Below are 288,358 nucleotides of genomic sequence, written 5' to 3'. Positions count from 1 at the left end.
AGATGAGGACTCTTACAGTAATTATACAATATCTGGCACAAAGACACACCTTACATCCTGAATTTCTTTGGGGTTTATTCATGCAGAGCTCTCTGTTGCAATCAATTGAATTACTTTTGATCTTTACAAGACTTTCAGAGGTATGCCCAGCCTGTTTGTGGGACCAATCTACTAAACGTCTTCAGTGCTTAAGGAATACATTGTGTTCAGGAATTGAAATAGTGAGAAGAATCCTGAAAATGCAGTTCCAAGCAGTGTAAAATTCTATCTTCTTATTCCTTCTTCTTATCTTCTAGCAGGTACTTAAGGGAAATTCAGAAATCTGTTTTCTAAGAGCTCCCTTCCCAAACACCCCCATAAATGACCCTGTTCCTCACTGTGCATGATGCTGGTGAAGAGATGGGGACGCAAAGGGCAGAAAAACAGAGGTTGTCAGGCAGCTGGGTGAAACATCCACGTTTTTTTCCGGCCTTTTTAACATTTGTGAGCAAGTCCTTCTCATTCAGAAAATGTGTGATGGCAAATTTATGACAGGAAAACACCAACAAATGAAATGGGCCATGAGCCATCAGCTTTTAAGGCTCCACAAAAGTCCAAAATGAGCCCTCCTCTGAGGGAACCCTTATAAAGCAGTGCATTTTGCAAGCCTAGATATGGTTCTTCCACGTGCCAAACCCTGTGGTGGCGGACCCACTCAAAGAGTTCCTCACCACCCTCTTCGCCTTCACTGTTCCTTCCCATCCTTTTCCCCGCAGTGCCGGAGTTCACAGTCTGCTCGGCTGTGATGAGTCAACTGTTTGGGCGGCTGTGCTCCCAACCAGATTTGTCATAGTGCCAGCTTTCAAAACAACAGAGAAAGATGTATCTTTTCTTGTTTTTTTTTTTAAAAAATCAGACCATTTCCCATGTCTGGTTTGGTGTTCAGCCATCAAATTGGCATGACCAAGGGGAGGTAATTCTTTTCAAGCAAGGAAGGAATCCCTTAACACTTCTCTGCTTTTAAAGACTTCATGCCCTAGATAAACACCCTCCTGTTAGATAAGGGGCAACAAAGCCATAGTCCATGAAAAGGGGAGGGATATTTCAGGCCACTGCTGTTCTAATAGAGCTATTCAAATTCATTATCACTGCATGATACAATCAGTCCCATATAGTTATCAGGATCTGGGGCTGTTTTCTTTTTCTGCCACTGACAAATAGGCCAAAGTAAACCAGATCACTGATAAGACAGACCCCTGGGAAGATGTTCTGCCACGATTGATGCATGGATAGAGCTTTTTGTTCATCACTCAGATAATTTTGTCTTGCAGCATCTGTTTATTTTCCCTCTTCTTTCATTGCCCAAGTTTGAAAGCAGCCTGAAATAGAATAGGATTTATGCTACAATCTGCAAACCCTGAACTTTTTATTTAAGAGACTCAAAGACTATAAGGCCAAGAAAGGCCTTTGGTATCCTCTTGTCTGACCTCTGCTACAACCCAGGCCATTAGCTTTCTCTGATTTAATTGTTGTTTGGTCTATCTACTGCAAAAACATCCAGTCCTGATTTAAGAATTTCGAGTAGTGAAGAGAACTCATCACAACCCTCCATGAACTGTTCTTATGGTCAGTTACCCCATCTGTTAGAAAATTTCCATTGTACTTCAGTTTAGATTTGCTGAGCTTCAATTCCCAGCCATTGGCTCTCATCCTTTCTGTCTTTGTAACCCTACATTTCCACCAAAAGTCAGCTCAGAGAATGGGGCAGTAACTAGGCACATATATATCACTTAGAGATATTTCCAGTCAGCTTGCCTCCTGAGCAGAAATGGGAACAGAATCATATAAGGGTTTTCTGAGAAATAGATTATAATTTGCTATAATTTCAAATACAACTGTTTACATTTGCTGCTATTTGAATTAGAGGCATATGATTTTTCAATAACTGTGGAAACATAACTCTCAATATATGCTTTTAGGGGTCACTAGGTAAATTTTTAAATGAGAAATGGGCTGTTACCCAGAACTGCAGAGGACCCACATTTGCCATTGTTGTCAACGGAATTAAACCAAAATATTTTATTTGAAAAAAAGAATTCAGCATGTATGAGAGGCATAAGTGAATTCAAATATCATACTGTTGGTGTTACAAACTTAAGAATTACAGGTGGACTTGAGATCTGTTTCTGAAAGATGCTTTCATGATATTATATGATGTTTCTTGGATGTGATGACCATTTTCCTGAGGATGTTCTGTCAAACACTATCCAGAGCCAGAGAAGCATGAAAAGATGGCAGACCTAGACTGGGATGATAAAGCACATCCAAGTATCCACAGTTTGCTTTTTTAATTATTCTCACTGAGAGTATTATGTAATTTACCTTTTCTAGGGACACACCCACTGACACTGAATCACATTTACATCAGATGATGCTTTCTGATCTGATTACATATAATATTTTCATTTTCTGGTTACATACAGTGTTTTCATTGCCTAGTTATTGTTATGCTCCCTGGTCTCTGCTCCTCAGCTATGGGTTTGGCTACTGCCAGCATCTTGTACAACAGTAACTTCTCTCCTGAGCCTTGTCCCCTTTAATCACAAATACTCTGCCCTTTTTTCCCTGTAATCGTGGAAATCTGGGATTGATCTAGCTCTCCACTGCCTGATGACTGAGCTGGCTAAACTCCTCTGTGGGAAGGCTCCTTTCCTTCTGTCCTCAGATGAGTAGAAGGGAAGACCGTTAAGTTTTGAGCCTGCAGTGTGTCATTCTTGTAACAGAAACTGAATTGGCACTAGGAAGTTTCCTTAGTATCTCTTGAGACTTAATTCTTTGGAATGGGAAGATCTTGACAAATCTGAAAAAAGAGGGAATCAAAGATCAAAGACCAGGAGAATGAACAAAGCATGCCTATTTGATCCCTGAACTGGTTTCTGCTGTAGACACTGGTGCAATTTCTACTGGGAGAGGTGGGTCTGGAAATTGAAGACAGGTTTTTCAAAAGACTTTGTGGAAGAGAAGCAGTAGTGAGATTATTTAAACAGTGAAACACAACTCCATAATCCTTTATGGCAGTTGTTCTCAGCCTGTGGTCTGTGGACCTCTGGGGGGTGTGATTTTTTCACAGGGGTTACACAAAGGCTTAAAGCAAGAGTGGGGAATGTCCATCCTGGAAACATTCGGTCTGGCCCGTGGCAAGCACTGCGCCTCCTTTTCTCACAGCACCCTCTGCTCAATGCTTCTCTCACACTTAAGTCCCTCCCCGCCCCATGCCTGCCCTGATGCGCATGAGAGGTAACAGCACCCTCACCTTTGTTGGGTGACTCTCCCCTCGGCCCTCAGATTTACCAGCAAGTCTCCCTGATGCTGGGCTCTTCAGGGCTGGCCTCCAGTAACAAGCGTGAAGGTGCTCTCCCAGTCTGGCACCGCCCCTTGAGGCAGTCTAGAGCTTTAAATCTTGAATTAAGTTGATGGTCCATGGCCACAAAAGGTATTTAAATGGAGTCTGTGGTGAAGGAAAGGTTGAGAACCCCTGCTTTATGGCACTACCACTTCTCCTGGTCTTCCTAATCAAAAACCCACAGTCTTGTAAGGGCCAGAGTGGGGACAAATTTGCTGTCAGGGAACAGTTGCCTTGCCCTGGTTCGTAGACTTCTGGAGACCTAATGTGCAGGGTAGATGATAGCCTCTTTCATAATGGATGCAGGAGTAGGCATTCAGAGCTCTTTACTCCTGTGCATAGCTGTCCCCAGGCAGGAGGAGCTGCTTTCTGCATTGTTCCCTTGTGTTGCTTAGTTCTGCTAGCTCATGAGGCCAAGACAGATTGTGAGTTGGATCAGGGAAGCTTTCCCCAGTGGACTGTGCCACAAGCCAGTGTAGAATTGGCAAGGCATGAGAAAATGACCTGTGCCATGTGTCCTCTCCAATACAGAGCAAGGAGAGTAGCTGGCCTAGGAGGGAGCTGTGCTGGGCTGATGCCAGCTGGGAGTCTTCCTCTGTGGATGATGAATTCTCAGTAGCTATTTAAGATGAGCCCAGACAAGGGCGGGAAGGAAGGAACCTGGCCCATAGGTGGATCATGCTGACGCTTCCATGAAGATAAACTGGCTACACGGGAGCCAATCCACCAGCATAACTGAACAGACAGACTGGTGAAAAAGACTAAATCGACATCCAAGTGAAGACAGCAGTAAAAAGTCTATTGTCACCTTTGGGACTCAAATACAGTCCTACCACTCTAACCACTAGCACAGTTGTTTTTTTTTTTTTTTTTTTTTTGTTGTTTCAATGCCACTTGGCAACAGCTTGGTGCTGGGGATGAAGAATATTTAAATAACAAGAAAATCTAGACTTAGCTAATTTGCAGTGAAACCCTCTAGATGTTCCAACTAATGATGCTAGATCATTAATTGAGAAACGCTGTGTTGCCACCCATTTGATAGAGATGCAAGGACAAACTTCTGAAGTTACAGTGGGATGGTTTGGGGTTTTTTTGTCAGTCAGGTTGATGCAGTAAGAATTAATACTACATGTGAATGAACAATAATAATTATTATGCTCTGCAGTTAGAAGTTCCAGTGTGTTTTGTTTATTTAATAATTTTCTGGAATAGTTCACAGACATTGGCTCCCACTGTCCAAATATTTCATTTAGATTCAACTTTATAGCTGTCCTGAAATGTAACTGGTCATCTGGCTGAAACAAGAAGGCAGCCAATTAAATTCACAGGAAAACATTAATCTGAGCTGAAGAATTCATAGCACATGTGTGCAATCATTCCTTCTTTTACGTATGCTTTCTGTTCTTCCCCTGCTTCTGCTCCCCCAGCTTCCACCCCCTGCTTCTTGTTTCACCAGTCGAAGGAGAACGTGCCAACTCTAACAGCACTGTCCGAGGGAAAGGAAAATTAACACCAGCTTTGATTTTGTGCATTCAGGACCTGGTCCAAGAAGACCACTAGAGTGAATGTGAGTTTTTCTCCTGTTTTTACCAGGCCTGGAATCCGGCCCAAGTGTTGTATTGCTAACACATATCAGTGCAGGGTGAGGAAGGAGGAGGCAGGAGCCAGGGTGTGGGTGGCAATGAATGAGCTGTGAGCTGGAAGGGAGGAATGAAATGGAGAGGGAGGGCTTGCAGGAGCTGGGGAGGAGGCGACAGGAGGTTGGGCAAGCTGGAAGCAGGAGCAGAGGTCTGAGACCATGAAGACATACTCTCTCTTGGCCTGGGAGCTGAGGCTGGTCTCCTTACTCCTCTGCTGTCAGTAAACATTGTGAACAACCGCTGGAGATGTGTTTCTCGTCCCCTTCTCTATTCTGTTTCATTTTGCAAAAAGCATCCCAGCTCTGCTGAGAGCTTCAGCAGGGAGAGGTGTGCTGCGGCTGCAAGGAGGTCACGCTCTTCCAGTGAGCCAGGCTGGGTTCACGCTGCTTCCACCTCCAGGCATCTCAGGACAACAAGGGAGGTGATGTTTTCCCAAGGAAGGGATTGCATCAAATACCGAACAAACTTATGTCAAAAGGGCATCCAGATGACAAAGTTAAACATTTGCCATCCAGGAAATAATGGAAAGGATGGTACTTGCACTCTTATGTTGAATGATAGTTGTGCAGCGCAGGAGGGAGGAGTCTCCAGGACTACTGCCTTAGGTGTAGCAGAAGGTGGTAAATGGGTGGTAGGTAAGTGGAAGAAGATTAGGGTTAGAGTGCCTAGTTAATGTTCACGGCAAAACCAATTCCAGCCATTGGCTGTGCAACAATGCCCCTAAGTAATGGTGGCTCCTTTGTTTCCAAAATCAAGAATCTAGAAGTTAAATAGATAACTGTCTATCCCCCTATTTGCTAGGGTGCCACACATGGTTCCTAGGCTGAACTTTCACAAATGCACAGGTCTCAGGAAGAGTCTTGATATGATTTGAGCTTAAGAGGCATTAAGTAAATGACCCACACACTGGAGAATCAGATCCTGACTGTTGAAAGGCCCGCCACTTTCTGGGGTTTCCCTTCCTCATCTCTAACTGTGAATAGTTACATTGCTGACTTACGGGTGACAAGTTTCATAGTATGATGTTTCAGTGTCTCTCAGGGTTAAAAGTGATCTGTACATGAATGGAAAACTGTTCGAGTCTAACAAAGTGCACAGATTTATATGTACATATATATATATATGAGTATATATATGTATATATGCATATGACATGTATAGTATTCATGAATACTGGATGAGATATAATAAAAAAGCTGTACTATCCCATCCATAAGGGTCTCTGTGAAATAAGGAACTCTGCTAGAATAATACCATGATTACATCTGGCACTTCTTAACACCTATATTGATGGACACAGAGAAATAAGGTTGAATGGGGAAATACATTATCTTCTCAACACCAGAGGGAGCCCATCTGGGATATGATCCACTTACTGGCAAAGGGAGCATGCTTTATTCTGAATATATCCTCCAAATATTTCTTTTTTTTCTCTCTGTCTCGCATTTGTGTGTGTGTGTGAGCACACACACACACACCAAGGTTATATCAATCACCACCAATCCACACCACTTACGCGCATGTGTGTATGTGTGTATAACTAAAGTTGCACGATGTAGTGTTTTATGCTTTTTGTTTTGATTTGGTTATTTAATTCATAATTCCATTGAGATCTGAGATACAAATGCTAAGTAGTTTTTTGGCTTGATGTCATACAAAGTTTTAACACAATGCTTTTGCTTATGGCCTCTCTAATGTGTATGCCTTGTATGTCATTTGTGGATGCTCAGAAAAGAATGTGCAGAATTGCATTTATTTTTTGGCATTATGAGTTATATGAAAGCTACTTTAATGCTTATTCCAGGCCAGCTATTAAAAAAAAAAGTAATACTACTTGAATTTTATAAACATGAGTTTAAACAGGACTGGTTTATGTTATTGTTACTCACATTTTACAATTAAGAGGCAACACACTGACCATCAGATATCAAGCTCATCTTTTGCTTCCTAACAAATGTATGAATTAGAGGTATGCTGGAAGCTTTTCTTACTGTTGAGCCGAATTGTTTCTGACAGAAAGCACACAAAAAGTTACGAACAGTATACAACTCTCATTTAGTTAGAATTTTTGGTGTTGGTTTCAAAGGAAGCAGGAGGAATTACAAATGAGAAGGACTATCCATAGGGAGAAAACTACCTAGACTGTAAGTAAGCATTTTGTGGGCATGGGCTTCATTTTCACTCCATAAATGTGAAAAGCCTGTCAGTAAAAGCTTTCTGACTGGTGCTCTCTGCAGTATCACATGAACTGCTCTTTCTATGTACAAAACTGAATGTTCCAGCTGTTCAAAAGGGAGATGGCTGGAGGGGTAAATTCCTTGGCTGCCTTGAGCGTAAAACAAACTCGATCCATGTTCAACACCTAACAACTAGTGTTTAGGAGACTGAGATGTGGACCTCAGTCTGGACATACCTTCTTCATTCAGCTTTCCCCTAACTGCATGGCAGCTGATGACCAGTTCCTGCAGTCCTAGTGCCTGTCATAACTGGTGGCACTGTGAGTGCAATCATGTCTGAGAAACGTCGCACCAGACAGACGGAGGGAATTTCAGAGTGAAAGGTGTAAATATTAGACTGCTTGGCCCTCCCAGCTTTGTCCTGGCAATCTGTTGTCTAGAAAGAAGGGAGAAAAAATATTCCTCAGGATCTTTGGGTTAAAGTTCTATGATGTCCTTCTATTCACAAGTGAGCAGCACCTTCTCAACTTGGGTTTTGGCTTGCTGAAAGGAACATTGCTGTAAAATATAACAGACAGAGGCTGCTCTAATATACAGCTGTCTGCAGGCTTCTTAGCATCCAGCAGACAGGACTGCTCGCTTTCCCATATGTGTTTCTTCCTCCTTCCAATCCAGCCCTTGGCAGAAACTAAGGCTTAAAGGAAAGAAGTGGAATGGTTTGAGGTGGTCCTATTCAGAGACTGTTTGTTCCTCCTCAAACAGCCTAGAGAGCCGACAGCAGAAAGGAAGGCTAATAACAGTATCAACTTGGTCCGGTGACACTGATATGGTAAAATACCTGAAAAGCTGCAATAGTGAAAGCTGAGAAATACAATGAGTGATGTATGAAATAAAGAGTCCTTTGGCCATAGTGATGAAAAGCACTGGAATAGTGTGGACCATTTGGTTTGGAGAGGAACAGATCATGTACTAAAATATCTATTAAACATAAGCTCTAGCAACAGCTTTAATCATGTATACGTTAAGTCAGAGCACATTATGTTTTGTTATACTAGTTGAAATAATTGGAATATTTTTGCATAGTGTGAAAAGGACCAAGAACTCATTTTTTACCTTAAAACATTCCTGAATCCAGGAACTTTAGTTTTGATTACTTCAGGTGAAGTATTTTTTATTATAGTTGAATGTGAAGATTGCTAGAAGAAATCTTATGGGAGTGCTTGTTACTGTCTGATCTTCTAAGTACTTTTAATCAAAGAGGTTTGGAGTCAAATGAACAGCTAGACATTTGGGTGCTTTCTCTGAATTTCCAAGCTGGGTATGCCCGACATTTTGTAGAATATTATTACCTTGATTTTTTCAATTTTTGATGGTTTTACAGTTTCCTAGCTTCCTGTCCTTCAGATTTCTAAGTAGTTATTGCTGCTCTCTGTCTACCTTTGCACTAGCTTCCTGGAGCAAACAGCTTAAAATATCTCTGTTGAATGCAATTGCTAAACACTTCACAATCTATTTCAAGAAAAGACAAATCAAAAGAAGACTGGGGGATCCTCAACAGCGGTAGTTTTTAAGGACCTGTTGAACAAGCGTCTGGAATGAAACAGATGTAACTGAATCTGTACTTAGGAGAGTGTTGCAGATGATCTCTGAAGAACCCTTTGATTCTTGAAATACTTTCTATAATTCTAAAATATAAATAGAGAGTTAAATTCCATAAGTATTTTTTTCAAAGCATTGTAATTTCTAGAGTTCGGTAGCATAGCTAAAAAATCTGTTTGGAGGCACATTGTTCTGCTACATTGTATGGCTTTTTTTTTTCTTTTTTTTTTTAATAGCTGCTGAAGAGAACTTTTAGCTTGATGTTTTTGTATAATGATGGTGATGCCACCTTCTTTGAATCCTCTGGCACTTTGACAAAGGATTAACCTGTGGTAATCAAACACAAAACAGCAGAGGTCTTCCTCTCACTCAGGCTTTGCTTGTAAGATGAGCAGAACGGCATTACAGTCTGAAAAGTTCTGAAAGCTACTCAATTCTGGACAATGAAGCAGTGCTAAAACACAAATTTAGAGATTTTTATATGCCATAATAACAATTGAGCACATAAGCAGCCTTCAGGATACTTTGCGTCAGAGTTCAAGTCGTATCAAATCAGTGCAGGCCAGGGAGAGAGGATGCACTGGCCATTAGTAAAAGGGAGTTAACAAGTGATGAAGTCAGGAATGTGCTGATGTCTTTAAGCTTCATGAGGGGGATAAAGTGTGGGAAGTCACAGCTTTGTAGAGATGAAGCCACTGTTGGGTTAATTAATTGGAGTGGGATGTCTGCACATTGAGGGGAGGAAAGGAACTTCATTTGGTACATGTCTAAGTTTCAAGCAGCAGTTGCAAAGGATTGTGGAGCTAGGGGAAGGACAGAAGTGTTTGGTACAGCTCAAACTGACAGGGAGCCAAAGAAACTTGTCAGATATTTGTGAAAAAAGCCTGCAGCTGCTAGGCCTAGGTGTGCTTCACTGTGTAAGCAGCGTGCTGGACCTGAGTGAAACCCCACACTTACTGTCCCCGCAATTTCTGACAAGGCTATGTCAGCCACAGGCCAGATTTTACACATGGGGACTGCTTTTCCTAATATGAAATGCCACACAGCAGGCTTCCCACAGCATAGCATTTCCCCCTGGCCTGACAATGCCGGGTGAAGGGACTCAGTGAGATTTCTCTTAAGGACAAGCCCTACATGGCCTGTTTTTCTATGCTTGCAGAATATGTCTCTTCTCCCCAACTTTTGGCTCTGCAGCAACATCCAAGTAAGCTGTTTCCCATTAATAGCAAAGCAAAGGAGTTAATTTCACCATAAGCTCTGTGCCCTGATATCAACAAGGAGTGGAGATGACTGGCTTGTTCGACGAAGAAGTAGTGGCTGTTCACCTTACATGCAAGCAATGCTAAAAGGCCTGGTTGCTTGTTTCTCTTTCAGTGGCATATTCTTTCTCCTTCCTCCTCTTCCCTTTTTCCTTTGCAAACTCTGCACCGATAAACTTTATGCCAGAGATGAATTTTCCTGCTAAGTTTGGGGGAGGAAAACAGACTGTTTTCAAAATGAATTTCTCTGAAAATCTGACTACCTAAATAAGTATTTCAAAATTAACCTGTCCGCAGGATTGTTTGGCTTAACCATCCTAAATATATTATGTATCATCCATGTCCAGAAAGTATAATATAATGTTTTTGGGAAAAGTATAATTTTGGGAGACAAGACAAAAAATCACCAAGATTTGGAGGGTTTTTTTGTGTTCAGCTTTCATAATAATACCTGGAAAGCAAAAGATGTACAGATGATATGACTTTTACTTTTAATAATTCTATATTGTAATACTTATAACTGTTGATATCCAATATTTTCTATTTTTAGGTGCTTTAAGATGAAAATATTATTCTGGGGAACTTCCAATGTGTTGTCCTGGCCTCAGGTAAGCACCACAAAAGCACAAATTTTATCCTTCCTCACCTCAAAAATGCCTGGTTTTCAAGAGGAAGAAGGAAAGGAAGAGGAAAAGGAAAAGGAAGAGTGATGGGTTGTTGTTGTTGTTGTTTTACTCCCTAGTTTAGTCCAAGATATTAAGATAAAGCAGCATCAAGGTTTATAAAAATTTTGGTATCTGTATGCAATATTCATATCATGCAAGACTGGAGACAGCAAGTGTTCAGCATGGATAGCTGTGCCCATCCTAAGGGTTTCCATCTCTCAGTTGCCTCTGTGAGCTATTCGATAGCTACTCACATTACGGAGAAAGAACAAAGTGTGCTGAAAGTAAAGGAGAGGATCTTCTTTTCCTGTTTTAAAATACAAACAAATCACAAAATAAATCAAAGGGAGGGTTGCATTTCACCATTCAGTGCTCACATATTGCAGCTATTTATGAACATTTTACAGTATCCTAAATATAAGTCAAGAACTTTACAGAATGTGGACATGAGTCCTGGCACTGGAGCCTCAGCTGGGATGTATCATCATACCTGATTTATACCAGCTGAAAGTCCCTAGTTTTGGATGAGGCTCAGATGTTTCACCTCAACCCTATGTCTGGCCCTGAGAACTACTTTCTACGTTTATAAACTTACCTAAATGTCACTAATGACACTTCCACATGCCCATCATTGAACATGTTCCTTCTCTCTTTCAAACCTGCTCAGGGTGAAGGAGGGGAAAATCCAGGAGAAAGGCTGCCTGCCTTTTTTGTCTAGCCTGCTTGGGGGTACAGTCAGAAGAATGTGGCTGGAGGTCCTCTGTCCAGCTTCAAAATGGAAAATAAAGGGGGATCTGGATGCAGAAGCATAAGAAGTTGAAAAACTTTCTTTCTCTCGTTCTCTCTTTCCATGTCTCTCCCTTAATCTCCTTGAACTGAAGGACTGATGTTTTTATCTCCATTTTTCCTTCCACTCCATCATGCAGAGAGTTATTCCAAAATCACTTGGCAGCTGCAAGACAAGCTATTTCCTAACCCTCAAAATAACTTTTGTTTTGAATAGTTCCCAACTCCTTAAAAATGCATCCACATGGATGTATGTTTTGCATGGGAAAGAAAACTTATAGTAGAAATAAACACTCATAGTTAATGACTGTTAAAATCCCGTTACAATCCTTATTAAATTTGGAATCTGTCTGTGTGTAGAGTCCTAGGTATTAATCAATATGTTTTTTATGATATAAACTGTGCAAGCACTAAGGAAATGGGCAGTCCTAATCTCAAATTTCTGCCACCTAAAGAGAAAGGGTGAGTCTGTTAGACCCCCAAGATCAAGCAGGGAAGGGAATATAGTTCCTTGCTGCAGTGTGGAAAGGCCTTTTAAACACTATTAGCTGGCAGCCACATAAACAGAAACACCAAGACTGAGCTACACAATACAAAATAAAATCATGGGGGTGTAGTTTGCCCAGTTTTGCTTGACAGCCTTGCTTCACTAACTAGCTGAGGGTCAGTGCATGTTGCTGAACACTTCTGGCACCATTCATCTGCTTGTGGACTGCTGAAGCACAGACTTGACAGGAGGTTTCTTACTAGCATTGGTCAATAGTAAGCTTAGTAACTTCATTTACACTATAGTTGTACCCGCTCCCTGCTACTTTCATGAAAATGGAGACAACTTTGGTATTAATCTCTGAAAACTCACCAGAGGCATTACAGCAGAAGAAATTATACCAATAAAGTAGACCTTGGAAAAGACAAGACATCTATACTTGGTGAAAACAGGGCATTAGCAAATAAGGATGGCTTTTTTTTTAAAGTGTACATAGTGTTTCTTGTCTTTTCCAAAGAAGAGAAGTTGTGGATAAACCTACCAGCATTTCCATAGTAGAAAATGTCTCCATTCTTCAGGGCAATAAGTGGAGAGATTCATTGCTAGAGAATGATGGGATAATAAAAACTATCTGAAATACCATATTTCTCAACCAGTTATTGTCTACTACTTCTTAACCTAACTCTTTCTGCTTGAAGAGAGCCTGGGGATTTCCAGCCTTCCCTCCCCTCCAAATTGGAGCTGTGAAAAGCTGTTATTGCTTTTTATCTGGACTTGTTACTGAGTTCTACCACACTCTTCCTCTCTGTGAATGCTGAAGAAAAACTACACGCTGCTCAAGGAGAGAGGCTTCCACATGTGTCAGGGTCCCCTTTAAAAGCACATTAAAAAAATCAGCCTTACTGCTGATTTCAGCAGATCTGCAGCCTACAGATTGTTTCTAATTAGCTGCTTCCAATTCACTGATAAATAAAATGTACTTTTGTTATGCAAATGCTAAGGCCAGTTCAAATTAAAAAGACCTAGAAGGTAGAGTTAGGTAGAGAAGGCCAGGAAAGTGGTAAGTAAGTATTTGACTGTGATGCATCACCAGACTGGAAAAGCTGAACCACTTGACCCCTGGAGGTCTGTTCCAACCTGAATTATCCCATGATCCTAAAAATATTTGGCTTTCTCATCCTGCAGGATTGTCTCCAAAATAAAATGCCCATTTAATGTCTTATTTTTCTTGCAGTTCTCAAAAGCCAGCACCTCTGCTTGCTCTTTTCTTCTCTTGCTTTCCAGCACTTCAAGTACAGCAGTAAAACCATTCCCCTTTCTGCACATAACTTGGGCAAGGATTGGATACTTAAGGAAGATAACAGATTTGATGAAGAAATTCAGAAACAGAAAACTGACAAATGAAATAAACAAGTTTATCGTATTTCCTGCATAGAAGCATAAAAAGGAAAGTTTCAAAGGAAACAATTTTCAAGCAACAGAACATGTAAGAACATGTGATTTAAATGCGTTTACTAAGTAAGATTTAAATACAGTCTTTTAAGTTGCCTGGTTGATATCTAGTCAGTTCTTTAAAGGTTCTGGACTGTTTTGTTCAATGAAAGAAATTATTTGACTTTATTAATAACTTTATTATGCTAGTTAAACAAAATGAAATATAACAACATAGATAAAAAGAACAAAAAGAAAACCCCAACAACTTAAAACCATCAACACCCATCAAAGAAGTCCCAGACCATCACTCAGGCTGGGCCATTAAAACACTGAAATAAATTAGGAATTAAGCAATGCAGCTATCAAACCAAGACCAGGCCAATTATCAGTCTCCCTTCTTTGAACTCTGTTCTGGTTATGATGATTTTGCATCCTGGAACTGCATCAAGCAGTGGTATTACACAAGAGACACCAGGAGAGCACTCTTAATGAGCAGAATTTGGTAACTTTTCTTTCCCAGAAGCTGTCTTTTCAGAGCTCTGTGGACTATTAGAACAAACCAAAACCCAGGTTCTATTTCAGTCCTTCTTAACTTGTGAAGTATATCTTACAGATAAACGACCAAGGAGCTCAAAAGCATAATGATGACACATGAGAAGGCTACAGCATGTTGTGAATAAGGGGTAGGCTAAGCACTCTCTCTCTCTCTAGTGAATGCTTTGGATTGTTTCAAACAGGGCGACAGTTCAGACTTGGACATAGGCCCTTTCTAGTTCCAGCTATGTTAAGGGAGATGGAATCTGCCTTGCTGTCTCCCAGTGGCTCATCACCATTCTTCTCCTAGAAGGCATGCTTCTTTCAGGTTTTCTGGTGTCTCATCTTGTGTGAGTCCTTCCCATGAAATGGGCTAAGTTAGCAATGATATGTATGTGAAACTACCAGTTTTATTTTGGCTGTCCTAAGTAGCTCTGGGTGAGGAGAGTACACTAGACAGTCTGCCACCTCTTGTGTGGGACTGAGCACCAGTAGCAGTGGGGTGATGGCAAGGACTTGGGACTAGGTTGGAACTGTCATCTCTGTAGGGAACAGCTGAAGCTGTTCTGAGGCTGGAGGAGTATCTACAGTATTATCTGTTGTTATGGGGACTTCGACTGATCCTCATACAAATCTGCAGCAATTCCACAACAAAAATTTAAGTATTTAAAAAGACTGGGAGATTTCCCAACTAGAGATAAATCAACAGCTAAAAAGAAATCCAGAAGACAAAACAAAAAGAAGGAAAAATATGCAGTTCATGAACTCTAGCTTTCACAGCAGTTGAGATTCTCTTAGAATTTATTTTGGAGTTCTGTTCATAAAAGAGACAATTCTGGCAAGTTCCTTCTATTAGTGGACCCACCACAAAAGAATAAAGATTGGGCAGCTGTTGTCACGTCTCTTTAGTGACACCTTGAACTTCTTTTCCCCAGGAGGCCCATGGAGACATTGAGTGACAGCAGCGTTCCTCAGCTAAAGGGTTTCTTGGTCGCTTACAAACAACTCTTAGTGTGGTTGGTCAGATCTTCCTCCAGATCTATGGACAAATCATTTCCAATGGGACTATGGAGGAGCTATGCAACTTTATCTAGTTGGGTTCAAACTTTGTTTCCTTGGTTATTGCCTATTTTGGGCAAATTGCTACTGAACCAGAACCTTGGAAGATTTTCCTCTCTTTGTATCGGAGCATATACGTCTGTGATCTTGCCCTCAAAACAGCAAAAATGTAGACACTGAACACCCGCATTCCTGAAGGAGCCAAGATGGTTATATCTGAGTGACAAGGTCCAGGGATGATAGTATGTTGCCAGGTTATGTAAGATCCAGTTCACATATCCAATTAAAAAGAGGGCTTTTGTCAACAACTGACCACTTAACATTCATTTATCAGTGTAGATAAAAGTGAGCAAACCAGAGGGCTGACAATCATCTTTCCATTTGGAAGGCAGCATTGCATCAGACAGCTGATCTTCTGGAGTCTCTCTCAGTACGGAAATACTACTTTAAAATTTCTAAGACGAAATGCAGTTAAGAAGTAAATTTATCTCACCCTGGTGTATTCTTGCTCTCACCATGTGTAATGTTCATTTCCTCTCCTGGAATCCTGATGTGCAGCAGCAGGTTACACAGCCCTGGCTTCTGTGAACCCATTGGCTTCACTTAGGATACACATCTTCATTTTCAACAATGTTGTCATCTTCCTTCCTAATCCAGGCCACTGTGTCTGCTTATTAACTAATAGGAGGTATTTCCTCAGGACAGGTCTCGTCTTCATTAGTATGTTTGCTGGTTTATCTCAGACCTGCCAAAATAAAGAATGCCTAATAAATTTCAGAATAAAAGCCCTGGACTTTTTAAAACTTCATCCTTCTAATGAAGAAGTAGCGTCTAGGTTTTTGACCTTGTTATGTTCTCTTTTAGAGACACAGTTTGAACATGCTAAGAACTGGAACCAAAGCAGTTGGTAACTAATTAAGATTTAGTAACTTCAGACCATGAATGAGCTCAAAATATTACTTGCCCCTTTGCCTCTCTTGTATCTGTCTTTCTCTCCAGGTGCCATGCTTTTGTTGTGAGCCCAACATCCAAAATTTAGCCCTTAGCAATCTCAGTAAAGAGTCCAGTGCAAAGACCCACGTGGTTAACATGATACACAGCATTTAAAGTTTTGAATACTAAAGCTGTTCAGTCACGCCATGCAATAAAAAAGCACTGCTAAAATAAACTAAAACCTGTCTATGGGAAAACTGATAGTAACAGGGTTTTAAGGAGAAAATTTTTAAATAAGATGTGACAGGTCAATCCTGTAGTCCTTTACAAAAAGGCACTCATCTCATAGACAACGGAAATGTTACCTGATGGAGGACTGTGTACTCCAGTATGACATCAGCAGCATTCTTGATATTTATAGTCCTGTAAATTGTGGATACGCAGCCATTTATCCTTCCTGGAGCAGATTCAAACCTGGCGTAAGCTCTCTAGGCTTGCAGCTGGGTAGACTTGGCCCTTTCTCTCTTACATGGATCCTACTCCAGAAGAGCACTTAACTCTTGAGGACAAGAATAATCTGATTATTTTTGCTGGAATCTGTGCATTTGGTTTTATGCATGTGTTAGACTTAAAGTGCTCCCAACAGGGGTGTGAACATTCGGTTTACTTTTACTGATAAATAAAAATATAATTATTCCTAAACGCATCTGAAACTTTCAGCTTCGGATGAAACCATTTTATTTCTGCTTCACACTGATACTAGCACACAAGAGCAGCTAGATGTCTCACTAGAACAAACTCTGAAAAACTTTCCCCCAATTCACAGCTTCAAGATAGAACATTTAAAAAAAAAAAGTCACAGAGAGAGCTTCTTGGATAGGGTCAAAAATAAGTGGTGCTGACCCACTTCAATGTAGATTGTTCTGAAAAGAAATACATAGGGGAAAATTGCCTGTTGTCATTTGGATTGTTTGACAGTCCATTTTGAACAGCATGTAACACAAGCAAGTAAAAATCTCTATGCAAAGAGAGTAGTTACTATTTTGTGTGAAGCTCCACGCACTCATTATTGTTCTCAGAATATCTTCACCAAAAAAGGACTGTCACTTTCCATCTTTCTATTGACTTCAATCAGTATTGCATCAGGCTTTATACAATGGGTGCAGTTATATTACTTTTTTACAAGCTAGCCATCTTACTCTTATTGACCTTTAAGAAATAAATACGTGAGCATTAAACAACCTAACAACCTTGAGAAGTGGTTTCACCCCCGGAGACTCATGCTTTGTGACGGATAATGAATAAAGAGCTTATCAGAATCTTTGTAACATATTAGAAACATTCTCCAGAATACCTATAAAATTCATTAGAGACTAATGACCTGCACTGTAGCCTGATAAGACAGAAGCTCAGGAAAGAGTTGAGAAAAACATGATCCATCAGAGTCATGGAAATCAAGGGTTTGGAGTAGAAGAGTACTAAGTATATAGATAGGGAATATTTCTATTTGGAAAAAGTAGTGAAAGGAAAAAAAAAGCTTTTCTCACAAAGTACAGAAAAAAATCTTAGTTCTTAATGCTGAAAATATCCAAGGTGAGAGCTTCAGCTCTGAATTGTATATTTTGTAGGCTATATCTATGTTGCTAAGAAAAATAAGGTCAGGAATCCAAGCAGTATGTAGAGATTTATGTCTGCCTTGCTCAGGGCTCGCTTGCTGTGGAATAGACTGACCACATCCACACGACATAATAGTCCTATGGGCCCCCTATAGCCCTAAAATAAAAATGTCCTTTTGTAGATGTTTTTTAATTTCAGGAATCTAAAATATCGTGATGGCCACCTACCTACCTGGTGCTTTAGAGCATGAAAGGGAGGACAGGCGTGGTATATCCTGAGGCATTTAGGGGTGATCCCTGGAGTGAAGAGCTGACACAACTGTACCAGGGCACAGTCTGGTAGAAAGCTCGCTTGAGCAGTCTAAAACCAAAATTAGGGACTGAGCAAGCCATTAAGCTGCGTGGATGATCAGAGGCCTGCCCTGACCTCATCTTCCAGCCATTGATAAGTTCATAGCCTGGTCATTCTTTCAGAGACCCCTCACAGCTGAGTGACCTGCCATAAATTATAAGTCTAGATCTGTAACTAAGTGAAAAAGAAGCTTGGTGTTTTTTTTTTTTTTTTTTTTTTTTGTACCATAATGATGCCACCATAGAAGTGGAATGTTTTCATTCATAAACCAGTGTGGACACAAGTGGGATTGCACTGACTGATACAAATGCAGCCTTTCTGCACTGAATATTAGGTGTGGATCTGAATGCTAGGCACAGGGTTGAGGCAGAGGATGAGACTACATAACCCATAAAGCTGCCTTAAAATAAGGGAACAGAGGTTGTTCATAGATCTTGGGCTGGCCCTCTTTAAAGCAGCTCACTATCTTTCCATGGTGTCAATGGAAGAAGAAAGATTTATTAGCATTGATAATAGAAGTGTATGTCTGAAAGCAGATGGAAATGCCAGGAATTAAAGCATATAATTGTAAAATGCATGAAAATGTAGAAACTGCAAAGAAATCATTAAAAGCACAAAGTAGTAGTTTATATATAACTGTAAAATAAATGTAAAAATATCTAACTAATAGGATTTAAGAGGATAAACTGCAAAATGAAGAGTAATTTTTCTACCCCACTTTTAAATTAGGAAGAAAATCCAGCTTTGAATCATTAGTAGTTATTTGAGTTGCTGTATTTTGCAGGGAATTATTGACTATGATAACTAGATGTCATTGCCTTATATGCTTTGATGTCTCTGAGCCTTAAAGATATATTTGGCTTAAAAATTACTCTTTACCACTGTAAGAATCATTTAGGTTAGCATTAATGAAAGATTTTCCTATTGAAAGCTATCTGTAGAACTGGGGTTTTGAAAACAATGCCGAACTTCACAATACAGGCAGGGAAAACACAAGGTTGACACCATTCAGAAGCGACGAAATTACACAGTGCTGAAATCCAGATGCAGTTCCAAAGCCAAGTGTGGGTCATAGTTTTGGAAGACTAAAACTAAACAAACCCTCAGCTAATCAAGGTTTTAATTTTATTAATTTCCCCCGGCTGTTGTCTATGTTTCTACCAGTGGTGCTGACTGGACATGTAGGTGCAGTGACCTCCCTCAGAGATTCATGTCTATCAGCAGTGTTGCTAGTGTCAGTCCAAATGATCAAATTTTATTTCTCTATTTCCCATTTTCCTTGCAGAGAGTGAGTGAGCCCTTCAGGTATTATGGAATTTCTTAATTTCTAGAGGTATTTTTTCTTCCCCTAAGTAGAACCTTTTCCACAGAAAATATTAATTTTGAGAAGCCACCCCTGAAGTAGGAGTGGTCATCACCAGAGTATGCAGCAAATGAGAATACCCTGCAGGCACTGTGACATCGTAAGATTTCAAGTTGGTGTAACAGACGCTCTAGCTGTATGTACACAAAACCAAAAAAGTAAGCTAGAACTACCACAGAAGCCAACAGTCCTGTGCTGTCCTGCCCCTGCTGCTTGATTAACAATAACAACAAAAAATTAATTTTGTTTAGATTTCTGTTGTACCTTTGGTACAAAAAGTGAAGATCTTCTTGGGGCATGAAGAAGTAGAACAGGACTGTTTAATTTTCAGCTACAACCTCAGCTAATGTTGGCTCAAAATGTCAAAGTCAACAGAAAACAAAGGCCTCAGTACAGGTTTTAGCTTGCACTAATAGAAACCAAATCCATATACGCCTGAGTAAAATGGGAGTTTAAAACATTCACTTGTGCCTGTTGGACCCTTTTTTTTTCCCTTCCCTGTCACAAATACATTCACTAAATGAAAGGGCATACTTACGCTGCCAGTTTTCACAGTTATGATTAAATCTTCACACAGCCTCCAGTGGAAATCCAGGACCTGTTTCTGAGGACGTGAAATAAACAATGTTTGACCCAGTGTGTTGCAAAGAGAAGTGGTTAATGCATTAAAGCAATGACTTTGGGGTTTGAATTAATTCTGACTTCTCCACAAACAGATATCTGTGATAGAGCACTAGAGCTCTGTGACAGGCACTGCCAGTAAATGCAGAGGTGCATTTGATGAGATCTCTGATGCAGTGGCTTTTTTTTTTAAGGGAAAAGTAAAATGTGATAGGAACTCTGGACAACCAGCATTTGAAGAGTTGATAATTTTTTTATGCAGTAAAACCCTCCACTATGTTACATGCTATTTAATTTATTTCATCAGCTTGAAAAAAGCTATTTGGCTAAATTTATACCTCTAAAAAATTCTAGCTATGACACCAGGAAAGATACTGGCTCATTGATTTTATATTCCTTAGGCTGCTGAGGTTTTGGTTTGGATGATGAAAAAATCAAAATGCATAAGTTTCAGTTCCTAACTGTCTGATTTTTGTTTTGGCATAAACAATACTAAGAAAAAGAGTATATGCTGGCCAAGCCATGTGACTGACTTCCTTAAGTTGAAGTAAGTTCCTTGTGTGAATCCCTATCTATTAACACAAATGGTAAGAATCTTTTGACTGGAAGAGAGCCAAAATTTATTCCTGATGTTTTTAGATTATTATTGCTATAAATAGATTAAATGTGACCTTTTTCATGTTTTAATTATCAGGATTTTGATACTGCCGTTTTTGTATCTGCTTTGTGTCCAGATGCCTAGAAGAGTCTGAATCTTGCTAAAACTTCATGGCCCCGTGCATGCAGATAGCAAAGGGTCAGGACCCAGCCCATGGGTTTAATTTGTGTAGCAGCTTATCCCACAAGCAGCTGCACGGACACCGGCAGTAAAGGTTGCAGAACCTCATCCAAATGAGATTTCTGGATATTTTATGGGCATTAATTAATTTGATCCTCCAATTTCTTTAATTGTTTTCAGTTTTCAATAATTACTATTGTGTTCATTTCACTCCCAAAATCTGTGTTCTGGGAATTCTCTTTGTATTTGAAGTCTTTAAAAAAACTGCCAGAACCATAAACTTTTACTTCTCCCATACAACAGCTGGGTACAGTGACTTCATAGCAATTCAGCCTGTGTCCAGGCTGAGGGCATAATGATGAAATGCATTTTGCTAAAAGATAACCTCTCTTTCCCCAGTACCACTGGTATTCATTCAAGATGACAGAAAGATGCAAATCTGACCTCAAAACAATTTTATTCTCACTCATTGGAGCAGAGTTCTCAGGATTTGCACAGGTGATTTGAGGGTATGATTATGTTAAGAATATTTGAGGTTCAAAATCTCTGGGAGAACCAAGGACATGCTTTTGGCCATTACTGAAGACTACTGGGGTACTTTTCAGGGCACTTTTCCTCCAGCTGGTTACAAGCAAACGGACAGATTACCCAGAGCAGTACAACTCTGTATAATCACACTAGATGAGGTCCCCAGAGAGTATGTTTAACCACAATGGCATGATCGTTTAGCTGAACTTTAAAAGATGTGGCTGTACAGCTTGCAATTCTGGAACTAGTAGTCAGCTCTAGGGCATCTCTTGTATTGACTGCATGGGGAGGATATCTCCTTTTTTTCTTTTATTAAATACAAATCAAATTATAAACAGTAAAGGGATATTGAGATATTTTTATAAGAGAGAAATTCAATAGTTGCAAGAGTAAAGCCAGATGAGTCACCTAGTCCTGCTACATACATACATCACTCCTTGCAACCTGCTGCCCCTGGCAGCACAGCTGTTTGGTCCAGCCTATCACAAGCATATGCTTAAGACTGAGATACAGTGAAGTCTGGATTGCAGATTGTTTTGGTGCTTGTTGCAGGAGTTGCAAGGTAATGATTTAATAGAATAAATCTGATATTAATTTGTGGTCTCTAAAAGGGCATTTCCTAGCCTCTCTCGCTTGAAGGGCATAACCTTACCTGAGCCTAATGTCATGTGAGAAATTATTGAAAAGCTCAGATCAAAAGTCAGGCAAAAATATAATCTTTTTTGAAAAATCTACCCATATCTTGATCTAGAGATTTTCCAGTACCCCATTCTTGGGGCAACTGCAAGCATGAGATTGGCAGCAGAGATTTGACTGAGGTTCTAGCCACATATAAATGTTTCTGGCAGTTCTTTCCAATAGGTCATGAACTCTCCTCTTCTGTCACAAATACTCACCCACATTTACATTTGGATACAGCACAGGCTAGTATACCAACACAAGTAATTTCAAATTAAGACTCTCAGTCTTTTCTGGCTCTATAGCATAAGTTGCAAGGCAAAATGTACGGAACACCCACGTAACCCATGGCTTTTAGATCTCAAAGTAAATGTTTTCACATAATCATGGATTGCATCCAAGCAAATGTCTGTAAGATGACATTTCTGGAAGCTTTTGCATCTTTACATTATATTTAGTTTACACAATATACTGTACAACTGGAAAAAATGGCCATATGAGCCAGACCAACATTTGACCTCTTGTAGAGTGCCTTTGAGAACAGGCTATTTCTCTACCCTCCTCTACGCTAACACCTTTTACATCAGACAATTTCCAAATCAGGAATTTCTTTGAAGTTTCTGGTCTTTCTTCCATAGTTTACTTTTCAAAACATCACAAGGCCAGTGGAATTCTTGTATTCATGTGCTGGGGGCCCCCATGTAACCCAGCCTTGATCTGAGTTTCCCTCTCTTCTTTACATCTACCTTACTTTCCTCTCTGAGGCAGTCCTGTTCCAGTCTGAGTCACTGGGAGTCCCCAGAGTTTCTGAGTGGAGTTGAAACTTGGACCTCCTGGCCTTATCATCACACAGCCTTTGTCCTGGAGGCACCATCCACTGTGTTTCTCAGAGCTCAGCATGGCCATTGTGCTGGAGCACCTTTGGTGTAAGGGGAGAGGGTATCTTTGTCCCTCTAAAGGCCCCCAGTTCTACATGAAATTGATCCAAAAACATTTAGGGGAAGGGAACTAACACATTTCTACTGGAAATGTATCAAAGGGCAAAATCCAGCGCCTTCTATCATCTGGCTTTCTAATACCATACATGTTGTTTCCAGAGCTTCTGTCAAAATAGGCAACGATCTGTGCTCTTTGTGGGAACTGCTGCCAGGAGGGCATGGGAGGGAAAAATAATTTCCTTTTGAGTGCTTTCGAGTATCCTGTGGAGCCTGATCCAAAGTCCACTGCAGGCATTGGCAGTCCTGTCAGAGGGACTTTAATGTTCTTTGGTCAGGCTTCAGCCTATTCACACATCAGCAAAATGATATTTTTTCTGTCACTAGTTTTACAGAAACTGTTGTGGTGCCATCTGGGAACAAGGGAGGGAATATTTCCTGAGCATAGGTGAACAGGTTTTTTTGTTCATTTGTTTTAAGATGCTGTGAAATCCTAAGATGCAAGAAGAGCCAGTTCTATTTCAGATATCTGAAAGTGCAGTTTATCTTTAGTTTTTACGTTTTATCTTTTGTTTTTAATTTTTCCTATATTTCTCAAATATATTGTTTAGTGAGAAGAATCAGACAGATGGGGCAGAGATCTGTCATTTTCAGCTCTTCTTTTTTTTTTTTTTCTTTTTTTGCCATGCAGTACTCCCTAGCTTGCACAAGACAAGATGTCTTTCTGATGGGAACTGTGGCTTCTTTTGGTCAAAGGGAGAAAAGCAGGAAGTTGAAAAGATGGATGAGACAGCAAGTAGCAGATATGAGAAGGTAAGTGACAAGTAGAGGTTAGCTTCCTAAGTAATACATTGACTATAGTGCTTCTCAGAATATGATGGTAAGTGCTGAATGAAAAATATGGGCTTTTTTACTTGGTTACTACATCATATTTTCATGTCTGTAATATTAGTTTGTACATGCCTGCAAACTGATACTTCTTGAAATCACTGTTACATTGCTGTGTCAGTCACTACTTAACAGTCCTGCGACTGTTCATTGCCAGACTCAGCTGCTCCTTACAGAGTGGCTGGTGGGACAAGGTCCCAGGAAGCAAGGTGTCAGTTGTCTGCATCCACATATGAGACACATTGGCACGGAGTCCCCAAAGCCAGCTGATCCAGATGTGTAATCTTGAACGCACGCTCAAGTATTTTATGCCTCAGTTATGAGCTCAGGACAGGGGTGGCTTAGTGAAGATCTGCGCTTTGCGCCAATGCAGAAGCGTAGTCTGGATGCTAATGACAGCCAGGCCTAGCTTGGTCTGAAATACACCCCTCTGTCTCCAGCAGGACAAACCAGGCTAAGAGAACACATGTGCTGCTTCTTTACATGCTCCAACTGTGCAGATAGAGAAGGTCCAGGAGCAGGTGAGAGAAAGAAGTGGGTTCTTCAGTGTTCCATAAGAGACAAGGTCAGATGTCAGCCTTCTCCTCAGGAATAGCATAATACAACTTATTTCCACTACCTAGATGCCTATTTCCATGAAACTTGAGGCATGCACACTTGCATAGGCACATACACAGAAAAGCAACATGCGGTGTGATGTTGTAAACTTTTTCTTCTTAGAAAGACTGGCAAAAAATAGACTTCAGTGTCCACAGCTAAAGATCTAGCATTGCTCCCAGCAAATAAGATCACTCTAGCAAGGAAGCGAGAGTAAAACACTAATTATGTTGTGTTTCCTCTCCAGTAAACATGCAAATTAAAAAATTGTTTGAAATTTTTACAAAAGTAAAAAGCAGCAAGTCTTTCAAAGCGAACACCACTAAGATACAATGTTAGTGACACTGGTCTTAGACAAGACAGGGCTTTTAAGAGATGGAGTATTTATAAACTGCCCTATAAACTGATAAGGCTGTATGATTTTATGCACCATAATTGCTCTTTGCTACATCTCAGGGACCAGAGAGGGGAACATGAAGCTTTCCATCAAGCTATTTGTCAGTGTAAGTAAATGTTTAACAGGAAAGTAAAATAATTAACAACCTTTAAAATAAGCTTAAAAACTTTCAAGTAATGTGTGTCTTAAAAAACTTCAGGAGTGGGTTCTTTATGGGAAACTCAGAATTTAAAAAAATGTTTGGAGTAAAGTCAAAATGTTATGAGCAGTGCTCTGCAGTAATGACACATATCAGCAGTATTTGTAACCAGAAGAACAATGTGATAAATTTTAATCGCAAGGGACCAGTCTTTGTGGGAAGTGCCTAATACACAGACATCCTTTATAGGTTTCCAGTTATGACCTATGTCTAAAAGACATTTTAATGATAACTAAAGAAAGTAGATGGATTGTCTTCCCAGAGTGTTGAAGGTCCTGTTTGTTGTCATCCGCAGCTTCTATAAAGTCCAGAGATTTTCAAAGGTACTCTTCTGTCCTGCTATCAGCACGCAATACCGCAAGGATGGGACTATCTAAGATAAAACATGCCAGAGACATGTACTCCTCAGGATTTCCTGTGGGAGTCTGACCAAAAGAAGGCAATATTAATAAATATAAATTCTGGAACATTATTATCACCAGAACTGTGTCATGTAGTTTACCCTTGAATTCTTATAACCCCTCTAGTTTTCTCAGGCAGTTCAAGCGTTTAACTGCAACTGGTCAGAGTGTTAGACCTCCTCACTGGGACAATTGTTTTCAATTACATTAAAGGCTCAAAGACTTTGATAGACATGCCAAAACAGGGAGTTTAGCTTGCTGAATGCTTTAACTCTTTGAACTAATGTGGGATCTGGGAGTCCACCTACTCTTGGACCTTGAAAATACTTAAAAAATAGATGCAATCTGGAAGCAGATTGGTGCCAAAAATATGTAATAGTCCTCCCTTTGAGGATGCTATTGCCTTTTTTATTTTCACTTTCTTGGAATTGGTAGTTAGAGGGAGCATAACAAACACATTGTTTTTCTTGAGGAGGATGAATTAGGCTGGTGAATGAAGTAACAGTTAACCATAACCTTCATTAAATATCTGAAGTGAATTCACCTACTTTTTTGATCTTCAGAGATATCTTTTGTTTCTGTGCTCCTCATTAGGGCATTTCTTGGCAGAGAGGTGGAAATATCAGTGCTTGGCAGTTGCCAAGCTGCTTCTACAAGGAAAAAGAAACAGGGAGTAAGAAAAAAAATCCTTAAAAAATTTTGATCTTGCGAGATATTTTGGCCAAGGCCTGGTACACTATGCAACATAGCATGTAATAAAATTCTGCCCACAGGAACCTTTAGGACATCTTCAAGTTTTATTTTTCAGAAACTGCTCTAGATCCTTCCCATTACACATCTTTTTGGGTACTCTCTGCTTCTACAGGCTAACACTCAGGTTTGTCTAAACAGACAATTGTTTCGGAAATTCAGGCAAACATTAGTTCTGTAGTAGTCCTGCCTTATACTGCGTTGCTGTTAATGTACAGGCAGTGGCTGTACTGCGAACATGGTGTGCTTTGGGATGGTTTCTACCAACTCCTGCTATCTCAACTTCCTTTCTAATGCAGGACAAATCGCAAAGGGCGAATAACAAAAAGTAGTTCAAATCATGCTGAGTGGAACAGTAGCTTCTAGACAGGAAACACGGTTTAAAAGACAGCTGTGAGTGGGTAGATCATACTCTAATATTGTATCTCAGCTTTGTTAAGAATATCTTTCTTCATAAATTACTAGGAAAGAGCTGATTAAATCTTTGCACAAGTACATTTGCAACAGACTTTGTCCTACTCATTCCAAATGGAAAACTAGAGCCTGCCTTTCAGGCAATGTGCTATTTTTGCTGTTCAAATCTGAGCGTGCTATTCTTTTTGATGAGAAGAGCAGCGGAAAGCAACTAAAAGCTTAGCTCTAAATAAATATAATACACATAAATGCTTTCAGAAAGGAGCTTTCATGATTTTTGCTTTCACAAAGATCCTATGAACTCTATAAAATATAAACAGTACCTCATAATGAAACATTGTTATTTCAAAGTTGACATCACATCTGACTCAAAGCATGACTTTTTGATTGGGATTAAATTTAGTTTATTTGAAGGTTTTAGTATAACTCCTTAGTTATCTAGAACACAAGATAAACATAACAAACATAACATTTATCTTACAACTAAAAATGCTGATAAGTATAATTTAGATAGTTAAGAAATTTCTTTCTTCAATTCTTTGTATTATACATTGGAGAGCATTTTTTGTATAGAAAGGTCATTGTTATACATGTTAAGATGAGCAGCTCTCCATTGTTTATACAGAGGTTTGTACAGTGCAGAGAGGGAAAAAATAATGTAAAAAAAAGTCACACCCACATGCCTAAAAATCAGCAAGTCAGGACCTATACATAAGAAACACATTCTTGCATTGACTAACTTTCAGAATAATTTCAGAACATTCAGTTTAGATTGCTGAGAACAGTGCTGGAGACCTGTGAAAAAAATACCTGGTTTCAGGTACCCTGATGGTTAAAAATATGCAAATCCCAAGCAGCAATCTTTGGTTAGAGCTCAGTCCAGTCAATAGCTCTGTCTATCTTATTAGTGTCCTGCTTATATTCATACCTGGATTTACTCTGCAAGTTGGGATAAGTGTTGTAGTGGACAAAAATGACCTTTCATAACACATGTTAAGGAAATTAATGGATCTACAAAATGAGGAGCTCAGACACCACCACGTCCAGGACTGTATTTCTGGGTTTGTTCAATGCTTATTAAACTGTGATATGGAATCCTCACATTGTCAAAATACAAAAATAGAGGTACAATCTGAGATAATAGTAAAACCCAGAAAATTTGCTCCCCAGATTGGGATGGTATGGTAACTGCACCCCAGCATGAATCACTTTCAGGTATGTGGTGACCTACTGGTAAAGATTTCCAAATTACGTAATTACCTAAGATTTTTCTTCAATATCTGGGATCAGTTTTAATACTGACATCCCAGGAAACCTCATATCTCAAGTTATCTAATTAGTCAATTGTTATGTTCATCAAATACAGTAATCTAACGTGCTTGCTATAGTATCTGTTGCTGAATTACTAATAAAACCCTTACAATAAAGTGAGAATGATATTAGAAGAGGTCAATGCTTTATAGCAATATGTGAAATGTTTACTTCTCTGTCCTTTAGTCTGGACAGACTACAGTACAATTAAAACTTCTTTGAAGTAAACCTGGATTTAACAATCATTTAAATAGTTCCTCTCAGGAAAGCCTAACTGGACCTAAATTTCCTACTGAATGCTCAGAAGGGATGGAAAGCTCTAATATCCATTGTCCAAATGTATTCTGATGGCTGTTTATGATTATTTTCTACTTGATAAATCTGTAATGAAGAGGAAGAAGGGTAGAAATATGTAAGCAAATAAACAGCAGCTTAAGTGAAACTGAATTGATGATAACTTCAAGCAGCCATATCTGCGGTTAAATTCCCCTAGCTTTGAGGGCATGACCAGCCGTGGGCAAACACTACCTAGTTCAGCAAATAGTTCTTACACTTATGGGTCAGATCTAAGGTGAATTTTATCTAAGCCCAAATAGACTTGTTAATTTTTCTTCCTATATATACTAAAATATGAGAAAAATTATCTTACACTTTCAAGATAGTAAAAAAGAAGCTAATTCAGATAAGACAGCCTGTAGCAATCTGTAGATCTCTACCTCTATCCTCCCTCTGTATATAATGAAATGTGGAATCAGCCAATGAGGGGTTAAATAGTAGTGGTGCAGATGCAGCTGGGCCATGTTATACTAAAGGGACCAGCTGATGGGCATAAAAGAGGATTAGAAAAAGGAGAGGAAAAGAAATGAAACTGGATTGAGTGCTAGAAGGGAGAGTCTGGAATTTTGTTTAAGGGGGCTTTTGTGGGACTTCAGATAGTAGAGGGAGTTTGGATTTATTTGTTAGCTGCTCTCTGTGCTAACTTTTAAAGTTAATTTTAAATAACAGAAATCTGTAAGTTGTGAAGGTGCATTGACAAATGTATACCTAGGCGTGTAAGTATTAAGATAAAACTTTATAGGTAGGGTTTTCTGGGTCATAGGTGGGATTGATAGAGCTGTAGTCTGATATAGAAGGGTTGTAGTAGTATGGGACTGACATGTCTTTCACCAGAAAAATGGTGGTGAGAAAAAATGGAAGATATTGAGGGTAGCTCTCCAGAGTTGTACTTGGAGGAAGTTCTAACTCTTGCTCTCTCTTCTGTGTTCTTTCTTATGCTGTGGAGAACCTGACAGGGTTTTAACAGCATGTAGGTAACCATCTGCCTCTTCAGATGCCTATCTCTCCCTGAACTTTTAAGGGGAAAACTTAGTGAACAGTTGAGTTAAAGAATCCCAGTGTTACCTTCTTCTTTTCTGTGGGAGGGAAGCACCATGCTGGGAATGCCGATCCATATATTGTTGTTTCATTATGGTTTGGGTGGGGGGAGAAATGGAGAGACAGTTAACATGTGTATAAATAAATATGTTGTCAGGGTTCTGCTCATCCAGTGTGTAGCTATGCTAATTCTTCTAAGTATTAACTGGTTTAATGAAACCTAGACCTTTTGAGGCATATCTGTTCTGCAGTGTAATGGAGATGCTCTTGATCTGGTTTGATACAGATTAGCTCAGGCCTTGCTAGGTGCTCCTGAGGGGACTAGCCACAGGCTTTGTGTATGTATTTCTTCTCAGGTGAGCTTTACAACTCATACCAAGCTTTATGTTATTGTCCCTATGCCAGGCTGAGGGCAACAGAAGGTACTACTTTGCCTGAGAAGGTTTCTCCTAATCTGGTTTTTGGTTTGAGGATCTAGAGATTTAGTGGCTGGAAGGAGCTAGACTTGCTGTCCACCTAGAGGTGGTATGGGGCTGTGATGTTCTTGCCCATCCTGCTGTCCCTCAGCTTTCAAGTAATGCTGTGTGGTTGTTTTGTTTTTTTTGTTGTTTGTTTGTTTTTTATTCCAAAGATAGCCCTGTACCAGAGTTATGAGTCAGAAAGACTTGCAGGTTGTTCAAAACCCTTAAAAAAACCCCAAACAAACCAAACTCAAAACCAGGTTGAGTTTTTGCTCTTGCCCTATATCTCTCATCACAGAGAGACAGAGAACTCTCTCTATTCTTGCTGAGGTTAATCTCACCTTCAAGACCAGGATTCATAGTGCCTTATCTCCTAGAGAGTCTCTGACTATGTCTGTTCAGGTAGATTATAAGCGTGCAAACTGAGCCCTTGACAATGAGGCCAACAGGGAGCACTGGGATGGCTGAACTCCCTCAACCTCCCACAGGCTCTCTGACATACTGACTTCTAGGTAAAGCCCAAGACAAGAGGAGAGTGGTAATGTTAGGCCCCAACAAATGGCTAGGAACAGCTTTAACAACAGCTTGGCTGACCAGACTCATGTCTGCAGGAGTGGTTCTTGGCATTGATTTACTGATATAGGTATGGCCATGTAATTGAGGGCACACTGCGCAGTCCTCGTGCACTTTGTGTATATAGCTCTGGTATTCCTTACCCCTGCACAGGTGTGTAACTTGGGATAAGCAAATTCAGTGTAAACAAGGCTGACTTGCTTTAGCCTCTCCTTCACAGCAGAAGCAGTGTCTGCCACTATGTTATGGTTTTTAATTCTGGATTTATGCTGTCTTTGGCAGGGTCACTGAGATTGAAGGGGCTGAGACAGACCCAACATCTGCAGGCAGCTACCTGTTTGTGGCATGCTGACATGAACAGTTACAGCTGACTGATGTCCTAGAGTCATGTGCATTGGCTTGTTACACAGTTTGTGAGACTAATGAGCCTGTACTTTAAATCCATCTGGAGTTTACATCCAAATTCCCTCTTACTCTGATAATTTGGTATTTATTACAGTCCTAATAGACCTCCTGTTTTGTGGCTTCTTCCTGAAAGATCATGAGAGTGTAATGGTACTGGCAGGGGAATGTTCTCCTCTACCTCTGCTACTCTTAGCCCTTATTTAGCTCACTCTTTAGGACTGCACTTACCATTTTCCCAAAGGACAGCATTTAATTGCTCCTTGACTGACCTTCTGCCTTGTCCCAGCAACTTTGACCCTGAGGTCATTTCACCAATTCATTATTCTCACTGGAGGAGAAAAAAGTCCTTCCTAATGTCTAAGCTTCTTTCCATACTATTGCAGAGTTGATTAAAAGAGAATGATTTAGAGTTATTTATTATGACCTTCTAAATATCATGTATTAAAGGTATTATTTCCCTGAAAACAATGGCTTGAGAACTCCTCCACCACTCTGTGCTTAGAAACTCTATCTTTCATATCCAGAAGGATGTTAAACTTTTTTTGACATAGACCCAAATATCATTCTGGATCTTTCAGCATTTTAATCTTCTTCATTGCATCATTTGCTTTAAAAACAACAGGATAGTAGAGCCAGTTCAAATCTGTGCTCTCTACAGGGAAATAACAATGCTTTGTGAGACATTTTTAAAGGTTAAAAAAAACTTGCTAGTCAATCACACAGTTTACTAATGGTTTATAGTACTCTGCTGAAATCAGGTGATGTTGGTCCATGCTCTAAAAATGGTTGGTAAAAAAACATTAAGGAAAAAATAGTCCTGGGTACAGAAATCATTTAATAATTTCCACATGGATACTTCTCCTTAAGGCCAGAGTCACCTACCTTCCCTTCTCATACACTCCCCTCCTGTTCACTGGGTGTGAGGGGAACCTACACTGGCTTTATGTTGCAGTAGCTCCTTAACCCTTCATAAGATACTTGGAAAACAAAGTATGACTAGAGCAAACCCCCTGCAATGTGGATGTATTTTATGTGTGGTCTTTTTAGCCCAGCCTAATGTTCATTTGTCTGGTGAGATGGTATCAGCTCTTTTCTTTGAGAGAATTTTCTTTCTAACTTTGCCCATTTGCGCAGCTTTCCTTTTACAAATACATCACTCATTGGAGGTTTCAAGGCAGTATTTGTAAAAGGTCTTCAAAATAATGATGAATGACTAAATTGAGCATTAAAAAATAAATAAATTCTGTAACTATTCATCAAGATTACAAACTAGAAGTGTATTTCCTTCAGCTAATATGTGGAACACTTCATCCTGGCATAGATAAATCATGAATCAGCCAAGGGGTTAGTTAGGGCTTCCAGTTTCTGTTAGGTCAGCTTACTAAAGGCTGGCTTTCTAAAGAAGTAAGGATACAGGGGTTATTTCTTTTTAAAAATTATAATAATTGATTCTGGGGATGAATATAGTAGCAGAAAAAGTATATTTTTCCATGTATCCCAGTGAAACAGGATTTGAAACTGTTCTTGCATAGTATTCTCTGTTTTCTGGTGAGAATAATAAAAAAAAAAAAAGAAGACGACACAGGAAAAAAAAAAAAAGGAAGATTTCTCTCAAGTGCAGGGCTATGATCTGTAAGAAAAAGCCCTTCCTGTGAGCAAGTGAAGAGTGTGGAGATTTATGCTAAAATAAACAACAGTGTAGGGTCTTGTGTTGGGTGTACTGACAAAACTGTGGGCACTGTTTTAAAATGTTTCATCCCAAGTATCCAGTGTCTCCCAGAAGGACGTGCAGTAGGAGGAAGTGTGAGGTTAAGAATTCAGTGAGATTGGACAGATAATCAAAAAGCTTGGGTAGACGGTCTGAAATTCATTATGAGAGTGTATCCCGGGGGTCACCACAAACATCCTATAAACACCAGTGAACTTTTCAGCAGTCCAGAGCTGCAGAAGTGAGTGTGGTGAGTCCTGAGACGTCTCCTCCTCTGTGCACATTTACCAGGGAGGAGAAAGAGGGAGATAATGATGGGTGCTCTCTGAAGTGGTTAGAAATGTAGGTTCCTAATCTATTTTTAAATGTCTCCAAACTGACTAGCAAATATGATCTGACTTTCCAAATGTTGTGAGCATTCTTTAAATCACCCCTTCCTTAAGTCAGGCTCGTGAATGCCTTTCAACTTGAATAATCAAAACTGCTCAGATTTCTACCCATTTCTTAGTAATCTAGCAGAAATGCACATTTATGCACATGTACACTGATACTCTTTTAATGATTAGGAGTGAAGAAGAACACTTGAATACAGTGAAATAGAAACCTGGAGTGAAAGAAGGGTCATAGTTTGATGATATAAAAATTAAAGTGAAATGATTTTGCATTTCAGTAAATGCTTTGATTACCATGTCTTATCCTGTTCAGAAGGATTTGCAGAGTGACTCAGTGAAAAAGGAATTAAGTGCCTTAAGATCTTACAGTGAGGTTACCCAGTACTATAAGCAGACATCCCAAGTAACAGAGTTTATGTCAAAATTCTGGATTGGACATAAATGATGTCTTTGATTCTGAACACCTGTCGCATCTTCCTTTCAAAGAATTTTGGGTGGTTTAACTTCCTCTTGCTGTCATTTGTAATGTTTTTGGTTTGCATAAGTTACAAGTTAAAAGAGGCAATTATGCCTCAATCCTGTGGTGACATAGGAAACATCAATGAAAGAAATGTGTTTTAAAAAATAAATTGACTGTTTTGTAGTCCGTATTGCATATAAACTTCAAATCATTTGAGGTTTAATCTTGAAGTCACTTTGCACAAGAGTAATTCTGCTGAATGCAGTGGGACAGCTTTATCTCTGAGTAGTGTAAAATGTTAAGCATGTGTGTAAGTGTTTGTAGGACTTGAGTCTAATATCAAAAAGCTCTTTTGCAGCCACAAACTTGAAAAACTGTAATAGAAAATAACTTCATATCCCATTTGTTCAGGTCTGAATTGCATGCCACTTAGATTGTTCTTCTTGCAACAGTCTGCCAGTTTGTTGTCATCTTCTTGCACAGACTTTTCATCTGAAAGTTCAGTTTTGCAAGTAGAAGATGTGGAAGCTAAAATGATATATTGAGGCATATAAGTAATCAGGAAAAAATGCAGTTCAGCCCATGTATTCTTTGGAAATATGTATAAATATTTACAAATTATAGAGTTAAATCCAACTCATTTTGTAAATGAAGGGATATTCTGCTTTTTTTATGGGAAACATCAAAATCCGGGAAGCATGGGAGAATAAGACATGAAATCTTTTCCAAGGGACATTCATAAACTCTCATAAAATCAAACATCATGCAGACTTCAACCTTTCTCCTATTTTCATTGTGTGCACGCCTACGCATCCGTGCATTTGTGGAAGCAACTTTCATACAAGAACTTTTTTTTTTCTTTTTTGCATTTACCAGTTACTTTGTAAACAACTTAAAGAGATTGGTGAGGGACTGCTCTGCAGAAATGATAGCACATCTGCAGCACAGGCAGTTAAAGTCAACAATTAATTAATTGTTAAGGGCTCTGTTCATCCAAACGTTTGGCTCTGTATTTACTGCATGATTCATGGCTCGTGATCCCTGATTTCCAGAGAACTCAAAGCCTGGTTCTCCATTTCAACCCTTCCCCTGCTCCCCATTTCACCCTTCCCTGCCCACACCCAAATGTGGAGAGGTGAAACTGTGTTCCTTATAGAGTAACGGTGCTTTATGGCAAACAGCCCACTCATACATCGTGCAGACCCGCTGAGCACGTTCAGCAAATGTAGGCAATACTCTGCTAAAATTTTATGAGACAGAGAACCCTCTTTGCCTGGTGTCAGTAATTCACTGATAGATGAATATTTACAAAACAAACAAGACACACGCGGAAGCACATGCAATCATCTTTTGTGTAGCTGGATTTTAGTACATTAGACTTTAAGCCCTCGGTGTAAAACAGTGGCTGTCAGTTGTAGAAAACAGACTTATATCACCCTATATGAAGCTGCACAGTGCTGTGGTCAAGGGAGTCTCTGGCAGTCTGGGAGGCACTTTGTGTCCCAGTTTGATTCTGAGCCTCCAGATAAGAAATGTCATAGTGATTTGCTCCAGTTGCCTCCCAGGGAAAGATCCACTATCTCACAGTGCTGTATAGGATAAAGAGAGATCATTACGTTTACAGCGAACCAAATTTATAATGTACATGGACCAAAATCTGTAGTTCTTAGGTAAATAATTCTTGAGGGAAGCTGTTCCTTAAATAAGGAGTGTCAAAAAATTGCAGCAACAATAGCTAGAGTTAAAACATTATTTACTCATTAATATTTTTATTATTACTAACTTGCAAAACTCCCTTGAATTATAAGAGCAGAACATTAAAAGTATCTAGCAAAATAACAAGTGCCTATCACCAAATAATTAAAGTTGTCACTGAAGAAACAAAATGTAAGACTATAAACAAGCCTTGAACAAACAAGAAATAATCAAAGCATGATGATAAAGGGAACCAAAGCATCTGGCGTTTCTGCCAGAAAGCTTCTACAGATGTGTTCTGATGTATGATAAGAAGAAATAACATTTTGGAGTTGCAGGCCTTCAGTGAAGTTCCTGCCTTCCACTGTGGTTAAGTCACAGGGAGGTGCAGCCAGCTTTGCTCCTGCTAATGATCTCAACAGCCCTCATGGTGAATTGTTCAGATTTTCTGGGGCTATTTCCGGTGTGTGGGACAGACTCCGATTCAGCTTCAAAAATGAAATGATGGAGGGAAAACTGTGCTATTTGATGCTTCCTTGAGGCACTGCCTTCATTTTTGCATCCAGGCTGCTTCTAAAATCAGCTGTATAATGGAGCCCAACTTTGCCTGAATAATCCAGTTTAGACGTCACTAATGGGGAGAGACTAACTGTTTTGGTATATTTTTTCCTCTTGAATTTCTCATTGACCTTTTTGAAAGGTGCAGAATCTAGTGAAAAGACTGATTAAAACTCTTTCATAGATAGAATAGTTCTTCTCACCCATTCTTCAGATATATTATTTCAAGATCAACTTGCAATCTACAACTATTTTCCAGATGACAGACTTCAAGAACCTGTACATCCACAGGTAATGGCCAGCTGCCATTAATCCAGACATTCTACTGACGGTTTCCATGAATTAATAGCAGTAACTTCAGAAGGCATTAGCTGAATTCAAAATGTAATTGCTCTACAATTAGATGACAGGTTCCTAGACAAAGATTCACTACAATGATCTTTTAAAATGAAATCTGAAAAAAAAGTAAGACATCTTGGTTGATTCATGAGACACTAATAGAACTGACTGTGGATGCTCTACCTTTTCCACTGTATCTGCATGGTTTTGCTTATGGCAGGACACACAAGAAGTCACTTTAAAATAAAAAAATAACTGAATGACTGCTGCAAAGATCATTTGTCAAGAGAAGAATGCTGTGGAGGGAAACTCTGACCTCTAAACCTGCAACAACAACAAAAGCTAGTGTTTAAAAAAGTTATTTTGAAGCCTAAATAAACCTTGACAGACTCCCCTTAAACTTCTTTTACAGTGATTAATTTCCAACTAGGGAAATATTGACTCTGAGAGAAAATGAAAATATTTCCATCTTCTTTCTCTCTAACACTGCATTATAAGATCATTTGACCTACTAGATAGAGTGGAAAATCACTATCAGCCTTGATGTTATTAGATGGATCAGGTTTCACATCTCTCTCCCTCTGTTTTCCTTTGCTTCCCCTGTATCAGCATGTTGTCTTCCTGGCTCCCTCCCCTTCAGTCTGGCTGGAGGAGGCAGAGCCCTTCGTGCTTGCATTGCCTGGCATGGCAGGGGGGCTGCCCTTCTTGTGGGATGATTGTGAGGATACAGGGGGCTGTCAGAGGCTCCTGGAAGGCCGTGAGCTAAAAAAACCCACATTGCCCAAGATATTAAATGGACATGGTCATGCTTAATCGCCTTTGTGCTGGTTATATTCCCGCTCCCTGTGGGAGGAGTAGTCTATTTCAAGAATCAGAGCCATTTGTCCCATCATACACATCCCCTCCCCATTTCCCCACAGATGTCCTCTTCTGGACTTGACTGGATGCTACAAATGCCATAGGAAACTTCCAGAGGGTTTTTGTTCACATTCCACCTGTCCACATATGTATACTTCAGCCTCAGATTTAATAAGAGGGTAAATAAATTATAGACACCAGCCCCAGGTATTCCTTTTTACCTGCTACTGATACTTTTAGATGTGACAGGTACCCATTGAGTTGCATGGCAAGACTGCCTCCATGCTGTTGAGCTGTGCTCTAAAGTGCATTTACGGTCCTCTAAAAAGTGAGGGAAGGAGGAGCAGGGGTGCACCAGCTGGAAAGATAGGGATTTCTCAGCAGAGGAGCAAGCTTGAATACAGAAGCTTCGTTGTTTATTATATGTCCCACTGAAAGAAAGAATTCTTCATGAGAGAACCCGCACTAAATTTTCTAGAGTGGCTACGCCATTGCTCAAAAAATGTTCACAGCCTCTGTGTGTATCCTATTACTTGTTTGGCTTCAGAGACAGCAAGAGACAGAGCATCTTCTATTGCAAATACATGTTTGATCCTTGCAGTTTCCAACAGAATTAGCCAATTCAAACAAGATGGAGAGCAATTAAAAAAAAAAAAAAAAAAGTCTAGCTCAGATCTCTGTGTCAAAAGAGACATAGAGAAAATATCACTCAATCTTACAGAACATCCTCCAAACTTCCCATGGAAGGATATGAAATTTAAGTTGCCCATAGTTCATTGCTTTAGTGAAGGCAGTTGTAACTACTATGTGTAACTGCCCTGAGGATTTGCCTCACCATGTGTCCCTCCTGCAGCAAACCTCCAAAGGAAAGAATCATTTGGTTTTCTAAGAATCAGAAGAAAAGTTGAAGTTGAGGATTCTTGTAAAGGCAGAAGGTACTAATGGTCAATGGATGCTAACTGAAGAATATATTTACCCCTTCACAGCATACACAATTAGCACCCAACTGAATTCATATGCAGATAAGTACATAGAAAAATAAATATTCTTCTGTTACAGGATTCTCCCACAGGGTAAGGCGCTGAGTTCTTTTCACAGCTAGCAACCAAAGCAAGGCTTCCTGATGCTCGCTTCTTCACAGATTCAGGTCATTAAGGTACAGCACTATTTATGAAATCTTTCCTTTGGAGGATTTTTTGGTTAGGCTTCAATTTAACAGTCTGTTCCTAGGCACTCTCATTTAATGTATAGATGTTAAAATTACATGTTTCTGGCTCTTTGAAAATATTTTCATGGGATTTTCTATAGATTACTTTATAATGGCACATTCACCATATTTCAGTTTGTCATGCTTTATGATTCTTATCTAAAGTAACAGTCTTAGCAATTTGAAGAATAAAGGAAAGTTTGGTGGGGTTTGCCGCACAGTAGGCATCAGGAGTTTAAAATGATGACTACACACTGAAAGGTGAACAGCTGAAGCCTACATTACTGAGAAGAACTTATGGGCTTAGGTCCATTGATTGCATTGCTGGTGTGCCAATTTACAGACCATAGTCCAAAGATGCCAAATCTGTTAAAAGCTGGATGAAATTAAAAGTTTACACTTTCCTGACATATACAAATATATCTTAAAAATGAGCTCTTTCTTCATTTTATCAGTCTTCAGCCAACAGCTTCTGATTATTTGGCTCCATACTCTGTAAGGATACATACATAAAGATTTGATGAACTTAACAAGACTGAGTAAATATTTGTTTAGAATTTCAAATAGGCCCCAACCCAAGTTTTTTTAGGCCTATTAGCCAGACTATGTCCAGAGCAGAAATGTTGAGTAGGACCGTACTTCTTATCTCTTTATCTCTTCATTTCCATTGTGCTCACTCCCCTCACTTTGGGTTCCCAAAGGTTGTTTCAGAGAAAAATTCTCTTTTCCTTTGACTTCTTACAGGTTACAGGTGGCAACTTCCATCATTTCTCTTTGAAGATAGAAGTAGTCGACACTCAAAGAAAGCACCACCTGGGCTATGATCTGGCCTGACCTCCACAAGCGGCAGTAGACACAATCCCTTCTGCTGCCAGCTGTCACTCCATCAGCTTTCAGTGTTTGATATCTTGAATGAATATGACTTTCTAATGCCTTTCGTGAACCAAACACTGCAAGAGCCTTTCAGCTTCCATCTTGATTCACTTTAAAGCTTTCACATTCACATTCACAGGAATAAATAGTTTTTTTTTTCTCAGTGAGTTTTTCTCTTGTTGTGGTTTGAGCCCAGAGGGTAACTGAGCACCACACAGCTGCTTATTCACCCCTCCCCCCTCAGAAATGGGAAGGAAAGGATAAAGCAAAAGACTCAGAAATGCAGATAAGGACAGAGAGGTATGATTCACCCATTATGGTCACAAGTAAAAGACAGACTCCTTAGGGGAAGAAAAAGAACATCAGTTTAATTCAAACACTCACAACAACTCTTAACAGACAGTAGGACAGTGAGAGGTATTACCACATCTTAAAAACAGCTTCTCCCCACCCCTCCCTTCTTCCCAGGCTCAGCATTGCTCCCGATTTCTCTGTGTCCTACCCCACAGCAGCACAATGGGCAGGGAATTGGGGAGTGTGGTCAGTCTGCCGCTCCTTCCTCCTCAGAGCAGGACTCCTCGCATTCTTCACCTGCTCCACCGGTGACCTTTGTGGGTGGCAGGAGGGTGGCCTGCTGTCTCACCATGGGCTGCAGGGCTGTCTCTGCACTGGTACATCTCCCCCTTTTCTCCTCCACTCATCTTGGTGTTCACATAGGTGTCCTCCTCACAACACCTCCTTACAACTCCAACTCCTCCTCTCAGATTCCCCTTCCTAAGTATGTTATCACAGAGGCACAGCCACCATCACTGATTGGCTCGGCCTTGGCCAGAGGTGGGTCTGACTTGGAGCTGGAGGAGCTCTGAAAAGTTTCTCATAGGGGTTACTGCTGTAGACCCCTCCCCCACTACCAAAAGCCCCGCCACACACACACAAACCCAGCACACCCCTTTTCTCTGGAAGGGACCAGAGCCTCCTATAGGAGAATGGGCTAGAGTCCACTGCTCTACAGTGAATCTCCTCACTATACCTTGGTTTTACCTTGACACATATTAGCCAGGGGGAGAAATGTTTTACCCAAAACAGATTACCACAGAGTCATCTGTCTTTTGGGAAAAAGTCTTTCCATAACATGTGAAACTGCCTGGCAATACTGTGCCTTAGTGGGAGATTCAAGATGAGACAGAGATAAATGAGGGCAGGGTGGTCCTGCCAAACTGCACGGGGAATCTGAAAGGAAAAGAAGGAGTTTCCTTTGTGATAAGGAAATCAGGGCATGCCTACTACAACTTATCACTCTGCCTAGTTAGGAAGGGGAGCAAGGGCTGGTCAAACCAGAAGGAACAATGCGTATGAGGAAATACTTGGAGCCGGATGCTGAACTGGCAGAAACCAGCATAGGTCCACTGGAGGAAACTAGTTGATTTATATCAGGCCTGGATACAGAATTAGGATGGAGTATTCAGAGCTGAGATTTACCATTGAAAATTGACAGTTTTGTGGGGGCAGGGGAAGAAAGCCTGCCAAATAATTCACAGAATTGGGATTGGGATAACTTGTGCTCTGAGCAGAGCCAAACTACACACATGTTCTGCAGTTTCAGCTGTGCCAAATTCTGCAGCTCCACATCTCCCGTCTGCAAATGTCAAAATGCAGCAGTGATGCTTTTTCTTAATTAGCTACTTAGATGTTGAAAGCATTTGACAACTGATTTATCTTCTCAATGTCTGATGGGTTCATTATCTTCCCACCTCAAACCTGATGTTTTGGTAAAAGAGTGAATTACCTGATAGGACCACACAGCAAGATGGGTATTCTTGCCTGGCAACAGGATGCTGTTTCTTCTGGGTCCAATGTACCAGACCATTACTTTAGTGAAGATGTCACACTCATGCACAAACCCAGCTTTGTTAATGAATTGTTAACACAGCTGTAGCAGCTGCAGTAAGAATCTGATGTGGAAACGTAAGAGTAGCCATCTCTCATGCATGTATATTGCCATTGCTTGTTTATTGAAATAACCTTTGTTTCTCATTTTAAAAATTAAGCACCTTTTATTCAGAGAAGTAATAAGTGTTTTTCATTAGATTGTTAGAAAAGGAGCTCCTATAGCTGGAGAAAAGAGGCAAGCTCTTGAATGCACAAGTTCTTCTTCAGCAGTGCTGAAGATATATTTCTGAGACAGACATAGCAGTCTCCAAGCTGTGTAGAGTCTGGGAGTTACTGCCCTGACTTCTGAAAGTTAAAACCTGCTGCCTGCTTTCCCACTTCACTCCATATCTCCCTCCCAATCTGTTCTGCTTCTGTCTTTACTTCTTCACTACCTATTCTTTACAGACAGCTGGCCTTCTTTGTCCACCTTTGTTTCATGTACATAGAACAGTCACACTGAAAGAAGTGTGATTTCACTTAAGGCAGCTAAAAACCATAATCTGGTGTTTGCAGCCTACAGAATATTTTCTGTCCAAGAGTAGAGCATAGTTTCTCTTCCTGCCTCTTTCATAGGCAGCTTGGCTTTCAGAGAGGGATCTTGTTACATCTTCAGATCTGCATCTGTAGAAGCAGCTAAAACTCAGAAGATACCCTTCCTTTTGCCAGCCAGTTTGTTATTAATCCTTGCAAGGGCTTGTGCAGTATATGTGTTGTGTTTTTTGGAAAACTGCTCTATGTTTTATTGTATTACTACTGCTATTGATATTATTACAGGGCTTATATGCTGCATCCAGTGGGTTCCAAACAGAAATAAGGGCTTTTTTTAGTAAATATTACGTAGATAAAAATCAAAAAGGCTGTTGCAGATACAAAATACTGTAACTTCTTCAGCTACACAATAACAAGAAAAAAGTGTGAAGGGGTAACAAAGCAAATGACTTTTTCATAAATTATAATAATTGCCCCTCTTTCTGATCACTCCTGTTGGGATATGTAAGCATTCTGGCATGAATGAGAGTGAAGAAGGATTTAATGAAGAAAACCTCAAGCTGTTAAAAGAGGTGGTGGGCATGGAGCAGGAAAGATGAGGAACAGTGCAGCCAGCTCCATGTGTCTGTGTTGCTACTAAAGTTGTGTAAAGAGACTGTCTTGACAAATTTAAAACAAACAAGTTAACAAACAAGCTTAAAATTTTCTCCTATTTCTTATAATTTAAAGTGAAACCTAATAGTGATGGAAGGGTTGAGGTTCAACCAAACAGTGACAACACGTCTTGTGCTATCAAGGGCACATCTCCAGTCTGGAGCTGAGGATGTTCACTGGCACAACGGGTCCTCCTAGGCAGGGCAACAAAAGGTCTGAACAACATGACAAAACAGGAGGAGAAACTGCAGTATTGCACTGTCTCCTGGCCACCCCCTCTGCTTAGGAGAGGAGGATGCACACCAAGGGGAAAGACAAGGAGAGGCTGAGTAGAGAACAGGAGGATGAGTTTCTCCTCCTCCTCCCTCTAGTAGGGGTACTGCAGGGAAAAGCAGAAGCATACATAGAAGAGGAAGAATAAAAAGGCAGGGGATGTCACACAGAAGACATAAAGTTAAGAATGGGACAGATTTTAAAAAAAAGGGAGACTGGTACTCCTGAAGTCAACAGAGTTGAAGAAGAAAATGGCTGTGCTGTCCTGCCCATGGGGGTGAGCCCACAATCACCATCATGTTCTTCTCCTCTGAAGCAGCTCCTTCGCAAGGCCTTTATTTACTACTTTCTAAAACCATAAGGAACCTGAGCGATGTAATTTCTACTTGCTAATTTAACCACACTTAAGTTCACAGAAAGCATTTTGTACAAGGGACGTGACCTGGCTTGTTAGCACCACATGTTGTAAGATACAGAAAAGGATCTTTCATACTTCAGAAGTCTTGTTTCTCAATTGCCGGTCTCTTACTTTTTAACTTCTTTGCCGTTTTGAATGGATTTCAAAACAAATCAACAGACACATAGAGTCTTTGGTTATTTTTGGCCAGAGTTGGATAAATGAATAGTCCAGAAAGTTTCTGACATTGTGCCAAATGTCTATGTGCCTAAAGTTTAAGAGTCATGTTTTCCAGGAAACCTTGAAGTTTGCCGAGATTTATGCTTTTGATATTGTCATCCATTACTGTATTCAAAGGAGTTGTCTGCATAAAGGTTGATAGAGGGCAGTCAAACCTTTTGCACTGAACAAATTATATCATTAGGTGTCTGCCTGTGGGTCAACTTGTTCTCAAGCCCCAAAAACTAAACACAGCTGAGATCTAAATCCCCTGACAAATGAAGGCTGTGAGCAAGGATCATGAATAACATATGGCAAATGGAATTTCCAAACACCGCGCTGCCATACAATATACACCTGATAAATGGTTGTCTGCAGTGATGCTGTTGAAAAAGGAACTTGATGCAAGCCTCATGCATGGCAGAGAAATATTAACAGAATTTTACAACAAATTTCAAAGCTGGCAAGGCATTTATCCAAATGTGTCCTCTGGTCTTCCCTTCCCCAAGTAAGGACAGCATCCTTGTTTTCTTGTACATAGGAACAAAGAGAGGTAATAATTTGACTTGTCATTCCAGAAGACTGTGGGACAAGAAGTGTTCAAATAAGAACAAAAGTCAGAATTATGGTAGGGACAAGAAAGAAAATGAGAAGACGAAGAAAAGGACAGCAATATATTACTCAAGTTTAACTTTTAGCTGCGTTTGTAGCCCAAAAAATGTAAAGATTACATCGCATTATCCTAGAGAAACAGCAAAAAAATCGTCCAATTAACTAAATATGTGAACACAAGAACTACTTTCCCTTGTCATCTAAAATGCAGCCAACTCTGGGGCATACCTGAAGGTGGACAGCACAAAAAGCAACTGGTTTTGGCAAAAAAAGTATGTGATGCTGCATCTAGCCCAATTTGGGAGAATCACAGCCCCAGAATCAAAATGTACCACAATGAATTTGGCCAGGACCCTAGAGCAGTGCTCAAAAAGTGACAAGGAAGTCTCTTGACCAGAGACATAATGAATGGTATGGGGGTTTTTTTGTTGTTGTTTTTTTTTTGTTGGCTTTTTTGTGTTTTTCTTTGATAGTGATTTCTGGACTTGTTAGTAACCTTGGTATCTTTCACAAATTTATTTTTCTGACCAGTGAGAGCTCCTCCTCAGGGTAACCTGTTAAGCTATCTCCAGCCTAACTATATATATACACACGTGCTCTTATGTATGTGTTTGCTGCTGCTGGCTAGCCTCTTGAAGCACTACTTACTCTTAATGAAGTGCATGAAAATAATAGTAATAATATAAAGATTCAAATGGGTTATTTTCAGAAAAGGTGTCAAAAAAATTTAGTAATTTTTCACAGAATTCAAGTAATTTTTTTAAACTAAGACAAGAAATTGCAGAATAATCGGGATATTCCATTTTCAAAATTCTGTGTTCTCAGCGCTTTCTTTGGAAAGAGTTTCATTTCAAACATGAACTAAATACAATAATTAGAAAGTGATTAAATAGTGCCAAGGAGTGAAAGTAGCCTGTACGGCAGTTTATTTTTTTTCAGATGCAAATAATTTTCAATTTTTCATTACATTGGTAAAAGTGGAAAATAGGAATTAATAGAATCATAGAATGGCTTGGGTTGGAAGGAACCTTGACCATCTAGTTCTAACCCCCCTGCCATGGGCAGGGACACTTTCCACTAGATCAGGTTGCTCGAAACCCTGACCAATCTGACCTTGAACATTTCTAGGGAGGTGACATGCACAACGTTCCTGGGCAACCTGTTCCAGTGTCTCACCACCCACACAGGAAAGAATTTCTTCCTTGTATCTAATCTAAATCTCCCTTCTTTCAGTTTAAAACTGTTACCACTCATCCTATCATTACACTCCCTGATGAAGAGTCCCTCCCCATCTTTCCTGTAGCCCCCTTTAGGTACTGGAAGGCCTCTCTCTATAAGGTCTCCTCGGAGCCTTCTCTTCTCCAGGCTGAACAACCCCAACTCTCAGCCTGTCCTCATAAGGGAGGTGCTCCAGTCCTCCGACCATGTTTGTGGCCTCTTCTGGACCCACTTCAGCAGGTCCATGTCCTTCTTATGTTGGGGTCTCAGAGTTGGACACAGTAGTCTGTGTGGGGTCTCACAAGAGCAGAGCAGGAGAATTCACTTCATATTGACTCCAAATTATCATTCTTTTCCCAAATGTATCAGTGCCCCTTTAAGAAGGTCTCTCATTTTTTAATAGAAAAAAAAAAGACGGATTTTTCTTCTAAGCTTCATCCAGTTTACTTCATAACCCTGTAAACAGTTGCATAAGCACAGATGAGAAAGTGGCCCAAGGCAGAAGTGGTGGGGAAGAGGAAGAGAATAGCTTTTCGTTAAGCCAAAATTGCCACCAAGGAAAGGAATGGTGTACCCACGGGTCTTCCGTGCCAACTAGAACTGGCTGCTTAACTAAGGTTAATGGGTTAAAACAGCGGTCGTATAGCAAGGATCACCATCGCTGTGAGACTGAAGTTGCGAGTAAGTCTGGCTGTTAGGTGTCAAGTTCAGCTCTCACAGATTGCCCAGTGTGGTCTGAGATCCAAATTTTCAGATGCTCGTCCACACACAGAATAATGCACATGTCACTCAGGGTCTGTGCTTGCTCAGACAACACCTCCATTAAGGCTTCAGAAGAGAGATTTTCCTGCCTAGAGGTCATGTGGAGTCTGTAGTCAGACTGGTGTGTCATTTGGGGCACGGCTAAGCACAGCACCATTCACAAAAGGCAACATGTTAAGAAGGTAACAGTTTAAGATTCACTAATTGCATGAACCTAAGTCTGATAATTATTCTTACTACTGCTACTAACTTTTACAGTTTGAACTAAAATGCATGGATGTGCAAGTCAGAATTGCTTGGGGAAATCCTACAGTCTGCATTATGTAGGAAGTCAGATTAGATGATTTTAACACTTCATGACAGAAATATTCATGACACTAATAGATGTTTTTTTAAATTGGAGTCAAAGTGATAAGCAAAATTAATAGATTTCTGTATTTCTCTGGGTGGTCCATCCTTAACATGAGAATATTTGTGTTTCTTTGCTCTGATCTGCTTGTACATGCAACATATATGTGTGTGCATAGACCTAATGCTGATAAATAAATAACCTTATTCTCAGGCTGATTTCTTAAAAACTTCATAGAAGATCAAGGGGATATGCTTTACATACTCATTTTATGCATAAAAGTAATTCTTAATCAAATTAGCCATTCTAGACAAAAAAGCAGCCTCTTGCATTTCTATGGGGCCATTCTCATGAGTAAACCTTTGCAAAACTGGTCTCTAAATGTTGCTTGGAGTTGCAAAGAAGCTTAACTGCTGAACATGTCTTCTGTGCATGTTTTTTTTTTAGCCCATTCCTGGCTCTATACCATCACATTTTCTTTGCAGGAAACATCTATGCTAAACATCACTGTCAATTCCAAGACAAGAGACACATTCAAAAGCACATGGAAGCTTTTTTTGTTACCATAAGTTGCCCGCAGAGGGTCCATTCATTCTGTTTGCTTGTTCCACTGTGTAATAGCTCAACTCAAGTATCAACAAGATAAGCTTTTAAAAGCAGAATATTCCCAGCTGTTGCGGTCAGGCAGCAGCAGCAGGTTCCTATCTGAGGACAGCAGAACAATCCAGTGCACTCGCAGCAATGGCAGTGTCGAGGGGAAGCATGTGTTCTCTGTACACAGTAGCGAAGGGTCCAATAGACAGCAATTAGCACCAGCAGAATGAAGATGAACGGTCATATACATAACCTTAATAAAAATGTCACAGAAGAGAAATCTCACACCATATGGATCCATGCTGATCTTTTTTTTTCCCTTTTTTTTTTTTTTTTTTTTTTAAGGAGCAAGACAGCTCAATTTTTTTATAGTCTTCTGCATTATTTTCTCTCTAGTTTTTTGCTGCTTTCTTCCTCCATAAGCAATATGGGGTTGCTGTTTCATGTGATAACAAAGGAAAATTACATTTTCATTTCTCTATTTTTATATACACAGTCAGTCTCAGATTTCCTTCAAAAGTATCTTCCACTCAGCCTCAGCAATCTGAGTAGATTACTTGAATGTCAGTAGATCCCATTTCCATTCACTTTTGAAAAACGCTCCACTAGAATTCGGAATATTTTATTTCTACAAAATCAGTATAATATGAAAATGGGTATTGATTGTTCTCAGGTCTGCTACTTATGTTTTAGATATGGCAAAGAATATAAATTTCATCATTATAAATATAATTGTTGCAGATAATAGTTTTTTAATTATTTTGGCAAAAAGGATTTAAGAAGCCACTTTAATGTCATTCTGGTGATGTCATTTCCATTTTTCCACCTCAAGATAAAATCCAAAGATCAGGAGAAAAAATGGTAAAGGGACACTGGAGCAGGAAGAAAATCTTTCCTTGAAAGGATCATATTACAATTTTGTGCTTATTCTTTTCAAGTTGTTTCTTCAACTTTAATTAATCAAAAGAACATTATCGATGCTCTACAAGCTCCATTTGAGGTGTGAAAGCAACATTTTGGTCCTTTCTGCCTCCCATGTAATAAAATCCCATCCTGCCCTTAGAACGTAGCTGTGAATTTTGTTAATTACATTAACAGAAGATAAGGCTGGAGAGGACCTGATGAGGTCTTCCAACCAACCCCTTGCCAGTACACTGGATCGGCTATTCATAGGTGGAGATGTTTGTCTAAAGGCCTTCAGTGAAGAAGATTCCACCATCTCCATCCTTCTTCTCCAGGGAAAAAAGCTGACTGTCCTATTTCTAAAACTAGGAAATTATTAAAATATTAAGAGATATCAGTCTCCCATTTTGCAAGTGAGGCTTATCTCTTTGTCATATGCACATGGAGAACAGATTAACCCTTTGCTCTTTGTGATAGCCCCTTGCATGCTTGCAGACTGTTGTTCTGTCTCACTCTGTCTTCTCTAGATTAAACAAAATCCTTTTGTGCCATCTCCACATCTTCTGCATCCATAGTGACATCTTCTAGTCTGATGATTCTACTTGCTCACCTCTGGATTCTCTATTTACTTGATTTGTAGCCTTCTTGAAGTATGATGCCCAGAATTTGACACAGTGCTCTGGCTGAGACTGTATCAGTGCTGAGGTAGGATAGGAGGACTGTTTTACAGGTCTTTCAGACTTCATTTCTGCAGATATATCACATCTTTTTGCAATAGACAAGAACCATCTTGCTGTCTCCTAGGTCCATTGGTTCTCCAAGGAAAAGCTTGACATGTCAATAAAATGACAGGCCATGACTTGAAAACACACAGAGGACAGAGGAATTTTGGGAAATGCAACCATTTTACACAGGATTCAGTCCTTCCAACGCTTAAGTTATATGAACTATTTTACCAATGGAACATTTCCTTTGAAGTCAGTGATCAAACTCACGTGTACAAAATCTGGTTTCATTAACTAGTAATTGAAGGATTGGGGCCAAGCTATTTCAGAGAAAACACAATGAAAAAAGAACAGGTGGGAGTCTGGAATTCTCCTGTCTCTTGTTTGCTGTTAATCTGGTGTAGTATTTCTAAGGACAAGGACATGAGCGTACAGGAAGGCCTTGATCCAGTCCCTGGAAGATTTCTTGCAGGAAAGCAAATCTAAGAAATCTTTATTCAGAGACTGAAAGCATTCTTATCTCAAGAAACAAAGCAGAGCACAAAAATTCTTGCAGGAACAAGAATGTGGACAAATGCTAGTATGAAATGTAATTTTTCCCCTAGTCCCCCTAGTTTAGCTTTGGTGATGACAGCAATCCACTTACAGCATGCACTAAACCATGGCTATCTTCTTTTAACTGTGCTGACTTGTAGTCATACTGCCATGTACATCTCTAAAGAGAAGGAAGAAGGACATATGCTTACAAAAATTGTCTTTGACAATTTTAAATGGAGTGAATAATGAATAGTTCAGGCTCAAAACCCATAGAAGTCTCTCTCCCCCAACTCCTTACTTCATACTCTTTCTGTGATCTGAACATTAACTCTTAGGGACTATTGACTTAACATGATTCAGGGGTGGCTGGTTTGTATCAATATTTCTAAAATCCCTCTTATTATCTTACATGTGTCAAAGTTTGATAAGAAGGAAGAAAGATGAAGCTATTTATAATTCAGAATGACTGTTACCAAAAGTTATTTAAAACCAAATCACAGTAAGTCAGAGTTTACTTTTAAATCAGCTTAAACAAAAGACACAGTTTGAAAACAATTAGTAGATCTGACAAAATTAACTTTGACCTACAAACTTGTAAATGCCAACACAGCTTTTCTTCCAGTGTCAGTATGCATGTGTGTCTGTGTGTGTATTTTCAACAGTGCAGTAATTTCATAGCAAAGAGCCACACTGAGATTTAACTCTCAGGCAAGAATTATGCTTCATTGCTCAGGAGCTCCCCTTGGGGGGATGTGCTATTTCATTGTTCTGTTATGCTGGAAATCCATCTGTACAGACAAGTCAGATTAGTGTTTCATTATTCTCATTATTTCTGGTAAGCAGACATCCTCTCCCAGCCCAGCCTTTCAGTCATCCTCACTCCTCAGCTCACAGAGGAGGGTCTTTTTAGGTTTCTTCCTAATTTTTCTTAGTCTTCTTCAAAAAGAAACCCAGATGAAAACATAAACTATCTGTTTACCTTCCACCCAGCCCGGGAAAGGAGACTGTAACGCTTTGGTAAACACAGAAAAGATGTGCTAGAGAACATGTCAATCTGCTAAGCCAGGAAGCAATTCCTTTTCCTCCTGAATTTACCAGCCCATCCATTGGAACCCCCTTGCTGGCAGTGCCTGTGCTTTCCTTTTCTTGTACAGAGCATCCACAGCCTTCCCTGATGAGAGTAATTTGCATGTCCTCCTTTCTAGAAGAAGACAGTCCTTTCTGTGGTTCCAGCAGACCCAGCAGCCCGGTCTGCATCTTGACTGAGCCAGCTCTGAGCAGCAGGTGAGACAAGAGCCTTCCTGAGGTCCCTTCCTTCCTAAGTGATCCTGTAACACCACCATGGCAGTCCCTGACAGAAAGCTGCCATTGGGCTGGTCAACTGAGGAAACAGGCTGGGAGGTCTCTTTTGGTCATCATGAGCTGGGGATCCTCCTAGTCATCTTCCTCAGCAGTCTGATTGGCGGTGTCCTGAGCAGGCACATACTGCCTCGTTGATTTCTCTAGTGGGATATTCCTTTTCTGATCCAATGTTTCAGTCATTCCTGCCATGTAGGCTTCAGTTCTCACCACTGCCTTAACTGATAGAGGCTGGAAATGTATTGTTCAGCTTTGGCTTGCTAGGGTGAAGGTCTGTAAACATGGTCCACAGAGTTACCTGATCCATAGTTGCTTTCTCTCATTAAGTTACTTCCTTGTTCAGCCACCAGGCAGCAAAATCAGATAACTCGCTGGCATTTCAGGGGTCTCAGTTATTTGGGGTCTGTTGACTATTGGATGACACACATTTCTGCTTTCTGCAGTTCTGTGTGGCTATTTGTATATTACTGGGTCAGTTCCAAGTTCAAGGACTGGGTCCATGCCCTGACAGTTTATTTCCCAGTTGGGATGACAAGGCCTGGGCAGGAGCAGCCCCATCCTTGTAGTCTCCCATTTGCATGCCAGTTTTCCACAGTAAGGAGACTTGGGGTGACAAGACAGAGGGGCACTAAAGTGAATTTCCCCATGGAGGAGCTGGGAGTCCAGATCCTTGGCTCTGCAGTGGCATGTCCAAGCACACAAAGCCAAAAGGCTATAGGTGAAGTATCTAGCCTTGCTATTGTTGCTGGAGATAGCTGTTGCTGCTGAGCTTCTGCTACAGATAAGCAACTTCCTTCATTTCACCTTCTCTTCATGATGCTTTCTTGAAAGCTCCCAGCCAGACTCAGTCAATCCTTTTTTTCACAGGCTGTTAGAAATTTCTAGATGCTCAATGGAACATCATATCCCCCTGATACTCTTTCATCCAGAACTAAAAGACATGACGTGTTCTCTCAGTATTTTTTTTACTGAGGTAACACTGACTTAAAGTCACTTTTTCTTATGCAGAGGAATCCACCACCCACCTTCCTAGACTCTTATACATATTCCCCTAGACTGTTACACATATTCTTTTCACAGTGAAGGATAAGAGGGATCTGCCAGATGAGCTGTCTGCCATCTGTCGACAGCCATCTTTTTCAGCCTGCTCATAACATTTTGAAGTGTAGTCCTTGATCATCACTCCTCCTTGGACATGCTGGTGAGATTACAGCAGGTGTCTGGACCTAGTTTGTCCATTGCTGGCAAACAAAAGTTAAACACCCCCAACTCCATTAGCCTGAGAACTTAATTTTTGCTTACAGCTTGCAATTCATGTGATCCACAAGAACGAATTGCCATCTTTCATTTGTAATTGTTTTAAAACCTGCCCCTTTTATAAATGTTTTAGTCCTGCTGGCCTCCTGAGCTCTCTAGATAGAAAATGGACTTTCATTGTAGGTTTTAGAAAAATCCAATGTACAGACTGTTTTTGAAGTTTATTAATCAATTTAAAGATTAACCTATTAATATAAAATGAATTATACTTTGCTTTCAGTCCAAAACTACATTTATCCATGTAGTGACAGTTACTTATTAATGCTTTTGTTGAAAAGTACTATCCCTCTTGGCTCTATTTATCTTCACAAGACAACTCCAGAATACAGGCTTTCATTAAAAAAAAACCCCAACCAACTCACTCTTTATGGCACTGAAAACAATTTTGAGAACCTGAACTGAAGTACAATGGCTTGTCTTCTATAGCCTGGAGACAATGTAAAACTATAGCTGTGCTGTGTGAATCACTTCATTCATCTCTGCCTTCGCTTTGACTTGTTCATTTGTTATTTGTTTACACGCTATAGGCCAGATTCTCTCCTGTGCCAGAGCTCCACTCAGTGTAGTTTGGAGATGGGTCATAAGGAAGTCATTACAACTCTCCCCAGTTTTGTGAGTGCTCCTGGCCTCCGTGAGATTTCTCCTGGTTGCCAGGCAGTCTTACGTTAGACCTCAAGTGAGGTTTTTAATGGTGCATTAACTTCAATGTGACTCAAGAATATGCCAAAACTGTGGCACATGCTTCTTTTCTTGGCATACACAATTGTTAATAAAAGTGGCCTGATTATGTAAAGATCCTGACAGCTAAGTTTTCTGAGCCTTCATGGTGCTTAATATAGTTAAATCCAGGCCAGTTTTGATGAAGATGCTTAACCCAAATACAGATTCAGAATTATATGCAGCCGTCTGTGATGGAAAATAATTCACAATTCTGTTTGTTCAACACTTGGCGCAACCAAGCTGGAGGCTTTCAGAAACTTCTGTAATATAAATATCACTTGTAAAGAAACAGCATTGGAAGATCCTTCCCAAGATAAAAGGTTAAAAGTTATGGCAGGACGGATACCACTGCTGGAAAACCTCTTCACCTCCCTCTCGCTTGGTGGTGAGCACCACTGCCCAGGCTTTTCCCATACAACTGTGGGATGTTAGAAGAGCCTGGAAAGCAGCCGCTGCACCCTGAGCTCATCCCATCCACTGCATGCACTCCAGAGAGGTGCCTGGTCACCACAGGCTCCTTCTCTAGTTGGAGGAGAAACATATCTCCAGAGAGCAACTCTGGCCCCTTGAGATCATCACCTACTTTAAAGTGAGCTTGAAAAGAGCTTGAATCGTAACATATGGGTTCCTGTGTAGTGTCTAAGGTTAAGTGAATGCACTTTTTAACTATTTATCTCTATGTCTGTATACAGTGAATACTCTTACGGAAAGATAATGATGAATTGCCCCCTGTAACTTCCTTTGTGAATTAACTTAAATGTTTATCATTGTGATTGTTTATTGTCCCACAAATATTAAATTATTTTTGCAACACTCCTGTTCAGTGACAGTACATAATGGATATGTAGGGAACTGAGGCGCCAGGGGGTGAAACTCATGAATTTCCACTAATTTTCAGGGCCTAGTGTGAAATACCCAAGATCTAATTTTTCAGACTTTTTTTTGTTGTTGTTGTTTTGTTTTTTTTGTTTTTTTTTTTTCTGTCACTGTGGCGTTCCCTATGACTGAAATTGCTCAGCCCACTTGTAGCTAGACCTGAGGTGTCTCCTCAAGCAGTCCTGTGCTAGAGGCTAAGGCAGAAGCTACACGCTACCACAACATACATGTGAGGCTAATACCTCAGGGGCACTGTCCCTCAGTGAGATATCGCTCAAATAAGCCAAGGGATTGGAAAGTTACAGTGTAATGGGGTAAGTGACCTGCATAACAATAGGCAGATGCACATACATACATATATGCACATGTACATAGCACTCACTCACCAGTCTCATTTATTCGGAGAGGCTTGCTAAAACACTACCATGTGTTTAGCAACCTGTCGCAAGGTACAAGCTCATGGGAACCTAGCTGAAGTTTCATCGACCACCTTACTTCTAGCATTTTCTATTTTCTGACTGCTCGATACTGTAACAATTTCACAAGTCTTTTCATAAAGTTCAGGTAGGGAGGCATTCCTACTTTAAATTGGAAAACCTCTGGAATACCACACTGACACCAATATAGTTTGATGTGTGTCTGGTTTTTTGCTTTTTGCTTTCACTGTGTATACTTAAGCTATTTGTGTTAACAGAGGGATGGACAGAAATTGTTGCTTTTTATTTTCCTTGTGGGCCACTACTAGCAGAGGATGAGAAAAATGCCTTGCCAGTGTGTTTCAGAAATATTTATCTAAGGCAGTAGGATAGTAAACTTCAGTTCACTTGGGTTCCATCCCAGCTGATAAGTCCTCTCCTCCTGTCTGCCATTTCCCTCTTGCTGGACACTCTTCTTTCTCCTGTACATGCCTGCATCCTCCTCAGTTTTATTCTTCACACCTGCCTGCTCCAGATCTCTCAGACCTTCCTTTCTCTTACCTTAGTCTTCGCTTAAATAGTTATTGTGTACCGTGTCAGCTCCCTGCTTCCCCCACCTCCCCAAACAATTTGCTGTCCATTGAGTCTCAGGCTTCCTTTCCAAAATCCTTGTCAAGTCTTCCTGTGACAGTGAGAGCCCAAGACACTGAGTGCCACCCTACAGATCTGGATCCCATCCCACCTGCAGCTCAGGTCACATCAGGCATGGAGCAGCATTCTGGGCAAGTTCCTGGTATCTCTGGGCAAGGTGCATGTGTCAGCTGGTCTGTATGTGACCATTCTACTGTGAAGAGGTCAATAACACCTAGTGAGAATATTTCAGAGAAATTGAGAAATTGAGAAGATTTCAGAGAAACTTTTAGCTGCTAAAATCAAAGTCTCTATTCAGTACACTTAGTGTGATTTTTCAAAGCAATAGAATATGGTTAGATGTGAGTTAAAAGATAAAATGATACACACCTGACCCCTTCCCTGTCAAGTCTGAAGTGCCTTCCGGAAAGTGTGGAGGCATTTGAAGAAGAGGTTACCAATGGTTTTTTTTTTTAAAAAAAAGAAAGAATGAAAATAGATAAATTTTTTCCCCCACTGTTTGGATCAGAAATGACTGAAGTATTTTGCTCCATTAAACCAATAAAGATCAGTTTGAGGCATGGAGTACAGCCAGTTAAAGTCTGACAAAGCTATAAGCAGCCAGCCAGAGTTAGAGATCCTGGGAAGTTTCACAGGAGATGCACAGCTTCACCCCCGATAATGCTCCCCTCAAGGCCAGCAAACAGGTGGGCTGTCCCCACAGGGAACAGCAACTTCCAGATGTGTCTCAGTGTAGGTATTTGCTTGCTGCTGTGTGGTGACAAACAGCCCAGTGTCAATGCGTGCCAGCTCACAGCCTCTGGGGATCTTAAGGAAACATTATTAACAGCAGAAATTCAAAGACAAGGAACTGTACACTCTTGGTCTGTCTCAGAAGGACACTGGGGTCCAAGAGAATCTAAGCATCCTCACTGCTTTAGGGTTTCTGAATCATAAGTCGAGTAGAAAAAGTGCATCTCATCCTGGGATGAAACTGGGAACCATGTGAGAGGCAATGTCCTCAAGCTGCCTCACAACTTCACATTAGATCAGCAATGCAGAACCTGTGTTCAAGTGCCTCCACCTTTTTTAGCCATCTCATCAGGATGGCTATTTCTATAGCTAAAGAAGACAAGTGGGCTCCTCCATAGCCCAACTTGGGCAAGCAAACAAGCTAATCCCTCAACCCAGCACAGGCAGTCCTGCCTTACCTCCCACAGAGATACATTCCTTTTTGTGGCAACACTTGTTTTAGAAACTTCAGTAAAGGGAACACAATGCAAAAGTGTTTCCTCAGGCTCACTCTTTCTGAAGAAGGCATTTTTACCTAGCAGAGCTCCTGCCATGGAAAGTGTGCCAGTCTCCACCAGCACTGCACTGCTGTTCATACCAGTCCTACCTACCCGGGTGATCCTGCAGGTATCATTAATATTTTTGAAGAACTATTTCCTAAGGTGGGAGAGAAACACATTTGTTGCCTGGAGTGGCTCCTAGATTGTAAATCATATGGTAACCTCATGTAAATGCCTTATAGAGGTTTTAATGAACTGTATCCCGTAGGTGAAAGCCAACAGTAATATTAGAAATGGTGTTTATTTTATAGCCTAGAAACTGCATTTTAAATGGTAGTATAGGTTTATATGACAGTTCTATTAAATATAAAATAGACCCATTACAAAGAACGCCCTTTCCATCTGCTTTTATCTGTGTCTAAATGGCATGCCCAGCTCTGCAATTCCTCAAATGAGACATTTTTAGAACTTTATTTATGTTACAGCCATAACAAACTAGCAACTAGAAAACTATAATGGGCACAAACGGCTAATAAAAATGAGATTGTTGAAAAATACTTCTTAATAGCAATTTACAAAGGATCCTGATAAAACAGAGCTGAGGCTACGTTTCCCTGGAAGTTTGCCACCACTGTAATCACAGCCATTTGGCAACAGGTACTCCCCCTCTTCCATCTTCTGTGACCAATTCCCTCTGAGTGTGCTGAAAGCCAAGTACCCTGAGGTTATTGCCCTGCCCTGCCATTAGCCAGTTGGTGCCTACTGATCCAGAGACACCCCTAGGGACTCCCCTTTTCTCCCCTCCCACATCTCACATAGTGACATGAAGGAGGAGCTATCTCAAGGGCTTTGTCACTTGCTCAGTGGGGAGCAGGGCAGCAAGGCAGGATCTGTCCCAGATGTGCAGAGGGTGCCCTGTTTCCTGCTGAAACCTGCATCACTTCTCTGATGAACTGATCTGTTTACACAAGTTGGCTAAGATGAGCAGGTCAAACTTTTTGTTTATAGACTGAAAACTATTTTGCTTCAAGTTCAGTAACAGCTTCCAGGGCAAAAGATTGGGAATTTAACTCATTTCTTCTGCAGGACAAGTTTTGTGGGAATTTGACAATGTCCATGTGGCTGTTCGTGTGACATCAGGGGGCAACTTCCTACCACCCAAGGAAAAGAGGCCTTCTTCCAGACATGCACTTGTCTGCAGCAGACCTGCTGAATAGCCAGGGGAGACAAGGGCAAGGCATCACTATCAAGTAAAGGTCAAAGCCCTTAGTCTGATCTAATTTCAGGTAGTGATGAATAGCCTTGAATATAAATGGATGTCTTAACCAGTTTGGCATTGTATCTACCTAAGAAGGAAAAGTTCCTGCTGAAGAGTTTTTATACCCAGTGGTAAACAACCAAGTTTTATAAAAAATTTAAAAGTTTTTAGTAAAGAATCAGCAGGAGCTAAAAACACTGTACATGGCATTGGAAAGAAGATGGTGATATTGAGGGGATAATTTACATCATAGTGTCACTTAAGACATACCCTGGAAGTTGGATGTTCATGACACTACCTCAGGCTTGTAGGGTGAGATAGAGTCCAAACTTCATGCAAAGAAAGATTTAAAACAATGTGGGAAGCCCCTTACCCAACCTCCCCACAGAGGCTGCCAGAAGCACTACAAATAGCACCTGTGTGCCAGGAATCTCAACCCAGCTCCCTCCTGACCAGACTCACAGCTTTCTGTAGTCTTACACTGTAAATCATCCATCATGCTTGCTTCTCGTTTACTTTGCAATGAAGGCTATACATTATGTCCTTACAAATTCTTTTTTTACCCTGAATAGATTCAGCAGTATAGCCTGAACTATCTGAACCTGGTGTTATGTGCAAAATAGAGCATACAGAGGTAGAAAAAGAGCTTTGATAATACAGGTACAGATAGACATGGATTCAGGTATAAATGCAAGTGATAGCTATTTGGTGCGCTGTGAGGTTGTATAATTTCTGGGATTTGCAAAAGATCAATTTATTGCACTTTGTGGCTGTCAGCATAAAGAGTTAGTCTTCAGTTAGACCACTATTGGCTTTTGCACTGAAAATGAAAAAATTGGCCACAGACTAAACAAAAAAGAAAAAAAAAATCTATTAAACTCCAAACACAATTATGGCAGCAAAAGTGGCAGGAACTGCAGAGGCAGAATCTGTTTATTGCTGGGCTAATCACGGTGTGTGGATTAGCCAGGCTCGTGGGTAGCAGAGCTTCTACTGCAAATGTAGATACATGTTTCTTTTCTTGTTTTTGCTCTGAAAGAACCAAGAAAAATAACACAAGTATTTCCCCTGAAAAAAATTAGCTAACATGAACATTAGTATAGTTTCACAGCCCATTAACTGATCCAGTAACATAGGACCCTAGTTTATTTGAACTGATCCTAAGGGAATTAGCAAAACAGAAAGACTAAGCAAAATTTGGGTTGCTTTATTCTCAGGGGTAGTCAATAAGAATACTTGTGTGAGCAAGAGAAGTAAGATCTGACCCAAAGAAAATACATTTGGCAAATTCATGTAAACCGGAAAGTCAGTAGCAGCTATTGAGAAATCATAGTCATATTTTTAAGTTGTCCTGCGGAGGATTGCCTTTAACCACATCTCCCCTCCCCTTTCTCTCTCCCCCTTCTCCCAGACTTTTGTCCCAAGTACTTAATTGTGAGTAAAATATTTGTACTGGGAAGACATCAAAGGCACTGATTTTAGAAATTGAATTTTATATAATGCAAGACCCTTGAACTTTAGAGAAAGTTCATTTCATCAACTATCACTAATCATCTGTGAGTCTGGTGCTCGACCAACTAAAACACAGTATTATGAATAATGGATTTAGCCCACATCTGAAGTGTAAGAATAATTACAAATATGAATACAAGCAGCAATAATGCTTTGCGTGATTCTGTTTTCTGATCTGGCAATGAAATGCAGAAATAAACTGATACTTTAAAAAATGGGTAGCCTGCAAAGCCAAAAAGTGTAAAAGAAGTACTCAGCAAAGGGGTGGGTTTTTTGTACATCTGTTCTAGCTGTTATCTCTTTGAATCTTCCTCCTCTACTGCTCTTCATCTTTGATGTCTCACTTAAACTACAGCATTAGAAAGTGCCAAGCTCCTGCTAGCAGAGGAGAAAGCCCTCCACTCCTACCCCTCTGGGGTAAGGATGCTAACACTTTAGGGAATGAGCCTTTGGGGTAATTACAACATTTTCACCTTTACCTGAAGCAGTGTGATTAGAAGATGGGAGGTTGACCCTCAGCTGGAATACACTGCATTCCTCCTGCCTCCAGAGATGCCTCTCGGTGAGACGAAAAGGAGACACACTTGGAAACATACATCCCTGTCAGAGCAGAGCTTTCCTCCTCCTTTTCCAGCAGAAGAAACAGATATTATCACTTTTTGCAAATGCCATGCATATGTACAGAGCATGATCTTTCATTGGCTAATAAAATTGCATTTAGGACTAGAGTAGCCAGGCCCAACATCTCTCAAAATAGATAGAATGGGGACTAACCTAATCAGTTTAAAATTAATAGGGCCATATACTTTATTTAATGAAAGAACAGTTATACAATACTTCTAAAAAAACCAAGTAGTGATTTAAAATACAGCTTTGATCAGATGCTGGAGTTATATTTTCTATGTGTCAAGAGTAATCTCTTTCTTGGATGACAGAAATAAGAAAACTCAGTATTGCAAGAAGGAAAATGAGTTGATACTGCAGAAAGGAGCATATTGCTCAATTCTCATCTGTGACAAGTTGGTTTTCAAATGAAAACCAAATGACAGCTGTTCCCAGAGATGTAAAGGCATAATTCACAGTAAAACCAAAGGAACATTCATATATTTCCTGGAGATACACCATGCACAGCAGAAATGAATGGCAAAATTAGGTACTAGATGTTCCATGTGATGATGGCAAACCCACCTCTACAAGTACTGGCATTTTATTCGTCACCAATTGCATTGATTCTGCCATATATATAGTTGCAGATCTCTCTAATTGTATAACTCAGTGTTTTATCATTAATATCAGCCAGAATACATCTCCTGAGATTGAGAAACTACAGGAAGAAAATTACACTCTTCATTTATCTCCCAAGTCAGAATTGTGTTGATATTGTTTTCCTCATCAGCTCTGGAGTGCATGCTTGGTTATCTTCTACAAATTCAGATATCTATGTTATAAAATCCCAGTTCAAAGTAAGAGACATGACTGAGAGATTTTCTGTTAACATTTGTGGGTTTTGTTTTGTAATGCTTTTCTATTGTGAAGGTATGCGTGTAACCTGTACATCAATATTTTCAATGTTTTCCAGTTTGTGGACGCCTGAAAGTTTTCCCATGGAAATATGGATACCTGCATAGACAGTTTAAACTATTCCTATTTGGCTATAGGTTTGTTTTATGTAGCTACCTTTTGCAGATCCCACAGTAACCTTCCCTGTGTATCTTCAAGAATTTCCTGACCTCATGTTAAAACTAGGGTCTTACACCCGTAACAAACAAACCTCAAAAGTTTTATGTTGCATTTATTTAGGCACCATGAGTCTGAATATATACTAGAACCTTTTGTGTCTGAAGTTTTTGAGAAAGAATAACTTGTCTCTATTAACTGGTTAACATTAGGGAAAATTTTTTCAGTCTTTCTTTACTACAAAATACAATTAAAAAATATTTCTCTGTCACTTGCAGATCATGGAAGGTTGAAGAGACTGAGTTATCCTATCTTGCACTTCAGAACAGCTTCCAGTCATATTATTTTTAGAAACCAGAACAAGACGAAAATTATCATATGCATACACTAATTTAGACAAACTCTCCTCCCCTTTTTAAGCTCTTTGAAAAGAGTGAGACATGTAGATGTTACGTTAAGCATTAAGAGGATTAAGGATTAATCCAGGCGATTCTCAGATCACTTTTCAAAAAAAAGAATGAGCAGATCAGAGTGAATTTTATTCTAAATACTTTAAGGGGATACCAGTTGTAACCGGTGCAAGTAATACAGAATGAAAAAGGTCAGTGAGCCACAAGGCACCTCTCAGTTCTATCTTTTTCAGAAACAGCACTTACATTGAAAATGTATAAACGTATATTGTGTTTATACAGTCAGCTGACTTCTCTTCTAGGAGACCATGGCTTATTTAAGGTCAGGAAGAAGTTACTAGGGAAAGAAAAAAAAAAGCAACCTAGAAGGAGAAAAATCTCTTGACCTAGTAGCACATCTATGCAGCTGAAACTAAATTTCAGCTCTTCTAATCAAAACACTGTTTCTTAACTCCTAGATTGTACTGAATGTGTGCATTAGTCATATTGAGCACCATAATGTGATGAAATCACGAAAGCTGTCTTGCGAGGATGGTCCTACAGTGCACTTTAGGGCTGGGCCTTTAAGGTTGTGGGGTTAATTCTTAAAACCAACTTATTTGAAAGATACATCTTTTCCACAGAAACATGAATAAGCTTTCTTACAGGTGCCTGGTAGCAGTCTTCTTTTTCTGGATGTGCAGACGATATGTTTTCGAATTCCAACTCAGTTTTCTGCTGACTTATAGCTGAACCCCATAATGCGGGATTGTTTAGCTGGAAATTATTTGAGGACCAACAGAGTGCTTGTTACCTCTTGATTCCATGTGCTTCACACCTGTCAAACATCTCACAACCATTTGTGTTTCACACAATCCAGACAGATGCTCCACGGCCATCCCTGCAGGGTAACTGTGTCACCAGCTGAGGTTAGCTTGGCTGACTTCATGGACATTGCCAGTGTCTCCTTCTTCTCACCACTCCACTTTTTCACTGTTAAAAAAAGAAAAAGAAAAAGATAAAGCCTTTGTAACTAGCTGGGAAGCTAATTAAGATCTGAACTGTTACCTCTCCTCCCAAAAGAGGCAAACTAAACCACCCGTTGATCTGGGAGGAACTCGTTAGAAAGCCAGAACCAAACACAACACATCATGGAAAACATCTGCAAGTGACTTCAGCTAAAATACATGATGGCTTTCTGTGTCCCAGATAGCCCTGAGTTCAACTTTCACCACAAGTAAGGATTACTCCTGAGTGAAGACCACCACCTCTGTTTCAATGACTGAAAGCATCAGGAATTCAGGGCTCGTGCATTAAGGTGTCATTCTCAGCACCCGCAAAAGGACCCTGCTATCCTCTGGGTCACCGAGGAATATTCTCTCAATAGCGAGTGGCTGTTTTCCATAAGAGTATTTTCAGTGTTGCAGGAAAAAATGTGGAAGGTAAGATGGCTATGTACAGAGAAAGATTATATTCCAATAATCACTTCAAAGAGAATGGGGGGAAGGCATGTTTCTAATTTCTATACAAAAACAAAGGAAGTAATTTCTTTCAAGGTTTTTTATTTGTTTTTCAAATTGCACAGTGTTCAACTTTTAAAATAATAATCATTCCTGACAGCCATTTAATAATTGTTAGTGATCTATAGCTTTATTATAAAGTACTCATCTAATGATGTATTTCCTTTACCCTAAGGGCCAAGTACAAAGGAGGGAAATTATCTCGGTGATACTTTTAATAACTTCCTGTGGGATTGCAAACTCTGGCTGAAGCTGTCTCTGCAAAAGAGTTAATCATGTAATTTCACAGATTAGACAACAGAGGGTTACTAATGAGAAACTTCAGTTCAGTGATAAACTCTTTTTTTTTCCAAGAATATTTTGAGAGGCCTGTAACCTTTGGCTGACACCCAACAAGGCTATTAGTTTAACCATGGGATGCACTACCAAATGTACAAGAGTCAGCAGAACTTTTCCTTCTGAAAATTGCTCATAACCTTCTGTGAAGAAGCTTTTGAATACCCAGAAGGGATAGATAGAAGGGAAAAATCAGGCAAAAAGGGGCTGACTTATCGGCTTCCGATAATTGGCATGGCTTCAGCTTCCAGTTTCTTTTCAACAACGTCCGCTCACTATAGCAACCCCGGATCCCATTTAAATGTCATGCTGCCCTCTGTTCTATAAACATGTATCATCCATCACTAAATATTTAGATCTGAATTGTTGGAGCTGAGTTCTGTGCCAGGGGTAAGGGGATTAATTCCTTTCAAGGCCCTCACATGATGGATTTTTCACTGAAGTAAACATCCGAGAAGAGCTCACACTACGGCCATAAAATATATAAATAAAGTTTAAAGTTTAATTAAGTCAACATTATTTAAAGTGGTTGTCATATTTTATGGTGAACTCTTTGTGTTTATTTTGTATGACTCCTCATAAATAGTCTCTCCCCTTCAGACAAAAGGCACGGCTGGGTTAAAGTTAAGGGTCCCATACGTGGTACGGGAAGGAGGATCTCCCGGGCTCAGGGGATCCGAAACATGCCGTATCGGGCCTTTTGCTATCTCATGTCTTCCTAATGAGCTGAGATGTTGTGCAGACACAGGAAAAGCATGGTGGAGTTTACAACAGACGTGACACGGGGAAGTCCTTCGAGTGGCTATCTGGGCTCAGTGGAGGGAAGGCCTCATCCTGCCCTGTTGAAAGGCAGCTGATGCCAGGCAAGCAGGCAGCAGTGAAGGAGATGGGGCTTGGAGGGGGCAGGCCGAGACCAGCAGACCCCCGCCTCCACCATCCAGAGGATTTCACCAAGCACCATGAGAGAGCTGGTGGTGTTCCCATTCCTCTCCCACCCGTCCTGCTCCCTAAACAAGTTCCTCAACCCAATGAGGTGTACTTTTGAGAGGAAAATGATATGATGTCATCATGTGGCTTAATCCTCTGGAATAGCAAGAGTAATTTTAAAAGTGAAAGAATGTAAGTGGATAAATTCATCAAAGTGATTGCTCATTGATACTCTCCTGTAGGGATGTCTTGTAATGGCCTGATAAGGATTCCTGGATAATTAACTAAATGTCCTGAAAGGAAAGGGTGAACCAGATGCTAGAGCTCCAGGTCAAACCTGGGGAAAACTTGCATTCAACTTCTGCACTCCCTCAGCTGCTGTGGGCAGCTCCTGACCACACTCTTTGCCTCCATTCCCCATCTATACATTATCAGTGGGTTACACCTCAGTTGAGGGGCTTGTTATTAGGGAAAAACTAAAACTGTTGTGAGATGCTCATATTTTCAAGAGATGTGTCCTGTGTAATACTGAGACCTCTTTTTTTTCTCTTTCTTGGGATTTTCTGTATCTGTGAAAGAGGACTACAAATGTTGCCAGGACAGTAGAGCTCAGGTGGGACTAGTAATAGAGGTATTAGCTGAGATAAGAGTTTGCCACCGATCTCCTACATGACTGAGAACAAGTAATTTGCAGATTCTGTTTCTTACCAATAAAACTGGATTAACAGCATTTTATCTTGTTTAACATGCTTCACCTGTAAAGTTTCTGCATCAGGGCTGGTCTTTTATGCTGTGTATGCATGCTCACACCAAATATTTCCAGTCTCTGGAAGCAGTCGCCTATAGCTGCTATCATGCTTCAAACACTGAAGCAGGAGAAGAGTGTGGTCCCCCTTTTGGTTCCAGTTATTCCTCTCTGAACAGCTTTTTCTGCAAACATGTGAGAAACACCAGAGAAAATGTAGGTGAACATTATTCCTGTACCAGTTCAGGCTCATTCATTCCATACCTATTTAAAAAGCAAATATGTATGTGTGTGTGCATGTCTGTATATGTACACACACACACTTCACTGATTCTGAAATATCCATGTTTAATCTATGAGCATGGACACATTAATCAGAATTCAGAAGCATAGGTCATGCAATCAGTTCATGAGAGGAAATGCAAGGCATGCTTTATCCAGACAGGGCACGTGCAGAAACGCAGACCAAACTGAACTGAATTTACCACACAGTAAATTCTTTTTCTAGCAAATGAAGCCACAAGAGCCATACGATGAAAGATCCCTCTGCTTTCATTCTGTATCAGTACTGATTATGTTGCCCCGAAATCTTTAGCATTAGGTAACATGATCATGCTGAAGGTAGTATGAAATTTAATGAGGTCTTAATCTACATGACAGGTTAAAAGCTATGAGAGTTTCTAAGGCTCTATGTGGTATAAATGGAGTGCAAGCTAATATTATTTGATAAGATAGCCAGAGGCCCAGATGAAGGGAAAATATTTCACTACAGGCTCTGGACTTTGGTTAGAAGTGAAACTGTTAAAACTAAAAAGACATAAGGAGAAAGAAAAGAAAAGAAAAGAAAAGAAAAGAAAAGAAAAGAAAAGAAAAGAAAAGAAAAGAAAAGAAAAGAAAAGAAAAGAAAAGAAAAGAAAAGAAAAGAAAAGAAAAGAAAAGAAAAGAAAAGAGAAGAGAAGAGAAGAAAAGAAAAGAAAAGAAAAGAAAAGAAAAGAAAAGAAAAGAAAAGAAAAGAAAAGAAAAGAAAAGAAAAGAAAAGAAAAGAGAAGAGAAGAGAAGAGAAGAGAAGAGAAGAAAAGAAAAGAAAAGAAAAGAAAAGAAAAGAAAAGAAAAGAAAAGAAAAGAAAAGAAAAGAAAAGAAAAGAAAAGAAAAGAAAAGAAAAGAAAAGAAAAGAAAAGAAAAGAAAAGAAAAGAAAAGAAAAGAAAAGAAAAGAAAAGAAAAGAAAAGAAAAGAAAAGAAAAGAAAAGAAAAGAAAAGAAAAGAAAAGAAAAGAAAAGAAAAGAAAAGAAAAGAAAAGAAAAGAAAAGAAAAGAAAAGAAAAGAAAAAAAAGAGAGAAAAGAGAGAAAAGAAAGAAAAGAAAAGAAAAGAAAAGAAAAGAAAAGAAAAGAAAAGAAAAGAAAAGAAAAGAAAAGAAAAGAAAAGAAAAGAAAAGAAAAGAAAAGAAAAGAAAAGAAAAGAAAAGAAAAGAAAAGAAAAGAAAAGGAGAAAAGAAAGAAAAGAAAAGAAAGAAAGAAAGAAAGAAAGAAAGAAAGAAAGAAAGAAAGAAAGAAAAGAACTTAAAAGTACAAAAAAGCAGCTCCATCACTCCAGAGGAAGAGAACAGTTTTGAAAAAAAAAAATAAAAAGGGAAAAATGTTTAATTTGAACTTCATTTACAAGCAGTAAGGATTTGTCAAAAAACAGTTAAGGAGTGACTCCTACAGGGGTTAATGGTGGTCAAAAGTCACCAGTGCTACTTTTAATGGCATGGAGTGAAACTCAGCCTGTGCAGAGTTAGCACCAAGCTTGTTCATCTCATAAGCCCTGTCCCCTCTGTTTGCCAGACAGCAAAAGCTGCTCACAGGATCTGAGACTTCCTTTCTGAGCTGCTAGAACTGGGAAATGGGAAGCAGGTTGACTGCACCACTATTTCTCATGCCAAAGTATTGCAATGTGCAATGATACTCATGTCTCGTAACAACCTCTGCTGCACTTCCTTTCAAGGGGATTTCCACCTATAGGGGCACAAAATCACCACCCTGGGGCTCACACGCTGAAGTCCCACAGAAAAGACTAAGCAGGACTGGTATGTAGGCGTTGTTTTAGCCTCACTTCCTGACATGAGGATGGACTTAGATCCTGACCTACTGGCCACACTTCTGACAAGTTGTGTTTTACTCTATCTGCTGCCTTCCAAAGGCCAGCCGGATAAGCCATCCATAATATGCACTATTAGTGTTAAATTCCTCTCTTTCCAACTTGTCTCCCCACCTAAGTTGTCAGCTGCTTTGGCAAACAGCACAGCAGAAGCATGGTGTTTCTTGTTCTGTTGGTCTTACATGTATGCATGTAAAAAGTTTGTCACTTAGTTTGTATCCCCAAGTACCTTGGAAGCTGAGTGCCTAATGAAGTATTATGATAATTCCATTTCTGAAATACTAGAGGTGAGAAGCAAATATATCCAAAGTTATTGATCTAGACAAAAAATAAGCATTTTCAAAGTAAAACCAAGCCTAAGTACTATTTCACTAGTATTCGTATGGGGCTGAGTGGAATTTACAGGAAAACAAACACCCTATCTCATGACTGCTTCTGATGAGTCAAAAGTTTTCCCACTACTCCTTTCGTGGCAGGCATTGGACAAGCCAATGCTTCGTTCGAACAAGAACAACAGTATCTGTTAATAGGACAATCCCCTGTAAGGGAGAAGGGGTTCAAGAAATTGCTTTTCCTGACAGGAACACAAAGCTACCAGGTGTGGAAGTAAGATTAGGCAGACTCTTTGCCCAATTAATATCCAATTTATAGAACTGTGTGAAATAGCTCCAGTGAGGGAGACTGCTGACGACTTATGCCAGTCAAGGGATTCATCAAGGACTGGGAGAGAAAGGAGTATGTCTGGAGAAGCCTAAATATGAACACTAGTCCTCAGTTTGGCGTAAGTGCTTGTTGGCTGTGTTGTGGACATTAGCTTTCTCTTCTTCCTTGACCAGAAATATGATCATTGTCAAACACACTATATACATTTGTGCAGAAATGTTTAGTTTTGACAAATCAACAGTTTTTCACAACAAAATAAAACAAAAAGGCATTTTCACTGGCAAATTTTTGAGCAGCCAGAGCAGTCAGTGCTCCCAGAATTGCCTTTAAACAGCCAAATCATTACCACAAGTATGAATATGAAGTTCCAGCGACTTTAATGGAATTTGCATGTGTATATCAAGGGGCAGAATTTGGCTCTTGGTCTAAAACACTTTGAGTGCTTTTTAAAGAGAAACTCATTTAGCAGTGATGTAAGTCTTTGCAGTTTCCCTCTTTTGCCTATGCAAGATTCTAGTTTTATAAAATGGTATGAATATATGAAATATATTTATATTTGGCTTTTATAGCAGCATGCAACTATCTAACAAGCCAGTCAAGAACATCTCAGTTAATTGATGTTTACCAAAACAGTAATCCTTCAACTGTAATCCTTTTATTCCTGCAAAAATTATGTTTCTCTGTACTCAGATTTTTTATGATTTCACTGCTTTCATGCCAAGGGAATTTCAGCAATTTCAGTAAAGTTACCTTGGCATACAACTGATGCAGCAAAGTAGTAAATCAGACTGTGGAAGAAATCCTACTCTGTTGAATGCAGTGGGAATTTTGCCATTGATTTCAAGGAAGCAACATTTTCACTGTAGTGCTATAAAATAATAACTTTGTGTAGGTGTAAAATAAAGTTAATATCTCAGTTAGAATGGCCAGATATGAACGGTATAATTACTGCTTAATTTCCCCCTATACAGAAACAACAGAGAACTTTTAATCTTGACTTTTGTTTTAATTCTCACTGGTAAGTATATTTTGGGCTACAAATACTTCTGGAGAAATCATTCAAAAAGGTATAAACAAGGTACCTTGAGCATGAGCCTTATCCAAGGCATCCTGAAGGCAAATTTGGTGTAGCTGACCTAGATATTTCTTCAAGAGGAGTGTGAAAATAAACAGTGACGTGAAGTGTTTGGGTTTTACTTGTTTTTTTGGCAAACAACCTGGCCCTGATTCACCTCTCACTTAATTGTATAAGTGCTATACACGATAAAGTCAGATCTCATCATCTGGAAATAATAGAAGAATGAAAAAATACTGTGGAAATTGTAATGGGGTCTTGACCATGAGAACGCAAGCTTGCAGTTTATCAGCTGAAAAGTTTCTGGTAGGGACTGGCCTTCTCCAAATTAGTGGCAGGAGTACTTTGGACCCAGCTTTTTTTGACTATCTGTGATCAGACTCACATGAAGTGGATAAGAGCAGAGAAGAGCTCATGGAGTGATTAAGAGCTCATTGAACAGTCCTACCAAAGGGCCCACTGGGGATCCTGTCTTAGAAGAAGAGACCAGAAGAGCTTGGCATGGTTCAGCTATACAATGAAACCTGAGGGAGGACAACATTACTTTCCACAAATGCACTAAGGAGGAAAAGATGAAGAAATATTAGGAAGAGAAGAAGTTTAAACACATGGAAAATACTGTCACAAGGAGAAATGGTTATAAACAGTCCAGGAATTAATTTAGGCTTTAAGGCAGAAGGTGGTTTCTGAGTCAGGTTTCCATAAAGACAGCAGATAAAAACATGAAGGTTCAAGTTAGAGCCTGGTGTGTGCACCGTCTGTAGGAGAAGCAGCCTGTGAGAACAGGGAGGTGTTCTGTGGCACAGGACCATCCTTTTAGTCTCAAATTCCTCTGCTCTAAATCAGGAGTAGTTCTGTTGAAGACCCTGTTTCACAAAGCTGGTAATAAGGAAAAGCATATCATCTCCTGCCCTATGAAAAATCACTTTAGTGACTTTGCTCTGATATCTGGGTAGCCTCAGAAAACCTGTCTTCCACAAGAGGGGTGAGCAGTTCCTAAGGCAGCAGGTATGTCCCACACGCATGCATGCTCCACTCCTCTCTGTATCTGGGATGCCTCATATAAAAAGTGTTGACAGCTCCAGTAGGGATTTTACAAGAGATTGCCATTCATATTCCACAAGGACCAGAAGATCCACATGGGAATATTTAATGTAAACAGTAATAGTTTCCCACATCTTTGTTTAGAGCATAGCGTGAGGATTTCTAAACTTTAGGATCATATTCATTCCAGAAGAATGGTTTCACTTATAGCCATATAAATCTTTCCTTTACTTAAATGATTTTTTTTTGCTTATATCTGAATATTTAAATACAATATTCAGATAATCAGACCACTACGGGTAGTACAGGTAAATCTCACCTCATCTAGTTTTACTTTACAGTGAAGGACTTGCTCTGCAGAGAAGTTGGCTATCTACTATTATAGTGTGAGACCTGCCAGACTTCCAGAAAACACAGTGGATTTTTTAAATAAAGCAAATTTGGAAAATATTTCCACAAGATTTCAAGATTGGACTTGCAAAGAAATCCAGGGCTGAAAAATTAAAGTCCTGCTTCCAGCTAGGCTGTGCTCCTAATCACAGTGATCAGGCTGTGGAGCTTAGTACTGCTGAGAGCTCAGCCTTGCCAGTAAGTGCCTAAGAAGCAGCTGTTAGATACTGAGCTCTTTGGAGTATCTGCTCTGAAGCGTCCAAAAGGCCATTTCTCTTAGCTTGCCTTTGGGATATTTTAAATGCCTTTTTGGCCTACTTTTAAATATTCCTAGCTTCCTTAATAAAGCCTACTGCTATATCACACTTGACACTACTAGCCACAATCTGATATAACGCATGCAATCTCCCTTGGAATTACCAAATGTAGGCGAGGTGAGGAAAAGCTATCTTTTTGTTAAGAGATAATGATACAGTATTGCTCATTTCTAGCATCCATGCATCAGGCTCACAGATGACTGTAAGACTAGAATACTTTTATTTCCTTCCATGTACCTGCTGATTTCTGAGATTTGAATGCTCATATGTGTCAGCTCTTCTCCACACCAGAAACGAACAGTTACAGTACAGTGCAGTGCTCAATATTAGCTATGCATGAATCATTTCTCCACTCACACATACCTGTATTCTGAGTTTCTATTTTCATATCTAAGCACTCTGGATAAGTTTAAGCAATGCTGACGCTCTCTCCTGGCACATTGGTTGAACATTTGTGCTCTGTTGCCTTCCTGGAAATAGAAAGGATGGATGAAAAATAGAGTTCATAAGACACTGCAAAAAGCAGTGCCTGTTCTTTGACAGCTATAGTTAATCCTTCATCAGGAAATAACTGATACCTGGACTTAACAGTAGGAAATTTTGCTAAAATTTCCAGCCCATGAGTTCTGAAGAGTGTATGAACTCAGGGAAAATTTCAAACAAAATTGAGACATCATAACCTTAATAGCTCTATGTGCCCTGGCAGGGTTTTTTTAACACATAGTGTTCTTCACATTCATTATTGTTTCAAGAAATGAATGACATAGATTGTGCTACAACCGGTTCTTCCAAAGCAGGAAGTGTGGATGGTGTCATCCAGTTTAAGAGAGAAACTCAGAGGCAGGAGTAGAGCCAAACACTCTTCTGTTTGTACCTTATGAGACCATGACAAAAATAAAGGGTGATCACTTGTTTGGAAGACTGAGGGAAAAGGCTCTTTCACATGCTTGTTGACTGCTAGGTTTTCTTTCTGGGAGTTAACAGAAATACTCTGCTTGAGGGCTCAAGTCTTTGATGTGAGGAGGAAGGGAGGAGTGGCACTGGGTCATAAAGAGACTCTTTCACTTGCCAGGTAAACTACAGAAGTAGAATCACTTTCTTCCTTTCTAAACAAATGGTATGTTATGTTCCCTTCGGATAGACACATGAAGGGAAAGCAGCTCAGGATGACCAGTGTCTTCACTCAGCAGTGCAGCCATTAAAGAGAATTAAATTCAAGTTGGTTACCTCTACTTAATGATAAAGAGTAGTTCATTCTTTATAAACAAGGCATCATTTTTTTTAAAAAGGATGTTTTGCATGAACAGGACCAGAAAATATTTCTTGAGCTTTCATACAAAGGATGAATTGATCTGATTTATCTATTTCCTAATATTCATGAAAGACAGAACAATACAGCTTTGTGGTATTTTGTAGAACTGAAAAAAAAAAAAGTCAAGTAATCTAAGTCTATCCAGTTAGATGTTTAGACTCATTACATAATGTCAGAGTTGGAGAAAAGAGTTAACTTCCAATTCATTAATATCTACTTTTTCAGTAATCAAGTGTGTTATTGGTGCCAAAGGCAAAAAGCCAAAATATAAGAAAGTGTTCACCAAAGGGGCTACTTACTAAACCTTGGTCAGTATCAGAAATAACTGGTGTTAAACTTCCTTTGTGAAGTGAATCACAGCAAATATATCCTCTTGTATTTGTTTCATCATCTGAAATTGTGGTTTAATTGTAGTTTGCAATGGATAAAGTATCTGTGTATTCAAGACTTCTTTCTCTTGATCATGTGCTTGATACAAGTTTTCATAACTGGGCTTAGCTAATGTGTTTAGGTTTATGCTTCCCTTCTGTAGCTTCTCTCCTTATTCTCCCCTCTGGACTCTTAACAACTTTTGCTCCGAGCACACCAGTATTTATGGTGTGCCCTAAAGGACAGTGCCCCTTAAAAACATATTCATAAAAGTTAGTACAATCCTCAAGTACAATGAGTTCAAAAGAAAAACAGTCTAGAAATGAGATTTGAGATGAATGCTTTAGAGTCATTATCTGAGGTACACTGACAGTCTCTAATGAGACATTTGTAATTTAATTGTGTCATGGAAAGACTATAAATTTCCCCCAGAGTCCACATCCATGTTGTTTTTATAATGAAGATAAAGTAACACACATACCAAAAATCTTTTGAATACACTATAACTTCTTCCAAAAAGATAAAGAGGACCTATATCCTATTTATGTCACCACATGGGTTGCATAACAGAGCTTACAACAAGTAAGACAGAGGGCAAGAGTCAGCCCATAATCATTTAATAATGTATAATTCTTTACATTTCTCTTTTAATCACATGATAATATTTTGGGGACTGTTTCATATCAGTACTAGAAAAGAAGAAAAATAATAGGATTGCAAATAGTTGTTCTACGGAATCTTTAAATGGGATTATGTTGTGTTTGATGCTCCCTCCAGGGAAGAAAATATTCTAATACTGCATGACTAAGCCACTTCTGCATCAGATTTCTACAGTTTTGGATAGAGAATTGTAAAGATTTTTATGCCTCTATCTATACCAAAAAGCTGCCTACTCGCTCCAAGTTCCTGAACAAATTAGGACAAGCCTGTCTTCCAGATATAGTAGATGATACACTCGCTTGATCATACCCAGTGAGCCCTCTGGGTCCCTCAGCTGGAATGGTGTACTTACTTCTCCTGCAGATTTAAACAGTTTTTTGTGATGTGATTCTGTCCGTTAAATTGTGCTGGAGACAATCTCCAAAGTTCCAGCTGGTTTGGACAACTTTTTCAGCATTGAAAATGATTTAATATGGAAGTGCCTTTTAAAATCAAACTTAAACTTCCACAGATATCTAAGCATTCATTTTTAAGGAAAAGTAGGACATATAACCCAGGAGTGGGAGATAGAGGAGGATGAAGAATATATTATGTTCAAATTCTATGGCAAATATTGCAAAAATATCAAGCTCTACAAGAACCTGCTTTTGACTGTTTTCTTCTGACTTGTTTCTCTCACTCAAGCTGGATACTTGAGAACAGTAATCTAAATACAGGACAGGGAGTGATCATTCTTGTATTTCAATTCTGTCTTCAACATAAACTGCCTCTGCATTTTTAGGAAAAGATATCTCACAGTGAGATAGCTTTTCAAAAGCCATTATGAAATTTCTCATGACGTCTGTAATGTTAGCTGAAGAATCTGAAGCTGCCACCCTTGTAGATGCTGTTCATAGTGCAAGGTCTCAGATGAGAGACATGAAACAACTCCTCAGAAGCCACTTCAATATATCTTTTTTCCATTTTTGAACTATTTTAAATTTTTTTTCACATCCAATAGATGAATCTTTTCATATGTTTTCTGCCTTCTGAAAGTGAATATTTTCACCGATGAAGAACAATTTGTTTAACCAAAGAATCAGAAAAATAATCTCCATCTGAAAGCCTTTTTTATCGCAAATGAGGTTTAGCAGGATCCCTTCCAAGCTCTGTAGACAGTATGATAATAATATTTGTCATGTAACTAATTCACTTTCTATTCTAGAAATTAGATACACATTGCAATAAAACACTACTGAATCTTGAACCAAGAGATAATTAAATCATTATGCGTGGGGATAGATGAAAACTGATGAGGAAAGATTGCAGCCATTTGACCATTTTGTTGTGATTCTTATTGCCTAATACCTTGTGGAGATATTTACAGGCATGTATAGGGAATATGAAACTGAGGAATGCAAATCATGATCAATATATATCATATTAACTTTTAGTAAAAATAGAATATACATTCTTGTCTTCACACTGCAGTAGCTAAATGAAATTTTATGGCCTTAATTTTACCAGAAGTGAGACTAGACAATGCAATTGCTTCTTGAGGTCTTAAAAATCTAGGAACCATGGAGTAAATGACTGCAGTGGGTTCAAGTCAATGGAGACTGAAATTCTACTGCAGATGAAAGGGATAGGAATTTGCAGGAAATACAGTACAGTATACACTAGAAAAGGAACGGATTGTTTCAAATAAAAAGTTGTGTGACTTGTTGCTAATTCCAAAGAAAGAGGTTACAGCTTGCAGATGAGGCATGAGCTGTAAAATATTCAGGATGACTTTCATTGCTCAGGGGGTATAATTAAAAGTATGAAGCAAACTGCCAAAATCTACAATAGAAATGAATAGCGTACACCAGGTCAAAAGGGATCTGGACTCATTTCTGGAAGAAGAGACAGTGCACAGCTGTTAGCTTGATTTTTTTAAGGGTGAAGATGATCAGTTACTATATGAATTGATTGGTATTTCCTGGGCATGTTCTGTTAGGATTTAAAGTCTTCTCCTGGACTGTCATGTATCATTGTTTCTTTCTGGCAGCAGCATCCATGCAGGAGCAAATGTCCATTGACTGTAGAGTAAAACTGCTGTAGTTACCAGAGAAAATACTTTGGTGAGAAGGAATTTTCTTATTTTTGCTGTGACATAATTCAGATCAGGCAAAAAAAGTATGGGTAGCTAACTCCACCACTGGGAGTCATGTTTCCCCTTTAATCATCATGACAGTGCCTAGATCTTGGAGCGTGTATCTAACCAATAGCATACACATGTCCATGCATGTAATATTCAAACAATTACATACACCTTTTGAATCTCACTGGCTCTACAGTCTCTGTAGTGTCATGTACTGTATAAAAACTGAGAATAAGGGAAAAGTGGATGGGGCTAGGGATAGTCTGATCAAACAATACTGCAACCATTCATGAATCCCACCTCAGTGGGAATATAATTCAGTAATCCATCCATCCAAGCCTAAAACTGCACTATTATCTGAAATGGATAGAGACAAGTGTAGGTAAAACTTAAGGCTTTAGAAAATCTGAGGTTTACAGACTTCTTGAATGCTGTAATTCTCCCAGTCATATAGTACTACTCAGACATTTCATCATCTGTAAGAGAGGGGATTAACACTTCTGTGACAATTATGAAATCACTAGAACAACTGATGTGACTTCAAAGAGTGTATTTCCACACTGCTGGCACAGAAGATGACATGCTCTAAAGGTGGACATCCTAGGATGAGATTACAAGCATTCAGATTTATTGGAATAATTCTTCGAGCCCTTGGTATTAAACTGAAAGACTGAGGGCTAAGGAGTCCTGCCTGCTTCATAGCATGCACCATGTTCCCATTTACTTGGGACTGAAAATGACTGCTGCACCCCTTCTGCAAGGCTCTCTTCACGAGACATGAGCAGCAGGCATGGAGGAGTTTGCAAGGCTGGATTTCACCTGCTTTTTTTACCCTCTGTAACATGGAGCAACAACCCACTTCCACAGTACCAAATCAGGGAGGCTGAGTGTGAAAGCTGAAGGTTTTTTGGATACTGGACAAGTTACCTGGGACACTGACTGCAGTCCAGTGAAATCTGCTTACACCAGAGCAGCAAGACAAAGAAGGTCCAAGGCCTTCTCTGCTCTTACCAGCACTGTGAAACCAGTGCAAAGAGGCAACAGCTACTTCTGGCTTAGCCCCAGATTTACAGGGCCCTGGGAAAAGAAAAGTAGCATGTGGAGGCAGCTCCTGTGGCTAATCCTGGTGCCATGCAGCTACCCTATTTGATACCTCTTTACTCAGAGGAGTTTGTAAAATTTAGTTCATATTATTATCCTACCTATATATGGAAAAGGACCATGGATAATCAGTTTTGCTCCTAGACTGAGTCACCCTCATTAGATGTAGGAGCAACAGAAATAGAAACAGAAATTTCCACTGAAATAGACCCAGGGAAGTCATAGCCTCAGTCTTCTCTCCACTCCCTCCCAAGTTTTCCTGGGGACTGTATAAATACAGCAGGAGATTGTCCATACCTCAAACGGGTTTTATTCTAAAAGTTATCAGAGATCTAATAGCAGCTCAAACGTTTCAAAATTTTCCATCTCTGCATACCATATGCATTACTAGTGGTGCAGCTCTGTTTAGAGCAACTTGAATTGACAGGTGAAGAAGCCTATGGGGTTGGGTGGTGTGTACTGCCACTGAATGCTCTTGGGGTTTGATTTTTAAGGGACTTTCTGATGTGTGCAATGTGCTTCTGTCCCTATTTTTAACATTTGCTCACCAGTTCTTTGAATATACTTTTACTGACTGGAAGAAGGCACCTTAAAGGCTCAAACAACACAAATTACAAATTGTGCTGTCAATTATCAGCTGGGTGGCTGACATGTGACTGTTGCTGCTGAGCCCACCTACACTGGCTTTTAGTGAACATAGTCAGCCTTCATATCCTTGCTCTGTTTCCAGAATAACACCTGTAAACGTGACACCAAACAGTGTATGGGTTTCCCTGATTTTCATTTGTCATTCCTCATGTCCACAGTGTTTAGTGAATTATCTTTTCTAGTTCAGGAATGGCCTCCCATGAGACAGATGAAATCTAGATTTCCCTGGAAATGTCTGGCAAACTTTCCACTAAACTGAATAGAGCTGGTATCAGTTTCTCATCACTGTCATTTTGAGGGCTGTTTGCTTGTGTATTATTTGTGCTCAATATTTTCTGTTCATTGCATATTTATGGAACATCTTAATAGAAAATAATGCTTTGGTATGAATCTTTCAATCAGCTTTGGTACTTTCTTCAAGTTACTGTTCTGTGTTTTGAGCAAAGTGTTCAATGGAAATTGTGCAAGCCTCCCTTCTGCACCGAATTTGCCGATTCAAAGAACAAAACCTGAGAAAACCTGTAAAAGAGACACTAAAGTACTGCAAACAGATTGAATGTTTCACTGGTTTTGCTCCCATTTCAGATCCAAGCATTCTGGCAAATCCTGTATCTTAAACACCTGGCCCACTGCCTTGGCTGAAGCGAGATATTTTTGTGTGTCAGGCCTCCAGGTTTCAAAATATGTTTGTGTCAGCACCAGCTGGTTTTGGTGGTTCATTGATCACCCATAAGAAAAGATCCTACCAAGTCCTCTGATACTTTAAATAACATTGCAATGAGAGATTTCTTCTGATGTGGTTAGTGGTCCTAAATGATTGGAAGGAACATCAGTACTATTTCATGAAGCTGGCATTATGTGATAGTAGAACTTCACTTACAAAGACTAAATTAATCCTAACTTGGAAGTGCTTGATTTTGGCACACTAATATTTTTGTAGTTTTTCTGAAGCAGGATTTTAGACTCTTTTTTTTTTTTTAACAAACCTTTCTTGGTTATTTTGTCCCATAGTGCTAGTGTATGGACAGCAGAGAGGTGGAATAATTCTGAAAAAGCAGTCCTGGGACCACAGTCCAACTGGACAGGGCATTGAGATTGGACTATCCATAAGAATACTATCATCTACCTTTGCTTCTGAAATGCTGATGCCACTCCTCTTTCAGTTTACCGGGGTATCTTTATTTGTCCATTTTAATCATGATCAGGGCTCCTATATTCCTACCTGGGATTTCCTGGCCTAGAAACCTTGTACAGAAGAACATGCTTCTCCCAGGAGATGTCTGATCTGCAGGTAGATTGCACACATGCACTTAATCTGAGGCTTTCAAAGTATACCAGAATTTGTGCTTAAGTGTAAATGAGCTGTATAGCTCAGGTGAAATTAAATTGATACTGCTGAAAGCTGTTGGAGTCAGAGGGTGCAACTGATCAGCGCTTGCACTGCCAAGGAGGCCCAGTGCTCTGAAGCATCAAGCAGTTAGGTAGGAGGGACATCTGCTTCCCTTAGTCTGCCAGATGCCCAGGAATCCTGAACATGTCTAAAATCCCCTACTATTCTTCCTAGACAACACTTATGAGTGGTAAAACAGTTTTAATGGTGACTTTGCCCACTGCAGTGGTTGTGCTAAAGTTTTTGGGGAGCTGTGGCACTGTGCCTTGGCTTCTCATCTCCTCCTGTGTGAGTGGGGATCACAGGTTTCTGATCCTGTGTGACAAAGTCCACTGAAGCTTGTGGTAGCTTCCCAGTCACTTCTCTGGGGTGGGGATTAGGCTGGTTGTCTTCAGCATGGGAGTCTGTCCATTTGTCAAGAGCACAGGAAGACTGCAGGAGGAAGAGAGTGAAGCTAATGCACATTGCTCTTTTTCTATGCTTCTTCCACATGATTGTTGGCAGATGTGACCCATGACAAATCTTTGAAATATGACTGTGCAGACAGAGATGGGATGGATCCAAGGGTAAAAAGCCTGTGCTTGGGAGATGCTGTGCTGTGACAGATTGCATGAGTTCAGATGTATCTCTCTCCCATCTCATGTTTGCCATTGCTTACTTAGAGGAAAGCAGAATTGCCGAGGAGGATGGCTGGACAGGGATCGTTTCCTTACTCCCGAAACCTATGGAGCGGGGAAACACATGCTAGTCCAAACACTGAGGCTCTCTTAACAATATGGATCATTTGAGACTGAGGAGTGGAGCTGAAATGACAGAGATAGTTTGTGCCAGAAGTGCATTTTTTGTGAATGCTGAAATCCTGACATTCCTGGCTAACCCAGTATAAATATGGCCACCCAAGTGCTGTGGCATTATTTGAGTTCATCTGCGGAATAGCTGTTATGTGGTTTCTTTGGCAGTCCAGTGATTCCCTGAACTGACAGAAAACCATGGCCACACTCTCTGTGGCTGCTGTGTGGGGGCCATGGTTTTCTATCAGTTCAGGGAATCTGACAGATTACAAAAAAACCCAAACATGCCGAGACCCTGCGAAAGCACACGGGCCCGCACATCCCTGTTGGCATGCGGCTCGCTAATGGTGCTTGAAGGCAAGTGTGTGCACACACCCTGCGCCAGAGCTGACTTCTCTCCTCCCCGCCTGCGTGGCTGTAGCGAGGCCCAACCTGGGAACCGATTTCCCCGTCCTCCCTCTTAAAACACAAACAATTTCTCACAACTGTAACCAGAGGAAAAGGCAGCACATTTATATTAAGCTTGCACTTGGCTGGGTGTGTTTATGCTTTGTTTCTGAAAACTGGACTGGGCACATTAGTAGCACAGGACAAAGTTCAGTTTGTATGATGCAGAAGGCTGTGGGGGAAGATGACCTGGAGGTCAATATCAAGGCTCCTCCCTGGGAATATTTTTACTTTTAATATTGGCAGTTTGTTGTAATCTGGTCCCTCTCAAAGGAAATAATTTGCTCTACTCAAGGCATTTCAGAAACTCCAAAGAGAAGCTCTTGCTTTGCTGGGACAAGAGAGAGGAGGAATCACAATATCACACAATGGCAAAGAAAACGTCAGAAATTTCCATTCAGCTACAAGGCAGGATTTTTCAAGAAGGGAAAGAGGAAGCCTCTTCTCTAACAAGCTATGGCAAAATAAAATACCAACACCCTTCTTTGAGCTGAAAAGGAAAAATCAGCAGAAATGCAGTGAAGGCTGTGCATCAGGAGCTCATGGGCCCTAGCCTTCCTTCAGATGCTTGCCCAAGATATTCACACTGCTCAGGAGCTTTTTAGTCTCTCCAGCCATAATATAGGAGTTAAATATCAACCCACACAGTTTTTATGGTTAGCAGGTTGCACTACAGCACTGTCAAACCCCGCGGTTTTATAAAACCTAAAGCAGTGTAGAAACGCTGGAGTGAAGGAAGCAGGGAGTTTCACTGTCTCAGCCTAGTGAGCAGGCAAAATTTCCAAACTATCAAAATGATTTAGAAATGTAGTTCTGATTTATTTAGGGCAAGTCAATTAACCTGAAAGGAGCAATGTGTCCTTGCAACTTAACCACTATAGGGATCCAAAAAAAGATAATTTAACCCTAGTTTAGGTGTTGGCACTGCAGCGTGCTGTTGAGAGGCACCCACCTTTGTGAATAGGCTTACACTTCTGAGCCACTTGGGTACAGTTAAGTCTGTTACTCAGCCAGCACTTACCTGGGGCAGCGAATAGATAACGTCCTGCATTAAAGCCTCCACAGGCAGGAGGAGATGCTAGCGGGGAGCCAGGACACTACTTGTGTCCGTTCTCACAGCTCCCCTGGCTGGAGCAGGGCCAGATTTTCTAACCTCCAACTACCTTGCTCAGTCCAATCCCACAGAACTTTCTGTTTGTTTAATGCTGTCCAGCAGCCTTGAGATAATGGGGATGTTGCTGGAGAGAACGGGGCCAGCTTGGGGCCAGCCTTGGGGCTCTCCAGCACCAAACATATCACAGCCCCGGGGTAATTAAACATGCCAGATCCCCAAGTGGCCATGATGTCCAACACTGGCAGGTCAGGACTCAACTGCAGGTTGCTTTTGGAGCTCTGAGGTGCCTGCTTGCCACCTAGCCTGTAGCAAATTCTGGCCTAATTCAATTCTCTTGTTGGCTGCTGAAATCCTGGTTAGTGTAGAAAATGCTCTTCTGCTGAAAAGAAATGAAAATGAGTGTGTCAAAAATATCACATGTATGCATGTATGCATGCACATATGTAAGGATATGTATAAACTATCCCTTTGAGAGCCATGCTGGGGATGGAAAGGTTTACAGGCACTGCAATAGAGCACTGCCGTCAGGCGAGAGGAAAATAGAAAAGTGCAGCAGCTGCAAATCCTCATACAACATCTCACTTAAAATGTCATGTGTGCTACTTGGTTTAAATTGTCACCCCTCCAGCAACCACAAACAATGCAGAAACAGCAGATGTGTTTTCTATTTAGAATTAAACAGTTTATCTCAACCACTGTCATTGTTACGGAGGGAAAATAAATAAATATCCATGTTAATGTAAACTTCAAAAGGTACTTTCTGGCATGAATGGCCATTCTGAATCCAGATTTCACTGAGAAAACTAGGATTTGTCTACAGATTTTTTTTAATTTTTTATTTTTTTTCCAATAGGGATGCTGGCAACTCAGCATGTAGTAAAACTTAAGACTGGTCAAAAAGATTTTTTGGCCAGATATAGCATCCAATAATTCATGTCATTTAGACTTACTGGTCCAGAAAATTTAAGTAAACATCATAAATGTCTTTTGTTATTAAACTTTCCATTCAAACATTTTGTTTAACTCTTTCTTAATGGAGAGTAAAGATGACATTTTGGGCATATATTTACCTACGTGATAATCCTAGAATCACCTCATTGAGATTTAAAGATTTGCTACAGTCTCAGCCTAGGCAAGCACTCAGCAAGAAGAACAATAGCTGGTGTGAGAATGTTCGCCAGAGAAGTTAAGCTAATGATGAGTTTGACCTTTAGAGGTCAAGGTCAATTTACTGTACTTTATAAGTCTATCGCTTTCTACTTCGTAGAGACAAGCAGCATCTTAAGCAAGTGAGGATATGAACATTATTGAAATCTTTTTTATGTGTAAGAGGAGATGCTCTTTGTAAAGGGTGTTGTTGAGTGATGTGGTTGGGATAGGCCTTAAGAAAATACAGTCTTTTTGTACAAAAAGCAAAAGTACAGCTTCTTTTAGTCATCGATGCCCTTTTACATCGATGCTTACATTTGAGATACAAAAACAAAGCAGAACTCTGTCTAGTTGTGAAGATATTTTGACTAAATGAAGCTTGATTTGTTTCCACAGACCAAGGAAGGTTCCAAAGCTGAATACCAGTGTTCTTCTTTGTGTGTGACATGGCCTTCACCAATACCTTTCTTGTGTTTGATTTGCAGCCAGTATTTTAAGACCTCACCAGCCAGCTTGTTTCCAGATTTTATAATTTTACAAAGAGTTTTTTGTCTTTAGGCAAGCAAACACAAAAATGTTCCTGTTACTCTTCCTGCCTGAAATAGGCAGAAGGCTACATGTGATCAGCAATAAGCTGTGAAGCCTTAACTGTGAGTAGTTACTTTATAATCTTGTTACACATTCAATACAACGCCTGTTTCTCCGCAACTGACACAGAGTCCTGCAGGACTCTGCAGGACTTCTCAGTAGTTGACTAGATGTCTGCAGACAATGTAATCACCAGGACAGGCCCAAAGTCAGTGTTAGGATTTCTGAATGGCTATGATCTGAAGAAGACACTGTACAACACACCATCCTCCAGGGTCCCTCTAAGAAAGGAGCATTTTGAGAGCTGCATAGTTTCCCAGTGGCTAAGGCCAGAAGGATACATTAATTCATCTGGTCCAGGGGTTATCATAAGCACACAATCAAGGTTCATCAACATGGAAACTCAACAACCCTTTTGACACGACAGAAAGCTGATCTAATTCAGCTGTCCTGTCCTCAGACAAGACCAGTCTCCAGTGACTGGGGGGATGGTATAGGAAGCCGTTTCTCTGGACAAGATGATAGGCAACCGGGACCAGCTGAGTGCTGCAAGGGGATTCCCTCCTTACCTCTCTAAGCAATTGCCTCTGAACATGAGATTGAAGTGCAGCCCTTTATCCCTTTAACATATAATTTCTCTGTGTGAGGTACAAGCACTTCTCATCTGCCTCTGTTAGCTATCCTGGGAAGAGGTAACATGTGAGTAGGTGAGGGTAGAGCTGGTTTCAAGGAATCATAGTTCTGATCTCATCACTGGTACACGCTTGCTGCAGCAAATCTGGAAAAATGAGTGAAATCCTTTGGAATTAAAGCATCAGAGCTTGGTTAGGCATTAGGCATCTCTGTTAATGATTTTCTGTCAACCTAGCCAATGTGGGCATCACAATTTCTTCTGTCAGTCTTGACTAGTCTTCTGGTTTATGTGACTTGAATATAGATAAGAAGGACTTTTCCAAACATGGTATCTTACCTAAACAATCTTTCCAAAGCAGCAATTCTGGATCAACATTCCTGAATAGTCCCATGAGCAGACAAGTTTAATGTGCAATAACAATATCTACATGCGGAATTACACAGAAAGAGTTACTGTGTTTAGCTTCCCACCTGAATTTGTGCCAAGCTAATTTTCAAGTGCAAATGATCCCTAAGAGGTTACCCAGAGGAGGAAATACATTCCTTTATTATAAGAGTGAACTTGTACAATTGAAGGAACAAGTAATACAAATGGAATGGACAAAAATCTGTTATTAAATCAGAACTGAATAGCTTAATTAAGTGCATCACTGAACAACTAAGGCTTTTAGTTCTTAACGTTGCTTTGAGTATTCATACCCATAAACATCCATAGTCTCCCAGCAACCAGATTTTATATTTACATATGTAATCTGTTCCTCTGAGTTATAGCTTGGAAATATTTTTTCTGATATACATATTAATATTATTCTGTCTCCAAGCCTTTAATTATTGACTGAAGTGTGAGTGAAAGCAGATTGTGGAAATTACAACTAAAGAGGCTATTTATTTGTTTTTTAAATGCTTCTGCACAACTTAAAATTGATTTGTGGTAACCTGGACACTTGAGCACATGACTTTGAAGCCAGTATAATTTTCTTATTGCTTCCTCTTATTTTTAGACAGCCTTATTTGAAATAATTTTAGGCCATCACTCTTCAGGGATCTTGAGATCATACCAAGAAACCTTCCAAAGCAATAAGAGGTTCTTACTAAAACAATGCTATCAGATAGGAAAAGTAAATGTTAATGTCAGAGAGCATGGATAAGTTCTTCAGCATTGCTCTGGCAAAATAGATTTGCTTCATTACTATGCAAACCATGCTACTGCTATTAGTCTCAACAGAAACAAAACCAGATTTTGACTCAACTATTTCTGTTTAATAAAGTGAAAAAACATTTTAAAAGCTAGAGGATAAGTAACAGCAAATCATCTGATTTGGTTCTTTTCCTTTTGGGGATCTGCCGAGGAAAATCAGAATTAGAATCATTCAGGTTGGAAAAGACCCTTGGGATCATCGAGTCCAACCATCAGCCCTACTCTGCAAAGTTCTCCCCTACACCATATCCCCCAACATCTCATCCAAACGACCCTTAAACACATCCAGGGACGGTGACTCCCACCTCCCTGGGCAGCCTATTCCACTGTCTGACCACTCTTTCTGTGAAAATTTTTTTCCTAATGTCCAGTCTAAACCTCCCCTGTTGGAGTTTAAAGCCATTCCCTCTTGTTCTGTCACTAATCACCTGTGAGAAGAGACCAGCACCAACTTCTCTACTATGTCCTTTCAGGTAGGTGTAGAGAGTGATGAGGTCCTCCCTCAGCCTTCTCCTCCTCAAACTGAACAGTCCCAGCTCCTTCAATCTCTCCTCACAGGATTTATTCTCCAGGCCCTTCACCAGCTTCGTTGCCCTCCTCTGCACTCGCTCCAGCACCTCGATATCTCTCTCGTATTGAGGTGCCCAAAACTGGACACAATACTCCAGGTGAGGCCTCACCAGTGCAGAGTACAGGGGGACTATCACCTCCCTATTTCTACTAGTCACACTATCTCTAATCCAAGCCAGGATGCCATTGGCTTTCTTGGCCACCTGGGCACACTGCTGGCTCATGTTCAGCTGCTTGTCAATTAGAACCCCCAGATCCTTTTCTTCCAGACAGCTCTCCAGCCACACCTCCCCAAGCCTGTAGCCATGCAGGGGGCTGTTGTGGCCCAAGTGCAGGACCTGGCACTTGGCCTTGTTGAAGCTCATCCCGCTAACGTTGGCCCACCGATCCAATCTGTCCAAGTCTCTCTGTAGTGCCTCTCTATCTTCATGCAGATGTCCTTGGTGTCCTCTGCGAATTTCCTGATGATACACTCTATGTCCTTATCAAGATCATCAATAAAGATGTTGAACAGAAATGGTCCCAACACCGAGCCCTGAGGAACATTATTTGCTGAGGCTATTTTATTTTCTTAGCTTGTTTGCTACGTTGAATGATACAGTTATTTATGCCACATATAGAGCTTCTTTGAAGTATTTAACCTGTGCTGATAACATTACAGAGAGCATGCCAAAATTTCACTGTCTTGATTCAGTGAACAACTCTCAGACTCCAGTTTCCAAGGTTGACACAACAAAAATGTAATGTACTTTATTATTCTCTGATATTAAATAAAACTTCTAATATTGCCTTTACATCCTTTTCTCAGTGAACATGGATGGTGGCAAATTTATCCAGCAGAAAAAATCATGACCATCATGTTTTGTTGAAGTCATACCAAATAGATAAAAAGATACCCATGAGGCAGACTTTAGCGGTAAGACTATAGAACTCAATTTAATCTTTATTTTATTTTTTAAAATTTTACCTATGTTTTAAGACAGGTAATAGTATTAGGATTCCCAAAATGTCTTCTCCAAATCTTTTCTTTCTAAGAAGTGACTATCTTAGATTAAGGGCAAGAACTGCTTCACCACTGCAATGTTATTTCTCAGAAATCACAGGGTGAAACCCTTGCTTTCCACCTCAGAAGACAGGCTCTGCAGTCTCACAGTACTAATGAAACAACTGCTTAAAATTCTGATTTCCTCTGAATCCTGCACCCTGACTCATTTTGCAGCTTCATCCCCAGTTTCAGCTCTCACTATCTCCCTTTTAAGCATCCCTCCCTGACAGGGCTGACAACAGCCATCACACCCCTCACCAGCCTCTCATACCCACAGGAGTTTTGCTCAGGAAAAAAAATTTCCCTTACATTGAAATGGCTCCCCAGTCAAGCCAGAAAGAGTGGAGCCCTGTGTGCCTCTGAGCAGTGAGGCAGGATAGAAAATCTTCAGAAGCAGCAGTCACAATTTAAGAGTGGATTTGGTATCTACTCACTCCTAAAAAAGAAAAGAACATAATTTGGTTCTGACTTCTTTTACAGAGTTTTAAATAAATCAAGCCAGACCTCCTCAGAGCTCTTTTTCCTCAGCTTATGATGGGAAACAAGAGGGTCATGACCATCTGTGTCCAACCATTTGCCCTTATCATAGTAAAATTACTGGGTTTTCAATGGAGGAAAATGTTCTTTATGATAAAAGGGAAGACAAAAGAACTTGGATAAGTTGAAAGTAGGGAAGAGGAGGAAAGAAGGAAAGACTTCGAAGACTAACATTCAAAAGTATTCATTGTAGGAGGTAGAAACCAGGGATGATGCATATGATGATGTTACTTGCCACCGTAAGAATGATGTATGGTTATCAAGTTATCAAATTGTTTGGTTATCAAATGATCAAATTAATTACACTTCAGTATGGCACAGGAATGCTACTAGGATGCTTGTCTTTTGTGATTTGGGCAGCTCAAGTTTCATAAAGAAACCCAAGACAACTCCTACATTTTCTTGGCAAGTTCTTTCACTGGTGACCAAACTCTATTTTGACTGCTTAGATTGAAAATAGAAGAATTATAATCAAGATAAAACTATCATATCTCTCAGAATAAAGGTAAGATTTGCTTGAATTCCTTTCAAAATACAGATGGAAGGGAAGGAAGCTCTAGCTATGAACAGCAAAAATAGGAGCTGCCTCAGATCTCATTCAAGAAAGGAAAGTTGCCTTCCTTGCCTTTGTTTTCTAGTGACTGCTGAAAGTGAGTGAGGGGTTGTTTGACACTGACTGCTGGTGGTTTGCTATGGGGTTTTCTCATTGATTTGCGATTCCCACACCCTTTAGGGCATTTTCTGGCTGATGCACTTGGCACATACTTACGGATGCAGTTACATTTAAGAGATTACAACAGCGGCATATATAGCTGGTGTAGTTGTAGAACTTTGTTTTACTCGGTCTGACTGTGCTTTTTCTCCTCAGCACCTGGCAAGGCATCGTACCTACAGTAAACATTAGCAACAGTCACATCAGTCATGAGATATTAGGTACAGTGTTAGGATGGCGTTCGCTGTCTGATTTATGAGGGAAAGTTGGTTTCAAAATGAATTTAGAAGTATATGCAAGTAATGATCATGTAAACATTTAGACTGGCTGGCCTGACTGGATTATTTTTCCATAATGAAATGAATATCTGTAATAGGCTTTGTTATCTCTGTGGTCCAAATTTTCATGGCTGCCATTACCAATCATCCCATACAGGGTATGGCCACGATCCTCGGTGTATTTTTGCTTGGGATATTGTGCAACAGACTGTGGGGTACCAGATGTCTATGAACCAAGAGCAGAGCCAAAGTATGGATTCTCTGTGAAATTCTCCTGGTCTGAAAAATGCTGTCTGTTCCTGTTTTTAACATAAAGATGCTCTCATTAGAGACAGTAAAATCTTGGGAGAGTGAAAGGAGTGTTAATTCCTATCTTGATTACCTCTTCAGCTTTAAGCGGGAGCACTCCATCTGGGGTGAAAGGCCTGTTCAGTGTCCTGCTTTCAGAGCTTATTGGAACCTGTTCAGTTTTTGAAAAGCTCAGGCAAAAAATACTGTTTCATTGCAAATTAGATCACTGAGGGACACAAAAATTATAAGATGAACTTCTGACTTTGACTGAACTTGGAATACTTATGTCCCATACATCTATTAATTTCCATATGTTATTATTAATTTCACCATTCCTTTATTTACATAATGTTGAACATTAAGTAGTATCATTATTTAAAAGCTAATGAAACCAATGACATTTCATACTCTGCACAGTTATTTGTGTAAGAATGACTTGTTATTTGTCTGTGCGTATGCAGTCATATTTCCATCTGGGTGAAGCAGTCAAGGACTCAACAGTACAGAGCTCCTTGAATTGGCATGGAAAATGAAAAGGAAGGGGAGAGATGCCAGAGGAAGTAGTCCAGTGTTGTTTAGTCACAGCAGCAGCAGCCATCCCACAGGAAGTGTCTCTGGCCAAGATGGAGAGGGGTGGTCCCCCTTCCACTGCTCTGACCCTTGCAGTGTTGCAGAGCTGTTTGCAGGGTGTTAGAGCCAAGGAATATGCTGCTCAAGAAAGCCTGAGACTTTGGAGCAAAGCAGTGAATCACAAACTATGACTGTGTTTGCACTGGGTAGCAATCCTGCAGGTTTGGTGCCGTCTTTGAAGGGACTGACACGATGCAGATGGGCAGCAAGCAAACAGCTTTCAAAACCCCAATCGCAGCCAGCACTGCAAACTTCACTGCTCACCGTGATTTCTTCATTGCAGCCTCCCTTCTGATTTATTCAGATGCCATATGCTAACGAGCACAGAATTTCCGCTTATCACTTACTAATACAGCCAATGTTAGACACAACAGTTGGCCAGATACAGATGGTCGCTTCCAACAAAACTTGACCACGGGCTTTGCCCCACACTTAGAAGGAGGAGAATTCTTCAGCCATGTAGCAGGGCCAAACTAAGTCTGTGTTTGGTTTTTAAAAGGAAAGCAAAATTATGCAGATGTAGAATTTTGGGAGGCCAGATGGATTGTATCTGGAAGTGTTTATCATTTTTAATATTTTGAAACCAGATGTTGATGCACAGACATTGCTGGTTGCAGCCATAGGAAGCTGTGTTAGAAGGACACTCTCTAACCTTTGTTAAGAAATTACAATGTTTTGATCCAGTTAAGATCAACTATTAGTACAGAACTGGCCAACCACTGCTGTAAGCCGTTAAAAAAATAGGAAACAGATGCTCAGTAGAAAGAAAGCTATCAGCCAGAGCATTCCTGATCTTTTTATAAAATGTAAACCTAAATACTTTATGTGTCCTTTAATGAACTGCTATGGAACAATGTTAGTAGTCAAAACATTTCACAAGATTACACAAATGCAATTTGTCATTTATTAATATTTCCACAGAAGTGGTGTCCCTGGGAAAAAGGGCGCAGAGGTGGCACATGCCAGGTGATAAATGTAAAGCATTTCTGAGACAAGAACTCAACGCAGATCTGATACTCATAAGATTGATGGCATTTTGATTGTAAGAAAGCAACAGCTTTTATCCCTCAAATAGACTGTGGCTGTGGGGGAAGGAACAGCCATATCTACATTATGTGGCAACATCTATAAATGTTAACAAGTATATGATAAATGATCATATTTACAGGAAGGACAACCACAGCAGTGCTCAGAAACTGCAAATGGAGTAGAGATTTTGCTGTTGAAGCCCACTCTGTTGTTACTTTGAAGGATTAACTCTGCTTTTCAGGTTTTTTTTCCACTGTCTAGCCAAGTTGGGAGATCTGGTCCTGCCCTGTTTTCCTAGCTGAGAACGACGATGAGTGGCGGGCCCATGCTAGTGCAGCACCTGCTGCCCTCCTCAGAGCTCTGACTTCTGTGTCAGAGAACAAATGGATCTGGACAAAGACCATGGTATAAGTAATTATCTGAGTTCCCCATGTCTTCCTTTTTTTTTCTAAAATGGTAATAATGATGCTTCCTATCTCCTGTTACTTTGCCCTTTTAATACAGATCAATAATGGCAATCACTGCCAAGTTGCTTTGAAATTTAGTGGAGCCAAAACAGCATCCCTTCCTTCAAACCACATTAAACAGATTGACTTGTTAATTTGAGCAAATTGGACAGCTGAATCTTACCCTCATGGAGACAACACAAGCAAGTTAAAAATTGAGACATCTTAAAGGTATTTCTTAATGGGCTCTGGAAACCAAGGCAGAATGATTCTTCCTTACAGCAGGGCTCTTTTGCAAAACACTTGTGGAGAAGCACCCAAATTGCTGCCTGTCCTGCCCACTCTACACATGCTCTCACAGGTTGGGGAACAGTCGCAAGCAGGCAATGGGACAGACAAGCCAATCTGATAGCTGATCTATCATACATGATCCTTCTGGGTTTCCTTCATTGTCTATATGGCTTGAAAGAAAGGTAAACTCAACAGTCATAGACACAACTGAACATAGTTATACTTGACTTGAGATAGATTTAGATTTAACAGCAGTACAAGGGAGTTCAGAATAAGATTGTTCTCTTTCTTGGCCACATAGGCTGGGCTCAGTTACCATAGTTAACTGAGGTTACTAGTTCCAAGGTAATTCAGGCCCTCCATCCTGCAGCATAATCATGGGATGAACTGACCATTGATGTAATGTACAACTAACAGAGGGGCTCTCAGAGCTGTTCTCTTGTTGTGAATTGTCCCAGCTGATTCACATTTCAAAAGTGCAGTTTCTCAAACAGAGCAGCAGTAGTTTGTTAAAACATTGGACTAAATTGCTGCACAACCAAAATAACACTCCCCAAGGTCTCCTCCTCATTTAGCACAGCCTCCAGTGTTTATCATATGAATTCAGCACAACCACAAACTGTATTTTTTTTTTCCTTTTTCTTTTCCCCAGATTAGATGCGATTTGTACATGGGGCAAAGGGAGGGGATACCTCCTTTGCGTGTATTATAGCAACCAAATAGTTTAGTCTTTTGTTCACAAACAAGCTGCTGCTTCTCTTCTCCCCATCCTAGTTTTTGGAGTCTATCCCACATTTCAGCTCATGCTAACCAGAGCTATACTACATCTGGCACTGTCCCTGTGATTGCTCAGGCAGCTGGAACAAGTTAGATTGCATTGTTTCCTATGACTTCCCCTTGCATATCAGTTGCCATTACTCCACCTCTGCTGGAGCATTTTTCTGTCTATGTTCTCTCCTTCTGTTCTCTGCAAACTGCCAGAAGTTTTCACCGTTTCTTCATTTCCACTGTGAAGCACATAGAGGGCCAAACATCCAAAAGCAGATGCTAAAGAAAATATAGAATAACTTTTGGACCAAAGCAGTACAGATTTAAATAAATGCTACTGTACTACTGCATTTGGGCCTGTCCTTGTTAGATATAGGCACTTCTCTTTCCTGAGGGAGGACAATGTGAGATGCTTTCCGGCGTTCTTTGTTTAGTTTACAAATCTGAACACTTCCAAACAGTGGCCTAAACCCCAGGTCCACTGTTCATGTCAAGCAGCAGTGATGTTAGCAGAAAGGTTTTGGCAGGTGATAACTCTGTGAGGGGAAGCTCCCCAAGATCCCTTTCCTTATATGAAGTGTTCCTTGTCTTGAGAGTGCTGACGTGAAGCTATATCCCTGTAAATCCAGCAAAGCTGCATTCTCTGTCCTCTCTGAGAGGTAGAAATGAATGAGACAACTGGTTCAGTTTCTGTGGTGAGACACAGCCACTAGTTCATATTTCCCTTGTGCCATCACAGGTAGCTTGCTCCTTCCCTGCTAGGTGTGCCTGCTGGGCAGACGCTGGGCCCAGCACGGGTGGGTTTGCAGCAGGTGCTGCTGTAGTTCCAGTTATTGCCGCCCTGCGGCATTTGTCTAAAAGGCACTTCATCACCACAATTCCCACCTCTGGATTATGGCTGGAGCTACCATGAAGGATGGTGTTTTTCCCTGGCAATCCTGTGAGCTGTGGGCTGGAGGCTGTATTTTCTAATTGTGATCGTTCCTGGTTAAAAAAGAAAGAAGGCATTGCATTTGATGTAGCATGAGTAATGTGGAAGATGTATATGTTTTTTTATAAAGTACAGATACACACTAGCCATTAATTTCTGGGCCAGATTTGGATTACTATTGTTTATTTGTTAAGTGCCAACAATGTGCTCAGAGCTGTAGAAGACTTGAAATGAAGACGATCCCAGACCTCAAGAACTTGGATCTGATATTCTCCAAAAGTCAGAAGAGGGTTTAGATCAGGTGTTCCAGTTCAGGCTCATCCCCATTATGAAGTGGTGCTGAAAAAATCCAGATGCTTAATAAATAATTGCTGCATTTTCTTGTAAAAATGTAACATTTATTGTAAATGACTAATTTTTCTAATGAATATTTTGGAAGTGACGTCCATGTGGAGAAACTATAAACTGCAATAAATTGCACAGGGGTTGCCTGATGTTTCTGGGGGCTAAAGAGAATGGAAACTCTTGGCCAAGATGATGCAAAACTTTCAGACAAGCCAGGGAGTGAGTGCCGACATGGTGTAATCTTAGGCATCCATTAAAGGGTTCAGGCTACATTATCTGTGTAAGTGCTGGACAGACATGGACTGAGGCATCAGAGCCTGTTATAGCAAATAAATGTTAAGGCTGTGAGAAGAGCAAAAAATCATGTGTTGATGTACACTGGGAACCAAGGATATCTCTCTCTAGCCATTCTCCCTGGAAAAAAAAAAAAAAAAAAGAAAAAAAAAGATGCATGAGTGACCTACCCTTTCTGGTGAAGTACAGAGAAAGATCAGAAAGGAAGAGGTTAACTTTCTGGTGGGTATGGTTTAGCACTCATTTCTTTGCCCAAAGCAGATCAATCCTGTGTACTGCATCGCTCATGTATGAGATGAAATCTGCAGCCATAGAAAAGCAGCACACAATGTGTGTGTGCACATTTTACCTTCCCCTAAACTTGCACCTCTGTTCCTGTGGGATTCTGGGTCTCAAACACCTTGCATTTAACGTGGAAAACACTCATGGTAGTTGACAGGAGGTGCACATTTATTAGATGTGTAACCTGCTTTAACCAGAAGCAAAGCCCTGGGTATTCTAGCCTCAAACAATCTATTCCTCATTACTACTCCCGTGACAAATAAATCTAGCTGACGCATGTGGCATGATCTGAAGCCTGGGGAAAGTTCCACTGATTTCCATGCCTTTTAGATCAAACCCTCACTAGCTAGAGAATTACTTAAATTTTAAATAAGAATTATTATTAAAACCAAAAATCCATCACTGTTTTGTATATGTCAGGGGAGAAAGCAAACACCTGTTCTTGGTAATTTTATTCCAAGTTTGTGTGAACATTTTGTTCAGCTTATTTTTCCTTCCATATTCCCTTCTTTCCCCATCTCCCCAAATCGGTCACCTCTGACGTTGCATTAACATAACTAATCTCTGGGTGGAAAAATTACGTTCCACAGCAGATGTCTCTAGACTGAAGCAGGTTGAGTGACACACCTGTGCACTAGACCCACTGCATTGTTTATCGTGGATAATAAATGAGTAGATGTGATTTGTTCAGGGAATTACAGGCAAATACTGTAAACCGCTCAAAAGCCTTTCCACCGGGACAGATCCTCCTGTCTTTACTCAGAGAAAATTCCCACCACTTTCCTGTCTAAACACAACCTTATTTGCAGTTCAGGTTTATCGTAGGCAGTCGGAAGGGAGAGAAGGGGAGAAGTGTTGCTAGTGCTCTTGTGCTGAGAATCCGGTCTAAGGGGGAGACTAAGAGTGGAATGACCCCTGGTGCTTTGGCTGGGAATTGCTGGCCTCCGGTTTAGCGCCAAGCTGCGCTTCCAGCGGCGTCCCACAGACGGGCCGCTGTGCTGGAGCAGCGCCACAGGCGAAGCGGGCGCACTTCCCCGCCGCTATCTGTCTCCCGAGCTTTGGTTTGCTTGGTTGGGAACGGGTTTTTTTAACGGCTAAACGTAAAGGTGCATGAATTTCTCCTGATTTCCGGCACGCATTAGGGTCGGTTTTGGAGGAGACAGCTGTGCTCTGCCGCCTTTGGATGCCTTCCTCCTCCAGGAAAGTGGTCCGGGTGCGTGGGTAGAGGGAGGGGGCAGGAAGAGGCACAGGCAATTTACCGATTCCTGTCTACCCTGCTGTTAATGGTGGTGCAGGTAAGGCCTGTGACAGCCTACTTCGTTCTTTCGTGTGCCTCCCAGGCTCCCTGTTGCATCTGGGCTTGTTCCCCTTCACCATCTCCGGCTCCCTGTGCTAACTGCTACACCGGCCCGGGGCCGCCTGGGCAGCCCAGAGCACGGCCTCCCACTGCTGGCTGCCAGGCTGCCCGCGGCCAGGTCTCCAAAACCCCTCTGCCACCAAAATGTGTGAACCAGCCTTGGGGCCCCAGGCACTTTCCCCGGAGCCTCCCCAGGAGATGCGGGCACGAAGCGCCCCATCCACCCCGAGCCCGGCGTCGGGAGGTGGCAGTGTATCCCCGCCGACGGCGGCCCCGAGCCTCCCGCTGCAAATAGGGCCGCGGCTGCACAGACCACAGCCACAGCCAGCGCTCGGCTGGTTCTTCCCCTGAAATACGCTCAGCTGCTCATTTGCACAACCCGTGCTTGGGAAACTGGCGCTGGAGGAGAAACCCGGAGGCTGGAGGTCTGGGGAGCGGCAGCGAGACCAGCCTGTGGCACCCGCTGAGCTGGAGCGATCAGTCTGCGCTTTGCCACGCAACGAAGCCTCGACCCATCACCCCCTTCCTGCAGCCTCCCGGGTGCCGGCCCACCCCGCTGCCGCTGCCCACGGCATGGGCACCAGACCTGGTTGCTGGAGCACATGGACCCCATACACTTACCAGCCATCTGGGTCAGGACCTACACAGGCACAAAGCCAGGCTGAAATGGTTCCTCTGAGCTCTGTGCTGGTGATACAGAGAAATGATTACTTGTTTTGAGACTTATTTACTTACTTACAGCAAGTTACAGTATTTTTTAATATTGCTAAGAATCCTGCTTGCCCAGACTGTTCTGTGGAATTTTACCAAGGACTGCTGTGTTCATAAAACAAAGCAGTTCACTGTGATCTATAATGTTCAGCAAAATATTATGGTTTTGTCCTTGGGGAACAGGTGTGCTCTAACTCGTTGGAGTCTTGGTAATGAGTAAAGATAGCCATATACGGATGGTAGAAGTTCTACTGGTTCTCTTAGATAAGATAGAATGAGTAAACCAGCTGGAAAACACTCTTGTTATTCCCGAAATTGGCCAAGGGAATCTGCGCATGCTCTGGGAAAAAAACAAGGTGAGAAAGACTACGAGCCTTCCTCCCAAAGACCCCCGAAGACGACCACCAGGAGTCAATGGACAGGTGAAGAGAGAACATAAACTGTTGACATCAGCATTTCGAACTAACCCAGCCTTACTCATGCATATGTATGTTTGTGTTCTGTAATCCAATGAATATGGATATTCACACTCTATGAGTTTTTGGTAAAAAGTGCGGTGGGTGTGCAAGCTTTGTGGAGAAATCCTCTTGCACCCCGGTGCCAGAGTAAACATACCTGCTTTATAACTCTGTTCGAGTTGTAGAGTCTTTTTCTGCGAATCACTGGTGACACCAGTCTCCCCCAAGTATCAGTCGTCAGACCAGTGCAGAGAGCTTTGGAAACTCCCTTCAGATGGTGAGCTGAAGGCAGCAATTGCTGCTGCACAAGGCACAGAGAAAGGAAAAGCTGGCGCTAGGCAGGTGGGCACACAAGCAGTACCTCCTGTCTTCTGCAGCAGGCAAAATGCAACTGGCTATAAATGCTACATGCAACCAAAGAGAAGTGCTTGGGCAGCAGAAGTTTTACATTCCTACCCAAACCTTCCCATAGTTCAGGTATTGAGAAACAGGATTTCAGCAGTTGCAGCAATATCTGCTTGGGATCAGTCGGTAGGAAAAAAAAGGGGGGAAATGTGGACAAATAACATCCCATTAATATTCATGGCCTTCACTATTCCAGGCAGAAACAATCACATAGCTGTTCACCTGTCACCTGCAATGGTTTATCTCTGCTACCAGGGGCTGAGTGATAAGAGAAATAACTCATGTTTTTCGGGGGTGGGGGGGTGTTTCTATGTGAGGCAGAAAGGGAGGCTGGCATTCTCCATCTCAACACCAGCCCATGGCTGGAGAAGACAACTGCTTTCCATCGGCACAGCAGTTCAGGAACACCTCATACCCCGGGTGCTGCTGCAATAGCCACTATATGGATCTCAAGCCCTGATCTGTACCAGCCCCCAGACCTGTCCCAGCTCTGCTCCGTGCTTCTCCCACATCAGTTTCATTCCCAGAGCTCTTTGTGCACCTGGTTCAATTCAGCAGTGGGCAGGGGCCACGCTTCCCAACCTCTTCTTCCCCTTAGCATGTCTCCTCCCTTAGCCAGTCCCATGTCACATTCCCTCACCTGCACCTCCCCAGATCCCAGGGGCTCCCTGGGTGAAGGCCAGAGAGTCCATGGGACCCTCTAGCTTATCTTTTTTTTAACAACATCAAAAAAAGTTTCTGCAAAGATCCTTCCTTCCTTTCTGGAATTAGTCTTCAAAAGGAGGAAATTTATCTCTGGACTTGTCTTTTTTATTGGTCCCTTTTCTCTCCCCAGACTTTTCAGGACTCTTCCACAGATAGTCCAAACCACCTTTGAGAAAGACAACTGGCATCTTCTGACCAACATTAGTAATGTGTCTATCTGAGACTACTAGTCTGCTCAGAAAGTGAATGGGTGCCTCTATTAATGTTTTTTTTGGTGTCTGAGATGGTGAAGCATTTCACAGAATCCTGTGCTGCAGCATCATGTTAAGATCAGTTCTACTTCTAAAATGAAAAGCTGTAATCTGCTTGCCATTTCTTTCAACCTGTTTGTGTCAGGGGCTGAACAGTGGCAAGGCCAAAGGATCTAGGGAATAAAACATTCATCCCAAACTTCTATGGATGTCTTCCGTTGGGGCAGCTGTTCAAAAGTATGTTATATCCTACATTTAGATTTCTGCTATTACCAGTAAGTTTCAGTCAGCTCCCAGAATAAAATGAGCAATGGAAAAACGTGGCAACAACTGTGAATTTTTTAAAGGAACCCTGGAAGGATTTTCATTGCAACGCTGCAGCCTGCATCGGTTTGCTGTTCTTTCCATAAGTTTTATCAAAATGATGAGTGGTAGAAAAGACTTCAATAAGTCGCTATAGCTAGAAACCTTTGGAGAGGCATTCAATAGTACACTGTTTTTCAGGAAACAAATATATCTAGCCTCACATCTGTCCTTAGCCCAACAGATGCTCTTGATCAGTTGAAGTATGCTTAAAGATGTAATAACACTGGCAAAGCCTTTTGGAGACTGTCAACTACTGTGAATAATGCTATGACTAAGCCTACTATTTAAATGGCTGAGGTCCAAGGAATTTGAGGGTATCAGATACCTATGAGACTGGCCCACCAGCTCCATTTTGTTTGCTTCTACAATGAATCCATACAGAGAAAATTTGTGATCTCAAACAGGCATCTAAAAGAAGACAGGGCCACAACTTTCTTAAGGTTGCTCTCAATTTGTTTTGCAGAAAGCCCCTCTACAAAGAAGAGCATGGTAATGCTGGTTCTTTCTTTAAGCCAGAGAGAGTCAGGAACATTTGCAGATAACTGAATTACCCACTCTCAATATGCTATGACCTCAGTAGCAAGGAAGTTCATTTGGTGAAAATACGGTGTTTTTCTGTTGGCTTCTTTGAAAATCCAGTCCTGGCTTCAGAGATCTTGTGAAATGTCTCCTGGGAATGCCTCTGTGGCCAACCCGTTGCCTTGTGAAGCACAGGGTGATAAAGTTACAGAGATCCCAATCTGCCCATTTATCTCTGCCTGTTCCAACACACTGAGAACCAGAAAAGCCCCACATGCTGCAGAGAAAACATTCTTTGGACCTCACTCCTGTCATCTCTGAAGGCTCTTTCTTTTACTTCTGTAGGCAACAATAGGTCTGGTGCATTTTGCTGATAAATTATGCAGTTCATCTGAGACATAAATTGGCTTACAGCAAAAACATTTGTCTCACTGAGACGCATAATGTAACAACAAATGTACTTATTGGATTGTCTACCATCACTGAAGTCATTGTCTTCCGGCTGAGGCCAAATGTTAGGGTGCATGTCTCCCCTCATCTCAGAAGCAAATCACAAGATTGCTTACACAACTCTGAGAAAACTTGACTGCAGATAGCATGCTAAGGAGCTGACACTTCAGTAATGTTACACATGTGTGATCTCAGTTTACTGGATGACCATCAGCTTTAGAGATAGCAATTCCAGGAGGTTTTCTCAAGTAACTGTTTCAGATACTCTCTACCTCTCAGTAAATGGGCCAAGCAGTGTAATCTTCTCTTCAAACGATTTCCAAAACATTATTGCCACATCCTAGGGAGATGTTTGACTAGTCCCAAAGGTGGACTAATTCTGAAGCAAAATGTTTTTTTAATCACTCAACCCCCAAACTTGCTCAGCCATTGTGAAAAGGTTATCCATTGGTGTCTCTCAAACTTAGACTGTAAGGGCCATCCTTAGACAGTTGGAATTTGTTTGAATCCCTGGTTCTACTGTTCTCCATGGACTGGAAGCAGCTAGAGCACACATCAATAGAAAGAAAAGGTTAGCATTGTTTCTAAAAGGAAAACAGTAATTCTGAAATAATGCAAGTGCTTGTCTAGAATTAAGTAGGAGAAAAATAATTTTTAATGCACAATAGTTACAAAGTGGACTAAAAAGCATGCTAGAGATTGACAACAAAATAAATTATAAAAGTACTGTATGAACAGAGATACTCCATCAGCATGCGGCAAGAAGCAATGTAATATCTAAATGTTATTTCAGGTATCCCAGCCATCTTTGCTGAATGCACATCTATGCACTACAGAGTATACAAGATAATTAACCTCATGAAAGGTGGAAGTAGGGAGAAGGGGCCAGGAAAAACACAGTGTCGTTACCAAGTACTACTAGCCTTTTCTGACATGCCATGTCCACTTGATAGAAGTAGACAATAGTTGTTGTTTTAATTTCCCTATATTCCACAATTCTTTATTCCCCCTAATATTGAGCAGGTAATACCAAATAAAACTGAGAGAAAATTAATAACAGGAAGAGATAGTTTTTCAAAACAGTTGTAGCTGACCTGTAATTTTGACTGCCCAGTAAATTTTGAGGGAAAGAGCATGACAAGTTCAGAAAAGACCGGGGTTTTAGATGATGAGTAATACTACCACCAATTTCATCAGTGAAGGTAGTTAGTTACACCAGCTGCCAGCCTGCTTTCTTAAACCAGTAGCTGCTGAAAGGCCAGAAGAAGCTTGTTCATGATGGGGCACAGCCTGAAAGTTTTTTCTTTTTCATTGAAATATCTGTTGCTGGTCCCTGTCAGACACACTAGACCTGATGGATAGTTGGTCTAATCAGATCTGATATGGCTTTTCATAAAACACATGGCACCTACCTAAGTTCTCTTGAATAACTCTGGAAGAAAGACTGAAATGATTTCCACTTGTGAAAGCATCCAGAGAGTCCTCAAGCAAGAAAACCCCCAAGGTGGAACAAGCTTTGAACATCTGGGCCACAGCTGACTGCAAGGAGCTGGCAAGGGAGTGCAGCTTTCAGTATTGCTGGCCCTGCGTTTTAAGCCATGCAACTGGCCTTTCACTTGGCTTGTTGCTAGGCTTTTTTCCTCGTTAGAGACAGTTTTCTCAATGGACAATTAATGTAATTATTTCTGTGTTTTTAAGAGCAGTAACAGAAAGAGTCTTTTGCAAGGGAGATCAGTTTATCTGAAGAAATGCTGCAAGTAGGCAAGTGGAGAGTGGCCCTTCCCACAGATGCAGGTTTGGGACTGCTGATGGTGCTCCAAGCATCCGCTTATATCTATAGCGAACAAGGCAGTCTTACTTTCTTTAGTCAGCCTTATTACACTGAAGAAGCTTTTCCAAACCAGGCATGTTACATAGCAGTAGGCTGCTGTGAAAGGGAAGGTACATGAGAAGCCATGGGAACGTAAGCTGGACCATGAGAAAAGCTCTGTATTGGGAAGTAATGTACACATTGAAAACCACCAAGGAACTCTGGGTTAAGTACAAAGGTGGAGAAACAGGAAAGAAGCATAGCAGCCAGCATCACATTACAGAGTCAGCATGCTGTGTTATTCAGTTTGCTGTTTTTAACAAAGCAAATATTAACACGTTTGTTTTGTTCCTGCCTGCTCTAATAAATCCCAACAGTATGACAAGAGTTCTGGCTTCTTTGATTAATTACATTATCCTGAAATCCACAATGATAGAAGCTCTGAAAGCACTACGTCTTCATATAAAAAAGCATCATGAAGACTGTTATTTCACTACAGTGAGAGTCAAGAAAGTTTGATGATAAAAAAGACTTCCAGTACAAGGCTGGGAGTGTAATGTGATGATTTCTCATGATAAAATTTTTCTTGTAATAGATCTCGCTATCGAAATCAATGGTTCCCAGAGATAAGAGGTTCACCTTGTTTTAATTCAGAAATATGCTGAAACAATGTTAATTCACTTCTTACACACCTCATCCTCTTAAAACCATTAAAAGCAGCTTTTGTCACAGGGTCCAATGGCTGCTTTTTATGGCCATATGTTTTATTCTATGGTGTTACTGCACCATCACAGAGCTCACAGCATTTGTGTCACTGCGGAGATCACTGTTGCAGGGTCTTCATAGCAGAGACAAGATTCCTTTATTAATCCCAGCAGTCAGTTTGAGTGTCAAGTATCTGTAGCTTTGCATGCTTGAGTGCAGGAGCTGCTGTCTCTCAGATCTACAGGTGCAAGAAAAAAGATTAAGCTCAGGACTACCAGTGGAATTACAAGGAAGGCTGAAATTAGCCTTCAGCAAAGACAGCCAGGTGAAGAAATTAAGGGACCACATGTTCTCCAGATGTTTTCTAGCATAAAACCACAGAGTCTAGTCTGTTGGTTGTTCAGCAGGAGGGGGAACAAAAGATGGCTACCATTTAAAGATATATATTCTACCTGCCTCTATGAAAGTGGCCAAATTACTAGATAGAAATTCAGTATGTTCTTCAGCAATTCTTCTTAAAAAAAAAAAAAAAAAGAATGTTTTCATTATAGACCTGTGCCAATCTCTGCACATGGAGCGGAACAGAAGCATTCAACAAGGATAAAAGAAGTCACATGGGTCCTTGGCCAGAGAAGAGTAGATACTGGATTTAGCAGCAGTTAAGGGCAGAGAGATGAGGTTAGTCTGGGACATGTGATACATATCCTGCCATGCTGTGCCACCATAAATCTTTCAGTGCCTCAGTTACCTGAAAGACAGCACCTTTCCACTCAGTAGGGAAGACATAATCTCTGCCTCTGTGCTTAGGCTTGCTCAGTAGTAGAGCACCACAGCTCTTGGTGGGGAGACTCATGAAGGGCTTCAGCTTGTTCGAAAACTGGAGGATTTCCTTTTTAGGGTAATTTAATACAAAGGGAAAGAAAAGAAAGGAAAAATTCTGGTTGTTAAATACCAATAAGATTCTACCTGCCTACTCTGACTGCTCTTTTCTACAGGATTTGTGAGAATAACCATGCTGGGACCCAGCGCCAGGTAAACATGCCAGGAGAAGGCTAAACTCGCCCATGTAATTAATACCTCTGAGCAGACCTCTGTGAACACACTGACGGGTGATGGTGTATTTCTGTGTGGGAACAAGTGACATGTAAGAGGTAAACAAGGTCTTTCTCTTGCAGAGCACAGTGTGTTCAGCCCAGCTGCAGTGAGGTAGGAGCTGGCTTGGGAAACCATATATAAACCATAGCCTGGCAAGCGTTACTTGCCAAAGGGACTCTGCCATTATCCACTTTACCGGAAATGACCGAATCTTCCTGATTTTTTTCTGAGAGGTGCACACCTGACTGCTGAATTTACAAACTAGAGTAGGAGACTAAAAAACTTTTCTTCTCAAGAAGAAACCACCATAAAACTGGAGGTTTCCATCACCTACATTGCTGCCCAGGATGGGACAGGTTCCTGTCCTTCAAAGGAAGGATCTCAAGCAGTGTGGACACTTTTCACTCAGGACAGTAGTGCTGTTTAGCACCGTGGACTTAGGTAGCAAAATATCTAGCAGTGCACATGGAGCTGAGAACAGCACAGCTGAGTGCCAGGAAAAATGTGATGGTCCCCGGCTTCAGTGGCAGCACTGGAGACTGGCCTTTAAAATGAAGAGGACATCAGCAGCTGGGGCCCAGGAGCCTGGCAAGGGTCCAGGCTTTCTGCTTCCAGCTCTTTGCAGTGGGACCAACAGCATGAAAGGGGCCAGCAGCACTTCTGTGGTGGGACCAGTAGCACAAATGGGATTTGCCTGAGCAGCACAGAGGTACCCACCTGCCAGGAGGTTTCCTTGTTTCCTTTGCTCCATCCTCGCTGCCACGTGCCTGGGGACCAACTCTTTCCCTACATGTGCCCCACTGCCGTGGCTGCCAGCAGCAAGGAGGGAGGCCTCTGCGATATATTATTTATGGTGAATTTGGGGTTATTATTGCATGGCATTCCAGTATTCAGACTCCACAGCATCTTGTGAGGAGATTGCTGTGTGATGAATAGACTGAGAAAGGCCAGGCAAACGATATTATTATAACACTACATAAATATGTTTTTTTTCATTTAACATTAAAACACCTGATTTCCTTTAACATTGTAAACATGTCACCTTATTAAGTCTGGGAGAGCTGATGAATTTAAAGTAATTTTCAGCAAGCAAGTGGCAGCCTTTCTGAGTTTTAAATGGAGGTAAAGGAAAGAGAGCTTTATCATGAAAACATATGGAGGAATAAAAGGCACAGGAAAAAGCTGTCGCCTGGTCTGAAGTTTCCTATAGAAAGGGGAAGAGCCACCCAGGTGATATTGGTGGAAAACAGTTAGAAAATGGGGGAAATACAGGATATAATCTCCTCGAAACAGTTGGCACAGTCTCTATGTTTTATAGCTAATAAATTCAGCTTTCAGGAGGAAATTCAAATAAGCTGCATTTACTAGTTTTTAAGAATGAAAATGAATGTATTAATTATGTACAATATTACCATCTGCTAAACGAGGCAATTTTGTCCAGAGCTTGGCAATTTCTTCCCGGACATGAAGTTTAAAACCAAGGTTTTTCAACCATAAAATTACTGCCCTGTAAAAGGACAGATAAATGTCTAAGCAAGCGCCTCATTACTGTCAGAGCAATGATTTGTTGTTTCATTTTACTGTTGTGTTTTCCTGGTTATTAGCGAAGGTTGAGTCAGCCTTTCCATTATAAATAAACTGCTTTTAAGGAACTGCAGTTTAACCAAAGAAAATTCACTGTGAGCATTTAGGTAAAGTGAAAAAAAGCACTAGCAAGTGCTTTGGGCCGAGTGGTTCCTGACTTCTTGAGGGCCCAAATAAGGTGTTTTTTTCCCTCTAAGAATAGGTTCCTCCCAGCTAAGACTGCTGTTCCACTGAGAACCAGATTAGTCCAAGGAAGGTGTAGAAAAAACTCAGATAATCACTACAACATTGGGAACTTCACTCCTTGCTTGCTGGGGGCTAACCCCTGGGGTGATGCTGCCCAGGCCATTGCCCTCTTCCCACTGGGATGGTGGCAAGTGAGGTTGCAGTGCCCATCTTGAGAAGGGACGTAGGGAGGTTCAGCTCTTTCCCCTCTTAACTGGCTGTAGGGGCTGGGTGGCTACACAGCCTCTGTTTTGGCCACCAGGCAAGTTCAATGTTGAATATGTTCTTCATCAAGACTATTCAGGGCTTGTGATAAAACCCTCGTTTAACTCCCAGTGAGTAACAGGAGAAGTTGAGCTTTGCTAATTACCTTACCTCCATCAGCTGCCATGTGTCAGGGGCCTGTGGTGATTGTTGAGAATAGGATCACATTTCATAAATCAGTGTGCATATGCTGTTCAAGCGGAGCAGCCCCCCACACGTGGCTCCATTCTCCTCCCTCCCCCATTTTTTTTCTCCTTGTTTTGTTTTGCTTTAAGTATGAGTGATCATGAGGCACACATGTCATTAAGTGTCTCTGGTAAATACCCTTTGCATGGGTTGCAGCCATGGCTTGTACCATAAAACCAAATCAAACTAAAAGCTTTCCATCTGAAGCTGATGCACTCTTGTAAAGACAGGGTTATAGGCTGCTCATGGGATATGCTGGTGAGATACAGGCAGAGGCCTCCCATGGCACCAAAACCCAGCATGATGTGCAGCCTTGCTCTGGCAGGAGAGCAGGTTCTGGGCATGCCGGCGAGGGCCTGTGAATTACCTTGCCCTCCCTGAAGAGGGGTCCTGAATAAAGAGGATGGGATCAGGTATGATAGGGATATATCAAGCTACACCAGCAGCTCCTACACTCTGCATCTAAAACAGAAACAAAAAAGCATTTCAATGTTGCCATCTCGTTTTCTTCCAGCAGGAATGTGTTTTGTACAGAGAGACTAAGCTGGCAGCTCAACCAGCACCTCCAGTCATGCCTGAAACCTTTCCTAAGGAAAGTGCAACCTGAGGGTGACAAGTCAGGACTGTCTGAAGGAGGTGGGACAGAGGGATCCTACCACCAGAAGCAACAGCTTTTATGCTGAAGCAAGTTTCGTAGAGCAATATGCACACATTTGTCATCACTGGTACAGCATTCCGCATGGGTGAAAAAAACTTCCTACATTGTTAAAAACCACACTGAGAAGATATCCATTTCAGTCCCTGTTAACTACTGCCCATACCCCCCAAATAAACTGTTTATTCCAGCAGAAAAATTATATATATATATATATATATATACACACAGAGATAAAGACATGAAAACCATCTTTTTATCCCATTAGTGTGTTGCAATGGCTATGGATTAAATCAACTGCAGCTGATTGATGCTAAGGTTTCACCATAACAGCAAACTATTTCCTGGAGAATTAATTTAACTGTCTGCATGTAGCAGACATCATGAGGCTGTGACTTGCCATGCTCTTATGGTTTGCTAAAGCAAACATCTCAGTTGTTAAGTGGTTGGGATAGCTCTTATGCACTTGGGTGGCATTTTACTAGTGGCCTGCTGGCTTCTCTGCTGAACATTCAGATCCTGATGCACTGAAAGTAGGGCAGGGCATGAGGATGATCTTGGGCACATGGGCATTTCAGTGGGACCTCAGGCCTGCCTGGTGTCTTGGGGCAGATGAGGTGCTCCTCTGCAAGCTGGTTACAATGGGCTGGGAGTGGGGCTGCGGTGGGTGTGGGATGGAGATGGGATGGGAATAAGGCAGGAGGACAAGGAGGCATGCATGATTGGCAGGAGGTGAAGAGGTATGGCCATGTCTGTCTCAGCCAGAGATCAGGAGTTAGACCTGCTGAGACCTAATCTGGCAGTTCTCCAGCATCAGGTTTAAGCTATGCTGGGACCTCTTCATAGACTCTGGGTAATTTGGGTAAAAGAAAAACCCTGTCTGCCTCTGCTCTTTTGCTTGCAGTTAAGTCTGTGTGCTTCCTCCTGCTAAGACTTGTCCTTTTTCATCAGGCTTCTACCATTAACAAAACCCATGCAAAACTAGAGATTTGACATTGTGTTGAGGAGTTTTGAGATGCACCTCCTCTCCCACCCCATTTTGGGCACAGGTGGCCAGGTGCTGGCAGTGGGGGAGCTGCAGGGCAACTTCTGTGAGGAGTGGTTGGGGCCGCCTGTGCTGAACATAGACAGTTCCAGCCAGCTATGACGGACCCGCTGCAGGGTATGGCTGAGCCCCTCAGCTACAATAGTGGTGCCTCAGAGAGGGTCTGTGCAAGAAAGGGCAGAAAACACCAGACAGGCAGAGATGGAGGGAACAAAGAGAGTGAGAAGCAGCAGAGGGAATGCCAAGGTCGGAGGAAGAGGAGCTCCATGGTGGAGCAGATATCCACACCGCAGACAGTGGGGGACCAGAGCAGGTGAACATTCCCTGAGGGAACTGTGGCCTGCAGAGAGGAGCCTACACTGGACCAAAGGAGGACTGTGGGGAAGAAGAAGGAGCAGAGAGGAACTGCTCTGTACTTACTGACTGTAGCTGCCATACACCTCCATCCTGCCTGTGCTGCTCATGAGACATAGAGGAGCTGGCACTGAAGGAGTGAAGTCAGGCATGGGAAGGGGGGGAAGAGAGGTGTTGTTTCAACGTTTTCCTTTTTGTTTCCCACTACCTAATACAGTGAATAAATATTTATTTTAATTGGCAATCAATTAATTGTCTCCAGGTGGAGTCTGTTTTCCTTGTAACAGTAATTGCTAAGCAATCTCCCTGTCTTCATCTCCACCCACAAGGTTTCTCATTACTGTTCTTATTTCCCTGGTCCCACTGTGGGGAGGAGTGCGTGAGCGGCTGGGTGGGAGTTTGACTCATGCCCCCCCAAAAAACCCGCAAAGAAGTCCTGCTGCTGAGTGCCTGGTGTTTGCTTGGCTATCCAGGAGGCTCACGATACTAGACACAACCTCCCTCTCCCTACTAGTGTACCCGGCAAGCTGTACTCAATGTGTCACCCCCAACTGCACAGACGCATTCCTTGTGTGTGTGCTTCTCCCACAAATCCCTTATGTTTACCTTTGTGCACAAGCCTTTGCTGCCAGTTTTCTGCTTGTGCTCCCACCCTGGAAGGCCAAATATGTGTTGTGTCCTGCTGCTCTGCAGAAGCATATGGCATCTCCCACCTGCCTGCTCTTAGAAGAACAACAGTTGCTCCCTATTGTATGGCTGTAAGTAGTGGCAGAGGGAAGTGTTTCCAGCCCTGCCCACCAAAGGGAGAGTAGCACATCTGGATGGACTGGGGCTGCTGCTTATGTCTGGTCCTGTGTGTGCATCTTGTTCCCCTACAACCCCGTTATCCCATGTTGGCAGGGAGGCAGGGACTCGCTTCTGCGGGCCATGTAATATGACACTGCTGGAGCCCTCTTTATGTTTCCTGCAAAAGCTTGTAAGGAGCTGATACACTTGAAAGGCTATTTGGGATCCTAGCAAATTCACAGACAGTGAAGGGCTGCAGGTGCAATAACGTAACAGAAAGGTGTAAAACCAGAGAGAAACAAAGAATCAAAGATGAGTCTGCAAAACAATATGAACCAGAGTTGGTCGGGCAGTTGGAGGGGGTAGCTGTATACACTAGGACTTCAGAGCACAAAGAACACAAATAAGGCTGTGCTGTAAAACAGTAAAGATCCACACACTGTCCAGGTAAAATGCCCTTTCGTCTGCCCCTCCTCAGCCTGCAGCCAACTGACCAACTAACCATAGCTTCTCAGTGGCTAAATCCTTTCTGGGAAGACTTTTTTTTTTTTTTTTTTTTTTTTTTTTTTTTTTTTCCCCAGAGCCCTTCACAATGGGCATAGTGCTTTTAGTTTGTAAGGAGGGAGATTTTTTTTTATTATTTTTTATTTTTATTTTTTATTCCCTTCCCTTATCTTTCACTCTCATTCTTTTACTGATTTCAGAAACATTCCCCTTCACTACTGGACCAAACTAGGACCTTTTTGAGCCAGAAAGCTAAAAACCAATGTCGTAACCCAGATGAGCTGAAAGCAAAGAACCAGGGGCTTGATCAACCAGCTGACAGCTGTAGTCACCAGACTCCTGCAATGGCTCAGACATTTTTCTGGCTGATGTGGTGTGGTCCTGATTCACTCTTTCTCTAAACACGACTAGAAACGTTCCATTCATTGACGTTGGTGTGCGCAGTCCCAAAACACATTTTGGTTTCAATGAGTCAACAATTTCTAATATTTTCCAAGTAGCTCCAGTTGGGGGTTTTTTATGTAGAAAAAGTGCGTGCTTCTTGGTGAAGGGCACAGTAGGTTGTATAGTAGCCTAGGAAACATGAAACACTTTCCATTTGCCACTCCTCTGCAGCACTTTATTCTCCCAGACACTGAGAGTGAAGAGAAAAAAAGTCTAATTAACCTCCATTCTCAGCCTGACTCCTTAATATGATATAGTTCATTTAAATCCTGTCCTTCATGCTTCTCTGCTCTCTTGCTTCATGTTTATTGAAGTGCATATGTGAATTTCTAATAACCCATGTTTAGATGAATGTTTGATGACTAATTCATCTGGCAAATTTGAGAAATGGTGCTTTGTTCAACAAAGGATTTTATTTCTTGTTGACTTACAAATCAATTTGTGATACTTTCCAGTGTTTTCTCCTTTTCTCCCTTTTCTTCCCAACCAGAAAAAAAAAAAATTTCCATCTTCATTTTTTATTAGTGGTTTCAAGTAAGAGATTAAGTTCTTGGAAAATCAAGACTTGAAATTGGTAGAGAAATTAACATACAAAAACAAACTATTGAGATGTTTTGACTTTCTCAGCATTCCTTCTACTGCCTGGGCTTTTGGCAACTGAAACAATTCTCCTAAATTTATAAATATTTGCAAAATGTCTCTGAATCCATTATTTGTTTGAAAAAAAAAAAAGAAAATGGATCAAATAAATCAACCCTAAATCTGCATTCCCTAGAGATATAACACACTGGCAAACAATGGATGACACACAGAGATAATTTCATTCCGAATTTCTGCTTGGTTTTCCTTGGGTGTTCTCTATAGGTAATGGATAATGAGGAAGAGGTATTTTTGCACCCAGATGAGGAAGAGTTATTTCCCCACTCACAAATGCTCTCAGTATAATGTTTTTCCTTTAGTTCAGTGCTGTGAATCGTCATGTGCAGGACATATTGACAGCCATTTAGAGCACAGAGTTTCTCAGCAATGAGAAATGAAGCTAATGTAGTAGCCATATCCCAGACAAAAGCTCTCTAAATAAAAGCCCCCAATATCTCATTTTTATCCTGTTATGAAAAGGGAAAAGTTGTTAAATTTCCCACAGTTTTACTAGGGAGGAAACCCATTTTTTGACTACATTTTATCTCACTCTCCTGAAATGGTACTGAGGATTCCTCTTCTCCTGCATCCCATGCAAACCCACCTGGGAGACACAACGTTAAAACCACTGTTAACTATGGGTCAGTCTGCTCAGTAGATGGGCTGCCTTTGTATTTTGTCCACGCTATTTTTGCTATACCTTCCTTTTCATTCCTAAAATTGGAGTAGAAGGCAGACGTACATACAGAGCAGTTATATTTGTAACAGTCATGCTTTAACCTAGCTCCCGGGAAAAATAATCCACTATTTACAATCTGTCTCTTGTGGTTGAAGCACTGTGGTTACCAAGTGTTGTTCCCAAGATCATAGTCATGTCTGCCGTGCTGATAGTCCTGCAGTCCCACTTTTGCCTTAAAGCCTGTGCAAGCAGACTGTGGGGAGACTGTTTCCTTCAAACCAAGGTTAGCACCTCACTAAAACAGGAAACACTGCTCCCAAAGACATCTACAAAGTATTATGAGGTTCAGCTTGGACTAGAATGGCTGCTTCCTTCAGTAGCTGTCTGTCCCCTGAACAACCCATGCTCGTAAGAAGTGTACTAGCATAGCAACAGTAAGTGAATTTAAATAAAAATACTATGTGTCAAGACCATAAAATTAGTTTCACCTGTGTTTTGCCCCAGGGACACCGGAATAAAGGTGTTAGTTGTCACTCAGACTGCACCTGGAGAAAGGCGCCTAGGGTTCTTGGTGAGGAAACCTTGATGCAGAGCAGAGGGAAGTTCCCTCTAGAGGCTGCACCCTGAAAACAGCACGCAGGTGAGCCAGTCTCTACCAGACTACATGGGCACAGGGTTGCTGCAGGCACAAACCACAAAGACAGTGCAGACATACTTAAAAAGAATCTAAGGTCATACTCGGTTCCTCTAAGAGACATTGTGTATGGAGGGTTTCAACCACAAACCAAGCATCTTACAACATGGTATAGTGCAGAAAATGACATTTCCAAGTGTATTTATTGAGAAATAGTAAAGATGTACATCATTTTACAAGCTTTTCATTTTAATTTACATTTTCTTAAATTATGTAGGCCCTAATAAACTATAATCTGCTAATACATGACAGAGACCCTTGGCTTCAATTATATGTCCAAAATGCTGCTATTGCTGGGATTTTGGCTCATGTCACTTCAGCTTCTCTTCAGAGATCCTAAATACCATATTCACTTAGAGCATATGCTTGCTGTCAATCCTGTAAAGCAGAGATGACTTTTGAACCAAAACCCTGGATCTAGATACAACCTCACAGCTAAATCTAGCCTTCCTATCATGGGCCAAGCCCATATTCTCCATAAGCTCTGCAATTCCGATTGGCTGCAGGATTTTACCTACTGTGAGATGAAGTGTGCTTGTATACAGGATTTTGATTTGGCCTCATCTCCCTTGTCAGTGTTTACACTGGAACATACTCTGCATCTGGTTTAGATGCAAACACTGCTGCTCACACTGGATTCTAATGAAATCAGATTTAGGAGCTGGCTGCTACCTATATCTTTGTGCACCATCTCCATAGGCATCTAAAAAGAAGCATCATTTTTAGTTTTTCCTGTCCTCTTTTACTGATATACTGGACTGCACAGTTATATCTATGTAAGATACTAACTTGTGACTGTGATCACACTGTATTTGTATTCTGCAAGCTGGCTATTCAAATGCCTAATGAACGTTCAAGTTCTGTACTGACTGAAAACTGATAGAGTAGCAGCAAAAGGCATTTTATTCTATGCTTCATTTGCCCCAAATACTTGCAAACGTGACGTTGTGCTCAGTCTTGGTTGTTGAGGAGAGGCTGCAGGGAAGGCAGTTTCTGATTAATATGCTGTTGAATTAAAATGCACTCAGTGTCAAAATGACCAGCCTTCAATTTAATCTACTTAGGCCCATCTGGAACAGTCTGGCGTGACCATGTCTCTGCCTTGGTTATTTTTCTCTTCTGTATTGTTCATGCAGGAAAATGTATCAGAGTAATTTCTCTCTACAAGGCAGGCATGTACTATACACTATTATTTTAAGATATATAACAATTTTTGCTTAGCAAGAGATTTGCACTCCAAAATGTTGTTTTAGTGATTTAGTATTGCAAAGTCTTTTGAGCTAAATACTTGAATTTTCTTTGGATGTACACTTTTGTGGATTATTTATTTTTATAATTAACTTCTGCTATGGTAGCAAACAATCCAAGTTAAAATCAGAACTTTGCCATGCTCTGTAAAACTTCCCTCCTTTCGCCTCCATCTCCTCTCTAGAAGTCCAGTACTAATAATTGAGCCATACCTGCCACAGAGAGCTAAGCACAACTCCAATGAAGGCACTGCAAACCTTTTATAAGAACCAGTGGTTGTTGCTGTTTGTTCTTACATCTGATTAGGAAAAGAACACTGAAAAGCTGAACAAATAACTTGAGAAATAATATTGCTTCATGCATTTAAATAACACTATGAGTCTTCAAAAAAAAAAAAAAAAACCCCAAAAGAAAAGAAAAATAAGCTAGTTCACCATACCAATTTTTGGTTTTAAAAAGGCTTTTATGTTGAGATTCTCATGCAATGTCATGGTGCTGGAACTTGAGAAGGGCTTTGTTTGAACTTTTTTCCTATTCTGGTTGAAACACCTTTTTCCCACCTGAAAAACTACAAAAAGCTGGTACTACAGCTTATTATGAAAAATGTACTTCCAGGCCAAATTTGACTAGACAGGTACTGTAAATATAAAGAAAGTATGCATAATTTTTCCTTTATGGACACACAAATCTATCATCCTTATAGCTGGTGTATAATGATTCAATATGTGGCAAGTCTTGTGTGATGGCTTTAAAATTCCCTGTGATAATAAATTATGCTTAGTTTGTTGTGTGGTGGCTTGTATATCCTATTCTAACACAGCAAAGTCCCATTTTTATGAATTTATAGAGGACTTTTGCCTTGGACTTTTAGTGGCTCCAGGCTTTCACCTACCAGCTAACTTTCACTTAACCTACAAGTTTAAATCAACGAAGTTACTACCTGGTAACTAGACACGTGGTGGCTTCACAGCACAAGAGAGGGATAATCTTCACCTCAGTGCCGACTACTGTGTTTGTGTAGGCATCCTGGAGTTTACATTTAACATCTTCTCTTGCACACACCTCTTCATGCAGTCAGAGCACTGGCAACCTCAGGTGTTTCCACATACAGTGTTAAAAATCAAAAAGCAGTTTCCATCTTCTGCCATGAGAAATGAACCACTTGCTGTTGTTTCAGAGTGCTCAAGCTGCACGTGGAGCACAAGGGACCCCATGTGCAATAAGGACCTCGCTCATTTTCCAAAGCTGAAAAGCAGTATGTTCAAGACTTGCAAGGTAATTATCACTGTATGGACCATAATTTCGAATAGAAAGGATCAAAATTAAGGTAATATATTTCTCAATATTTCTTCATAAAAATCTCCTCCTTATCCTCTCCTCAGATGCCTGACATGCTATTGAAATTGCTGATTCAAAACATTTAGGGTGCTCCTTTGTAATACTGTTCTACAATCAAAAATGGGTGAGGAAAATCATGCTGACCCAAAACAGAAGACACATAAATGTGGAGCAGAATGGAAAAGCTACCAAAATGCTGTTATATTTACCAGAGTGAACTGTGACCCTGAAATGGCCAATGTCACGCCAGCAATTTCAGCAGCTTGTGTTGATCCTGAACTTGCTAAAAGTAGCATCATTTGTGCATCTGATTGGTGAAAGATTCTTTAGTAATTTTTCATTCATTTCAAGTTCGTGTTTTATTCCCCATGTGGGCATCTTAAAGAGCTCATGTTTTATTCCCCATACGGGCTTAACTCCACATTTTTCACCTTCCAGTAATGCCACTTGCACACCTTGTCTGCTGGGTGGGAATTTGTTCTTTTATATATACAGCAGATGCACTCACTGTATGGCTTTCAGTGGAGTAATTCATGAATATGGCTCTTTAGTTCTCTTGTTGGAGAATCAAGAAATGATGCTGAAGGTGTTAAACACTTTTTTTTATCTTTCAAGGTAGCGGTCCCCAGTATCAACCTCCCAACATACTCTTAACTTTCCTTAAACAATCAGTGGAATTATTCAGAATCCAAATAAAAACACAAACTTTCCTTTATTATTTTTTCTTACTGCAACAAATACTTAAATGCTTTGGTGCAGCCCTGCTCTTTGATTTCTCTGAATTGCAAATTTGGTCATGTCAAAAATTATCACAAAGGTTTTTTTTGTTTATCTACATAGTTTTTAACCAAAATTACATTATAACACACGAACACAGTCTTCTCTTTAAGGCACAACACATCATTATGCACATTCTGTTTGCCAAACTTATAAAAGAGACAATATTATAACCCTCTCCCTCCCCTGCCCCCCCAAAAGAAAGAAAAATTGCATCCACTTCCAAAATCAGCTGCTAATAAAGTCACAGTAAATTATTTTCATCAATAATTTACACAAATTACAGGTCTAGACAGGATTGTCATTATACAGTCTGAGTGCATTCCAATTCAGATTTTCTGGGTTAGGTAGGCTAAAGTCTGGTTCAAACCTCAGTGCTGAGAATATATCCCATTTTGAGGAATGTTGTTGAACACCACCTTGTCGGCTGGAAAACGTGTGTTGGTGCTTTGCCAGTTTGAGTCCTTTGTTCACTCCAGTCAGGGCTCACTTGGTGTGTACCAGCAACCTCCACAGTTTTAATTCATTTAAAAACGTTGCATATGTAAGACCATAGAGCTTCCTTACGTAGCACTAATGTTTTAACTCCATTCAGCAATCTGAATTCTTCAATTTGGAATTTTTAATTCCAAATATTTCTTCCCTTCTTAAGACAATTCATATGTGTAAAGCCAGAGGCATTGAATCACACATAAAAATTCAGTGTACTTGAAATACATATATAAAAAAAAAGATCGCCAACTTTAGAACATAGTTACAAATACTCTAGTTCCAGTGCTTGATGGAGAGCCAAGAGGTCCGAATGACTGGATATCCTCCAGAAAGGCATGTTGTGCTGTGTTTGTTAGAGGGGGGAAAAGGTCAGGAAAGATGAACACTGTGACACAGGTGGTATATAACACACGAGGATAGTCAGATTACCACCACGCATTTTACACCACCGTGTTTCTGGATTGATTTTTGCTAGTAAAGTACTGACAAAAATCAGACCAAAATAGATCTGAGCTTAATAGTTCAACTGAAGTTAAAATAATTAGTCTTTCTCAGCAGTTTCTTTGGAAAAAGCCTGTTACTTAGTAAGGGCTACTTGCTTATTGTTAGCATGCATACCCATATGAAGGAACGTTAATAGGAAAACCCTTTCTGTTCCACTTTTAATAAGCCTTGCAAAATACTGAATGATCATTCAAAAGGCTATAAGACTTTCATTAAAAGAGGCTTCACATACAACACTTTGAAACAGAGTTGAATTACAGTTTTCTCCATCTAGGGGGAAAAAAGAAATCTCTTTGGATAAGAAAGTAACACATTACTGGTTTAAAAAAACCACATAATTTGTGTTGCAGAAAGCATCAACGTCTGTGAGAGATGCAGATATATTCACCATTTTTCTTCAGCAATTCATCAGAACAGAAAAAAACCCCATACTTTCATGTTGTGTTCAGATCTATTTGTAATGTGCTATATTCATCCATCTCTCTGAATTCTGTATCTATCCATGCAATATAGGCAACATTAAGAAAAAAGCATGCCAAACTGGAAAGTACACAATCCAACCACCTTTGTTTAGCACAAACTATAAAAGACCCATCACCAGTACCATACCTATATTAAGGAACCATTTGGAATGAGCATTTTGGTTATTTTCATTTTGTTTCCATTTCAGCTACAAAACTAAAGGGGCACTTTATTTTTCTACTTCTAGCACAACGATATTTACATCACTTGTCCATTACAGACATCGTGAGTCAGGTTTTCAGTTTCTGCACACTTCCAAGGTTATACTGGGAAGTATTATGCAAATTACTAATTTACACTGTTTCTGAACACTGAAAACTTATCTGGTGAAATTTAGACTTGAATTATTATAATGAGAACATTGAATATTTCTAAAGAAACAGTTCTCTTTTAGAAACACAGATTTGGTGCACAATCTCCATCTTGTGTTCTTTCTCCTTTTGCAGGTATGTCTTGTAGCAAATTATATGTTCATCATATTTGTTTCTGTAAGCTAAAGATCTTCACCCATGTTAGCAAAAGATTTGCACAGTCCTTTAGAAGTTTTTCCACATTCTCTGGAACACTTTTCTTGAAACCTCCTTGATTTCACAATTTAAAGAAAACCACCATCCAACCATCATGTCATAGCCCTTTCTATCTCTTTTATCTTTAATTTGCTTGAGGCTAGTCAGTCATTTTTGCTGCAATCCTTTTTCATTTATTTTTAAAATAATTTTGCATTTTTTAATTTCCAAACTGAAGTGAAACAAATGCTAGAATCCAAATGGTTCATTTTACTCTAAGTTTTTATCTTATCATGCTCTTGTTGCCTTGCATCTGTGGACCGGAATTATTTGTCATTCTGCGATTATGCAACACTGACAGAAATGCAAACAGAAAGGCTTGCATTAGTAGCTATGTATCACACCAACATTTCAGAAGACAGGTTACCTTTTTTGCTGCCTGTTCTTCTTCTACACCATCCCCAATTACAACATATACTACTTTTCTGCCAAACCTTTGCATTATTCGTTCAAAGCAACTTTCTTTTCCTGGAAGATAAATGAGATAAGAGTTCAGAGTGAAGTTACCTGATTAGCTGCATGTTCCTCATCTCGGCCATCTCCAATCACAACATAAGTTATGTTAGTGCCAAATCTGGACACTATACGCTCAAAACAGCTCTCTTTGCCTGAAAAACAATGCACTACTTACTCAAACTATCAAGTGAGTTATGGTGAAGCCCTACAAAGGATTATTGCAGTGGTAAAACACTGTTACTACTACTTTTTAAAGGCTTCCAGCCTTGGGATTTAGAGCCAAAACTGGTAAGAAGCAGTTAATTCCCTTAGTGACACTAAGCTGTTCCAGGTAAAACTAACTCTCTTTCTTAATAGTTACTGCAAAAACACTAAGATAAAGGAATTAACAGAACTGCAAAAATGAATAGGTCAGTGAATAAATAATTGAAGTATTTCCCTATTATTGTAGTAATATTTTTTCAAGGAAAGCAGAAATTTTAATTCTAATGTATCTACAACGAGTGATGTAGCAATGTGAAAACTGTTTGAAGAACAATGGACAAGAAAAATGAAATTAGACAACAGGTTCCTGGGAGAACTTCATGAAGCATTTGGCTCTTTTGGAGAAATGTGGAAGCAAGCAGGCTAAGCCAGTAACAGCAGTAAACAGGTTTGAAAAGAACCAAGCAAAGTCCTCTACCGACCTCATTGTATTGTGGGTTCAGTTTTACCAACAAATGCTTGTGCTATTGATCCTAAAACTGTACTAATATGATTATTTCACTGGTTCCACAGGCGATCTCCATATTTAATTAACCCTTTCCATTAGGAAGTTTGTCTTTGACATGCAACCTACACATGCCCTATTGCAGAGAAATCATCACTTATTTTCATACCTCTCATCAAGGTAGAGAAAGATTATTTCTCTAATCTCCACAATAGTTTTTTGTCTTGCCTGTTATTATGTCTATCCCCGCCCCAGGTTTTTAGTCTCTTCTCACAAGCTCATGATTTCTAGATCACTGATTCTTACTGCTCTCCTCTTGCTTTTTTTCAGCTGGCCCACAAAATGGCTTATGATTAGGAAAAGCATCGTGTGTATTAACTGTTGAGTGAGGACCAGATTTCAGTGTGTGCAAGCAACAGCTGTACTTATAGTCCTGTGCTCAGCACAGTGTAGAGATCATTGAGATGAAAAGTAGAGAGAGATCTTGTACCCAACAGAGTTTGCTGTGCTCCTGACAGGGGTGTAACAGCAGCCACACTGTTCCCAGAAGGAATTCCTGGTGCAGAATTACTTCGACAGAGCCTCCAGAGACTGTGCTTCACTTCACCACCCCCTTCTGTGCTGTCGGCACTATTTCTTAATGCTCCTTCCTTTGGTCCGAGTGCAATCTCAGTGACTGAATCCAACATGTACAGGCTGTATGACAGATGACATTCATTCCAGAGGCTGCTCAGTACCATGTGGTATTTGGGATACTTTGTGCCTTGACTTAAGTTTTTAAAGTATTTGAGGCATTTCTGTCTAGAGGACAGCTACAGCTAATTAGAGGATGACTGAGGTAAGAGTTTTTCCTGACACTGTTAGAATATGCATTGTTTTTTCACTTGTTTTTTTACAAGTTTTTTCACTTTCCTAAAATCATTTAGGAAATATATTGTAATGCTTTTGCCAAGGAAGTGTCACATTCCACATTATTTAAGGTGGCATGGGTATAGAAATTGAGCATTCTTGAATTAATAATTGGTAAATCGTGAAATCTGCTAAAATTATCAGTTGTAGGTTGTGTTACATTTCACAGGAATAATAACTTGTCTTGGTTTACAAGACAATTTTGGGTGCCATTTCCAAAAACCGTGAATTTCCACACTGCAATACATAAGAGGTTCACAGTTATCAACAGAATAGGGAAGTGCTCTTGTGGCATCCATCAACACAGCTTCTGTTGTTAACAGTTGTCATTACCATCACTGATGTACTATGCTTCCAGAAAAAGCTTGTGAAGCAGTGGCCTAGCATAAATAGAGCTGAAGGTCAGAGCAGAGGCTATTTTAGCAGAAGTTCTGCTTAGATTTGAATTCACAAAACACTTTTCTTTATTCTTTTCTGCACTTTTTATGTTTTCTGTCCCATATTTAGGAGTTTCTGATGGTTTTAATCAGTATGGGGACCTTTATTCCTTCAGGCATCACTGAAAATAAGCTGAATTTGGAATTTATTGACATAAACGCATCTCAGCATATGCAATACCTAAATCTTACAACTAACACTGTAAGTGTCAGGGAAGTGGCATCCATTAGTGGCAAAAAAATATTGGTAATGCAGTGTAGTCAGAATGCATGAAAAAATAATTTTCTTACCTATTTTGGTTGCACTGTAAATATTTTCAATAGGAAAAGCTCCTCCTAAGCTGTATAGCAGGACTTTTGCAAGTGCTGGGATAAGCTGGGTTGTTGTTACCAATACATTTACACAGTTACTCCTATAATGAGAGAAATAGTTAAAGTTTAAATAGTTTAAAACCATTACCCAAATGCTGATGAGGTCAACCATCTATGGAGAGCATATTCAGGATTCCTCACCATTTACTTTCACTCACACAGCAATGCTGCTCAGCACCATTATGCCCAGAAAAATGCACATAAAGCTTTTTGTGAAAACCTTTAAAAATGATGCAGGCCGGATTAGGAAATATTCCACACTGGTTTATAAAATATGGGTCCTTGAAGATGGGTTCACTAAAATACAGACATTTAAGATCACTAGCTGCCTCCAAAAATAAGGCATTCTAATGCTTTGAAAGCATCCTTTTCACGCTTGCAATTACTTGGCAGTAGCTACCAGCCAAATAAAAGTGTTAGGAGAAAACGAAAACTTCATTTGTTACTCCTGTCTTGAGGGGAAGTAAACAGCAAATACATTTCTGCACATTGACATCACTTCATGTTTCAAGAGTAAGAATATTTCTGAGAAGAGGGAGAGATAGTAATAATCATGTTAATGAGCTAGCTAATGGTGAGGATGAAAACTTAAATGGAGAAGTTGTGCTAGCAGTCACACAACAGAAAACTCAGAGCCAGGCTACTTTAAGCTGGAACATGAGCATGTGAACACGGAGCTGAGAGCAAATAGTTGTGATTTTTCCTCCTGGCTCTTCCAGAAACTCTAAGCAAGACCTTAGGCTACTATTTCTGCCTTAATGTATCTCAATTTCCTGTCAGTAACATATAGGTGATGTTTAGCTGCCTCACGGGTAGCTTCTGAAGATTTATAGTGGTACAGTTCTTTGAAGACAAGACAGAAGACTATTATTTAACAGTCCTGAGTAACTGATAACAGTTTTCTGGACTCATCCACCAATGCTCAACTGACCTTTATTACCAAATGTCTTTTTGCAATTTGGAAAGAAATGCAGAACTTCCTTGGCGTACAAAAATTTTTTACTTTTTTTCTCTTGAAGTGCTTAAGACACTGTTACATAAACAACAATTAAGAGATAAACATATTGCAAAACTTGTTACATTTAAAATAAGTTTTTCACATCTTTCCAAGTTTGTTCTCTCCACTTGATGCTGAGTCTTTTCCCAGACATGTTCAGAAGGCAAGATGGCTTAACACTGTTCTTTTTATGGTTTAAAATGAGAATTTGAGGATTTCTGGTAAGATACATATTGCATGACTAACTAAGCAGGAGCAGTGTTCACAGTTTTATAATTTCAAAGGAATAATACATTCATTTTATGTCTCACTACTGGGGACCGAGAATTTTAACTCAGTTAAAACATATTTTTGTTCTTCTGAAAACAGATATATGCTTAAGCATACTGATTTGTCTGGAAGGACAGAGAAAAATGCTTTCGTATTCTGGGATCTATACAGTATTTAGGTAGCACTGTTAACAGGCACAAACATTGAAGGTCAGAACAGACAGACGTGGAGTTCAGAGGATGTTGCCCAGAAGATAAAAAAATATGGGCGATCTCAGAATTCTACAATACCCTTTCAATGTACACAGGGACATTTATCACATTTTAGAAGACATCTCACACTATCTTTAGTAAATGCTAAAATCACTTAAAATGAAATCACTTTCCACGGAATTTTTCCTATGTCCTATTCAAAAGTTGCATTAGAACTGTTCTGTTCCTTAAAGGTGATAATTTGCTATAACCTAAAATGTCAAAATATAGCCATTACAAGTCCAAAACTGGAAACTTTTTTACAGTAGACTCAAATACATACCTTGTGCTGATAATTGATAATGATTTAAGTGCATTTGTTAGCCAGGAGTCTGTCAGAGCTTCAATCTCTGCTCTTAATTGCAACCATGCATCTCTTTTAGCAGGACCCAGGAGTCCTTTTATGTAAAAAAGCAAGAACAGAAGAAAAAACAAATTAAATTCTGTATTAACATGAATGTATAAATTTTATGGGCATTGTTCCTACTTTAAATTCTACTAGAACTTGAAAAAATATCAAAGATAAAATCTAGTCTTCAAGGCTCAGTAAATTGCTCTGTTTTTATTTGCACTCCACTATATGAAGCAATGTCAGTAAGTACCGCAGATACTAATAATCAGTCATCTGAGTTTTTGTCATCTATTCAGGCTACTTTACTATGTTTCAGAGTATACCTTTCAGAAAGACATATTTTTTAAACTAACTGCTCACATACATCTTACTCTCTTGTTATAAGAGGCAGTGGCAAGAAGATCCACGCCATTGGGATCATAGGCAGAGACACTCACAAAAGAAGAAACTTTAGAATAAACTTGCCTTTGCAGTATCTGTATATGTTTAAGACTGCCCTGCATATGATTCTGTATATAGGTGAACCTCAGGTTACACATATGGAGATACATTTGTTTGCTGATGGCTTGCTTTTTGTGTCCTGTTGTAGTTTCTTTTAAAGCATTTACAGCCCTGAAATGGCTGTACATCTTATGTTCTCATATCTCAGTTAGTCCTTAAAAGCATCTTAAAATCTCCTTTGGGGTATAAATGGTCAGATGTTAAAAAATACCCAGTCTGTTGAATGTTGAGACATGAGTTTGGAACCAAGCTATTTTAAATTTAGGTTTGGTCTAAATTTTCAGATGGGGTCATTTCCTGGAAGAGCAGAGAAGCAGGCTTCATGACCTTTAGTATCCCTCTTCTCTTTCATACCCCATGTTCCCAAGAAGTAGTGATATCTTCAAAAATCTGAAATGAAGCAACCTAAAAATACCTAGTTTGATCTAGCATTCTGTTGCTTTCTAACAGCTATTTTGAAATAAATAGATATCTATGTGATAAAAAGATTATTTTAAAAGCTGAGAGGTAGAGGATGAGTGAAGGAACTTGCCTGCTAAGGATGGAACGTATTTTAGAAGCAGTATTTGTGGGAGAGAATAAAAACCTTAATACAATGCACCACATATCTGCACTCTGCCTTTGCAATGGTTGTTCCTCTTAGTGTTTCCCTATGCTGTGCTCATGGATTTAAGCTCTTACTAGTGTTAAAGGTTTTGTGAAATACAACAGCTTTAGAATCTTAGATCCATTAGGAGATATAAGAAAACCCAATAAACTTTTGGATAACATAGTTTCAAGGATTATTAATATATAAGAACTCTATTAATGACACCAATGAAGGACAAGGCAGGGCAAGTGAAAGTCAACCATCTACTGTTACCCTTTGGTCCTATTCCTTCTTCCTGTAGCAAGTGAAGACTCTGAACCACTAAGAGTGAAAATATGCGTTCCAGATTTACATAATTTAGAAAATATCTGATTAAAGTAATGACTAATTCACTGTCCATATTAGTTGCAATGTTTCCCATTTATGAGACACTGCAGGAAGCACTAAAAGAACCCCAGCTGTCCGGTTTTGCTGAAGATGAGCTCTATTTTGAGTTTCAGGTTCCTTTGAAACAAATTTCAGAAGAGTTGAAAACGACCATGCTATAGAATGGGAGAGTGTTCACTTGGGACTCCTTCCTGGTTGCGTGGGCCTCATCCTCACTTGTGGCCATAGCAATGCTTGAAGATTTGTATAGTACTCCCTGTTCTCACAGTCTCTTGAGGGAGTCAGCTGACATATTCCCCTCGTAAGAAGGGGGCTGGCCATCTCTGCAAGTCACACAGGACTCTCCAGAACAGATTCTTTCAGTTCTGCTGCTTGATTTCCTACAAGCCTGCTGGCGTGGACATGAGTGAGTCCATGAATGAAAACAGTAACATGAAAGCTTTCAGTTCAAAAGAGACTTGGTTTTCTTGCTGACACAATTGACCGTGTAAGCTACAGAGTCAACAAAAAAAGCTAGTGGCATGGCAGTGCTAAAGTTTTCTTGCATCCACCGGTGGAAACAGACTAGCAGGTACCCAGCAGAGAGTTTAGCACACAGTATGTTGTTACCAACCAGATCATGAAAATGCAGGATGGGAAAGTGCAGCCACAACCAATTTGTACTGTGGAAACTATACAACCTCTTCCGTAGAGTAACAGCATATCTGAGGTAGAATAAGTGGCTCAACCAATCAGTAAGTAAGTATAGCCAAGCTGGGTCTGAAGAAGAAAAATGGCTCTCTGGAAGCTAAATGGAAGCCTGCTTGGCTTCCCCATCTCTGGTTCTCCTGCACAACAGCGCAATGTTGGTTCTGCCATTATAGTCAGTAGCTTTCAAGAGCCCAAGGTCCAGTCTCATCACTTTCCATTAATCTGTGGCTTCCAAGGCACATCCCCTTGGCAGGAGTTCGTTGCCATGCAGTTTAGCCTGATCAGCATTCTAAATTCGTTTTGACAGTTAAACTCACCTCCTATGTTGTTCTTGTAAGTATTATACAACTCTTTTACTCTTCTGTAACGGAAAGCCAGCTTCCTCATCCAGTCAACCCCTCCTCTTACACCTGTTGGCAGACAAAGGTTTGCACTACTTGCAGCTGCATGGAAGCCATCAGTTGCAAAACTGTAGGTACTGCAAACACCCAAAATACAGTAAAAATAAATACAATGTATTCCTGTAAATGCTCAATTTATTTAATCTTTGAAGAAAAATAAATGAAACAAATGCTGTATCTTACCTTAGGTCTTGTCCATTATCATCAGAAGAAACATCATCTATATGAACTTGATCACACTCCTGTTGAAAAAAACCCAAATGATAAATTATCTTATGAGACAGTATGCTCACCATATGCTTAGTTCTGGTGCAGACCACTAACTGCACCAGAAGATGGCAGCATATGTACACTTACAGCTTCCTATCACCATCAGTTTCTTTAAAATAATACAACCTTCAGCTCCTACACTGTCTAAATTATTAGTTGAAATAGGCCCTTAGAAAAGCTATATGTAATTTTAGATTAAAATTATTTTATTGAATAAAACCCAACAATTACAAGTCTCTCTTACAGTCTCTCTAGCATACCAATATTCCAAAATCACCTAAACCTTATTTCTCCGCTTTCTGAAAGATAGTGATGATGAACCTCAATGCGTATATAACTTCTGTTAAGTGTCTAGGAGTTTGAATGCTTATCAGATTTTTAAAATTGATTTATCCATATGCCTGTGGCTGGAGAATCACAGATAATCAAGCAGTCTTGCAGAACTTCATTACTTCCTGGTTTCAGAAGAGATGGAAGTAACTCCACAGAACTGAGGTACATTGGAAAGCTGAACTCCCCTCTAAGCTGGTTTTATAATTGGATAGCTATCAAGTAGTCTTTTCTGCACAGTAGTTAGAGCAGAAAGATAGGAAAATGTGAGGGAAGCATAAATAAATAAGTCAAGCCATCATGCAACAGTAAATATGAACAGGCATTGTATTATGTTTTTCTGTAGTTGCTAGAAATAACATTTTAGCCCGAAGACACACCTGAGATTCAGTGTCTGGAGATTTTACTCTCCTGTAAGTAAGTAATTTTTAAATGTTTAAAATAGCTGTTGTTAACATGATCCTAATATAATTTATGACATATTTAAAAATTAAGGATGTATTTAAAAATAATCTCATATTGTCCAACAAAATTTAATCTCATCACTAAACCAAAATGAGGCTGAGTTTTCAAAATGCCTAGCTCTGTGCCTCAAATGAAGAGTTGTCTGAGTCATCTATGTCAAATGAAGTTGCTGACAAGCAGCACTCATTTCAGACTCTGTGACATGCAGGAGTATGCAGTTCTCGGTTTCCAATCTCAGTCTTGTACGAGTGCTAAATTGTCCAGATGAAGGATACATCTGAATAGAGAAGTGATTTCCAAATGTGTATGCCACAAGTTCCTAGAGTGTGATTTTGGGAAATGCCTATTTCTCCTTTCTGTTTTGTCTGCTTTGAACTGAATGAATATTTAACAAACTTTTACCCACACGAAGAAAGTTGTTACCAAAAAAATTTAGCATTTTTTGCATAAAATTAATGCATATAATTTCATATTCAAATATATAATTTCATTGCATCATACAAGCAATCATTAATCCATTAAGACAGGCATGAAAGAGCTGTCTTCAAGGAACAGAAACGAAGCATTCGTCTCCTCACTGAAGAAATAAAAAAATAAAAACAAAACAAAACAAAAAAACCCAAAATAAAATTATAAAATAGGTTCTGTCTGAAGAGATTATCTTGAGTGGTAGAGTATTTTAAAGAAGCTGCTTTTGGATGCAAATATCAAGTGAAAAGAGAAAGAAAAGGGGAAGTGGCAGCTGAAATAAAAGATTCATTTCTTTATCTTTACTTAGTATTTACACTCCAGAAAAAAAATGAGACTATACTCCACCCAGTATAGGACAGGAACTCAAAAATCAGACAAAAAGCCCCACTGGGATAAATTCTAAGTCTGTATTTTGCAATATCTAGCTTCCTAATCATCTTCACAGATTTCCCTGGAACTGGTCAAAGCATAAGATAATTTTAAAAGTTTAAAAATCAGTCCTGTGGATTTGAAGGTGTACTAATAAAAATGAAGGGCACACAGAAGGCCTCTTAGATATGAACTGTCAGCTGCTCTTTGGGTTTTGTTAAGCCCTTCAGCTACATTGTTCCAGCCTTGAAAATTCCAGATAACTGTTCTGCTGATAATTTCATTACTAAGTTAAATATGAGTGGGTGGCAAAGGCTCCACTGTTTGCTTTTATTTTTTTATCTCACAGTTTGTTCATTGACTCCAGGAACAGGAGATGAGGGGAACATGAAGTTTTCTGATTACTTGCCCTTTGTCCCTGCAAGAAGGATGTTAAGTTTATAAGGGGATCAAACCCAACAGCACTTTCCAGCTTCGTCTTTTCCCCCTTCTTCTTCTCCTCTCAGATCTATGGCTCACCTCCTCAACATACTAGCAGTACACATTTGCTGACCAATAACAAACCCATGTGCCCACCATTCCTTGCCTTGTTTTACTTTGTTTTCTCATTTACTAATCTACTTCAACTAAAATGTTTACATTTTACAAATTCACTTACATGGTGCAAAAAAACTTTCTTGAAAAAAAGAAAAAGCAGATGTTTTGAGCAGATTTGAGATAGTTCTCTACTTTTCCCAAAAGAAACAGGAGATAGATGGCACAACACTACATCTGAATTTGCTTGTAAAACATACCAAACAGTTGCAGTGAGGAAGGGAAGAAAGAAAACTCTCTATCACTTTAAATGTTAATGTAAAGTATTTTTCACATCAGCCACACTACTGGCTACACTCAAGTCACAGTGGCTCACTGTCAGTGCAGGTTCAAAACTAAGAAAGATAAAATATATTTCCTATTACAGAGAGTAAAGGAAAGGAATCTAGGTACAGTAACTGGCTTTTGCTTCAAGAAATACTGATCTAAATTGTATCTGAGCGCAGTCAATTCTTTGCAGCAATTTTTAGAGCCTGAAAATTTGAGAGTACAGAATCAACAAATCATCCATAAAAATTTTCTTCCTGGAATGGACAGTAATTTCATCATCCAGTAAAAACACTGACTCACCACACTGAACACAAAAATGTTTTTACTGAGGAGATATTCAGCACAATGCTTTCTCAGGCTATACAGAACACCCCTTTTTCTGCATATGCTTCAGCCTCTGTTAAAACTATTTTGACCTGCCTCTCAAATTTGGAGACTTACCTAAATCCTATTTTTTATATCTCATTGCTATTTCTAATGAGAAAAAAAAATATGATAAAATCTTATTTAAATTATGTTGGATTATCATAAAAATGGAAATGCAATTCAGTTTGTTTAAAATACTCTTTTTTCTTCATCATTCTGAGAGTGGCAGGAGATAATGGAGTTGGAAGTTTCATGTCCAAATTCCTGCTTGCAATTTGTGGAAATTAGGGGGTTTGTGTGCATAGTATGCGCTACCAACATTTCTAAAAGCGGTCTTAATACTGAGATAGGGAGAAAAACATCTATTTATTTCTTACCTGTTTGAGAACAGAAGGCATTAGTCTGGACATTATTACAGAACTGAGTCCCATGTCTAAGCATTGTTTAGGCACATGAACTTTCTAGAGCACCAGACTCCTATTTTCATGGCAAAACACCAACTGCCCTCCCAAGCGATACTTCTCAAACTAACTAAAATTTATACACTGAGAATGAAATAGCTGGAGAACAGCCTAGCCTGAAATAAAAGTGCAGCTTGGCTGATTAGAACATGGGTTACTGGGTCAGCGGGGAGTGTCTCAGCAGATCGGAATTTCTGCATCAGCAGTCACTGTAGTGAGACGGATTTGCATAGAGGAAGGAAAACTTTATTTTTGAATGTGATAACTTTCAATAACTTGGTTATTATTACTAGACCCTGGTATGCGGTGTTTGCAACCAAGAAGGACATGGAAAAAAGAGAGCTTAGAGGATGTAGTGACTGGAGTAAGTATTACAAGAATATAGGTTTTTTAGTACATTACAGCTGGCATGTCTGGAGCCGTGAGCTTTACTGTAGGATGAAGATGAAAGCAAGACAGAATGTATGGGACCTGATGGCTCAGCATTAAAAAAGTGAGATGATGAAAGGATAAGTAATCTGCCTATTGAATAAATGCCTTATCTCATTTCCTCCAGTAAGAACTGAAGATCTTGTGTCTTGATGGCCATGACAATCAACAGCTCAGCACTCACCTCCCCTCTCCTGGGAAGGATGGAGAGAGGAAGACAGAGAAATAGACATGGAGAGAGGGGGAGAGATGAGAGAGAGAGATCCCAAGTCAGAACTGGGGAATTCTCAGAATTCATTACACATTCATCATGCAGATGCACTGTAATATTCAGTAATGGACATGTGTTCTGAAAACATATTTAAACAGACAGATTTATTCATCTGCATATTAAAGGATGCCTCTATATACTTTGGCACAGAATGCCATGCAATTACATCTTATTTGCTAAGACAGAAGATTGTTGGTCTTCTTGCATATGCCAGAATATGTGCATACAGCTCATTTCAGAACAAGAAGTTTGGAATTTTGGTAACCTTATAAGAGAGTTGGTTTTGAAACAAAGATGAATTCTAGACTAGAGAATACATAATTGCATATAGAAATTGGTTTTAATTTTAATGAGATTCTCCAAGAGAGTCCCCAGGTAGTAGGTTTTGATTTATCTAAAACTGAAAACTGTTTGGATAACTCTTCCAGAATGAGATGGAGTATGAATATTTGGACAGGATATTAAAACCACCCTATGAAGAATATACAAAATGAGACAATTCACCTATGACAGCTGAATCTGAGATCTACAAAGAAAACAAATAATGAGAGAAAGGAATGAAGCTTCAATGACTATAAGCAAGAATAAAGAGGTATGGAAAGAGGGCAAAGCCCCATTTTGATGAACTCTTCCACTTGAACTCAGCACAAGATCGAAGAACTCTGGGCATATGCTACTGAACGGCTTAAAGTTCATTGGGTGTCACGTGAAATCTGAACATGCTGGGGCAAAGGTCTGCTAAAAAGAAATTTAAGCAATGCTTTGAAAAATTGGTTTGGAATCTATCCCTGGTACGGGCCAGCAGTACAACATTCACCGAATGCACTTGCATTGTCAAGTGATTACTCACTAGGACTGCAATAAAACACCGACTGGCGAAGGCATGTCCAGGGCTTTATTTTCTTACATTTCTGCTGCTGGTAGGAGGAAGTGCAGCTCAGGTAGAGGGTGTAGTAGATCTCAGTTTCTTGACTTAAAAAGAGCTAAGAATAAATGAAGTCTGCAAAGTATGACAAAGACAACTGTAGCCTGGTACCTTCTGCTTTTCTTATTGCCTACAGTTGACAAAGGAACAAAAGAAGTGTACACTAGAAAAATCAATGTCCTAGTGAATGGAAAAAATCTCACCCTCTTTTTTCTATTCACTCAGCATGGACCTTTTTCTGGCATTTTAAACAAAACCTCAGTCTTCCAACTGGCATTAGTGGCAAAATATCTGTCCATAGAGAGAACTCTGGGATCCACTCCGAGTAAGAAAATTACTAATTTAGACCAGGAGAAGGTCTGAAAAGTCCAGAGTTTGAGAACTGCTTTTCACCCTGTCTCTTGACATACACGGTTGTAAGACTGTCACTTTTCACATTAACAGCTTCGGACTCCCGGAGTGAAACGTAAAGTCCATGAAGCCCAGCTGAAGAGCCTGTTTCCCAGACCGCTGTCCCTGTGGCAGTCCATTTGTGTGCTTCTGACAGGTGAGTGGTTCACAGCAGCCACTCTAGGATGAAGCCTCTCCCTTTTCTGACAGGATGACAAACTGCACATCCTGGGTACATGGTGACAAAACGTGTGGTCACCTGGTTACCTCAGGAAAAGACATCACTGGTGAGTACATCTATCATAGCCCAAGCTCTCTGATGCTTCAGTTTATGAGGTAAATGAAGAATATTCTGCCTTTGAGCGAGAAAGGTGAGTCTGAGGCCAAAAGGCTACTCAGGTATGTGAAGAGAACAGTCTCTTGGGGTCAGATGATGTCACCCACTAAAAGCAAATGTAGAGAACTTCAAGAGAAAGAATGGGAGGCACGTATGTCCCCCTCATGGAAATGACTGCAGACAGCTCTAAACCCATGAAACTGAAAAGATGGCCATAGGACCAAGAGAGGAAAGAGTAGTTTGCAGATTCCATCTCTCACTCAGTTTCATGGAAGGACTCTGGTGCCATGGGAAGTCACTCTCACCTGGCTCACCTCTCTTTGATTAGAGTCTGACAAACCCAAATTCTAGATGGGCAGAGAATGTCACACACAACAAACGCTAATGCACAGCAAAACCACTGTGTTAAAAACCCAGGAATAACTGTGTTTATGTTCTTTTGATACTTACCTCTAAATCATTAAAAAATAAATGTGTGTCAGCAAGATTAAAAATCATTTCTTCCATTCTCAGTCCAAGGGTCACTGCCATTGGTGGATCCTTAAAAAACAGAAAGCAAAGTTACTACTTAAATACCTTGTAAGTTATATCAGAATTACTTTGAAACTGCTGTATACAAAGTCTTTTGAAAAATTAACACTGCAAGAAATTTCTCTAAAATCCTTTCAATATTAAACGATTTTAATATAACACTCAAAGAAGAGACTGATGGACTTGTGTGAGAACATTTGGGGAACTGGGGATGTTGAAACATTAAGTTTTTTGAAAGTCAAGGCATTTGCAACCTGGCTAAACTGACAGGGGAAAACCCAGTGGCCATATGTAAACCTGCATAAAGAAAGCTGTAAACAGGAAAGAAACTTCTCACAAAAGAATTATGTAAGAAAACCAATATAAAAGTATCTTGCCTGACAATTTGTTGGAAGAAAAAAGCTAAGTTATGGAGCAGTAACTAGTTTTTCTGACCCAATGTACTGAGTGAGCAGCAGAGGTAGGAACGAAGTTACTTTATGTAACACCCAGTCCACTGCACAATTCCTCTGACCTCTTGGCTTTTTTTCCCAATTTCTGGGCACACAGAAGTCCTCACCAAGGTCATGCTAAACTGGACTAGGAAAGGTAGTCATCTCTACTACGTGGTTACTTTGTAAGCAATTATCCTACACTGTGATAGGAAGGTATGATTTAAGAGGCCTTTTCAGTTTCTAATGTCTCTGCTTCATAAATATACAACAGGTAGCCAGAATCTATGCCTACTTCCCCAAACTGGGTTTCACTTTGGATAAATCATTACTGCCTGGGGCCTGTGCTTATGCCTATATCACTTCTTTCCCACACTTTCTGCTGCTCCAGGGTGTACCTTTAAAGCCTGCACTTGGTCCTTCCCAGTCTCAATATTTACCCTTCTTCCATGCAGGCACTCACTGATGAATTTCTGGGCTCTACTTTATGATTTTACTGCAGATATTCATTCAAGAAAGTGCCTGTAAATGTTATTCTAAGTGTTTTTCAGGGTGCCTACAGTCTATGGCACAATTCTTTAGGTGGTCCACAGGAGTGGTAAGGCCTATGCAAGTTTGTTTGTTTGCTACAGATCATCCCTTCATTTCTGATGAAGTCTGGGATTCCTGTCCCTGGATGAGATTCATTCAAAATGTGGCATTTTTTTGTAGGTCAGCTCTCACAGTATCAAATCACTCTACCTCAGCAAGATACCACAAAGCTACTGATCTGCAGTATCAGTTTGAGAGCATTTATTGTGCAGTAAATGTGAGATAATTTAACTTTGCTAGGTTTGCTAGGAAAGGTTAAGCAAATTTGCATTACCTTACATTTGTTTTAGAATAAGAATGCACACAGACAGTTGTTGATGCTTGGCTGACACCTGGTAGTTAGTTTTATCATTGCCTTAATCATCTGCTTGAGCTTGTGGGGCTTAGTTAACTTTTTAATGTTTAATGTATCGCAATAGGCTTTTAAAATAGATGTCATACTCTTCTCATAAAAATAAGAAAAAAATCTATATTTAATCATTTAAACTCCGATTGACACTAGTAAGTTTTCAGAAATCCCTTCTTAAATACCTGGAGATTAAAAGTCTAAAAGTTTACCAGCATCTGGCAATAAAATCACACAAAACCTCAAATGATCATTTGTTAGTACTAGGATCAAAGGCTTCCCAATCAGGATCAGACATCCACTACTCCAGGGCTTCGCAATGACAGAATAAAAGATGGCTTCTTCCCTCAAGCACTTAAAAACTAATGGTAAAATCTGAAACATAGACATATTTTGACCCTTGCTCATGAAAAAGTCTGACATGAAGGGGAGAACAGTGTACAAGAAATTGTAATGATCTGAAGTTAGACCCCATTCTCTGGCAGTGAAAGGAAATATTTTTATGTTGACCCTTGAACTGGTCTAGACTACATTTCAGAAGTAAAAACCGAACGCAGTGTCTAGTAACATAACTTCATTCCCTACATCTTCCACAGTTGTGTTTACTGGATCTGAAAATCATGTGTCTGAAGGCAGCAGCAAGTGCAAAGGTCAGTTTTCCAAGGGGATGATTAAGGAACACAGGCTAACGGATTTACAAAAACTCATGTAAGATACTTAGAACAAAAATCATCAGAATACTCTGGACTCATGAGATTCCTCATCAAGCCATAACGCTTTTATCAAAATGTCATCACATATAAACATGTGTTTCTCTCTCCTTTCTCTTGAGTTTTTTTCCATGCACAGTAAATGATAAATTTTTCTTCCTAGATACAGTATAATAAAGAGTATTTGCAACATGCTTCTTTACCTCAATCCTACAAACACTAAGGAATGTGCATAACTTTATGCACAGGTGGTACCTCATTATTATTTATGTGAGTTAAGTTATTCACTGGAGTGCTTCCAAGACTGGAATCTCAGACTTTTGATTCTCAGTCTCTTTTTTTCCCTTCCTGGGTAGTAGCAGACTTAAATGTGGAAATCTGCTATAACATGTTCCATTATAATCCAATTTATTTTTACAGAAACTACCAACTATGTATCACAATTTCCTGCCTTGCCTTGCATAGTTGAAAGACGTAAATGTGACAAAGCTTTTATGATTTTCTTATTAGTAGTATTTTTGTAACCAACTATGCCTGACTTTATTACTGTTAAAATGAGATTTCCTATGTTGCTGTTTTGACAAAGGCAGGCATAGGATATTGCTAGGTACTATATGTAAAATAAAATAAAGCAAAATATTCATTTCAAGTTAACATGAAATCAGTCTGGAATCTCCCCATAACAACTTCTGCTAAGAAGTGTCACTGTAATTGAATTCTCAAGACGTGAACAATTCTTCTTTAAATAAATTGGCCAAAACTTACACTGCAACTGTTTAACAAGAATTAAACATCATGTTCTAGCTCTTGCCATGTTAAGTTCATTCCTTCACATACAAAAATAGACAAAGAAAGATTTGTCAGGATCTTGTGGCTTTAAAACGTTTGCACAATGTGGAGGAACATCCCAATCATCATTTTACTGTCTTTCAACTTGAAGCAGAAGTTTCAGACTGACTCCAGTGGCACAAAGAAGTGAGTGTTGAAAAGAAAGTAAGAAACATGTGCATCTGATACAGATTTGAGCACAGCAAATTGAGAAACTGAATAAGAGGCAGACTGAACTTCTGCCAAAGTGCTATTTTGTGCTACTCTGCACAAGCATACACAAAAGAGAAAACAATAATAAAGTAAAATCTGGAAGGTTTCTCCAGATAATTTGCAGAATAAAGGACAACTCTTTGGCCCTCAGAGGCATGATTTTAGCCAGATATCATTAGTGTGCAAAAGAATCAAGACCAGCTACGGCACTTCTGTATACCAAAATACAAATGACTTTAGTTATGTTAGTATGAAGGCACTAAACTGGAGCCAGACTGTCTGTCTGTGGACTTCTGCACCAGACTGGTCCATCCACTGAAATGCCTCCTGGGAGACTAGGTAAAAATATCCTGGAAGGACCAATATTTAAATGTTCTGACCAAGAAGAAAGTGACTGGAATAAAGCCCCAACAGCTCAGTGTCCATTAGTAGAAGAAATCTATTCAATATTGTCTTGGAAGGTCAGGCACAAGATGCTCAAAATAATTCATTTCTGGGAAAAAAAATTACAAATACACTAAACTGTTTTTTATAAAACCTCTGAAAACAAATAGATAAATAGACTGTCAGGTAGATTCATTGTGTCAAGAATTTGTATGCATGAAGCCTTAAAAGTAAGCAAGAAAACAAGCAAAATGTATTAATGATATGATAAGAATAGATTTTCAATGGCTGTCCTGAACAGACTTACAATAACATTTATCCCGGGAAAAAGTAGAAATGCTTAAGTACCAATATTTTTAGCTTAAAGACACTTCCCTACATTGTGTAGGAATCTCAGATTTAAGTTCAGCTTTCACTCTCTCACAGGGGACACTTGTTCCTGGGAGACCTTCATGTGGATGGCAATGGAGGAAGAGAATACGTCTCTTCTTATTAACCATATCTGGTGGCTGATGAAGGAAAACATATACTCCATATGAAGCTTCTGTTCCACACTCTCTAGAAGGAGGTAGGAAAATTGACTCAGGTCTCAGCCAATGAGGGAGTGAGTGGAGAGTACAACTGGAGGTCATGAGAGATAAACTATTAATACAGGCAGTCAAAAGTGTATTTAGGACTGAATTTGGGAATGTCATCATGGGTGCTAATGGTGACAAAGTTCTTCTGTTTAATGACTGGACAAGCAGAGAGTGAGCAATAAAAAAGCTTCTGAGACCTTTCCAGAGTGTGCAGGGTTAATGTGGCCTCCCCAGCAATTTTCTGTCATTGGCAATGCTATTAAAAATGTCCAAATGTGACCATCAGTTGTGGATTTTGCACTTTAAAATCACATTCCCCCCTTCTAAGGTCACAAGGGACTTTTATTCTTTTTTAACCAGTTACACCTTGAGTCACTACATTTATCTGGCCATCTTTGCCCTCTGGATTGACCTGGGAGAAATGAATGAAATGGAAATGCTCAGAGGTAGACTAAACTTCAGCTTAATCAGCCTTAGATGAGCAAGAATAACTGGAACGCAATGGAACAAAGAATACACACTGTTCACAGGGTATAAGAATGTACCTCATAGACTTTTAACAGATGATGACATCTCCTAACACATGTCCTGTCACATCAACAAATCCTCACTTAAGAGCTCAGCACTGTAGAAAACTGTATCTGCCAACTGGTGCTCAGCTGCAAAAAACATCATCAGCCACACAAGTCATAATATAACAGCTCAAACGCCGATGTTCATAATTTGCTACTGCAGTAAATATTTAAAAATAGAAATGTACTAGTTTTATGAAGTATGAAGCAGATGAGCAAAAGCTGAAGGATGAGAGGTACTCTTACTGCTGGGAGGCAGCACGGTTTCCCTAAAACCTAACAGAGGTGTAGTGCAGTTTTTATTCTCTTTTTATGTTAGCTTTGACCAACCCAATAAAATAACCATTGCACCAAAAGTCAGACAGAAACACCCACAGGCAGAAAACAGAAAGCTGCAGAATATTCCTCTGGCTAAGTTTTATATTTTAAATATCAAAGTGATGCACTGACTAACCTCTGGCCAAATCTCTCCCGTTGGTGGAGTATAAAGCCATACTCTACTGGTGCCCAGATAAGAAGGAGCAATTTGCCCTGTGTTTTAAATGAGATTATTACAGCTGCATCCAACAAATTAAATCTTTCAGCAAATGACTAGTTTTGCTTTTAACATGATTATTGCAACAGCCCTATATGATTCTGAAATTGAATAATTATAACATGTAAAGTGTTGGACAAGTATATACTAATGAGACTGTCCATTCTCAACTTCAGAAATCCTCAGGCATAAGTCAGAAATCTGTTGTCCTCTTGACAAATGTATGACCTGAAACTTGCCTACTGGATCCAGGCCTTCCCACACAATCTCTGCCAATGAATGCCCTTATTGCCTATGGGGTGTTGGTTTGTCTTTCCTTTTCCTCTTCTACTCCAGACACTTGTTAAACTGTAGAAATCTTTTGAAAGAGAAACTGTTTGTCTCCCAGTTTGCCTCAAGCACTCTTGCACTTACACATTTCTCCCTCTGCCTGGCCATAACAGCGTGATGGCCACCTCCACATGCTGTACCTCCTCTCACTGCATTCCCTGCACAGCCTGAATTGCAGCAAAGCAGAGAGATTAGAAGACTAATTTCTGAATGTTTTGATTTTGTCCTGTTACTGCAAGAAATAGGGTAAAGAGCTAGTGAGAAAGGGGAATGAAAGTTTACGTGTCAAGGAGTAGATGGGAAAGAAATGAAGGTGAATATCTTCGCCTGTCTGTATATTCACACTAGTTCTACACCCAGCATCTCACCCCTTGAAAGTATGAAGCGAGAACACTTGGTATAAGAAGATGCCTGCCCTTAAAGCAGTGTTCACATTAAAGGCTCACTAATCTCATTTAGAGTATTTAAATACAGAGGAAGGGGAAAACTCTGCTTTTCCTGTGATTTTTTTTGGTGTGGTTTCTTCTTTTGAAGTACCCTGATTATGTTATAAAAAATGAGCTCACAAAATACATAAGGAAGGCACAGCAGAGCATCTGTATAACGTTACACACCTCTATTTTTTAAAAATCCGATAGCAAATCACCACAATTAAATAATTTAGTAGCAACATTATTTTATGTTACCCTGATTTGTTTTTTCACTGGGAAGTAACAGTTTTATAGCACTTCTCCAGGATAAGCAGCTCTCAACACTTTTGAAAGACCTGTGGGCTCACAATACTTCCACTCAGAACCTCACAATGCATGGAGTATTTACTCTCATAGCAAACCAGTTCTCATAACAATCCAGACTTCAGTCTGGATTAAGAACTTGTTATAGATGGAAATCATACTCAGAAAAGATAAGGGCCACATCTACTAAAGAGGTCATGCACCAGAGACTGGCTGAGGTCTAGCTGTGCTGTCTTTCCCTTCTCTCTCTTAGACACTTAGGCTCAGACACATCCCATCTTAAGTTTAGGCAACACTTAATGACATGCAAAAGTCAAAGCCTACTCATGATAAACTCTCCCTGTATTCCTTTTCCTGCTGCTTTAGCCTCCTCGCAGTCAGCAGTATATATAGTTGAGTTTGATTGAGTTTCATTGGCAATTACCTTCCCAACGAGTTCTCTATAAATATGGCAAAGGTGGTCACTGCAGGAAGGAAAAAGTCTACTACTTTTATTTTACAGTCACTGGAAATGAACACATTTCCCTACTTGTATGGATGCCACCTATCAGTACAAAAAAACCAAAACTCAAAGGGTTATACTTAGGAATTCCTCTCCTTTTGCTTCATGGCTGTTTGTGACACTTGTTTACTGATGCTGATCTCAGCAGCATAACTACATTAATTTCACTTGTCCTTGAAATACTCTTGTTTTATACAAGCTAACTTTATCTGCTGTCAGTACTACTAGCTGTTAATATGCCATTACTGTTTCTAAGGTCTCTGTATGGGTTCTTTAAGAACAGTGGTACTGGGATTTTTAAAAATATTCCTACTCATAACGAAGTGAGAAAACAGGAGGAATTAATTTCTCTTTCTGTCTCTAAGTTTTCAAAGTTATCCATAGAAGTTTGTGAGCTACAAAATGTGCTCTGATTTTTACATTTTGTATTGAAGTTGGCTTAGACTTTAGACATATATTATATGAGATGGTACAGGAGATGTAAACATCCTGAGGGCACAATCAAAAAAGGATGAAAGGAATGACTGCCTCACTGGGGCAATTCAGCAAGTTCTGTGGCAGTATATGGGCTACACTCAGAAGTCATATAAATGTTCATGTTCAGCTAGGTTTCTTGATAACTGTAAGTTAGAAATGGTTCTGTCAAAGTCACTGTTGTTACAGTGTTTGAAAAACAGCAGAACAGGAGTTTTGACAGAGTACTGAAATGTGCAGTGATTTGGCACTGTGAAGCTGCAAAACAAGCAGGGCTGTTTTTTACAAGACATGAATAACTACCCTTATCTTAGCATTCCAAAAATGCAGATTTTTGTTTGGGCCTGTGAGTTTTCCTATTAGCTTTCTCTTTTAATAACCACAAACAGCTGTCTCAAAACATGGAGAGCTGATCCATCTGTGGTTATAATCCACAGGTTCTTTGGACATTTCTAACCCACTGGCTGGGGCAGTGGGTGTGGAAAGCATTTCTCTGGTGTACTGCCTCTCACACCCTTTTTTTGAGCATCTGATTCTGGCTGAAATAAAGAGGCAGGAAACTTACACTAAACCAGCCCTTCGTCTGACATAGCATGGACACGGTTATGGTCTTAAAAAGGAATACCTTTGTATTAATTACACTCGAATAGCACAACACCTAGAAAGCCTACATCCGTGTATGTACATACCAACATTCTCCCTGTCCATTTTCTTCCCTTCCATACATTTGCCCTAATTTTTCGTTTCATCCAGGCCTTTAGCTCTACCCCTCCCAGCAGTCCACTCCTGCTGCTATGCACTGGTCTTCCCACCAGTCCCTCCTCCCGTTGACTGAGCACCGTTCCCTGGGTACCCACTACCACCCCAGTGGGGCTTGCTGCTGACTCAGCAGGGGAGCTCCTGCTCCTGCAGGCTGTGTCTGCCTGTCTGCCTCCCTCGCTCTTCCTCCTGCTCTCTTCCTCACTGTTCCGTGACCTAAACTCCTGTTGGATCTTATCAGAGGGGAGAGGATGAGTACAACTGTCAGCCTGGGAGAGGGATTCACTCCTCGGCATTACTCACCCCAGAGCCAGCCAAGGAAACCAAAGATTCAACGGAAAAGCTGGGGAGTCAAATAACATCTGCAGCTGGCACTGAAACAGGTCAGCCTCTTACTCATCCTGATCCATCAATTTCCCTGTAAATTCACCCGTTGCTCCAGTTTATTTCTTATTTTTTCCTTTATGCATCCAGATACTGTCAGTTATTTCCATTTGCCCACTACATCTGTTACCTCACCACAATGTCTCTTCCAATGTACCTCAGGAACCTCATCGTTGTTCCTCTATAAACTCTTCCTTTATCTGCTTCCTGGCTCATATATTGTGCTTAGGGTCTGTGTCTCATTTCTCACCTTGACTTTTTCACATTAACCCTCTTAAAATGGGGTTTACTGTACACTTTCCCTCTAACTTCACCCAAGCCACAATGAAAATGGAAGGTGAAAAACACGTATATGCACAGGCCAGATAACTCTGATACAGTGAATCAAGGTAGAATTCATGGCTCACATACCTTGCCATACTTCTGTGCGTAGGATCCTGTAAGCAGTGAATGAAAAACTATGATTGTTTCATCCAAATCCCAAACAAACACACGCTGAAAATAGAAGTGGGGATAATATTATTAAACAAATAACATCGAAGTCCCATCACCATCCCACCCAGCAGGGCTAAAAGTCAGCTGAGTCTTAATATGTAACCAATCACTTAACTGAGCTGGTTTTCTCTGAAAATCAGCAAGAACAGTGTATCATGCATGGTAAAAAGTTAGAATTACTTTTGTACTCTTCAACCATTTCTTATTTGTCTTCTGAAAAGCTTTTAAAAAAAGCTATATAACACAGATTTCAGAAATGTGATGGGGGTCAAACATAATTGTTAACCTAAGGATAAACAGTACTCTCAGATATTTCTCTGCAAGTCTTATTGATTTAAGGTTCTTTATTTCTACTGTATAGCTAAAATTAAATCTTGGGTAAAAGTGCTATATGCCACATATAATGACATACAGAACTGAAATAATATTGTAGGATTTATTCTAACTCAGTTAAAAAAAAAGGAAAGAACTCCTTGTATTGATAAGGTGTTCGTTTTCACTGGTAAACTATAAAAGAGACAGGAAAACTGAAAAGTAAGAAGTTAGAGTCTTTTCACTGGAAAAGTTAAATCCTTTGAAAAGCAAAAAATTTGTAGGTTTCTGTATGAATGCAATGGCATATACATTCAGTGCCTAGGACTGCAGTCCACCCTGCTACCCCAGGAGTGGCTGTGTGGCCAGCCAGGTTCCAACAAGAATCTTGTCTTCTGCTGTACACAAAGCTGGTCAGTGATGTCAGGGCAGTGGGGCTGGCCAGTGCTGCTCGCTCCCAGTGCCAGTCTGGTAGCAGGAGGGGACACTCCGCACCAGTAGGTAGCACGTTCCTCTGATGCAAGAGCTGGAGTGTTTCACACAAACACAGGCACTCCACTTCCTTCTCCTCCTCCTGTCACTCTAAGGCAGTGCACTGCTAACAAGAGCAATATGACTATAATTACTCCATTGCTAAGAGGTCACCTGTGTTTTAAATCGCCACCCCATATATTAGGCGGGTATTTCCTCACTAAGGCACTGATCTTGCACATACTTAAGTACAGGCATAACTTCACTGATGTAAGCTGCCTCACTGAAATCCACTGACATTACTTAGTAGCACAAGGACAAACCTGTGCCTAAGTATTTGAAAGATTATGGCCAGATGATCCTGAATATTTACTCTGCATTCATAAATACATGTAATTAAGCTGAGCAATATATTTGAGATTTTCTATTCAAAAAACTGAAAGAAAATGTGACAATTTTGAATACAGAACTCTCACAGTTTTATGATTCTATGAGAAACTGAAATGCAAACTTAAGAGATAAAAAGTGCAAGGCTGAATCACATTTACTTTTCTGCCTAACTTTGTCATAAAAACCAAGAAATGTTTCTTTGTGCAGGTATGTTAAAACAGCAACTAATATCTGTTATATTCAGTTAGTGAGACTGAGTCCATGATGTTTTTTAAAATGCCTTAAGCTATTTCCACAGAGGTAGTTTTCAGAATTTACTTTTCATCAGAAGAAACCTCCGCATTACCATTCATCAATTACCGCAGGCATACCTCCAAGTCACTGTCCGGAGGGGGTGATGGATTATTCTTCCGCCCTCTACCCCGAGACTTTGACCCAGAACTCCTACATGTTCTCTCATCAAGATCTTTGATTGGCGTGGAGGGGCTCTGCACTGTGTCAAACTCCCCTGTGAAGTCAACCATTCATGGCAAAATTAGCGCTGGATTTTTAAATAATAACCTTTTTTTTTTTTTCTCATAGCTAGACATGTCTGTATGCAGACTCAACCACAAGATGCATCCACAAGTTGTATAAAATGAGTGATAACATGGTTTGTCTCATGTAGATGAAATCAGCAGGTGCCACGTAGACTTTTGACTTCATAAAGGAAACATTATAAACCTTGACAGCATAAGAGACAGATTTAAAATGACACACATGCATGTGCAGACATATATACAAATACACATGAGCGCATGCAAAATATTGATAGATCTAAGGAAGATGTATTTTAGAAGTCACATGAATAACTTTTCAAAACATGAAGCGTCTTTTAGCTGAAGTAGTTAATTTCCCACGTTTGGAGTTCAGCTAGATTTATTTCCAAGTCTGGTGCTCTTTGTGCCAGAACACCCTCTGGCACATGTCCACACACCAGAAGAGCCAGTCAGCTTCCCGCTTCATCTTCTCCTCCCATGTCACTTCCTCTTTAGTAGAGTTCACTTTTTTCTCCCACCTTAACTCTGCCCATAAATTGGCAGAGGAAAGTCATAATATTTAATGCAATATTCCAGTTACTACCAGAAAGAGGGTGAAGTCATACTTGTATTCTGATCATCTTTCTCTAAGTATCAGGTACTGCCAGAGAGAATATGTGCTAGAAGGACCTTTGATCTGGCACGGCGCAGTTTCTCTTAACACTCAGGTCTATCCCTAAGTTACCCAATTAATCTACTTTGCCGGTAACAAAGGGCTTTAGAGGTGATCGCAAACCAGTAGCTAACTTCCCCTTACAAAGTATTTTTATGACACAGTGTAGTGAACAGAAAATATCCTTTTCTTCATAGCACAGTACCTTCTGTGCCCTTTTAAAACCGCTAGCAATAAATGCAGTTTGGCTATGTTCCCGAGCACTAAGTGACATAAATCCTCCTTCATCATCTATCCCATTAGCTATTTTATTTTTCTCCATTAAAGAAGAAAAGCGTACAGCTTATATCTGACATCTACTACAGAGTTTCATTCAAGGGAGTCTTTGTGCTGCATGTAATTGTGTGTTTCTGGGCCACTTCGGTAATGTTTGTTACAAGTGCTCATGATGACACATCTGCAGGATAAATTTACACTTGGTACAAACATTTCCCAAGAATCATCTATGATGCACCTGATTTTGAGCTGGAATCTGAACATTATTAATTTTTACAAATGAGCATCACTAAGGTCACCAAAGTCCACCAGGCAACAGAGAAAGTTGCCAGCAGATCAAGGAGAGTGATTTTTCTACTTTTTTCTTAACTTGCAAGACCATTATCTGGAAAAATGTCTAGTTTTGTGTCCCCAAATACAAGACAGATATTGACAAACTGGAGTTACTCCAGGTAAGGGCCACCAAGATAGTTAAGGGGCTGACAACACAGGAGGAAAGGCTGAGTGACCTTTCACAGAGGTATACAGAGACAGGACAAGAAAGGACAAGGACAGACAGAAATCACAGCAGTGGAGATTCCTGTTGAATACAAGATAAAAATCCTTCGCTGTGAGAGGGGCCAGGTCCCCAGAGAGGCTGTGCAGTCTCCATCCTTGAAGACTCAAAACTTGATTGGACACAGCCCTGAGCAACATGATCTAAGCTGGCTCATCCATGAGCGGGTTGGCCAAAAGACCTACAGAGGACACTTCCAGTGTGAATGACTGAATGTTTCTGTGATCTTCCCTGAATCATTCATTTCATTCTCCTCCCACAACAAAGAAGAAAACAATTCTAGTCTAGCAAGTTCTAAGAAGAAAAAATAGACTTCAGTCTCAATTAAGGGTCTGTGCGTAATGTAACACAATAGTTAATTTCTTAATCTGTTCTATAATTTGTTTATACCTTACAGAGAACCATGTACAGAAGATTTAAAAAATAAATACACTGGGAAGATACATTTATATATCTTGATTGGAAAAATACTGTTGTATTTCTTGGAAGAATAAGATTTAAGCTTGTAATGTCATGTTCCTGAATGGGAGCTCTAGACATTGTGAAGAATTCCAGGTTCAAGGAAAGGGGAGAACAAGAACAAAGTTCCCAAGCCTATTGATAAGGTCATTTACTTGAAGAAGGACATATCTAGGTTCCACTGCCTTCTCCAGGTTTATTTGACTGAATTACAGATATATGAAGTATAAAGACATATTTTCATGACCAAGAATCTACATCCCTGAACCCTCAAGTGAAAGGTGATGAATCCTCCATGAAACAGGAGGAAATCAAATCTGTGTCTCTCACTTCCTGGGAAAGTACACAAATTATTCTGCTATCACCCGGAAGAAGATGCTACTACTTTTTTCTCAGACTAGGTGATGCTAGTTCAACATTGCAAAACCAATGTGCTTCTCTGCTTGTACAGAACAAAGACAAACTTTCAGGCAGCAGCTGAAAAGAGATTTTCAAAGCTGCAATTTGACAATTTATTGCAGATAACACTTTAGGTAGGTAGGTCTGTCCTGATTTGGATAAGGATCATATACATTCTATAGTAGCTTCTCTTCAGCCAAAAGTCTTATTTGCTATGAAATGAGCAGCAATAATAGTATCTAATGAATAATGTTCCCATGCTGGTTTTTCTTTGTCCCTACAGAATGTAGAGAGAGTTCTTGTTGACTAATCATTTCTATTCCCAGCATGGTGTTGATGTCAGTAAGGACACTGCAGGCAGTGGACTGATCAATAAGGTCACATTATCTTAGTTCTTTTTCCATAAGAAGAACAGCAAAATATACTTTGGAAAACATGCAAATGTTCAAAAAGATGTTTCATAACCAGAATCCTTATGTGGCAAAAACTTACACTGACTTCAAAGTTCTGAGTATGCAAGAGTTCTGTAAGAAAATATAATTTCCTAGATTTTTCTGACAGAGTGGAAAAAATATCCCAAAACAAAACCCAAGAAATGAAAAGACAAAGATTAAATAAGTGAAGATGGATGTTTACATTCTTACCACAAGTTTTCATATTTATAACATTTCAACATTTTACAACAAAATCAAGACTCATTTCTACAGTAATGTACTAAAACATCTGTTCCCAATGACTGTGTTTACTCTAATCTACCAAAAAAAAAAAAAAAAAAAAAGCTCTGTTCTAAATCTTCTCTGAAAGTATCTAAAAACTGAAGTAAATAACTTCAATTTTCATTTTCATTTAGCATTACCTAGTACCAGTTGCCCCAACCTTCTGATTGGGTCAAAACTGTACATGATTGCATTAAGTCATGTTCAACTGTACATGATCCATTAATCAGTACTGTAACTAATCACTGTACCTTGTAAGCTCTATATATTTAAAGCCAACTTTATTTCATTACACTAATCTCTAAATCAGAATGAGCAGCTGTCTCTTACTTGAATGCAAGGTATGCATCTATTTTAGAACTGCAGTAGTCAGTAGTGCCTGTTTTTTTGAACAACTGTAGGCTTAATTGCTTGATTTGCTTTTTACCAACAGCAGGCTAAAGGAGCAACTGCATTTTCTTATTCTCTGTTTGTTTTAGAAAGTAGGTCAATGCTGATAAAAGGAAAACTTATTAAAAATTCTGCCATATAACATAAAAGAATGTGAGAAATTCTAGTACCAAAGCATACTGAAAATCTTATCCTCATGAAGAGTTCTTACTGCAGCTCATATTAGACAGTAATTTTTATTGTAATGTTTGAAATTTTTGAGCTTTTCCAATATTCAACACATGCCTAATAAATACATTTCATAGCCTTCTCCCACTGGAACTATGAGCAGCATCAGAGATCCAATAAAACAAGAGGAAAATGTTAAAACCAGAACACAGAATGACCATTTTCTCACAGATGTTCATACACATACACTGGTTCATGTCCAGCATGAAGCCTTGCGTGCCATGGAGACCTTGCAGCAGCTCCAGTTAGAGGACAGGGAGCTACAGCACCGTTGTTCAAAAAGGAGGTGGACTTTTATATCCAGAACACTGTTTCCCATCTGCAGTTTGATGGGAATATCTACTCCTCCCTGTTAAAACACAGTTGTGCTACTTAACCAGGAGAAAAGAGGTGTGGTCACAGTCTGCTTATAGATAGATCTTTGCACTGTTTTTCATAATGCCATCTTCTGGAGAAGCGGCAAAGGGTGAATTCACTGTCGTGGTTTAACCCCAGCTGGCAACTAAGCCCCATACAGCCGCTTGCTCACTCCCCCACCATGGAATGGGGGAGACAATCAGAAGGGTAAATGTGAGAAAACTTGTGGGTTGAGATAAAGACAGTTTAACAGGGAAAGCAAAAGCCACACAGGCAAGCAAAACAAACCAAGGAATTCATTCACCACTTCCCATCAGCAGGCAGCAGCTCAGCCATCCCCAGGAAAGCAGGGCTCCATCATGCATAACGGTTACTTGGGAAGACAAACGCCATCACTTCAGATGTCCCCCTCTTCCTTCTTCTTCCCCCAGCTTTATATGGTGAGCCTGACACAATACGGTATGGAATATCCCTTTGGTTGGTTGGGGTCAGCTGTCCCAGCTGTGTCACCTCCCAACTCCTTGTGCACCCCCAGCCTCCTCACTGGTGAGGTGAGGAGCAGAAAAGGGCTTGACTCTGCATAAACACTGCTCCGCAATAACGAAAACATCCCTGTGTTATCAATGCTGTTTACAGCAGAAACCCAAAACATAGCCCCATAACAGCTGCTGTGAAAAGATTAACTCTATCCCAGCCAAACCCAGCACATTCTCCACCCCTCATTCCATCATGCTCAGGTACCAAATTAATAGAGACCAAGCTCTGCTGCACCCCAGTAACAGAGTTGTAGCTAATATTCTATGAGATCACCTTGCCTAACACTGAACATATGAAAGTGATGTGCCTAAACATGAAACTTTTACCCAGGCTCCCTATAGACCTGTTTCTTCTGCAGGAATTTTATCCATCCTAGATTAAATGTATTTATGTAGTCATCAAATATATTCAAATGTACTCACCTCCTGAAGCAGAATCCCTTAAGGATCCTCCTGACTTATCCCAATATGAGATGAAGTGCCCCAGGAGATACCTATTTGTCTCACAGATACTCTATGGTAACAAATGCATTTCCAAAAATCTTAATGTAGGGCAGGCACAATACAAACGGAAGAGAAGTCCATGGGAAGGGTAAAGAGCTGAACCTTACACAGATGTCAGATGGATGAACTTCTGCACCTCTCCATACTCTCCTTATGGATTGACTTTTGTTACATATTCTTAGCAGAAAGAGCAGCCAGAAGATGCCTTCAACATTACAAACCTTTTTTCCTGGCTTGTAATGTGTTATTGCTTGTTATGAGTAGCAGAAAGAGTAAAGTCTATTTCAAATTTCATCCCATTTTCTTTACTCAGTCAATAAATAAAACTGTAACTGATATTAACTCTTGATCTGATGGGGCTTTATTATGAAAACAAGAAATCCTGTATGTGTGGAGAGTACTAGAGCCTTTGACTAGTTATTTGAATTAATAGCTAAAGAGATGGAGGAAGAGTGAAGTGCCTTGCTGTGTTTAATCTTAGGTTTTGGTCTTAAGGACTGAGTAATAAAGGCCTGTTAAGACAGCAAGTGAACATGATGAGTCCTAAAGCTCTGCAGTATGATCTACTGTATCTGAAGTGATTTCCAAGACACTGCACCTCATGGATGGAAATTTATTTTTACAGTGACACAGAAGGGCACAGGCATGTCACGTATTTGCAAAGTGGGTGTTGCACTCTCAGCAGAGGGTCGCATGATCAGTGCAACACTTCACAGAAAAAAGGAGTGTGTGGCCAGATTTGTAAATTCAGATGCACAACCTAAATAGGAAAACAAGTTCATATGCTTAAACAACCCATAAATTAGAAAAATCCTTACTGTTTCATAGATTTGAAGTCTTCAATATTTTTTCAACTTGTTCAAGCTATGTAAGATTTCTTTCCTTTGTCAATGCTGTTCAATACTAAGTGAGTTTTTAATACATGATAGATTTATACAGCATTCCTAGGAAACACAGATACACAAGGGACAGACTCTACAGGAAACACTGATTTTCTCAAAAATATGGAGGAACAACAAAAGAACAAAGAGAAGTACACAGAACATGCACAATTATCAAAACATCAGTTGCGAGTACTCTTTGCACTCTTAAAAATACATATGATTTGTGTCTTTTATGGGTGTCCCACAACTGCTGAAATTTCACTTGATTTCAAGTTATCTCTTAACTTTTTCTTCCTAAATTTGCATTCTGAGACTACTGAATAATGTTTTACTTTCACCAAAAACCAAGGGAATGTGTATCTTCCCATACCCGTTCCATACCACACCATAAACATGAGTGTGCACATGTGTGCACGCAAATGTGCTTTAAACATCAGCCTGAGGAAAACAGTTGGCAAGGAAAAATTTCAACTTGCCATTAAAATTCCAATGTTTTTAGTAAATTTAAGCAGTTTATATGAAGTATGATGCCCTGCTTATACTCTTCTACACAGCATTACCCTTCCTTTGTTCAAATTCATTACTATAATAAATTATTTTTCTACTATACTTTTCAGTGAGATGTTGCAGTTGTTAGGATAAGAATCAGGAATATTTATGCAGTAAGTCAATTTTGTGATTAAAGCTCATTTCCCCCCTATTCAAAGCCTAATTCAAAACCCAGTTTGCTAGTCTTTTTTAAAAATGCTCGCAGTCTGTTGGTAAGGCAGACACTACCCACTCTGCACAAGTGAAGCCAGTGTCCCTGGAAGAGACTGGTCTAGCATCACTGAGTCAGGCAGCTGGCAACTGATAATCTCTCCCATAGATGCCACGCTCAGCTTTAGTAGGCATAACACTGAGCTAGGTCTTTAAGAAATTCCTGTATAATAGAAACAATACAGGAAAGTGAGCATGAAAAAGCAGGCTCTGTTCACCCAGTAAGGATACCACACTCCTCTGACTGTGACTGGGAATTCCTAAACTAGCCCACCAAGAATTTCATAGCTCTGCCGTATACTATGTATAATGTCAAATACATAGCTTTAACTTTTCTTTACTTTAGTCCCACTTATATTAAATGGGAGAAAACACATTGGTGAGATGTTCAGGAACTTAGAAATCCAGCATGAAACAGAAAAAAAGGAAAGAAGTCCATATAAACATTTGTTTTTTCAGAACACGTAGAATGAAGCAGGTAAACGACTGTGAACTGGGTTATAACGATAATGAGAAAAAATGAAGAGCTGCCATCACTCAGCAGCGGTGCCCTGAGGCCAGCGCTGTGCAGCAGGACACTGTGCTGTGGTGGCTGCGCGCGAGGGGGCAGGGTCGGGCAGGGAAATCGCATCTCCTTGTGTCTCCGGAGAACCTTCTTGCTGCAACTTCAACTACTTCAACACGACTTTTTAAGAGAGACCTATGCTAATAACCAACTGCTCTATTCTTAGTTACCTGAATTAGTGAATTAGCCAGCACGACTTGTATACATTTGAATAAAGCCCATGCACTCCTGCTAGCATGACTGGGGCATAAGTGAATGAATAACCGTACCTTGTTTTAAATTCTTTACAGCAATACTTCAGAACATGTAGGTAGATACAGGAATGTTCCGCTGTCAGTAATAGGAGAGCTCACTGAACTTTTGTTTCAAAATTTACTAAAGGTTTATCACTGTATGGTTGGTTTTGGTCCTAACAGATCCCCACCAGACTGCAGTAGCTTTTTTCAGGCCTCCTCCTTCCACAGACAACCATCTCAGTCTGCAAAGAGCTTTATTCAACTAACAAACAAACTAGACAAGCTTCCTAATTAAGAAAAAAAAAAAAAAAAAGACAAGCTTTTTTTGGTTGGTTTGCCTGATAAAGTTTTTTGAAAGGCATGAACTTAAAATGTCAATATTCGAACAAGGTAGATATGAAAATTGTGTGTTTATAGAAGTACAGAATAAAATACAAAAATTGTTTTCACCTGAATGTAGATCTGTACCTGGTTGACTAGTCAGGCCAGGGAGAGAGTCCTGTAACTGGTAGGTTGATGATGATGAAGTGCCATCAGCCGTGTTGTTTGAGGTCATATATGCACCATATGTTGATGCTGAGTAATACTGTGCATACTGATTTTGGCCAAAAGCTGTGTATGATGGATAATCCTAGAACAGTAAATGCAGCAGAATACTTAATTAAGTAGAGTAACGAGTGATTTTCCCATTAAGTATTTCTAAGTGTGTGATGACATGACTTTTTTAAGAGTTTTGGGGGTTTAGACTTTTTAAAATTTAAGGATATATAACATTTTTTAAATTAAGGTTATTTACTAGAAGACTACAGGGAGGTTGGTAAAGTATTTAAGGGCCAAAAGAGGCAATGGGATTTTGATCACTTTCTACAGAAAACAGCCTTGAATCACAGTGAATCTAATTCAACATAACGAATGTAAATTAAAATGACATGCTTTATAGAAATCCTTTTGTAATTGACAAACAAAAATGTTAACATTCATACCTGTTGTGAACTACTGAAGTTTGTAGAATTTGAAACAGAATTGTTTGCATAAATAGTAGATGATGGTGTAAAACTAGAACCTAAAATTCAAAAATACAATTAATTGTAAGAACTTGCTTGTGAATCAAAATAAAATTCTAAATACAATATTCCATGTTAATATACAGATTAATCAGAAGAACAAATAACTTTTATTTTCTGTTTGAACTATGAAATATTGTAACGAAAATTTAAAAGAAATGAAATGCTACTTCCACACATACAGGCATACATTGCTCTTCACACCATGAAAGGAAGGTATTGGCAGTAAGTCACTGCACTGATTGAGAAAGCATTTTTCAATTTATTGCAGTGTCTCACCTCTCCTCAAATATTGTTTTTCTCTCTTGCCTTCATTTCTAAGTTCTAACACTTTAGCGTGTGTTCACTTAGGAAATAAAAAACTTTTCAAACAATATTTCAGCAGTCCAGGTGTTTTTAATTGATCTGCAATGAGGCATGTCCTTGTTTTCAACATAATTCAGATGATTTTTATATTATAATTCATAATATTTAAAGGATTAACCGTTGTATAAGATTAAAAATTATCCAAATATAACAGGTTATCAATGATCAAAGGGTAATAAGTGAATTAATAATTGAATAATAAATGAAAGAATAAATATGAATGAAGGAGAAATTCTAACAAAATATGTTAATCCAGAGAGAAACAAGTATCAAATGTTGTCATGCTCAGAAACACGGAAACAAGGAAAAGAGACTTGTGTAGGCTAATAAATACAACAAATGCTTCGTGTCCTGCCATGTGATTTCACCCCATAAAAGAATGAAGGTGCAAATAGGGACTGCATTACATGACCATATCTAAATTAACAGATGACCAAAATGAATACATATATGCGTATAAATACGGGAAAAAAATACTTAGCTTTAAATTTTACAGGTAAAAGTAGCTGTTGATGATAAGCGTATTTACTGGAATTCACAAAAATGAATGGAAAATACTTCACAAATATGAGGGAAGAGGGGGCCGTCAGCAACAGCATGATGGGATGAGCTCTGATAGTGATGGCTACTCACCTGGCATCTGATAAGAGTAGGGTGTTTGGCCTGGCTGTGGAGTGGAAAACCCTGGGCTGTAACTGAGGCACCCGCTCTGCAGTGGTGATTGGGTCTGCGAGAGCCCACTTTCCGTCTTGATGCCTGGCAACATTACACCCAAATCTGTATAAGAAATTAATTTTCAACTGATTCTTTAAAATATTTTCTTACAGTTGGAAAAATAAAAAAAAAAAAGCAAACACACAACAAAAGCAAAAAATATTCACATCAGCATTGCTCTTACTTCTACATAAGGTGAAGTAGTAAGAGGTCAAATACCGTAAGTGGGCAAGCTGTAGGGCTGTCCTGTCTGTGAGTAGGCTGTATAGACCGCTGGTTGCTGCATTCCTGAATACTGGGTTTGTCCGGCATAGGCAGACATTGTTTGAGCTGCTGGTGTAGAAAGAATGTGTGGATAGGGCCTAAATATTAGGAAAAATAGCATTACTGTGGCAACAAATACTTTGTATGTTGATTCAAGCAATAAAGTAAAGAAAAAGGTTTAAAGATGTCCAAAGGCAGTTCATTATTCTGCCAACTGTTCCTCTTCTGGGATTTATTCCATCCCCCACTGAAATAAGCTGAAAACCACTCAGGCTCACATTCCCCAGGGTGAATGTTTTGTGCTGTCCCATCACTACAGTTTAGTTTTCAAGCTACTGTGTCCAGCTCTAGGTGGACTGTGCCACTGCTATATGGCTTCATATGGACTTGACACCTTTCAGCCAAGATTAGCATGCTTAAATCAGAAAAGCCCCCATGTTTTTTTAATCCAGTGGAGGGAAAATTGGACTAGAAGAATAAAGGAAATACAGAGGTGAACATTAAAGCTACTACATTGTGTCCTCTGTGTACGGTTCTGCTTCAACAGACATCTAGCCTCTGGCTTAAATGGGAGATGGATCGTGCCCATTGAGAGCAGGATGAAAAATACTGACGGCAATATTTTGGTAACCAGACAGGCTTTAAACGTTTGGAAAATATGGGCTAGGGAAGTAGAATGGAAATAAAAATGGTCTTTTATTTATGAATACTGGAGTTTTATAGGGAGATTGAATAAAATCAAGTTTAAAATTTTTGCCCTCCAGAGTTGCAAAAGCATACAGAGAAACATTTGTCTTGGATTGTTTTGTAAGTCAAATAAGACTTTATGGACCAAGACCTGAATAAACACTGTAGAATTATGCTAACTGAAACTTGGCCTTTAAAAGCCATGACTAAATTTCAGATTCTAATTTTTAAAATTTTTTCTTTCTAATTAGTTCAATACAGTTGGCAGCAGTTACTATCAGAAAAGGATTACTCATTAATTTAGATGCCAATAAATTATAACATTAGATTAAAAATTACATTAAACTTTGTAATATATTTGGCCAAAAGTATATGATATATTCTGCCAAAACCTGTTTTAAGTGGAATGAGGGCTGTCTGTAGTTCAGGCACCTATTTTCTATATCAGTAAATAATAGCTACGATGATATGAATGCAAATTTGTTAAAGAAACTTGAAAAAGCCTAATGAGCTACAGTTTCAATGTTTGCATCAGAGTCACACAGGTAGCTGTATCAAATATATGGAAACAAATAGATGGCAGATTGAAATCAAGCACCCTTGTGCACAGCACTGGTTGTGGGACCAATAGACTGCCAAATGCAGCAGTTTCATATAACATCTTCAGTGCCTTTTCCTGAAGTTCCCACTCCTGGGTTCATTTGATTGCCCAGGAGTCTGTTTTCCTCAAAAAAACAAAGAAAGAAATTTTCTATTCCTAACAACGCCCATTGATTTAGAAATTAAAAAATGAGATTAAATTCTAATCCTATTTATTTGATTTTTAAATCTTACGATATTGGAGAAGGAGGAGGAAAAGGTGGTTCATGACTGTGGAATGTTGTGACAGGGTAGTCACTGGGAGTGTCTGTGACAGGGTTACCCCACAGTACGCATCTTGCACACACAATTGTGATTTCTAAATATAAACTGTCTTCTTCAAAATATGTCTGTATACATTGTCAGCACTTTTAAGATTCTGATGTCTGAGAATGTAATAGTCCAATTTTTTCTTTCTGTGTGCAGATATTCAAGGGTATATCTTGTGCAGCAATATTGCACAGAGCAGGATCTTGCTCTGCAGCCACGTCAGAGAAAAAGAAGTCAGAGAAAGAGCTATAATGGAGTCAGCACTGAGGCTTAAGTATTTTGCTTTCTCCCTGTTTCTTTTGCTGATGAACACTTGTTTGCAACAAACCACAGAACTGCCTGCAGCCAAGGTCAATTCCCTACAAAAGACTAGAAGAGGTGCAGACACTAACTTGGAGGGATATATCTGTGGAGAGTACTGATGCGCTGATCTTGGGCTGTAGCCACTACTTGTTATTACTGAAAAACAGAAAACAAGAGTACAGCAGTTAGAAACATCATGAGACCAATACAGCCAAACAGTCTGAATACTAACGCAGCAATATTAGCAGAGAAGCTTATTGAAATGGACAGCTTTTCAACAACACAGATGTCACCTGAACTGCAACATCTTAATACAAAAATTAAAAAAACCTCCCAAATCATTCATCATCATACAGAACTCTCTAGTTGGTATGGGTGTGTCATGCTTTTTCAGCTTGACATGTTTCTGAGTATATTACAGAGGCATATATTTCATACATCATCCATGACCCCCACACCACAGATCTTTCGGATTTGTAAGTTGTTTTAAAATTGGTAATTAAAAAGAACCTTGTGATTTAACATATGGTATTGCATGTGATTGGAATAACACACACATACTTTTAAAGTCTCACATGAACAAGTTTAATTTTAATACTGGATAGGAAAAATATATTATATATGGGTGTGGTTAATTTTAGTCAGGTTAGGTGATGGAAGATACCAGAATGACTACTAGAAAATGAATATTCCTTATCAACAGGCCAATTAGAACATAGCCACTAATAATATTTTATTTAGAAAGTAAGCATAAGCAGTCCTATCTGGTAGCCATCAAAACTGTGTATGTCTATACTATTGACAGATGCATTCTTCCAAGAAACCTAACAGAATGATAGTCATATCCCATTAAAATTTCATTCAGAAGCGGTGCTCACACTGGATTAATTCCAAGTGTTTGGAAGTTTCTCTTTCCTTTAGCCATCTGTCTTGACGAAGACAGATGTATTCCAAATATATGTACTCTGAAGTGTTGAACCAATCCCTTCAGAGCAAATCCATACTGGGCAACATACAGAGTGTCTTTATTAGGCCATCTGCTGTTCATTCACTTTTCAAAAGATTAAAGTAGTACACAACGAAGCACTGGAATTTCTTTAGTCTAATCAATCATAGTTGTACTTCAAAGTGTACCCTCTTCTTGAGTTGTTTGTAGTGGTAGTAGAAATGAACTTTCAGAATTATATAAGTGACAAATAGGTTTAGCTTTCTAACTATTTTATGAAACATGATACATCCAAGGCTAATTAACGTCTTTGAGATCTATTGCTTTGAACATATGCAGAACTTCATATTTTTAAAGCTAGTTTAAATGCATTTAGAACATGTAGGACTTAAAAGGAAAATACAGTAGAAGAAAAACAATTAGCTTTTTTTTTTTAAATGTGCAGTTGAGTATAACTTGAAAATAAAGACAAATTGGATAATAATTTTTGGAACACGTGCCACCAGATTTCATAAAAGAGTTGCTGTTTGAAAAGATATTAAAGGTTTGTCTGTGATGGAAATCTGCTGAATCTGTGGATATTCTTTTTTTTTTTTTTTTTCCTGAGAATGCCTTTTTGTGGTTTAAATTCAATCCACGGAGTGATCCATTAAGTGTACATACAGCTATTTCTAGAGTTAGATGAACCTATAGCTGTACATATCAACATAATTAGTCCATAGAACTCTAAAGGATGCTCTTAGTTATTTAAGGCTTGAAGAGTAATTAGTCCTCCCTGTTGTATTCCTACAACCTTTCTAAAGACAAGCAATAGCTAACAGTGTGACCTTGGTGATTTTCAGGCAAGGAACTTTCATGATCTGTTATCAGCTTATCAGATCTTTTTTGCCCATACTACTCCACTTTTTGACCATTTGCTGGATGACAGGTCACTTGATTAATCAGTTTGGTTAAAGCACATTTACCATTCCAGCACATCTGATGTAAACTACAAAAAATTAATTACTGTTTGTTTAAATCACTAATGTTTTTCAGCAAAAACTGTCCTGCCTGCTTTTTAATTCTTTCTGCATATACCTTATTTTATAATTTCAGATAAGAAAATAAAATACTTTTGGAATGTATCTTGTTTTAAATTTCTTTTTTTTTAATTTCCCTCATGATGCTACCAGTTGTAGGGAAGAGAGAGAGAAAGAGGTAAGCGCCCCCAAAGCTTTCAAGCTACAAAGTCTGTTTCTTTCACTCTTTCTCTGGTAGCTTGTCTCATCAATTTGTGCACTACATTTTAGACTGTGAGATATCTGAGAAATACAGTGTGTAAGACCTACCACAAGAGAACATTATGACTACGTAGAGCCTGTGGACTATCCCTGTATCTCATAGATCAGATTGGTAATTCTAAGGGTTATCAAACAAACAACTTTCACTGCTGGATAGCCTCCCAACCCTACTTCTCAGGACTGTTGGCAATGGAGGAGAAGGTAGAGGCAGGTTGTTATTGCTTTTATAAAGGCGCTACTTTATATAGACATTTATATGAATGGAGATAAAGAGTGTTTTACATTGCTTGTATTAAAAAAAACCCCAACAAAATCAAAACTGTTTCCTCTCAGAAAAATTCAAGTATTTCTACGACTTCACTGCTTGAATTTACCAGAGGAATGCTCTTCAGGGCAGGTATAAGGCCCTTGATTTCTAAAGTCCCTCTATGGCACTGAGGACATATTCCAGTCACCACTAATGTTGATAGACAGAGGGGACAAGAAGCCGACAGCCACCTCCTACCAGTTACCCTGTTAGCTCAACTGGCCAAGGTGGCTGTGGAGAGTTTAAATGACCATAAACTGCTCTGACAGCATATGTTGGGTTCAGTATATTAACACGGACTGGAATTTTGTATTTTTTCATTACGCATCTGGAAAATTTTGTGCAAAGAGTTTAGGTTAAAAGGATCTCACTTAAATAACAAATCACAATGTCTACACATACGGGGACCAAACGTAGGTTATACAGCAGTGGTGTTTCCTAACTTTGCCTTTGTAGCTATAGAAAAATTGTTTTCTATATCCTTTTTATGTGTAATAAATACTAATTAAAAGGATGGTGAGAACTTCAAACGTCTCTCTTTCTCCGCTCCATTAAAATGATAAACAGTTCTCAAATTAATCCAGTATTGTAAGCAATATAAACACAAGAATGCATGCACTGACAGTACAGCAGCTGCAGCAAATTCGCAGAGTATGAAAATGCTCAGTTCAAGGCTGTTCAGCTCTCCACATCCTGTGAATACCCACCCCAATGGGAGTCTGGACCCAAGGCTTCAAATTGAGTATACCGATATTAATTACTGTCACTCTTTGAAGGAAAAGGAGGAGGAAGAGGGGTGCGCAACATGACTCTCCACCTGGCTAATCCTTTGCTAGAAGGCACAGTTTCTCCCAGGGGCAGCTCTGCAGGACAGAGGAACTGGAGCCCTGAGTGTGAGATGCAACACATGAGCTGCAGCCCTGAGCAGGATCTTGCCCAATGGGTGGGGCAAGGCCACTGTGGCAACTGTCACTCTAAATTCAAGAGATCTATGTGCTTTACTTTTCAACCAAAAATTGGGGTTTAGCAGAGTTACCTGTGAGGCCTAATGTCTCTCCTGCCCTATACCTCGCACAGTCTGTTTGAACATCACCTTCTGTGTTACAGCTGGTCATTAGGGACAGAGTTGGTTGCTTTACACCCCAGAGGATTTATTCAGCCTTCTGGTCAACTCCAGGACATGTCACAGGTTTTGATTGCCCTTGGAGCATGGAAATCAATTTTAATGGGTAGAATATTTGAAGGAGAGGATTTCTGCATGGCAGACTCTCAAAGGTGTCTCAGCACCAGAAGCTCGCTTTTCACTCATGTCTCATTTCATAAAATATTTAATAACATACCTAAATCCTTCCCTACTCAACAAAGGATGCTTCAGTCCTTCTGATCTATGCTTGTATAAGACAGCAGGTGATATCCCTGCTAGTGGCTTGTATATCTAGGCATCCTCACAAAATGAGCTCACAGGTGCTCTGAAAGCTGCAGGAAAGTACTAGCATTATCACTTTGTCATAGTTTGGAGTAACACATGTATGTAACTAATTATTAGCAAAAATCAAACTGTTCAGTGTTTGGCTTCATTATGCATTGTTTTCAACTGCAGCTGGTTTGTCTGAAATGACATCTTTTCTACTACTCAGTATTTATTGGTTTTGGCAACCCATTAAACTTTCCAAATAACTAGTTAGCTTGGAAAGTCAGAGAAATACTTTTCTGGTGAATTTTTATTGTTCTTTAGCACTTCTTCCACATAACTGAGACATCCAAATTGTCCTATTTGCAAGTACCAGTAAAAGGCGAGTGTGAAAGTAACAGATTTACTCTTTATGAAAGGCTCAGTGCTTTATCAAGGCAGCTCTGTGTCTTGCTCTGATGATGAAGACTGCACATCACCCAGTCAGGCAGACTATTAGTTTCCCACTGTGAATGACCATGCTCATTTAATATTTGAGTTTGTGGCCTAAACTGAGACTCAGGTTAATATTTCTTTTGAGTATACAGGTGGCTAACAGACAGAAATGATGGTGTAAAGCTCAAATTCCTGTCTTTTTTTGGAGGCACCGATTGTTTCTAAACCTTCGAAGTGTAGAGATCTCAACACTTCTTTTGAAGTCAGTGGAAGTTAATGGGTGAGCGGCACCTGGGGAAATCAAGCTGTTACTTAACTATCTAAATCCAAACTAGCAGATAAAATTTCTGGTACCCCTTCAGGCAAATGTTGCCTTCGCCATGTTTTACACATGGAATCCAACTCAGACGTCTTAAATCCATGGCAGAAGCTGATAAAATTTCACCAACAATGACAAACTCACATATATGGTTGGACATTTTCTAATCTCTAATCATTACTAATGAAAGGATAGAGTAACAGTAGAGTGAAAAAGGAAACTTTTTTTTTAGCCAAGACTATTCATTTTTTTTATGGAACTTGCTAGGCTTTAAGTTGATGGTATTCCTTTCAGTATAATCATAATGAGGACAATGTTTTTATTTTTTCTAGTCAGAAATAATATATGCTTACTTTACATCTCAATGACATTTCAGTCAGGCCATCACTGAACTGGTATTTTCAGATGCAAAATTTATTCTCCCCCCTCTCTTTGTTAATATTCTTGTTATCAGGATTCATCTTAATGATTAGAAGCCAGATTATCTGTACTTTTCCACAGTTCATCATATTTTAATAGTTTATAGGAATCTACTTAAAAGTTGTTGTTTGTTTGAATTTTTTAAGAAGAAGTAACTGAAACTTATGATTATTTAAAGTAAAATATACTTTTTTCATTAAAAGGAAGTAGCTTATGGCAATCTGGTCAGTGTTTAACACACTGCTCATAGGAATAAAAAGTTTAGCACTGAAATATAACCCTTAAGATTTCAAATTTTACAAATTAGAATGGCTGTTACAAATGCAATCAATTTTTTTCTTTCTAAGATTGTGCAAGACTAACACTGAGAAAAATCTACAGTACAATAATAACACTATAAGATTTTTGCATACAGTAATTGTCTTAAGCATCATTAGAGCTTCTCTAAGATCACAGCTCATGAAAATTGTAGATTTTAATTTACAAAAATTAAAAAGCTATTATTATTATTATGTATTAAAATGTTACTTTATTGTGTTTTTTTAAAGATGGCTTCCATGCAGTGAAATATTCATTAGTGAAGGTTATTAAATGCTATATTAATGTGCATCTAACAATACATGATCTTATTATGGCTTTACCTGACCCAGTAAAAGTGTCAAGCGCTCCATCTCCAGTTGTTGCTGTTGTTTCACTGCTGTTCATGGGTTCTGTTTTGACTGCAAGAAGAGACACTACATAGAAGAATAAGCAGACATGAGTTTTTACTTCTAAATTTATACTGGAGTCCTCATGCCAGTATCACTAGTGGTAGTCCAGCTGAAACAAGCATGCAGCGTAAGAGCTTCAATCTTTGCTCTACCACTGTATTAAGACAATCTACACTTGCTTTGTCTGGAATGGTCATGCATCTACATAACTTTTTATCCGTGCATTCGTCTATCTATTGGCAACTGGAATATCTTCTGGGGAGATTTCAACCTAAATCTAATTGATTCTAACAATTCCCTCAGAGTAGCAGAGAGGAAGGAAACATTAGCTGTCAAGGGATGTAACACATAACAAAAATAGTTTTGCCTGACAAGTGAAACAATAATAATAAGGTTACATGCTCATATAGAAGCAAATTACTTTCACAGTGCCAGCATTCTGCCTTTCCCCTTTTTCAGAGTCTGTGGGGGGCTTTTAGAGCTAGGTCACCAGCAAGCAATTTTCCATAAATGAAGAGAGAAGTTTAAAAGAAAAACAGGCAAAAGAACTAGAGTAGGACAAATGACAGCCATGACGAGTCAGCTTGTAACTCAGAGGTTATCAAACATTTGGGTCCACTCTGGACTCAAATTATTTCATATGGATCATCATGCACTCTTACCATCCAAATTATAACTGAAAGCACCACAAAGGCAATCTAGATTTTACAGTTTAATATGTTGCCTGAACAGACCATCTGGCACGGCCTTTTGTAATGGAGTTTGGGAACCACCCTTCTAATTGATGTGATGAGAAACAGCAGTACAGAATACACTGTAATTGTTATTAGATGTTTGACTGGCAAATGTGGAAACACTCAATTTATTATCACAATTTCTTTGCAAAGTTCAGTTAGGGGTGTGAGTCAGCATTTATCACATACATATCAGGAACTTCCTTACAGATACCACAGAGGCGTCCATGCCCTAGGGTGCCGAGTGAAGTGGCAATGAGGACCTGCAGGAGCCACTCCCGTGGTTGTAGCCAGGTATCAAAATTCCAAGGATGCAGCCTGGGATTTGTGGAGAAGACCTTGCTGTGACAGCAGGGCTGTCAGAGTACTCCCCGTAACATATGCCAAGCAAAGGCATTTTCTGCCAGCTAGCTACATGACGCCTCTGAGTGACATCAGCTAAGCTGACCAAAGCTCTTGTCTGTCAACATCACTGCATTCACATTTGACTTCACTGGCAATAGTAAGGGGAGGGTGGGGAATTTCATGTTCTGAGCTGGCAATGTATTTACAAACTGTGGCTCAGATTCAGGTCACCTAATTAAGGCATATAAAAGGTGCATACTAATCTCCCTTTATGTTCAGTTGAGAAAGAGGTGCCTTCCAGAGGGCAATTCAGCCCAAGTACAGCCTGAGCTACCCTTGAGTTCACCTTCCCTCTTACAGTTTGTAGAGGAAAAGGTAGTGGATGAGCTAAATAAGAACAACACCTACAGAACCATTCTGCTGTTCCTCCCTGTGCCTTTGAGCACAATGAGGAGCTACCAGGAATTGCACAGCTCCCAGTACAGCCTCCTGTGACCGGCTCTGCATGGATTACCTCTCCTACAATATCACACCTGATTTTCAGTCACGCTGCGTAAAGACCTTACTTCAGTAAGTTATATGGGATGCTGCAACTGCACAAGTGACCTACGCTGAATTCAAAGGGATGTCTGTTTAGATCGGGTAGGGAACATTTGAAAAATCAGGATGTATTTGTCTCTGTGACAGGGAGAGTGCTCTGCAGCATTGCCGGTGCCCCAGTGCTAATCAAACCAAGTAGTACCTACTTACACAAGTTATAGTTGTGTCTTTCCATTTACTGCACAAGATTAAAAAATATTTGAAAGCGTGGCTTTTAAATGTAAACTTCTTTTCATTAGTGTTTCTCTTTAATAAAACTGCCACACCCATATATTCTCCCTGCAACAGCATATTAATTCAATATGAAATCATCAGGGAAGAATTTTAGTCACATTTTTTCAAGCTGTTGCTCACTCCTTGTCATTTTGATGGCTATTATCTTCTCATTTAAAAAAAAGTTATGACAAAACTTACACAAAATGAACAGTCATTCATAAGAGTAATCAATCATTGCCATTTCTCTATTTAGATGAGAAAGATGTGAATTTCTTTCCATCAGTTCAATAAAATATAGATTAAGAAAAAGCTTACGGGTCATTTGTCACAAAATTATTGCCTCCACTGAACCTCAGGTCTCTCAGTCATGCAGAACAGGTATTGTTGCCTGAAGCATGAAAAGTAACTAAATTAATTTGTTTTCTGATTACTATATACAAATGTCTGCATGTACTCCAGTAGGAGAATGAAAAATCATACTAAGTTGGAAAGACCTGTATTTTTCCCTTTGACGATCTTTGGTCATATTTTCCTTTATAAGATGTATATCTTTATCTGAAGAGTGTGGACATTTACCTACATGAAAAAGCCCAATTTTTTAGTACATTTACCTCTTTCTATTCAAGAAGGTATTCCACTATTGCCCATACTAAGCTACAAACCTATGTTCAGTATTGCATCCAGAAAGACAGTCCAGTATGTGCCTATTTAACAAAAGCTTCAGTGATGAATTGAAATGTTTAGGGTTGTGTCTAGTTCTAGTTAATGTCAACTGCAGTGCACCTCCATCAGCACCAGTAGTCACCATCTTTTTCTCTCCCTGTCAAGCAGAAAAGGATCTAAACCAAAAGAAACTCTCTCATGTACTTAACTTGAGGAAAAACTTCATATTGGCACTGTGGTTTGTTGAAAAATACATGTAGAAAGTATTTTTATATGTGCTTGATATTTTAAATAATACTACATTCAGATTTTTATCACAGTAAGGAATTAATCAAGGTCTTTTCTCAGTGTAACTAGAGATTTGGACTACTACCTTTCTTTCTTTATGTTGCATGACATTAAACCAAGAGGGGGAAAAGTACAAAACTAACTAAAACCCCCCCAAAATATTCTATCATCATATCAAAACGCAGGAACATTTAAAGATGAAATCAAAATAAAAGCTGACACTAGTTAAAACCAGAGAATCTTCCCTGTTTCCCATATGTGAGATAAAGCATGGTTCTAATACTATTAGGGCAATTGCTCTTGACATAATGCAAAGACTAAGAGTCTGAATCAGCATTTTGGATGAATACTTTAAAGACTATATATTTAGTGTTCTATTTTTAAAGTGACGATTAGCCCTTTTTTTTTTTTTTTTTTTTTTTTAATATTCAAAGTGTAAAAATAATATGAAAAACAATCTCAAGTTGGAAATACATTTGAGTGTTGTTAACAGTGAAGACTGAACATACCAAGAGTAAAGCTACCATGACTGTGAGGGGCCGGGGCATATGATGTGCAAGGACAGATAGAAGAAGCTGGTCTTGTTCTGTCTAGGAAGAGAAGGCTGAGGGGACAGCTAATTACTGCCTGCAGCTATCCAATAGGAAAGTGTAAAGATGACAAAGAACAAAGGAATGCTCTTCCTAGAAGGTGCTCTATGAAGCAACAGGAGGCAGCAGACACCAGCAAGGGAAAAATCCAATCAGATATAAGAAGGAAATTCTCCGCCATGAGTGGTCAGGCCCTGGGACAGCTGCCCAGAGAGGCTGTGGCACCTCCACCTTGGCGATATTCAACACTCAGCTAGATGCTGCCTTGAGCAACATGATCTAACAGAAAAGTTGGCCCTGCTCTGAGCAGGGATTGGTCCAGCTGACTTCCAGGGATCCCTTCCAAACTTAATTATTCTAAGATGAACTCAGAATACATCTCCCAACAGGCAACAGCTTCTACAATATAAGTTCTTTACTTGATGAAAGGACTTAGCTGACCAATATTACTACTCTGCAAACCTATTTTTCTTTTTTTTCCTAAAGAACCTCTCTACATTAAGGAATGAAAACGAACACAGAGTTTTAGGGGCAAGAGATGCTATTACTATGCATGAAGCAGGACAAGCAAGTGCAATAACTATTAGAGCAAACAAGTCTGACTAAAAGCTCACATAAAACAATAAACCACACAGTTTGTCATAGGAAAGATTCTCCTCTTTCTTTTAGCAAGCCATAAGTGTTGAGTATATAGGAATATTTTCAACTAGAAGCACAGATCTAAATATTCTACTGCCTATGGAAAATCAGATTTCAGGCAAGTAATACAAGGACTTTCACATTACATTTCCTCACTACTGATAATTGGTACTTAAATTACTACCTTCCACATTTATCCAGTCATGCTGGACAGTCAACTGAGGTGACAAAGTTAGCTCAGTCCTTCCTTAAACTTAAATTCTTGTAACTGAGCAGGAGCATTCACATGGAATCAGTTATTGTAGTGCAAACGATCTTCTGTGCTCAAGTCGGAACTTTTTTTTTGGTAAATTCTCTCTGGATATGTGGTTTAAAAATGGCAAGCTAATTCTGAGGGGTTTTTCAGAAGGAAAGCTTTTAAGATCTTCCCAACTTTAATCCAAACTTGAAAAACTTAAGCACCTTAATCCCATATGTACTGCAACAGTGTCACATATATAATTATTATTATTTCTGTGGAAAATCCACTGGTCTGTCTTCAGGCAATGCTGACTACTGGCACTTCCCAGCAATGCTGACCACCACGAGGCTCTCCCAGTCTCTCAGAACATGTAGACAGTTAAGCCAATTTTAAGTGCATTAAATTCTCCTTGATCATTAAATGATTTTCAAAGTATTGTAAGACAACTATTTATTGCAACTTCCTACCAGTTTCCTGGCTGTGGGAAAGGCCTCTGAGAAAGGATGGAAAAAAAGGGGGAGGGAAAACCAATGAAAATGTTCAAACCACATAACAAAAGAATAGAGCAAACCAAGAGAGAAGTTACACAGCAGTCACAGCAGCACACCACCACACACATGCACAGTACCAGGGTCTCTCATACTTGTTGCAGAAGAAGGAGTGCTGCAACTCAGCAACCAGTCTGCAGTATTTAACACAGTCATGTTGTCTCCTGAGAACAGGAATGATATAACGGTTCATTCTCTCAGTGTCTATTCAGTGTACATGAATATTCTTCAAGGCAAGGATGTGTTTTTGCACTTTGAGCCAAGCCTTTTAATTGCATTGTATTGTTTTTGTGAGTATTATTTTATCTGGTTTATTTATCAAGTATAATATAGAGGCATCTAGTTATTAGTGTCCTTTAATGTTATGCTTGAAGTTTTCCCTTCTCTTTATGCTGGAATAAAGATTCTCTTTAAAAATATAAACGGTTCAGCCCTTCTCTGCAGAGTTCTGTTACCCTCACAGGCACATAACACTTTTTATTGACATTGACAGATTTTGTTTTAAATAGGGATAAGTGAATAAAAAGCTTTACATTGTGGCCAGAAAGAACAAACTATTTTTTTTTTCTTGATGCTGTTAAAATAGACAGCAATGTATAAACTCCAAAACAGAAGGCTGAAACTCTAGCTTGACTTGTATCCATGGTGATGCTCCCATGGACACTAACCAGAACAGAGCTCCATCTCTGAATGTGGTACCCACACTCTTTACAACAACCTTTCATTACCTGCCAAGAAATGGAATTAGCATGTTCATAATGTAAAAAAAAAAAAGAAAAAAATTATCTTTGCGTAATTTTGATGCACTTCTGACAGAGAATTTAAATTAACCTAAATGTGTGTAGCTCAGGGTATAAGTGTAAATTATGACTTAACAATGAAGCATGATGCAGAAAATGAAATCGATTTCAAGTTACTAACAGGTATAAGCAAGCCTTTAAAATTTTGTTCAGATCAGTTGATTCAAGATTTTCCTTGTTTCACCTTTGATCAGTTTTGCCTCTTCAATTGGTACAAATTGAAAAAGTGCTGTTGGAATTAGTAGATTTACACTAGTATGACATTTTTTCATAATTCTTGCTGGGTTTATAAATGGGCTTATACTTACCTCCTGTTCCATTCGTTGTAACTGATGTGCTACTAAGATTAGGTTTATCCAGTTTGGAACTACCCGGTGCATCACTACTTCCAACAAGATTATGAGGACTGGCTAGATCTTGCATTTCCATAGACCTGTTAAAGCAGAAGGTGACAGTATTTCAATGCATTGTGATATTATCTGCAATAATCTGTTTTTTCTGTAACTTTTTTGCATTGAGAGTTTATAATGCAGCCAGATTAACAAATCAATATAGGTTCCTTTAAGGTCTTCTTTTTTTTTTTTTTTTTTTACCAAACCTAGAAAAATAGATAATAATTTGATGTGAACCGCAACAATGTCAGTATTTTTCACTTTTCCTTTAGATATTGTGAAGTAAATGACACAGGCTTATGAAACTGCCCCAAAAGCTTGTAAAAGATGTGCAAGAGCGAGTACATATATATGGATGGACAGATGGAGGGATAAATGCATGTATATATGTATTTCTCAGAAAGAAACAAAGAAATTAAGTGAAAAGTCAGTCATTACACAAAAAGTCAGAATAGGAACTTCTGCCTCCCATTATCTGTATTCCAACTACCAGCAGTCACTGCATCCACACTAAATCACAGGAACAGACCATAAGGGTGAATGAACAGAACTTTCATGTACATCTGGAAGACTCTTCACTCTTACAAATGCATGTATTCTTACTAGCTCAGTCGTTGTTGGTTTTTTTTTTTTTTTTTTTTCCTTTGGAGTAATTTCTAGGAAACCTACAAAATTTCAAGTCAATTTAGACCACAATGGATTTCAGTGGCACAGTTATACCAGGGGAATGTGGATGGCTCCTTTTCAGTGACAACAGATCTACCTTTCTCAGACAAAGCAGACAAAGCAAGACGAGGAGCATTTCTTGTTAGACCAGTAATTGCAATCCAATTTGCAGTGTGTGCTTGCCTATTCCTTGCTTTAAAAATTAATTACGCAGATTTTTTTCCCCAAAGAAACACTTTTGCTATGTATAAGCAAAGCTGCCAGCTCATCTGCAACAGGAGAACCATTTACCATATGGATACTACAAAGGCCAAGAGGAAGATTGTCTTACAGATCTGTAAAAACCCAATTACATTGTAGAAGACCAAAATGGTTAGGAAAGAAACAAACAGTTTGGATAGTTTAGTAAGAATAACTGCTCCTGTATATTCATATTCTGACCAAGAAAATCAGTGGCAAATTGTTAAGGCAACACTCAGCATCTTAAGTGTTGCAAGTTTCAGTTTTAAATTGCCTATCATCCTCTGTGCTCCACACATCCTCCTCTGGGTTAAAAAACAACCACCAAGCAAAAACCCACCATCTTTCCATCAAATATGGGTCTGTTGTCTGAATCTACTTTTTTTCCTCCATGATAAGGAAAAGGAAAAAAAAAACTCAGAACAAAAATGTCTCCCATTTTGTGCTCCTAATTCTGTTGATCTCCTGGATGCTTTAGCTTGCCTCTCATTGCATTCATTTAACCCATGACACAGATTCAGAGCTTTCATGTCTTGAATATGTTCCAGGAAATGTAGGAAATACTACATTCCAACTGGGAAAATGCACCAAGGCCTTACCCAAAGGCAATGAAGCAAAAAAATCTCATTTACTCCAGTAAATGCTCAAATCAAGCCTGAGATGCACCGATACTATGGTGGCAGGGCAGCCTCCCCAGCAGCAGTCTGGATGAGCAGGGGAAAGCTGATATTGCAGGAGGCCATGCATCACCAGGTAAGAATTTTATAGCTATATTTAAGGAAATGTAAAGGCATAAACTGAGATTTGAACTGCCTTGACCCAGATTTCTTCATCTAATTGTATATACATTTCTACACATCTGTCAGCAGTGCATTATATTTATTGTCAACTGGAGATGTGATCAGTGTTAGATGAAATAAAATGAACTCAAGTGGTTTACTGGTACTTCAGTTTTTGCTTAGTAGTTTCTGTACAAGGATAGCAGCTAAAGGTTAAAAAAACTCTGTGAGTTTCCATCTTGTATGTATTTAAGGGAGCAGGAGAATCCTACACAAAATAAACAATGTGTGTTTCATTGCATATACAGTGTAATACTCTCCACGTGTTCACTTAGCAGTTTAAGTGTCATGATTTTCTGTTCAAGTATGATCAGCTCACAGATACCTAACAAGCAGTTTTAGCTTAGAAAGTCTGCATGTGCTTTTTTTCTCGTTTGGCATGACACATGGCCACAGATGCAAATGCTTCAGCAATATTTCATAAGCAAAATCACTGATTAACCTAGCTAGTATATTTAGAAATATCTATGTCAAGCACTTTTCACACTCAAATGAATCAGTTTTTCTTAACTGAGTACGATTTTCTTAATCAGAAAACTAAACCCACTGGCTTTCATTTGCTTGGCAAAGAATAAAAACAATCAAACTTGGTAAAAGGAATAGTTATTGCTCCATACCAGTATGAAACCTTTTGGGCAGAGAAGTATTTTATTTGCCTTATATTTGTTTTCTATAGAAAATGGCATCCTAGTCCACAGACATGGCAAGTTAATTAACTAATACTATTTAAAAAGTAGTGCATTTACAACTAGATGTTTTCTCTGCATGAGTAAAAGATATCTTGCATTTACTGGTAGTTTATTAAGGATAAAAAGGATATCCAAACCAATAAAAAGTTTCACAAAACCATGTGTATACATTATACTTATCCTGGGTGCTCTATCCTGTGTGAACAAGTAAGGGGATTATTTTAATATATTCCTTGGTGATTTATTTATTGAAGTGCACATGTTACCTTCTTTGTAATAGACATCTTTCAGTCCACCTTTCTGGATGCATTTAGTTTACCTTTAGCCTAAAAAATTCTTGGGAAGATGTTAACAGACATACTAAAATCTTAGTTTCAGTGAATGGAGGATTCAGGAAAAATGTTTAATAAAATGGATGAAATAATTCCAACATCTTGAATTCATTTTGTCAAACTAAATGTTTATCAGAGTCCTGCTTTCACTGACTTAATCAGAAGCAGGTTCAGGTTCAGTATGTGTTTTCCTGCACTAAAAAAGTAAAAAAGTGATCTCTGAAGGACCAATTAATACTTCTAAGTTTATGCAGTTATTTATTAAAGACTGTTTTCTAGTAAATGCGGTGTGTTTCAATTTAGACAGAATAAAGCCTGTTAAAGCTGCTGAAAAAACTACATTGTACAACTTTATTTTCTATTTTTTGTTTCTCTGCCATGTACTATTTGAGCTTTAGTTTTCCCCCTCTTGCATTGTCTCAAACTACTTAGAGTAATTAAATAAATTGCTAAATTGTGTCAAAAGATAAATTTTGAAAGGAAACTGATTACTTGGTAAGAAGATGTTTTAATTTTCTCTTGACTGTCTATTTGAAGAATGTTCGGGTGATTCCAATCTCCTGAGTGAAAGCCTGAAATCTGGCAAGATGGAATTTTGTCTTTTATTCTGCTTTGGCTAGCTTTAAGTCTTTGAAAACTGGTATTTGCACATGCTTAGTGGATCATTTTAGAGGCTTACTGGAAAAGTCTCTAAAACACCCCATTTCACAGAACAGTGTCTCAGAACCCTGTGGGCTTTAATTCCAACTTGGATGTGAACAATCCTAAGAAACTGAAGGGGGGTTGTATCAAAGAGATGGCTGTGTGTGAATCCTGACTCTTACACATTAGAGCACATTTTTTTCCCTGGCTTGAAGTGACATCTTTTCAAGGGTTAACCTGTGTTCAGAAGCGGGTTAAGGAAGAGCACCTAAAGAGAGAAATTCCTCCCACTCCCCTCTTTACAAGGGCAGCTGAACGCCCCAGCCCACCAAAAAGCACAGCCCAGCACTACAACCCAACCTTGCATAGGAAGGTTTAAGTCTGGCTAATTACGGTTGCCCAATTTGATAACCACATCACTGTATTTCTGTATAGCTCTGCTTGTATTATTTTAAATGTTAAAAGCTCAAGCCTTTCTTCTAGGGGTGCGTTTTTAAAATTCCTGTATTTTTTTTTTTTCTTTCATTACAATCACATATCTATTTGTGCACTGCTTTTCTTCAGCAGAATTAAAATCTATTTCCAGAAAATCTAGGTTGTTAGAACATTGTTTGCATTTCAAATTAAACTACTATAAATATGGACCTTCCATGGAACGAAACTCCACAGATTATTTATAAATTCTACAATTAGATCATATTTAGATAATTTTCTTCTTTAAAGAGATTGTGTTTTAAAATGTAAGCTTTTTGCTACATAATTATTTTTACTGGATTTCAAACTTTTTTACTAACAAGATTGAAATTATGAAATAATATATCAAAGATTTATGAAAGAATATTCTAATGTGAAAACAAAGTACTCCAAAACCCAATCTAACCAGAACATTTTACAAATATTAATTCCTTGCTGTGCAGAATTTAAAGCAAATCCAAAATATAAGAGAATTAAAGAAGATTAGATAAAGGTTATTTAAAATTGAATAATTTAATTTATAGATTAGTCAGAACAAAAAACTGTAAAAGGAATTTTATTTTTAAAATTATTTAATAGAAAGTTATATACATAATTTTCTTTATCAGAATCTTTATTAAATTTCACTGTGGCAAAAATCCACATTGTCTGGGGTTTTTTTTGTTAGTTTCCCTCCTGCTTTTCTTTCATCCCTCCTGTTGTAACTCCAGTTCTTACATATCTCAAACTTTCTCCCAGAAATCTAGAGCCTTCTCCAATTAAGATATCAGGTACCTTGGAGCTTCTGAAATTAAACAGGGAATTCCCCTTTATTTAAAATTAACTTTTAGAGCAATGTGAAAATTGGGTAACAGAGCTGTTCAGACTCAGCTAAATCTGTTTCCTACTGCTGTCAGCTCAGCTCTCTGACCAACTACACAGTTTTGAAGATAAGTGGGGTAGGTTTTTTCCATTTCCCACGGATTTTTTTTTTTTGCCAGATCTTTCAGTCATGTTCTGAACATGACTGGCAAGCCCACCTCTCTCCCATATGCAGTCTGAACTAGCTCATACAAGGTTTTCACTCGGCCAAAAAAAATTAGAATGGATGCACACACACAAATGTTGTTAGTCCAATAAAATCTGCAACAAAGTTTAAAACAACCAGTAACATTAGATACATTGTATTTATAGTTTTTCCTATGTTTTGGGGTTTTTAGAAAACTGTATTTTACACATTACTTTCACAGTTAGGCAAGGATTTTTCATGTTTATTTGTACCTACACTATCTGTAATTAATGCTGTTAAAAAATAAGTTACACCAACCCTTTAGCAGTCCTCAAAGACTACAGTGGGCAGTAAGAGGAAAGGTGGCCAGAGAGGGATTAGGGATGATGGACAGGTTACCAAGGAATATATACATGCATGCAAATACATGTACACTAACACAGCTACATGCAAACTTTCAATAATTCTTTGGTGCCAGATATACACATACATGTGTATGTGTGGATAGATATGTATTAATACACAACAAAAAACTTTCCCGTGTCTTCCACCAGAGACTTCCATAAATAGAGCAACACAACACACCACACAGACTAAGACCACACCTCAAATGAGTAACATTTCTGATCATTACACTAACTCTAAATAATATTTTCTTTTCCAGGTGCTTTTACACTGTGTATGGCAGCCCTTGACATTTTTTGCCACTGTCAAAGGTAATGAAGAAACAGCAAAACCAATGAGATAAATTTCCTCCATTGAGATGACTGCCCCTCGTTTTCCCAGGGTCATCAACTCCTCCTGTATATCTTCTCAAGCTTAATAGATGGCCAAAATAGCAGATCTTTTGCTATTCTAGGCACTATCTCACAAAAGTATGCCCCTCCATCATTCAAGTTCTGAGATCTTGCCAGACAGTTAAAAACAAATAATACTGCTGGACACTAGCAAGACCTCCTTCCACTCTCCTTGAGGCCTCATTTCTTAACTTGTAAAGTGATCTGATACAGTGCTAAGAAGCAGTAAAAAAATGTCATGATAGGGATAAAACCAGCAAATACTCTTCAGAGTTTTATTTTTTTACTTTTTTTTTTCTTTTTTTTTTTAAACAATCCAGAAAACAAGTGCTGAACTTTTTGCAATCATGTGGGGATGGGAAGTGGATTCTGGCTGTGTAATTTCTTATGGTTTTGTAAGTAGAGTGTCAACATTCATATTAAAAATGTAAGAGAAAGAAGCAAAACTAATGCTACAACAATATTAAAAAAAAATCCCTTCTCCTCTGTCAATCTACAACTGATATGAGATAAAGGGTATCAAAGGGAGTGAACCTTAGTGAAACAAAGAATTAAAACATTATAGTTTTTCTACCACATTCGTAGGTAATAAATAATATCATGAGGTTCAGCTTTGTAGAACTGTCAGTGTACAGTAAGGACTGTAGTAGATTTGTTATGAACATGGACGATTAATTAGAAGCTTGAATATTACCATGCAGCTTCCCAGTGCATGAGTCCAAGCTCACAGGGAAATAAACTCTACCCAGGGATTGCAATAAGCGCACTGTGGAGAGGGTCCTTCTAGTATAAAGCAACAATTTGAGGAAAACTCAAAACTGCCTGATTTTGTTTAATAGCCTTTTTGATCTCAGCAATACTGCTTATCTTGCAGAGGATGGGACTCCTTAGGTGATCCGTTGGGGCATAAAGTGGCTCTGTTTGTGATTGTATCTCAGATCTGCTTTCATGCCTATTGTCCTCCTCTTGGCTATTCAAGCTCTAATTCCTGGGGAAAAAACTCATGCAGACAGTATTACTTTACAGGAGCTGTCTGACTGGCAGCCGGTGTCAGTGCTTGGGATGCACTTGCTGCAGAGGGCTCAGTTGAGAATGTGGGCAAGCAGGTTTGATGACAAAGGCCAGCATTGTAGTGTGCCTCCTTATGTCGTTCACAGCTAGAGAAAAAGGACATTTCTTTTAACCGCACTGCAGCTTCTTCCCCAGCTCCCTTTCCCATTTCCCCAGTTAAAATTTTGCTATCACCCTCCCTTTCTGACCATGTGCCACCTTGAGATTCTCTGTGCTTCATGATGAGGTGTCAGATATTTTTTTGTCTTCATTAAATTGTTGCTTCCTGCTTTTCTCACTGCATGAGGAAACGCCAAAGGCTTTTGTTAATCTAGCATATAGCTACTGCTATAGTAATAAGCAGATACTTTATTGAAAGGGATACATGGATTTCTTCTTTGTGAGCCTAGTGAAAAAATATGACTAAATACTATGAAAAATAATTGCTTACAAATTCAAGTTTATTTTTGCTGGAAAAGAAAACCTGATATTTTCCTTTGCTGCCTGAGGAATAAAATGAAGGTGAAAAGGTTAGGTTTGCTCTGGTGATGTCTAAACACAGCAATGAATTTAGAAGGCTTGGATTGTCATGCTGTATAATTGCTGAAAACTATTATTTTCTTAGAAGTCAGTAACTGTATGGTTTCTCTGGTTTCTGATTGACTGAGACATTTTATTTCAGTTTAATGCCATTTAATGTGGTATATTGGGTTTGCGTGGCAAGGTTTTGGTAGTGAGGGGGGTGACAGGTGGCTTCTGTGAGAAGCTCCCAGAAGCTTCCCCTATGTCCAACAGAGCCAATGCCAGCCGGCTCCAAGACGGACCCACCACTGGCCAAGGCCGAGCCCATCAGTGACGGTGGTAGTGCCTCTGTGATAACGTATTTAAGGAGGGAAAAAAAAAAACGGGGGGGAACAACAGCAGTGGAGAGGAGTGAGTATATGTGAGAGAAACGACTCTGTAGACCCCAAGGTCAGTGAAGAAGGAGGGGGAGGAGGTGCTCCAGGCAGAGCAGAGGTTCCCCTGCAGCCCGTGGTGCAGCCCATGGTGAGGCAGCTGTGCCCTGCAGCCCGTGGGGGTTGGCAGTGGGGCAGATCTCCGCCTGCAGCCCGGGGAGGGCCCCACGCTGGAGCAGGTGGATGTGCCCGGAGGAGCCTGTGACCCCGTGGGAAGCCCACGCTGGAGCAGGCTCCTGGCAGGGCCTGTGTCCCCATGGATGGAGGAGCCCCCGCTGGGGCAGGTTTGCTGGCAGGACTTGTGACCCCGTGGGGGACCCACACTGGATCATTCTGTTCCTGAAGGGACTGAGCCCCATGGGAGGGACCCACACTGGAGCAGTTCATGAAGAACTGCAGCCTGTGGGAAGGATTCATGTTGGAGAAGTTCCTGGAGGACCGTCTGCTGAGGGAGGGACCCACGCTGGAGCAGGGGAAGAGTGTGAGGAGCCCTCCCCCTGAGGAGGAAGGAGGGGCAGAGATAATGTGAGATGAACTGACCCCAACTCCAACCCCCGTCCCCCTGTGCCATTGGTGGGGAGGACGTAGAGAAAATCAGGAGTAAAGCTAAGCCGAAGAAGGGAGGAGTGGGGGGAAGGTGTTTTAAACATTCGGTTTTATTTCTCATTATCCTACTCTGATTTGATTGGTAATAAACTAATTTCCTCAAGTCGAGTCTGTTTTGCCTGTGACAGTAATTGGTGAGTGATCTCCCTGTCTTTATCCCGACCCACAAGCCTTTCATTCTATTTTCAATCCACTGGCTGACAAGGGGGAATGGTAGTGGCTTTGGTGGGCACCTGGCACCCAGCCAGGATCAACCAACCACATGTAGTTTCCAGAAAACCACAGAAAACTGTCTATTCTAGTACAGTTCAGTTGGCCACAAATCCACGTTACATTATTTTCTCACCGCTTTATGACTTTCATTGGGAATGAATGTAATTTCCCCTCACACAATTAAAAGACAATATAAAGTTAATTTGGATTTCCACACTTGTGGATTGAATAATTTCTAGGAGCCATTTCAGGATTCTCCTGTTGGACATGTAGTCCGTTTGTCCAAAGCCAAGAAATAATAAAATGAATAGATAAAAATCAAGACAAATTGGGGGGGGGGGGGGGGGGGGGAAGGGGGGATTTCTTAAATTATTTACCTGAGAACAAACTTCCATCTTACCATCTCAGATTTCTTCAGCTACAAACTAGAGGTCTACACTAGGAAACAGGCAGGCTGTCGCTGAAAAGGTATACAATGGGAAGCCTTTTTTCCTGTATGGCTCCCCTTCCACTTCACCTTCCCACCCTGGAGTTTGGGATTGGTTTGCTTTGATGAAGGTAAATTATAGTTTTATATGGGAAACGATTTTATTCTGATATAATAAACTGATGCACACAAAAAAAGCAAAGCTATGCAGAGTGGTACCTTCTGGCCAGCTGGATCCCAGCTTTTGAGATGTCTTTTCTGGGCTATCTAAACGTGACAGCCACAGGTTTGATGTGATACAGCTCAGAGTCTATGCTCCAGGCACTGGAGGAAGTATCTGGAAAGGGGTAATGTGGTGTCTGAAGAGATATTTCTGATCTTCTCAAAGAAAAAGGCAGCTGTCTGGAGAAAACCACTCCAGGAACCAGACAGAGAATATCTAAACCAATAAGTGTCAAGGACCAGGGACTGATGGAATAGCAGAGAGAATGGTAGAGAGCTCAATTCTCTTGAATGGGCTGGCCCATCCTGAACCTGAGCTATACCGGAGCATGCCTGAGAACCAGTTGGCACGCACCAAACCCCCACCTAGCATAGACCCTACAGCAGCAATGATCCCATACCTTAACTCAGGCTCAGGCAGGGGCATGTTTCACATGCTGCCACAAGCTCAGCCATGCAGCCCACAGCCCGCAGGCTGCATCACATGGTTCCTTGTCCCCGTGTGAACAGAAAATACGTGAAGGTACACACAAGGTTAAACTCATGTTTAACCTGCTGTTTAAAAAGGGTGACAGAAGTACGTTTTGAAGACATTATATAGGCATTTAAATAAATCAGAAGTGATAATGACACTGCAGTTCCATGGGGATCTGTCAACTATCCAACTTACATGAAATACATACTATCGGTTTACAGATATGTAAGATCTAAATGCAAGTCTTTGGATCGCAGGGCCATATTTTCAGAGTAGTTCACCCAGCAGCTCCTGTTTCCACTTCTGATCACTTCCAGATGTTATCGGCACTTGCAAATTCTGTGGTTCTTACAACATGATGAGCTGTGTCATAAACAAATAACAAACACTTCTGTGGAGATGCCTGGAATGCAAACAGCAAGCCTGTGGCCTTCCCTCCTGTGCCACAACTTCTGCAGAACAACTGTTCAGAGCCCAGAAATCTGCTGGGCATTTCAGTCCTTTATGCATCTCTGACAGGTGATCTGGCCAGAGGTAAGGAACAGGTAACAAACACAGTGACTGGAGAATGTCACTAAGTCTTTCTTTGTTGTTTTTAAGTCTAATTTGAGCAACAAAGACTATTTCTCATATATAGAGAGGAACATGGAGATGTTCAGCTCTGCCAGTGACTAGCCTGTTGCTCACCTGTCCTTTGCAAGACATAACCTTCGAAGCCACACTGCTTACTGCACAGAATTTAAAAACATCTCAGGGAAAATCCAAGGCACTGATCCTCATGACAGTCCGATTTTCAGTGGAACAATGAAAGGAGTTTTGAAAGGGCTGTCTGAAGCCCTGATTTCTTATGGACAATGGATAGGGGATGCTCTAGCACCTTTGTACTTTAATGAGAGGAAATGCCCTCTTCCAAGCCATGTTAATGGCAGACGAGGACAGAAAGAAGCATCAAAGCAAGAAGGTCCTCCAAATCCCTGGTACTCACCCACACATGGGAAAGAGGAACTTCTAGGGGTAACTTTATCACTGTGCTATATTCAAACTACCTTTTTTTTGAGAGAAAGTGATATAAATCCTCATACTCTTTCCTAGGGTGCTGGAGACCTGCTTTTGCAATGGGGTAGGTCTTCCATTTAGATCTGATGTACCTCTCAAGTACTTTTCATTCTGGGCTTTATTGTGCAGTAGCTGAAGGTACACTTTCAGCAAAGGGGCACATAATTCCTTCCCTTGACCTGCTGCATAAAGACTATCACAGGGAAGATGGGACAGCTAGGATGCCTGGGTTCAGATATTGGTGCCTGATCTGTGTCTACATTATTAACTGAAATAAAGTAATTACATTAGTAATTGCAATATAATAATGTCAACTTTATTCACGTAAGACAATATTTAAGCAAATCTAAAATTGGGAAATCGGGGATGAAAGGCTGGGAATTTTGCTGTTGGCTTCAATGGAGTCTGGACTGCAAGATAGAAGTATGAACTCCTATTTTCATAACAAGAGAGCACAGGGTGGATTATGTCTAACTTACCCTGAATTGAAATGTCTGTTTTATTTCAAACTAGTTATTGAAACGTGGTTCTTCGTCTGCAGGGATTGCCCAAGGGAAAAGAAGCTCTTTCAGGGTGCTGTATTAGAGAGATCATACCTCATTTCAATGTAATTTCTTTAGCCACCAGTACAGAGGCCTTGCAAGAACTTCATCCACCTCCAGAAAGGATGAGTTATGATGACAGACTGGGCAGAATACAAGAGTTGCCAAAAACTTGTAGTTTTCATGATCCATTCAAACTTCACATTTTAGTGAGAACATTCTGAATCTTCTGGGTTTTTTTAAATATGAAATACAGAGAGTTACTGGCAAGCAGTCTTAACATGGGAAACATTAACGCATCTCACTTTTAACAGCGAAGTTCCCCTTAGAAGTTAAACCTGATCTGAACCTTGGCTCCCAAGCCAAATATTCTGTAGTTTACCTCATGTGGAGCACATTATGTTTGGCTCCAAAACAGTTTGTGTCAAAAGCAATTATTTCTTTTCTCTAATCGCAGTCACAACAGCGAGCGAGGTTTAGAATATAAAATAAATATACGCAACTTTCTGACTGCCTGATGCTTTAACTGCTTCAGCTTCTGATCATCCCCGTTAAGTACAGGAGACTATTACCTGTACACCTGAAAGAAGAGGGAGATTATTGCATTCACTCTTAGTAACTAATTACATTAAAAACAATTTCTATTTTGAGCAAGAGAGGGAATGTTGCCCTGATAAATGTACTTATGCAGGTTGCCCTTTACAATTGATACCAAACGATTACATTTAATTTTGTTTCACTGTTTGATTTCCCCAAGTCATTTTAGAATTTGAGACTAAAAGCATACACACAGTTTTTATGAACCTTTTAAATTTGGGGTGAAGTAGGTGATTTTTCTAAGACTCAATAACTATTTGTCTCTAAGGGGTCTGGGGCACAATCCCCCCCAAATTATCCCCTTGAGCCACAAGAAGCAGCAGGTACCAGCTGCAAATCTGTAACACCTCCAATTGCAGCTCAGCCCATACTCGATCCAGGTGAGGGGAATATTTGCCTGTTTGGGCAGACCCACGGGGTCAGGGCATGGGCAGAGCCATGGCTCTGACCCCTCGCTGCCCCTGCACATGCACAGAAGTGCTGGAAACCAGCCCGTCCAGTGGAAACTGTCCTTTACAGCTCCCTCTGCTAAAAACCCGGCTTACACCAAATGGCTTGACCTCACTATGACTTCTGACATAGTGCCTATCCTTTAAAAATCATTAAATATCCATTTCTGTTCAAGTCCTGAGGAAAAAGCAGGGCAGAAGGAAACAAACCCTCCAGTGCCGTTGGTTTTTAAGTTCATGCACATCTATACTGCAGACTTAAGACTGCAACTTTACTGCATTTAGCACAGGTTCCCCAGTGATTAAGAACCTGGTTTGTGAGACAGAGCACCAGGGTAGGAGATGTTAGTAATAAATACCATGATTGCTTTTTATAATTCAATTATTTTTGTTTCTTGGCAAATTTTAAAATATTACTGTTGTGAAACACGGTATAATAATGAAATGCTAAGGGGAATGAATATGCTTCTCCAGTACTATTTTGAGAAAGTCATAAAAAGCACTGCATCTTTGAGAGCACAGGGGTTTTTTTCTGTTTAATTTAATCTACATAATTAGAAGGAAAATAAGACATAAGCCTGAAATAACATAGGAATAAAACATGATCTTATGTCTAGTCACCTGCCAATTACTTCTACACCGAAAAGCAAATAAAATTCCCAAAACCCTTAAAAATTAAAGTGGCAGAGATTCAGTTGTAAACTAAAACAGAACTAAAAGGAAATTCACCAAACGGGATGTTCTCCCTTTCTGCTCTCTTCTGTGCTGAAGAAGATAATAATAAATAATTCTGTTAAAAAGTCAATCCATGGAATTGCTTCATTTATTTGGGCACTATGTATGCCTTTCTCCATAGATCTGCCAAACGTACCTTCCCACAGATTTGCTGCTTCAGTCCTGGGCCTCTCTTAAATGGCAGACAAGAATCCCCTATGAATTAGATTGAGACCATCATGCTCATTTTCACATTTAACCAAATCCAGATTTGAACTTGGGTTTTCAAAGGTGGACGGCTAGTGGAAGGCAAGCATGTTTCATGATTCAAGGGGAGGTAAAGTTACCCCTGCTCTACAAATGACATAAAGTAATTTCCAAAGAAATTTGACAATAATACGGACTCAGATCACAGTAAATTATATCACTTGGCAGCTAAACTGGAGAGCTAAGTCCAGAATTGCCAACAAAACTCAAGATACACATTTGGATATATGGAAAGCTTTGTAATTTTTAACAGAAAGGAGCCTGCACAGGCATCTTATGAGACCCATAAAGAACCTTATCAGCTGGAAAGGAGTGTGTAAATTCTGAGGATCAGATGAAAGTTTTTTACCTTTTTTTTTTTTTTAAAAATAAAAGCATTCAAAAGCAGAAGATAGAACAGACAGACCATCTGCAGTGTAACCACATAAAAGACCCCTGGGCAAATCCAAACCCATTAGCAGAAGTGCTTGACAAATCTGCCAAAGAGCCAGATGCTGCTTATGGAGAAGTCTCTTTCCCTACTTGTCATCTGGATCCTCTGACTTCTGTTCCCAGAGGAGGACAACGATGACTGGTGCTCAGACTAAGCTGTGTGTGGAGAGAGCTGAGGCAGGGTCACCCTCTGATAAGGCTACCTTAACATAAAGAGAGAAGACCAAGTCTGAAATATTAAAATAGTTTTAACAGACACATATATAACATGTAGAAGATGCAGATGTTAGAAAACAGAAAGCAAACCTGCAATCAGTTTATTTGCACGTGGTCTCTTTTTATATGGATTTCTTTAGTTCGTTCTATTCTTGTTTCCTACTTTTTTTTTTTCCTAATGACTGATCAGAATCTCGTAGGATGGGAAGGAGATGATTTTTGGCATGTTAAATACTAGTACAGCATACTAACTGCATGGTGTTAGTTAAATGCTTATTGAGTACATAGACTGACTGATGGTATTTAAAATGTGTCTGAACAGGTTGTGAAGTATCTAGCCAAGAGCTTACACTTAAAAATACTTGAGGAAAAAAGTGATTCATTTAAAAGGTAACCTGTACCAACCTCATAGTAGGGGATTTGAATCTAAATGGCAAATTTTTTTAATGTCTGCATTTTTCTAGGAATCTATTCAACTAGATTTGAAGTGCAAAGTAGGTGGAACAAAATACTTTTACTATTCAGACTCACCAATGTAAAATATATTTGGAGTATGTAAGAGGTCAAAGAAGCTGGAACAGAGTCTGAATTAGTTCTCCTGTGTACTGCTGTAATGTGATATGACAGAGCAAAAAATAGACCAAGGGAGAAAGAAAGAAACAGAGCTCCTTCTCTTTGAGATTATATGTGCTGCACTTGAAGAACCAACACTGTCATTTTATGGCTCAAAATCCAGTTTAATTTTAGTATAGGGCTCTAAGAAACTACTGGATTAAGTAAAAACACTTGCAGGTATAATCTTAGGTTACCTTCTTTTACCCAAAAATAGTATTTACACTACCCCAGGACATTCCTGAAGGTTCAAAAAAATTAAATTCTGATTGCTACATTAATTAATACAGAAATACATGCACTCTCTTTCCCTTTCTTTGAAATTCAGGAAGACTAGATGTACCAAAAAATACTATGACTTAACAGATCAACACATTCAGTATAAATTAGTCAAAATGGGGGTGGGTGAGTAGCCAGGGAGAACAGAAAGGGAAAGGGAAGTATAACGAACGCTTGTCTTCTAAAGGTCAATCACTTGGACCTTGCCCACCCTCTTTGCAGAGCAGCAATATACTCACCTCACACAGAAATTAATTTCAGCCAGCCTGGTGAGTGCCAGACTGACATCTTAGAACTGCTGGCAATCCAAGGGCACTTCGCAGCAAGTTAACAAACACTGGCTGGTCTATAATGCAGCATGAAGAGCAGACATAAAAGTGAACTTAAATACTATCCGTCTATGCAACTGGTTATAGCTCAGACTATATGTTGGGCTACCAGAGCCCACCTGATGATCTGACAGAAGCAAGCTGTGTCACAGGCAGGTGGGGGGGACACTTGCCCACTCATTCACATGGGTATCTGATCCTTTCAAAATAGATGCGTAATAACCAAGTGCATGCTAAGCTCCTGGGATGACTTTGGTCCTGCTGCCTCCACACACCTGTAGCTCCAGCTAGAGAAAGTGGATGGGGCAGAGTGACAACAGCCTTGCAAATGGACTCAAAATCATATTTAACTGCTGCCATCTGCCTATATGTTACACTGTACCACCCGTTTATTGAGTAGTAAAGGAAGTAGAACACACGTTCTTATCATTTCTGCCTAGTGTAAGAATAGCTGCTGTAGTTGCCCAAGTTATGCTCTGCAACAGCATTCACGAATAAAAGGGATGATAAAAGGGGATGTGAGATACCAACGGAGGACCTGCACCACGCACTGCTGTACCTGTGCTCCGAACAAGTTGTTTTGAAATGCTGACTAATGGATTACATTCATTACTGATAACTGATAAATCACTTTCAAGAATCTTTGATTATAATATTCATGTTAAATTGTCTGTGTACATTTTTGCTTATAGGTTGCTATTTCTGGTTGAAAGTTGTTTTTAGTGTGCCTCATATATGAAATTTTGGAAATTTTTGTTGTTTTCAATTCTTCAGTAGTCTTTCTGGTTTTAGTTATTGTGAGTTTTCTTGGTACTGAACTGCCATTAATACTTATTTATTGACACAGCCACAGAGCTTCATTTTTGCGAGCTTTTCCCAGACTTTATAAAGTGCAGTAAACAAGCATTTAAGTTGATTGACACTCACCATCCCACTGCCTATGATGGCAGAACACACGTAACAGTAGTTCAGCATGTGTGAGGGTGGTTTTGTGGCTGGAGCATGATAAATAACCTGCACTCTTGAGCAGGCTCAGAAATCACAAGGCACTTTGGAAATCACAACTATGTCAAAAATGCTAATCATACAAATACATGGGATGGTTTCAGTCCTCCTCACAATTAACCACAAACATTCACAGAAGAAAACTTCCTTTCTCTGAAGAAGGACATGTGGAAGAAAGAATGATAGAAGAATTTAAAGCAGAGATGGGTACACAGCAATATCCTGGGAGGAACCATCTTTGCTTATATCGTAGCAAGGGGTGAGTAATTACTCAAGACAATGGAAAATTTTCACACAGATCAGTCTAGGATAGCAAAAGGGACTAGATTTATGTGTGTTGGTTTCAGGATACCTTGGTTCAATTCCCCACTCCAAGAAATATGTAATATTTACACCAAGTGGAATGGCTTTCATAACAGCCTAATGTTTAGGGCATTTACTTAAGATATTTAAGTCACAAGGCTATAAACAGTGAATAAAAAATATAAAATATCAACTGCTTTTTAATGCTAATATTTTTGTATTTGTTGAGTGAAAACCAGGAAAAATTAAGCAGTCATTAAATATTTTAAGAGTAGGTGGTTCAAGCCATTATTCAGTAGGATCTTAACAATTTTCAAAATACACCTAAGCCAACAGGAATGATAGCACATTTCTAAGGGCAAATCAAATAAAAGAAATCCTTTAAATTTAAATTAGTACATTGCAGCATGCACTTGCATAGTATTTTGTATTATCTACTCTATCTCATAAATAGGACATATTCCTACCAACAGATAACAATAAACTCAGAACTGTTAGCACAGCATGTTTCTCTCTTTCTCAGAGACCTTTATCACATTTCCAGGTGTATTAGACTTTTTCTATTTTAAAAATCAGTTTTAAATCATTAGTGGTGGTTGGTTCTTGCATTCCAGTAGCACAAATCCATACTGGAAAGCTCTTATCTTTCACAGTGTGTGGTATTAGACAAAAAGACTATGTACCTGCACTTAAGAGTAACTCCAAAATGTCCAAATTACTTCTACTAATACTTCTGTTAAAATCTTGTTTATCCTGGTTTTTTTTTTTTCAATAAAGGGATATCAATTTCCAAAAAGTGTTCAAAACTTCTTGGATTTTGTTGCTTTTGTTTATTCCGAATCTGACTCACCACTGATTCAGGTTAATGAAAGTCTTAACACTGACAAGATCTAGCCTGGGCTCACACAGAGAAATCATTACTAATGTAACAGAAAATATGCTATGCCCAATTTTAACAAAAAAACCCAGGAATTTGTAACATAAAAAATACATTAATTTTATTGTTAAAGTCACAGGGAACTGTTAATATAAACCATTCAAATTCTTCCCTCTGATGTCATCAGTTGCCATGTGTTTGCACTCTAAATAGATTATTGTAATTTCTGTAAACATATCACATATATTTTTAGAACTCTTTGGGGTCTTGATCCAAAGCCAACAAAAACCAACAGGCAGACAGTGACCAGCTTCAACAGGGCTCGGGTAATCAGAAGACAGAATTTCTGAAGTTAACAAATGAGAACATGAGCATACAGTGAGCAGAGAGATACCACACAGACTTCTCTAAAAATAGGAAAGACTTGTGCTGCCTGAAAACGACATGCCTGAAAATACAACATACATAGCAAGGCAACATACTCCTTCCAGCAACTGTCATGCAATTGTCGTGGATGCTGTTATGTCATTCAGTTACAGGTATCTGCATAGTCATCTCACTAACTATGTTACTGTGATTGACTCCAACCGCCTAATTGGCATGCAGACTAAATACATGCACCGAACCTTTAATAAGTAGCAGATTTGTATAAAACATTCTCTTGACTGCAAACTAAGCCTGTGTGTCCCAGAATGTAGCCTTTATGAGAAACCTTATTTCACAACATAGTTATTTTAAAATTGGAAAGTTGTAATACCTTTTTTTGCCAGCCACTGTCTTGACTGAGAAGTCTGGGTTTGATCCTGCCAGACATTTCTCTTAGGTGAAGTGTTTATATCTATAGTGGCCTCACAGACATGAATGCTATATTCTGACAGACATATTATCCCTCCAGTTAGTTCCACTTAGTTCCAGTTTGCAAAATTACTTGTGGCAATCTTTCAATTTCAACTTTATTTATCCTGTCTTTACATAGCAAATTTGTGTTGCTTGTATCTGTTCCTCTTTATAGTTTGCCCCAAACCCAAGAAATACTAGCAGCTAGTCACAAAGTGCTTTTTCCTGGCTAAAGAATAATCTTATTTTTGCATGTATCCCCTTCTAGAACTGAACATTTTTGCACAAAAGCAGAATCTGTAAAATCAAAAGAAATGCTTTCATTGCCTTGCTCATATTGTGTATCTAGCTGGTCTTCTTGGAATAAATCAGCAGTGCAACAGGTGATTGCTGGTGAAGTCTGCACGGTTGCTCAGGAAAAGAGGGATACACTAAGCTGTCTTCATAGTCAATAGAAAGAAGATCTCATAAATGGTAACTCAGTGCCTACCTTACACATGTACTTCAGGGTGAGATGAATTTCACCTGAAGAGACTAATCGGAGTCCTCTCAATACCTCATTTCTTCAAATGAAGCCCATTTATCACGTTGTTATGATCTACAAATTATTCTGTAGGTATTGTGAAATACAGCTGAGCTACACTACTCCTGACTCAGAAAAGCATTTAAATTACTCTCTAGCCAAGATAAGCTACATATGGTTCACAGACATCAAACCTTTACCTTCTAAAAAAACTTCTAACACATGGATGAGAAGAAAATGAGGGAGCGTAATGTGGCTAAACAGCACATGTGAAAGCTTGGTAGTCTGAGCTTGCCCATTTTTACTGCACAAACAGTACTATATACTTTTTCTATTATAATTGCTGAAAATTTAATGACAATTTCCATAGCTGTTGCTGGCTTTTCTTGCTTGGCAGCTCACTCATAAAGCTCCTCTTCACCATGTAACAATAAACATTCGTTGTTCATCTCCTGAACTGCAAATGAACGGGAAGGTACTGCTGGTCTCACTCCCCTAGGAACTGGTATGCAGGTCAACTGTGTTCAAGCAGTCATGGGAAAGGCATGACAGCTTCATCACAGAATCTGTCAGATGTCTGTAAAGCTTGGATTTGGGTTGAGGTTGCAAAGTTAGATCTGGTAAAGACGGATGTTTACATGGTATTAAAATAAAGCCAATACCTGACTGAAAGAATCAACCATCATCATTATCCTGAGATAAGACTGTAAAGGTCTTGTTGAGGGAATTAGTCAATGAAAGGGAAATCTCAGGTGTATTCTACACAGTCCAAACTGCTGAGAATGAAACACGTCTGATGGTCTGGTTGTCTGGAATATGATGTGGAAGATGCATGTTATTTTCCTTTTCATTTTTGTTAAAATGAAATGGATGGCCATGGAACACTGTTCAGTAATGCACTCATGCAATATTGGAGTAGCTCAGGTACAGTAAGTATAGTGAACAGTGTATTCACAACAGTTCCCACAAACTGCAGAGGAAACTAACCTTGGTCAAGTGAACTGTCTGAAAACTGTGGTAGTTCTCACTAGAATTCAACACTACCTATTTACTTACAAAAGCATTAATGACAGCAATTGTCTCTGGACATGTACATTCACTCTATATGCTGACCAATGAAAAGCAGCCTATTTCTATTTAGAAGCTTTAAGAGAGACTTTTAAGATGACAAAACGGAAACAGGAATTCATATCTTTTAAATCTTACTATGTAGTGAACTTTTAAGCAGTGTGGGTGTGGAAGAATAGAAACAGCAATCATCTGATGAACAGCTGCCATTGATGCTAAGAGCCCCACTGAAACCTGTATTAAATTGAAATATTGGAGACCTTTCTTATACACATTAAAAATCCCTCTGTGCTTTTTTGGACAGCCTGTATACTTGGCAACTGTGTCTGTGCAATATTTATTAGTGATCATCATCAATGAATTTGTAGTTCAGTAATCAATTTGTCTAGCCGGTACTAATGCAATAGCTAGAATGCCTCTGATTACACTCTTCTTACAGCATCTGATAAAGTTTTTTAAAAGAGAGTATTTGATAAAAAGTGGCTTCTTTTCTCTTTCTTTTGCTTTTAGAATTTTTTTTTTTTTTAAAAAGTATATAAAGGAAAAGACAAGTCAGGAAGAATGAATATAGCTTGAGATACTGGATCCACAGGTTTGTAGTAAAAATTATGTGACATGACTGGAGGGCTTCTTACTCCATAGGGCTTAGCTTTAACTTACCAATACAAAAATTCATTGCCCTTCTGCAAATACAGAAGCAATGTCTTTTTGACATCACTATCTATTTTCACAAGTTAATTTCTCAGCTAACTTTCATCCCAAGCTTACAAAACTATTTCTCAAATCTTCAAGTTTTCCCTTTTTTCCCCATAGATATAATCTTGACAATGTAAAGATCATGGTTTAAAGAAGGAAAGTCTATAAAATATATGGCCATTTTCCTTTACCCTTCCAAGGAGAAAAAGAAACTGTGTCTCAGCAGTGAGAAAAATCTCCTAATTCTTCTGCAGACTCTTCATTCCTCTCCTTTTTACCACAGAGTAAAAATGCATGGACTTTGAGGAAGTAGCAGAAAGCCCGCTAAATATCCATTTTCTCTCCCTCCCCTCATTTCTTTCCTCCCTATTTCATTTTATAGCCCAGAAAACCCAATATTTGTTGTCTGATCTCAATTCCTGGTGTGACTTTGGTCTTACAGTGACATCTCTGGCAGGCCTGTTGGGAAGAGGAGGATTTGGCAGTAGAAGAGATGTGTTCATTAAGAAGTCTTGTCTCAGAGAAAGAGGCTGCCCTGGGATGTGCAGCCAAACTGAACGTGCTGTAGCTGAGTGTGAGCAGAAGCCTGGAACTTAGTATCTACCCTTTTACCAGACTTCAGTACCACACATATTCTAGTGTCCAACTCATTTCCATAGCAAGGTCTTGGGGTGTGAGACTATAAGTATAGCTCACAAGTATTAAGGCACCAAAAGGGCCCCTTATTAGAATTTAAATGGCTCACTTGATTATCTACATAAAAGGGAGCTCATCTATGACTGCAAACAAGTTAACTTTCATGCACTGCACTAAACTTCAGCAAGCTTATAGAACATTAAATTTAATATAGGAGCTGTTCAGCATACTCTGGATTGGTACTATTTTAAAGTATACCCATCATATAAGAAAATTAAGAGCAATGGATGTTTATAGGCTCTGAACATATGAACTTCTCTTCCTAAACTCGCTAGTGAATTTGATACAGGGCCAGCATGTTGGAGCTGTCACCCATGCATGTTACTCCTGTCTCATCCAGACCTGCAGTATGACAGTTGGCAAGTCCCAACCATTTACTGCCTCCATCTCACACACCAACAGCTCCAGAAAGCTGTAAGCATTTTGAATGACTGGACAGCTATCCAGACTTTCAGGGTGAATTTAATTTTTACTACAAAATTATGATAAACAAATGCCATAATATTGATATAGCCATGAACCACCATGATTGGGTATAATACCACCATTTAGGTATCATATCTAAACATTTGGGGATAAAAGGAAGTATTCACAACCAGTTCAGAGGGATTTGGCAAAATAACTTCCAAGAAACTTTGACAAAATTTCTAAGACAAAGTCATTTGTGAATCAAAATTTGTGACAGAGATACTGAAGAGTCATGCACGTTTCCTTTTGTGTTTACAACTCCCCTGTCCATCACAGCTTTAACTCTTAACTACAACTTCCTCTCCATCCATGCAGTTTACATGTCTGTCAAGATAACAACCACTTTCTATAAATAAATGCTGGCAAGGTTGATTTTTACTGCATGTGTAGCTGGATACTTCTGGCAAGCATTTTTTGATATGCTGCATAGGTTAGTAAATTCCCTTAAAAAAATCTACTAGTCACATCTGCAGTTTGAATGTTTCTTTCTAAAAGACAAACCAAGGCCAAGCAAGACAAAGAATCTGCTGATACACACATGTCACTCCAAAAATTCTCCTGACAAAGTTCCCACACCCAATTTAATTACTTCCCTACTGTAAAAACACTTTCCATCTGCATTTATTGTAATAGTTTCAAATCCAAAACCAACAGACTATAAAGCTAGCTAAATAAATGAATGATATTGGCCTTAGGTCCCAAGCCAGGAGCTATTCTGTAAGGCTGTGTGTCTCCAGCATTCATTTTTATGCTGATGTTTCATTTTATGCGCAATGTTTTCACTTAAGCCTTGTTTAGAGAAGAATTACCTTGCTCCAGGCTTTAAAGTTTTATGTGCTGTGCGATGCCCTCTAGTGCCGCTCCAGCCAAAGGTCTATCAGAGATTCCCCTGCAAGACCAAAGACGCCTTGCGAATCGAGATCTGACCAAAAAACCCTGCTTCAGGCTGTATCACAGCACTGCACACGCTCAGGCCAGGAATTCATTCCAACTGTACCAGATATATCCTCAAATTGAGGTCGTGGAACTCAAAATGAAAAGCATTTTTGTTTGAAAAAGCACCTTAAAAAAATGAAACTACCAGATTTAGTCTCCAGATTGACTATTTGTAACATGGGTTCCCTTTTGCACTTGCAAGAAAAGAAGTATCCTGTTCTTCAGACTTGGTACAAAGAATTTAACTACAGCTTATAATAAATTGCCTGATGTGAAGAGGTAATAACACGACTTTGTATTCTGGGTCTTCAGGTTTGTTGCAATATCATACTCTAATTAAACGACATCAGACTACGGACTTCTTTATATTTTTAAAGAACTGAGATATAATAGTCTCATTTGGACAAATAAGACACTTAAAACTATGCACATGTGCTTTACTAAATTGGGATTCTCCATTCCATCAAAGTACTTGGAAAGAGCTTGATCTTTATAATAAATTTTAGTCCAAAGCAGCAGTGCAGCAGATACATTTTTCATTTAGAAGTTATTAAACAAGGACTGAAGGGCAAAACATCCCTCCACTGAAGTCCAGGGCAAAATTGCTACTAACTTCACTGGAAGCATACTTGGACATTGAATCTTGTACTCCCTTACACACACTCAGTTCTTACCAAACTAAATGAAAGAATGTATTAATAATTTACATGAGCTCATGAAAGAAATTCAGATGATGTACAGCACAGCTCAAGCCACAGATATTATATTGGCCTTGCATATTACAGGTGACCCCCACAGGATCCTGCAGCAACAGTGGCACAAAGACAGTTAAGGATGGGACTGAGGGGCACACCTTGAATTACTTCACTTTTCTGAGTTTTAATCACAACGTCGGTGTGATGTCATGTTTGATGTGGTTCTCCCCTCACAATTAAAGCTTCTGAATTTTTGTGAAACTGAAATAGGTCTTCTAAACAGAAGCAAGACAAAGATAGACAAAAAGGACTGCAAACCACCAAAAATTTAAGAAAATCATTAGAAAAGACTATGTTTGAAGTTTCTTTCTGTATGGCCTCTTCCCAACTTATGAATACAATGGCATGGTTTTTGTAGGTGAAAACGAAGTTTTGATAAAGGTTAATTTTCCCAAATAAAGACTGTATTTCCCACACTGAAAATCAACTATATTGTCAATGAACTTCAAGATTCGGATATGCAGTGAAGGGATAAAAGAATAAAGTGAGATTTCATTACACAGATTTCCCTATGCTGTTTAATAGTTTTTTTTTTTCAAACTGAGGATGACAATTCAGTGTTAGGGCACCACCTGAACTCAACACCCTAGATGCTAGCCCACATCTTTAAACAGGAGAAGGGAAAAAACCCCTTCCAGAGTGAAACCCACTTAGATTGATCCAAGCCATTCATTCTTTGCAAGACATGTCTCTTGCACTCTGATGCTATACAGTGGCAGCACAGCTCCGCCTCACACCCCACCACCACGCTCCATTCAGTCAGCGTTTGCCCTCCAGTACTGTACCTGGGATTCTGTGGCTCTGAACCATCTGATTCCGTACACGGTTTCTTTACCTGCAAAAGCAAATGAGTGCCAGTTACTCTCACTTGAAACACAACTTCCTTGCTCATGGTTCACGCACTTACAGCACTTAAAGTGGATCCAGGTCTGCTCACCATGATCTCTATAAAATACTTCCCGCATTTTACAGCAGCAGTATGCACTACTAAACAGTGTGTTTCATTATTATCCCATGAACAGCTGCCAACTGCACTTCCCCAGGCTCCATTAGTATGTAAAATGTTCAGCTAAAATAGCTCGGGAGTAGTCTAACTAGGAACAAAGAAACCAAAGAACCAGGTTCCCCACTTCGAAACGAGAAAGCCATACTGTTCTCAGCTCGGTAAAGAAATGTTTTCCCAATTGATACCGCTTCTGTTTCCTGCTAAAGCTCACAATAATAAACACCAGATTCTGGGGCAGAGCATGGTGTTAGCTAAATAATTCATATGATAATTTTCATTTTGTAAATCTGCTAATTGTATGTCAATTGTATTTTCCTGTCACATCAATGAACATATACACCATTTTCACTCATATTTGCAATATATAATTACATAAAAGCTATTTCAACTTTCAGTTTAATTTTTGCAATACATTGCTGTAGGTTAATTAAAGGTGAAAAAATCCATCACTTTCAAATAAAAATAGAAGACTGTTCTCTTGTAGACTAGGTATCTCCTTGGGATCTTCATGATTTCCTGCAAAAATTTAATTGCACCTTCTGGTGATCTAAATTTCTTGTACTTTCAGCAGAGAAAAAAACATTTTTATTCACTTGTGTGCTAATGCAGAATCCAAGGCTGTGTGGGAGGTTTCAAAACTCCATTTTTAAAGCCACCTAGAAACATCATAGTCACTCTGACTCACTTGATGTGACTGACACAATACAAAGAACATTCCCATTACAACCAGGAGGTATTCAACGACAATTTCGGGAATACCTTGCATCAAGAGATTCTTCTACATTTTTTTAATACTTTAAAAGCATCTCAGAGAGAAAAAATGTGACTGTGACTCACTTCTAGTCATTGGCAAAATACTCCCCAACTTCAACAGAAAAGAGATTAGGCTAATGCTAAGTATTTTCCCTAAACACTTCAACTGAATGCCATACACCACTCATAGACATTTGAGTACAAGCATGGTTCTATAGATGGTCATTTTTATTCTTCATTTGCACCCAGATACTGAAAAAACAATATGGTTACATACATGGTTATTCATAGAAATAGTTTTCAGTAGCAATAATGAAAATTTCCCTATGATGATCATTTAAAACTGTCTTTATTATCGTAGCAGTTGTCATCAGAAACACTAAAGGTGGCAAGAAACAAAGGATCTTCTAATTATGTTTTGCTTGATTTTTTACTACAAAACTTTTTTCAACCTATTCAGTTATTCAGTTTCATCACCACTAATTTTCCTGCTCTTGGATTCTTCACTGTTCTTACTGTGCTACTCCATGGACTTGATAGTCATAGTGTGCCACTGAGAGATGCGATGGTGCAGCAGCTCAGCATGAGAGACAGTGAAGGCTCACGTAAACCCAGAACTCACAGGCATGATTTCATAAACATTCGGATGTAAACATCACTGCTATAGGTTTATGTTCACTATGCTGCTATTAAAGTAACATTAGATCTGAAATACAGTAAAATATTTGAGATATAAGCACATGATTGAGTACCAAGAAAAATGCCCACAGTGTGTGTTAATATACAAACCAGAGGAATGTTCCTTCAAAATAGTGTACTGAGTGTCAATATCACAGGTAACTTTTCAACAAATAAATTCAAAATCATTCAAAGACACTGAAATTGAAACAGCCTTTCCTTGAGAGGAAGTATGTGCTTTCAGAAGCAGATTGTCTCAACCAAGTTACAGAGGGACTTGGCCAGAATAAGAATCTTTCCATTTAACATATAAAATATAATTTAAATTCATTAGAAATATAAAGTATAAAAATATAAAATATAATAACATAATACAATTAAAATTAATTAAAAAAATAAATGCATCTAATTTATTTAAATAGTAGTAAAGCTCCTTATTCTTTGTCTCTTCAGCAGATACCCACTTTCAGGCTATTTTTGCTATCTCCTTGCTGTTAATTTACAGATCTCACTCCCCAGGTCAGGAAAGTTAAACCACTGACTCTAACTGGTAGCTGGAGAGTCTGACAGTCACCCAACACATCCCAACACCCTGATCTTGCAAAGTGATGGCAGGTCCTGTGGTGGACAATTACCACAGAAGTCCAGAGATAATTCAAACATACACTAATGCTATCTGAGCACTTTAAATGTACACAATATATTAAGAGCCATGGTTTTCCTGGGCAGGGACTGAGAAGTGCTTCTTCTCCCTAGTAATACCTAGGTACTCACAGATTAATTGTCCCACCCCTGCCCACACTACTGCTGCATCTTGCTTTGACCAACATTACAAAGTAATCGAAATACCTGATTCTGCTCTACCTGTGTAGTGAACATAAAAAAAAAAAAAAAAAGCTGACAAATTCTTGTATACCTTAAAAAGGAGTAGCAGAAAAGCCATTGACCAGTTATATCAAAAAGACTGACCTCCTGTGAGATGCCACAAACTTGGGGGGAAAAAAGAGTATTTTGTATTCAAGAATACTGCAATCAAAACAAAATATTATAAAAAATAAAAATATTTTGGGTTTTCAGCTTGGTAAATAGATGATGCAGTTTATCTGTGATCATTCTCTGAGGGAATGTGCAGCATAATCACACAATATAGACTTGTCTTTTCCTCTGAGACTAAATATAAAGTTCATTGTGTACATTTACGGTCCCTTTTTGAGAGAAAACACTTAATAAATAAAAATGTTATTTCTTAAAGGAGGAACAGGCATGTGATTTTCTTTCAAGTGGCCATAAGTAATGAACATCATTTCTCTTTAAGGCTAGTCAAGTAGCAAAACACATTTTGTTATTCATAAAATTATGCCACCCTAGAAGGTGAACAGAAAATCACTGTGAAACCTTTCCATCAAAGACTAAATATTGTTTCCTTTGTCTTCAGCTGTACTGTTTTTCCTCTTAATCTGCCTTGCTGACTGTTTTCAAAATAATTAACTTTCACTAACACCACATTTATTTACATGCTCATATGTTAAATGCTATAAAAATAACCTTTTTCTTTATTCCTGCTGTTTCCTTTTTTTTTTTTTTTTCCTGTTTACACAGGTTTTCTCACCATTTTACTTATATCCATGCTGAGAATCATTCATAAGAGTGGTAAGATACCAGTTTCAGTTTACATTTTGTCAAACAGCAGAAATCTCCTACCATGGCTGCGTACTACAAAACGTTAGAAATGTTTCAGCTAAAAACCCTTCAGTCCAAATTTTTGATAAAACATGATGTTGTGTTCATATTTTGAAAGTCACATCACTATGCTGCTGAGTGGCTTTAGTGCCTGCAGGTTTGGAAGCAGAATCCCAAAACTGGAGGTGAGGGGAGTCCAAGGTGTACCAGTACCCAGGAATCATCATCTCTGTGAAATGGTGTTTCAGTTTGTGAGCTTCTAAAAGCCCTGTTTTCACACCATTAGTGGACTCCTATTGTAGTCTGGCTCCTGAACTTCTGAATACTCTCCACCTCGAAAGTGAGATGGCGTTAAGTAAGATTTAGGATTACTTCTTCTGAGTGCTAGGAGCCCCCCTGACATCAGGAAAGGAACTGACATTAGCAAAACTGTCCCTCTTTGCTTTATCGGTCCCATTTCCCACTGTGCAGATACCCAGGTAATACCCTCAAAAGGAAGAACCCTGTAGACTCAAATATAGGGAGGAACACGAAAAAACAGGAACAGGGAGAGGGAGCAGAAATCAGGGGACCAAAGAAGAATGGGATCTGTAGGGAGCAAAATTAGAGGAGGGCAGAAGCCAGGTCAAAAAAAACGCTGTAGAGGTAGGAGTCGGGTGTGGACAGTGGGAGAGTACTGGGGCTGGCTGGGATGGGACAGCACAGCACAGTTTGCTCTCCTCTCCTCTAATCAGATTTGGGGCTAACACCACAAACACAAGCCTGAGCATTCATCAGGGATTTGTGAAACTCACTAGTAAAGTCTTTAGTGACCAGTCTGCCCAGAGTAACAGGCTAGTTCTGCTACACTGGCTGCACTGCAGACTTAATTAATGATCCAAGCTGGGAAACTATACTTTGAACTTACAAGATGGTGTATGAATGTTATGTTTATCCAGAAAAACGAAGGTCTAATTTGACTTAAACTGGGGAGAAAATAGTCAACATTTTATACTATTTCTGCCTTAATCTCTGCCTTGGTTCATCAGATTACACATAGGAACACTGTCTGATACTGTGAGGGCACTGTGAAAAAGAGATGCATTTATTAAGAACTGAAGAACTTTGATTAAGGTATATGAGAAATATTAACTTGACAAATTATTTTATATTAAGTATGGACTTCGGACATTTCATGTTTAACAAATATAGACTGAGGAACATTAAAAATATATATATAACTACACATTCACTGAAAAAATGAGACATGCCCTGGAAAGCCTAGTATGACATGTAATAAGATCTGCACTACAATGCATAAGAGACTGGATTTCCACAGGCCATATTAATTCTGGCATTTCCTTGCTTCTGATGTTTTCCTTTGCAACATTAACATCCTTTTAACATGATTTTATTGGACCTCATTACACTAGAAGTTAAACCATGAACTGGTCCTGGTCTATGAGGTGTTCTCACACACACACTCATGGTATTAAACTCGTAATGCAACACAGGTGAGAAATCCCTTCTAACACTTACAATAAGCACAGCTGAAAATCTTGCAACATCAGCAGTAACTTATTCTGGCAATGAATCTGCTGAGGTCCCTTATATACTGCATCAAATATGGCCTTGAACATCCCTCCCAACTCGTCAGGCATGCAATGGGGCAGAGTAGAGCCTGTGATGCTTTGGGTTTGGAGGAGTAGCTCTTCATGGTGGACTTAAGGAAGCCAAAACTTCAAGGAGACAAGAATGAAGAGGGAAAATACTCTTTGCAGATCCAAAGAGAAGTCAAAGCACACCTAGGTGCTTGCTCAACCTTGCTGACACCACTTCTGATTGGTTGAGTGTGGTCAGAACAAGTGCACTTCTATTGTTCGGATACTTCCCTACAAAAATTACCTCGATGAAAGCTTCTACCCCACTGTCCAGGGAAAGGGACACTGTCTGTGAAATGGGCCTGGGGAGGATGGGGTGTTCAGGGGAACAGTCTGATGGAAATATTTGAGGAGAATATGGCTCAGGATATCTGTGACACTGCTATGAGAATCAATAGTAAAGAAAAGTAGCTTCTCCTTCAAATACTTTTTCGATGCTGACTTTGACACTGTTTATGTATAGCTTTATAACCATCTTGACAACAAAATCCTTAGCACAGAAACTGTCTGTACAATGCCTAGCTGAACAAAGATTTCCTTTGCTACCATAACACCCTTCATTCCTACCATAAAACAAATAATTACATTTTCCTGACCTACAAAAACAGGGCAAGGACTAGCTTAAAGATACATTGCTGGGATTTAGTAACAAACTGTAGCCATTCTGAATGTGTATGTTTTCAAACATATTTTAAGAAGATATACAAATATTATTGAAAAAGAAGCAGCTTTTTGATGGCTAAATTCAAATATATATAGCTGTATATGTCTTGTGAAGCCAAAATCTCAGTGAAGCTTCTGCAAAAACAAACAAAAATGCTGAAGATGCTACAGAAAGATCTGAAAAGAATTCTAAATAACACTAGATTTCCAACCTAATTTTTCACAGTAAATCACTGTTATGCTACACTGCTATAGGTCTCATAAGGGTTTCAGTTACTTAAGTCTAATAAATATAATAATAAAATTACATAATATAAATATATATAAACAGTTTATATGAAAATGTAGTAAGAAATTAACATGTGCATGAAAATGTAATACTATATAGTTTACTCTCCATCAAGTTTTAAGTAGTTTTCTGACTTAGTTAAAAACCCAAACACTGATGCTACTGTTGAGTGAAAGTCCTTGAAGCAATAGAAAATTGATTTTTTTCCCTGATTTTTCACAGTTCAGACAGTATACACAGCTGTATTTTAAATGAAGCACATCTTGAAGTAAATTTATCATATCTCAGCAAATGTGATCTAGTTCTAATCACAATGGAAGAATGAGGAAGACCGTGCTGTATGAATCAACTTCATTTCAGGGAGAAATCAACAGGAATTCATTAGAGTGAATTTAATTCACTAATTATTTTTTTAAATTAAAGGTTAGGCTAGGTACTTTACTAAAGCTAGGTAGTGAAACCAAATTTTCAGTTCATCAACTAAACTAGGTTTAGTTATTCAATAGTCTTTGCCATTTTCTTATGGTATTATGGATGAAATTGTTACGCCATCAACTAAAATTGACCAAATCAGATTGAATTTTGAGTATGCATTTATAAAGGAAAGTGCAAATTATTAAAAAGTTTTGAGTATTGAAGCAGACTGCTAAAGTTGAAGTTTGTATTTTATATAACAGTAGATGAAACTTCATATTTAAAGACATCAGATATATTTCTATGTCTTTAAGAGGTGGGAGGAATAAGAACACTGTGGACACTGTGTGGAGCATGTAGCACAGGGGGGAGAGGAAGGGATGGGAACAGGAGGAGCTACCACTGTTCCAACATCACTTCCATTTTCCATACAAACCTTTCCAAAGATAGATATGGTCATCATGAAATGTGTCATTGCTATCCTCCTGTCTCCCCCACTTCTCACCACACTAATACAGTAGCAGTGCTGGTCTGCAACACTATGTGGTGTACATCTAACCTGCAATGAAAAATAACCCAGAGCCGATACATACATCTAGCATCAAATACCTGCAGTTTAGGCATCTACATCTATCTAAGCTAGTGACCATAAGGCTCCTTTATATCTAACAGAAAGATACAGATATATTTCACCTGACCTAGATATTAATCTATTTCAGACAGATTAATTATGTCAACCAATAATGGTTGCTACTCTCCAGTGACTGCTGAAGAGGATTGGTAGCGGAGAAAACACTGGAAATGGAAGGGTGCTGCCAGACAGTTGAGGGAGTGCCCACTGTCCCCACACAGCTTGTGTGCCTCACTATGTCTTCCATGAAATCCTCTTTGTCTGCAACACTGACTACAGCAACGAAGAGAGATGGCTCCTGCTGAAGTTTCATGCTTTAGAGCCTCAGCTTCTTTGAACCAGGACTCTAATAATTCTAAGAAGGAGCTATCACTTACAAAGCATATATTAATCTGCTAAATGCTTCCACTTTTTGAGATGACGTCACCACTGCCACAATGTTTTAGATTTTCCATATAAACCTCTGCAGAGAATAGTGTGGATGAAACTTTGACAAGGAACCAGCCTACAGACAGGCCAAGAGGCTGCAAAGCAGCGCTGTATTTTCCCTAGATCTTATTTCACCCGGCTGGAATGATGAGTATTGACCCACTACAGCCCTTGCCAGTGTGCACAGTACATAGAAAGTCTTTTTCATACTTACAGGGAGACCATAACGATTATTTCTTTGGGGAACACTGCAGGCATCATTGACAAAAGCCTTTGTGCTACTTAAATCAGAAAGATTTATCCCATATAAAATTGTGTTTCTACTGAAAAGTTTTACAGGAGGAGGTCTCAATGAAATGTATTTATGAAATAAATTGAAAAAATCTAATACAACCTTAACTCCTCATTTTTCTCATTTGTACGCTGTCTTTGGGGTCAAAACTTTCCTTCCTTGGTACTTTCTTGCTAGTGGAAGGGTTTCCTACATGTTTGTTTTTGCAACCTGATTAATGGGTTCACTCAGTTCAGAGCTCTAAGCTTCTTTCAAGCCTTTTATACCTGCAAACATTTTAAAAACACATTTTAAATTGCCTTTGGCACAAGTGCACTTTAAAAAATATCAGACGGTGAGATGGTCAAGCTATAATTTAAGCAATTGCAACCTGTGAAGTATCTTCTACATTTTGAAATGTATTTATACATGTATTGTGGGAAAAAACTTACATTATTTTTTTTCTTTTTTTGTTTGTTTGTGTTAGATGAAAGAAGGAAATATGCCTTCCCTTAACTGGTGGGGCAAGCAGGGCAAATGCCACACTACAATAGCACTTTTTGTTTCAGCATGGGTTACCTAATAGCTCAGAGCTCACAGAACACTTTCCTCTGCCCTGCTGGGAGGATGGGCCATCAGGCTGGCTCCCTTCCCAGAAAAAAAAAAAAAAAAAGAAAGAGAAGGAGATAGCTCCTCATTCAGCTGTTGCAAAGGCAGGGAAGCTCCACCAGTCTGGATGGCATCTATTGTCCAAGTAAATCAGATTCATCAAGAAATACTAAAGCACTAGCAGTGGAAATCTCTCACATTCCTTTTCATTCTCTCTTTTTTTTAAAAAAAAAAAAAACAAAAAAAAAAACCACCCCAAAACACTAAAGACAAGCCTGTGGCCTTTTTTTGCCGTTTCAAATAAGCAGTATGTGTTGGTGCATCTGAATATGCAAGTATACCCTCAGTGCCTCCCCGGTATCTCCAGACTGGAAACCAGCTAGAAGATACTGTTCTTAATCTAGACATGGAAAACTACTTCCTGTTTTTACTCCAGTTACGGTCCCATGATCTCCCTCAGATCTGTTATGAACACACCATTTTTATTAGTTTCAAGTGTTTGCTTTTTAAATCCCAGCGTTCCCAGACATCACTGATCTCTTTTCAGGAGAAAAACATACTGAGATGCAGGAAAAGAGCCACGCTGTGCAATGCTTTCTAGATTAAATCTTGATTCCTCAGCTCCACAGAAATATCATAAGCAAACTAGGTGTATCAAACTGCTTTGGAGTTATCATTTAATGTTCAAAGGAATAGCAAGTCATCTCCCGTTATACACATAAAATTCAATGCCCCCTCAGAAAACCTGAACTTACTTTCTTTCCTCCCGCTTTTCAAAACTAACCAGGGCCAACAAATGCAAAGGAAAAAAAAAAAGTAAACTTTGAAGCTGAAATTTAAAGCAATGAAAGTCAGGAAGTTCAAAAGTTAATGTTCCTAAGGCTGTGTTAACTTGGCCATGTTGCAAATACATCATGCAAATACTTCAAGCTATTTTGTTAAAGGCATATAGTACTGTGCCATTAAGCATAATAAACCATGTTTTTTTCTTTTCATGTGGAAACCATCTTGTATGATCAACATATACAGTGTATTTCTACAGCTAATACTGATTTCTCTACCACAATTCAAGTATCTCTGCCACAAGGCACTTCTCCATAATGCAGATGCTGGTGCCTCACTGGGATCTACCTTTCCCTTAGCTCACCCAAGAGCTTACATACTGATGCACCCAATAACAAAGGACAACTTTTCTTCCGAGTCTTTTGCCTCACCAGAAACTAATCTTCCCCCCTTAAGATCAAAGAACACTCAGCACAGCTGTTCCATTCCTCACTTAGAGAAAATTTAAACAAATAGCCTTGTTGATCATCTCCTTTCTTTTTTTCACTATCCTTGTTTCTACCTAGAAGCATACTGATAGCCAAGTGCAGTAAACAACATAATCACACATCCGTCAGATACTCATCCTCATCACAGATGATGAAATATATATCTGGTAAAATACATATCTGGTAAAATATTCTGGTTTAGCAGAGAAGTCCTTTTTCTCTCCCTGTAGTCTTTTGTTTATCTTCTGCATTTTTAAAATACATATTGCTATGTGCTAAGGTTAAAGGAGATCAGACACCAAAAATGTGCCTTACTCGTGGCCAACAATCTTGTCTTTCTTAGTGCCAATAAGAGTTCACTCACTGATGGGTCAGCATTGAATAAGAAATGTCTACAGCATCACCAGCTTCACTGTCCTCTGTGTCTTGGAGTAGCATACTTATCTTATGCATTCTTCATCCCAGAGCTAATGGGACTTTAAAGGCAAGGACTGTGGTTTTGAACTATATTCAAAAAGTTCAGGAAATGTAATTTAGTGGAAAAGAAAGACAGATCTGATCTGTTCACAATACCCTGCCCTAATGTGAGCTTTGTACTAATTAGTTTTCAAGCACCAACATCTTCATAAAAGTCTAGCTCATTTAAAAATGAATTAATACCTGACTCATATCATGGTCTGACAGAATGGGATGGAATAGTTTGGGTACATTAAAGCATTCTGGAAGGATTCAGCTACATGACAACCTGGTTTATTGACAATCTGAAGATCTTAGGCTGAGACTTGACTTACTCAAGACAGCATGGCAGACACAAGCTCTTCCAAGTGTAGCCACTTGTTCACCAGTACCACTTTCGCTCAGATACAGTTTTGGCCAACTTTTCTTCACCATTGGTCCTATCCCAAGTACACATAACTATAGCTATATGAGCCAGGTATAATGGTAGGAGAACAGTGCAGTGTCTGACATCACAATACATGTTGTGTGACTGATCCAGAACATGCATATCATCGAGAATCACAATAAATGTTGGTCCTTGTAGAAAGGAGAAAAGGAGAAAAACTAGTGAGGTACCACAGATTTTCATTACATTTTTTAGTGTGTATCTATTAAGAAGAACTCAAGTCACTTCTGTGTCTTCTGGATCCCTTTTCATCTCTCAGGACAGACAACTGCATTCAGTGGACAGTGTCCTATGGGACAGACAATATCAGAAAGACGAGAAAATGTAACTGACCATTACTCACAGATCAAAAAATATCTGACTTCTTTAGTAAAGCAATTCAGTTCCACATCCAGACCTGAATTCACACTACACATGGTTTAAAATGTCAACTTCAATTAAATAAACTTGTAACTGGCCATTGGGCAGTTTTGCTGTGATTGGGCTCAGGAAAGGGGAGGCTTGACTGTAGCTGCAGGCAAGGATCACTCCACACTGTTGTCTTCTTCAGGTCTAGCTGAACTCCAGCATGTTTAATAGAAAAAAGCAAAACTCCTTCTCTAAATGTTGTCAGGACAATTTTGCCCTTTCTGACATTTTAAAATAATCAACAGTTGTTGATTATAAGCAGTTGTTCACTGCTCTTCTTCACAACCTGGAAAGGCAGGAGTACCTCCATGTTGAGTACACATACTGAGGTCTGGGAATACAAACTGGCTGTTCGTGACTAACTGCAATAACTGCAGAAAACAACCCAGTCCTGCCTAGGTTTGCAAGGGCTTCCACTGGTGCCTTCACCTAGCTTCAACAGCAGTGAGGGTAGCAGCAATGGCTAACTGAGGTTATGCTATATTAAGTCCCTTAGCAAAAGGCATTGCCCGAGCTAGAGTTGTCAAGCTTGGGACAAGCCTACAAAGACGTAAGCTTGAGTCTAAACAGGAACATGGTGGTTAGGCCCACTATCTTCAAAGAAATGATTCAGAACAAAGAAGGGAAGTATGTGAATATGCTTTTGTAGGATGGGTGACTCAATTAATGCCAAAAAGCAACAGGTGGACAGAGCAAGAAGACAGGTTGGAGGGAGGATGAACAAGGTAATATGAGCAAGTAATACGAACACGATTTTAGCTCAGCACCTGCCTACCCATTATCAGCTGGCAGAGTCCTGTAGCCATTGAGGAAGATGGGAATTAGATGAAGAACACATTAAAACAGTATTAAAATAAAATAAAATTTAAAAAAACAAAACCCAAAAGCCTGTGCTATTATTCCATGGTAGTTTTTCTCGTGGGAGTAGGTCAAAATACTGTTCATAGATAGTATCTGTGAATCTGGACATGAACAAATAATTTGGCCTATGAAAACAGATGACGGTGAAGTCATCAGCTAATTGTACAATACTATTTTTTGCACAACACACTGAGGCTAACCACCTACTTAAAGTGTATGCAAATGACTACATTACAAATTAAAACCAAAATTGTGTTCAAAACTAGAAAAAAAGCGGAAGAAGACGGTAATAAGCATTTGCACGTCACATTCAACTAGAAAATTACCAAGTAAATCGCCTGTACATTTACAGTGAACAGCTGTCCTTCTTCTTCAGTTGCATACATTTCTGTTCTTCCTCATTACTGAAGCTCATTTGTTTAGCATTTTAGCAATAATTTCTAGCAGCTGTTGTAACATTAATAAACTACACCAGATAACCAAAAACTTTGGCAACCTTTTATTAGCATAAGGATGCAAAAAATTCTTTGTACCTTGAACTTCTTACTGATCAAAATAAAACAATTAGTTCTTTAGAGCCCATATGTTCTCTAATTCATGAAAAAATAATTTGTTAGAGGAAAGGTAAAATGACACACAATGTTGCAGTATAAAATCGCACAAAGAAGTGGATATAGTCTAAAGACCTATTAACATGCATTTGTATCATCATTCAACCAAATTTAGTTCATTTTTGGCTAGTTTAGTTTTCAGTGCTTCTAGAACACTTCAACAGAAGTGAATAAAATGCTGCTAAGAAAAGAGTATTTTCCTTTTCAAGGGTAGAAAAAAAAAATATCAGAGGCAAACTACAGATAAAGTAATTTCTAACAAGTACACAAGACAAAATAATACATTTGTTGTACACAGTTATGTGTGCAAAATCCTATCTAGTAAGACTACTTTTTACACATATAATTTACATTTAGTTATTCAAATCGTAATTAACAGGTAAATTCCAGTAACTTTCACAACACAATATTCATTAAAAATAGGATATCATAGTGGTAAAATGTCTTCAGGGAAATTAATCATAAAAGGATAAATTAATAATTTTATCTATACACAAGGATACCACACATTTGCTTGTATAGGATTAACAACAACCATGATCAGAAAGCACACCGAAAACATTCAGCTTTTTTTTTCCCCACTTGCTTTATGCTATACTTCTTAACACTAGCCAGAATAGCTTATTTACAGTATAAAATAAGTAAATCAATCTCAAACCATCATCTAATAATACATTTTTCACCATTACTCAATGGGGAAAACATCAGAGGTAGCATAGCTCTTAAAATGCCACAAGAAAGAACCCCTTGATAGATCATATTTCAGCTCACTTATAAGTCACTCTTGCCTCTTTTTTCAGGTTTGAAAATTTCACTGGTTTATACTAGTATACTATTTTAGCTTATCCAAATAATTTTCCAGATTTTTCATTAATATTGCTATAGTGGAATATACAATTTTAAAATATTTTAAAGTATATTTTACTTTCAAGAATGTTCTATAAACAAAATAGTTGAACTAGCTTTCCAGAAGCAATTAATTAACTGGATGTGGGTTTTTTTTTTCCAAATTCATATACCATTTTGTTTATATTTGCAGTCCTCCAGTAAATTCCTTAACCAATGGGCAATTACTTGGAATAAGGAGTTATTCCAATTTGTTTTGGATGGTTTTATACACATATCTCAAGAATGAAATAAAAAACCTCTTTAGGAAAATTTAACAATCAAGATTCTCTAAACTCTGAAAGCACTCAAAACAAAAATAAAAAGAGCCAGCTTCATAGTGAAGGAAGAATTTCATATACCAAGGTCAGTGGTCAGAAATAACAATAAAGTATATTGCAAAGCATCTGGAGTACTTTCTCCCACAAGAGTTTGTGCGTTTGCACCTATTTCAGACAAACAAGGAAGTGTCCTTTGTCTCCAGAATCAACGTGCCAAGTCTCCTGTATCTTTCGACCCCCCTCCCTTCTCTCCTGTCTCCCCAACCTGGTCCTGGAATGTTTTGGCCAGGAGGTTAAGAAAGATTCCCCCATTTATCACAACCTGCCAAGCACAACAGGGTCACAGTCCCAGCCCCAGTCCTGCCGCTTAACTAATCCAGCCTCGGCGCAGGCATGAAACTTCAAAGATTTTTTGCCACAGGCAAAAATTAGTCCTTATTTGCTTTAAAATCCAAGTATCAATCAAGTTAAACTGTGCTTCAGTGGAGCTAACAGTTTGAACGTTCGGAGCAACATGTACATTTGGTTCTTAGCTGTGACTCTAATTGAATGCAGAGCTCACCTGGAATAGCACTACAAATACTTTAAGTACAGCAAAAATCGAATGATGAGATAATTCATTTTATCCAGGAGAAAACCCTTGATAAAAAGAACTGTTCAAACACGCATGTAAACACACGTTTTTGTGCATGTGTGCAAATAAATATATATAATACATAATCTCTGTTTATGTGAAATTACTTCAGATTATTTTACCCTCCAAAGGTTTTATCCGTTATACCAGTTGATCAGCCACGGTTATATAACTGTAAAGCTCAGTTAATGACTTTTCAATATTCCTGAAATTAATTTTGAAGAACAATTACATATTTACTATGAGAACACACACAGAACTTTGCTTCAGTATTTAGGAAGCAAATCTTCAATTAACTCTAGCTAAAATAATACATAAACTATACTATTCTGGGATACTGCCTACCACTTTCTGTTCATCCAACACAAACAATAAAATAATTATGCTTTTTAAATCAATCCAGTTTCTTCAATATATATTTTTAACTGCATCCTTTTAGGGCTAAAATGGGATTAATTTTAAAATTAGCTTTTAAAAAAATCTCCACATTTTTTCCAGATCTTTACTTATAACTGAATACTGTTTAATCATGTATTAATTCAGAGCAATGATTAAATATGGCATAGAGTAGAGAAATAAACCACATTAATATTTCCTCTTAAACTATTACAAAAATGTGTGGTTTTTTTCAGCAAATAGTTCATAAAATAAAATCTAAAAAGTAAATAAGTAGCATATTAACTAGAGGATTAAATTCTACAAATTGCTTGCATAACTTTTATACATAAATGTCATTCAGCCATGCCCTTCTTTTATTTAAAAATAATGAAATGATGTATCATGTTAAAATTTTAATCCCTTGTAAATAACATTTACAAAATAAATTTTACAACGCAAAGTTTAAAACGGAATAAAGTTTTAAATACTTTAAATACTTATTTCCTGTATTCTCCCAAAGTAAATGTAACTTCAAGAAAATTTTAGTTAGTTGCAAAGAAAACAACAGAAAACAAAAGATCAAAAAGATAGGTAAAGCATGCGAACGAGACAGTATGCAGTGGGGTTTTTCACTTGTTTCCTCTATTTCACAGTGCACTCAGACATTTTATGAAACCACAATCTGTTTAAATTCAGAAAATAACCTCCACTTCTAATTTGTGTAACGGATTAATTAGCTTTCCTGTATGCACGCTCTAACCTGTATACATGCTTGCAGGATTACACAAATATACAGGTAATTTTCCAAATCCAAATCCAAATCCTTTTGCTTGATATTATACACATTCATACAAGCTGTTCCATTTAACAGGTTATACTAAGCACCTTAATAAATCTAAAATTATCTGGGAAAAATGCTTTGGCAAGGACTGTATTTTTAATTCAGGAATTTAAAAACATTGCTTATTTAATATACCTTTTTCAAATTTACATTTGATTTACTTTAGAAGAAATTATAATGGCACAAAAGGTATTGAGACAGTTAAAAGCTGTTTAGCTGAAATGAATTTCAGAAAATAGTGAACAGTCCAAGAAAAGAAACATGTAACTGGATCCTGCTGCTTGCTGCTCACCAGACCCTGGGCACAAAATCGAAGAACGTATTGGCTGTAACAATTTATCATACCTTTCTTCCAAACAGGTTCCCTACACATTACAGTTCCCTATAGCAGTAAATGGCTGTTTACAGCTGGACCAAACTGGGCTGCTCTTTCTTCCCTGGGACTTTGCTTGCTGCACTAGGATAATAAAACAGCACTCTCAAAGCAAACCCCTCCTGCGTTTCCCTGAATGAAACGGACATTTAAGAAGCAGGAATCATTATGCCAGCTCTCATCATGGCTCTCTGAATGCAGCACGACAGCGGCACTGCTGCGCTTGCCTGCTGCGCTGACACCGAGTCAGGGAAAGCACCGGAATACAACAGCCGCACATGCACACAGATTCCCTGAAGAAACAAGTTTTTAGTCAGAATTTGTGCTCCAAAAATGGTCTGCGTAATTGCAAAGCACTTTAAGAAGTTTGAAACAAATTCACAATGAAGGAAGACTGAAATGCAAACTCACACTGCCAAGTTACAGATAACATGACAGAGAAAGTTAAAGCGAACTTTGAGGGGGTAGGACTGATGCTTTAGCGTAATTATGCTTTAGTGTTATTTCTTCCAAATTAATGCCTAACTGACTTAGGAATGGACTAAATGGACTCGAATTAAATATCAGTATGCTATCTTTCTTTTATCCACAGTTTGTGTAGTTTAGAGCTAATTAATTTGAGCTTAATTTGTGTCTAAGACACCTGTCTCCAAATACTGGCCTTTTAAGTGTCTCTTACAATCATAATGTTATTGAGTAACACAGAACGAACTTCTCACAGATTTGACAAAATGTGACATTGCCAGCATACTGTAAAGTGACACATTTTATTTCTTACAGCGCTTAAAAAGTAACCTCCTGTGGTAAGAAGAAGCTGTTCCTGAAAGAACCTGATGGATCCAGACCTGTGACCTACCTAAACTACTATATTCTACAGCCACTATAAACAAATACGTTGTTCCAAAAACAAGTTTGGAACTGCTACTACAGAAATGAAAACGACATCTTCTTTTCAGAACGGAATCTGACTGTGGAATTAATAAACATATTTCTCGTTTTATCACTAAATGACATTTGTATCAATATTGCAAATTAAAATCCATCATAACCTTACCTTAGTTGTCTCTGAAGAACAGAAATGAGTGCCCCAAATGTGCAAAGTCAGTTTCCAGGACAAAAAAAAAAAAAGAGAATATCTGTTATGTTTTGCACTAACTTCCACTGTGCAGCAGCTAAGGTGTGCAGAGAGATTTTCAGGACCAAAAAAACTTTAGCACTAGTCTAGCTAGGATTTTTTAAACTCAAAAATACTGGAAACATTTTGTTCTTCCTTTAACTGTCACACCGAGCCTAGCACAGTCCAGTTACTTAAGTTAACTAAGAGAAGATCTGGATAGTAAACAAGCTTGGCTCTGTCCAATGGCTTTCCACACCCTTCTGTTTATAGTAAGATGACTTGCATTCAGAGGTCACCCCATCAACAGCTCCTGTCTTTCAGTGGGTATCTAATGTGCTGCATTTATCCCAAGGCTCTTTTAATGAAACCACCTTCCTGGTCCCTGCTCTCCTGCTGTCACTATGACACATCTGCTCCTTATTGTGTGAAGTCCTATTAAGTGTTAAAATATACAGAAAGGATGTACCTAGGCATCTATTCTGCAAGTAATATGGATATTTATAAGTGCTAACTTTGTCTGTGAATATTGACAAAATAAAGACTTTCTAAAGATCAAAGAAATAATTTTGCCAGCAACATTCATCTTGTGAATAAAAGAAATTCAGGAGGAAGGAAGATGGATGCCATTGTTTGATTTGGACTTTAAAACTTTTACAAATACTCCCCAAAAGGATAATGCATGTGCCTGTGCCAGATAATATTTACTTGATTATGTTAACATGCTGGAAACAAGAGATGAGGAGTGTCCTCGAGCACTGCTGCAAAATGACACAGAGCCAAGAAAAACAAGGGTTCAAGTGCCAGGACCCCAATGCAAACACCAAGTCAATTCTGGGCTGAAAGAATACATGGAATTGATGGCTCTTACAAACCGCAGTAAATACGCAGCAGCGTACAGACTCCTAGTTCTCATTTTTTATGCATACAATGTGCTACTGGTTACAAGCGGTTTGCGATCCAAGTGGCAATTGTTATTTTCTTCATACAGCATTGCAAACCAAAAGGACAAAGCCCAACCTTCCTTTTCTTTACTCTACTGGAAATTACTTACCACAACACACATATCTAAATTAACTGTATCTTAAAACAAGGACAAGGACATGGTGTTTAGCATTTTTCTTCCTAAGTCCTAAGTCTTATCAAAATAAGAATTGAAAACCATTTCCAAATTTCTACTGCTACTTTTTTCCTCAGCCATCGGGCAGCACTAGGAAGCTCAGACTCGTTTCACGTAGAGACGTGAAACTGAAGATGGCACTCTCTCCCCATGCAAACACAAACTTGACTGCTGCTCAGAAATGCTCTTTGAGTGAAAGTTACACCTGCAGCACATTTTCAGCACCAGTTTTTGTCACCACTACAGCATCGAAATGACAGATAGCAGCTTGGCTCTGTTAAAGCTAATAAAACATGATTGATGAACTGGGCTAGAAAGCCATGTCAGTTCAGATTAGGATATCTGTGCCATCATTTGACGGGTCCCACACTTTATTATTAGAATGGATTGTCAGGACTCTAAGGGCTGCTAATAAATACATCCATCCAGATTCCCTGATGCCTCTTTTTGTTCTTAAACCTATTTATGACGTCTTAAGTATAAAAGTTATTTTCATATGAAATCTTGCTTAATTTTTATAAAATACTTCGGAATACAATATACTTCCTTAAACAGGTGCCTGTCAGCTTCTATTATCTCATGCACTGAAATCCAAGTAATCCTCATTTTACTGCATTATGTGGCATAATAAAGGCCCACCTTTTTAACAATGAAAACTCACTGGAGCGTACAGAAAGTACTGGGGAGAGCATAATCAGCTTTCAGATGTTGTTTTTGACATTAGCATTGGGCATAACCTCATTCTTAACTGCTGAAACAACTAACATGTCAGATGTGGAAGATTGCTAATTCGAGATTGCTTGCAAGCAATTGTTTTTTTCACCACAAAAAAACCAACCAACCAAACAAAAAAAACCCAACCCAAAACCCAACTAAGGAAAAAGCTATCATGGAAAATACTGCCAAGGGAAGACTGAAAGCCACAGGATATACATCAACAGCGAGCTCTAAGGCTCAGATGCTCAATGAACTGCAGTGAGTATTAACAGTTGCAGATGAGGAACAAAATTTGTCTCTTCTACGAGGCATCAGGCAGAGGAAAACCAGCCTGGGTTTAGACTCCACAAGTAGTTAAGGAACACGCTATCACCCCTTTTGCACAGCTCTGTACACAGGAGGTCTTCACTCAGCAGCTCCAAACCAGAGCAGGCTCATTTCCACCCCCTGCCACTGCTTCACCTCTATCCTCCTGTCTTCTACTACAGACTAACACGCGGATCACAAGAATGCAAGGACCAAAGAAACAACCTTTCTCTTTTTCCCAGTAAAACAAGATGGTTTTATTGTTTCTCAGGTCTGGATACCTGGAGGCAAAGTACACTCCCATACACTTTAAAAGGTGTTTATCACATAGTGGCAATAAAAAAAATTCTAGACCATAATTCTCTGCACACAGCAGTAGTGTCAAAAGATGATCAAAGAAAATTATTTCAACTACAGCATGAGCTCCTTTCTCAGGCTGACAGGGGAAAGCACTGTTCCAGCATCATTGTGACTGATGAACTGCTCTGTCTGCAAATTGAGAATACCAAGGAGATGTTTTCTAACACATAAATCAGAAGTTTCTTCATGCCCTTTATTTACAATACCATCCTAAGGACATAAATGTGACAGAAAGGAAAATAGTAGATATTAGCAAATAAAAACTACTCATTTGAGAAGATACTAAAGCATGAAATATTCAATATTTTAAATTTCTCAATTAGTTCTGCAACCAAAAGTGTTTGGCTTAGGGCAAAATTAGTGAAAATTATTTCAAATATTATTTTTCCCATTCTACAGTTTGCTTTATATGCTGTTCACTGTATGCAATACAGAGAATATCAAACCAAAAAGAAAAGTTTACCAACATGCCTTTACATTTTAAGTAATGTCACAAACCAACAAATTATGCAGGATCACATAAACTACAGTTACTGTTATATCCACAGAAGTAGCAGACTAACAGAAGTAGCAGTGAAGGTATGAAAGATTTCTCTATTTTCTTTTTCCTCTAGGTGGAGAAATTGGAGAGAAAGAAAATGCTCTATTTATATAAGCGGTAATCTCTTTTTAAGATACTAATGGGAACATGTGCTTCCCTTGAATGTGTTTTTGCAGTTGCTGTGTTTTTACTATTCCTTCGGATTTCATCATATGACATGAAGTACTTCTCAAGGTACATCAGAGGGAAAAACACAGTAGCAGGGGAGCCACCACAATCACTGCACATTTTGACTCAATACATTTTTAACTAATGCAGTGATAAAAGTGACAGAAAAAAATGTAAATGTAAGAAGTAGAGACACTTTTTGGGAAAAGGGTGCCTGTGAGATTTTGGGTTGGTCAACAGTTTCATAACTGGAGATCAAATTCAATGCCAAATAAATATTTTAGTGGACTCTGATCTTGCATTCAAAGAGGGTTTGAAGGTGCTTTGATCAAGATGACTGCACCAGCCCGTGGTTCTCCCCCCTCAGGCCTCTCCACATTATCCTGGCTGGCTTATGGGCTCTGGCGGGTCACGGCAGGCCCTGGGGGTGTCAACCTTTACCCGGGATGCTGAAATGGTGCCTCCCACCAACCCAGCTATATCAAAAAACTAACTCGCTCAACTACTCTTACCTCTTTTTGTTAGTTCGCCTTTTCACTTACAAACTGTCGGAAAGAATAAATTCTCAGATCTGCACTGCTGTGCTTTGTCAAGAAATTTGAGTTTAAATTTACAACCCCTCTAAGATGGCTTTGTTATCTTGTAATTTTTTGTTTGTTTGTTTTCTCTGACCTGTATCCGTGGCAATCCCATAGGTATTATGGGAAGACAAACTATCCTTTGTATTTCACTTCATGAGTGCCTCCTACATGCTCCATGGCTCATCTCTAAAATCAAGGGAGTGAGACAAATAAAATCATTAGTATTATAATACTTCTATCAATGCACGATGCTGTATTTATTAGACTCCCCAGCCAGAACTAATGCTGTGTTATGTTCTGCCTGGGCACTCACCAGCGAGCAGCTCCTTAGAGCAAAGTCTGTGGTATCATCACAGTCCCCATCACCTTCCCTCTCTTTATTCCCCTCCACCATGCAGAGAGAGGCTTCTCTGATACAGAGAACAAAAACAACTGAACAGCAGATGCCAGTTGGATTTCAAGACATGCGCTATTTTTGTTACTGAAATGCTATCAAACGAAAAACTCTTTGATTAAATCTCAAAAAAATTGAAAAACAGATGGAAGCTAGCTAAATTCTGAGTTCAAAGAAAAAAAAAAAGACATCTGAGTGTCAGAATTTCAGTGATAACTGAAAAATTTTAAGAATAAGAATTATACATTGTAAACATAAATTAATAACAGCAATAAAGTATGTATTTACAAATCACATTCCTAGAAGAGCTTTATTTAAGTTTTAAGGTCTTTCTAATTTGCCTTATGTTTTCTCAGCACTTGCAATTTTCAATTTATTTCTGCAGTCTTGCACCTAAATCTGTAAAATGCAAGTATACATCTTGACACCTTTAACTTGAAATATTAAACGTTTACCTTGAAACATTAACCATAAACACAATAAAATTTTCATAACTGGCAACGCAGTATTTTCTGTCTCAACATCTCCATCTCGATTTCTTCTACTGGTTTCAATTAATTTTTTTCCAAAAGGTACTCATGTACATCTCATTTCCACCTGCCATTTTAAGTGTCTCTGATACTAATTCTGATTTAAAACAATGAAATAAATAAAATCCTGAACTCTTCAAAATGCATGTCAAATTCAAGGTACAAACCTTGTGCCAATAGTTTTAATATAATTTCTCCTAAAGTGAAGTTGTCATGTAACACCTTATCTTTCAAAGGCATTCAAGGTAAAGTAATTTATAAAAGTATTAATTCAAGCCCCCACTAATTATTATTGTGGTTTTGCTACCACATTTTTTGGGCTCCAATCAAGATGAGTAATGCATCAGTGATCAGTGCTGGGCATAAATATTATCTCAACACTGAAAGCTTAGAATATAGTTCTTCTCATGGCTCTTACAGAGCCATCTCTAGTATCATCTTCCAGGTTTATTTTATAACCAAATTAAAAATGTACTTAAATAAGTACAGGAGAGAATTAGTTATGTGAAAGTTTGGAAGGAGTTTATAATTTTGAAACAGACCTTGAAAGCTTTAAGAGGAATAAGAGGTTGTACTGTTGGGAGTTTTTGACTTGAACTTCTGAGCAACAGATGACATATTCAAGCATTTTAACCATTATGTGTTCAAAGACACTCAGTAAGACCATTTGAGTGACTGCTCTCAGCCAAGCCTCCTATTCGAGGTGACATCAAGTCTGACTAAACAAAATGCTGTCCATTTATCTCATTTTTTTTCAGACGGATAATGATACTCTTCACTGCTTGTACTGAGCACTTGTTTTGTCTTTTGTTCTGCTTCTGTGACAGGACCAGCTCTCCTCCCTTTTCCCCTCTCCCTCAGTACACATGGCTACTTCATTGTACATACTCAGAAATGATGGTTTGAGGAGTATCATGATAGAGTTTTCATATAAAACAAGGACTCTATCCTTGCTTTAACTTACTGTTTATTTTGAAAGCTGACTGGCACCTCCATAATTACCACAGACCTCCTCACCAGAAAGCTAGAGCAATATCAGGTCTGAGACAAAAGAGCCAGGGATTCCTAAACTGTGGTATGCAAACCACTTCAAGGCAGTACTTTTGTGCCGGGGCAGGCAAAAGCAGGAGCAGCAGCAACAGATCCTGACCTTTCTGGGCACAGTGCTAGGACTCACACTGTTTGTTTGCGCCTGGAGCAAAGCCTAACATGGTAGGGGAAGTGCTTTCTGCATGAGGGAGAAGATGGTGTTTAGGTTCTGATTTGGGAGACATGGGAATTAAGGAATGGCTGATTTAGCCTGAAAAAGATCATCCATATGTGATTCTTTTCTAGCAAATAATCTCTTTCAGGCTATCACTTTATGGGATTAGCAAAATCAGCAGTTTAACTGAGGTCACCTCCCTTAGTAAGATTTATATGTAAGTATGTAAGAAAAATTCCATTGCCCTTTTTAAAAAAATATACTTTCAGTGCAACATAATAAATTTTATATACGCATTAAAAATAAACTGGTACAAGTAAGAAATTATAAAAGAAAAAATAAATTACAAAATTTGTAATTTTGCAAGTGCCTATACAGTAATTCTCTTAAACAAAACTAAGAAAAGCTCTGTTTGTCAGTGGATGAAGCTTATCTTTCATAAATTTAGTGAAGACAGCCACTTTATAAAGAAATGGTTTTCACTGTAGAAAAACCCTGAAAGGGAATCTTAAGTAAAAATTAACAGCAAATGTAAGTTACATAGGATGTTACAGTGAAAATTCTTGGGCTTCATGTTTAGTTATGGGCATTCTAGGGAGATACCAGGCCTCTACTGGAAACAGTTATTCTCAGACAATTATGAGACACTGTCCTACCAAGGTCCTTTAACATTTTAAACAAAAGATAAATTTAAAATTATAAAAATTAAAATTTTATTTTGCATACAAAATTTTTATAGCTCTTTCTGTACATTTATGCAATGTGTCACCAATGTGTTAATAAAGAATCCACATTCTGAAAGTACTGCTGAGCCATACTAAATATTGATCTCTCAATCTTTTCATCTAAATAGACTAACAGCTACTTAACAGAAATCCTCAGGTATCACACAGCCAGCTTTCCCCCGAAATTATGGACTACAGCATTGTAACTGTTAGACAACTTAGTATTCCATGGTTTTTAGGCATGCATCTGTTGCTAAAATAATTCCTTAGAAATATAATTCTAACAATCTTTTACCACAATTAATTAATAAATTTCTTACATGCTTTCTTGACTTCAGTAAGATCTCTGTGCTTTTTCCATAATGTTTCCAAAAAGTTTGTATCAAACATGGTGCTGATAAATTCGTTCCTTTGAGTGTATATGTTCTTCTAGTCATCAAAGGAGAACTTGCACAGAAGTTTCCATTTTTTGCTTTGTTTGTGTTGGCAGCTTTACCAATGGGAATTACAAAGAATTTCACAGCCTGGCAAAGGGAGGAAGTGACATCTCTATATCCCTAAATTATCCAGCTTTCAGCAGCTTGCTCCTTTTTCTGCTGTGCTGCACTATAGGCTTTTATTCCTTTTTCCTCCAGTGACAGCTTACTGCTTAACTAAAATACAATCCTCCCTCTTTTTAATTTTATTAAATCCACTCTTTGCTTTAAGCTATTGCATCCTAAAGCCTAGTTAAGTGTTTAGTCCTCTGCAACACCAAAAAAACATAGGGGCATATTTTTTTCTCTAGAGGTGTTCATCAATTTTGTGTGGAATGCATCACAACAATCAAGAGCAGAGTGTGGGTTTCGCTTCCATAGATAATTTTGACAAAATACTATTGTACTAAACTGGTCACTAACTACAAGCTTTTCAAATTTGTAAAACACTTTAAAATTCTACATTGTTTCATATGCAAGGATCCTTCAGTAATTTTCAAACACGCAGATTTACAATTGGAAAGACAATGACATTAATGTTCACATATGACAACACTCTACTACACTGTCAGTCTAAAACTATCCATGATACAGTAGTAAAATTTGGCTCTTGCTGTATTTTTTTACCTAGTATTTCTATGTATAAAGAAAGTTTTAATTCACTGCATCCAGTTTTCTTCTCATCACACTTGCAATTCTGCTACAATCAATGGAGTTGCACTGTTGTAAATGAGAGCAAATTTGGATCAGGATACAGATTTCAACATCACTCTACTCAAAAATATAGTGTTTCAGAGGTTTTACCACAACTTCAAAAGTGGATCATCTTACAAGTGCTGGAGAGCAAACATCCTCCATCATCATAACCAATTTCTCTGCATTAGCACAAGCATTTGGAAGATTAACTTAGTTTACATCATGATCTCTATTCCTGACACAAGGACAGAAATGCAGATAAGTTGCTTTTATATCCTATTTAGATTTACATATATAAATGAAGAATAAGATATCACAAATCATAGTATTTTATAACATGATTCAGAAGCTTTAATAAAACCAGGTTTCTGTCACTGTCATGAGACATTAGTTATGCTTCAAAATGGATTAAAAAAAAAAAAAAAAAGCAATAATTAAAAAAGCCTACAGTGAAGTCTTTTTCCTTATATACCTATAAATGTATTTTCCTAAACCAGACCTCTAAAAATTTTGGCCTAAATAGGGAACTTTGTATTCTGCTTCTCCAACTGGGCTTTTGATCATTTCCAGTAACCTAACAGTGCCTTTTCAAGACTAAGAATAAAATGTAGAAGTTTCAATGCTTTTTCTGTGAAGAAAGAAATGAAACGAAATACACACAAAATTTGAAGAAGACATGGTAAATTTTTTGCAGGTGAACAAAATTTCTGTCTGAACTGGGAACCAAGCACCAAACCTTAATAGAATACAGACAAAAAATATTAATGGTTTTTACTTGGCCTACACCGAAGTGATTTTTCTCAGCTTTGAAGGTGATGTAGTGATTCTGGTCATTAGTCCTACAAAATAAGTGCAGATAAACATTTTTCTTCTCTCTCAGACAGACACAAGTGTATTTAGGTAATTTTTAGAATACAAGAAAAAGTGTTTTGGAGACACATATTTAAGCAAGGGTTTTTTTTCAAAAGACTGGTTTCTGTGCCATTAAAAGTATTCAACTTAACCTATTAAAAAGCATATGCATGTGCTTACTTCTTCACATATGAATTGTTTCACTGGCCTTAGTAAGCATTTAATTCACAGTGCACAGTCAGGCATATATGTAAATCACCACACAAATGGAACCTGAATTGAAAAATTGTTGTTATGTGTCTGCCAAGGATTTTAGGTCTATTCTCCTTTCCAGATTTGTAATACTTCATTCTTTTCAACAAAAAACTGTAATACGTGCAATTAGAAATGAGACTTACTCCTCACACATATTTCTACAGATCTACAAACACCTTGAGATATTACTAAAAAAATTATATAGTGCATGAAAATATTGCTTCAGAGATTTGAAACAATTCAAGCACACATATGTTAATTCAAAATGAATCCACTATAAATATCTTCAGCTTTAGCAGGAGTTCAAGGTAATATTAGAAAATACTAAGGATTATTTTAAATATCTGGAGCTGCACAGCAGAGGGAGGAAATATGCAAGTTGGTCACTAAAATATCTAGCTAAAATAAAGCACAACTATTTCATAAGAAGAAAAATTGTATCACATATGCAGAGTGCATGGCATTTCTGACCAGCAAAGCCATGTAGGTTCATATTGATTTGGCCCAAAACTGTCATAGCTGGACAGAGGCAGGGCCCAACCCTAACTATGTAACTGCAGTTTTGCTTTCCATCCCTGCTGTGAGCACATGAGCGCTGTATTAAAAGTACTGGGGGATAAAAGGAAGTTTCAAAGTTTTCCAAGCATACTTTAAAAAAAAATTTAATAAATGCCTGGCTGTGCCTCCACAGAAGGGCAGGGTAGAAAGAAGAGTCACAAGTGAAATCCTTCTGACAAGAGTGCCTGTTTGAGAAGGGAGCAGGGACAACTGGCAGTAGAAGAGGGAATCATGTTTTTTTTCCCCAGTGAGTGCTGCACTCCAGAGCTGGCTGAGAGATCAGTTTAGAAGTTATCAACTATGGTATCTCTGCCTTCAGTGTCTATTACAAATTAGATTACCAGATTAGATCTTTGGGTTATACCGGATACAATGGCATATTTATGAAAGTGGACATTACTGATGGTTTTTAAAGTAGATGCAAGAGTCACTCGACTGTCCAGTGAAGTTATGGAACAACCTGCCAGGTCCAGGAATTCAATCTTACCTCTGTAGTGTATGGATTTGTTGGTGTGTGACATACAAATATTTCTATCTGACCAAAGCAACACTACTTAATATTTGTGGATGGTCTTATTTTTATGAAATAATTTCAGCCATACAGTCATCCATGTTCTCTAGTGGCAATGAATTCCAAATCTTTATTATGTGTTGGTAGAAAAATATTCCTTTTATTAGTTTGAAATATGTTTCAATTCCTCTTAATGCTCCCTAAATTGCAGCACTTGACTTCCAGTCTCTATCCTAGTCATTATTGTATATCCATTACTGCACTCATCTGTCAACTACATTTGTCACAGTCCATAAAGGAGGACTGGGGTTTTGAATGTCTTTATTAATTTCCATTTCCCATATCTGAATTCTGTAATTCTTCCAAATCCATAGCAGGTTGAGCAAACATAACTGAACACATAGTGTGGATTTCCCTTCTGCCCGCCCTCCCTCCCTCTGTGCTTTCCTGTGGCAGCATTGAAAGATTGGGAGAGACTCAAAAGTGACCACTCGGTAACCGTACTGTAGATTTTGTGTGAGGTCATTTATGCTATTCTCTAGAGTACCAATGCTCCTACCTAAGTAAGTAGTATCAGGGAATGAGGGTAGCTGGGCAGAAGGGTCTACTCACATTTTACGGAACTACTGCACCACTTTTTCTGAATAGCCCACTTCTCAGTTCAGTCCTGAGACTTCCAGCATAAGACTCATCAAACCAAGACCTGATTCACTATTGCAGAGGCCACACCTCTTCCTCGGCTGACTTCTAACTTGGGTTCCTCAATGGGGAATTATGATTAGGTTGGATGAACCTGAATTTTGATTTGCTAAATATCTATGTAAAGTTAGATGCCTGAATCAGTTTTGTGAACTCTCCTTTTATCATATTTAATCAGACAAAGTTTTGTAGTGTAAACAAATATGTTCATTTAGTGAAAAAGAAACTCAACACTGGAAACTTTGAAGCTGATATTTTGAGCTTTCAGCTAAACAAAATCTAAATTTCTGGTTTCTATAATAAGATTTACCATATAGGCAAAAAGGGAGTGATGATCACAGATTACTAGGTTAGTTTTGCAAGCTCAGGAGGGACACATTGTCTCAGAGTTGGTTATTGGGAAACGAAGACAAATGGGACTTGGAGGTGCACCAAGTTTTAAGAATGAACTAAGCAGCTCAAAGAGGAATTCGGGGGAGGGGGAGGGGGGCAAAAAGCTTGAAAAAGCTACCATCTCAACAAAATATAGAAAATCAAACATAAAAAAAGAGCTGACAGTTTCAGAAGAACATGTGTGAATGAACATTAACCTTGAGCATTTGGAAAACACTAATGCCTTCCATTTGACACTATGTGAAAAGATCATATAGCTTCCTACTGCATGGAACAAACTATGTCTTGCTTTTTCTCATCTATCACAAGAACCTCATCAGCACAGATAAAGATGAATTCAGGGGTCCTTAAAGTTGAAAACAGAAAATGGAGTTTTTCATTACATATCTATTTTTATAATAAAATATTACATAGATTCCAGAGGTTCAGTAAATCAGCTGAGGAGCTCTTCAGCAAAATTAAGTTAAACAGAAGCCATTTTCTGAAGGTTAGAGAGCAATTTCAGATGGCTAATTCAACACAAAGGGAATTAAAAATGAGAATGAATATAAACAGGACCTGTGCTAACAGTAAAAATCAGAAAAAAGATACTACAAAAGTGTTACAGTCTGCAAGATTTAAAAAACTTACCTAGGAATTTTGGGCATTTTTTAAAAAATTGCAATCACTAAACCAGTTTTTGTAGTCACTGATAGGTTAAATACAAGGACATACAATTAATTTAATCTTCATGAAAGAATTAGCACTGCAGAGTGACTTAAAAACCCCAAAGACTAAATAATTTGATAGAATACAATTAAAATTCACAAACCTTGAGTATAAATCAGGATAATCTTTATGACATACAACCAGTTACCCAAGCATCTTTTAGATTTTGTCTCGATGTTTAAGTTGTACAAGGTCTGAAAGTTACTAGGTTATGAAGAGCTGATTCATGATCTGATTCACGTGATTCAGTGCCCCTCCAACTTTAAGAAGATGGTCTGAAAGTATACCAGGATAAAACTAAAAATTCTGCTGAGGAAAAAAAGGAGACCTTATATCACTTCTGCAAACTATTCAAAGATGTGGTGAATATGGCTATCTTCCTATGAGATTGTCTTGCTAAAGAGACAGTCAGTTTCTTTAAAGTGCTATTATAGTATCTGGAAAGAGAGCAGAAATAATTAAAGGTACCAAAACATTCCAAAAGACTTGTCACCATCATATGGAAAAGCTGTCAGAGAAGCCACATTTTAAAGAACAGGTATTTTCTACTATTTAAATAATTTGTATTCAATTTTAAGCATTTTAAAACAATATTTGTAATTGTATGATTCTATACTAAGACAAAAACTTTCTAGAATTATTGAGTGAATAGGATTTTTTAGAAAGTGTTACTGTGTCATTATTAAATGTATAAACAAGAACTTCTATTTTAATCTCAGACATAAATAGGAAGAAAATCTTCTAAGTATAACTCACGATTAAAAACTAAACGACAAAAATCATACTATACCCAGTAGGTAATTGTTTTACAATATACAGTGGATAAAATGTTGGCAATTACATGTTTTTCAGATAAATATTTTGCTTTCACCTGTACAGAAATGAGTTTTCCTAGACACTTTAAGTTTCAGTTTTCTTATCAAGGGAAATCAAGTATTGCAAAGGAATTCAATTAGGATATGCAAAAGCAGGAAATTTTCTCTTTTCAAATCCATATAACAAATAAAACAATAAAAGCTGAGCTTTACTAGTTAAACTAATTTTTGAAGGTTTCTAGTACACAGAACTTGAAAGGTGTCTCAGCAGGTAGAAACCTTACTGTAATTTTTTTCATAGGTCAGCAATTAATTTAATTTGTAACATATGAAAATCCTCCTGTATACCTATGAGCACCTTTACATATCAAGGCAGCTTTGTAAATCTCTCCCAATGTGATGACTTGTTCTCTTTGTGGCTGTTATGTATTTGAACTATTTAAGGCTCTTTTATTTCAATAAAAGAAAATAAATGTTGGGGTTTTTGCATTTGGATTTCAATAAAAGAAACTAAATGTTGGTTTTCTGCATCTGGATGGAATTCTGATTTGCATCAAAACTGCAGGTTGATCCAAATATTGAGTTTAAATTTTAATTTCTACAAAGTAGCAAATGTAGTATCCATATTTTTAACAAAATATAATCTGAGATTCCGAAGTTGAGTAAACCCATAAAATTACTTGTTTTTCAGGTGTCATGCAAGACAGGCCCACATTTCATGGTTATAATATCAATGACAAGGTTTCTAAAAAAACCCCCAATTTTAAAATACTTATAAAAAGCAAGATAAGAACCTTTTTTTTTTTCCCTGCTGTGTGGTTCAAAACATGGTTGGAATTGGTGTTTAAAAGACTTTGACTGAAACCATGTAACCCTGGGAAACAGAATGACTTGAATTAGTTCTAAGAAATCTTAAAACAAGAGCGAGAAGACTATTACTTTGAAGGTCTAATCTTTCACCAATGAAGTCAAGAACAGATCTACCATGGATCTCACGGGGCAGACCCAGAATGCTCTGAAGAGTCTACAGCATGTTAGCTTGATTTTTAGTCTCTTGACTCTTAGGATGGCAGAACAGACCTTAAGACTGAAATGAGTGAATCTAAAAATCATACAACAGGCAAATTTATGTACACACTCATTCACAAATTGTAGATTACATCTTTATATGAAATATCTTTGAGCTTATAAAGGTGTTGCTGATACGCTGAATGGTCAGGAGAGAGGCTAAACAGGTAATGCAACTAAAAGGAGCACACATTAATAAGTTAGTTATCGACTCCTATAGTAACTTACACCTTCTTCTAGCTCTTTGGTATGTAAATTAAAGTGACCGAAACCAATTTACATTCACATGTATACAGCAGAAAGGGGGTGGAAATCTAGATTGGCTGAATTTACAAATTACAATTTCTTGGCAAGTTAGATATCTCACCTAAAATCTCCTTATCCATTTATACATTAGGAAATGTGGACAAACCAATTATGGAACAGACACAGACCCAAGGAGATCAAAAGCAGATCAGTATGCAAAGGTGATAAGCTTAATGAAAACATGGTTTCAAATGGCATATTTTAAACGCAGTAGGAGCCAACTGTGACTTTGGAACATGGAAAAAAGTATATGGGGACAAGTCTGAATGTACAGGGTTTACGTCCACATACAAACTGTGGGGAGCAGACACTTCTCAGCAGTTAAGGAAAGCCTAAGTTAATGGCGTGGGGACTGGGGACTGCTTTGACTCTAAGCCAAGGCAATTAGGGTACTGCACAATGTTATGGCTGTCCTGCCCAAGAAGACTACCAGAATGTTCTACAGAGCTACGCACTTCCAAGCAGATCATGTCCAACTGGCCAAGGTTTAATTTTGCAACTTAACAATGACATTAAACATTTGTCCAGATCTCAGGATGTGCTTGAAGAAAGAATGGGACGGAGTGTTAAACATATAAAGGCTAGCCAGAATTACCCTCAAATCTGTCATCTATTGAATGCATCTGGGAAAAGCTGGACAGAAAACTAAAACCTTTAAAATAAACCCACAGGTCACTGAAATCTTGCAATCATTCTCCCTGAAAGCTAGAAATGAATTGGATCAGCAGACAACTTTGCAAACATATATACACACCCGGGTGTGGGTGCAAACCCACCCTCAAAAACAGATTTCCTAACATCTGCCAGGCCACCATGCCAGAAGTGAGTTTTCTCTTTTCTGACTGGATAGTATTATTTTTATGTGCAGCTGTTGTACAAAATATTCTCCATAGCCCTTGGATAATAAATCCTTTGAACACATCTAAGTGTGTGTGTGTGTGTGTGTGTGTGTGTGTGTGTGTGTGAAATAGTGACTCTGAATGTTTCCAGCCTGTATTATAATACTCAGCTTGTTCCAAAGCCTACAGCAGTTACTTGGAAGACTCCTCTAAGCATCAGTGCTCTTTGGATCAGCTCCTGGAGAACAAAGCCAACTTGAAGTTTGATTGCAATGCAGAGATATATGTAGGAACCCACCAAATGCAGAACAATAAACCTGGCTACTAACACACAGTGGAACATCCTGCATTTTAACAGAACACAGTGACACAAGGGCTGACTGGACAGTATCAGAGAGGTTACAGCACTGAGCTCAGTGGCTCAAAACCAAGTGAAATGTGCCCTTCTAGTGAAGCACAAGGTATTCTGTTTGGAGGCACATGCAGATCCCAAACGAATACACCCTGTGCTAGCAGAGTGGGCCACTGTCTGCTTAGGAGATCACACTATTGCATGATGCTCAAAGAACATCTCAAACGTGGTACAATTTAATGTGAATTTTTCTGCAGTCAACAACTCTTTGCTTAAAAACATAAGCAGATCTGTTCAAGATAACAAAACAATGCATTGATCCCAATATCCCATCTTCAGCAGGTACTGAAAATGTGTAAGAACAGGGAAATCACATAGTGATATTTGCCCAAAATATTCTCTAATCCTCCCATCTTTAAATGCTAACTTTTTAAGCTGACATTAAAAAAAAGTTGGTTTTTTTTTTTTCCATTATGTCATCCCTTTGACTATTTCATTCCTTGTTTCTTATCTTCTAACCAGAACTTCAGCCATGTGAGAACCTACCCTCTCCTCCCAAGCCTGTCAAATGTCCTCAAAAGCAATTCCATGCAAAATGCTACTGCGTGCCTTTTGGAAATGCATGAGGAGTGGATCAGCCAGATCTCCATCTCTTAAGAGAATTCTAAAACAACAGTGAGGCATACAAACCCTTTACTGTCTTGCTTACTATTGCATAAAAGAGAAATTTGGTGGGGGCTAAGAACCTTACTGGATGAAAAGTACATTTTAATTACATATACCAAAGCAGAGACTATATGTCATATGTACTGAAAAACTGGTATGATTATGATAAAGCAAATTTCAATCTTCTGATTTAAGTAAAAAAAACAAAAGATAAATGCATCAAGAGCTTGGCATGCTTCAAGTTTGGTGATTTTTTTTCCCCAGTATTTTTAGGACTGACTTTTAAATGAGCCAAAGAACCTTTTAGGCTGCGATATGTTCCTTTCTTTAAGTAACATCTTACAAAAATTTACTGAGTCATATTGTGTACTGTACTAAAAGAATAATATAATTATCCTGTATATTACTTAGAATTACTTCTATCATATACCATAGGCTCTACAAAACAAACAGTCCAGACACCACTGTATTATGTAAACAGCAATGTCCTCTAAGAATCTTTGGAAAGTTGACAAAGAGTGAAAACTACCATTTCCTAAATTCTCAGCACCTGAGAATACTATGGAGCACAGACTAGAAAGTCCCTGGGATGCAAACAATGACCATTACAAATAATACTCAACTGTCCTAAAACTGACAGTAAGTCATTTCAGTCTATGATTTCTAGATATTTCTGCTCTTACCACTGTTTGTTTTAAGTGATATAATGCCATTATAAGGTCCAACTGCTGTAACTCTATGTCCACGTGCGTTTGGGAGGGATGAAGAAACAAAGCCACTTCCCATCACCTAACTAGCACATACAGAACTTGAATACAAATCCCTTTATCCTTTCTAGGAAAGGATAGTTTTCATGTAACTGTGCAGTTTGTAGGAAGGAAAAGTTACATAAAGGTGGCATTGGAATTCCCTACCTTCTCCAGTCACCACTGCTGATAAAGCTATGAAATGCTTGGGAGACAACTGCTGTATGCCACTGAAGAAGTACTAGAAGTACAATGTTTTGGTTTGACAAGATAGGGCACCAGAGCTTAAATTTGGGCTCTGCTGAAATAGATGGCAAACTCCTATCAGTTTCACCTGAGGAGGGCTCTTGCTTTGAAGGTCTTTTGGTTTTCCATGCCTTTATTTCTACCTCCAGTGCCAGTGGCTTCCCTTCAGCCACAAGGGCCACAAAGTACTGCCAAGCTCCTTCACCAGTACCTGTAGCTCAAGCTGCAAAAAGCCTGTTCTTCTGAAAAAGGCCTTGAGTCCAGCTCATGGTGGCTGCAGAAGAAGGATCAGCTCCTAGAGAACAGCTGCAGAAGAAGGAAATCCCTCATCTTAGAGAGAGGAGTCTGCTCATGTGCTTACTCATTCTCTCATCTAATGAGGCCCAAACATGGGCTGTGCTATCAGGCCAACATGCTAATGGTAGCCTACAAAAATTACATTCATTCAGGAACTCCTGTGTGTGGCATGTTGTACTGACACTCCTCAGCATCAACAGCTCTTGTTCTGACTTTGGTCTTATTATTCTTTCTGACGCAAAATGATTTTTCAACAAGAGATAATGAAGGGAAACCAAATATTCATGAAATTCTAGAACTAAAATAAAATAAAGTTCCTTCAAAACAAATACAGATGGCAGGTAACATGCATAGCCCAGGAGGCCAAAGAAATAATCACTATGTGAGCAGCAAGTACTCAGCTCCAGCCCTGTGGAACCAGTCTGTATTTGACAAGTGAGAGCACAGTGGTGATCTGCTTGTTAATGGGGGTAAAGGCAAAAGGGTTCACTCCTCATGTGAGACAATTGTGACAAGGCTTACAGAACGTTTGTGGCTCATACCCATAGGGATCATTGCTCCTATGCCAGACATGCTTCCCAGATAAACTTCTCTTATGGCCAAACAACAAAAGTCCTTATAAACGGCATTCATCATACAAACACTAATATAATCCACATGAAAATGGACAGTACAGCAGAACATGGGAGAAGCTGCAGGGTTGTGAGCACATGTATTCATACAAACATAGGTGAGATAGCACAGACTAGACCAAAACCTTGCACATTTTGGACACAGCCTCAGTAAATTATACCTACATTACTTACCTCTAAAATATAGTAATGATAATTAACTACTACAGATGAAAACAAACCCAGAATTTATTTCTGAAATAATGAAGGTGACTGGTTATATAATGACTGAATCAAATTAAATATTAAAACATCAACAGAAACAGGACAAATATTCTGCCTTAAAGTTTGAAACAGAAACCAAACTCAACAAAATAGAGATCATGATAGCACAAAAAAACCCAACATAGCTTCATGAAAAGCACTGCTCTTCTGAAGTAGGTCCTTTCTTAGAAACAGAGCAGACACAGCTTCCATTTATTATTTATGGTGCCTTGTGCCCATGTCAGCTCCTGATTAATAATTAAAATTAATCTCATTAAGGCAGATTTCATTACAGGATAATTTAATTAAATGATGAATTGGCTCCCAGATGTCACCATTTGTGTCATCTATTAAAAGATGCTGATGATGACACAGATTTATAAGGTTTTAGTCCTAACCTGAAAAGCTATATTATTTAACAGATTTATAGCAATTTTTCACAAGCAAGGCACACAACATGAAATATAATTCAGATAAGGTGAGACAGGCACTTCCAAGTATAAACAGAGGTATATGTATGTTTCTGTATGGCACGAGGAAGGATGAAAAGGTCAGCTTCAAATTTCTCAAAAAGAACTCTAACTTCAGTACTTGTGATGATCCTACATATCAGTATTTTAAGCAACTTTTTCCTTGTAGTACAAAGCAGCTGAGACAGCTGCAAAACCAAATTATTTCAGATAGATTTGCAGAAAATTACTTTGAATTTCCCAATTCCGTGTCTCGAGACTTAAAAGAACCAGAGGAGACAGATGAATGAAAATAAAAAATTGTCACTGGTAGCAGATGAACCTGCCTGCACCATACTTCCCACTACCCTTTTCATAATGCTATGCAAGTTTTCTCTTGATAGTTAATTTAAAAAAAAAACATTGGAATATCAGATGCTAGTGAATCTAGTTCAAAAATAAATTCCAGTTTTATTAGAACAGGCCAGAAGGATCGAGCTAATGAGGGTATTTCATAAGCCATAGAGCAAACAAAACAAAGAGCAGAGAGGACACTAAGTAGTGGCATAAAATACTGTGACAAAAAGGGTCAAATTAGTGGAAAGGCATTTTCTCTAATATTTCTCCAGTGTACCATATCTCACAGCGACAGGTTACATTCCACAAAACCTCACAGACCTTTTTAAAAGACTTGATGTAAGAAGAAATGAAAAAATATGAAGCTGAATTATAAGAGTGCACCATGCCAATATGTGCATTTGTGGGCTAAAGGTGCTGTTATTAGGCAGCCACATTTGCCTCAGGCATGACCAGCAGCCTACTCTTGATCTGCTGCTTATTACTTCTTTCCCAAAACACATTTTAGTGGATGAAAAGTACCATACACATTGAAGTTCATGGTCACCAAATGATCTCTAAATGTATCAGACAGAAGGCATAGTATAAGTCAAGCAGTATTCTGTTCACACCAGAGATTGCTCCAAGATGTAAGTTCTCTGTCAGTATGGAAAAGCTTTAGTACTGATACTTTTCATTAAAATAATGCAAAACCACTCAGAATACTTTAAATGTTGAAGCTGCACCTCCCTTAGGTGTTCCTGACCCATTCAAAGCATCTGAACTCTGCTGCAGGACCGCTGTTAAGAAAGTCCTCAGTGCAAGGAACATCACTGCTCCCATCTCTGTTCGGTTAATAAGCAAGGTAGAACTCACTTATGGGTGATAAATCTGGTGGCCGTTTTGATCACCACATAGTCTTACTGAACAGCTAGCAGCGTTACCAAAACTGTAACCAACCAGGAACCAAGGGCTAAATCTTGGAGAACGGATTTAGGTATTTAGAACTAAGCAGAACCTTGAGCCCCAATTTACTTTAGAGCTCCATATACAATACATGGAGGGAGAAAGGCAGTGCCGAAGAAGTCAGTGCACTGTAATCATCTACATGGTGGGAAGTGCTGAGCAGATGAAATGGGCTTGATTGTTAACATGCTATTTACCAGTTAGATCAGTGATCCACCACTCTGTGGCTTGGCTTCTCGACTATGAGCTGCCTGGCCCAGTCAGGTGCCTAGGCAAGACCAGCCTGGTTTTTTATGAGTGGGAGGGTGTTCTCCAATAAAAGAGTAAAGGGATGGCCTGCAATAGATACATACATAGATAAGTTCTCAGTCTGTCCAATATACAGCAAGAAATTTAACATAAAGTGTGCTCAATTCCCATGTCCCAGAGGAATGAAAAAAACCACAGATGGACACATATACAGACACATCCCCTCAAATGTTTTAACTCCCTGTGTCCCATGAAGTCATATAGGACTTTAGTGTTAGAAAGTTAGTGCTGAGGACAAGATGAAAAAGTGAGACAGGTAACTAGAGTGAGACTGCAGTAGTACACATTAACATCTAAAATATCACTTCTCAAAATCCCTGCTTATTAGCTGTAATTCCTCTTGACATTGTATGTCTGCTTCTGCACAAAGACAGAAATGTCTTATATTGAAAGACTGACAACTTGTTTTATCTCCATGAAGCATCATGGAATGGTGCATCTGTGGTATTCTGTGGAATCTGTGATATATCACAGATACTGCTTTGTTCCTTATACAAACTGTGAGAGATATGTAACTGCTTTTTTTTTTTTTAAAAAAAAAAAAGTAAATTACAACATAACTGTGCAATTTAGGAAACTGCTTTTATATATATAATGTTCTAATTCATCAAATATCTGTATTAATTTTTAAAGCATTCATATATAATTTATCTTTTAAGACTACAAAAATAAACACCTTTGCTCTATAAATCTGTTCTAGCCTTCTCTCACCATCTGCAAAATTAATACATCAGTCTTTTGACACCATATGACTAGGCTTCCAGCAACAAACTACTACCTAAAATGTGAAAGACAGAAAGTCACTCTTTATTTCTCAGTCCCATGGTTCCACTGCACATTGTAACATCTTCTTTTCCTAGAGCTACATTTTAATTATCGTGAAGCATTGGTTTCACTTAAATTGTGTAAGTCATTTAATAGCTCATCATCAAAAAATATATTTTGCGATGAGTTTAGAAGAACTATAATTTAGGTATGTGCATATATATACACTTTAAGGGATTATTCAACAGTATTTTCATGCATATAGGCCATGGTTTATCACAAAACTCTAGCATGCTGTTTATACACACCTACAAGAAGAAACTTATCTCCCTTCCCTAATGTCTTATCTGCCTCTAGTCTTTCCTCTCCATCAGGCAGGGGAGAGGACAGAAGGAAAAGAGGAATAGCCGTATCCTTCAATAGCTGCTTTGACCTGCTTCCAAACGTGCGGATTGTCTGATAAATTATAGTCAAAGAACTAACTGGTTTATATCCTTTTCAAAGGAATGTGGGCTATACGGGTAAAAATGTACAATGTCAGGTTGTAATTCAAAATTTGAATATAATCAGGAAGCTACATTCTTTCATTGCTTTTCTATCTTGATCTTTGATTTCTGGGGAGACTACAGCCCCCAAATAATATACTAAAAGTAACATGTTACTTTAATAGTATTAGGGAACATTTCCAAAAAGCAAACCTCCACACATAAAATACTCTATCAGGATAGCTATGGTCTTTGTAATCCATCACCTTTTGAGCAGTATAATATGTACTTCCTTATCAAAATTAGAATTTCTCTGCTGAAAAAACTACCCACAATAAATGGACAGAAAGTCAGATATGTTCTTATCTTCTGGAATTCCATGGCTCTATTCCGAAAAATGAGAGGGAAAAAGCATCTCTCTTACCTGTTCTTCTGGTTTCAATAATTTTATTGATAATTTTATTAGTAGTTTTATAGAAACAACCTATCATTTCCTGGGATTTCCCCAACTGTTTACCTGCTGCTTAGTGTCTCCAGTTTCCCACTCTATCTACCTTTCCACACATCTCACCAGGCTGGGCTCAGCATCATGCACCGGTCTGTTAACTATCATAGACACCATTGTGTATTCCTACTTTGCATCACTGCATGGCACCCGCATGCCCAGTTCTTCCATGAAGTAATCTTTCAAGACAAAATATAATTCCAAGAGGGGAAAAAAAAGGCAAAATGAAACAGATATTCTAGGTTGTCAGAAAACCTTGACAGTAAAAAAAAAAAAAAAAGTTACAAAGCAGCTGAAAATAAAGGGGTGTGTATATATATCTAATGCACAGACAAGTGATTTTCTACGTCTTATTGCTGCCTTTAACATAATATACTACTGAGCAGGTTAAATGCTAATCTTTCCTCTCTTTCTTAAAGAAGCCTTTAGCAAAGTTCTTTTCTACTCACCAGACTACACCTTCTCTGGCTTTCCTCAGCCATATGAGGAAAAAGAAGGTAAAATGTGGTGTATAGTTGGGTGCTCAGTGCTGCATCTTCCTATTTTCTTGAAGAATTACAAAGTGTTCCCTCTGGTGATTTAACACCATCACTTTACAGTGATACAGAAGATATTTTGAGGCATTATCATGGAGCTTTAAACACAATGGTGCTTACACTCCAACATAACTGCCACACAGGTAGGGAAAAATGCATTAATCGTATTGATTTGAGCCTGTGTATATCAATGGTGGATTTTGCCTACCATCTCCAGCTCCGTGTACTGGTGTTTTAAGAGAGCAGCAATTAATAATTTAGTAAATTCTACTATTATTCTGGATCAAAATGGATGTACATCATTAGTGTAACTGTGTATCAGAAAATATGCTGCGGTCACTAAACTAAGCTGGAGTAGGGCTGAAGTTGCTTTCTCCCAAACATACCTCCTTCACTCTTGATTCCGTCTATACTTGTGTCTTTCTGATGGAAAAGACTTCTCTCCACCAAGAAATGAGTGCAACTGAAAATACGCAGAGATTGAAAGTATGCAAAGACACAGGGAAAGTATGCAAAGACACAGGGAGAAGATCTAGAGAGCCCACAGCCACCCTGACTTCAAATGGATAATTGCTATTACTGCTGTGTCTTGCACAGAAACCATTTTATACTAATAACAGAAAAATCCAAACAGGGAGAGATGCCATATCTTAGTGGCTATATGCCACACCTTAGATACTACACCTGAGTGGCTTCTTGAACCAGTCAGAAGAGGACAACAGTTGCTGATGCTTGGTACCTCAGCTTGCTTCACTTGAATAAATTTGTTTTGTTACTAATTCCCTGCCCTTTTGAGGCAAGAGAGCAATGCTCACCAGTGACATCAAATAAGAGAGAGGAATGCTCACCAGTGCTATCAAACAATGCTCTTGCAGAAATGAGATATACAGCTGTTTTCCACCAGTTTACTGCCAGACCTATGTTCTCAAAAGAGGTGGAAGGGAAAGAGCAAAAACACTGGAGCAGGAAGGAGAAGCATTTGCTTCTGTAATTTTGCCCTGGGCTCTCAAACTTTTGTCTATTTAAAAAAGAACAGCTTATTTCACCTATGTGAGGAGCTTTCCATCTACTAAGGACATTGATTATAAATGCTTTTGACTGGCTTCCTGGAACTAATTTTATTTTAAGCTATATATAGTTATGGGAACACCACTGAAAAATAGACTGGCTTCTTACCGATCTAGCTTTGAATGACTTCCCTAAGTTTATCAATTCAGCAAATAAGTGAAATTCTCTTAGAACAAATTGTATCCTCACAGAATTGTACAAATTACCTCAATTCACCAGCAGGCCAAGAACTTCATAGATATTTACTAGTTTTGACATTTCATTTTACGGGCAAAACATAGTGCAGCACTGGTTACAAAGTGAAACAATTGTACATTTATATTTTGACGTAAGTATTTTTCCTTCAACATATATTTTTTCTTGCATCTGTTGAAATATAAAACCAGCATTTTCATCAACAGTCTTTCTGTTACTTATTTAGCAATGTTCTATGAAGGATCTAAACAACTGTTAATGAAGAGTTGGAAGTACGTTACATTAAGTTGCCACTGATAATCCAAAGACTTGAAAAATAAGGGCAAATATTTTTATTTCAGAATCTGCTAGTAAAATGCATGCTTCCAAAAATATATGCCACTTTGTAAGGGTAAACTTACAGAACCGTAAGCCTGAAAATTTAATTCAAGAACCACTATAGTTCTCTGGGAAATTTTCTTCCTAAAAATGTGTTTTCCAGTCAGGTTCTTTCCAAAAAAAACCTTGTCAGTTTTACAGGAGTTAGGTGAATAGGTAGGGCTTTTTCCCATTTTTTGCTCAGCTGGGAACTTAGGCAATGCTTCTCCATTACCACAGTCTGATTCTAAAGCTACTTTAATTCTTAATGCCTTAATCACTTGTGCTTATTAAATTATTTAAAATGTGCTCTGAACAACAAAGAGAAGAAGGATCTTCCTTTGCAGCTAATGAAGCAAAGGAAAGTTCTGGTTTCGCAGAACCTGTAGGGTTGAATGGGCAGCTGAGGAAAGATGCCCTTGAAAGTTTTCTTCTATGTCTTTTGCCTTCTTTTTCTACTTACAGAAGAGGGAAATAAAAAATGGATGAAATAGTAGCCATATGGTTATAAATTTCTTCCCAACAGAAAATCATTATTTCTCCTGGTTCTGTTCATTCATATGTCTCATCATTATCTTCATATTCAGTAATTCTTGCACCTCAAGATGTAGGCTATAAAATTGATGCTACAGCTCCAGGTTCATCACAGCATCACATGCCCTAAAGGTTGTACAGGGAATCTGCATCTTCTCTACAGTTACATGAACAGCTGTAAAACAGTTAGCAGGTAGAAATATCATGAAATGGGAGGAATCCAAAGCCCTTTCTTTGGTACCAGGTACATGAGCTACAAACTGTGATGTCTAGCAATGGATAAATTTCAACATGCAAAGAACGGGTCAGTAACCACATAGGGGTGGTACATGGGCATAGAAGGCAGACTGGTGATTGTGACAACTTTTTGAACAACCCGTTTTCCACAGGGCTGGAAAGTAGTGTCCGAACCCATACATTAACAGCTGCTAACCAGGGGAAGGATATACTCCACCTTACCTGCCAAAAATGTTCTTTAACAAGACTAAGCACAGAGATGGTAATGTTCAATCAGCAAGTGCTATCACCACTCACAGAGACCATCCCATGTTACCATACAGGGGTCTTGGGGTGGGTTTTTGTCACTCTCTTTTTAATATTTAACCCTTCTGCTCCCAGGCTAAGTTTCTCTTCTAAGAGAGTCGCTTTAGCAAGGCTTATGAAGTATTAAGCATTCTTCAAGAAAAAAGAAAAAAAACAAGCCTACAATGTTAAGATGTGTCTGTCCAAGCAATGCAATAGTTAAAAAGGCTATTAACTATGCACCCAAAAGACAGTTTGGAAGAAATGGTGCAACTATGAAATGAGAATAACCACAGAAGACCACAGAACAGCTTTTAAAAAAAATAAACGACTTTACCAAAATAAAAATCCAACTTTTTTCCATTAATCCAAAGATCCTTTTTGATATATGTGTTTTGTAATATTTTATTACATTGCCAAGTATAAAGAATACTTTCTGTTTCATGAATATAGAGACCAAGCTTCTTGATTCCTGTGCATTTTTCCTATTAAATACGCAACAGAGACCTCAAAGGAAACACTGGAACCTACCAGAATTCTCAGAAGTGACAAATAACATGCAAACTGCGGAGTTTATGTTGTTTGAATAACCTCCCAAAACTAGACACCAAACAAATCTTGAAATGTATTTGAATTTTATGTATATACAAATACTTAGGTGTGGTAAATATAATAAAATTTTTTATTTTGTAATTTGTAACATTTTTTTTTCCTTAGTAGAAAGGCAACAACACTAAATCAGCAATACATTATTACTACACATTATAGAAATTATCAAGGGTGAAATCAAATTTATTGCAGCTGTAACACTTCCAAAGGAGAACAGGAATCTGGGTCTGTGCCAAAGAACACACTTTGGGCAGTCGATCACATGATTTTCAAAATAACTAAATTATTTTTGTTGTAAAAATAAAAACTAAACCCCACTAAATATCAAAACCAAAGGGTACAAAAGTGATTTCCAGATTGAGAGGAAGGCTTTCTTTAATTTCTGTTACAGCTGCCATGGCATCTAGCTTTCTAACATGAAATGCAAATATACTTTCTAAAAATTACAACCCGTGTTTATTCAAAACAATGGGATTTAAGTGATGAATACTATAAATATGAAGCCTGATTCAGCTCATAGATGAATGCACTGTATCAAAACTTAAAATCATCTAAAGCAGCAGGAGACTTCCACAAAGCAGGAATAGCAGAAAAAACCTAGTTTGTCTTCTAATATCCACCCCCAGAATGTCCCAGGTGGGAGATTACAGCCCACATGCCAGTTACTCTTATGGGCCCCAATTCAGAAAAGCATACCTATTCAGGAAAGCACTTAATTAAGGACATGCTTATATGCTTTTCTGAATCAGGTCCATGGTACCATAGGAAATGGGTATAACAGACATGAAATGCATGACTAAAAGTACTGAGAACGTAGTTCCATAGCATAAGCTTTCATTTATGTACTTCTGTATTTTTAAGATATGATGCACTGCTTAAAACATAGAACAGCTAACCAAAAGGACACCTGAGTATAACCACATCCCAGGACCCATTCAGTATCTCACATGCCTACTCCACTGCAAAAAGTGCTGCAAAAGGTGCAGAGTACCACTTTTTTTTTTTTTTATTTTTATTTTCCAGCAGCTGAGCAGCTTTGGGCATATCGATATAATGGGGATAAATGGCAGGTGGCCAAAGAGCTATTTGTCACAGTGGTTTGGAGCTACTGACACATACCTAGTTAGTCAGCCAGAAGAGGAAGCAAGAAAGGAAAGAACTCTCTAGACGTTAATCATGCACAGGAAAGATGACTTCAGGAAGGTCATTCCTTCTTTTTCACTAGTAGCACTGCAGAACAAAAATTTAGTATTTTCCCTTCCATTCAATGATGGTTTCTATGAGAAATCTGAAGCTGAAAAGGAAGGTGGCCACCAGCAAGCAAGGTTGCCCAGCGGCTGCTCTGAGCAAAGCAGGAAGCTGACAGGGCACACACGAGCCAGATGGATCAAGAGCCTCTGGCAAGGTCTGAAAAATGCTGAGTTTTGATATGCTGTCATATCTGCATGTGATTATCAGCCAGCAGGAAAACCCTGCGGTCTGCACTGGAGAAAACCATGCCTAAGAATGGCAATTATGCATATGTATGGGAATACCAGACCCCTTATTTGGTTTCAGATAACTGTTTTGCTAGAAAAGGTTACTTTTCCCACCTAGTTCATGTTGATTTTCTATCACTTAAAAATAATACTAAGATGAATAAAAGTATATAATAGCAGAACCATTCAGAACAACACAGTGGGAACGACAAAGTTTAAAAATACTCTGTTGCCCATAAGATCTTTGATCAAAGAGATAAAGGCTAGATTTGGAATCTCCCTCACTGTGAGATAGCTATCATTTTAATATAGGGAAATGAAATTAAAAGCTGCAGATTCATTCCTTGGTATTTTTAATTAACACTGGCAATCAGCAGAAACTTTAGGAAGTACCAGTAAATCTAAACTTTGGATTTAACAAACCAGAAGCTACAAAAACTCTTATAACATTACTAACATATTTTGCAATTAGCCAGTCTGTCAAAATGCAGAGGGTTTTGTGTGATTCAATTATAGAGTTATTAAATGTAGTTCTGGGAAATAATCTTGAAAGCTAAAACAGCCAGGCTAATGAGATACTATTTTCTACTTACACTTACTAAAACATGACATAATGCAATTGAACCAATGGAATAGTTTTCTAATTGGCAGCATTTATAATCTGAGAACCTCCTCGTCAGTCCAACCCTATGTAATGCAGAGGTGTATACAACCTGAGTGTACTAATGGGGCTGCAGAATTTCAGGGAGGGAAGCAAGGTTCTTTTTAAGTTGCAGCAACATAACAAGTAAGTGGGACAGAGATGGCAGAAGGCTGCAAATTCTGCATACCAATTAATGCATTGCTACCATAGACTGACTTACAGTTTCCAAAGGCTTTCCTTTTCATCACTGAAGGATCTCTAAGGCATCATGTATCAAATCACAAACCCATGCAATCTCACAGTGGTTCCTTTACTGTGTGCTTTTAGTATGCCAAATAAGGATACAGGAGTTTCTCTTCTTTAAGTATGAAGACAAAATACTCTATTGTGGTGTCATGCTTTAACCTCAGCCAACAACTAAGCACCACACAGCCGCTTGCTCACTCCCCCCTGGGGGGATGGGGGAGAGAATCGGAGGATAAAAGTGAGAAAATTCGTGGATTCAGATAAAGACAGTTTAATAGGGAAAGCAAAAGCCATGCACGCAAGCAAAGCAAAACAAGATATTCAGTCACCGCTCGCCACCAACAGGCAGGTGCTCAGCCATCCCCAGTAAAGCAGGGCTACATCACACATAACAGTACTTGGGAAGACAAACGCCATCACTCCGAACGTCCTCCCCTTACTTCTTCTTTCCCCAGCTTTATATGCTGAGCATGACGTCATATGGTATGGAGTATCTCTTTGGTCAGGTGGTCAGTGAGGAGCAGAAAAGGCCTTGACTCCAGGTAAGCACTGCTCAGCAGTCATGAAAACATCCCTGTGTTACCCACACTGTTTCCAGCAGAAATCCAAAACACAGTCCATACTAGCTACTATGAAGAAAATTAACTCTATCCCAGCCAAAACCAGCACAAATGGGCTGTTTCTTTCCACAGCCCTCAAAACCCATCACCTCCTATAGCCATACTACTACATACAAACACTCTACAGAATTAGCTCGGTTGGATTTTATTTTTTCTTTATGATTCTCTAATTCATTCTTTGCATCAGTTTCTCTTATAGCAAATATACATACATAGCAGGAATTTACAGATATATGCTAGGCACACACACCCACACCATTACAACTCAAACAAGCTCAATCAAATCTCCAAAAGTTTGCCAGATTTTCTCTCATCCTTAGACAAAATTTGCTCCAAGGTCAAACATTTCCAGTATGAACTATAAAATACCAGTACATAAAGTGCATACTCCCGTTCCACTGCATAATATAGTGGAGGGTCTGTAGGCTTGTTTTGGTTACCATGTATTTTGTTTCTTTGTTTACTGTTGTTTTGGGAGCCAAGAATTTTCAGCTGAATTAGCAGTTTACTAGCTTACCAAAATTCAATATTTAAAGTATTAACATATTTCAGTATTTAAACAGTAACTTTTTTTGCTGGAGATATAATAGGTGTATAAACTGATTCATAAAAAAAATGTCTAACTATTTCCACTAAATTTTATACCTTCAATTATTTACACTGACAGCAAGTGTGAAAAGTGTATTTCTTCATATGATACGGGGAGTTTTTAATCATCAAACCAGCTCTTCCTCTGCATACAAGCAAACAAATGTTAAGTCACATGTAAATGGAGCAGACGATTCCAAGAAAGGGCAGGATCTGCTGTAAAACTGTGGTGGTCCTAATTTTAATCTATCATTTCTTTCCTTTACAGAGAGTTTGCAATTTACTGAAGCCCCAGGGAAGCAATAACTCTTAAGCCAAAAAGTAATACTGGTCTTAGGCACTTAGGCTGCTATTCAATATATACAGTAATAACATTTTAATAAAGATGACTGCAACTATTGAAAAGAGTCTACTGTCATATAAATGGGGGAGACCTTTAACTGATGGCAGAAAATTGTATATAACATTTCTTTCTAAAGCCACACAATCATTGCAAATTGGATGTGTTGCATAATAAGTTGGATAGTTTTAAATTCTGAAAGTTTAATGATTTAAAATGTTCAATACTATATTAGGCAGTATAAAATAGTTTATATTATATACATATTATAAATATAATGACGACCATTGTTGTCACAATTAGAAGACCTCTTCTGGCATAATGTTATACTTCCCACTTAATATGCATTTCCCACTAACGATAAATGTTTGTTTTGCTCATATTCAATACATGTAAAGACTTAGTCATTTATCTATAATTATAAAAAGAGGGGACTGTACATTTGAATAAAATGTAAGTCTTTAGAGTATCTAAATGTTGCCAAAATTCAAGGACTTGATTCTTTATGAGGGCAGAAAATGGATGTCATGATCTACTGGAATTATACTATAAATCTCTTGGTAGTAGACAGATGTTGGATGTTATTCAAAATGTACTGACTGGGGACAGGATCCAGGATATGCAGGCGTACAATGAGACTACTAATGAACCTTAGACTGCTATTCATCATAAACTAGATTCTGGAAAAATTTTTGCCTTCTCCCAAAAGATTTACTCAGATTCATTTCAAGCAAAGTGAGCTTGTACTGAACAAAGAAAAAAAAAAAAAAAAAAGGAAAAACACAACATCCCCACCAGCCTAAATGCTTTACTAAAGAAATTACATTTTTTATTCTACGTACATGACTTTATACTATTCTCTTAAGGTGGATGGGGATAGTAAGACAGTTGGCTGGAGTAGACACAGTATCTCCCATGCTTTCTTATTATATTACCTGCAACAGAACCCTTTAATGCTAGTTGTGCCATGGTGACTTACATTTCTCTGCACCAAAAGGACACATTGACTTTGTTACATGTCACTTGTGTGGGTACTGGGTAGAGCAAGCACAGCAGTTATCTCTTGTGTTCTAGTACTTTCTGCCATTAAAATAATGTGTAATTAAAAGCTTCCTTCAAGTAACTAAGAGAAGTACAACAAGCACAAAAAAGCTGAAAGAGGGTTTCAAGCCCACATGGAATCTACCCAGTTATGTATCTTTGCAGTTGAAAACACTGCCAAATACTACACACTGTACAATACCTATATTACACTTCATTACACTTTTAGTATTCACTCTTTATTAATGCAGAATAGTCTTGTCAGCTCCAGAAGTGAGAGAATAATTTGTTCCATCAATTTCTTTCCATTTGGAATGCAGCTACAGTTTGTCTTTATTTCTAAGATGAATCTTTTCTCCATTTCCCCCCTTTAATCTGACATCATTAAGTTTATGATTTACAGAGCATTATAACCTCACATGATGTACGATATGATGTCAAAAGGGAAGCCCTGGGAATGAACCCAAGTTCCAGTGGAGCTCATGGATGTCAAATTCACAAGCATACCTCAGTTTGGCCTTAGGTAATTCACTCATAGGGTTTCTCTAATTTAAATGGAGACATTTTCTGCTGGGAAAGCAGAAAAGTCACACATGCAGGTTTACCAGGTTACATTACTAATATTTATAGATAAGAAGACAGCTTAGTCTTTTCCGCAGCTGGACTAAGCTTAGTGTAGACCAAGAAATGTAAGACAATAGCAGAAACATGGTTTTGGTCTTCACATCACAGCAACTTCTTTATGTAGCCAAACGCAAAGGCCTCATCTCTGTATCAGTAGCCATAACACAGACAAGATTACTGCAGACATCTTCATCGCCATCATAAAAAATCTTATTCTTACAGACAGATTTACACACAGACCTTTGTTGCCTGTTTTGTACTGTAGCATCTGCTAAAGACCGTTTTCCATACCCAAATTTCAAAGGAAAATATTATGCCCCCCTGAGATAGAAGAGTCTTATAAACTACCAGGAAGGATAGAGAGAAAAAAAAAAAAAGCCAGCTGCAGATTTTCCCTGCACAATCTAATGTCTATGCCTCTAATGAGCTTCAAGACTTTTATAATGGTCTGATTGTCCGAGATAAATTTTTTGTTAATATTAAGCTCAAAAGCTGCCACTGAGCAGCAGCAGCAGAATAGCAGGGACTGATACTACCATACCCTTCCAGCAATCAGTAGTAAATGATGGGCGACTACTGGGAACAGACCAGGTTTGCTCCAAACATCAGAGGATGTTCCATGAGCTCCCCCTAGACAACATTTATTTAATTTTTCAAGTAGTACTCAGTCATGGCACTTCGATGTTTTGTTACAGCAGCACCACTGAAAAGTATAAAATGTGAAAATTAAACACAGTAGCTTAGCGAATCCAAGAGCCAAGGGCCGTGTCTGTATTATTCACCCCAGCAGGCAGCCATGCTGCATTTCATATATCTACGTTATTGTATATACTTGGACAAAGTATCCTCACAGCCGTCATTTACACATTTGATTACTCTTTTCCCCCATGGATGCTATTTTCCATCTTTTACTCTCTTTCAGCATTAAGAATTTGCAAGAAAATCACCCATGACCTATACATTCCTATGTATACTCTCAATTGAAAATTTCCTCAGTGAAAATGTAAATCTTTTAAAAGAACTGAGCTAGGTACTACAGATGGTATGAGTATTATATGTTAAAAAAAATAGAGGGTTCACCTTTCATGTGTGTAACTTTGCAGTGTTTTATGTCTCAATGTAATTAATGAAGAAAAAACATTGTGTCTTAAAGTACAGAATATAGAATGTCATATGCAAATGGAGTATGGATAACACTTTATACACCTCCTGTATGTTGAGAAAAATACTCCACATAAACCTGTCAATGCTAGTGTCATTCTTCTGCACTTTAGACATTGTTTCTTATCAATCCAGTGCAATCTTTCTCTTTAGAGGAATTAACATACACTTGCTACTAGAGCCTTGCTACTAAAGAGAAGCTGAGAAAAAGTTACAGCAATTGAAAACTGTCATAGTATTTCTGTAAAATAAGCAACCTTGTTGGTGTTTTCCATTTTAGCTAAGAGTTACAGGACAGCCTTGCCTAGAAAGAATTTGAAGATTACCGTGCTTAAGCAGTGATGGCTTCAGTTAAATCCTTCCAGTCCAAGGGAACAGGTAACTAGTGCTGCATAGACATAGAAAGGAAACCATGAAAACCATGCACAGCTAAAACTCGCAAACTGAGTCTCTTCATTTGAACAATAGCTTAAAATACTACTCATGAAAAAAAAAAGAAATTTTACTGTATTTTCTTCTTCTCACTAACCAGGGAATGGTTCAACTGGAAGAAGACAAAGAAAGTCTGCCGGAAGGATACTCCAAAAAGGGAAATGTCAATTTCCACAGAATAATAAAGCACAGATTTCTTGGGTTTACCAGCCATGTAATCTTTCTTTCTTTCTTTCTTTCTTTCTTTCTTTCTTTCTTTCTTTCTTTCTTTCTTTCTTTCTTTCTTTCTTCTTTCTTTCTTTCTTTCTTTCTTTCTTCTCTCTCTTTCTCTCTCTCTTTCTTTCTCTCTTTCTTTCTTTCTCTTTCTTTCTTTCTCTCTTTCTTTCTCTCTTTCTTTCTTTCTCTTCTTTCTTTCTCTCTTTCTTTCTCTTTCTTTCTTTCTTTCTCTTTCTTCTTCCTTTCTTTTTCTTTCTTTCTTTCTTTCTTTCTTTCTTTCTTTCTTTCTTTCTTTCTTTCTTTCTTTCTTTCTTTCTTTCTTTCTTCTTTCTTTCTTTCCTTCCTTCTTTCTTTCTCTCTTTCTCCCTTTCTTTCTCCCTTCCTTCCTCCCTTCCTTCCTTCCTTCCTTCCTTCCTTCCTTCCTTCCTTCCTTCCTTCCTTCCTTCCTCCCTCCCTCCCTCCCTTCCTCCCTTCCTCCCTTCCTCCCTTCCTTCCTTCCTTCCTTCCTTCCTTCCTTCCTTCCTTCCTTCCTTCCTTCCTTCCTTCCTTCCCTCCTTTCCTTCCTTCCCTCCTTTCCTTCCTTCTGGAAATCAGAGGAGGACAGCACTAGTAGGTCAGCTCCTGCTCTTAGCACATGCTGGATGGATTTCTGTAACTGGTGATTTTAAAGAAGCCATGCTCCAGCCCTTTTACAACCAGACAGCATCCTTCCTCTTCGGTGCACATTGTGTTAGGTGAACCCAGAGAGCAAAGAACTGCCCTGGGATAATTACAGTTACTTGTTAGCTCCATACTCTTTCAGGTAAACTGGGAGAATCTTGCAGCATGATTTGCAGATCCACAATCAGGTCATGCCCGCAGCACTAGTATTATTGCAAGTTCAGTTATAAATGGAAGTATATTTAGACATAAAATTTTACAGAGGTCTTTTTGATGAACAGTAAGCTCTTCATAAACATGAGAAATCTGTTTATCTGTGAAGGAATATGTAGTACAAGCTCACTGACCATTACAGTATTTTTATCATCATGTATTTTAGCATGTAGACCACACCAAGATTTCCTTGTCTGATTAAATATGCAATTTTCCATACATCAGAGAAGATGAAAGTAGCAGTTAGTATGATCTAAACATACTTCTTTTTCTTCTGTCTTTTTTAAGTGCTCACTTAAACTCTGTGCAGAGTAGCTCTGCTTGACACACTACTGAAAGGCTTTCAACAACTGGTGAATGTTACAGATGCAAGACGCAGAAACAATTGTTAGGATCAGGCTCTATATACTTACTCAATTTTTGTAGACATAAAAAAGAAACATCATCAGGCTAACTACAGCTGCATGACTACAGAATGTGTAAGAAGCCAATATTCTAAATAATTCTAAGTCTTCTTTTACCAATACGCAATCATTTAGATAAAAATATAAAACAGATCTGTAGACTTCCCAAATCTATCAACTGCAGACAAATAAGTCACTTCTTCAAACCTGATTATGGCAGGATGTCCTGTTAGGCAATTATTCAGTCTTAGTTATCACAGCTCAACACCAGGACTTTCAACAGAACTCTTTATAAGTTTAATGTCCAAAACAGAAGACAACCAACAGCATCAGAAAAGCAGATGAAGTGTACCATTATTATTGTAATACATCTGCTACCATAGGCATATTCTAAAATAGAGTTTAAATTACATGAACCTAGAGATTTTCAGTAAATAGTTCAGGATAAGGTTCTCAAAATGTTAGTTAATTCTACCCTGTTTAAATTAAAATTATGTATTATTTCAACAGGGAAAGTTCAGGCCAATGTTGAGTCTTTAGGGAAATCTTATCAGTATGTGTTTGCTTTTGTCAAAGTTAAGTACTATTGAACTCTAGTACTAACAAGAAGGAACTGAACAGTTTATGAACATTCAATGAACAATGCATCGCATAACTGTCCTTCCTCCTACAAAAACTATTTCTTCTATTGCTAATTTCATTTTGCAGTTATCTCCAGCTTAAATTTAGCACCTTGCAAGAAAAATTTAAAAACTTCCTTCAATTAATTAAACTCTGGATTCCCTGACTTAAAAACAAGTCATGCACAAAACTCAGTATGGTATCAACTCCTTGGAAGCCTATGATTTTCAGCTGTGATACCCTGAAGAGTATGGTTTAAGTTGTCATTTACCACATTTATTAATAAACACATAAATGCATTTTATTTGAAATAATAAACTGATAATATGAGGGCCCTTGCACCTTCAAAGCTATGGGAGAAGTGTATAAATTTAATTTCATTGTTATGAATCTTCTAGATACAGGTGCCACATTACAGAGGCTATAGGTTAATCCTTACTTTTATAATGAAATACTAAAAAAACATGAAAACTCATTATCAAATCTATTTAACTTGGGCAATGAATCCAAGAACATGATAGACAAGCAGTTAAGATAACAGGATAAAGAGCAGGATGTCCGGATGTCCATAGCCCATCAAAGCTCTAGCACCATTACAACTACGTAGAAGAGAATGCACAGAGACAGAAATAAACAAATACAGCTCTTAAGATTATTTAGCATAAACTAAACATGTGAATGCACTAATAACTGGTGCTTGAGTTTAGGCTGAGTAATTAATCACTTGAAAAGTAGATAGCAGATATTAAATAGAAGATGATAACCAGTAGCTCAATGTATGACTCTGTACAAGAAACTGATTAAATGTATATAAAGGGAAACTATGGTTGGATTCAAGCTCCTGAACAGTTAGACCCCTGCATATAAGATCTGACTGACAGCACACAGCATTCATTCTATCTGCTGTATTCCCCTGAGAACAGAGACTCCTGTGCCCGCTGCACTGAAGGCTGAGTGAATCTGATTCCTGAAATAAGTGAGATGGCAACCAGCAGGTAAGAGAGTAAAATTCAGATACCCATAAGGGGTCAGGGTCACTCAAAGCCTATACCTGCCAGGCTGTTTAAATAAATACAATTAACAGGGGGGTGATGTGAAACACAGGATAACAAGAAAACCAACTGTTAAATGTAGAAAACATTGCTCCCTCTTATGGTAAAACCCACTGAAAGGATAGACATACTCCACAGATTTCACTGCCAATTGTTTTTATTTCATTGTTTCAAAAATTAATATCAAGTTTACTTCACATCTGAAAAAAAAAAAAAAAAAAAAGCTAAAAAGGAGGAGAGGAAATGACATTCCAGTCAAGCAAAATGCCTGAACTGCTGGAAAGAAACAAGATGCACTCAAGGCACAGGCTACTGGAAGAATTTTAACAGCAGAGTAAGAATCTTTCAATGAGTGGAAAGAAGAGCAAGCAGAGGTTTTTATAACTGCTTGAGAGACACTATTAGGATCACCATTTAGTGAACAAGTTCTTTCTCACATTTAATCCTACCTGGGCTGATAAATGCACAAATCCTTTTCACTCAGAGACAGTAAAAAGAATTCCTAAAAATGGTTTAAGTACACATTACTCAGATTAACAGCAGATTCTCTTCCTTTTGATGATACCTAATTCTAACTTCAGCAGGTGCTTTCACAATGAGGAAAGTAACCCCCCCACATAATCTCCATTAGCATTAAAAAAACATGTCAGTGGCCCTTGGAAAGTAGTATCTTATAAATTCTTTCAGAAATTGGTCAGAAAAGCTGCACAGCATACTGAGCATGCTAAAAGTATTACATTAGTAATACATATATAATACCTTAATATGTTGGGCCTTGTCACACTGCTATTTTTATTCCTGGTAAACAATTTTTTTAAAAAATATTGTAATGTTTCTATTTGCTGTAAAGATTTGTTTTTTCCAGTGCATACCAGTCATAATTCATACTATAAAGAACATCTGAACATAAGATTGTTCAGTTTTCTGTATACAGCTTTTTTTTTTTCACTACAGGAAAGCACATTAAACTTTTCAGATTACAATTTATATCAGACACAGAAAGATACAACTCTACCATTGTCAGCAAAAGAACACACTTGCATCAACCGGTAAGTCCATTTGCGACTCAGAGTTATTCAAAGGCACCTGTACAAACCACTATGCTTTTCTTTCCTCACTTTTTTTTCGTCTTTTTTGGTTTTGCTTTTATCAATGTATCTGGAAAATGGGAAAACCTATTGACTCCACTGAACCAGAAAAATTTTAATATAGGTGGCCTAGCTAAATTTTCTGTAAAAAGCCCTTCAATTTCAAGTACAGGTTCTTAAACACCACAGGACTATAGATCGTTTCAGAGCATTTCTCAGTCCCGTTGTTAGTTGACAAATGACAAATACCCATCTTATTACTGGCTTTGTTCAACAACATTCTGGTCTGGTTTTGCCTTAAATATCATAAAACCAGTGTCAGGATGAGGCTAACATATATACACAAAGAAAGAGATATGATAAACTAGGTTTGTTACCACATTTAAGGAAAGGCTTGTTCAGTCAGCTCTGGTCTTGGCTGAAATGCACTTAGTTCTCACCTAGATATTGCGTTTGTAAGAGTAACACTCCAGCAAAAAACTCTGGTCTCTCAGCTGCAAAGCTGCTTCATTATTTGGGTTGGTGAACCTCTTGGACTAAAGCATGATCTCTACTGAAGTACAAGTGCTCACACATGGCAAAACAGGCCACAGCAACAATATTCTCATGTCATCAAGTAGTGTTTTCGGGAGCATGGCGGATGAACCAATCTTAAATCAAATTCTTTTACTCATTAATAAATAACAAAATAAGCAACACAAGTTTTGCATTGGTCCTTCAATGGGATCCTCTGGGACAAGTTCTGCTTTAACTTGCATTATGGCAAAACTATTTCCATTCACTGTAGCCATAATATTTCAACACCTTTAACTTTTTCTCCTTTAAGCTGCTGGATATTTAACTTAATATAAAAGAGGACAAGGATGTGACTCTGCATTAATGAGTCTCAATGTGTTTCAGACATACTTTGTAAAATATGAAATTAGATTCTTCATCTAGTGTCATTTTATTAATGAAAAATGTGACACTTCTCCCTGTCATTCTTCACTTTTTTAATGCAAGTTGACGTGCAAGTCAACCAGTCAGATACTGAGGTAGAGCTCAGAGAAAAGTTACTACAGGGAGAAGAAAGAAACCTTGGCTGTTATATGATGCTGAACAAATATTAGCCATAGCCACAATTCATTCAGAAGTATCTGCTAATAAAATATTTCTGAAATTATTGCTTTTAATTTTATGCTGTATTTCCAAGTCTTTTCCAGAAAAGTATTTAAGGACATGCCTAACTTAAAGCACCTGAGAAAACCCATTGCTTTCACTAAGCTTAATCACATCCCTTACATCCTACACATTCTTCAGCACACTGCTGCACCAGGACTTTTTACAATAATTAAATGAGAATAAACCAAATATATGTTCAGTGTAATCCATACTTTTCATGTGAAAATGTAGACACAGTCATTTAATAGATGTGAAAGTACTAAGCTTTTAGCCTTACAAAATGAAAAGGTTAAAGAAGATTGATTCACTGCCATATTGTCAAATATTTTGTGTGCATTACAGAACTCTGATCCATTTTTACTGAAGAAGGGAGTACTTCTGGACATGTTAACATCACCTGATACTGTCAAAATCAGAAGCCTAACCTCATGTACAATACTGTCCCAAAGAAATTATTATATTTACATTTTGTATTCACAGACAGTACTGATACGGACATCCTTGGAAATTTTGAGAGTAATTGTAAATTAAAATAAAGTATTTGAAGAAATTAAAATACAGCATTTATAAATTCAACATTTTAAATGCTTGAACAAGTATCATATCTTACAAGCAAAATCCATCTGCAGAGCTTGAAATGTGTCTATCAGATTCTGATGATTTAATATAAAGAAGCACCATTTATAGGGAGACGCAATACTTTTATTAGACTGTCTCATATGTTCTAAATCTTATGTATAGATGCATATATACAAACCTTTACTTAGGTGAATAAGCCTTGTTGAAGCTCCAAAGAAGGTCTAAGTTGGCCCAGTTTTCAGGCCTTGAAAAGAAGTTTTTGTAGCTGCAATTTTTTTCCATTTCTTTTCTAGTGGTATTATCTGTTATAATAGAAGTCACCCCTGATATTCCTATAGCATCAGAACTATAATATCACTGTTAATATAGAATTCATGCTCCAGGAACCCTAGAGCTCTCTGTGCAGAAGATGGTATCTAGTTTGAGGGAAGTTCGTATAGCTTATGGAAGCAGCAATTTTTCCAAGTAGTTTTATCCCTAAAATTCCAGTCTGGGGCCTCTCTGAAGCCAGGAATACCAGTCATTACAAACTATATAGTAGCTATGTGTCAGTCCTTGTCAGCGCTCCAAGGACAGTATGTGACAACAGAACATATTTCTTTTATTGGTTTGCCTTGTTATTAAACACAGCCCATATAATGCCTTTCCATTTAAACCTCTGATACTGACTTAGTAACATCTTTCAGGAGACAGGTGGAGAGCTGAACCAGAGGAGACATGACAGTGCCAATGTTTGTTTGCCAACCCCTCTTCTCACCCCATCTTGCAAGGTTACAAGCCATGGATGTTATTCTGTCACATTCTGTCCAATGCTTTTTTAAGAGATTGTCTATTTAGCTTTTAAAGAAAAGAATTTTAAAAATAAAGAATTTTAATTAACTCAGCAAGAAATGCACATTTCTATTACATGTGTGTTAACAGCGAACGTTTGTATCTTTGACCAATGCCAAACTGTATTTTGCAATGATATGCAATGCATACGAAACACGAATCAGCTCAACTTATTCTGCGTGTCAAAAATGAATTAATGTGCTTCTGAGTGTTGTCTCATTTGTTCTGTCCCGTTTGGTAAATGAGAAAAATAAAACACATATACAACTACTAATGTAGTTTGGAAAGAGCACCTTCAAATTTAGCACTGGTGTATAATGGTATAGAAATGATAGAATGCTGAAGTGGTAGTGGGCAAAGTAATTAGAAAAACAGTATGTGTTTGCAGAGGTTGTTAATCCATATGTAAAGGTCTTGCAGTAGGGAGAGAACAACAAGGACGTTTTTACCTCAAATTCTTATTAGATTACAGACAAGGAATTACGGTATTACACTTTATTCTTGATACAGTGCAATTTAAAGTGGGTGATAATTTTGGATTGTCTCTCTTTCCCGATTACTGTGTCTACAGAAAGGGGGTAATAAAATACCTAAGCGACTCTCAAAAATGCTCTGAAGTATACATTGGAAAAGATACACCGGTTTTCTTTTACTTCAGCTGACTTCAAGATATGGCATTTTTCTTCAATGATTGCTTTTAATTAAAAGCAAATAATCTTTCATTAAGGCAACTATTTTTTGCTTGCTAAATGCTTTATTTCTTCAGAAGGCACTTGCTTACTGATATTTAATATAGTTAATTGCTCTCATAACAGTGAAATATTTGCGAATACTGCCAGCATTTCATGGCCAGAAGCTAGATTAGATAACTTCCAGAGGTCTCTATCAGCCAGCATTGCTAATTTGACAAGATGAATTGCCTGTAATATTCCAAGTCTTACAAAAATTGATATCACAAGATAAGAATGACAACATGCTACATTGCAATATAGAACAGTCTTCTAAAGTACGACTGACATTTAAAACTCAGTAAAAAGAGTTTAAACTATTTTTCATTTCACTGAAATGAGCTTCAGCTGAAGTTCCCAGGCTGCCCACCCTAGAGCGGGGAAGACTAAATGCTGCAGGCGCAGGGCTCATACAACACAGAAGTAGCTACAGCTGAAAACTGATCTGCAAGGGGATCACATCTGACACCTTCACAGGTTAAAACAAAACAAAAACAGGGAAACAACACTGTCCGAAAAAGTTGCCAGGGATTGTCCAGCTGCAAGTAGGACATAAATGGAATTAACAGATCTGATACTCTGTATAATCTGATGAAAAACAAATTACTTACCCAGGGCACAGTGGAGATGATTGTCCAAACATCACAAAAATGAAAACCTGTTCGTTCAGGTTTAGCCTCACATCTGCTAGTGTCCTATCCTACAGCACTGCAATCTATTGTTTAATTCTAGGTTAAAATGAAGTAATCTAAATATGCACACTGTTATATAAAAGGGCCAGGGGATGAAATTACACCAGTTTCTAACAAGGCCATTTGAAATCCTAAACTAGCAAGTTAGCAGCCAAATTATTTTTCTTCTACTAATACAGATTGAACAGCAAATGATGTCTAGAACAAGATAAAATAATGTAAAACTTCGGTGGCGCCCAAGATCCTATGTTTGTTTGCTATACCAAGGCACAACTGAAGACTATTTACGTATTAAACATTTATCATTTTATTAACCATCTCCGAGAGTAGTCTTAAAAGACTTGTCTCCTAATTGCTAGATTCTTCATAAATAGAAGATCTGTAAAGTTTCCTCTCTCCCATTTCAAAATTAAACAGAAGAATTTTTAATATGCATCTTTTGAAAAATTATTTCTAGTTAGAATTTAGTAAAAATCCGCATATTATTTTGAACGATAGCTATAATAGTAATAAAAAATGAACGTGTTTACTTTTTTTTTTTTTTAGTGTGTATAAAATCTTTGGCAGTCACAGTTACTAAGACTACTTTTTTACCTAGCTACATCTGTCTGCATAAAACCAATTTATGTGGTTTTAAGTATTCTTTTACTTGGTAGCAGCCTGCACATGGTGACAGACATCACATCAGAATATAAAAAGGACCTTTTACATGTGCTACTATTTTGTTCGATTTCTTTCAGAATACTCATAAACAAATTTCCTTCCTATGCACAGTGTACAAGCATATTGTGCATCTGAATTGGGAAAGTAAAAGAGAGTGTGAGCTCTTTAGGACACACCTTACCCCCCCGGCCCCTGCAGAGGGTACAGTACCACTGATGAGCCCCAGCCCACTCCATGCCAGCTGCAGGAACTCCCTGGATCTCAAATGCACCTGACGGATCCCAGCTCTCCTCTGTGCAAGGTAGTAACTTGAATAATTTTCCTGCTGATCTTCAAAATATGGCTATTTACCTATGTGGCTGCATGCAAATACAGGAAAACCGAAGAATAATAAACTCCGCTCTGCTTCTGACTCTTTTGATCACCGTACGATCTAGATTAAGACTAGATTCCTCCACTTCTGCTGCATGGGACCGGGAGTGAGAAGGCAAAGAGAAGCAAGCACGAGAGATTTTTCATCACAGAGGCTCTATGCTATGAGAAGCAGGCAAGGAGACTGACTTCTGGTCAGTCGGTGCATAATGATTTATAATATAGCAGGAGCAAGGAATTTTCTACAAATAAAAATAGGGAAAATAAATAAATTAGTGACAGTGCAATAAATAGTGTATATATTGCATCTAATCAAGCGGATAGCTCAGAGAACACAGCAGCTGCTCAATTCAGTCAAATGCAATTCCTTAGAGGCTCAGAGAACAGGGGTGCACTTAGATTTCTGAAGCAGCACGTGGTCATGCAGTTACTGCTCTGAGACAAAAGTGGAACTTTATTTTTTATACAGCAACAGGGATGCTGCGGAACTGCTCATAACTATGATCCTATCAGTTTCACCTGACTGTGATATGCTTGAAGAACAGGAATCATAGAACCAATCATTTCTTATTAATCTATTTTAAAAGAAGAGTAAGCAACAAAAACTCAAGTTAAAACAACAGTAGGAATATCAGAATTATGAAGAAGACTGTCACAATAAAAGCTACACTACAGTCCATAATTCAGGAGGATGACGTACTTGCAGAAACTAGAATAATTTATTTTCTTTAAAATAAAACTTGAAAATTAGCTTTGTTAACTAACCCAAGTAAATGTGCCTGGCCTCCGTTCCCAAGGATGAAAAGTTCTGAACAGACTGACCAGGTAAATTAATTCAATAAAGGAATCTCTCTATTCGGAAAACTAAATTCCATCAAACACACTATCCAACAGCAAGTACCTTCTAAGCCATCTCGGTTGCAAAGACAGGCAGTTTTTCAAGTAACCAAGGACTAGAATATTCGGGGCAAGGTGCCAGCACAAGTTTGAGCACAGGTTTTGCATTCATGCTTATTCACACGATCTAATACGCTTCCAGCAGCAGCTAGATCCTTAGGCTCCTTGAATTTCCATGGTCTAAATCCTGCACACCTAGCTCCCAGAGAGGAATCCTGAAGCCGGAATGAAGTACCTAGACTACTTGAACATGTCAAGAACCAGAAAACCTGCATGATGAGCAGAAGCTGCCTAGAGCTAGCAAGTACAAAACACATAACCACTACAAAACACCAGGACAGTACAAGCAGAAGGGCTGTAGGATATACATCTGATACTTTCCTCAAGCTTAAACCATCGAAGCCTCGACTAGAGAACACCCCTTTCTACCTGGGATCTCCAGCCCACAGTCCTGTCCTGTAGCTTTTAAAGAACTAAGCCAGAAACATTTTCTTTTTTAAAACTTGGCTGTGAGAGGAGTTTAACTATGACATAATAGTGAAAAGGCTTTCGACGTGGAGAAATAAAGGTTCAGTTATCTGCTCTAGGCAGACCACAATTCCTTTTCCCAGGACAGTGCCCAACACCTTGGTGAGATCCTAGTCTGGGTGCACACCTGGATGAAGGCACTGATGAAAGGGGACTCTTCCCATCCATTACATTGAAGTTGTGCCACTGTTCAACAACGACCAGGAAGAATAAACTCGTGTCTTGAATCACAATTTTCTGTGACACTAACAACAGCGCAATGACAGCACATCCTATCTCCATATGCAACATGGCACAGATTTCACCTCAGTTCATACTCTGCAAGACTGTTCTCACATCTTAGCTTAAAGCTATGTAGTAACAATGAAAAATACTACAGTAATTAGACTACAATAAGGTAGTAAAATAGCTACTAAAGTATGCATTTATCAGGCATCCAGTGATGCAAAAACATTTTAACTACTATGAAAACACATTTCTGCACTAAACTGGCTTGTCTACTTCCTATTAATAACCATACTATATATGCTGCACAGAATAATTGTTTCACAGACTATGAGAGAACTTCTACTTAATCTTTTATGACCTTTATAAAACTTTATTAAATTATGAAGCCATGTAGCTTTTACATGCTCTAAAGTTTTGGTTGGGAACAGTTTAAATACATAAATACGTGCAGCTGTCCCAAGTAGTGCCACCATGGTGACTTCAGACACTGTTAAAACTTTCCAGTTCTGTACCATTTTAAATCAGTAATAAAACTCTAGGCCAAGATAGTCTCAGATAGGAGCTATCCAGTCAGGAGGAAAGTACTCCTTATTAAAGAAAATTACTGACATTTTAAAAATACATACAACTCTTAGTTCCTTGCACTTGTGTAAGCTATAAAAGTCTCTGCTATAAAAAAATATATTAAAACTAGTTTATTACATGGATAACCTCTTTCAGCATGTCAGAAATAGAAATACAAAATCCTCTTATTGATCTTTAGTACACTAAGCCCAAGCTGAGACTCGTGGGGATCATGGTACTTGCAAAATCTGCCAGTACTGTGACCACTAGAAATTAAGATGTTAAAACCAAAGTCAATACTTTGGATGACAAGCCCAGACAACTTTAAATTTGATAGGAGCATGCTGCCTCCTCAGAACTGCAGCCTGGTGGTAAGCAAGTCTGGAGACCACATCCTTAAAAGAAAGGAAAAATTAGAACAGAAAAAGAAAAAATGTCCACCCCATTTTCCCCAGCCATTTCATCAATGACAAGGGGAATCTCCCTCTGACCTGGAACAGAGAGACACACTGCCAGTTTTCACAATCCCCTTGAAATCCAAGACAGTCCTGAAACAATTCATGTCATCTGCCACAGTCTGAAATTTGTTTGCATTTTTGGTAACTCTTGCTTTGGCAAAATTGACAGACAACTATGGATATACATTTGAACAAGGCATACCACTGTGCAACTTTTTAATATTTTATCCTTCCAGTGTACCTTAATTATATCCATCAGCCCTCCAACGACTCTAGTTCTGCATAATCCTGTATAACTAATATAATCTTTTACCTTTCAACAGGTAAAAAAGATTAAAACCACTTATTTCATGTATGAGCTAAGAAAAGGTTTGGATCTAGAAGCTCGGAAAATTTTCCCAAATCTTACTATAATTCTCAAATCTGCAATAAAATCCCTTCAAACGCAACTTGAATAGAGTCCAATTTATTCCATTCAGTTTAGCAACATTTGTACTTACTGACTGATCACTGAGATCCTGAGAGTCTTCCATGGAGGTTATTCACCCTTCTTTTCCCCCACAAGTAGAAATTCTCTTCCTTTCAATTTACAGCTCAGTAGTCTAAATTAAAAAGAAGAGAAAAAAATAACATGTTAGTCTGTGGTCCTCCCTTCTAAGGCAAATCTGCAATAAACAAACAGTTCCCATTGACTTCTGTGAAGCCTAATTTCATGTAAAATGTTTCAACACCTCAAGTATTATTTTGGGAAGCTATCTTAAAATACACCAACAGAAACAGGAACACGCTTAAGTAATAATCCTTCAACTCCTGCAAGAAAAAGTATTTGTGAAAACAAACCAATTAAAAAGCTAAAATGTTTAATACAGGCAGCTGTTTAAGTAAACAACAAAATATAACCCTTGGGAGAACATATTAGAAAGACTATTATGGAATGTCGAACAAAACTGCTTAATACACACTTAATGATAACCTCTTAGTCATTAAGTGTCTGGCAGAAAAAGCTTATTATGCAATTATCAGCATGAAGTCCTCTCTCTCAGGTCCATTAAATTCCTTTAGGATTAAATAAAATACACAAAGTGGTTTATAACAAGCAGCTCCCTACAAAGTGCTAAATGACAGACATTACCTTAATTATTTGCTATGTCTATGCCTTCTCTCATAGGGTGAATCACTCTCATCAAATACTGAGATCTTCAATAGGAAAATTCTATTTCCTAAGAGTTCTCTGTAAGAATGGTAACCTTAATGATAAAGCCACACAATTATATTACAATCTCCATTCTCAGAAAAGATCCACTTCGGTGTTATGCAAATTTGTGCAATTTAGAACAAAACAAGTTCCAGGGATATCTCATATATGCAATAACCATAATATTATTAATCAAAGCTAGCGTTACATTTAAAAGAAAATAAAATATATAACAGTATGTAAACACATAAATTAAAGAACCCAAACAACCTGGATTTGTTTATCAGCAAGACACCCCAATAAACCATTACCTGGGACTATGCCCAATAACATAAACATATTATGGACCTTTGTTTTAAATTCTGACCAGCAAGCATTTATACCTCAGGCATAAATGTAATCGTTACTGACCTGAGATTAAGCAATGTATAACCCTTGGCACTTGCAGAACATTTGAAAGGAGACGGACCTATCAGCCAGTGCACCCACATAGTCCCACCCACCACCCTGCGTTGGCCTGTGAATACCTCCTCTCTTAGTCTGAAGCACCACTTACTTGCCATACCTCCATTTACTCCCCAAAATGTAACTTCCAAAATTTCCTTGTGTTTTGCATTAGATATTTCCTATAACATACACACATGCATGTTTACAGCCCCAGTTTACATTCTTTTGAGTCTCACCTGTTTTTTTCCTGCCACCAGATTACAGCCTCCTGTTTTCCTTCCCTCTTCTCTAAGTTTCAAAAATATATTCATTCACATTTCATTAATTTTTGCCATGATGTTACATAAGGAAAAGACCAATTGCAAGCAAATCATATTGGATGTATTTCATTTTAGCAGAAAGCTGAAAATAATTCCTGTTTTTCAAAATGGCTTCAGTCTCTTCTTGATTTCAGAAGGATCCAAAACATTGATGTCTTCACCCATGATGCCTTCACCAAAATAATAACCATCTCGCATGGATTTTTGGTCAATGTGGAGCCCACATCCTTTCCTAATCCTAAATCCTAACCAATCCTAAAGTTAACTTTAACTTACTTGTATTTGTCAAATGAAGAAAGGGGAATTAAAAGGCTTCTTTAAAACACACACTACTGGCAAATTTTAGAAAGGAGCCTACCAAGAACAATAGGTATTTTGAGAGAAAGCACATGGCTACAGGGCACTTTCTGGAGCAGCCCCTGCCAAAGGAAGCAATTCTGAACACAAGGGTGAATTTTCACAACCAATCCTAAAATATTCCATAAATAATTTAAACACAAAATCTGCTTTAAGTAAGAGTCTGAAGTGTGTGTATGTTAGTGCATTAGTAAGGTTACTTGTGGAAAGAAACAATCAAGCACTCAGTAGTAAAACAGAATATTTGGAACAATTTTTGGCTAGTTTCTAAGTTTACTGACTGAAAATTGGTACCTGGCTTGCATTCAAACATTAGATGCTCTAATTCTGCCTGTTGGTCACTGAAGGTGACAGATCCCTCATTTTATGTGTGAAACTCAACTATAACTCAATTACAGATCCATACCATAACAGACAGACCCATATTCACGTTTCTTTCCATACTGATCAGGGTCTTAACCAAAACACACTGATGTCACGTTTTTCCTTAAAAAATAAAATGTATCAGTATTTTAAAAACATCCTGACCATGTAAGTCCAACAGGAGTTTTACTATTAAGAACTGCCTATGACTCACCCACAATATCTGTGTTGTGTCCCAAAATTCAGGTGGATGTACCCACTGGAACACATCATTAAATATGCCACTTGTATTAGTCACCTTCTAAAAAAGACTGACCTTCACTTATTTTTTAACTTACTTTACTGAATTGCAAGGACAAAGACAAGCTTGTTTAATCTTTGCAGAAATACACAACGTGTTAAATATATCCTTTGCACAAACATGCTATACTATAATAGTTTCTAAGGCTCTGTTGTTCACACTGCCTCAAAATTTGAATACTCTTACTAGAAATTGAGCTTTTTAAAATAAAACTCAGAATTAATATTTTATCAGTATTCTACCTATCAACAGCTAAATCCTGCTACATTTTGAGCCCAGCTAAAGCAGCTGATTATAACCAACTGCTAACACAATGACTTCTATAACGGCAGTTATGCCAACTGCACTTAGACCAAATCCTTTAGGGTTTAGTTTTATAAATTTGTAAAAGAGGAGAAAAACCATTAGAGAAGTCAGTGACTTAAATAAGACCAACATTACTCCCTAATAAAGATATAAAATTAAAGGATAATAGTAACCTCGTGCTGTTTTATGAGGCAATAATCCAGTTACCAATTCAACCTTGTAGTTTATCCCATCAAGAGAACCAGATTAAAAACAGAGGGAGGGAGGGCACTCATATCCCTATTATATTGCAAATGTTTCTAACTGGGTTTAACTATTTTTAAAACTGTTGTTAAAAGTCTTAAACTCACAGACAAGCCAGAATGAAGAAAAATGCCTGTTTCTGCTCTTGATCTAGTCCTTGCAGATGTGGCTTTAAAACTGATGAAGTGTTTTATGCTCCCAGATAAAAATTTTACCTTTCTAAGAAATGTCTTAATTAGGAGGATTCCTGACTTTCCTCATCAACAATTGCATTTAAATCTAATTTTTTATTTATTTATTTTTATCTGGGGGAATAAAACACTTCATCAAATTTAAACTGCAACTTCCAGAACTCGACCATGAGGAGAAACATGTGTTTCCTCCCAGAGATACACCCATAAGTTAAAAAAAACCCCAACAAAACTATTTGAGGATCTGCTGCACACTGCTTTGTAAATAACTGAAAATGTAAGACAAGCAAGGACGTGGTCTCTCCCCTTGCAAAGATTTCTTCAGAAGATTAGGATTGCAACAAATAAACAACTGACTGAAGCAGTTTCATTTTCTATGGAATGTCTAATAAGATCCTGTGCTGCAACTTTCAGAAGCTCAAGAAAGAATGTAAAGCTTGGGGACCCACAGGTAAAAAACAGCCCTAAAGCACTTGAACTTTCCCAAGAGTATTTCAGAGGCTGCTTCAGGCCTTCTAGTCAGGCAGATGGAGAGACAGAGCTCCAAGAAGAATCCATCATCTGGAAGAGGAGTTTGGCCATCAGAAAAAAATTTTCCTCCCTTTCACTTCAACCCAAAAACTTAGGAATAAAGTCCTCCCTTGTTCAACTACAAGTTGGTCTTCTTAAATGAAATTATAGAGGAGTAGTCCTCAATTTCTACCACAACATTTTTTTCCACATTATAATCCCCTGGGGCACATTGTCACGTTCTTGTCATTCTTTTTCATCTGAAAAACATCTACTTCTGTTGAGGTTATATCATGGTGATAGTCTGTCAATATAGTACAGGAGCTGCAGGATCCCAAAGTTAGTATATCGGTTTTTACATTTTGAAATGTGTCAATAAGAAGCCTAGAGAATAAACAGAAAGGACGCTGCTGTGGTTAACACAATTAACTCATCACCACATAGAACAACTAATTTCTATCACGGCCACAGGTTGAGGGTCAAAATGTTAAGTGAGAAGTGGTCACAACTAGAGCAATGTCTCATTATCTAGTGCTCTACTTCAGAAACCTGTGATAGTAGGTACTTAGTGCTTGATAACTACAACTGAACATATGCAGGATGTGCAGCAGTAAGATGCCAACAAAAGAAGGCAGGTGCCAAGGTCTGAACACCCCCAGCCTCAGACAAGCTTCTGTCTGGTTTGCACCTTCACTGCAGAACATCTGAGGAGCTTGAAGCACATCTGAGGCGCTTGTGAAAGGTTATGCAAGGCAGGTAATGGGAAAATTAATTGCTCTAGAATCAGTGCAAGGAACTAGTGCATATGCACTGCAATCTCACTACATTAGATGATTTCATGCTATCTGTTTCCTGTGAAACTCGTTTTTTTGAAGGAACAGGAGAGAGGGTACTGGCAGTAATAAACAGGCACCACCTAACATTCAATTTTTTCTTACTTAGGAAAACATTCTTCCAGTTGTCAGCATGCATACCACTTGTAGTCTCATGTGAAAAAGATAAAACATAAGCTAAAAGAAAAGGAAACCAAATGCTGATTTATTAGAAGTTCAAGTTAGCCTGTATCTACAGTCCAAAACTGAATTTTGGACAGTAAAAACATACTGCTGTCTCAGTCCCTAATAGTATTATATTTGCAAAAGAAAGATCCACGCCCCAGATGAGGAATGAGGTTTTATGTGCTTTATAACGTAGATTTCTTCAAAACTCAAGTGAAACTATTAGCAGGCAAGTCAAAAAACAAAAAAAAACCCAACACTTTTAAAATAAGCAAAATTATAATCATAGGGCTTTCTAGAAACTGAAGATCACTATCTGTCCATGCTTTGGTAGAAAAAGAAGACATAAGCTTTCTTATGTTGTAAGGCAAAATGAAAACTCAGCTCTCAACATAATCTCAGAAAAACTATTGCATGATACATTTCTAACACATTTTAAACTAAATTATGTTTTTATATTTTTATTTTAATTAATTTTTAGCTTTGTTGGCTTTTATATTTTCTCTTACACAAGTGCTGTGTTTTCTTGAAAGGAGTGTCAACCCTAATAAAAACAATTCTTCTTTAGTGGAAAAAACAGTAAGAAACATTATGTATATCTAACATCAAGGGAGAGCAAATGACTATCAAATTTTAAATACCATAAACATAATAAACAGTAAAAAAACAGTCATCCTGACAGTATGACCTAGTCAGGGACATATACTGCTTTCCTGAGGGAAACTGACAGGTGGAAAGTATACAGAATTTTAACATTTTTTTTAGTTCTCAAAATTTTTCTTTTCACATTCCTTTTAATTAGAAGGATTCTTGCAGGAAGTAGAAGTGACCTGGGAATCTTGCATGTGTATTTAGGCTTAGCTGAGGTAACTGGTCTTCACCTCCTGATATCAAGGTGAGTGAAATGAGCCTCCTGAAAAACTTGTATTGCTTTGTAGAAACAAATCTTACTCTGCAGTCTAGAGAATTAAGGAAAATACGGAATGCCCATCCTTCCCTTCCTCCTCTTCTAGTCCTTTTTTTTCCCTCAGGCCCTCATCTCTGGAGGGTTAGATATGGCTCTCCTTGGATCAGTTTGCTTTCAGCGAACTTTTAGCTTGTTGAGGATGAGAATTTTACTCTTAGAGAAGTTTTGGAGCTTTCTGGAACCCTTTGTAACACATGCAGAACCCACTTTTCCATCTGTTAGTGACCTCCAAAATGTTAAGCTCCTTCCTTACCCAGAGCCCTTGTCCTGCAGCAGGGAGGGCAGCACGCTGCACCATCCCCAGTGCCCAGACTGTTTTAGCTCTGAGCATGTCCTGTGGCCCATGGTGGAGGGAAATCATCTTCCCTGGGATTTGTGTTCCGCTGGGCATCTGCCTATAGCAATCTGCATTTGTAGATGGATTGCTTAAATAGGGAAGATACATTAATACTTCTTTTGAATTATCAGAATTAGCCTAGGAGTTCACATAACTCCCACAACTCCACAGGTTTCTGAGCACAGATTAATTTCCTGCCTACTGCAACCAAGCACACTGTCCAGCTACTCAGTTACAGGGAAGGAATACGGGAGGAATTTCCAGGATACGCTGAAAAGCAAACAGACCCAGATGCTTTCTCTGTAGCCCTAGCTCTCACAGCAAATACATGGGTGACAGACAGCGAACCAGCCAGATGGAGGGGGCTGCCCCGGGGTATGCTCCAGGACCCGCTCAGCAGTCTCATCCCAGCATAGTATCCAGCATGGATGTACATAAGAGCATGCCTGTCTAAACTGAATATACAGTATAGATTGTAGTATGTATAGAAACCATGTTTCTGAAATGAGATGCTTTCAAGGTGCAATGTCAGATATTATTAGCACAAAAACCAAATTAGGAATTAAAAATAAAATCCTGGTATTCTATCATCAGGACGCTGATAACCCTGAGACTCAGATTCATGGAAGGTTTAGGGTCTCACTGTGATCCCTGCTGGAGATGAAAAAGTGTTTGCTCCTGGTAACACAGCTCAGGTATTTCCACATCTTGAGACAACAGAATTATCCATACTGGGTTATGACTTATGTTAAGAACAGGGAAGGGATCTTCAACACCCATCAAGCATTTACAGTTCTGTGCTCATTTAGTTTCCTTTTACCTGCTCTCTCCCCTGAAAAATGACACATCTGTAACCAGGACATAACTTGTTATTCCCATCTTCCTTTCTAAGCATGTGAATTCATGTCAGACATTAAATACGGCAATCAAAGTGGCCATGATTCATGCCACCAAACTGTAATACCCTGAAAACTTCTCAAAATTCAAGTCAAACAGTTGGTTTTCATGCCAGTCACTATATATTTGTTACACACAGTGTTGCAAATTCTGCATGGTCTTTGGTGAACACTTGCATAACTGTCAGTTTAGCACAGTTTGCTTCTTTGAACTGAATTTCCTGATGTGTGGTATTTGCAGACATTTTATTCAAGAAAAATTAAAATTATATTCTCACTCTGAATCGGGTACTTCTAACTTAGAAACAAGTCACCACCACAAAACCATTTGGTACCAGTCAAAAGCAGGCATCAAGACAAAAAAGTAGAGCAACACAGACCATGACACCTCTGCATCAGTTAGGTATGTAAAACAAGTAAGAAACATAAAGGATCTATGACAAAAAATGCAGAATTTACCACTCTTGCAAAACCGGGTACCAATTTTACAGGTACACAAATATGACTAAAACTGACTCCCCTACTCTTCCTACCACTCCCATCCCCTACCTGTGCAACAAATAAGAAGGATTAGCTTTAAGAATTTCAGAGTACAGAATTATACACTCAGCAAATCCTCCCTTATCCTAACATTGCACAATATGCCGTGAAATTGCTGAGATTGAAACCAGAGCTGCAAACCCACTGATGCTTGGGGGCTTCCCAACTGCGAGAGACCTCTTCACTCATGCTTAGATAAGGCATGCAGCTACACAGACCTCTTCTGAGACGTTCCAGAATAATCAAATACAGATTATTCCAGCCAGAAATAAATAAAACAAATGTAACACTGTTTCTGGCCTGGATTTGTAAACAAATCTAATCTAGAATCCCACTGTGTTCCCCTAAAAATAAAGGGAAATTGATTAGCAGAAATTTAAATGCACTGTTTTCAAATTCATGATTGATCAAACCCACACAATCCTTAACTAAAAGAAAGACGATTCCCAAGGGAAAAAAAAAAAAAAAAAGCAAAGATGCCAGTTAGAAGCATACTCTTTTAGAATTTTAATAAAAATTTAGTTTTATTTTCCTACTAGCTGCCCATTTCAATGTTTTGAACAACTAGATTTTGTTAGGGGGAAGGATTTTGGTTTTTAATACATGGCATATTTTGGTTAATTTTGGAGACATTTTCCCTTCTCTTTTTTGTAGAAAATAGCTGAAAACAAACCAAATAAAACATTTCAGTTCTTTATAAACAAGCCACTGAAAACAGAAAGAAAAAGGCTATGCTTGGTGAGACAGAATATTTAAAGAGACACTGTCAACTTGAAAATATTAATTATTTATTATTTTATCTCCCCAAAAGACACATCAAATTTACCTTTCACACATTAATAAAAAAAAAAAAAAATCACCTTGGGACACAGAAATAATATAAGGTAACAATAAAGGCTATTTCTAAAACAGAAGCCCTACTTACCATTTTACAATTTAGGAAAACCTGAAAATGAGCATATCCTCCAGGTAAAAACAAACAGCGGTTTTACAAGGCTGAATAAATTAACCCAAAGAATCCAATCACATGTTGAAATGAAAGCTGTGACAGCATAGTATCTATATAGCCTATTTGTTTTTTGAAGAGCATATTCAGCGGTATGTATATGCAATGATAGTTACTGAAGAAGATCAAATACTTGCTGAAATTCCTAGAAACACCCTGATGAAGGAGGAAGCTCACAGCTTGCCCTTCCTTTCCATCTGTCAGCTTCAATGCCCACTTTGCCGGCAACTGTCATTCCTGTTACTGCAAGTGTTTCGCATACGGTTCTTCAATGGAACATTTTGAAATGCCGGAAAGAAATATAAAAGTAAAGCCACTGCAAATAAACACGGGTACTTTGGTTCTGGTTTGGTAGCAACCTTTTTCTTAATTCAAGTTGACAGTAACCCCTAAATACTGCATTTGAGAAAAATGTTCCATTCTCAAAGAATTACTTAACAACGGGAAACAAAACATGAGAATGCAAAACTGTCCCAGAATAAGGAACTCCTGCTTGTGCCAGCACACAGCTCAGATGGCGTCTGATAGAATGGAAGACAATTATTACTTATCAAACCTAACACTCCTGCAATAAGGCCATCAACCTAATCTGAGATCGTCAGAACACAACTAATGAAAAGTAGCAAAATTCCTATGTGCCACCTTTGCCCAGCACAAAGAAAATGCTAAAACCCACATTAGAAGTGTTGTGTAGCCTTCATTTTTATGCTGCTGATCCTCACAAAAGCTGTCTGCACTCATTTTGGTTCCTGGCCCACCAACAGTCCCCACATTTAACTGGAATGCCGTGAAGTCCACAGAGCAGCTTGCCATCCCACAGCCGAGTCTCTCTTACTAAGAGCCAACACCAAGAGTGCAACACAATGTAATTATGAAAAACAGGTATTCCCAGATTTAAATGATAATAGCTGCTTTGACAATGGACCCTTTACCAGATTCCCCTTCCCCCATTTAGATATTTATTAGCTGTGATCAAACTATGCTACATTCTCCTTTGGTAAACTAAAACCTGCTTATCCCCTGGAAGACATGTTTTCCAGTCGTTTAATTACTCCTCTGGTCTTATATATGAAACTTCTCCAATTTTTCCAGCTTCCTTTTGAAAGCAAAAAGAGGGCTCAGCTTTTCAGTAGTAGCTGCACCCATACTATCTACACAGCTAATGTAACCTCTCTTACTCTGCCTAGTACTTTGTTTAAAATGCTACTCCTTTTTTTGGCTATGATACCATCCTGATCGCTTGCTATGGCCTCCAGTTGTTTTTTTAAATAAACCACTGACTTGTAGTGAAGCACATACTGTTTGCTTGCTCTCAGTTTGCTGAACAAGCCAGACTACTCTTAGCAATCTGCTCTCTTCATTATTTACCCTTCCCTCAGTCTTTATGCCTAGCCTTTATGCAGTAGCAGTACTGTAGGCATTACAGTCTGACGACAGAAGTACAAGAAAGTTTGTAAGAAGATCTCTTTTATTAGGTCAGCAACTGACCTAATCAAAGGTATTACTTCTTGTAGAATTTACTAATCTTTGTGTCACAGGTAAAATAATAAATAGTTTTTGATTTGAAGACTACAATGAAAAACTCTTTGTAATAGTGTCCTCTTCAAAGACTCGTTAACGAGTACTTTGGAAATCTATGTTTTAGTTTGCTCTTTAATCCATTTCATTTGTGTCAAGCTGATTTCGTATCCTTTAAGTTTATTAATCAAAAAGTCACGTCAACTCAAAACACTTACGGAACTTTATTACATCACTACTTTTATCTCTTAAAATCAAACTTGTACTCACATCAAAAACAATATCACGAGTTTGGCATGCTTGATTTTCATAAACCCATGATGTGGTATGGTATGCGTATTTCAGTGTTATATGGGAACAGCATAGAAAAGACATTTGGAACGTGATAGCATGTAAGTTAATACTTTGTGACAGTAGAGACTAATAAAAAATAGTTGCCATAAATTAAGCAGTTGTCCACAGTGACAGCTAAGCAATGGCCACTTTTGAGAAATTATTCCGCTTCTTTCCCCAGGAATAGTGGTAGAAGAATGCAGCCCATCATGAGTGCTGCAGCCCTCGGCAATGACATTCTTCTCATGCAGTTATGCCCTGGCTGTCCTCCATGAGCCCAGATTCTGGACAGCACTGCATGGACCTGGGAAAGTTCTATCATCTGGTATCATATCTGGACTCCTGACTTCCCCTGAAACCATCATAGCTGTCCCCTCCAGAGGTACAGTAACTTTCCCTGTTGTTTTAACCTGCACATATAACTGCAAATTATTTGCGGCACCTTTCGTTTTAGTTAAAAAACCCCACATCAACAAAACCTTTTGGTCGAAGATCAAGGGATCATTTTTGCAGACAATGTTTTCATTCTGAAAAATTCCACCTATCCCACAGACTTGACCCTGCACTTCAGTTAATAGAGGTGGCAGATTAGGTAACGGAGACTGTGGTTCCGCAGCTATTTCTGCAGCGCTGGTGCCAGGCTCGGCAGTGCGGGTGCTGCCACTCATTCCGACCTTTGCCTCGTGCCAGCACAGCTGTTTGTGAACCACAGCAAGGAACAGATCCAGCTTAAACGAGTGGCCAGCACAGGAGGGGTAAAGGGCTGCTTAAGAAGCACGGCCACCAAATGTGAAACCATAGCTTTCTTCTCTTCCATCCTCTGCCACGGAAAACAGAGGGATGTAGGAACTCCAGATTCGGTTGGTCACACACAGCAAGGAGTCACACACAGATTACTAGTATTACTGCTTATGCAAACCAGTATCCCTAGCAAACTATGTAAAAACAAAGCAAAATGATAGCCCTTTTCCTAAAGACCTTACAGTTGAACTGCTGCAGGCTTAATCCTGATCTGACAGCATCTCTTAAGATGCAGTCCTGATCTTGGACTTCCTTCAGTGCAGAGCTAAAGAAGACCCCAAAAATCTGGGTAGTTTCATAACTATCAGCAAGTACCTCCTTCAATTTGATTTGTCTTAAGCCAAAAATCTGACTACTCAGCTAGCCCCTGGAGAAATTAGACTACAGTCTAGTCAGAAAGTTGGAAAACAAGCTGAATCATAGTTAAATAGCTACCAGAAATGACTAGGAAACACATGAGCTGGCCATTTTAGCCGAAAGACCTCTTATTGCAGGTGACTCCCAGCCATACTGCTGCACAGTGAGCTCAGCACTCAGACGGTGCTTTGAACAGAAAAATTGCTTCTCTGAGGGAGCAATCAACTGAACCAAATTAATACGAACATTACACCATCTCCCTCTATCACACCAGATTAGAATAAACATAAAAATAGTGGCTGAGTGGAAAAGTACTTTAATCTTTCCACTTGAGAAACCTACCACAGTTCCAAATCTTGCCTTGGGGCAACCTGGAAATTTTATTTGGGAGACCCTTTCCCAGAATATAATTATTCCATTTGTAAAACCTCTACACCATTTGGCCCTATTAGTTTCCCGGTCCTTAGTTCTCCGCATTAAGACGACCAGAACAGGAATGTTAGGCCAAGTTTGAGTTGCATTGCTAGAACTTGGCAGAGGAAATGCGCATAATCTGCCTGAGCTGTGCCTGGTTTTGTGAAACCATGTCTACACTGGGACACTCGGGAGAGCTGCAAGAAAGACCTCACATATAGCGTGATGTCACAACGCATAAACCAGAGTGTACAGAGGTTGATTTAGCTGCTCTCACTTGGGAGTAAGTGAACTTAATTTTCTGTGATTCTCTGGGAATATACTACAATAAATAAAAAGGCATATCCAGGTGGGATTTAACATGGTAAACAGACTTCACACCTTTCATTGAATAGGCTTGGCATTCACAAAACGTCCCTGAGTAAACACAACCTGACTATTCACTTCTATGAGCAAAAAAGTTGCCTGAAAGGAATTAAAAGAATACAGTCAGTTAACAATATTTCTAACTGCATCATTTTCAGGAATAGAATTACCATAAAAGACATCTCTGTTGTCATTTATAAAATGCTGTAAAAAATAAAAATATGTATTCTAACATAGGAGTATGAAAATGTCTTAAAATGGAAGAAAACTTGAATATATGATTTGGACATTTATACTTAACACTCCTCTATTTTTATTAGGTATTGCAGGATCACTCACTACTCTGTGCCTGTGATCTCACACATTCAAAGTATACTACAATACACCTCCCCCAAAAAACAGACTGCACTAAGAATAGAGGACTAGATACTCATCTGGCATAATGTGAGACCACTTCAGTAATTTCGACATTCCTACTCCACTTTGCAACAGCTAAGGATCTGGCACAAAACATCAAGTTAAGTTTCCAATTACCTCATGCACCAGCATTGATTTCAATAGTTATATACACATAGTCATAGAGGAGAATTATTTGAAAAGCTGCAAAGTCAGCTCTGTATTTCTTTTAATTTGTGGTCTAAATCAGACACTTTATGGTATTTTAATGGAGGTTTCTGTGGTTTAATTATATATGTGTCAAGAGCAGAATAGTTACTTGCTGCATCTACCCAATTAAAAAAAAAGGCAGCAGTAATTCTTTACACTCCTGACAATGTAAACTTATCACAATAGTTTAAAAAGGGTTATTAGAAATAAAATATCTTTTCGGTCTTTTAAAGTCAACTGTTCTACCTATCGAAGCCCCAGGCTTTACAATATACATTAAAAGCTTTCTGCTTTACTTATATATATTAGGTGACATTTTAGAGCTTGCTGCACAGAAATCAGATTTTTATGAAATAATTTTTTGACTACTCCATACTTCTGCGTTGCAATATTACTGTCACAATAGTAATAAATTTTAATGTTGTCAAAAAATCTAGTGCATATTAACTTAAATACATAATTAAGAAGTCCTCACCTATATGAAAATTAGTCTTCCGTATGTGAATATTTTGCAGGTTGTCTTGGGAGGTCTTTTTGCAATTTGCTGCTCCAAATTAGTCAAATTGTATAGTCTAGACACAATAGGAGGCAACACGGGTGTAAAGACACAGTATTCAGTCAGTCCAGACAGACTGAGTTCTTCAGAGACAGCACTTAAATTACATCCAATTAAAACAGCTCTACGCAGTCCTGCAACATTATTTGCCACACTCTACTTCTATGGACAGCTGCTTAATGAAAAATCACCATAATTTTATTTATTTTTTCAATTCTAGGAAAAGGACACAGACCTCCAAAGGAATTTAGGCACAGAAGACCTCCAAAATCCTTCTTTCAAATCCATGATAACTGCAGTCTAAATCAAAGTTTAGTAGTGTCTAGTACCTGAGCCTAGTACCTTAAGATCAAATATATACTAGTCTCACTGGCATCTGGACCTCTGACAGTTCTGAAGATAATCACTCCTCATTATAATCTTCCCTCATCATGAAGAAACTTTAAACAAATTGAAAATAAAATGCTTAAACTTTAGTATTCCTCAGACAGCCACTAGCATATGACATTTTGCTCAAAAGTCTGACAACTAGCCTATCTACAGCCCTGTGAGTGAGACTGCCCAGTGATGCATTTTGATATAGGATAATCAATCATCAAAGTAATTTCACTGTTTAACATTAAAGCAAAAGGTAGGCCAGCTATTCAACACATTTCTCAGGCTTAGAGACAAGAAGAAGAATTTGCTTAAAAATAGTTTTCACCAAGGTCCAGTATTACAGGCATCCCAAAAGGAATCCTTCTGGCAGCATTACAACCTACAATGTGGACTAAAACTGTATGTTTTATTACCTTTTCAAATAAATTCTATTCTTTACTTGACAGATAAACACTCTTCATATCTGAGCTTTCGCACTGCAAAGTGCATCCAAGTTCCTTTAAGCACTTCTGATTTAATGACAGATTTAATAATATTGCAACACAGAAGTAAGGAGTGGCCAAACAATTATTTCATAAAAATCTGATTTCGATACAGCAATCTCTAAAATGTCACCTAATATATATAAGTAAAGCAGAAAGTTTTTAATGTATATTGTAAAGCCTGGGGCTTCAATAGGTAGAAAAGTTGACTTTAAAAAAACAAAAAAGATAACTTATTTCTAATAATCCTTTTTAATTAATTTTAAAAAGAGTAGCAGTTTATGCCTTCACTAGAACCATGCCCTGAAATCTCAGGGGTGATTAAAGGGCCATGCCAAAGCTGAAAGGTTTCAAATATCAAACTATACTATTATGTCAGGGCCGGCAAGATCAATTAGCACTTTTCAATGACAGAAAAGGTTAAGTTGGACACACATTTACACAATATTTAAATTCAAAATAGAAAAACAGCACATAAGTTAATACCACATATTAAAAGTTTACTTATAAAGCTCTCAATCGATGACCAAATACCAAAAATCTTTTTCCACTTGCACAACATAAATACTGCTTTTCTAACGCAAAATGGCAAGAAGATTATAGATATGTTAGGTAGTAGAAATAACACTGGATTCTCAAGTGCAAAGTAGAGACCAAAGACCTCTGAGTGTTTCTGCTATCAGATTTGGTTTATTGCTGAACTTTCAAAAACTTAAAACATACTTGATCAACTTGACCTAAGTCTGTTAGTCTGATGCCCCTGTGTTTGCATCCTTCTTGCAAACCCTGACAATACTAAAAATGAACGATAACGAGCAAACAAACCTATTCCCATGTTCAACTATAAGAAAAATAGAAAACCACCATAAAACAAAAAACCCACAAATTAAAACCACTAATCTGCAAATTAATTCATTTTAAATGTGGAAGAAGCAACTGTACACCTTCTGCAATTAAAAGCCATCCAGAAACATACACACCAGGAAGCAAGGGAACTTACGTTTCAGTTCTTAGTATCAGAAGAATACTCCCTGGAAGTACAGGTATGTTAGAAGTTAATTCGATACCTGTTAATACAAGTGTTGCTGCAGTAAACATAGCATGAACAAAGTACTAGGTTATGATATCAAATAAAGTCAGTATAAAATCACAATAAAATGCTGAAGATTAAGAAAACCTAAAGAAAAAGCACACTGTGTTGAAATCAGTGATTTAGGTTATAAAGGCATTATTTTGAGTATAAGCAAAGCAAGATTACTTTTGTTCAATGATATATTTCAGAACGTCTTTTTTCTTTTTTCTTTTTTTTTCTTTTTTTTTTTTTTTTTTTAAGCCCACTTCTCTATTTATTTCTTCAAGGAGTGATTTGAAATATTTACTACCAGACAGTACCTAATTTTAGGTTTTAAGTGCTTTAACAGCTCTATGAAATATGATCAGCAGCTGCAATATAGAAGTATGCTGAATAAACTCTCCTTATAAAAAGGGAGACCTGTTTTACCCTGAGTTCATAAAGTCCCTACTTTCAAGAAAGAAAAAGATAACACAGAAAAAAAATGAGTAGTTGTGTCCCAGAACGTTTGACAGAAATTCCAGGAATTTCTTTCTTCTTTCTGAATTAACTTTCATATTTAATAGAGGGAAAACTACTTTAAATTTTAACAGTGGGAGATTGCATTGAATGTCGTGCAGTACCACCAGGTCATCAAGGAAACAGACAGGTACCTTTCCCATACCAAATGCCAGTGTTTAACACTGATTAATTCTAGGACTGCAAGGTAAAAGTTGCTTAAAGTTTAAAGAGTAGCTCTCAAAGCTTGCATCAGAGGCTAAAAATATGCAACAGGATACTATCTATAGCTGTATTTCTAGTTGCCTTGTTTGAAACATTTTAACTGGGAACCCAGCGGTTATCTGCTCATTAAATTCCTTGTTTAGAATTTCTCTATCCCATTGGTGTTATCCACACAGCAGAATAAATTTCTATTGCAAAGTGTTGTGATGCCATTGACAAATACAAATACAGCAAGAGTAACCTCCAACTAAATTTATTAGCAGTACAAGCATATACACAGAACAATTTATAACTGCATATGAGTTATCTGAACATAGATACATAAAAAATTAGTCAACATGCTCCTCTTCCGTTTTTACTAAATTTGACTGAGGAATATTTGGTAACATAAATATCAGCATTTTCTAAAGAAAGCTAGAAGAGCTGTTTCAGACGTAGCCCAGCTAATGCTAATGTCAAACATACAGGAAGAATCACAGAGAAGAGAGAGAAATGACAATCTCTATTTCCACTTCACCCACAATATGATACATATTGTAGGTTTGTAAACATTTGTTGTTCGGCAGCATTTTCAGAAATACGAGGAGAACGAGAGAAGCCCTCAGTATTTTTACGAAACCGCTCTTTTGAGTGTTAAGGAAATGAAACAATGATATAACCTGAGCTTTAATGCAAGTACGCTCTTCAAATAACAAATAAACACTGAGGTCAGGCCAAAAGAAAAATATTTACCACGCAGAAATGATGCTTGCTTTGTATACTTTACTCTAAACTGTCGATTAGTTTATCTTAGATACACTTTCTAGTCTCAGCAAGTGAAACACGTAAGACAAAACCGACAAAACTGAAAATACTGGTTTCTTACTGTTCTAGCATGACTTCATGCTTAAACTCGGATCGGCCAAGGCGCTCCCTTGTCTGGTACGGCGTGCCTCCCAGGATTTTTGTAAATACCAGCTATTTCACATCGCCGCTCGCGAGATAAACGCACGCACACCTCCGTGCGCTCCGCTTTAAATCCTGCCCGCGGGATAACGGGAAGGCAGCGCCGTACCGACTTGGCGCTCAGCGGCGGTTTCATAAACGTAAATGAAACTTTAGATGCCAATTACTGATTGGCAGCGGCGCTGCCGTGGGCTCCCGCTCTCGCTGCTCGGTGGCAAGCGCCGCGGGGCCGCTCCCCCGCGGGTGGATGCCGGGCGGCGGCCCCGGGGCACCCCCCGCCGCCCGGGCAGGGCGCGGAGCCCCCGCGGCGCGGGGAGAACCGCCGCCGGAGCCGTGTGAAACCCAGCCGGCGGTTTTCCGCGGGTATCTGATTTTGGAAGTGTCTGTAATGACAGCCGGAGAGGCAAATTAATGGCCAACAGCCCACTGGGTTTGGACACGGAGAATCCTGTTACCTCCTCGCGGATCAAGTACGCGCACACACACACACAGACACAGACACACACACACACACACAGAGGCTTCCCCACGTGGAAACGCTTTCAAACCAAAACACGAGACCCCGCACCGCCGCCGGCGGGAAGGGCGGCGGGACCCCCGCGCCGGGGCTTTCCTGGGCCGCCGTGCTCCGGCGCAGCGGGCACCCGCGCCGGGGGCAGGGGGCGAGCTGGGACAACCCGAAAACGCACCGTTTGGTCTTTAAACCGCAAGAAAACCAAGCCGGGGCGGGGGAGGGGGAGGGCAGGAGGGATCCCTCGGGGAGAGGAAACGGCGAGGAACAAAAAACAACGGGCAGCTCTGCCCTCACTCCCCTCGGACCGCGGGAAAAGCGGCTGCCGGAGCCCCAGCAGCGGCCGCCGGGCGGGGGGCAGCGTCCCCCGTCCCCCGTCCCCCCCCCGCCACCGCGGGCAGGCGGGCTCGGGAGACCCCCGAGCGCTGCCGGCGGCTGGGGGCTGGGGCAGAGCCGGGGCCTGAGGGCGGCCGGAGGAACCGACCATCCTCTGTGCCGCCGCCTGTGCCTGCGGGTCCCGGCCGAGCTGCCTCACCCCCCGCGCTGCCCAGACCCGACCCTCGCTGGCGGAAACGGGCGCTTGGGGAAGGGGCTCGCTACTCTCCATGAGTGTTTTCACGCCGCTCTGGGCGGAGGGGCTCCCCCCCGCCGCCGCCGAAAAACTCGTTTCCTCCTAGCCTCCGGTCGTGCCGCCGCCGGCCCCGGCCCCGGCCCTCCCAGGCGCGGCGGGGCGGCAGGGACGACCAGGCGGCCGGCAGAGCCCTCCCGCATCCCCCCCGGCCGCTGGCGGGACGCAGCCCGGGCCCCCCATTTCCGCCGCTACGGGGGTGGGCGGGAGGCGCAAGCGGGGAACAATGCGAAGGCAGCCGGCACGGCTTGCGCCCGGCTCGGGGCTTACCCCACCAGCCGCGGCCACAGCCAGGGGTGAGGGCAGAACGGCCCGGGCAGTCACCTGAAGAGAGGCGCAAAGTCCGGCTGGACTGGCAAAAAGTCACCCGTCCGCACCGGAGACCAGGTTTTTTTGCAACTAAACTCGCGTGGGACCGGGGGCGAACGCCCGACTCTGCCCCGAGATGGACGGCTCCGCTACTCGTTCCCACCACGTTTGTTTTACAGCAACTTTTTTTTTTTTTTTTTTTTTTTTGTCATCCGACCAACATGAAAACAATGCTAAATAAACCCTAAAGGCAAGCACACGCACACACCCACCTCCACGGACACATGCACATGCGACAGGGAGCCGGTTTCCCCCACCTCTGAGTAGAAGGGGTGGGAGGGAGCCTCGGGGACTGGGAAGTCAGAGAGACACTCACCTTCTCGCTGCCGGGATATGCCGCTACCTTTATTTTAGGGTTGCTCCTTATTTATTTATTCTCGTCCCTTCTCCGAGCCGAGGTTCCCCTTTTGCACCGTTCCTCTGGCAAAAACAGGACATCCCCTCTACAAGTCCCCCCCCACTTTCTCCACACACAAATAAAGCGCAACTCGGAGCAAAACGGGAGGGGAGACTCGGGGCTGGGGGGCGGGGGGGGGGGGGGGGGGGGAATCGGGGGGGGGGTAGCTGGAGGAGGAGGAGTAGGCGGCTGGTACGGGAGAAGCCAAACACTCCTCGCAGATCAGCGAGTGCAACTAGTTACCTCCTCACGCACAGGCACGTAGAGTTTCCCTGGCATGGGACGGGACTTCACTAAGAAAAGGTCCCCAAAAGGTGGCCCCGGGAGCGGGGAGGTAAGGGCCGAGGACCGCGGCCCCGGGGGCGACGTTTTGCACTTGTGCCGGGAGGGGCGGCCGGGGCTCGCCCTTTGCTGGCCCCTGCTCGGCGCCGGAGCCCCCGCTGCCCCCCGAGCCCCGCTGCCCCCCGCTGCCGCCGCGCAGCCGCCTCCCCGGGACGCCCCGGACGGCCGCCGCCGCCCCCCGCCCTCACGCACTCCCCCCGCACCCCTGCCCGCCGCCCGCCCGTCCCGCTGTCCCCGGCCTCGCAGCCCGAGGCCTGGACCCTTCCCCTTCGCTACTCCCTGGCAGCTGCAGGGAGCAGTGGTGGGCGCAGAGGAGAGGGCCCCGGAGGGCATGGGTGGCAAACCAGGCAGCGGCCGACCAACTCATCCACTCGAGTACCAACGTCCGCACTTCACCTTTTCCCTTTTGTTTCTTCTACAATAAACCCCCACCGTAAAGTAACCCTGACTTGCTGGAAAGGTTGGGAATATATGAATGATCAAGTATGATCAAGCGCCACATGACAGAACCTATCATTGCGCCTTTTATAGGATGCGTTTGTCCCCTTCTTCTCGAGCAGGTTAGCGTGGATGGTGACAAAGTCCTTTCTGCTTTGAAACGGAACGCTCTTTTTCTGCTGGAAATTCAGCAGCTCTGTTTGGTCATCTTTTCTATCTAGTGCAGGGAAGTAGAAGAAAATCCTTAATTGCTTAGTCATATTTCATACTCTTATCCTTCACCTTGTATTATCTCCTGAGTATTATCTCACTGAGTGTATTGGGTGCCTCATGTTCAACCAGCTGCATCACTCTCTCTCTCTCTCAGGTTAACTTCACTCTCCAAAGAGTGTAAGTCAAAAATTCAAAAGAAGAAGCAAAAGTTAGGCCCTACGGCTGGAGAGGGTTGTGGGAGAAAAGGCTTGCTTTTCAGAAGTACTGAATGTCAGAAAATTTTGAGGTCAGCAAGTCACATGAAATGAAGGAAAAAAAGTACAAATCTGTGAAGATTCTTTCCTACCTGCCTTCTGTTTGCTTACTTTGCATCTGGTGATACTATTTAAAGCGTAACTTTACTCAAGCTGTCTGCCTTTGAATTTCATAATTTGCATTCAGTGAATTGTACTAACATGGTCATCTTTCTCCTAAATAATTTCAGACTTAAGATGACTAAATCTTCATGAAAACAAGTCTATAAAAACCTTGCATTTGCTGTCTTGGGAGAGTCGCCACTCAGAAAGAGAACAGACTTGGAAAACTCTTTTGACCTACACAAATACAGCTAGAAAAACATTTAAACTAAAACAGCCCCCAAAAGCCAGCCTTCAAATTGACATAGTGTAGGACAAGCCAGAAATATGAAGTGAATTTTGAAACTGAGAGTTTAGAGAGTAACTGGCAGGGGGGAAAACTCAGGTTTGCAGGAATAATTGCGATTGACAACCCTGCTGCAGAGTAACAGTCCTGACTAACGCCAGCCCCCATCTTGCTAACAGGCTCCTTCTGTAGGGAAATGTGCTAACAACCCCTTCCTTTCGAGAGGACTTTTGTTAACGGCAGCGATCTAAGGTGAGATACTTGAACACGATAATGAAGGTTCTCTGAAGTCTGGTTTCCTTCCACTTCAATGAAGCAAATTCCCATTATGGGCAACAGTCCCCTAGTAATATGGGTTGTTTTAATAGACATATCACTTTAAAGAAAGCTTTTAACCATCTGTTGCATCGTCTCTTAAAATGTAAGATATGGCTGACTTGAAAAGATTACGTATGATCTTTGTCCGATGTAACATGTTTCAGACTGAGGAGGGATGGGAGAATCACACTGCTGTTACATGGTACAGACCTAAGGCCAAGTCTTCCATTGAGGGGCCTGGCCTTGCTGTCATTGAACCATGTTGCTATTTTGCTATAGATTTCAGTGAGAGTAGACTGGGTCATGCACAAAACTAATGAGCATTTGGCCTGAGCCACGGGTACTGAAAGAAGTCCTACAGAAACCAATCTCATAACCAAACACTAATTTTTCACAGTGATTTATTGTAAATATGACTTTCACAGGTAGGAATTCAATTGAATTAAATGATGATTTTAGTTAAATCGGTGTCTTTGGACTGAAGTAAATTCCAGTGAGCTCCTTGGAAGTGATTTCAGAAGACAGCAAATCCAAAATCTAGTACAATATATCGAGTCTTATAAATGACTCTGTGTGACCATATAGAGCCCTTAATGGAGAAGGTCATGCTAGAAATAGTCCTAACAGAGCCCAAGGAAGGGCTGTAGGATCCACATTTACACAAGAATAGAAGAATAATACCTATCCATTTAAAGCAACAGGGGAATGTAAGTAGGCAGGATGTAATTATCTAGATTGGTATTTGGCCAGGCACTCCTACACTTGCAAAAACTACCATAGGGTGTTTAATGACCGCAAGTGCTCGGTATCCTTGGGTTTACCTCTTATATAAAGACAGCACTTGTGATCATATACTTTACGCTGGTTCAGTACTGAGTCAGCAGAAGAATGTTGCCCTGCACAAATACCAGTTCATACAGTAACTTGGAATTTCCTTGGAGGTCTTCCATGCAAATGCTGTTGACCCAACCCTACTTACCTTGTGAAATCTAATGAGATTACAGCCATAAGTAGTATGGTTCCAGATAATCATGTTTGCATATGTTAACTATAAACAATATGGGCTTTAGAATTTTTATAAATAATTTTGAAGCGAAACCTATAAATTTTTACATTGCATCTCAGTGACAAAAAGGTTGTGTTGTTGTTGTTGTTGTTGTTGTTGTTGAAGCAAAGGGATTATACTTAGTTATTCTGAGAAAGTCTATTGACAGACAGCCACTATTTTGGCAATGTATCATTATTATGATTTATTGAAGTGCCTACAGTACGCCGCATCCAGTTTAGGTACCTGTTGTAAATTTTGTTCTACAAAAGCAGGGCTTTGAAATATAGTTTCTCATTTTCAGGTTCAAGTATGAAATCCAAAAGTGTGTTAATTAGGCAAAGTTTGTTGATCTGTATACTTAAGGTTATTATTGGTGCTTCATGGCTTTATAGTCATAAAAAGAAAGAATGAATGGGGGTTCTTTTGCCCTGGTTATCAGATTTCAGGTTTAAAAAGAAGGTGACCCGCCCTTTTCAGTAATTCGACATGCAGGGTTCAGCTGTGGGTTCAAAAACAGGTTACAACTGGCTAGTCATTGTGATCCTGAAGTGCCAACTGTGCCTTTAAGTATGTTATGTAACCTATTTTCTGGTTTCAGTTTTCAAGTATGCCATCATTTCAGTGTTATTTAGATTTCCATATATTTTTTTAATCCAAACAAATCTGACCTCAATCATAAGGTTCCATGGCTCCAAATAGCTGAGCTTTTCTAATATTTTATTTTGAGTGCCTACATTCAATACTTCATCACATAGATATGTGCTGCGGACAGTGCCAAATACGGTGCCAGGGGTGTCCTCAATTATCTTCGGTGCTTACCAGGAGAGGGCTCTGTTCTGCATCCCATACACAGGCAAAAGTCCCACTGAAATTAGTGCAGGTTTTGTCTTTAAAGCTTGCTTGAAATGAAGCTGAAGTGCAAAGGAAAACCTGCATGTTTCATCTGGCTGTGCAGACAGAATGAGGTGTGCTTGATAATTTTAATTTTCATCCTGCAATTACACCAGGATCATTTTTTCCTTCCTGGGAGAGACCCACTCTGCTTCCAGCAGGATACCCTTCCTTCATGTTTCATGAAGTATCGTTTAAGTAATATATAGTGCCTACCCAGAGAAAATCCTGGGCCATACATTTTTCTTTTTATGTACCATGTGTTCCTTGTCACTGTGGGATACAAAAACTATGTCTGCACTAGGCTAGCACACTGATCTGTTAGCTTACTTCTTGGTATGGTTTTGCTCTCACCAGTTAGTGTTCTAAAAAATGCCCTGGTGCAGTTCAGGGTGTGGTATGGGCCAAGGGTGATTCCTGGTGCTTTGTCTGGTCCAGCCATCCTGTGCTGGAGAATAAGAGAGTTGACAATGAGAGTTTTAGCCTCACAGAAACACTGCTCTGACAGATGGCCTCAGGGCAGAGGAACAATCTCCAGACCATTTCCTAGTGCAGGCGTAACCTGAAAGTCACTCTTAGACCTGTTCCAGAGACAACATTTGGTCAGGTTGTTGGGGAGGTGGGAGAGATGTCAGGGCTGGAGTTACCTCACCTCCAGAGCCTCTGGCACTGGGGGAGGGCTGAGGGTGTGCCCCACATCCATCCGTGTTTATGCTGGCCGTAGAACCTTGTTTCAGATTTCATTTCATCACAAATAAAATAAAGAACAGCCCTTGGATGATTTATAAAAATGTGAACATTTTAATCTGTTTCATTAAACATTAGTTCTGCTGCTCAGTGTAATTCCCTTGTATTTGCTTTTTAATCAGTTTCATGCTAAATGTCGTTTCCTCACTTTCTGATTGCTTGTAGGAAGTTCAGCCATCTTTTAAGACTTCTCTCTGCTTATTTATAATACATTTACAACATTCTTAAATGGACTAAATTTGAGATGGCCACAGTACTCTTCCTCTAAATCTATTTAAAGCATCCTCAAATTCTGTGAGACATAATACCCAGCATCCTGAAAACAGTTTTTGGTTGCTTATATAGGTAGCATAAACCAATGACATGATATAATCATTTTACTGTCACCGATCAGAGATGGTCTGTGTAAGAGAGTACTTGTGTTTATTAGTCAACCGTCAGGCATGTTGAGGTTTCCAGTGAAACCAATGGCAAAGCATTCATCAATGTCGTTGTCAGCAGGATTGAGCTCGTTATGCAATAAACTCAAATACAGATTCATGCCAAGAACTTTTTACTACACTGTAACATCATATTGTTGCTGTATTGCATTATAATATAATAACATGTATTCAGTAAAGAATAATTGGCCATGAGCTTTTTCAAATCTTTTACAGAAGTAAAAATGTCATTGCCAAATGACGCTACAAATGACATTATATATTACCATTACACTAAAAATAACTTTGTTTCTTCCAGAAGCATGATTGAATTTGATTCTCCTAGTAGTATAAGATTAAATGAAGCTCAGGCAATTTCAATCATTTATTTGCAGGTGGTGTGCAATAGAGGAAGGAAACACAGAAAAACTATAAAATGAAAAGCAGAGATTCCAAAAAATTATGTCAAAGAGTATTTTCAGAAAACCTGTTTTATTTCAAAGTACAAGTTCCTTTCTCTTATTAAAATGTTCTAGTCAAAGACTTTAGACATTTCTGAACTTGTAAATTACAGCTCCAAAAGTATATATATAGATTTAAGCTGCTAGCTTAGTTGAAGCACTATAAATATGGTAATAGACAGAAAGCCGGGCATAGCATTTAGGGATGATTATCTTTCATTTTAAAAAGTATTGCAGTGTTGTCTTGTGTTGCTATATTCCTAAACCAGACTTTTCAGGTGTTGGTTACTCTGGGGACCTCATCCTGAATCTCAGAGATAATAGTTAGAAATAAACTGTTTAAATTGCTTTAAGGACATTTAAACAGCAGTTGTAGAGGTCTGTTTTGTACATGGCTGAGTTAATCCTGAGGGCAAACTCCTTATTAAATCATTCTCTATGCACTGAAATCTTAAGACATCTAGCAAGAAGTAAGTTTGTTCCAGTCTGGCTGTGAAGTAATAAATGTACTGTGAAAGAATCACTAATGTTCGTGGCTTCTGCATTCTTCCAATGGGTCTATTTATGTAATATTTTATTAGTATTAATGTAGTCATATTTACATTTGGTTTACTTATTCATGTTTACTCATAATTTATACATTCTTCTTGGAGGTATTATTGCACTCTGTAAACACCGAGGCAGGCATGGTCTCTGCCCCAGGGACCTTACCAGCTAGCCCCATGAAAACCACACAAAAGAAATTACTAACATAATTTCTTCTGGCATGGTCATCCACTGGTTGAAGCCAATGGAAAGAAGCACTTCAGTTTTGGTATTAACAGGATCATACTTTGATGCATGTCAGTGGACATTATTACTGTAATTACACCAGACAATATATGATGGAACAGACTTTCAGCAGAGAAGCAGCTAATCGTTTGATGTACTTTTTGAAACCACCAGCTCCAAATTATAAGCGAGATAAGACGATGCTAATGTGAACTTATTTAAGGCCATGTAGCCTTGTTTCAGCTAATTTAACAATGTTAATACATCAAGAACTATGAGAGCTACTTGGACAGAAGTCAGATGATTTTCCCAAATCAGACAAGTAGAGATTAAGTCTCCTCTCAGTTCCATTTCTGGGGAAGAAAAGCTTGTCAGACAGATTGCTATGTGTGACTGAGTATTGATGTAATGATACATGCACATCTTTCCCTCCATTAGCTTGCAGTTGGGCAACAGCAGTCTGGGACAGGAAAACGATCTTTTTGACAACAGTCTCCAAAGCAGTGTGTTAAAACAGGAGGTGGAGGGTCATCAAGGTAAATGTGCTCTCTCCTGAACCTTTATCCTTCCTCACCCCATCCCATAATAGTCTTCTTTTCCTAGTAACAAATACTTTAATTTTTTAAAGAACTAAAACCAAATGTTGTAGGCTTTGCCACAGCTCCTAGGTTGTTCTGAGACCTACAAGTGGTTTGTTCAGCTCTGGTTTCAGAACGTCTTTGCTATTACAGTGAAAAAAGAGAGGGTGGAGGAAAGGGACACAAGGCATGTGGACCACAGATGAGAACAAAGCAGTTAATGTAAATCTCTACTCCTTGCCCTATCATACACCTCCTTATTAAAGGACATACAAAGGTCTCCTCCTCTTCACTTCTTGCATTAGTTAACTACACTTGGGACTGGCTGTGATGTGAGTACTTTGTTAGGGTTTGATGACCTGTACTGCTGTGTAAATGAGACTGAAGATTGAACTTCGTGTCAAAAGAAAAAAAGTTTACATATCCTAAAAGGTGGCAGCTTGTGTTTCATTTTCCCTACTCCATATCCTGTTCTGGGAAAACTTTTCTCCACTTCTGACTTAATAAAAGCATATACACATTCTGAGCCTTTTTATATATATATATTTTTTTTATTATTCACACTTTTGAAGCACAGAGAGGACCAATTTAAAGGGCCTGAAACTGGGGGGAGTTTTGCTCTGGAAACAATTATTTTTGTTGAGAACTATTGATGAGGTGATTACCTAAGAATTCAGTGGTAGGAAATTGAAGAGGAGGCAATTTCTGAGTTTTGAAAGATCATCAATAACAAGTGAAAACAAGTCAGGTTTCTCCATGTATTGTTTACACAAGAGTGGTTGTTGATAAATGAACTTCAGATTGGGTATTAGAGGTATATAGTGTGCAAAGTGTAATAACAGTTTTACTGCTCAGAGTCTGTGAAGACTGCATAATTTACTGGCAATTTATTCAACCTTTGCAAACAAATAGTAAAATCTTTATAGTATTCCCCATTATCATTATCATGTATCCTGTTAATAATGTTTTTCTTTTCTTTTTTTTTTTTTAATGTGTATCAATTTCCCTTAGGTTTTGTTTTTGCAAACAGGCAACAACTTTGAAAATAACTTCACTGTTACGGGTGGAGTTTAATATTACCTATGGGGGGGGGGCGAGGGGGGGGGGGGAAGTAAATAAATAGTTCCATAACTTAGGTAATATAAACCACAGTTATGATGCTCAGATATGTGGTATCATGGCTTTGCTCTAGCAGTGTAGTAGCTAAGGCATGATATTACCATAGTTGGCAGCAAGAGGAGATGTGTCAGTTGTGTAAATATGCAGTTAGTTATGCAAAGTCAGAGATGAATTGACTTTGATGAATTGGTAAGGATGAGGGAGGCCAGTGCTGGAGCCCTTTCTTCACTCCACCAGGTTCCGGGTGACGTGGCAGAGATGTTTTCCCACATTCCTTCCTGGTACCTTCCCTTCTGAAAATGAATGCTAACAGCATCTATATCAGAGCTCCAGGAGAAAAGCAGGAATGTTCTTGTATCAGGTTTGCTTTCACCTATTTTAAAGTTTAAAAAACATTTTTTCACGGTGAGTTTCAGGAGGAAAAGGTTAACAGAGGGCAAGTGAAACAGTTCATTTGCTCAGGTATCCAGGAACCTTCTTACTTGTCATTTTTGGTATCATGCATACTGCTGTAAATGAATCATATCATGAAACAGGATTTGTAGAAGGGAGAGGTACTGCTGAGGTAATGATCATTTTCTTAAAACCAGAAAGGTTTGAGTCGAGATTTGTTTCAGCAGTTATTCTCAAGTAGAACTATCTAGAAAAGCAAAGCAATATTGCCCTGACATACAGCCAAGTGACAGCCGGGAAGGATGAGCACTGTTAGTTCCCTATAGAGAAGGTAGATTTCCTCCATCAGAAAAAAGAATCACAAAAAGAAATTTCTCAGCCTGTATAGTATAAATGTGGTGGGTTTTTTTCCATAATGTCACTAAAGTTTTGATGAAAATTAAAGGAAAAATAAACTTTGTAATTTTAATTCTGGAAAGCACTTGGTAATTAAAATTCTTGCAGATTTTAATGATGGAGAAACAGGCCTAAAGAAGAGACTTAAATGAGATCTTCAGTGGGAGAGAGTACTTGGTCTGAATTCTTCTGTGATTCTGTAGTAGTTGCTGTATTATTATCTGCAAGAAATGCCCATAAAAGGAGGAATTACACTTTTGTAACAGCTGAGTTTGGCAACATTTATAATGTTGAGATAACAAGGTGTTGGTCCATCCCTTGTGATCATGCTCTGTTTGAAGTGACTCAATATATATCATATTTGTGTAACAGATACCACATCTGTAGTTTGTACACAAATGCTTAAAAATTTTATTTTCCATATTATATTTAATTCTCAAAATTATAAATATATTTACAGTTAAATCAGAATTTTGAGTCAGTTTAATAAGATTAATAGATAGCCTAATAAAACTTCCCAATTAGTAGCATTTAGTTTGATTAAGGCACCGTTCTTTACGCCTTAATTTAGTCTCTTGAGAACTGACATTTCATTTTCTGTTGTGTTTCTCTGTATTTTTTTAGTTTTTATTCTGGCATCTTCCACTTACATTGTAAAATAATTCCATTAGTATTGTGTTTATGTAGAAGCTGCATTCTATTAAAGGAATATTTAACAGTTTTTTGAGATTTCCCTGGCATTTAGTCATACATCAGTGAAGTAAAGTTTACTCCTTGCAATGTGCATAAATACTTCTTACACTATTTTACAGAAAACGAGGAAAGAAAGCAGGAGTAATTCTTTTCAGGGAACTATACAATGTCGAAGTTTGACAGACCTTGCAGAGGTCCAGAGCTTTGGTTACCCAGGTACCTCATGTCATAAGGCTGTAAACAAATCCTCTGTCTACAGAAGCAGGTGGTGAATGCTGTCAGTGAGAATTCTTCCATCTCCACAGGAATCCTCAACTAGTATTTGCTCTAGTGCTTGGGCAAGTTGTAAATACTAAATATATGAAGAAACACATAGGCTAAAAGTCATGTAAAGAGGAAGAAGAAATCCACTGGTATGTAAAAGAAAATAATCTTTCAAACATCTACAGGCTTAGAGGTTGTTTCATTCTCTATGTTGATTATAGTTACGCTAAAATTACTGTAAGAGGAGAGTAAGTTTGCAGAATAGGAAGCCTCTAATTTTAAAAACCCAACTTCTCAGCTGTGATACTGGCTTCATGACCTCATGGTGGTTATCATCTGACAATGCTATTCTGGAAACCAGGAACTGGTTGCTACCCTCAGGTTCCATCTCACATGCCCTGTAGTAGCTGAGGTTGGGGAACCTGTGGGAAGATTACGCTGCTGTCACTCAGCAGTGGTCTTTCTGGCTAATTACAGAGGAGCACTGACAAGATCTGAAAAGAATCCTGTCAGCCCCCATCAATTAGTACGCTTTGACATATTACATGAGTCCCGAGGAAAGGTTTTTAAAGAAAGAAAAAGCAAAGGTGGGCAAGTAGAGTCCCCACAGGGATAATGACATGATCCTGCAGAGGCAGCTAAAGGGATGCTAAACGTGATGCTAAACATGATGCTGTCTTTTTCTAGCTTCCATATCAAAGCTTCATATGTATCACAACTCAGATTAACACCATTGTGGGAAAACAATAGACACTTGATTTGGGAAATAAAATGCATATCAGTCCAGGTTGGAGCTCTGTTATATTGGGTGCTACATGACCATCTAATGAAAAAGAAAGAATCTTCCTGCAGATCTTCAAACATAGAGGAGTTAAAGTAATTCCCCAGGGTGAAACCATTGCTCAGTACCATTAGCTGGAACAGAATCTGTGACTCCTGTCCCGACCATATCAACCCTGTGGTGCAACCTAAGTATGAGAAGTATAAGTAGGAATTTTCATTCTCACATAATTAGGTGTTTTTTTTCTAATTTTTGGAGTTACAGAATAAACTGGACACCCCCCACCCCCCCTTCCCAAATGCAAAATTATCTTCTGTTCCGTATTTCCTCTTGAAGTGTCATGGTTGCCTAGGCTTCCTTGCTGTTACAGTTGCCATTAACTACTAACATAAACACATTGGATGAGATTACATTTAGGGTAGAAGAAAGCAATCATCATTTGTGATACAAGCACTGCAACTCTGTTAAAACAAATAAACTACCATCATGTTAGCAAGTAATATGGATGGACAGAGTCATGTACCTTTTCGCTACAAATAAAGACTGTAGCCTCGTGTAAATATGTATTAACTGATTTAACAAATCACAAGGCTAAAAAAATTTTCAATTTACATGAATGAACCAGCCAGCACGTCAGGCTTGAGCCAGAGGCTGTATTATACTTCAGTGTTAAGAGAACTAGATTGCTCCTATGGTAGATCTCCTTTTCTGCTAAAGGATGTAACCAAAGAAAACACCACAAAAGGTAAAAGGTCTCTTCCTTATTTTCACATACCTCCTTTGAAGTACCTACTTTTTTGAGTCAGAGTGGAGACCGGTGGCACAGCTCATAAAATGAGAAACTGTCCATACCTGTTAAGGCCTCATAAAACTTAGGGCACTTGGCTTTACTCATTTTGTATTTCTGTTTGAATGATAGAGGAAAGAGGGTAGAGGTTTAAACAAAATAGTGAGAATAAAAATATGACTGTCCTGGATTAATTTATGATTAGGATTTGTCTGCTAGTTTTTCAAAACACTAACAACTTGCCCAAGAAGCTCAAATGGTCAAGACAGCTTGCATAGTCAATAGTGCACAAGAGGCTTAAGGAGCTGGTGAGAATTCGTTAACTGAAAGATTGTCTTCAGTATAATTTAAATTCGGAATTCTGGAATTGCAGCAAAGTTACATTACCACTCTGCTGGAAAGCTTGTCTAAATAGCTGCTTCTAAGTCTTTAGTTACATTGTTCCTACCTCCCCATTATTGCTGGTACAAGATTATTTTGTTTTCTCTAATACTGATGTTGATTCTGATTAAAAATGAATTTTTAATTGCCCTAGTTGTTGAAATTTAAACTGCACTGAGAAAGGCTATATTTGGTTCCTATATATACAATATTTAATATTTTTGTACATATTTTAATCTTCTTATTGAAGCTGAGCTTTCTACCATTAAAGTTGATTTAAACAGTCTTATTAAAAATCCTTTTAAAGCATTTTAAAGACAAGCAACAGATAATTTTTAGTGTGGAAAAAAATATTGAAATCATACAGTCCTAATTGTTGATTTAATATATTTTTTCATATGGTTAATTAATAATTTATAATTTTATGAACACCAAAGATCCAGGGTGTTTTTCAGCCCCAAAAAAGGCTTCTGTTTTTATGAAATATAGCAAAGATGATTTACTACTTGGGCTGTTCAGCCTTTTGTTTTCATTCTGTTTCTATCTCCACAACACATCTTTTCGTTTTGCTCTTCAACACACAAAGCTGTTTAATTTCCATCCATGAACTGAAAAGTCTAACTAGAAAAGATTTTTATAAATTCTTGTGCTTCTCCTTCTTTTTTTCATCTTTATTTTAAAGTCAGAGAATTAAAAATCTACAAATAATAAAGTCACCGTGAATCGTTTAAATGTGAATAAAAAGCATTTTGCTCACATTTTACTTTTATGTAAAAAATGCATGCCATCTTTAAACAACTGAGAACTGGAAAGCATTACTTCCTCATTGTCAATAGTGTAAATAGCTGTAAATGTATACAAGTTTGCAAAGAACTGTGGAAACCTACGGAGCATATAATAGCTAAAGTCTCCTGTTTAACTAACAGCCTCTGGTATTTTTTTAGTATCTATAAACTCACTATTGACTTCATGTTTTGCCATTATTTCTCAGAAAAAAAAGATGAAACCGAAGACGATTTGTTCAATAAGGCAGAAAAATGGAGACAGGTTCTTTAATACGTGAATGCTTAGTGTACCTTATACTGTAGCTCTTGAAGTGCTTTGATATTAAACTGTTCTTCAAATACTTCTGAAATGTAGAAAAGACTGGTCCTTCTATTAGCTTGAGTATCAACAAAAAATGCGTGTGATTAAAAGCATGACTGTGCTAAGAAGTTTTCTTTGATATCTTTCTTCGCCCATTAAATGATTTGGTAAAAATGTTGCATAAGCAGTTCCCCCCTAGTGTCCAAGCTCTCCTGAAATTAGATCACTTCCATCTCATATTGCAGTAGTCCTTGGACTAGGGCTTGGCACTATAAATTCTGTGCCCAGCAATCACCTTCTGCAGGCCCCAGGATGCAAGAGGAGTATTTCTGGCAGAAGGTTTGGCAATATTAGGAGGTCTGAAAAGGTCTGGAATCTTTTCTGGAGTGAGAGACAGAGCTACTACCCTGATAACCGTACTGAGGTGGCCAATCATCTTTTGCCAGATATTTGGAGAAGAGGGTACTCAGGACCTACAAAGAAACAGTGGACTATGCATTTGGAACACGAGCAGATGCTGATCAGTAAAACAGCCTGATCTTCTACCAAAAGACAGTTTGATAGCTATAGCTACATTAGCTCTTCTTTTGTGAACAGTCTCCTAGATTTCAGTGGGTATCCTTAGAATCTGGCACAGGAGAGAACTTTTTTTTTAAATGTCTACTTTATTCCTAAATTCTTTTCTTCTTAAAGTACGTTAACACCGCAGGACTACATCTGTATTATGGGAAGCTTCATGCCATGATGGAACTGTGAAAACAAGCTTCAAAGGTTTATCCTTAGTGTTTAAAACGGTTCACCACTAGTGGATTGCTCTTCTCTCTTTCTAGTAAACAAGTCTGAAGCTGCTATGGGTTGTGAAAGGAGATGATAGATTCCACATTAGAAAATAACACTTAAACCATGAAGACAAGTGCTAGAGACATTGTTTGGCAATTTCATTAGTATGTGCTTGCAGAGGGAGAACAGGATGTCCCCAACACAGAATGGAAAACTTAGATACATTCCAGGGAACACTTATTTCTTAAGCTTCCCTAATACTGGTGAAACCTGAGTTTATGAAATAAACTGATACCTTAAATAGTGATTTTTTTTTTTTTTTCCCACTACATATGACCCATAATACTTAGTAATTAAACAACAAAAGCCAGAAACATTTATTGGCAATTGTCTGACAAAAGGAAGTAGTGTAAAATAGCAGCTGTGAAAAAATAAATTAAAAACCCACCATCATATGCATTTAGAAACACAGGATAGGAAGTCCTGGGCCACATAAAAATCAAAGGCAGAAATCCCATTGACTTCTGTTGGATCAGAATTTTACTCAGAGGGAACTTTGAGCAAGCAAAACTGTATTATCTATATGCTAGCTAGGCCAAGACATTGTAATTTGCACTTGTGAAAGTGTCTTGACATTGATGCATCAGCATATGTGTTGTGCAAATTCGATATGTATTTTAGTTAACATAGATAGGTGTAGATCTTTCCATAAATTACATGAATAGTGAAATCAAAGGCAAATGTAACTAGAGCCAGAGCTGTCACAAAACATCTGCATGAATCATTCCTGCAGTCTAGGTTTGTTTCTGCAGGGCAGGTTATAGTCACACAAAGCTTAGCATATATTGTGTTCTTCAGAGAAGTGCAGAACTGCAATATACACGTGGCATTTGCATATTGCTGAAATGAAGAGTTTCATCCTCTTATCTGAGTGACACGTTTGTAATCTAAAGAGGAAGAGACAACTCAAAGCCCATCAGTGGGCTATCTTAAGTACACTGCCGTGCCAGGTGAAGTGGAGGAGGACCACTTGCAAACACGACATTTGGATAAGATGATGAAACACCTCGGTTTCATCATCTCAAAAAGGACCTCTACTTTGCCTGACATCGAAGTGTGCTTAAGATAGCCCACAATAATGACTGCTTTTGTAAGAAGAACAAGTGGTAAAAGTGGGCAACAGAGTAACCTATGAGGCAACAGTGACTTTTGCTATTCCCATTCAAGGAAAAAGTATGTAACAGAAGGCTGGAAAAAGTACAAGAGTGTAAAGAGCTTTAGCCATAAAATTCTAGGTATCTTACTGTAGTGGACTATTAAGGTATTGTAACGTGCAAATATCTTAGCATTCATTAACACAAACTACTAAATCATAGCATATACTTGTTATGTTGCATAGAAATCCACTGTCTATATAAAAATCCACTCTATATAAAACTGGGTTTAAACACAGTGCTGTATGAATAAACCTATTAATGGAATATGTTTGCTATGAGTTTATATATTACGACCAATAGGCAAGTGACAGAAGAACGGAACTAATAAAAATGTGCCAGTTAACTTCTTTTTACCTCCTACTTTTTTTTTTTTTCCCTCAGATTTTGCCTATATTTTATCTGTCCGCAGAGCAGTACTGCAACTGCTTCCCTCTGAGTAGTTACAAATTATCAATGTTTTCAGGCTAAGACCCTTTGGCTGTGAATTGTTGGCAGGGGGTAGGCTTGGCTTTGGATCCCATGAGCTGCCATGCAGGCTGCTGCCTCAGCATGTGCCATAAGCTCTCATGGCTCCTTCTTTCTTCCCCACATCTGCCTACCCCATGCTCTAACATGTTCGCTGCTCTAGTGTAAATGTGTCATGTAAGTGTTCATTCTACTAGCCTGTGAATTTATTAATCTCAATATGGAGCAAAAATTGAAAGAGGGGTTTTAAAAAATAAAATCACCATGAAGTACTTACCACCTATTAGAGAGCCCCACATGGTGAACATTCCGCTGTATTTCAATACTGGTGTTACATCTCAGAACAATCACACTAATAGGAAACCCCGTTAAAATATTTTCCCACCACACAACCCTCCAGCCGGAGACTGTTTCAGACAATGGTTTCACTTTTTTAGTAATGATATTCTTAGCAGTCCCATTGTTCTAAACTGGTCCCACAGATATCTAATTTTTAGTAGGATAACACACATTATTATAACATATCAGAATTTTTAACCAGAAAATTTCCCCCCAACCTTACAGATTTAAGGGCACTATGTCACCATATGTGGTTTCTTGCATTTTTCTGACTACTGTATTCTACAACTAAACAAACTTTGTCACACCAGCCTTATCCGTGACAGATTTCCACTGCCTGGGGGTGTTTATGGACAAGAAATAAGCAATCTGTTTTAACTCATCAGAAAGTGAACCTAATGAATAGGCTTAAAGCCTCATCTGTATACTAGTATTTTATTATTTTTTAAACGGACTCATGGTCATTCTTACTATAGCACTGCCATTCTCACCACTGTACTTAGCTAATGACCTATCAACATTTCCATTAGAAACTCTTTTTGAGAAGTCAGTGACTTAGCTGTGAAAATTTACAATAGCAGTGCTGATCTAGAATACTATTTCCCAGATGTGGTTTGAATATTTTTATTAGATTTTTAATATGAATGCATGTATATGAAGGCTAGTGAGGAATGTTAATAGCCTTATATAAACCAGATAGGCATTGCACAAGTTTCAGCTCTCTGTTGCTTAGCTGGTGCACCTTGGACTTCACAGGCAACACCTCTATTATTTCAGTTGCCAGGTTCTTTTAAACAGTGAGGTGCCTTAAATCGAAAACCAGGGATCTACTATCCTCTTGAAACTGGGCCCAAGTATGCTCACAAGGTTCATGAACATCATGATGGGCCAAGTCAGACAGCACTGCCAAATTTGCAGCCGTTGGGGACTTCCTGATGTTTATTAGTCGTATTCCAGTGTCATGTGGTGTGCAATACGAGCTGCTTCTTGCTGACTGCAAACTCCAAAGTGGCGTCATGAGCCCTCTGGGGAACATAGACATCATTCGTTTTATTAAGGACCTGGCTGGGACCCATCACATATTCTGCCCACTTCTTATTTAAGAAGAAATATCTATGCGCTCTTTCCTTCTCTCTTTCTTTAAAAATTAAGTACTGTAATCAGTTCTGAATACTTTTCTTCTACTACTGAAAACAGCCTGTCAGGAAACCTCTTCAACTTTTATAGGAGAGGAAATGTTTAGGAAAATAATATTGAACAGCAACCACAATGGTCCAGTCTATCTGAAGGTCTGTACAGATGTATTACAGCAAGTACATCACAAAGCAGAGGCAGCTGGTGCTAACAGGAGTAGAAGTGTAAAACCCCTTTGACGTCCCTTCCCGGGTTGATCTGCATCTACTGAACATTTCAGTGCAACTGAACAGTTTTGAAAACACAGGTTTTCATGAAGCTGCTGGGAAAGCAGCTGTCCTAGGGATACCACAATGTTCTCCCCAAATATGCCCACGGTCTTCCCAGACATGCCCTGACATAATCCAAGCATGATCTACCATGGGCCAAACTCATGCCAAGTAGCCTGCTAATACTGGGCAATGGCTGGGCAATGCCAAGGCCTCTACTCTGCCACTGCTTCGTGCAGATATAACGATTGAGCTCCAACGCAGTACATTAGGAGATGGCCCCCTGAAACTACAATCAACGCATGAGGTCTGCTGCAAAGCACATGGGACTGGCCTCTCAGAGACTGACTTTGCTGACTTCTGTAGTGCACTCAGACCCTCTCTGGGAGCTACTGTATGAGTTTACTCTCGGAAGAGGTTTCATGGAAAGAATCACTTCCACACCAGGTTTTGATATTTTGTTGAAAATGACTCAGTGTGGTTTATACTGATAGTTAAACTGTCTTTAGCACTGCCTAAATTGCTTGTAAGTCAAAATCCACTGATGACAGCATGTGACTGTCTTAGATGGCAGGTCATACCTGGGGGCCCTAAATATCACAGTCAAGCCCCAAGTGTAAAACATGTGAGGTGAAATCATCTCTTTCTTGATATGTTGGCTATGATGTATACAATTTGTGCTGCTTAATACAGTTTGACATTGAAAAGAAATAAAATGGGATTAATTATTTATAATTAATTATATCTAAAACATTAAAAATATATCAACATGCAGATAAAGAATTATTTTGAATCTCTAAATTATTTTTAAAAAAATATTACTCTAAAATGCACTATCTCAAACACTTTATTAATTTCAAAATGAGATTCAAGTAAACATAAGGCTACATTCACTTTTCTTGCTTGAATTTGATATAACCTTCAGGCTGAATATTCTGCATTACTGTTAGTATTTACAGGCATTGAAAGATAATCTAATGGTCTAATAGACGCTCAGACTATTCAGTTGCTTTCACTTGTAAAACAAAATATAAATAAGCCCTGGAGTCAAATAGGAAGTAAAATTTCTGTTTCATGCAGTATTATTTCAAGAAAGAGCTAGAATTTTATAAATAGTCCCAATAAAAAAATTTTGCTCTACATAACATAAATGTCAGATTTGAGAAATCAAATGTTGCAATGAGAATTAAACTTCCTTATTTTAATACAAAAGAAACTTAAAAATTATGCTAGAGGAGACTCCATGAAGTCATCTAATCCAATAAGTGTAGATTTACATAACTGCACATGGGGCCAGAAGACTGCTGTTAAAAGGCTCAGTCTATCTCCCCTTAAAGTCAGTAGAAAGACTCATTTGAATGGGAATTGAAATATGCCCTAGAGCTAGCTACTGTAAAGGGGTTACTATTAAATGCTGGCCATATTTTAATCATACAGACCCATCTTTTAGGAGGGTCTACTTTAGAGAGTAAATGAATCCAGTGAGAAAGCCTTTAGTTCATTCAGATCAAAATACCTACATGTAATATTCTGGTATGCACTTTTTTATGACCTTCACATTTTTCCTTCTAGAACGACTGTCTGAGTTGACTAAAGGAGTTAAAAAAAACATCTATGATGGTGTAGGATTTCATGACTGACTGCAAAGATCATTCATTATTTTATATAATTTTTTCTTCATTCCTGGGTTAGAAAACAACAGAAACGCATTCAAAGTTTATACTCCAAGATTTTTTTTTTTTTTTAAGATGTGCTTTCTGTGATATTTAACAGTTGTATCTTTATTATGTATTCAGTTGCTGCTGTGTAGATATTTAAATATATTTCAGTAATTCTCAATGTGGCTTTTACTAATGTGAGGACTACTAAATTAGATGGCTCAGCAAAAAGTTGTCATTCCATTAGGTTGTTCAGCAAAACAGTGTTCCTTTTCTCCCTGGAAAAGCAGCTTTAGTAGGGCCATTGCTTAATGTTAGCTGGTTGAGCCCTAACTCTGGTCCCAAGACCACAGAGATGACAAAATCTTAGGTCCCAACTAAGGTAGTACCAGGTGACATGAGAAGTAAACTCCACTTGGGTTTTTTTAGGTACTCCTTGTTTCTTCAGGTACTCCTTTCAGAAGCTTACATGAAAGGGAAAGCCCATGATACTGTTTGGGAATTTGCCTTTATCAAGATCCCTTTTAGTACAGGGTCTCATCTAAGCAGTGCATTCCTACTAAGGCACAGCCTTTCATCTTCTCCATGATCCTATTTCCCCAGTGCAAATAAGAAGCAAATCATAGCTGAAAGCCAGCCAGGAGAGTCAGGAACATGGGTCTTGGAGCCAGAGGGGTTCTCCCATGCTGGTCTGTGACTACATGATCTACAGGTGATTCAGAAAGTAGAAGCTGTTTTTTGGCCCAACAAAAGAAAATGTGCATGGCAGGAAACTAAAGGAGATGAAAGGAAAACAGATTCAGTTAAAAAAGCTAATTGAATAAATGGATGAAATAACTGCTGAGCTAGACCTTTAACTTTAGCTCTCACAAGATGTGAGAAGTTGAAGTGCTCCATTATGCCACTCTTGCTGGGACACCTTTACTGTTTGAGGCAGTCACAGAGGAGGAGTTGCAGTCTTACCCTGAAAGCTTAGCAACCACATGCTCTATGCACAAGAGTTGCGCAATACTCCAACAGCAAACGTTGGGAGCCCATACAAGTCATGGGCCCACATTTTGTAATCCTAGTTCACAAGCTATAAATAAACACGTAATTGATCCCTCTTCATAGAACAAACTGGATGCCTTCTGGTGTCAGCTTTGTGTTAGGAATAAGTTTTTCATTTTCTTCCCAAATATTCAAGGATACTTGACCAATTTTAATTAGTTAGGGCAACATCATTTTTATCTTTAAGAATAAATGGAGAATGCAGCATAATAATGATTTCCCAGGCTCTTTTGCAGTATTTTTCTACTCTTTATTTTTTCTTATTCATAAAATTCAAGACATTAATTCCTATTTAGTTGTGCCTTTTTGGCCCTCTTGATTGCTTACTTTTCAAATCTTAGAACTTTTTTGTTATCCTTGACTGCATGAAAGGCATTTTCTGCAAAAGCCTTGGACTTCGGCACAGTCTGAATTAGTTGAAAACATATCTCCTTCCAGGTATACAGCAGAAAATCCAACTGGTTTTTAGAATTTGTGGAGACCACTGATGTTGTGCTTCATACCGTTAATGTTCAGTTTTACAAGGAGAAATAAGAAGTATGAGATACCTACCGAATCCAGTAGAAAAAAAAAAAAAAAATAGGAAGAACAAATGGGTAAAATGTATAGCCATTCAAATTGAAACCCACATATATTTGCATGTAAGAGATGTTTGTCACAGGAACAAATTCCCACAGGAAATAACATCTGCATCATCTCCTTATATCTTTCTAAACAAGTCTGGATGCTTTAGTCAAAAACATTATTTTGATTATGAATTATAACTACGTGAAATTATATAATTTATATCCTTCTCAGATCATCATCCCTCATTGTCCCTTTTAGATTTAAAGTCTATAAATCTTGCACATTTGTGATAATGTGGGTAATAATAACTTGAGGGTTTACTAACTAGTTAGGTTCCTGTGAGAGTGAAAATTTTAATACAGCTGAGTTTTGTTTTGTTTTATTGGAGGCACTAGTTGTTCATCTTGAATTTATTTAAATAAAATAAATAGGTATTGGTTTTAATGATTTTATGTTATTTACTCAGCTAGCATCTCTTTAAAACTTTGCAAGTAGTCTGAACATAAATTAGGTAGATATGTTAACCACTTACTGGGTGTAAAATGCACCTAGCAGAATCTTTCTAAAGAGGTGGGAAGACTTTACACCTGGATCTGTACCACCTGGGTTTTGAACATGCAGTGGAACCACAGTAGGGTACTGGTGGGGTTTTCAGTGTAAAATTAATTTCTGAGCCCAAACAGACCTTGCAATGATCAGAAAATGTTCTAAGGAAGATTTTCATGGCAGGTCTGAAGATTAATCCCTGATGCAATACCTCTCAAAGGACAAAACAAAGGACAAAAGAACGAAATATAAAATGGAGTGGTGTTCTTGCTTTACAAAAGGGGAGCAGAAGCACCGGGAGCCTTGTCCCAGGACGCATGGGAATTCAGTAGTGAACTACGAGTAGAATCCACTCCGTGCCTTAATGACAACACTATTAACCAGCATTATTGTTATTCTTTCTGTTATTACAAACAGTTATAGCAGGTCTGGAAAGAAAACTAAGGGAAAACAAACAAATCAGTCTGTTTTATTTTATCTATTACAGTATAATTGCTACTACAAGGTACAAACTCTGAACAGTTCATAAAAAGTTTTAATGATCAGGACAGAGGGTTACTAGCCAAAGAACAATTAAGTCATTACCTCTTAAGTTACCTGTTATACATTCACATCTGGAGGGAAATCGTACTCTAAAGGCTAAGCCTCCAAAGGGCTCTTTGGCAACACTGGGCAGTGCTCTGCCTGCTTTCAAGCATCCTAGGGCCAAAGCCAAAAAGGAAACTTTGGCCTTGTCATTCTTTCCATGGCAGTGCCTGTAAGGCAGGCACCTCACTCCAGCAGCACGGCACGCCTGCCTGCCTCAGCGCCCAGAGGAATTCACAGCAGCCGGAACGCTGAGCAGGGACCAGGGTGAGCTTTGAGGACGTGGTGTATCTTAGGTGTCAGTACTTTCTAGGGCACAGATGTCTTACACTAGCTGCAGGGCAGCGGGATTTGCAGCCCCCATCCGAGAGTGATGTGCTTATTTATATTGTCTTTTTTCTTTTTGACAGTCAAGGATTAGTTGTTTTATCCTTCCTGAAGACTTCGTAGAAGGAGATGCTGGTACTCCCCATGTTTCAGGAATAACAAAACCTGGCAATATGCTGGGAGAAGCAAGATATTTGCCCTCAGAGCC

The 288,358-nt window shown here is 38.9% G+C and overlaps 1 protein-coding gene across 11 annotated transcripts; it reads right to left on the bottom strand.

Moving 5' to 3' along the window:
- Positions 1 to 107,960: 107,960 nt before the first annotated feature.
- Positions 107,961 to 266,499, bottom strand: EYA4 (EYA transcriptional coactivator and phosphatase 4). 11 transcript variants are annotated; one of them, XM_074896350.1, is made up of 20 exons: positions 266,365 to 266,499; positions 247,513 to 247,614; positions 185,406 to 185,455; positions 161,264 to 161,388; positions 160,251 to 160,319; positions 155,223 to 155,315; positions 149,553 to 149,619; positions 147,520 to 147,662; positions 147,220 to 147,363; positions 146,140 to 146,219; positions 145,607 to 145,787; positions 137,472 to 137,608; positions 135,844 to 135,927; positions 126,981 to 127,070; positions 120,766 to 120,824; positions 120,499 to 120,659; positions 117,946 to 118,060; positions 116,064 to 116,185; positions 113,769 to 113,869; positions 107,961 to 112,012 (listed from the first exon to the last, which is right to left on the bottom strand). In XM_074896350.1, the coding sequence occupies exons 2-20, from the start codon at positions 247,543 to 247,545 to the stop codon at positions 111,932 to 111,934; spliced, it is 1,935 nt and encodes a 644-aa protein (XP_074752451.1). In that variant the 5' UTR covers positions 247,546 to 247,614; positions 266,365 to 266,499; the 3' UTR covers positions 107,961 to 111,931. The 11 variants fall into 11 exon arrangements, with proteins under 11 accessions (XP_074752451.1, XP_074752450.1, XP_074752453.1 ...); XM_074896349.1 differs by lacking the exon at positions 113,769 to 113,869 and adding an exon at positions 113,629 to 113,729; XM_074896352.1 differs by having other exon boundaries at positions 145,625 to 145,787.
- Between the last annotated feature and the right edge of the window lie 21,859 nt (positions 266,500 to 288,358).

Source organism: Athene noctua, chromosome 1, assembly GCF_965140245.1.
Source record: "Athene noctua chromosome 1, bAthNoc1.hap1.1, whole genome shotgun sequence".
NCBI lineage: Eukaryota > Metazoa > Chordata > Aves > Strigiformes > Strigidae > Athene > Athene noctua.
This window is presented reverse-complemented; position numbering and strand designations above follow the sequence as displayed.

Excerpts from the sequence above, each read along its gene's own strand:
- EYA4 (XM_074896350.1), bottom strand. The coding sequence starts at position 247,545 with ATGGAAGACTCTCAGGATCTCAGTGATCAGTCA. Across the intron at positions 137,609-145,606 it reads AGGTACAGATCTACATTCAG|GGGAGTTTGACACAGTGCAG; the intron begins GTGAAAACAATT and ends TTGACTTCACAG. Across the intron at positions 113,870-116,063 it reads TTACAGTGCAACCAAAATAG|GCAAAGAGAGCTGTTTTGAG; the intron begins GTAAGAAAATTA and ends ATTGTTTTTCAG.